At 44.4% G+C, this 288,358-nt stretch overlaps 1 protein-coding gene and 1 long non-coding RNA gene across 3 annotated transcripts; both read right to left on the reverse strand.

The window, feature by feature from the left end:
• Positions 1-19,603: 19,603 nt before the first annotated feature.
• Positions 19,604-226,742, reverse strand: MAP9 (microtubule associated protein 9). Of its 2 annotated transcripts, none has more exons than XM_073576427.1 (14): positions 226,669-226,742; positions 222,245-222,373; positions 218,892-218,988; positions 215,725-216,048; positions 200,685-200,902; positions 184,716-184,830; positions 152,192-152,388; positions 149,323-149,381; positions 128,045-128,204; positions 98,557-98,646; positions 97,339-97,500; positions 70,984-71,129; positions 64,283-64,415; positions 19,604-19,754 (listed from the first exon to the last, which is right to left on the reverse strand). In XM_073576427.1, exons 2-14 carry the CDS (start codon positions 222,323-222,325, stop codon positions 19,656-19,658), a joined length of 1,881 nt encoding a protein of 626 aa, XP_073432528.1. In that variant the 5' UTR covers positions 222,326-222,373; positions 226,669-226,742; the 3' UTR covers positions 19,604-19,655. The 2 variants fall into 2 exon arrangements, with proteins under 2 accessions (XP_073432528.1, XP_073432529.1); XM_073576428.1 differs by lacking the exon at positions 226,669-226,742 and adding an exon at positions 226,522-226,662.
• LOC141089459 (uncharacterized) lies at positions 146,412-147,870 on the reverse strand. The gene is made up of 2 exons (XR_012232297.1): positions 147,497-147,870; positions 146,412-147,405 (listed from the first exon to the last, which is right to left on the reverse strand). It is a non-coding gene; the product is annotated as an uncharacterized lncRNA (long non-coding RNA).
• Positions 226,743-288,358: the final 61,616 nt, after the last annotated feature.

The following is a 288,358-nucleotide window of genomic DNA, read 5'->3' on the forward strand; positions in this document are numbered from 1 at the left end:
ACTTTGATGGAATGGTCTGCGGGCATCATGTTGCTTTTGCAGAGCCCCTGATGTGCCTAAACAGTATAAACCCACAAGTGACCCTATTTTGAAAACTAGACCCCCGAAGGAGCTTATCTACATGTGTGGTGAGCACTTTGAACCTTCAAATGCTTCACAGAAGTTTATAAACGCAGAGACGTGAAAATAAAAAATCATTTTTTTTTCCTCAAAAATGATTTTTTAGCCCCAAATTTTTTTATTTTCCCAAGGGTAACAGGAGAAATTAGACCCCCAAAGTTGGTAAATAGTGGAAACCACTCAATTCTTGCTCCAACCCTAACTCCAACACACCCCTAACCCTAATCCCAATCCTAGCCCTAATCCCAACCCTAATCCCTAATCCTAATTCTAACCCTAATCCTAATTCACCCTAATCCTAATTCTAACCCTAGCCCTAACCCTAATTCCAATCCTAACCCTAATTCTAACCCTAACCCTAGTCCTAACCCTAACGGAAAAATGAAAAAAAAAATATTTTCTTTATTTCATTATGCTTGCCTATCTAAGGGGATGTTATTTACAATTTTTTTTATTTTGATCACTATGATAGTTTATCACAGTGATCAAAATGAATGAATGGAATCTGCCAGCTGGAGCCTGCAGATTCGTCGCAAGTGCACTGCGCATGCGACCGCCATTTTCTTCTGGATCCAAGATGGCGGCACCCACCGGAGGAGGCAGGAGGGACACAGGACCACGGGAGGGGATCCATGACCACCAGGGGGGGATCGGGGACCTTATTTCTCTCTCCTCTGATGTGCGATCACATCAGAGGAAAGAGAAATTAAATGCAAAATCGCAGCTTTTTTGTTGCGGTCGCCGTTAAACGGTTAATAACGTCGATCGCAAAAGCGGGTTCGGTAAAAACCAACCCGATTCATGTTTTCTGGGGTCTCGGCTACTCCCAGCAGCCGAGACCCCGGACAAAATCCAACACTGGGGGCGCTATTTACTTTCTCCACAGCACCATGAATTAACGGCGCTGTGGTTTAAGTATCCTTAATTACCGCTGTTAAAAGGCATATCGGTTGTTGTTAAGGGGTTAAGTTCTGCCTACGCTCCGTCTACTTCCGGCGTTTTGACGTGCCCGGCGAATGCACGGGAACGCAACATGTTCCATTTCTGTGTGTTTGGCAGGCACGTCAAAACGCCACATGGGGACGCATCCGCATACAACGCATGTCCCTGCATACCCAATGTTAAAGATAGGTACGCAGGGAAATGCAGGACGCATCCAGAAATAGGCGGAGCTTAAGGGAGGATGTACGCAGCCATATGCAGACCAGCCATACGCAAGTGTGAACTTAGCCACATTGAGGTGTTAAAAAAACATGTCTTGGCATAGGAGGATGAGCATTAATGTTTCCAAACTAATCAAGGAGGTAATGTTTTTTTATTTGTGACATATATATTATATATATATTTTTTTTTGTTCAAACAATTGTTCCCCCTGCTTATATAGCGAATGAAAACATTGACTGACCACTTCACCCTCCACCACTTGTTTGCAATCGTACGCTTTGTGATGCTCATGTACTGTTATGTGCATGTGCAAACATGTGGTCAAAATTGTTGGTATCCCTCGTTTAATGACAGAAAAACCCACAATGGTGACAAAAATAACTTGAATCTGACAAAAATAATAATAAATCAAAAATCTATGAAAATGAACAAATGAAAGTCAGACATTGCTTTTCAACCATGCTTCCACAGAATTTAAAAAAAAAATAAAACTCATGAAATAGGCCTGGACAGAAATGATGGTACCTCTGAAAATAATGTGACACGTCTATGTAATGTCTACTAAAACATCATAGTATTCTTACTTAGACAATAGATTTTGGATATTTTAAGAAGGTAACTCAGCAAAAAAGGGGTCTCTGAGTAAGATAATTATTTAGAAATGAATCATCTACATATATTCTGTAGCTGAGGAATACATACCGTAACGAAAGGAGAAGGCGCTCCTCAGCAGAGATATATTTGTGCATCCTGGTGTCCTGGAAGGTGATCCCTTGGTGCACTGTCTCCAACAAAACATCAAAGGTGGAAATGGTCATCCGACAATAGAGGAAAAACTTGTCAGGATGTGTCCGAAGAGATGCATAAAACCTGTGAAAATGGCCTTTATTGAGGCATCTCAAATGCGGATGCACCCACATTTGTCTCCTCCTACATGGATCCACAATCACTAGGTATGGCTGGCCAAAGCGGCGGGACAAAACCCAATTGTACAGAACACGGTCAGTTGGGGTGAACTGAAGTGTGTCTGACATATTTGCAAAACAACCACCAAAACACCAACACAATCACAGCACCAAAATGGGCAGATTGGAGGATGGAACCTGTTGTAGAGGCAATAAATAGTGTTGCTGATGATGATTTATGTAATCAACTTAAAAGAAAATTAACAATTTCATATCATCATAAATGTGCTGGCCTGCAGATTAAAGTTTCCAAAGCTGAAAAATAGTGAAATTGCTTTTAAATTTCTCCCCCAAAATATGAATATTTTTTTTTTCATAGATGTACAGCTGCTTCTTACAAAATTAGAATATCATCACAAATTTAATTTATTTCAGTTCTTCAATACAAAAAGTGAAACTCATACATTATATAGAGTCATTACAAACAGAGTGATCTACCGTATATACTCGAATATAAGCCGAGATTTTCAGCCCATTTTTTTGGGCTGAAAGTCCCCCTCTCGGCTTATATTCGAGTCATATACACCGGGGGGTCGGAGGGGGAGGGGGGACGGGGGTGTCAGGTCATACTTACCCATCCTGACGCTGTCTCTTGAGCCCCCAGCTTCTCCGCGCTCTCTCTTCCTGCCTTCAGCAGTCACGTGGTACCGCTCATTAAAACTCATGAATATGTGCATATTCATGAGTTTTAAAGAGCGGTATCACATGACCGCTGAACGCAGGAAGAGAGAGCGCGGAAAAGCTGGGGGCTCAAGAGACAGTGTAAGGACGGGTAAGTATTGCGATACTCACCTGTCCTGCGTCCATGGCTGCTTGCTGTTGTCTGTCATCGGTCAGTGACTTCAGACAGCAGAGGGCGCGGTGACGTGAGTAGTGCGCGCCGCACCCCCTGCAGCCTGAACGTCACTGACCGATTACGTGGCAGATAGCGGTGAGCAGCCATGGACGCAGGACAGGTGAATATCTGACACCCAGCAACGGAGAGGTGAGTATGTCTTTTTTTTATTTTTACATGCAGCAGCAGCGGCAGCACATGGGGGAATAATCTAAGGAGCTTCTTATGGGGTCAGCATAAGGGGGAATAATCTAAGGAGCTTCTTATGGGGTCAGCATAAGGGGGAATAATCTAAGGAGCTTCTTATGGGGTCAGCATATGGGGGAATAATCTAAGGAGCTTCTTATGGGGACACCATATGGGGGAATAATCTATGGAGCATTTCCCACCCTAGGCTTATACTCGAGTCAATAAGTTTTCCCAGTTTTTTGTGGCAAAATTAGGGGGGGTCGGCTTATACTCGAGTATATATGATATTTCAAGTGTTTCTGTTAATGTTGATGATTATGGCTTACAGCCAAAGAAAACCCAAAAGTCATTATCTCAGTAAATTAGAATACTTTATAACACCAACTTGAAAAATGATTTTAACCCCTTTATGACATCAGAAATACTATTCCGTCCATGTGAACCTGGGCCATTTTGACCATGGACGGAATAGTACGTCATCGCGATCGACTGTGCACATGGGGGGTGCGTGGCAGATCGCGGCCGGGTGTCAGCTGATTCTCACAGCTGACACCCGGCTCTAAGTGCCAGGAGCGGTCACAGACTGCTCCTGGCACTTTAACCCCCGAAATGCTGTCATCGAACACGATCGCAGCATTCCGGGATCAGGCGAGGGCTGACAGCCCCTCTGCCTTTGGATCGGAGACCCCACGACGTGACGCGGGGTCCCGATCACTGCAATGGTAACCCGATGTCGTCACGATGATGTCTTGCTTACCAGAGCTAAGAAACATTCTGGTCATGCCCAGTGCATGTCAGAAAGTCTCTCAGTGTCAGGACTGACAGCTTCTATAGCATGCAGATGCTGCTTCATCTGCATGCAATAGAAGCGATCAGCCTGTAAAAAATGAGTGTCCCATTAGTGGGACAAAGTGTAAAAGTTAGAATAAAGTTACATTTTTTTGAAAAATATTTGTAAAAATATTTTAAAAAAATCAATATTTATTCTATCACTAAATAAATATTTGAACTAAAAAAAAATCTAAACAATAAGGCTAAGTGCCCACATTGCAGAAATGCTGTGGAAATGTCCGCAACATTTCCACAACTCCCCGCCACGGATAAAACGCATGCATAATTTGCATGCGTTTTCCTGCAAAACACAAGCGTTTTGCAAGCGTTTTTAGTTTGCGGAATGCTTGTGCTTTTCCAAGCGATTTGAAGCATCACTTGGAAAAGTGATTGACAGGTTGGTCACACTTATCAAGCATAGTGCTTGACAAGTGTGACCAACTTTTTACTATTGATGCTGCCTATACAGCATCAATAGTAAAAGATAGGATGTTAAAAATAACTAAAAAAAATAAAAAATAGGGATATACTCACCTTCTGGCGGCCCCCAGAGACCTCCCGCCTTTCAGCCACACTGCCAGCATCTTCTGTTTCCAGGGATGCCTTGCGACAATGACCTCTGATGAAGTAGCATCACGCGAGACTACTACGTCATCAGTGGTCATTCGTGCAATGCATCCCTGGGAACGGAAGATGCAGGCAGCGTGGCTGAGAGGCGGGAGGATTCCAGGGGCCAACAGAGTGTAAGTATATCCCTATTTTTTATATTAATTCTATTTTTTAAAGGGATATGGTACCCAGGGCATGGAGGAGAGTCTCCTCTCCTCCAGACCCTGGGTACCATCCGCACATGAAGCACTCACTTTACGCATGGTGGGCATAGCCACATGTGTAAAGTGAGCTTTTGAAAGCAATCCTATGGCGGCGGAATCGCCGCGATTCCGCAGAAATAATGGACATGCTGAGGATTTTCCCGCTATGCGATTCCGCAGCGGAAGAATCCTCAGCATGGGCACAACAACTGCGGACTCCCATAGGATTGCATGGGGGTACGTTTTATTAGCGTTTTTTAAGTGTTTCCGCTGTGGCAGGAAACGCAACGTGGGCACACAGCCTACAAGTACACATATTTGGTATCATCTCTCAGAATAAAGCGATGCAAAAATAATTACTTTTTATATAAAATAGTTTTTATTGTATAAACGCGCCAAAACATAAAAAAAATCTGACCCGAAGAATAAAACTGCTTTATCAATTTTACCACGAGCGGAATGGTATAAATGCCCCACCCAAAAAAAAAAGAAATTCATGAATTACTGGTTGTTGTTCATTCTGCCTCCAACAAATCAGAATAAAAAGCGATCAAAGAATGTAATGTGCCCAAAAATGGTACCAATAAAAATAACAACTTGGCCCGCAAAAAACAAGACCTCACATGACTCTGTGGGTGAAAAAATGGAAAAGTTATAGCTCTCAAAACTATTTTTTGCAATAAAAGGTGTCTTTTTAAACAGAAAAACCCGCTATAACACCTCTTTCACATGTGCTGATATTTTTGGTACCGGAGATGTCAGTATCCGTGTGTGTAAAACTTGCAGCACACGTGTGGAATGCGTGTGCCGCATCAGTACCACAAGGACGGGCGCCAGAGAAGAAGCATTATAGTAAGCGCTGTTTCCCGGTGCCGGGTGCTGCACACGGCTCTCATCATTCTTCCCTGTTCTGCCGGTGATATGGTTGTCAGTGCCGGCTTGCTGTGAGTGCCCCCCCAGATGTTTCGCCCCCGGATTTTTTGCTCCCGGCAGTTCGCCCCTGGATGTTTTGCCCCCAGCAGTTTGCCCCCTGGATTTTTTGCCCCCAGCAGTTCGCCCCCGGATGTTTTGCCCCCAGCAGTTCACCCCCAGATGTTTCGCCCCTGGTTGTTTTGCCCCCAGCAGTTTGCCCCCCGGATTTTTCGCCCCCAGCAATTCGCCCCTGGATGTTTTGCCCCCAGCAGTTCGCCCCCGGATGTTTCGTCCCCAGATTTTTCGCCCTGGATGTTTCGCCCCCAGCAGCTAACCCCCGGTAGTTTGCCTTGGGATGTTTGTACACTGTTTTGCCCCAAGAATTTTGTGCTTGGATGTTTTGCCAGTTTGTCCTTGTGGTTCATGAATTCCGGTCTGTCATGTCACAAAACTACTGTACAGAGTGCTGCACTTTTGTGACATTTTAAATCAACTGTTTCCATCTGTAAACCTCACAACTGATTGCATTATAGTGTCAGAGAATTTTGCCGGCAATTTTAACAAGACATTTTCCAAAACGTTTCTAAAATGTTTTTGTGTTACAAAAACATACCACGAAAAAAATAAACGGATTAAAAAAATGTGTGAATGATGCCTGATTTAGGTGGGGAATGTAAACCACTCTATAATCAAAACATTTTGTGAACTTTTACCTGACCCAGCACTGAGCTGCTTTTTTGCAAGTTCTTTTGCAGATGTAACAATTTTCATGTCAGGTGTCCTGCAAGTTACATTAGACTAGCTCTTATTCCATCTTTACATCAGAATATAGCAGTATCTAAAATCTCTACAAAGAGAAAGGTGTACTAGCACAAAACATCAGTCAGCTTCCACAGCAATTCACTTTCTACAAGTATGAATTCAGTAGTATACAAACGTGGGAAGAAGTGGGTCTACGAGAATCACATTTACGTATTTTCCAAACGAACGGCTGACGATGTCCATTCCATCTGGGTATGTGAAAAATGGTCGACTTCCAAGGGACGTGTTTGGACCAATGAAGCATCTGGTGAAGTGGTGAAAGTAACCAATCCCCATAAACCACACAGCACAAGCAGCGAGACCTGAAGCAATCCGGCTTGTCAATGATGCGGTCACCAGGGCAAGGACAACACAGGAGACAACACAACAGATACTCACAGAAGTCATTTCAGGAGCCCATTCTAATGTTGTAGCACATCTCCCAAGGAAAGCATCACTGAAGAGAACAATACGATTATCAAGGCAACTTGGCAATATTCCAAGGTTTCCCCAAACCCTTGATTAACTTGTTATTCCCCTGGAGTTCCAGGGGATTAATATTGATGGTATCCAGCAGCAGTTCCTTCTGCATGACTCTGGTAAGCATTTAACATTTCCATTATGCAGAATTATTGCAAAGTTTATGTTGAACAAATGTGAAAAATTATATATTACAAAGTGCTGATATACAATACTATGTGATTATTTTGCCTTAAAGGGAAACTTGGAGAATAGTGTAATGTAGGGTGAGGCCTACTGATTCTAACTATGCCTCACTTGTTTAGCCTTTGAGATACAGTGATCTGCCATGTTGATAAGCAGAGTGGTAACTTTGTCCACCAACCATGATTTGCAGGTATCCAGCCATTGTCAATCACAGCCAGAGGACAAGGTTGTCGTATCAAAATCGCATCACTAGATGTCAATTTTAGTGTAGAATTTTCTGCTATAAATTAGCTGCAGATTGTCTGCTGCAACTACTTAGTGCATGTGAATGGACCTTAAGGATTCATTAACACGTCTCCTAACCTCTGTGGATTGTCCATGACTGTAGATCTACAGCTATTCTGGTGAAGATAATTCTACACCAAAATCTCTATTTCGCTCTATGGCTTTAGGTGCAGGTTTTAGTGCAGGATTTTAGCCCCTTGTCTGAATGGCTGGAATCTTTTTTGCATAATGGCAGCATACATTCACATGCAGGGACATAAGTAGCTTGGCTCTGGCCCCATAGCAAAGTTTTGAAGGGGTCTGGGCCCCCCTTCCTTGGTGATGCCCTGCCCCTTTAGCCATGCCCCCTGCAAACAGCCTGAAATGAAGTTCCATTGCTGAATTAGTGCTGGGAAGAGGGTACACCATGCTCCGGTAGGTGACGGTCACCTAACGGAGCATGGCAGGGGGTTAATTAATATTCACCACCTGCTGCGACATGCTGCGTTCCTCTGCTTTGATACAGGACCTGGAATGATGTACAGTTGTGGCCAAAAGTATTGACACCCTTGCAATTTTGTCAGATAATACTCAGTTTCTTTCTGAAAATGATTGCAAACACAAATTCTTTGGTATTATTATCTTCATTTAATTTGTCTTAAATGAAAAAACACAAAAAGAATTGTCCTAAAGCCAAATTGGATATAATTCCACACCAAACATAAAAAAGAGGGTGGACAAAAGTATTGGCACTGTTCGAAAAATCATGTGATGCTTCTCTAATTTGTGTAATTAACAGCACCTGTAACTTACCTGTGGCACCTAACAGGTGTTGGCAATAACTAAATCACACTTGCAGCCAGTTGACATGGATTAAAGTTGACTCAACCTCTGTCCTGTGTCCTTGTGTGTACCACATTGAGCATGGAGAAAAGAAAGAAGACCGAAGAACTGTCTGAGGACTTGAGAAACCAAATTGTGAGGAAGCATGAGCAATCTCAAGGCTACAAGTCCATCTCCAAAGACCTGAATGTTCCTGTGTCTACCGTGCGCAGTGTCATCAAGAAGTTTAAAGCCCATGGCACTGTGGCTTACCTCCCTAGATGTGGACAGAAAAGAAAAATTGACAAGAGATTTCAACGCAAGATTGTGCGGATGTTGGATAAAAAACCTCGACTAACATCCAAACAAGTTCAAGCTGCCCTGCAGTCCGAGGGTACAACAGTGTCAACCCGTACTATCCGTCGGCGTCTGAATGAAAAGGGACTGTATGGTAGGAGACCCAGGAAGATCCCACTTCTTACCCCGAGACATAAAAAAAGACAGGCTGGAGTTTGCCAAAACTTACCTGAAAAAGCCTAAAACGTTTTGGAAGAATGTTCTCTGGTCAGATGAGGCAAAAGTAGAGCTTTTTGGGCAAAGGCATCAACATAGAGTTTACAGGAGAAAAAAAGAGGCATTCAAAGAAAAGAACATGGTCCCTACAGTCACACATGGCGAAGGTTCCCTGATGTTTTGGGCTTGCTTTGCTGCCTCTGGCACTGGACTGCTTGACCGTGTGCATGGCATTATGAAGTCAGAAGACTACCAACAAATTTTGCAGCATGATGTAGAGCCCAGTGTGAGAAAGCTGGGTCTCCCTCAGAGGTCATGGGTCTTCCAGCAGGACAATGACCCAAAACACTTCAAAAAGCACTAGAAAATGGTTTGAGAGAAAGCACTGGAGACTTCTAAGGTGGCCAGCAATGAGTCCAGACCTGAATCCCATAGAATACCTGTGGAGAGATCTAAAAATGGCAGTTTGGAGAAGGCACCCTTCAAATATCAGGGACCTGGAGCAATTTGCCAAAGAAGAATGGTCTAAAATTCCAGCAGAGCATTGTAAGAAACTCATTGATGGTTACCGGAAGCGGTTATTTTGGCTAAAGGTTGTGCAACCAAGTATTAGGCTGAGGGTGCCAATACTTTTGTCTGGCCCATTTTTGGAGTTTCGTGTGAAATGATCAATGTTTTACTTTTTGCTTCATTCTCTTTTGTGTTTTTTCATTTAAGACAAATTAAATGAAGATAATAATACCAAAGAATTTGTGTTTGCAATCATTTTCAAGAAGAAACTGAGTATTATCTGACAGAATTGCAGGGGTGTCAATACTTTTGGCCACAACTGTATGCAATCATGCGATCGCTCACGTCTCAGGATCTGCATCAAAGCAGAGTGAGGAAAGCAGCGCAGCAGCAGGCGGTATTAATTTATCCTTGCCAGGCTCCTGTAGGTGACAGGCACATACCAGAACATGATAGATCCAGGGGCCCCGCTGCTCATGGGCGCATTACACCCCTTGGCAGCAGGCCCCTGACGGCCCGGGGGCAGTGGCGTCCCCTGCCTACATGGTAGGTACGCCACTGCTGCACTGCATATCATTTTTTTTAACTGTGCATTTTTTCATGAGCATGTGAATGGGATTTAGACATTTACACTGCATATGACCCCGACCTAATGAACCATTGAGTTAGTATGCTTTTTTTCACAAATACTTCTTACGTTTGCTCATTTTTCCTGATGTAAACCTTTTATTATCATGGAATTCTGCATTTTGCTAGTTTCTGCTGCTGTTAATCATTTCACGACTTTGAAAATGTGACATTTTTGAAGCTTGGAAGCATTTTTAAAGAGGAATATATAATTTTCCACTGGGACAATACATGTCGTAGAAAAAACTATTGTTTAGCCCCATCACACCAAATTTTGCTTCAATTTAACATTTCTGTTATAAAATCAGAAAATCTGAAGCAAAAGTGAGTTTTTAATGTAAGATATGAACAACGGATGCTTCTGATTAGGAAAATTTATTGTGAATTCATCCCGAAATTCTCTGTCTGCTACTTGTTACTTTTTCTTTTGTCTCTCATTATTTCCTGTACTAATACTTTCACTTAATTAGGAAGTGGACACAGCCGTATCTTGATATTTGGAACAAGAGACAATCTCCATCTACTGGCCCAAAGTAAAGAGTGGTTTACTGATGGCATGTTTTCCACTACACCATCCCTGTTCAAGCAACTTTATACAATCCATGTGCCAAATAATAAAATCGCAATATTTTATTGAATACATATAAAAGAATAACACTATAAAACATGTACAAAATAGGGACAACAATGTGCAAAAAAGCCACATCATTAAGGTAAGCAAAAAGCTATGAAAAAAATCCCATAACATTATATGGAAAAACAGTGAAAAAAATCTTATTACATTTGGCAGCAATCAAATCTCAGGACAATAGAAGAAAGCACCCAAGTGTAGTAGAATCAATATAAGTCCTAAGTGGTACTAAGGGCCAAGTATAAGAAGAGGCTCAAATAATTGCCTAAGTGTCCAAGAAATAATATGCAACTCCAGGTAGAGAAAAGTTAATCCATGTGGCAGAAATGACCAGAGTGCATATTAGAGATTTGAAAGCTAAGGTATAAGGAAGATATATAAAAGAAAAAGTGTTGCTACATTACCTTAAGTAGTGGCGGTACCCCAGCGCGCGTTTCACATTTGCTTATTCAAGGGGACTGTGTTTTTTAATATAATCAGGTAAAATTACCTTTGGGCATCTTTTATACAGGCTGCCGCTACCTCCTGGACTAGCGCGTCCGCCCCGATGCGCGTTTCGGATCCTTTCTCTGCCATGTGTCTCCATTATTTATATCTCCCAGCCACAGCGTAGTATACCGCACGACTGGAAGTGACGCTCACCACCCAGATGTGACACGTCACATCCGGGTGGTGAGCGTCACTTCCAGTTGCGCGGACCAGAAGTGACCACAGTTATCTGATTATATTTGCGGAGTATTATTGTAATTATGGGTATGAGGCTTATTGCCAGGCAAGCGGCGTTGTTTGATGGTGGACATCTAGATCATAATCTGTGATGTGGCCTATACACTTTGCAATATAATTATGGCTATATTAATATTTGTAGTAGTTTATTATTAGGGCTTTTTCAGTTATACCCCTTGTAGCTGCAATATATTGCTGGCAGTCCCTGTGTCTATCCGTTTTCATGGTAGCTGTCTCTTCCTGGATTTGTGCATTTATCTGTACTCTCCTACTTCCCCAGTTTTGGCAGTATGGTTTTAATGAATTTGTTTCAATAAAAATTATATTTTTATACACACAAATAATTGCCTTGTGATCATCCTTTTTCCTATGGTTCTATGAGGTACCAACAGATGCGGAGGGTCCTCTTCAGTCCTCTTCCATGCACTTCCACATTGTGTGAATGTCTTCGTTCCTGAGGGAATTCCTTTCAGGATTCCTAGCTAGGGATTCCCTTGGTCAAGAAGATTCTCCACACAGGTCGGGACCTCAGCAAAGGGGAGAGAAGTGATTTTTACTTTCTGGTGAGCAAACTCCGAGCATTGCCTGTTTGGGGTCGGTGTGGTTGAACCCGAGCAGGCAATGTTCGATACGAACCCTGAACTTTCCAGGTCTGGTTTGCTCATCACTAGATACAGTATGATATGTAATATGTTGTGAGTTCATTTTTCCCTTCACCAGTGAGGTCTGATGAACTCCCTCTTCTGGCGAAGGAAGGTAGTGAGGCTGATTACCAAACAGCCGAGCAGGTAGATGATGACTGGGTCACAGGAACTGATGACTGGATATAAGGCAGCCGACGCCCTGCTGCCTTGCCGGTGATTTTCCTGCTGGATTCTTGGAGACCAGTCTGATTTCTGCTTCTCAAAGCTAAGTTTTGCTCTGCCTTTTGTACACTTTAGTTCTGGTTTTGTTTGCCTTGTTTTTTTTGGAGTTCAGCCATCCCCGGCCGGGGGTGAGCTGAATTCCATGTTTGTCTCTGATCTGTTGATCTCTGGCTCTGTCTTCAGAATATACCTGATATAGTCTTTTGAAGCCTAGCGACTTCAGGGCCTGTTTCTCCTATCAGTCTGTTGGTACATTTTTGGATAGGGTTTTTGCGGATTGCAGACAGCAGCTTTTCTATCCTGTCCTATTTAGCTTGGGCCCCATCATTTGCTCAACCTATCTTTCTATCTGTGTTAGTGTTTTTCATCTTGCTTCACAGTCATATGTTGGGGGCTGCCTATTGCTTTGGGGTCTGCTCTAGGGCAGTTTAGATTTCCCCTTTCTGTCTTTAGGCTAATTTAGTTCTCTGGCTGTGATCGAGGGGTCTAGGGCACCGTAGGAACCCCCCACGGCTACTGCTAGTTGTTGTGGATAGGTTCAGGGGTCTGCAGTCCCATAGCTGCCAACTTCTCTGGTTTTCTGGACTTAGCTATTATTTTTGTTTTTTCCTCCTTCGGTGACTCATCCATAACAGTAATGGATGACAAAAAGAAGCCATTAAGTGTAACACCACTAGTACATGACAGTAAAATGATGGTCACTTGTCTTAGATCAGGGGTGTCAAACTCATATTCACAAAGGGCCACACCAATTTAATGGTTGCCCCCAAAGGGCCATTTGTTAATGAAAGACCGGATGCACACAACCGAGTCCCGTCCAGAACATGCATCTCTCTGCACTGAGCAGTGCATGCCCCTGTATAAGGCATGTAACGGTGGTTCAGCTCTTTACCAGGCACTGTCACATCTTCCCTGGATCTCACTGAAATCATGGAGAGCTATGGCTGCAGCGTCCAGTCACTTGTCCTTGGTGCTGAAAGCTGCTGATAAACAGCTGGTTCAATGCAGAATACAACTGGACCCTATTCTTGGCCTAATCTGAGGAATGGGCATCAAAAGAAAAAGGGATCCTGAAGTGAGAATACCACTTATCTGCTGCTCCATTCTTTGGTATACTGGCAGAGTGTTCATTGAGGGCTAATCCCAAAACCCCCCTCCTGAAGACCTGATAAAGAGGTTCTGTAGAAGCTGGTAAACAACCACTTTAGTTCAGCAAAGCCAATATCTCAGTTCTGCAGAGATGGTTGGTGGAATTAACCCTGTAGTCAGTCAACAGTCCCCCTGCTTCCATACATAGCCTGCATTAAAGGGGTATTCTCATGCCGAACAGCAAAATAAGGCAGCATGCTTTCAGCAATCATGTTGCGGTAAGCATGCTGCCGATCTTCCCCTCCTGGTACTTACCTAGAGGTCTTCTGCTCATCTTTGCCTGATCTTCTCCTGTGTGGGCTGGCGATCACCATGCTGGATCCGGAGGCCACCACGAGTCCTCGCCTTTTTCCCAGCGTCATCTTCTTCTGCCTGATCTCATCGTGGTACTGCGCATGCGCAGCAGTGTTTTGGTGACAGGAGAGGCATCCTGCCCCCTGGATTGACTGATTAATGGGGCAGGAGTGACGTCATGTCAGTGAGCGGCCAGGTAACATTTGGCCTCACTGCCGCAGCATTCATCATGCTTCATGGATCAGTGATCCAGGCAAGATGAAAAGACAACCAGAAGCAGGAAAAGACGTCACGTGGAACCGCTAGAATGCACTCCAGGACCCAAGGAGCAGCAGCTGCGACAGGTAAGTATGCCAGTTTTTTTGTGTTCTAGGATAATACTCCTTTAAGGCCAGCCAGTAGAGCTGCTGAAAAGGCAGCCACAAGAATCCCAGCAATTGGGATCCTGTATATTTTACCCCAGGTATGTTCAGCCCTAGATGTTTTGTTCCCTGCATGTTGACCCCAAAAGCTGAGAGTGAAACATCTGGGGTCAAAATGCTAGGGGCAACACATCAGATGGTGACACATCCAGGGACAAAATTCTGTAGGTGAAACATCCGGGGGCAAACTGCTGGGGGCGAAACTACCGGGGGCAAAAAATCTGGGCGCGAAACATCTGGGGGCGAAACATCCGGGGGCGAAAAATTCAGGGGTGAAACATCCAGGGGCGAACCATCCAGGGGCGAAACATCTGGGGGCGAACTGCTGGGAGCGAACTGTTGGGGGCGAAACATCCGGGCGTGAACTGCTGGGGGCGAACTGTGCGGGGGCGAAATGTACCCGTGGGTGAACTGCTGGGGGCGAAACATCCAAATCCCTACTAATAATTCTGTTTCATGTTACTTGTCTTATCTACTGCATTATTCCCGTGATGTGTATAAATACAGTGGGTACGGAAAGTATTCAGACCCCTTTACATGTGTCACTCTTTGTTTTTTTGCAGCCATTTTGTAAATTTATAAAAGTTCATTTTTTTTCTCATTAATGTACACCCTGCACCCCATCTTGACTGAAAAAAACAGAAATGTAGAAATTTTTGCAAATTTATTAAAAAAGAAAAACTGAAATATGGTCATAAGTATTTAGACCCTTTGCTCAGTATTGAGTAAAAGCACCCTTTTGAGCTCGAACAGCCATGAGTCCTTCTTGGAAATGATGCAACAAGTTTTTCACATCTGAATTTGGGGATCCTCTGCCATTCTTCCTTGCAGATCCTCTCCAGCTTGCTGTTGAAAACTTGACCATATCAGGACATTATACATTAGACACTGAAACCCTTAATCAATGATTTTCGTGGAGCTGAATTTTTCTTTCTTTGCAATCATTCATGTCCAAAGCACGGACGCTTCTTTTGTTCCAGAAAGATGTATATCTTTGTACCGTGTTAGCCAGTAGATAGAAAAATATTCAGAATTGAGAGTCCTCAGTGGTTGATACCTTTTAATGGCTAACTGAAAATTTGGTAACACATTGCAAGCTTTCGAGACTACTTAGGTCTCTTCATCAGGCATTGACTAATACAAAATCTGAAGAGTCACATATTTATGCACAACACAGCACAGAAAAAATGCAATAGATAAGACAAGTGACGTGAAGCAGAACTATCATTATGAGAGGGAGAAATATAAATATTGGACCATTTCATAGATGAGGAGTCTGGATGTTTTATTGTCCTCTGATTGGGGTCTCCTAATGTGTTGTGATGCCCCCACAAGGTCTTAGGAGCAAATTCCTTAATTGATGTAAAAAGACATAAATCCATGCGACACATTCATTCCAGCATTGAGAGTGTCAAAGGCCATCATGAGCTTGTACTCCCAGACTCTTCTCTCTCTCTGAGATGTGAAGTTACTTTTCAATACCAGTAATTTCATATCCATGGTGTTGTGATCAGGCATACAAAAATGATTTGCCACAGATAGATCCATTCTTTTTTTCTCTTATTGTGTGACGCTGAGAATTCATCCTTGTTCTAAGTTTTTTCCCTGTCTCCCCCACATACAGACCCCCAGTTGGACATTTAGTACAAATAATTAAGTACACCACATTATATGTGATGCAGCTGAAAGTACCTGGGATCTGGTAGTCCTGATGTGAATTGGGGATCTTTATCTTGTCTGTGGACATTATAAATGGACAGGTTTTACATTTTTTCTGGTTGCAAGGAAAGGTTCCTGCAGCTGTTGGAGAGGACAGGGAGCTTCTGACAATGATGCTTCTTACATTTGGGGGCTGCCTAAAGCACAGTAGTGGGGGGTCTGGAAAAATGGATTGTAATCGGGCATCTTTTTGTAGTAAAGGTTGTAATTTCCATGCAGCTTCCCTTAGCACTTCCAGATTTGGGTTGTAGGTGACTACTAGAGGCACCCGGTTATCTTCTTCTTTAGCTTTGTAATGTAGCAGGTGATTCCTTGACATTCTGGTGGCTCTTGTAATTTGGTTTTCAATTGTTCTTGGATGGTAGCCCTGATTCAAAAAGGTCTTTTTGAGGCGACCAAGGTGTTTGTCTCTATCCATGGGGTTGGAACATATACAATTGTATCTGATGGCTTGGCTATTGATAATAGTTCTTTATGTGTTTTGGATGGAAACTGTCCCATTTAAGGTATGTTGGACGGTCGATTGGCTTCTGATACAGGGATGTTTCTATTTCATTGTTTTTAGCTTAATGATGGTGTCCAAAAAGTTAATCTCAGTGCTGGAGTAGTTGAGTGTTAAGTTGATGGTGGGATGAAATTGATTAAACTGTTCATGGAACATCTTTAGCTGTTGCTCAAACTCAGTCCAGATGATTAAAATATTATCAATGAAGCGGTAGTAGGCCAGAGGCATGATGGGACATGAGGACAAAAAGTCGCTTTCAAGCTTGGCCATGAAAAGATTTGCATATTGTGGAGCCATTTTACTTCCCATAGCTGTGCCAGTTTCCTGAAAAGTAACTTCACATCCCAGAGAGAGAGGAGTCTGGAAGTACAAGCTCATGATGACCTTTGACACTCTCAATGCTGGAATGAATGTGTCGCATGGATTTATGTCTTTTTACATCAATTAAGGAATTTGCTCCTAAGACCTTGTGGGGGCATCACAAAACATTAGGAGACCCCAATCAGAGGACAATAAAACATCCAGACTCCTTATCTATGAAATGGTCCAATATTTATGCTTCTCCCTCTACCATAATGATAGTTCTGCTTCACAGCACTTATCTATTGCATTTTTTCTGTGCTGTGTTGTGCATAAATATGTGACTCTTCAGATTTTGTATTAGTCATTGCCTGATGAAGAGACCTGAGTAGTTTCAAAAGTTTTCAATGTGTTACCATCTTTTCAGTTAGCCATTAAAAGGTATCAACCACTGAGGACTCTCAATTCTGAATACTTTTCTTTTGTTCCGTATCTTCAAACAGTGCATGCGGGTGAGTTAGACTATCTTTCCCTGACTGCACATTCACCCCTATTTGAATGAATGCCTATGAGGCTGTTGAGTTTGGGTGGGAGAATTGAGGTTGAATTGTGCATCACACACCACAACATACAGATGTGTGAATGCATTCTTAGTCTGTCTTTGGGTTCCAAGAATCGGCTATGAGTTATGTCCATGCAGGTCTTGGCTATAGTGACTATTGTAGATTCTTGAGCAATTACTCTTACCAATCCCAACAAAGTATAATACAAAGGTAATTATTTTTTTCAATTAGAAAATTTTGATCTTTTAGAAGGGTTTTCTCGATGATGATGATGTTTTCAATTACTCTTGTACAAAGCAATAGTTGACTGTTCATCATTCAGTTCAGGATAAGCAATTTCACTAGAAAATTACAAGTCTCAACATTTCAAACTAAAAATATTTCCTATTAATACTTTCAGTAATGTGCCTTGAGTTGCTGCTATCATTTTCTCTTTCTATGGTGCAAAAGTTCTAATAACCTTTATTCCTCACAACATAGACCTGCACTGGCAATAGCAATATGACCACAAATCAGCTCACTTATAGAAAGTGATTTTATGAAATAATATATCTGAAAAAGAATGTAACTATTTTCTATTTAGACCTGAGAGTCCTCAGTGGTTGATACTTTTTAATGGCTAATTAAAAATATGGTAACAAATTGCAAGCTTTCAAGACTACTCAGGTCTCTTCATCAAGCATAGAATAACACAAAATCTGAAGAGTCACATACAGTGGGTACAGAAAGTATTCAAACCCCTTTAAATTTTTCACTCTTTGTTTTATTGCAGCCATTTGGTAAATTCAAAAAAGTTCATTTTTTTCTCATTAATGTACACTCTGCACCTTATCTTGACTGAAAAAAAGAAATGTAGAAATTTTTGCAAATTTATTAAAAAGAAAAACTGAAATATCACATGGTCATAAGCATTCAGACCCTTTGCTCAGACACTCATATTTAAGTCACATGCTCTCCATTTCCTTGTGATCCTCCTTGAGATGGTTTACTCCTTCATAGGAGTCCAGCTATGTTTAATTAAACTGATAGGACTTTGATTTGTAAAGGTACACAACTGTCTATATAAGACCTCACAGCTCACAGTGCATGTCAGACCAAATGAGAATCATGAGGTCAAAGGAACTGGCCAAGGAGCTCAGAGACAGAATTGTGTCAAGGTATATATCTGGTCAAGGTTGCAAAAAAATTTCTGCAGTACTCAAGGTTCCTAAGAGCACAGTGGCTCCATAATCCTCAAATGGAAGAAGTTTGGGACCATCAGAAGTCTTCCTAGACCTGGCTGTCCAGCCAAGCTGAGCAATCATGGGAGAAGAGCCTTGGTGAGAGAGTTAAAGAAGAACCCCAAGATCACTGTGGCTGAGCTCCACAGATGCAGTAGGGAGATGGGAGAAAGTACCACAAAGTCAACTATCACTGCTCCACCAGTCAGGCCTTTATGGCAGAGTGGCCCGACGGAAGCCTCTCCTCAGTGCCAGACATATCAGAACCCACATAGAGTTTTTCTAAAAAACATATGAAGGATTCCCAGACTATGAGAAATAAGATTCTCTGGTCTGATGAGATGAAGATAAAACTTTTTGATGACAATTCTAAGCGCTATGTGTGGAGAATACCAGGCACTGCTCATCACCTGCCCAATACAATTCCAACAGTGAAATATGGTGGTGGGAGCATCACGCTATAAGGGTGTTTTTCAGCTGCAGGGATAGGACGACTGGTTGCAATTGAAGGAAACATGAATGAGGCCAAGTACAGAGATATACTGGAAGAAAACCTCTTCCAGAGTGATCTGGACCTCAGACTTAGCCAAAGGTTCACCTTCCAACAAGACAATGACCCTAAGAACCCAGCTAAAATAACAAAGGAGTGGCTTCAGAACAACTGTGACCATTCTTGACTGGCCCAGCTAGAGTCCTGTCCTAAACCCAATTGAGCATCTCTGGAGAGACCTGAAAATGGCTGTCCACCAACGTTCACTATCCAACCTGACGGAACTGGAGAGGATCTGCAAGGAGGAATGGCAGAGGATCCCCAAATCCAGGTGTGAAAACTTTCCTTAGCATCATTCCTAAGAAGACTCATGGCTGTACTAGCTCAAAAGGGTGTTTCTACTCAAGCAAAGGGTCTGAATACTTATGACCATGTGATATTTCAGTTTTTCTTTTTTAATAAATTTGCAAAAATTTCTGCATGTTTTTTTTTCAGTCAAGATGGCTGCAATGAAACAAAGAGTGAAAAATTTAAAAGGGGTCTGAATACTCTCCGTACCCACTGTATTTCTTCAAAACTTAATTTTATAGGAGAGAACGTAATAGTTTTTGATATACTAAATTTCAGTCATTTACTTAAAAATACCTTATAAACAAATATAAACTAGTATAAAAAAACACACAAATCTGTTGGAAGAGGATGAGTACTATTTATATCAGATTGTAGAAAAAGGTGACAATCATCTCCCTGAAGGGATAGTTTTTCCTGGTGGACTCCATGGAGGATCATCTTTAACCTGGACCTTCTTATGCTTCTTCTCTTGTCTTTCTTTATGCACCTGTAAATGAGAGGATACACTGGGGTATAATAACAGAATATCTGCACAGATCATGTTTCTCTGGATAAATACAAGGGAATAAATTAGTAAAAAATGGACTTCGCTACCATCCCTTTAGCTACATGCTCTACCTTCTCTTGGTTTAGCTTGATGGACACCAGTCTTTTCAACCGTTGTAACTTTAATTATTTTACTTTATATAAGTATGATTGTGCAACTGTAATAAAGCTTTACACTTCACGACATATGTCACTCTATATTTAACCATTTAGATGATGTCAAACTCTGACTTTTATATTTCTGTAATATCTAATCATCCCAACCACTGCCTTGCTCTGTAAAGGCCCTTGTCGTCGCCATCTTAGTATTACAATGAAGCCCAGCAACAGGCTCGGACATTTCACTGTATAGAATCTGTATTAGAAGAGATCAATGATCACAGGCTCCAGTCTACAAGGGGACTAAAAAAAAGTAAAAAAAAACCATAACCCCACACCCTTAAAAAAAACACAAAACGAAGCAAAAAAGTTAAATAAAAACCATCTTTTCCAAAAACTAAAATAAATGTTAAAAAATATGCATATTTGGTATTGTCACAGTCATAAAAGTCTAATCTTTAAAAATATGAAATTAATGTGTATAATTCTTATGATAAATGTCAGAAAAAAGCAAAATTGAAACACCAGAATTGTCATTTTTTTTTTTTTTATAACCGAACCCATCGAAAATTATACTAATAACAACTAGTGCTTTACATACAAAAGACAAGCCCTCATACAACTCTTATAAATTAAAAAAAATTTGGTTCACAGAAAATGGTGACATAAACCAAAAAGGATTTTTTTTCTTACAAAGATCGGGAGTATACACATAATCTATATATTGTAAGGTAGCGCTGTCATTCAGGTTGGGGGCCACTCGCTTGGCAGCGAATAATTCAGATCCGGCACGGGTTTCCATAAAATCATAACAGTCCATGCGGTTTATTAAGCATCATAAACATCCCCCCTCTGTTCAAACTTGTGGGGTTGAACACATGACATCACCCAGGGAACTCGAGACCGGACACCCATGTCACCTTGCCCTACAAGTCGAGAGGATCGTCTCAGTCTGTTCCGGCAGTCATACTGCATTATATTTACGTTAGGCCTCCCCCGCCCCCAGCGGTCAGTATCTCGGCCTTGGGCTTTGGTCTTTCCGTCAACGTCCGTCAGCGTGACTAGACACTCATTAGTCTCCACCTGTCTGCGCTGCGCTACGTCACCCGACCTTTCTCTCACTGGCCGGCTCTCCCGGTTCGTACGGTCATGAGTCCCACGTCCAGTTGAGCTAACTGGCTGGTCTGAGTCTGAACCTTTGTTGCTACGTCCACCACCGGGTCTCCTGCCTATGCTACTAAGATTAGAACTGCTACTTGCGGACTCTCAACGTTCCTGTCTTCGACTACCTGTCCTTTCATTATTTGGAGGATCCCTTCGGGTCCTTACACCTTGGGTTGGAGGTGGATGCCACCTGACATTCTGTATCTGCTTATTCAGCTGCAGTCGGTCCTGTCTTAGCTGCTCTATCTCCTTCAGGTACGCTACCCTATATTCCAGGAGCATGCAGAGGTTCCCAATGCTTTCCACCGAGCCAACCACAATGACTGGAACCATGTCATCTTCAACAGCAACTCGGATTTCCCCAGCAGGTGGGATCCTCACTCTCTTCACACTGGATCGATTTATCATCTCCTGCATCACCCTTCCAAATCTGCCAACGACTTTCCCCACCAGATTTCTGGGTACCGGAATAATGTCTTCCACAAAGCCCAGCCAACTTTGAGCCTCCCTTGCAAGCTCCAGACATCGAGCGGCTTTCCTATTACGCAACACGAGCATCTGTTTCGTGCGGAGACATTGTAGGTGCATCTCTTTCAGGACAGCCACCCTCTTCTCTGTGTCTTCCATTTCTGCCAGTATCACCAACTGGTGTGTCTCTGGTGCCCAGTTCACACTATAGGCCTTTACTGCCTTTTTAAAGGTCTCATGCACACCCTAGCTGGCACATGCTTCTCGCACGTCTTCGGGTACCTCCATCACGCACTTGAAGGTCGTGGACTTGCTCTCATCCTGAACAGGCGGCTCTGGGTTCCCCACGAACACTTCCCTCAATACAGTTGTCCCGACCGGGGGAATATCTTGTTCAGCTTTCCGCTCCAAATCTTCAGGAGATTTTACCTCTTTGAGGCCCCTTGCCAAGATGGGTACTGGCAGTTCTGTCTTGTCCTCACTCGGGTCGGGCCTCTGTAAGTTTTCGTCCACCAACTTCTTCTCCCGCAGAAGACCTCTTACAGTTTCTTTGAGCCCCTCCACATCTTCTCTTAAGGTGTTGTTCACGCTGTGCCACGTTAACAGGTGACCTCTGAGCTTCAAGACTTCATTCTCGAGCTCCTCCACTCTGTGCTCGGCCGTTTGTCTCATGACTCTTTCTCGTTCGAGATGTTCCTTCACTGTCTCTTTTATTAACTGTATCTCCTGATCTTGTTCTCTTTTGGCCAGCACGTGTTGCACCACTACTTCTTTAATTACATCGTCCAAGGGTACCAATGGGTCAGCCCCGTCAGTCGAGTGAACCCTCCAGTTACCGGTCACCCGTGGGTCTAGTCCAGTCGTCTCATTTCCCAGCCCACCATCCGTCATGTCACAAGATGTCAGGTCCGTAAGTTGGGCAGATATACCCCTTCCTCCGGTCACTTCTACATCTGACCTGTCCACTTTAGGAGGCGTCACCGTCTCAAGGTCTGCTAGCCCAACATTAGAAATGTCTCCATCCCCTTGCTGTAGAGGAACTCCCCTCTCCCACAAGCCAGAGAACAGTCTAGAGTCGCGGCCTATCACCACTGGACAGGACAGATACGGGACTATCACTACATTCTGTCCCTCGATGTCCCAACCTGTCTCAAAGACTACCCTGGTGACCGGGCAACTCTTAGTGCGCCTGTGGTTGCAAGTAACCCCCACCTTTCTGCCGGGTACCTCCGGAGCAACCCGCACTAGAGGTACCGGGCTCTCAGGGTCGACTAGACCAACCATATCATCATTATCTATCTGGAGGCCACACCCCCTTGGCATCGTGCCAGCTGGGTAGTTTACCAGGCAGATAGGACAGACATAAGACATTTGCTCCTGGCAACAGTTCATCTGTACCAGCTTTTCCACATCAGGATGCTCCGCCCCCATTCACCGGGACTCCACCCCCTTTTGGGCGACTATCCCCTTTTGGGACTCTACCCCTTTTTGGGTTACCACCTCCCTCGGGGACTCCACCCCTTTTTGGGTCACCGCCCCTTTTTGGGACTCCACCCCCTATTGGGCTACCACCCCGGTTTGGGCCACCGCCCTCTTTTGGGATTTCCCCATGTCCGTTTTACAGGACTTCTTATGCCACAGTTCACACAACACAGTTTATGTCTTTTAACAATACCACACAAGTCCTTGCTGGCACCACCACAGCTCCTGCTGTCACTGATCTTTGACACCACCGGCTGCCGTTCACACACAGCTGCTGGTGTCACCTTCGTAACCCCGCCGAGTTACAGGAAGCCGCTTGTCCCCTTCGTAACCCTGCTGAGTTACAGCAAGCCGCTTGTCACATTTGTAACCCTGCCGAGTTCCAGCAAGCCACTTGTCACCTTCTTGACTCCCCTGAGCCACCGCAAGCTGAGTTGAAACGAGAGAAAAAAAACACAGCACACAAAACTCACGTGTCCTGTCTGTGTGTTAATCAGGACGTTCAGTCTCCGCCTGAGACCATCCAACACACAGGGTGCACCGGGTGCTATTCAGGGAGTAGCCCTACTCCCAGGGTTTCCCAACACACCGGCCTCACCAGGTCCAGGGCTCAGCGGGTGCTCTTCAGGACATCCGTCTCCGCCTGAGACTGCCCAACACTCACGCCTCACCAGGTCCAAGGTCATACCACGTGCTCCAGGGATCCGATTCTTCTCCCAGAACCTCCCAACACTGACCCTCCAGGACCTTGCTCACTGATCCAGGTCAGTACAACACGAACACCTGTCCATTACCTGTGTCGGCCACACAGGTCCTCGGGTACCTCTTATCCACAGAGGCACCCTAGCAAACACCAGTCTCTTTCTCACTGACCCCGGTCAGTACAACACGGCTTTCACGGCCGTCAGCCCTCCTTGCTCAGCGTTGCCAGGACTGCAACATGCATTTTTTTGGAAACCATTGCCCTTAGCAACCAAATCTTGCAGTCCTTTTCCGTTGCTCCTAGCAACAAGGCTACAACAATGCCCAAAGCCTTCTCCGCCAATTGTAAGGTAGCGCTGTCATTCAGGTTGGGTTTCCATAAAATCATAACAGTCCATGCGGTTTATTAAGCATCATAAACCATGACCAGGAACAGAAAGTTCATATAAACAGTATAGCGTCCATGACAGAGCTTCACTCTGTTAGCAATGTCCAATACGCAGGCTTTTCAGCCGCACAGTTATATACCCTGTCAGGGTTTTACCTCATGGCTGCTTCTGCATGCTGCAGACATTCATTCCCTCTCCCTGGGAATTCTCAGGCACTTGCAGCCATTAAACACAGCATCCACACGTGCTGTCAGGAAGACAGACATCTCTGCACGAGACCTTCCATATGGACCAATCGGGTCCCTGCATTAACTCATGTGACCAGACCTCAGGTACCTTATATGGTCCATAACCACACCCACAGTTGATCACATGGCTATGACCTCACTAAAGGTCCTATTACACACAGCCACATACAGGCTTCCCTGACACATTGTAACGGAAACGTCAGCAGTACCTCTGCTGATCAATAGTCGAGCCTGCATCCCAAGGCCACCCACCTTACATAGATACATAATGGTCATTTAGGACCCTGCTCCTTTTACCACACTGGATGTGCCTGTACACCCGTCCTGGGACACCCACACAGCGCCCCCTAGCGGACATAGTGGTCACTGCACCACAATATATACACATATATATTATAATATAGTGTATTGGTAATGTATCAAATACTTATTTCCCCACTGTGTATATATTAATCTATATACATATATAGATATATACACAGTGGGGAAAATACGTTTTCGATACACTTCCGATTTTTCAAGTTTTCCCACTTACAAAGAGAATGGAGAACTCTGTAATTTTTATCGTATGTACACTTTAATTGTGAGGGACAAAATCTGAAAATAAAAATCCAGAAAATCACATTGTATGATTTTTACATAATTAATTTGCATTTTATTGCATAAAATAATATTTGATACAAAAGAAAAACACAACTTAATATTTGGTACAAAAACTGTTGTTTGCAATCACAGAGGTCAGACGTTTCCTGTAGTTCTTGACAAAGTTTGCACACACTGCAGCAGAGATTTTGACCCACTCCTCCTTACACACCTTCTCCAGATCTTTCAGGTGTTGAGTTTCAGCTCCCTCCAGAGGTTCTCTATTGGGTTCAAGGTCTGTAGATTGACTTGGCTGCTCCAGGACCTTGAAATGCTTCTATGCTTCTTACGGAGTCACTCCTTATTTGCCCTGGCTGTGTGTTTTTGGTCATTGTCATACTGGAAGACCCAGCCACGACCCATCTTCAATACTCTTACTGAGGGAGGGAGATTATTAAACAAAATCTCTCGATATTTGAACCCATCAATCCTTCCTTCAGTACAGTGCAGTGGTCCTGTCCCCTTTGCAGAAAAGTACATAGAATAGGAGAGAAGGAAGAGGAGGTCAGCTCACCATTATCCGCTGCACGTTACTTGGATAGAAGCCTCCGCATGGAGCCATCCTGGTCTGGGACGCTTCAGAAGCACAAGTGAGATTCTTCAGCGAAGGTTATACGGTATATGTGAAATTTTAATGTTATTTCATCTTCATAAAAATTTGGCATACCATTTTATACCCACAAACCTGACGGATGTGTTTCGACTTATACAGTCTTAACACCGTAACCCTCGGGCCATTTTCCGTTTTTGTTTAATGCCCCCCTTCTTAACAGAACCATACCTTTTTCTTTTTGTATGTCAAAATGGCCATGCGAGGGCTTGTTTTTTATGGGACAAGTTGAGCTTTTGAATGACACGATTGGTTTTAACATATCATGTACTTGGAAACAAAAAAAACTCCAAGTGTGGTGAAATTGAAAAAAAAGTGCAATTCCACACTTGTTTTTTTTTTTTTACAAGTTCAAAAAATACTAAAAATGACCTGCCATTATGATTCTCCAGGTCAATATGAGTTCATAAGAAACATGTGATGCTGTCTCCACGGCTGTTGATTTACATGTTTTTGCATATTTCCCATAAAGGATGGGGGCATTGCTCTAGCATCACTGCGTCGAGAAACATGTGATGGTGTCTCCGCAGTGTTGGATGTTGATCTCCATGAGGTCACTCATCCTCATTTTTACAGTCTTTTACTAGGCATTGCTCCTACTAGCCAGTTTCCTACTCCACACTGATGAGGTGCGGAGTTTCCTGTATACCTTGAGTGTTGTCTCTTGGCCTTCCGGCATCGCCACTTCGGTGGCTTAAGCCGGTCGCTGCTTTTGGGAGATAGCCAGGAGGTTTCGGGGAGGAGACCCTTGGAGTTGTGGACGATGGGAGTCCGACTTCAATTCTCTGGGACCGGTGATAGCCGGGTCAAAAATGGATTCAGGATTGACATCGCTGAAGATAAGAAGTTGCATTTTTCCCTGGGATATTTGGTCAACATGGTGTTTTATGACATCCTGAAGATTCGGAAGTCCAATATAATATGCCTGCAGGAGTTTAGGAGAGAAGGCAAGTATGTACTGGTGCTATCTTCTATGGCGGCTTGCCAGAATTTATTTACTGCCCTGAAAAATGGAGTGGCAAATCCTTTGCTGGAAGGACTTACCTTTACTGTGCTGTACTCTAAGGGAGATATCCCACTTGTAGTTTTCATGCACAACCCTTTTGTTTCCCTGGAGGACATTGCTTTATTTTTGAAAAGACATTGCATTTATGTTCAGTACTCCCACAGGGTCCTGATTGGAGAAGGGCTCTGGACTGGGAAGTATTGTTTGCACACTGCTATGCAAACTGCTTTTTTAAAAGCAAAAATACTTTTCTTCCTCTTTTCTGCACAGTTACCAAACGTTCATTTTTCCACACTTTTGTGTGCAGCAGTCCTGCTAATTAGGCTGCCTGCTGCCATACTTGGACAGAGAGCATCATTGTCAGCCTCCTAAAATCTCTAGGGAGCTTCCAATTCTCCCCAATACTATATACACCTTGTACTTTGTCATACACCAGCCAATTTCAGCCTGTTAAATTGAGGTGTAATCTATAGTGGGCCTGAGATAATAGTTCAGCCTCCTAAAATCTCTAGGGAGATTCAAATTCTCCCCAATACTATATACACCTTGTACTTTGTCATACACCAGCCAATTTCAGCCTGTTAAATTGAGGTGTAATCTATATTGGGCCTGAGATAATAGTTCAGCCTCCTAAAATCTCTAGGGACATTCAAATTCTCCACAATACTATATACACCTTGTACCTTGTTTTACAATACCATATAGCTGGTGGTATTTTGGGTACATTTTTCCAAAAATTAGGAAGTATGGTGGAAGAGGCCGTGGAAGTGGGCGGGGGTTGCCAGCTGGTACTGATGTTGGTGGGGGAGGTGGTGCATCTGCTGGTAGTGGCAAAAGCACAATCGCACCTAAGGCAGGAGGTGTTGAGCCTGCGTCATCGTCTGGCTCCACAAGGCCTTGAAGGCTCCCTTTTCTGGGAGTAGGTAAACCGCTTTTAAAGCCGGAGCTTCAGGAACAAGTTTTGGCTTACATTGCTGACACAGCCTCCAGCTCTATCGCCTCCTCTTCTGAAGTTTCAAAAAATAAAAGCACTGAGTCGTCAGTGGAGGCTCCTGGTCAGGAACAACACCTTTCCTTGTGAATGACACAAGGAAAGGTGTTCCTGACCAGGAGCCTCCACTGACGACTCAGTGCTTTTATTTTTTGAAACTTCCTTGAGGAGGAGGATCCGCAGCAGGCATCGAAATCGCAACAGCTGTTATCGGGCAGGCCCGCAGCAGTCCAAAAATGGTTTACAAAAACCCAAAGAGTTGCAGGACAGCTTGGCCAGATGGTCAAATTAGTACAGCGTGCAAGGCCTCAAAATGTCTTACATAGTAGGAAGAGTGCAGTGTGGCACTTTTTGAACAAAATCTTAATGATCAGGCAAAGGTTAACTGTAAGATGTGCGCAAAGACCTTTAGCCAAGGGAAAAATCTGAGAAATTTGAATACCAGTTGCATGCTTAGACATTTAACCACCATGCACTTGCAAGCGTGGAAGGACTACCAAACCTCACGTACCACATGTGCACCTGCTCCGAATGAAGGTAGTCAGCAACGCTACATCGCTTCCCCCACTGTAAGCCCACCGATTAGCACACCACCAGCAGCAAATGTTGAGGTGTCGTCGCAAGGCCAAAGCAGTCAGGGAATCACAATGTTATTGCTATGAAAGACTGAATCTAGGCCATCAGCAAGACCACCAATACCACACCATCACCATCATCAACCCTCTCTCAGTCCGCCATGTCCACCGCTACTTCCACCATATGCAGCTCTCAAGTCCAGCTCACTCTACCAGAGACTCTGAGTAGGACAAGAAAGTACTCATCCTCTCATCCGCGTACACTGTGTTTGAACGCCCACATTGCCAAACTAATCTCGTTAGAGATGATGCCCTACCGGTTGGTTGAAAGCGAAGCTTTCCGCGAGCTCATGGCCTACGCAGTACCACGCTATGACCTACCCAGTCGGCACTTCTTTTCTCGAAAAGCCATCCCAGCCCTCCACCTGCATGTGAAAGACCGCATTGTCCATGCACTCAAGCAATCAGTGAGTGGAAAGGTGCACCTCACAACTGATGCATGGTCCAGTAGGCATGGCCAGGGCCGTTACGTGTCCATCACTGCCCACTGGGTTAATGTGGTGGATGCAGGCTCCACAGGGGACAGCGGCGGTGGGACAGTGCTGCCTAGCCCACGGTATAGGAAACAGTTGACTGTAGGCGTTCGACCCTCCTCCTCCTCCATAAGCGAACGCTCGTCCACAGAGCGCAGTCGCACGAGCACTCCATCCGCAGCTGCCAGTGTTGCACACGAGGTGTCCCACTATCGAACAGCTAGATATATAACAGGCAGACCGATGTACGTTTCGGAAATGATCTTCCTTCCTCACGCCCCCTGAGGAAGGAAGATCATTTCCGAATCGTAAGTCGGGGTTAGTGGAGCTTGGGATTCAGTGTCTCTCCCCTCTACCCTCCAGGTATGTATACTTTGCCTTTGTGCCTTTGCAATTTCACCCCTGATTATATGGCCGTCCAGCTGGGGATTTTACCCCTTACTGCTTTTCACTGGTCTGCCTGTTATATATTGGGTGTTTATACTCGGACACTTATTTATTCTTACCACCAGGTGTTTACTTACGATAAGGGTCAGAGTGAGGTTTTTGACACTGTATACCCCTTTGCTCTGCTTCTGCTTGTGTCACCCTTTGTCATTGTTTGTGCTTTTCTACCTGTGCTATTTAATAAAGATTTGTGATTTTACTATACCTTGGACATCTATGCACCGATTTCCCTTTGCTGCCTCCGACAAACTGAGTCATGGCTGGGCAGTCTACATCTTGAGGCAGGTAAGGTAGTTAGTGATAATGGCTGGAATTTTGTGGCAGCCATAGCCCTTTCAAAACTCAGACACATACCTTGCCTGGCTCACACCTTGAACCTGGTGGTGCAGTGCTTCCTCAATAATTATCCAGAGTTAACAGCACTGCTCTATAAGGTGCGAAGACTGTGCTCGCAAATCCGCCGGTCGCCCGTACACTCCAGTCGTATGCAGAAGCTGCAGCGATTGCTCCACCTTCCCAAGCACCGCCTAATTATCGAAGTTGCAACAAGGTGGAACTCCACCCTGCACATGGTTTAGAGGCTGTGCGAACAGAGGCAGGCTGTAATGCATTTGTGGGAGGATACACGGGCAGGCAGTTTGAGGGCAGACATGGAGTTGTCTGGTGTGCAGTGGTCGAAGCTGAAAGACCTCTGTAAAGTCCTTCAGTGTTTTGAGGAATGCACACGGCTGGTAAGCGCAGATGACGCCATCATAAGCATGAGCATCCCACTTATGCGTCTGCTCATGCAAACTTTGATGCACATTAAGGAGCAGGCGTCTGCAGCCGAGGAGGAAGAGGAGGAGGGAGGCCTTGATGACAGTCAGCCATTGTCTGCTCAGGGAACTCTCCTGGACGAGGTGGAGGAAGAAAAGGAAGAGGAGGAGGAGGATGATGGGGATGATTATTTAGGGAAGGAGGATGCTTCTCAGGGGGCAAGAGAAAATGTTGGTGTGGCAAAGTCAGGTACAGGGTTTGTGCGTGACTGGAGGGATGTTGATTTGCCAGAAAGTGCTCCTCCACCCAGCACTCGCAGTGCATCATTGACACCTGGAACATTGGCCCACATGTGTGATTATGCCTTGCAGATCCTAAAAAGGGACCCCTGCATTGCCAAAATGATGAACGATGATGACTACTGGTTGGCCAGCATCCTGGATCCACGCTATAAAGGCAAATTCCAAAACATCATGCCACAGGAGAACCTAGAGCTAATATTGGCTAACAAACAAGCAACTCTGGTAAACCGTTTGTTTGAGGCATTCCCAGCACACAGCGGCGGTGATGGTTCTCCCACGAGCCGTAGGGGGCAACATGGAAGAGGTGTTCGTGGTGCACACAGCCGAATTGGCGTTGGACACAGGGGTCTCATGACCATGTTGTAGACTGATTTTTCAAGTACCGCTCACACGACTGGTAATACAGCATCGGTTGAAAGTGACAGGAGACAGCAGTTGTCAACTATGGTTACAAACTACTTCTCCTCCCATATCGATGTTCTCCCTCACAGGTCATTCCCCTTTGACTATTGGGCCGCTAAACTGGACACCTGGCCTGAATTGGCACAATATGCCTTACTGGAGCTCGCTTGCCCTGCTGCTACTGTACTATCCGAAAGAGTCTCTCTGCTGCTGGATCAATCCTGTCAGAAAAAAGGACCCATCTGTCGACCCAAAATGTTGATCTAACCTTCATTAAAATGAACCATGCATGGGTTTCAAAGGATTTTGTCCCACCTTCCCCTGCTGACACATAGGTTGCCAGAAAAATGGCTCGCTTTTGTCCTCCTCTTCCTCGGACTTTTCCAATTCCTCCATTTTCAGCTGCTGAATGTCCAACATCAACATATGCCATTTTTTCAACCTCCCTAACTGGGATGCCTCCTCCCCCAGGGCCGGGGTCACCACCTGGCTCGCGCACCCGTGCGAGTGCCGTTACCCTGTACAGGTGGATGGGCCCACTCTTGGGCGACGGCACTGGCACAGGGTCCCTCATAGTACAATCAAGTGTCTCTAACGGTGGGGGTGCACACCCGCCGTCAGACACACCGGAGTACTATGAGGGGCCCTGTGCCAGTACCGCCGCCCACGAGTGGGCCCCCCCCGCTTGCTCAGGGCCCCAGCACTTGCAATACTTACCTCTCCCTGCTCCACCGCTGTGTAGTCTGGGCTGTTAAATCCTTCACTGGGACTGCCAATACAAATTTGGTGAACTGATAGATGATGGTTAAGACGTAGCTATGCCCTGTCCTGCTGGGCTCTATCTTCAGATGATCAATGGCTTCCATTTGTTATGGACATCGACTCACAATGAGATGCAGTGGTGGTTTATCATCAGCTTTCACGGTTTTCCTACTTACAGATGTGTGACATTCCTTCCCACATTTTTAAATGTGTCCTCTCATGCCAATCCAATAGAATCGCCTACGGCCTGTGGCTTCTGTCTTTTGCACTCCAAAGTTACCTGACAGATCATGATAGGCAGTGAGGACAATGTCTACATCTCTCCCTGTGATCACAATTTGATGGAGATGAGTAACGGTGACGGGATCCACGGTACTGCGATACAGCAAACCTTTCTTCACAAGAACTGTTTTGCTGTCTCCACAGACAAAGTAATTGAGGGTCAGCATCGCCTCTGAGAATTCTCCCGGGAGTTTTTCCCATGATTAGTAATTCCAAAATTTCTGCAATCACTAGACTTTCCGTCTGTACTTGTATCCATCTCGCTTCCTCTTGCGGAGAGTCTGGACTGTCTTACTGAGACTGAAATATATATGAAGATTGAAAAATAACCCAACAGTGTATACTGGTGTACGTTTCGAATACATTACCATTTTTCTACTTTTTAGATTCTTGTGTAATCCATACTGAGGCTGTGAGTGTCTTTGTCGGACTACGGAAATATACACAGAGATTTTTAATGTTTAAACTATGTTACATATACCTGGTATCCGGTGATACTGTACCCTTTCTCAACTTTCTACAATCTTGTCGAATCCATACTGGGCCTGAGACCGTCTGAGTCTGCCTCCTGATTAGAGATGAGCGGTGTTCAAGTCGACCTGTTCGCCAAGTTCAAATTCGAGCTGTTTTGGGTGGTGTTCGAGCCGTTCGTCAAACTCGAACACTTTGCTTAAAATTCGGCTGTTCGAGGTTCCGTTCGAGAACAGTTCGTTCACCAAAAGCGTAACTTTATTATCACATTAATAATGGTTTTCAATGTTAATAGACAGTTTCATGGCATAGTAGCGGTGTCTGGTAGCCAGCGGTGTAGTGCACCTGTCAAGTAGCTACACCGTGTTTGTTTCTAATAATTTTTTACCGCATCTTGTCCAGAAAATCCTTTTGGGCCTTGTAGCACTGTCTGCTACTCAGCAGAGGAGCCCACCAGTGAACCTAGCTATGCCGCCTGTTTATGAAAGAACCAGTTTTTGACTGCATTTAGCACAGTTAATACTTTGGGCCTAGTAACCGTGTCTGCTACTCAGCAGAGGAGCCCACCCGTGAACCAAGCTGTGCCGCCTGTTTATGTGAGAACCATTTTTTAACTCCATTTAGCCCAGTGAATACATTGGGCCTAGTACCTGTGTCTACTGCTCAGCAGAGGAGCCCACCCGTGAACCTAGCTATGCCGCCTGTTTATGTAAGCACTGTCTGCTACTCAGCAGAGTTGCCCACCTGTGAACCAAGCTATGCCACCTGTTTATGTAAGAACTGCGTGCTACTCAGCAGAGGAGCCCAGCTGTTAAGCAAGCTACAGCACCTGTGGTTTGGACACTTAATTTTTTCACATTCTTTCTGGAATGCCGGTTAGGCCTAATTCCGGTTGACCTGCACTTACTGGGAAATCCTCGTTCGCGGGGAAGAATTAGAATCCCAGATCCCCATCACTAATGGGGTTCAGCGGGTTATCCGCACCTGTAAGCGACACACGCTGGTCCTTTCAGTGTAGCGCGCATGCAGCCCCGGACATGTAAGGGCATGACAGACCTGTTATTGCTCGATCTCGCGTGCTAGAGCCTCGCGTGTCCCTCTAGTAAGCTGGACGCGGACCGCGGGGGCATGCCGGAGTCTCGTTCATTAACGGAATTAAGCTGACAAATCGCTAGCACAACTAAAAACGGCCATGCACCACCACCCACAGAATCGACAAAGCTTGCAATCTGTCCATCTTTTCCATGGCTGGCATGGTTGAGGTTGCCCGTGTGGAGTCCAATTAAGCCGCAGGCTCCACTCCTGCTGGTGCCCTTCTGGACATTCCTTTAATGTTCAGCTTTGCAACCATACTGCCCCCGGAAACCAAACACTTTATCTTCATGAACGCTGTTCGGAGGGTCGTGGGAATAACGCCGCCCGATCGGCAGTTGGCATAATTTATGATGGGAAGTCCGACGGTATATGATCATCTTTGATTTTAGAATTTTAGATTTTTTTTTATTTTAGATTTTTAGTCCAGCCTTTCTTGACTTTATAAGGGCATGACATGCCTATATCTGTGTCTCCTCCTCTTCCTTTTACTCCTCCACCTCTTTTCTATATGTAGTTGCACTTTTCCATATGTTATTTTTGTCTTCTGAGCATTTTGTCTGCTTTGGGACACCTTTTAAGGTGTTTTGTAATTGTTTTCTATGTGTTTGTCTGCCATTGTTTTCAATGGAGCTCAACGGTGTTCGTCGAACGTTCGACGAACTTGCCTCCTTTTCGACGAACCGAACTCGAACACTAGCGGGGTGGCTCAACACTACTCCTGATATATAGACGTACATTTTTAATGTTTAAACTATGCTATATATACCTGGTATCTGGTGATACTGTACCCTTTCTTCCAGGAAGTCCTCCTCCACCCACCACTCTAAGTGTATCATTGACACCTGGAACATTGGCCCACATGTGTGATTATTTCCTGCGGATCTTCTTTTTAGATTGTGGTGTGATCCATCCTGAGCGTGTGAGAGTCTGTGGGTTACTCCTGCAATTTATATGTAGATTTAAAAATTACCCCAACACTGTATACAACTCTACGCTTGTGATACATTACCCATTTACTGCTTTTTATATTCTGGTCTAATCCAAACTGACCGAGTGAGAGGCTGTTTCTGACTGTGGAAATAAATACTGAGATTGACAATGACCCCTACACTGTATACAGCTGTACGCTTCAGATCCAATACCGTTTTATGACTTTTTATATTGTGTTGTAATTCATACTGAGCCTGAGATCGTCTGTGTCTGCCTCCTGAAATATATACGGAGATTTAGAATGTTTAAACTATACTATATATACCTGGTATCTGATGATACTCTACCCTTTTTCTACTTTTTATATTCTTGTCTAATCCATACTGAGCCTGTGAGCGTCTGTGTGACTCATGAAATATATAGGGAGATTGACAATTATCCTTTGACTGTATAGAGCTGTACGCTTCTGATACAGTACCATATATCTGATGTTATTTTGGGTACATTTTCTCCAAAATTTGGAAGTATGGTAGAAGAGGCCGTGGGCGTGGGAGGGCCAGCTGGTACTGATGGTGGTGTGTTGTGAGCTCATTTTCTCGTTCACCTTTGATGTCCGATGAACTCCCTCTGCTGGTGAAAGGAGGTGGTGAAACTGATTTGGATGGGAGAAACCTGTCACCTGAACAGGTGGATTGCGATTGGACATCCGGAATCTCTGAGTGGATGTAAGGCAGCCGACGCCCTGTAGGGTTGCTGATTTCTCTGCTCTGAGCTCTGGCCTCCAGTTCAGTTCCTGTCTTCTAAAGCTAAGTTTTGCTCTGTTATTGTTCCATGAGATTTTGTCTGATTTGCTTAGTTTTGTGTTCTGCCAGCCCCGGCTGGGGCTCTGCTGAATTTCCATTTTTGTCCCTGATCGGTTAAATCTCTTTTGCTCTGTCTTCAGAATATATCGGAGTGCTGATATAGGGATTTTGAAGTCTAGTGACTTCAGGGCCGTTTTTCCTATCAGACGTGTTGGGACATTTTTGGTAGGGTTTTTTTGGATTGCACCCAGCATCTTTTCTGTCCTTTCCTATCTAGTTAGTTGGGCCCCATCGTTTGCTCTGCCTGTCTTTCTGTCTGTGTTTGTGTTTTCATCTGTTTTCACCGACAATACATGTTTGGGGCTGTCTATCGCTTTGGGGTCTGCTCTGGGGCAGTTTAGATTTCCCCTTTCTTTCTTTAGGCTTATTTAGTTCTCCGGCTGTGAAGAGGCGTCTAGGACCACCGTAGGAACGCTCCACAGCTACTGTTAGTTGTTGTGAATAGGATCAGGGGTTTGCAATCCGCTAGCTACCAACCTCTCCGGTTTTCTGGACTTAGCTTGCATTTTTGTTTTTTCCTCCTCCGGTGACTCATTCATAACAGTGGTGGTGCATCTGCTGGTAGTGGCAAAAGCACAATAGCAGCTAAGGCAGGAGGTGTTCAGCCTGCGTCATGGTCTGGCTCCAGAATGCCAGGAAGGCTACCTTTTAAAGCCGGAGTATCAGGAACTGGTTTTGGCTTACATTGCCGAAACAGACTCCAGCAAATATGCCCTCCTCCTCTTCTGAAGTTTCAAAAAATGCAAGCACTGAGTCGTCAAGTGCTGGCTCCTGGTCAGAAAGAACCCCTTTCCTTGTGTCCTTCACCCCCACCAAAAGTGAATGATGCAGGCCACACTTCACATTAGTCCATGTAGTTCTTTCCACATACCATGCCTGGGTTATCAAGTCAAATCGTGAATTCCCCAGTCCAAGATGAATCTGACATGGAGTATGGGTGGCCAGCCAGGGCAGTGGGGTTAATCGGTACCGGGCCGGTATCTCAGAGGGATGTGTCACGGTGGTGGTGACCCGGTCCGTGGGCCTGGGCGTCCATGCAAAGGGGTGAATAACGTTTATAGGTGAATGATATGTGACGCCACCTGTGGTTTCTGATCAGATTGACCAGCGCTGCAGTGTCGCTTCTCTGGGACAGATGTTGTGGTGCAGCTAAGATGAGAAGCCCTGCACAGGTAGGGCCGTAGTCACAGGGCAGATGAAAGAGTTGGTAGATGGTGTGCAGTGGAGGATGTAGCAGAGCTGTGTGCCAGGCACAGGAGAAAGATGACAGACACAGTCGTGCAGTTCCTTTACTTGTACTTGGTAAGTGCAGTACAGGACCCAGAGTACAGATGGAGAAGTGTTGTGAGTTCATTTTCCCCTTCACCTTTGAGGTCTGATGAACTCCCTCTGCTGGTGAAGAGAGGTAGTGAAATTGATTAGTATGGGAAGAACCTGTTATCTGAACAGGCGGAGTGTGATTGGACATCTGGAATTTCTGAGTGGATATAAGGCAGCCGATGCCCTGCAGGGTTTGCAGGTGATCCTTTCTGCTCTGAGCTCTGGCATCCAGTTTTAGTTCCTGTCTACTAAAAGCTAAGTTTTTGCCCTACTATTATTCCATGAGATTTTGTCTGGTTTCCTTAGTGTTTGTATTCAGCCAGTCCTGGTTGGGACTGGCTGAATTCCATTTTTGTCTCTGATCAGTTGATCTCTTTTTCTCTTTTCAGAATATACCTGAGTGCTGATATAGTGATTTTGAAGTCTAGCGACTTCAGGGCCTTTTTTCCTATCAGACGGTTGGGACATTTTTGTAGGGTTTTTTGTGGATTGCAGCCAGCATCTTTTCTGTCCTGTCCTATCTAGTTAGTTGGGCCCCGTCGTTTGCTCAGCCTGTCTTTCTGTCTGTGTTTGTGTTTTCATCTGTTTTTCACCGACAATACATGTGGGGGCTGTCTATTGCTTTGGGGTCTGCTCTGGGGCAGTTTAGATTTCCCCTTTCTTTCTTTAGGCTTATGTAGTTCTCCGGCTGTGACGAGGGGTCTAGGGCACTGTAGGAACCCCCCACGGCTACTGTTAGTTGTGGTGAATAGGATCAGGGGTCTGCAATCCGATAGCTACCAACCTCTCCGGTTTTCTGGACTTAGCTTGTATTTTTGTTTTCTCCTCCTCCGGTGACTCATTCGTAACAGAATCACCAGCCAACCCTGCAGGGCGTCGGCTGCCTTATATCCACTCAGAAATTCCAGATGTCCAATCACACTCCGCCTGTTCAGATAACAGGTTCTTCCCATCCCAATCAATTTCACTACCTCTCTTCACCAGCATAGGGAGTTCATCAGACATCAAAGGTGAAGGGGAAAATGAACTCACAACAGTAGCGGGTACTCAATAGCAGGAAAGAATTGTAAAAAAAAAAAAAAAAGTGTCAGAATTTTTTTTTTGTGTATATTTTTTCCTCTACTTCTCTGAGGCCGTAGGAGGAATTTTTTCTCAATGGAGATTGAGAAATTATCTGATCGTGTGGAGCAGCTTGCTGCTGAAGTGCGGGGAATTTCCGCCTACCTTGCTCATTCACATGCTGCTGAACCAAAGATCCCTACTCCTGATGTGTTTTTTGGGGATCGGTCTAAATTTCTGAATTTTAAGAATAATTGTAAATTATTTTTTGCCTTGAAGCCTAACTCATCGGGGAGCTCCGCGCAGCAGGTTAAAATTGTCATCTCTTTGCTGCGCGGCGATCCCCAGGATTGGGCGTTTTCTTTGAAACCTGATGATCCTATTCTGACTGATGTGAACGCATTTTTTCAGGCCTTGGGGTTGTTGTATGATGAACCTAATGCTATTGATCGGGCTGAAAAGGCCCTGTTGGCATTGAGCCAGGGTCAGGATTCTGCAGAGTTGTACTGTCAAAAATTCCGAAAGTGGGCGGTCCTTACTACCTGGAATGATGGTGCCTTGGCAGCTCTCTTTCGGAAGGGTTTGTCAGAAACCGTAAAAGATACTATGGTGGGATTTCCTGTTCCCTCTGGTCTGGATGATTCCATGTCATTAGCCATTCAAGTTGATCGGCGTTTATGTGAACGTAAAACTACACGGGAGGCGCTGCCACCTGTTGAACAAATGTCTGAACCTATGCAATGTGATAGAGTTTTGTCTAGGGCGCAACGTCAGGAGTTCAGAAGGCGTAATAAGCTGTGTTTTTTCTGTGGAGATGCCTCTCATATGATTTCTGTCTGCCCTAAACGAGAGAATTGTTTTGCACACACATTTGCTGTGGGTGGTGTTCAACCTAAGTTTCTTCTGGCAATTACTCTGATCTGCTCCCTGTCCACATTTTCCGCTAAGGCTTTTGTGGATTCGGGAGCAGCTCTGAACCCGATGGACTTGGATTTTGCTAAACATTGTGGGTTTCCTATGACACCTCTACGGACGCCTATCCCTTTGAGGGGTATTGATGCTACTCCTTTGGCGAAGAATAAACCTCAGTTTTGGACCCAGGTGGTAATGCGGGTCGCCCCAGACCATCAAGAAAATTGCAGATTTTTGGTGTTGCATAATTTGCATGATACCATCGTTCTGGGGTTTCCCTGGTTGCAAATCCATAATCCAGTTTTGGATTGGAAATCTGTGTCTGTGGTGAGTTGGGGTTGTCGTTGTGCCCTTAGTGACGCTCCTGTTTTCTCCACCTCTCCCCAGTCGCATGATGTTCCTGACTATTTGGCTGATTTTTATGATGTATTAGAATGAGTCTGCGTCTTTGCCTCCTCATAGGAGTTATGACTGTGCAATTGAGCTGAGCCCTGGGAGTAAATTTCCCAAGGGTCGACTTTTCAATTTATCTGTACCAGAGCACGAGGCTATGCGATCCTATATTAAGGAGAGGTTGGAGAAGGGTCATATTAGACCATCCTCTTCACCCTTAGGTGCTGGGTTTTTTTTTGTGGCCAAGAAAGATGGTTCATTAAGGCCTTGTATTGACTATCGTTCCCTCAACAAAATTACTGTTAAATATCAGTATCCGTTACCCCTGATTTCTGATCTATTCTCCAGAGTTAAAGGTGCTTGCTGGTTTACCAAGCTTGACCTCAGGGGGGCGTATAATCTTATTCGCATTAAGCAGGGGGATGAATGGAAGACGGCATTTAATACTCCGGAGGGACATTTTGAGTACCTGGTGATGCCTTTTGGGCTCACTAATGCCCCTTCTGTCTTCCAGTGCTTCATGAATGATATTTTCTGAGATTTTGTGGATAAATTTTTGATCATCTATCTGGAGATATTTTGATCTTTTCCAAGGATTGGGACTCTCATGTGGAACATGTTCGGACTGTGTTCCGGATTTTGAGGGAGAATTCCCTGTATGTCAAGGGATCGAAATGCCTTTTTGGTGTACAGATGATTTCATTTTTGGGATTTATTTTGTCTCCGTCAACTATTGAAATGGACCCGGCCAAGGTACAGGCCATTTATGATTGGGTTCAGCCCACTTCTTTGAAGGCCCTCCAGAAGTTTTTGGGTTTTGCTAATTTTTATCGTAAATTTATAGCTAATTTTTCTGGTATTGCCAAACCATTGACTGATTTGACTAAGAAGGGTGCTGATGTGCTGAATTGGTCTCCGGAGGCTGTTTCTTCCTTTCAGGAGCTGAAGCGAAGGTTCACTTCTGCCCCGGTTTTGCGGCAACCTGATGTCTCACTCCCGTTTCAGGTAGAGGTGGACGCTTCTGAGATTGGTGCAGGAGCTGTTTTGTCCCAAAAAGATCCTGTAACATCTAAAATGAATCCCTGTGCTTTCTTTTCCCGAAAGTTCTCCCCATCCGAATGTAACTATGATGTGGGGAATCGGGAACTGTTAGCCATGAAATGGGCATTTGAGGATTGGAGACATTGGTTGGAGGGAGCTAAACATCAAGTCGTGGTCCTTACTGAAACCAAGAATTTGATTTACCTGGAGTCGGCCAAACGCTTGAAACCTAGATAGGCTAGGTGGGCCTTGTTTTTCGCACGTTTTGATTTTGTGGTCTCTTTTCTTCCGGGCACTAAGAATGTCAAGGCAGACGCCCTCTCTACGAGTTTCTTTGCTGATTCGCCTATTGTGACCAAGCCTGCTACCATCTTAGGTGAGGGGGTAGTTCTTTCTGCCATCTCGCCCGATTTGAGACGTGCTCTGGAAGAGTTTCAGGAGGACAAACCTGAGCATTGTCCCATTGGAAAATTGTATGTTCCTGACCAGTGGAGGAAGAGAGTGACGTCTGAGGTTCATTGCTCCGCATTGGCTGGTCATCCAGGTATTTTTGGTACTAGAGATTTGGTGAGTCGGTCTTTTTGGTGGCCCGCCTTGTCTCGTGATGTCAGGAATTTTGTGCAGTCCTGTGGGACTTGCTCCCAGTCTAAACCTTGTTCTCGCTCTAGTGGGTTGTTGATGCCTTTGCCGGTGCCCAGGAGGCCATGGACCCATATTTCAAAGGATTTTATCTCTGATATGCCTGTCTCTCAGAGAATGACTGTTATTTGGGTGATTTGTGATAGATTCTCTAAGATGGTCCATCTTGTACCACTCCCTAAGTTGCCATCTTCCTCAGAGTTAGTGCCCTTGTTTTTGCAACAGGTGGTTCACTTGCACGGGATTCCTGAGAACATTGTATCTGACAGAGGAGTTCAGTTTGTTTCTAGATTTTGGAGGACTTTCTGTTTCAAGCTGGGAATTCAGTTGTCCTTCTCCTCTGCGTTTCACCCTCAGACCAATGGGTAGACGGAGAGAACAAACCAGACTTTGGAGTCGTATTTGAGATGTTTTATTTCTGCTGATCAGGATGATTGGGTTTCATTTTTGCCCTTGGCCGAATTTGCTTTAAATAATATTGCTAGTTCTGCCACTTTGATGTCACCATTTTTTTGTAACTTTGGGTTTCATCCTCGATTCTCTTCAGGGCAGGTGGAGTCTTCTGCCTGCCCAGGAGTTGACACTGTGGTGGAGAGAATGCACCAGATCTGGGACCAAGTGGTGGAAAAGTTGTCTCTCTCCCAGGAAAAAGCCCAGCGGTTTTCCAACCGGCATAGGACCATTGGTCCCCAGTTTAAGGTGGGTGATATGGATTGGTTGTCATCAAAGAATATCTCTATGAAGGTGGCTTCTCCAAAGTTTAAACCTAGATTTATTGGACCTTACAAGATTATGGAGATTCTTAATCCGGTCTCTTTTCGATTGGCTCTTCCTGTTACATTCAAGATCCATGACGTGTTTCATAAGTCTCTGTTAAAGAGGTTTGTTGAGCTAGTAGTTCCTGTGGTGGCACCTCCTGACCCTGTATTGGTTGAAGGTAATGTGGAATATGAGGTTGAGAAGATACTGGATTCTTGTCTGGTTAGACGGAGACTCCAGTATTTGGTTAAATGGAAGGGTTATGGCCAGGAGGATAATTCTTGGGTCCCTGCATCCGATATTCATGCTGAAAGATTGGTTGGTGCTTTTCATCGGGCCCATCCTGATCACCCTGGTGGAGAAGATGAGGGTTCGGTGACCCCTCCTCAAGGGGGAGGTACTGTTGTGAGTTCATTTTCCCCTTCACCTTTGAGGTCTGATGAACTCCATCTGTTGGTGAAGAGAGGTAGTGAAATTGATTGGGATGGGAAGAACCTGTTATCTGAACAGGCGGAGTGTGATTGGACATCTGGAATTTCTGAGTGGATATAAGGCAGCCGACGCCCTGCAGGGTTTGCTGGTGATCCTTTCTGCTCTGAGCTCTGGCATCCAGTTTTAGTTCCTGTCTACTAAAAGCTAAGTTTTTGCCCTACTATTATTCCATGAGATTTTGTCTGGTTTCCTTAGTGTTTGTATTCAGCCAGTCCTGGTTGGGACTGGCTGAATTCCATTTTTGTCTCTGATCAGTTGATCTCTTGCTCTGTTTTCAGAATATACCTGAGTGCTGATATAGTGATTTTGAAGTCTAGCGACTTCAGGGCCTTTTTTCCTATCAGACGGTTGGGATATTTTTGTAGGGTTTTTTGCGGATTGCAGCCAGCATCTTTTCTGTCCTGTCCTATCTAGTTAGTTGGGCCCCGTCGTTTGCTCAGCCTGTCTTTCTGTCTGTGTTTGTGTTTTCATCTGTTTTTCACCGACAATATATGTTGGGGGCTGTCTATTGCTTTGGGGTCTGCTCTGGGGCAGTTTAGATTTCCCCTTTCTTTCTTTAGGCTTATGTAGCTCTCCGGCTGTGACGAGGGGTCTAGGGCACCGTAGGAACCCCCCACGGCTACTGTTAGTTGTGGTGAATAGGATCAGGGGTCTGCAATCCGATAGCTACCAACCTCTCCGGTTTTCTGGACTTAGCTTGTATTTTTGTTTTCTCCTCCTCCGGTGACTCATTCGTAACAGAATCACCAGCCAACCCTGCAGGGCGTCGGCTGCCTTATATCCACTCAGAAATTCCAGATGTCCAATCACACTCCGCCTGTTCAGATAACAGGTTCTTCCCATCCCAATCAATTTCACTACCTCTCTTCACCAGCATAGGGAGTTCATCAGACATCAAAGGTGAAGGGGAAAATGAACTCACAACAGTAGCGGGTACTCAATAGCAGGAAAGAATTGTAAAAAAAAAAAAAAAAGTGTCAGAATTTTTTTTTTGTGTATATTTTTTCCTCTACTTCTCTGAGGCCGTAGGAGGAATTTTTTCTCAATGGAGATTGAGAAATTATCTGATCGTGTGGAGCAGCTTGCTGCTGAAGTGCGGGGAATTTCCGCCTACCTTGCTCATTCACATGCTGCTGAACCAAAGATCCCTACTCCTGATGTGTTTTTTGGGGATCGGTCTAAATTTCTGAATTTTAAGAATAATTGTAAATTATTTTTTGCCTTGAAGCCTAACTCATCGGGGAGCTCCGCGCAGCAGGTTAAAATTGTCATCTCTTTGCTGCGCGGCGATCCCCAGGATTGGGCGTTTTCTTTGAAACCTGATGATCCTATTCTGACTGATGTGAACGCATTTTTTCAGGCCTTGGGGTTGTTGTATGATGAACCTAATGCTATTGATCGGGCTGAAAAGGCCCTGTTGGCATTGAGCCAGGGTCAGGATTCTGCAGAGTTGTACTGTCAAAAATTCCGAAAGTGGGCGGTCCTTACTACCTGGAATGATGGTGCCTTGGCAGCTCTCTTTCGGAAGGGTTTGTCAGAAACCGTAAAAGATACTATGGTGGGATTTCCTGTTCCCTCTGGTCTGGATGATTCCATGTCATTAGCCATTCAAGTTGATCGGCGTTTATGTGAACGTAAAACTACACGGGAGGCGCTGCCACCTGTTGAACAAATGTCTGAACCTATGCAATGTGATAGAGTTTTGTCTAGGGCGCAACGTCAGGAGTTCAGAAGGCGTAATAAGCTGTGTTTTTTCTGTGGAGATGCCTCTCATATGATTTCTGTCTGCCCTAAACGAGAGAATTGTTTTGCACACACATTTGCTGTGGGTGGTGTTCAACCTAAGTTTCTTCTGGCAATTACTCTGATCTGCTCCCTGTCCACATTTTCCGCTAAGGCTTTTGTGGATTCGGGAGCAGCTCTGAACCCGATGGACTTGGATTTTGCTAAACATTGTGGGTTTCCTATGACACCTCTACGGACGCCTATCCCTTTGAGGGGTATTGATGCTACTCCTTTGGCGAAGAATAAACCTCAGTTTTGGACCCAGGTGGTAATGCGGGTCGCCCCAGACCATCAAGAAAATTGCAGATTTTTGGTGTTGCATAATTTGCATGATACCATCGTTCTGGGGTTTCCCTGGTTGCAAATCCATAATCCAGTTTTGGATTGGAAATCTGTGTCTGTGGTGAGTTGGGGTTGTCGTTGTGCCCTTAGTGACGCTCCTGTTTTCTCCACCTCTCCCCAGTCGCATGATGTTCCTGACTATTTGGCTGATTTTTATGATGTATTAGAATGAGTCTGCGTCTTTGCCTCCTCATAGGAGTTATGACTGTGCAATTGAGCTGAGCCCTGGGAGTAAATTTCCCAAGGGTCGACTTTTCAATTTATCTGTACCAGAGCACGAGGCTATGCGATCCTATATTAAGGAGAGGTTGGAGAAGGGTCATATTAGACCATCCTCTTCACCCTTAGGTGCTGGGTTTTTTTTTGTGGCCAAGAAAGATGGTTCATTAAGGCCTTGTATTGACTATCGTTCCCTCAACAAAATTACTGTTAAATATCAGTATCCGTTACCCCTGATTTCTGATCTATTCTCCAGAGTTAAAGGTGCTTGCTGGTTTACCAAGCTTGACCTCAGGGGGGCGTATAATCTTATTCGCATTAAGCAGGGGGATGAATGGAAGACGGCATTTAATACTCCAGAGGGACATTTTGAGTACCTGGTGATGCCTTTTGGGCTCACTAATGCCCCTTCTGTCTTCCAGTGCTTCATGAATGATATTTTCTGAGATTTTGTGGATAAATTTTTGATCATCTATCTGGAGATATTTTGATCTTTTCCAAGGATTGGGACTCTCATGTGGAACATGTTCGGACTGTGTTCCGGATTTTGAGGGAGAATTCCCTGTATGTCAAGGGATCGAAATGCCTTTTTGGTGTACAGATGATTTCATTTTTGGGATTTATTTTGTCTCCGTCAACTATTGAAATGGACCCGGCCAAGGTACAGGCCATTTATGATTGGGTTCAGCCCACTTCTTTGAAGGCCCTCCAGAAGTTTTTGGGTTTTGCTAATTTTTATCGTAAATTTATAGCTAATTTTTCTGGTATTGCCAAACCATTGACTGATTTGACTAAGAAGGGTGCTGATGTGCTGAATTGGTCTCCGGAGGCTGTTTCTTCCTTTCAGGAGCTGAAGCGAAGGTTCACTTCTGCCCCGGTTTTGCGGCAACCTGATGTCTCACTCCCGTTTCAGGTAGAGGTGGACGCTTCTGAGATTGGTGCAGGAGCTGTTTTGTCCCAAAAAGATCCTGTAACATCTAAAATGAATCCCTGTGCTTTCTTTTCCCGAAAGTTCTCCCCATCCGAATGTAACTATGATGTGGGGAATCGGGAACTGTTAGCCATGAAATGGGCATTTGAGGATTGGAGACATTGGTTGGAGGGAGCTAAACATCAAGTCGTGGTCCTTACTGAAACCAAGAATTTGATTTACCTGGAGTCGGCCAAACGCTTGAAACCTAGATAGGCTAGGTGGGCCTTGTTTTTCGCACGTTTTGATTTTGTGGTCTCTTTTCTTCCGGGCACTAAGAATGTCAAGGCAGACGCCCTCTCTACGAGTTTCTTTGCTGATTCGCCTATTGTGACCAAGCCTGCTACCATCTTAGGTGAGGGGGTAGTTCTTTCTGCCATCTCGCCCGATTTGAGACGTGCTCTGGAAGAGTTTCAGGAGGACAAACCTGAGCATTGTCCCATTGGAAAATTGTATGTTCCTGACCAGTGGAGGAAGAGAGTGACGTCTGAGGTTCATTGCTCCGCATTGGCTGGTCATCCAGGTATTTTTGGTACTAGAGATTTGGTGAGTCGGTCTTTTTGGTGGCCCGCCTTGTCTCGTGATGTCAGGAATTTTGTGCAGTCCTGTGGGACTTGCTCCCAGTCTAAACCTTGTTCTCGCTCTAGTGGGTTGTTGATGCCTTTGCCGGTGCCCAGGAGGCCATGGACCCATATTTCAAAGGATTTTATCTCTGATATGCCTGTCTCTCAGAGAATGACTGTTATTTGGGTGATTTGTGATAGATTCTCTAAGATGGTCCATCTTGTACCACTCCCTAAGTTGCCATCTTCCTCAGAGTTAGTGCCCTTGTTTGTGCAACAGGTGGTTCGCTTGCACGGGATTCCTGAGAACATTGTATCTGACAGAGGAGTTCAGTTTGTTTCTAGATTTTGGAGGACTTTCTGTTTCAAGCTGGGAATTCAGTTGTCCTTCTCCTCTGCGTTTCACCCTCAGACCAATGGGCAGACGGAGAGAACAAACCAGACTTTGGAGTCGTATTTGAGATGTTTTATTTCTGCTGATCAGGATGATTGGGTTTCATTTTTGCCCTTGGCCGAATTTGCTTTAAATAATATTGCTAGTTCTGCCACTTTGATGTCACCATTTTTTTGTAACTTTGGGTTTCATCCTCGATTCTCTTCAGGGCAGGTGGAGTCTTCTGCCTGCCCAGGAGTTGACACTGTGGTGGAGAGAATGCACCAGATCTGGGACCAAGTGGTGGAAAAGTTGTCTCTCTCCCAGGAAAAAGCCCAGCGGTTTTCCAACCGGCATAGGACCATTGGTCCCCAGTTTAAGGTGGGTGATATGGATTGGTTGTCATCAAAGAATATCTCTATGAAGGTGGCTTCTCCAAAGTTTAAACCTAGATTTATTGGACCTTACAAGATTATGGAGATTCTTAATCCGGTCTCTTTTCGATTGGCTCTTCCTGTTACATTCAAGATCCATGACGTGTTTCATAAGTCTCTGTTAAAGAGGTTTGTTGAGCTAGTAGTTCCTGTGGTGGCACCTCCTGACCCTGTATTGGTTGAAGGTAATGTGGAATATGAGGTTGAGAAGATACTGGATTCTTGTCTGGTTAGACGGAGACTCCAGTATTTGGTTAAATGGAAGGGTTATGGCCAGGAGGATAATTCTTGGGTCCCTGCATCCGATATTCATGCTGAAAGATTGGTTGGTGCTTTTCATCGGGCCCATCCTGATCACCCTGGTGGAGAAGATGAGGGTTCGGTGACCCCTCCTCAAGGGGGAGGTACTGTTGTGAGTTCATTTTCCCCTTCACCTTTGATGTCTGATGAACTCCATCTGCTGGTGAAGAGAGGTAGTGAAATTGATTGGGATGGGAAGAACCTGTTATCTGAACAGGCGGAGTGTGATTGGACATCTGGAATTTCTGAGTGGATATAAGGCAGCCGACGCCCTGCAGGGTTTGCTGGTGATCCTTTCTGCTCTGAGCTCTGGCATCCAGTTTTAGTTCCTGTCTACTAAAAGCTAAGTTTTTGCCCTACTATTATTCCATGAGATTTTGTCTGGTTTCCTTAGTGTTTGTATTCAGCCAGTCCTGGTTGGGACTGGCTGAATTCCATTTTTGTCTCTGATCAGTTGATCTCTTGCTCTGTTTTCAGAATATACCTGAGTGCTGATATAGTGATTTTGAAGTCTAGCGACTTCAGGGCCTTTTTTCCTATCAGACGGTTGGGATATTTTTGTAGGGTTTTTTGCGGATTGCAGCCAGCATCTTTTCTGTCCTGTCCTATCTAGTTAGTTGGGCCCCGTCGTTTGCTCAGCCTGTCTTTCTGTCTGTGTTTGTGTTTTCATCTGTTTTTCACCGACAATATATGTTGGGGGCTGTCTATTGCTTTGGGGTCTGCTCTGGGGCAGTTTAGATTTCCCCTTTCTTTCTTTAGGCTTATGTAGCTCTCCGGCTGTGACGAGGGGTCTAGGGCACCGTAGGAACCCCCCACGGCTACTGTTAGTTGTGGTGAATAGGATCAGGGGTCTGCAATCCGATAGCTACCAACCTCTCCGGTTTTCTGGACTTAGCTTGTATTTTTGTTTTCTCCTCCTCCGGTGACTCATTCGTAACAGAATCACCAGCCAACCCTGCAGGGCGTCGGCTGCCTTATATCCACTCAGAAATTCCAGATGTCCAATCACACTCCGCCTGTTCAGATAACAGGTTCTTCCCATCCCAATCAATTTCACTACCTCTCTTCACCAGCATAGGGAGTTCATCAGACATCAAAGGTGAAGGGGAAAATGAACTCACAACAGTAGCGGGTACTCAATAGCAGGAAAGAATTGTAAAAAAAAAAAAAAAGTGTCAGAATTTTTTTTTTGTGTATATTTTTTCCTCTACTTCTCTGAGGCCGTAGGAGGAATTTTTTCTCAATGGAGATTGAGAAATTATCTGATCGTGTGGAGCAGCTTGCTGCTGAAGTGCGGGGAATTTCCGCCTACCTTGCTCATTCACATGCTGCTGAACCAAAGATCCCTACTCCTGATGTGTTTTTTGGGGATCGGTCTAAATTTCTGAATTTTAAGAATAATTGTAAATTATTTTTTGCCTTGAAGCCTAACTCATCGGGGAGCTCCGCGCAGCAGGTTAAAATTGTCATCTCTTTGCTGCGCGGCGATCCCCAGGATTGGGCGTTTTCTTTGAAACCTGATGATCCTATTCTGACTGATGTGAACGCATTTTTTCAGGCCTTGGGGTTGTTGTATGATGAACCTAATGCTATTGATCGGGCTGAAAAGGCCCTGTTGGCATTGAGCCAGGGTCAGGATTCTGCAGAGTTGTACTGTCAAAAATTCCGAAAGTGGGCGGTCCTTACTACCTGGAATGATGGTGCCTTGGCAGCTCTCTTTCGGAAGGGTTTGTCAGAAACCGTAAAAGATACTATGGTGGGATTTCCTGTTCCCTCTGGTCTGGATGATTCCATGTCATTAGCCATTCAAATTGATCGGCGTTTATGTGAACGTAAAACTACACGGGAGGCGCTGCCACCTGTTGAACAAATGTCTGAACCTATGCAATGTGATAGAGTTTTGTCTAGGGCGCAACGTCAGGAGTTCAGAAGGCGTAATAAGCTGTGTTTTTTCTGTGGAGATGCCTCTCATATGATTTCTGTCTGCCCTAAACGAGAGAATTGTTTTGCACACACATTTGCTGTGGGTGGTGTTCAACCTAAGTTTCTTCTGGCAATTACTCTGATCTGCTCCCTGTCCACATTTTCCGCTAAGGCTTTTGTGGATTCGGGAGCAGCTCTGAACCCGATGGACTTGGATTTTGCTAAACATTGTGGGTTTCCTATGACACCTCTACGGACGCCTATCCCTTTGAGGGGTATTGATGCTACTCCTTTGGCGAAGAATAAACCTCAGTTTTGGACCCAGGTGGTAATGCGGGTCGCCCCAGACCATCAAGAAAATTGCAGATTTTTGGTGTTGCATAATTTGCATGATACCATCGTTCTGGGGTTTCCCTGGTTGCAAATCCATAATCCAGTTTTGGATTGGAAATCTGTGTCTGTGGTGAGTTGGGGTTGTCATTGTGCCCTTAGTGACGCTCCTGTTTTCTCCACCTCTCCCCAGTCGCATGATGTTCCTGACTATTTGGCTGATTTTTATGATGTATTAGAATGAGTCTGCGTCTTTGCCTCCTCATAGGAGTTATGACTGTGCAATTGAGCTGAGCCCTGGGAGTAAATTTCCCAAGGGTCGACTTTTCAATTTATCTGTACCAGAGCACGAGGCTATGCGATCCTATATTAAGGAGAGGTTGGAGAAGGGTCATATTAGACCATCCTCTTCACCCTTAGGTGCTGGGTTTTTTTTTGTGGCCAAGAAAGATGGTTCATTAAGGCCTTGTATTGACTATCGTTCCCTCAACAAAATTACTGTTAAATATCAGTATCCGTTACCCCTGATTTCTGATCTATTCTCCAGAGTTAAAGGTGCTTGCTGGTTTACCAAGCTTGACCTCAGGGGGGCGTATAATCTTATTCGCATTAAGCAGGGGGATGAATGGAAGACGGCATTTAATACTCCGGAGGGACATTTTGAGTACCTGGTGATGCCTTTTGGGCTCACTAATGCCCCTTCTGTCTTCCAGTGCTTCATGAATGATATTTTCTGAGATTTTGTGGATAAATTTTTGATCATCTATCTGGAGATATTTTGATCTTTTCCAAGGATTGGGACTCTCATGTGGAACATGTTCGGACTGTGTTCCGGATTTTGAGGGAGAATTCCCTGTATGTCAAGGGATCGAAATGCCTTTTTGGTGTACAGATGATTTCATTTTTGGGATTTATTTTGTCTCCGTCAACTATTGAAATGGACCCGGCCAAGGTACAGGCCATTTATGATTGGGTTCAGCCCACTTCTTTGAAGGCCCTCCAGAAGTTTTTGGGTTTTGCTAATTTTTATCGTAAATTTATAGCTAATTTTTCTGGTATTGCCAAACCATTGACTGATTTGACTAAGAAGGGTGCTGATGTGCTGAATTGGTCTCCGGAGGCTGTTTCTTCCTTTCAGGAGCTGAAGCGAAGGTTCACTTCTGCCCCGGTTTTGCGGCAACCTGATGTCTCACTCCCGTTTCAGGTAGAGGTGGACGCTTCTGAGATTGGTGCAGGAGCTGTTTTGTCCCAAAAAGATCCTGTAACATCTAAAATGAATCCCTGTGCTTTCTTTTCCCGAAAGTTCTCCCCATCCGAATGTAACTATGATGTGGGGAATCGGGAACTGTTAGCCATGAAATGGGCATTTGAGGATTGGAGACATTGGTTGGAGGGAGCTAAACATCAAGTCGTGGTCCTTACTGAAACCAAGAATTTGATTTACCTGGAGTCGGCCAAACGCTTGAAACCTAGACAGGCTAGGTGGGCCTTGTTTTTCGCACGTTTTGATTTTGTGGTCTCTTTTCTTCCGGGCACTAAGAATGTCAAGGCAGACGCCCTCTCTAGGAGTTTCTTTGCTGATTCGCCTATTGTGACCAAGCCTGCTACCATCTTAGGTGAGGGGGTAGTTCTTTCTGCCATCTCGCCCGATTTGAGACGTGCTCTGGAAGAGTTTCAGGAGGACAAACCTGAGCATTGTCCCATTGGAAAATTGTATGTTCCTGACCAGTGGAGGAAGAGAGTGACGTCTGAGGTTCATTGCTCCGCATTGGCTGGTCATCCAGGTATTTTTGGTACTAGAGATTTGGTGAGTCGGTCTTTTTGGTGGCCCGCCTTGTCTCGTGATGTCAGGAATTTTGTGCAGTCCTGTGAGACTTGCTCCCAGTCTAAACCTTGTTCTCGCTCTAGTGGGTTGTTGATGCCTTTGCCGGTGCCCAGGAGGCCATGGACCCATATTTCAAAGGATTTAATCTCTGATATGCCTGTCTCTCAGAGAATGACTGTTATTTGGGTGATTTGTGATAGATTCTCTAAGATGGTCCATCTTGTACCACTCCCTAAGTTGCCATCTTCCTCAGAGTTAGTGCCCTTGTTTGTGCAACAGGTGGTTCGCTTGCACGGGATTCCTGAGAACATTGTATCTGACAGAGGAGTTCAGTTTGTTTCTAGATTTTGGACGACTTCCTGTTCCAAGCTGGGAATTCAGTTGTCCTTCTCCTCTGCGTTTCACCCTCAGACCAATGGGCAGACGGAGAGAACAAACCAGACTTTGGAGTCGTATTTGAGATGTTTTATTTCTGCTGATCAGGATGATTGGGTTTCATTTTTGCCCTTGGCCGAATTTGCTTTAAATAATATTGCTAGTTCTGCCACTTTGATGTCACCATTTTTTTGCAACTTTGGGTTTCATCCTCGATTCTCTTCAGGGCAGGTGGAGTCTTCTGCCTGCCCAGGAGTTGACACTGTGGTGGAGAGAATGCACCAGATCTGGGACCAAGTGGTGGAAAAGTTGTCTCTCTCCCAGGAAAAAGCCCAGCGGTTTTCCAACCGGCATAGGACCATTGGTCCCCAGTTTAAGGTGGGTGATATGGATTGGTTGTCATCAAAGAATATCTCTATGAAGGTGGCTTCTCCAAAGTTTAAACCTAGATTTATTGGACCTTACAAGATTATGGAGATTCTTAATCCGGTCTCTTTTCGATTGGCTCTTCCTGTTACATTCAAGATCCATGACGTGTTTCATAAGTCTCTGTTAAAGAGGTTTGTTGAGCTAGTAGTTCCTGTGGTGGCACCTCCTGACCCTGTATTGGTTGAAGGTAATGTGGAATATGAGGTTGAGAAGATACTGGATTCTTGTCTGGTTAGACGGAGACTCCAGTATTTGGTTAAATGGAAGGGTTATGGCCAGGAGGATAATTCTTGGGTCCCTGCATCCGATATTCATGCTGAAAGATTGGTTGGTGCTTTTCATCGGGCCCATCCTGATCACCCTGGTGGAGAAGATGAGGGTTCGGTGACCCCTCCTCAAGGGGGAGGTACTGTTGTGAGTTCATTTTCCCCTTCACCTTTGATGTCTGATGAACTCCATCTGCTGGTGAAGAGAGGTAGTGAAATTGATTGGGATGGGAAGAACCTGTTATCTGAACAGGCGGAGTGTGATTGGACATCTGGAATTTCTGAGTGGATATAAGGCAGCCGACGCCCTGCAGGGTTTGCTGGTGATCCTTTCTGCTCTGAGCTCTGGCATCCAGTTTTAGTTCCTGTCTACTAAAAGCTAAGTTTTTGCCCTACTATTATTCCATGAGATTTTGTCTGGTTTCCTTAGTGTTTGTATTCAGCCAGTCCTGGTTGGGACTGGCTGAATTCCATTTTTGTCTCTGATCAGTTGATCTCTTGCTCTGTTTTCAGAATATACCTGAGTGCTGATATAGTGATTTTGAAGTCTAGCGACTTCAGGGCCTTTTTTCCTATCAGACGGTTGGGATATTTTTGTAGGGTTTTTTGCGGATTGCAGCCAGCATCTTTTCTGTCCTGTCCTATCTAGTTAGTTGGGCCCCGTCGTTTGCTCAGCCTGTCTTTCTGTCTGTGATTGTGTTTTCATCTGTTTTTCACCGACAATATATGTTGGGGGCTGTCTATTGCTTTGGGGTCTGCTCTGGGGCAGTTTAGATTTCCCCTTTCTTTCTTTAGGCTTATGTAGCTCTCCGGCTGTGACGAGGGGTCTAGGGCACCGTAGGAACCCCCCACGGCTACTGTTAGTTGTGGTGAATAGGATCAGTGGTCTGCAATCCGATAGCTACCAACCTCTCCGGTTTTCTGGACTTAGCTTGTATTTTTGTTTTGTCCTCTGGTGACTCATTCATAACAGAGAAGGAGTTGGTCAGCATGGAAGCAAATTAGGAATTCTCTCTCTGCAGATAGGTAGTGTGGCCTCCGTTCTAGCGCCTATAAGAGGTACTCACAGTACTGAGTTCACTGAAGTTCCCCCTGTTGACTCTCTTTTGAAACTTTCTCGTATGGCAGGCAGCTGTAGCCTTTTCCTTCTGGCTCACACAAGTCACTGCTGGGGCCTCCGAGCTGCTATTTCCTCCGGTTTCTGCTGCAGGACCGTCAGTGTCCCTACAAACTCGGAGACCGGAATCCGGACCATGCGCTCCAGCTAGGAGTGAGCCTTAACTCTGCTGATCCTCCAGCTCCCCTTCTCACATCCACACGCTTCCCCTTCCCTTCACAGACTGCCCTAAATTCCCTCCTCCCGACCACAGAGAGCAGCTCCTCAGCAGTCAGGTTCAGAGCTCTCCCTGCTGGCCAGGAGTAGGAACTGTGTTGTGTGTTGGTTTAACTGCTAGAGAGATCCTTCATTGCTCCCAAGCATGACATCACACTCCCTAGGAGGAAGGTAATGCCACTGTGGCGCCGTACTCCTGGGGGCGCCACAAGTGCACTGATGCCCAGCCACTGCTAGATGATTCTGCTGGTACATTGACCCAGACCACTACATTCCCCTCGCACTCTACACAGCCAGAATCTGACCCTGATGAAACTCAGGTTCCCCTTCCCGCATACTATACCACTTTACACGGTGACAAAGAGGAAGATGCAGATGAAAGGGCAGGTTCCTTGAGCAGGTGGGGGGGCATAGTCATGGACAATGGCACAGGGCCCCTCATAGTATGCAGAAGTGTCTCTGCTGGTGGGGGGGCCCACCCGCCGTCAGACACACCGCCGTACTATGAGGGGCCCTTGTTTAGGATCACAGCACTTGCAAAGTTGAAATACTTACCTCTCCCTGCTCCACCGCCGTGACGTCTTCTGCGTTTCCTGACAGTGACATTCTGGTCAGAGAGCGCGATGACATCACGTCTGTATGCCCTCTGCCTAAACAGTCCAAGTGCAGAGAGATGGAAGATAGGGACGACAAGGAGTTCAGACTAGTACAGGGATTCCCTAGCGAGGAGACTTATTTAATTGTTTTAAAGGTTGGAAGCAATTTTCCCATGCTCCTGTATGCCCCATGTGAACTGCATTGTATTTTATATGGTATGCATTGCTGAATTTCCACCACTTTCCCATGCTCCTGTATGCCCCATGTGAACTGCATTGTATTTTATATGGTATGCATTGCTGAATATCCACCACTTTCCCATGCTCCTGTATGCCCCATGTGAACTGCATTGTATTTTATATGGTATGCATAGCTTACCCATCTTCTTGTATCCATAATTGTACTCCATCTTGTTATCTTTGCCACACATCTAAGTTGTCTGTATAACCCCTTCCCCCTATTATGACCTCTGCTTAACTCTGTGCATTTGGCCTGGGCAGTCACACCCCACTTTCACTCACACCTGATTGTCTTTAGCTGCACATATATTCAGCACCATGGGTCTGCTCCAGACGTAGTCGGCTCCATCAATTTCAAAATCCTTATTTCAAAGTACTGATTTCTTAGTACTCTGAATTAGACTAGAATTGGAATGGAATTTGACTGCAAGGTAACAGCCTATAACACCACAACAATGTATCGCCTTCTATCACCCCCATACTACTCTATTTCTCCCTAACTCCTGCAATCCCCCCTCCTAGTAAGAAACTATTCATCTCCCCCTCCATTCTCCCCAGCCACCTAACCTTCTCCTCACAACTGTTCCTCCACATAAAATCCTTTTTCTCCAGACACACACGGCCACATCATGTCCTATCCTGCTCCCACCTTCTAATGCTCTGTCTACTACTCCTTATTGCTGGCGACGTATCCCCAAATCCTGGCCCTCCTCAACACATCCCTACACTCACTTCAACCACCCCTATCACCCTGCCACGATCCTCTACACGTCCTCACAACCATGATAACCTCATACCCATTCATCCAGACCCCACTCCCTCAACCCCCTTACCTGGAGCCCTATGGAACGCACGCTCTGTCTGCAACAAGCTATCATTTATCCATGACCTCTTTATCACCAACAAACTCTCCTTCCTCGCCATCACTGAAACCTGGCTCACTCCCTCTGACACCGCCTCTTCAGCTGCGCTTTCCTATGATGGATTCCATCTCTCTTACACCCCTCGCCCCAGCAACAAACGTGTTGGAGGAGTTGGCTTGCTCCTGTCTGATACCTGCTCCTTTACCCCAATTCCTCTGCCACCCTCCGCTCCTCTTCCCTCGTTCGAGGTGCACTCCGTCCGCATCTATTCCCCCTCCAACCTCCAACTGGCTGTCATCTACCGCCCCCCAGAACTAGCCATCTCCACCATTCTCGACCACTTCACCACCTGGCTACTCCATTTCCTTTCTGCTGACATCCCCACCATCATCATGGGCAACTTCAACATCCCCATTGACACTTCCACCCCGGCTGCCTCTAAACTTCTATCGCTCACAGCTTCCCTCGGCCTCACTCAATGGTCCTCTGCGGCCACTCACAAATATGGTCACACAATGGACCTTATCTTCACTCGTCTCTGTTCCCTCACTAACCTCAATAACTCACCCCTCTCCGTCTGACCACAACCTACTGACATTCTCTTCCCTCTCCTCTTCTACTGCGCAACCCCCGCTCCATAAACTCGCTCACCCTCGCAAGAATCTCAAACACCTCAATTTACAATCACTCTCTGAGTCACATCTCCCTCTTACAAACATAGCTTCCCTTCATGACACAGATGCCGCTGCCACTTTTTATAACACCACAATAACAGCAACACTTGATTCGGCTGCCCCCCTCACGCAGAGCAAAACTCGAACAATCAACAGGCAGCCCTGGCTGACCAACCTGACCAAAGAACTGAGATGGGTTTCCAGGGCCGCTGAGCGGAGATGGAAGAGAACCCATTCTACTGAGCACTTCAACGCATACAAGCAGTCCCTTGTCAGCTTTAAGTCCACGCTCTCTGCCGCAAAACAAACTTACTTCGCATCTCTCATATCTTCCCTGTCTCACAACCCTAAACAGCTCTTCAACACTTTCAATTCTCTACTCCGTCCCACAGCACCTCCTCCCCCTCCTCTCATTTCTGCTGAAGATTTTGCCTCCTTCTTTAAGCAGAAGATCGACACGATCAGACAAAACTTTGGCCCGCAGCCCCCAATGCCCCTCTTAGCCGCTCAGCCCTGTTCTGCAAAAGCCAGCTTCTCCACCATAACAGATCAGCTCTCCACCCTTCTGTCAAGATCACACCTCACCACTTGTGCCCTCGACCCACTCCCGTCTCACCTCATACCTAACTTGGCCACAGTCCTCATCCCATCTCTAACACACCTTTTCAACCTTTCACTTACAAATGGTGTATTTCCCTCATCCTTCAAACATGCCTCAATCACACCCATCCTCAAAAAGCCCTCCCTTGACCAATCCTCTGTGTCTAACTATCGCCCAATATCTCTTCTCCCTTACGCCTCAAAACTACTGGAACAGCATGTATATCTTGAACTGTCCTCCCACCTCTCCTCCTGTTCCCTCTTTGACTGGTTACAATCTGGCTTCCGACCGCATCACTCAACTGAAACTGCCCTAACTAAAGTCACTAACGACTTACTAACCGCCAAGAGCAGGAAACACTACTCTGTCCTCCTTCTCCTGGACCTGTCCTCTGCCTTCAACACCGTAGACCATTCCCTTCTGCTACAGACTCTCTCATCTCTTGGCATCACAGACCTGGCCCTATCCTGGATCTCATCATACTTAACAGACTGAACATTTAGTGTCTCCCTCTCACACACCACCTCCTCACCTCGCCCCCTGTCAGTCGGTGTTCCCCAAGGCTCTGTCCTAGGCCCCCTACTATTCTCCATCTATACCTTCGGCTTGGGACAGCTCATAGAATCCCACGGTTTGCAGTATCACCTCTATGCCGATGACACGCAGATCTACCTATCTGGACCCGACCTCGCCTCCTTACTGACTGAAATCCCACTATGTCTGTCTGCTATCTAAGCCTTCTTCTCTGCTCGCTTTCTCAAACTGAACATGGACAAAACAGAATTCATCATCTTTCTCCCATCTCACTCTACCAGACCTATCCATCAATGTCAACGGCTGCTCTCTTTCCCCAGTCCCGCACGCTCGGTGCCTTGGGGTGATCCTCGACTCTGCGCTCTCTTTCAAACCACATATCCAAGCCCTCGCCTCCTCCTGACGCCTCAAACTCAAAAATATTTCCTGGATCCGCTCATTCCTCAACCATGAAACCACAAAAACACTAGTGCATGCTCTTATCATCTCCTGCCTCGATTACTGCAACCTCCTACTCTCTGGCCTCCCCTCTAGCACTCTGGCTCCGCTCCAGTCCATCCTACACTCTGCTGCCTGCCTAATCCACCTGTCTCCCCGCTATTCCCCAGCCTCCCCCCTATGCCAGGCCCTTCACTGGCTTCCTAATGCCCGGAGGCTACAATTCAAAACCCTAACCATGACATACAAAGCCATCCACAACCTGTCTCCTCCATACATCTGTGTCATGGTCTCTAGGTACCTACCCGCACGCAACCTTCGATCATCTCAAGATCTCTTTCTCTACTTCCCCCTTATCTCTTCTTCCCACAACCGCATACAAGACTTCTCCCGTGCTTCCCCCATACTCTGGAACTCCCTGCCGCAACACATCAGACTCTCACCATCAACGGAAACCTTCAAGAAGAACCTGAAGACCAACCTGTTCCGACAAGCCTACAGCCTGCAATGATCCTCGGTCTAATGAACCACAGCAAGACCCGCTATACCCTCTCCTACTGTATCCTCACCCATCCCTGTAGACTGTGAGCCCTCGCGGGCAGGGTCCCCTCTCCTTAGGTACTTGTGTGTCCCTTGTCTTACACATGTTTATTATACTTGTCTATATTTCCCCTTTTCACATGTAAAGCGCCATGGAATAAATGGCGCTATACTGTATAAATGCATAATAATAAGAATAATAATTTTTGGGGAGCACTATACTCTGGAGAATGATATATGGGGCCCACCATACACTGGAGCATTCCAAAGGTGGACATCAGACACTGGAGCAGCATTTACAGGGCCCATTATACACTGGAGCATTAGAAATGGGGCCCATTATATATGGAGCATTATTTGGGCCCATAAGACAGTGGAGCTTCATCCATGGGGACCAACATATACTGTAGCATTATGTGGAGCTCATCATATACCGTATGGAACATTATATGGGACCAATGACTCAGTATGGAGAAATATATGGGCCTCATTACTCTGTATAGCGCACTATGCGGTGGCCATAATACTGTATGGAGTAATATACTTTCCGTTTTTGGAGCTATTGGAGAATTTAAAATGGATATCAGTCATGAGATGTAAGAAGTGAAGTATGTTTCATTGTACTATACCGCTATTTCTCTGCAGTATCAGAGGATCATGAATTGTGGCATGTGTTAAAGGAGCCCATTGACACGCTTTGGCCCTGGGCCCATGAAAATCTGGAGCCAGCCCTACCCCCCCATAACTTTAGCCAAATAACCCCCAGTTTTCAATGCCTAACTATTATTATAAAGTAAATTAAGGATGACAAGCTTAAGTAATAATAATTGATGTTTTTGGCATTAAAATGGGCACTGTAGGTGTGTTTCCTGTCCTCCACTCACTGACGACTTTTCTTCCCCATTGACTTGCATTGGGTTTCATGTTTCAGTCGGCCTTCAACTTTTCACGATAATCGGCCGATTTCGTTTGAAACCCGACTTGACCTGAAAAAAGGCAAAGTCGCTCATCTCTAATGTCAACCCATCGGTGTCCCGCGATCACGTGACAGGATCACAGATGGGTGGGATTTCTGGCGCGCTTTCCAGAAGCACGAGTTAAATGCCGCTGTCAGAGATTGACAGGGCCTTTAACGGGTTAACAGTTGCGGGTGGATGGCGATTCCACCCGCTGCTGTTAGAGGAACATGTCAGCTGAAATGTGCCGGGAAAGATGTGGGCTCAGAGCCGGAGCCAACATCAAACGTCGGAAGGGGGTTAATCATGATCTACTGCTTAAGAGTACTAGTGAAACTTTTATATCTTTCCATTCCAACACCTGCATATCCATTAATTGATTAGTGCATGTGAGTACAATTAACCCTATATGGTGTACTGAGGAAAAAAGGTGATTAAAATATACAGTATGATGCATAACAAAAGCTCTGGAAATAAATAATGATGGTGTTTTTTTTAATTATATTGTAGTATAAAATCCTGTCTTATGTTCATACAGTATGGCTCTACGCTATATAATTTAAGTAATGTTTGTAAAATAAAAAGGAGCAGGAAAAATAATACAAATCAAAATAGAACGTTGATTACTTTATTGACCTAGTATAGTCCATAATATCAAGATATAGTTGCAATCATAAAAAAAATAGCTTTCAATACCAAATGAGGACAAAATACTCGCAGATATTTTTTACAATTCAGATATCAGATGCAGGATCTGCACTCACACATAGTTTTATTCAAGAAAGAGGCAAAAATAATAAAAAATGCAATGCAGCCTGGCTTCCATATAAAGGTTTTTTAAGTGTAGACATATGCCATGCAAAGCTTGCAATTATGTTATGTTCCAATGTGACAGGACAACAATTTACTATACAAATATTTATCAACTGTAATTCAGTAGGGGTAATATATCTGATAGAGTGCAAAGATGGTAAAATACAATATGTGGAGTGCACATCTGGTCCACTTAAAAAATCAGTAGACATCTTTCAGATGTGATTAACCCCACAGCGGTAAATATATCTGAGGTTTCAAGACATTTCTCACAAATACACAAAAGAGATCCTTTAGATTTATAGGAATACGGTATGAGCATAAGACAGGATCTACTGCTATAATATGATTAAAAAACACAGTCATTCTTTATTTCCAGAGTTTTTACCATACATCATATATTTTAAATCACATTTTTTCCTCACTACACCATATAGGTTTAATTGTACTCAATCAGGTTTGGAGGTATCCAGTGGTATACCAGAAGGTAAATTTTTATGAAGATGGAATAAATGTAAAGTTTTACATATACAACCTTTGCTGGAGAATCTTTTTCATTTTGCAGAAAAGCACCCCAATGTATGAGGTTTCCCCCACCATACTTCATGTTTGGGACAGTGTTCTTGGGGTTGTACTCATCCTTCTTCTTTCTCCAAACACGCCGAGTGGAGTTGATACCAAAAAATTATATTTTGATCTCATCTGACCACATGATCTTCTCCCATGCCTCTTCTGTATCATCCAGATGGTCATTGGTGATCTTCAAACAAGCCTGGACAAAGGCTGGAGTGAAAAGGGGTACCTTGTACGCCCTGCAAGATTTTAATCCATGACAGCGTGGTGTGTTACTAACAGTAATGTTTGAGGCTGTGGTCCCAGCTCTTTTCAGGTCATTGACCAGGTCCTCCCATGTAATTCTTGGCTGATTTCTCACTTTTTTCAGAATCATCCTTACGCATGAGGTGAGATCTTGCATGGAGCCCCAGACTGAGGAAGATTGACCATCATCTTGTGTTTCTTCCATTTCCTAATAATTTTGCCAACAGTTGTTGCCTTCTCACCAAGCTGCTTGCCTATTGTCCCCTATAGCCCATCCCAGTCTGGTGAAGGTCTACAATTTTGTTGTCCTTAAACAGCTCTTTGGTCTTGGTCATTGTGGAGAAACAGGGTCAGTGGGTGATCTTGTCCACTGGCCTGGCTGCCTTTAGCAAGATTGCATGTACCAGAGCTCATACCACTAAACACCCACTCTATCTCCCGGTGGGCAATACACTACACAGACAACACAGTGTGGCAATATTTTATTGAACCACAAGACCCAATAGCAAACAGAATAATCCCAGCAGCCTGATGAAGGGACATAAGCAGTCCCGAAAGTTTGCTTTGTAACAACATTCACTATTATTTGTTAGCCATTAAAAGGTATCATACCCACAAGATTCCTATTTTGCTTCTCTCACTGAGAGCACTTTATATATTTTTTTCTACTGGCTAACACGGTACCAAACCACTTTTTTCGTTTTAGCAATTACCCCAACATGGTGCACATTACAGGGTCTCACCCTTCCCTTCCGCTGACTTGCCAGGATAACGGTAGATGTTATGTCTGAGCTACCAGGGTCGCTACTCCACCTGTGATATACAGGTATGTGCAACTAAATTGTTACCTATCTAATAGCACAGTCATTGTGTTATACATGATCGCGGTCATATATATTACGCTTATGTCAACCAATTATGACAGCGGAAAGGAACAAACTTATTTAATTTCATTTAATGCCTGATCCTTTATTCTTAGAGGCTGTGCCTTATTTCCCTTCCGTGTTTTGGCTTGGTCAGACTAATCATACATGATTAAAAGGGTATGACGAGCTTACATGTTAGATTCTTCAAAAGGATGAGACAAGGGAAGATCAGTGCACAATACTGAGAAGATCATGGCTCTATCAGACAGACTGAATGAAAGTCAATAAGATAAGTGAGAAAAATAGATTACAAATGAGCATAAAACCTGAAAAACCATGTGCCACTGATATGAATAACTCTTATAATCACGTATGTTATAAAATAATACTACGGTATATGGTTTTCAACTGTGTCTAGTTTTGCAAACTGGCTCATTGTTCAACGACTCCAGGGACCTATACAATGGAAGGCCATTAAAAGTCTGGACCTTAGTAATAAACCTTATCCACTGGTTTACAAACATTATGGTCTGTAGCCCTCTATAATCCGACTCCTACTCTACACGTTACTAAGTTGTGGAAAACTTCTTTTGAAGAAATTTTTTCTTACTGCCACCAGGAGAACCATCAAAAAGCTATGGAGAAGAAGATGGTCGCCTACTATCAAAGCTGGTGCATTTGTAGAGATTAGAAGAATTAGTGGCTATATCTAAGGCAGAAACAGACTATTACAGGGACTGGAACAGTTATATAGTCTTTTTGGAATATTGGTTATATATATGACGGTCTTTCTTTTTCCATTCCGTTTTCATATCCTTTTTATGACCTCTAATTTTGTATTTTTCCCTGTCCTTATATTATGCGTCCAATAGTTCAGTCAGGTTTTGTTTATCTCTTGTGACACATGATATGATACAGTTGTGGTCAACATTATTTATAATCCTTGAGGCTATGTGCCCACATTGCGTTTTTTAAGTGTTTCCGCCGCATTTTTGCGGCCGTGGAAATGCTTAAAAAACGCTAATAAAATGCACCCCCGTGAATCGCATAGCGGTAAAATCTGCAGCATGTTCATTATTTCGTCGGAATCGCGGCAAATGCGCCGCCATAGGATTGCATTAGAACGCTCATTTTACGCATGTGGCTATGCCCACCATGCGCAAAGTGAGCGTTTCATGTGCGGATGGTACCCAGGGTCTAGAGGAGAGGAGACTCTCCTCCAGGCCCTGGGTACCATATCACTGTAAAAAATAGAATTAAAATAAAAAGTAGGGACATACTTAACCTCTGTCGGCCCCCGGAGTCCTTCCCGCCTCTCAGCCACGCTGCCGGCATCTTCCGTTCCCAGGGATGCCTTGAGCAAATGACCTCTGATGACGGTCTCGCGTGATGCTACGTCATCAGAGGTTATTGTCGCAAGGAATCCCTGGGAAAGAAGTTGCCAGCAGCGTTGCTGAGGGGTGGGACGACTCCAGGGGCCACCATAAGGTGAGCATATTCCTATTTTTTATTTTTTTTAATTATTTTTAACATGCTATCTTTTACTACTGATGCTGCATAGGCAGCATCAATAGTAAAAAGTTGGTCACACTTGTCAAGCACTATGCTTGATAAGTGTGACCAACCTGTCAATCACTTTCCAAGCGATGCTTCAAATCGCTTGGAAAGCGCAAGCATTCTGCAAGCTAAAAACACTTGCAAAATGCTTGTGTTTTGCGGGAAAATCGCATGCGAATTCCGCATGCGTTTTACCCGCGGCAGGGAGTTGAGGAAATGTTGCGGATATTTCCGCAGCATTTCTGTAACGTGGGCACTTAGCCTAAAAATACATCTCAGACAACCCCTTTTATTTCCCCACTAGATGGTGGCCCGATTCTAATGCATCGAGTATTCTAGAATCTCTCTCTCTCTCCCTCCCCGCACCGCAGATCTCCTGACGGAGGCGTGTGTCGTTCGAATGAGCTGATTGGTTGCAGCCGGTTGGGCTGACCAATCAGTGCTGCAGGATTTCCGTTACAGACAGACAGAATTAGAAGATTATATAGTAGATAGCACTGCAGACAGCTATACAGTACTTGCCCTCCCCAGGTCCAGTGATGTCTCTCTACTGCTGCTCCCGTCTTTGTTTTCAAGCTGCAGAAGTGAAGTCATGACTACTGAAATCAATCAATGGCACCGAAAGAGTATTTAACACACGAAGAGAGGTGCAAAAAGCCACGGAAAGTCAGAACTCCAGCTGAAATCAATTAATAAGTAATCCTGCCACTTAGTGAAAAATAATACCAGCTGGTTCAACTAGTGGCCTATAAACAATACAAACAGATTCAACCTGCTCAAACTGCATTTAGCAGGAATTAAGTTTGAGTTGAAAAAAAAAAAGATTCCTACAGCTGGATAACGTCTCAAGGCAAATATCCAAAAGTGCCGAAGAATAGATAAATCAAGGAAGGAAAAGAAGGCAAAAGAAAACTGCTTTAAACTGGGAAGCAATGAGTTCTGATCTCAATCCAATTGAAAATCTTCAGAGAGATCTGACATCTGCTATTGGGAAAAGGAACCCTGCAAACACTAAAGAGCTTTAAAGAATTACAGAGGAAGAAACTTCTAGAAGACAGGTGCAAGAAACTCACAAAACACGTTTAGAGACCTTCAATGTTGCCTAAGTTGGGCGGCCAAGTATTCGGGAAAGGTACCTTTATTCCTGTTTGTGTCATATATTATGCTTCTTTCTTTTTTTTTTAAATGACTTTATACATGGTGACAGGTGAATGTATGTGGATATAAACTATTAATATATTCAAATGATAAATACAGAGCTGGTACATGTCGCCTTAATTCTGATGTTTATTATAAGAAACAATCAAGGCTGGCAATAGTGTTGACCACAACTGTAGAGTACCTTCTACTATATCCTCAATAGACCTATTTAATGTTTCATTCAGAATTTTTACCTATCTCCTGATCTCGTATTTCTTGGTTTTCATTCAGTACAATGGTAACCACGAGATGGAATATGGAGATAGCAGAGACAAATTAGGAAAATGAAAATAGCATGAATAGATATCTGGGATGTTATTTTTCCATTCATGGGGACTACAATTATCTAAGAAAGAGTTAGCAGAAAGGAAATAGAAAAGGACAAAATGTGCACAAAATTAAAGATACTGGATAACAAAAAGAAAGCAAACCTGGACATATACATTGTACATAATCTTTATGGTAACGTACCAGCCATTCTTCATATTTTTCCATAGCTATTTTCTCCTTCTTCTCCCTTTCAGCCTGCAGTGTCTTCAGTTTCTGATTCTCATGAATTTCTTGTTTTTTCTTTTCTTTTAATACGTGTTCCTTCCGATCATTCCTACATTTTGGTAAAGCGATAACGGAACAGTTATTTCACATGATTTTAACTCGACAAGATGAGAGTAAATGTAGAGCTAGTGAAGCAAAAAGGAATTTCCCTAGAAGAGAAACCCGTACCATTAGGTTCCTACAAAATGCCTACCTGTCCCCAAATTTTTTTCATAAAGTCCAAGTTTCCAACAAGTATGGAATGTTCTGCAATATCCACAGGTCTGATGTATTTTGAGATCTCTAATAAAGATTGCAATACAGCAAAAAATCCTATGATTAACCTGAAACCAATAGGGTATGTTCACATGATTCCCTGTAATATTCTAAAAAGTCCACACTTTTTACAGTGTTTTCTGGAAACTCAAAACAAATACACGTTTACCAATTTTGAAAAATTGTGGGGAAAAAACGCAATGTAAACGCACTGTGTGAACACACCCATAAACATCATGTTTTCTATTTCATCCTATCCTGATACACATTAATGTTTTTTTATTGCTAAATATTTATCTTCTTTTGCAGAATTGTACAGCAACATCTCAGAACTGAAGGAACACCTGTCATTTCTGAAGTCGGTGAGCTTGGCTTTCCATTTTGATATTTAAGGTCACCGGTGTTTATTCCATGAATCTCAGATGATACAGTTAAAAACTTGCAGGGTCATACCTGGTCACTGCATGTACAATGGCTTGAAAAAGTATTCATATTCTGTGAACTTTTCCACATTTTTTCACATTACACCCACAAACTTAAATCTGTTTTTTGGAGGGATTTTATGTGCTACTCCAACAGAAAATAGCAAGTATTTGTGAAATGTAAAAGGAAATGATGCATGGATTCTAATTATTTCCAAAATATACCATATTTTTCGGATTATAAGATGCTCCCCAAATTTTGAGGCGAAAAATAGAATTTTTTTTTAAATAAAATGGTGATGCTTCTTATAATCCATGCGTCTTATTGCTTACCGGGGGTGGTGGCTGCGGTGAACTGAGGTTCCAGGGTACGCTGCTGGAGGAGGCAGGGGAGATGGGTGATGCTGCAGGCTGGGATGAGGGTATGTTCCGATGTGCGGCGCGCCGCTGCAGGTGTCCGATGCTGCTGCGGGTTTCCGTCGCTGCTGCCCGATGCTGCTGCGGGTGTCTCCGGTGCTGCAGGTGCCCGGCGGTGCTACAGGGGTGTCTGGTGGTGCTGCTGTGGGTCTCCAGCCCTACTACGGGTGTCTAGGATGCTGCAGGTGCCCAGCGGTGTTTTAGGGGGGTGTCCGGCGGTGCTGCCCGATGCTGCTGCGGTTGCCCGGCAGTGATATGGGGGTGTCCGGCGCTGCTGCCGGGGCTCTGTCGACATTTTGGGAAAGGCCAGAGCCCCGGCAGTTCCATGGTGTCCTGTGCAGGGGGCGGGGCATGCACTGATGGAGATCTGGGCACCAAGATCTCAGGAGACGAGATTTTGGGAGATGAGATGTCATCTCGTGACGACATCGGGATACCATGGCAGCGATCGGGACCACGCGTCATGCCGCGGGATCTCCGATCCAAAGGCAGAGAGGCTGTCAGCCCTCTGCCTGCTCCCGAAATGCTGCGATCATGTTCGATCGCAGCATTTCGGGGGTTAAAGTGCCGGGAGCAGTCTGTGACTGCTCCAGGCACCTAGTGCCAGGTGTCAGCTATGAGAATCAGCTGACACCCAGTGGCGATCAGCCGCGCACACGCCAAGTGCGCGGCCAATCACGATGACGTACTATTCCGCCCATGGTCAAATAGGCCGGGGTCACATGGACGGAATAGTACGTCTAATGACGGAAAGGGGTTAAAAATGCGAATTGCTGTGTTACGTGCCTTTACGTTTCTTCTCATAACTCAGGCAAGCAACAAGACAGAGAAATAGGAGAAACACCATTCAACGCCAAACAGTACAGGCTTTCAAAAGATATGTCACAAGAGTATCTTTGTTAATATTTTACCCATGTGTAATCAAACACGAAATTTCAAAACCCATTTCCATAAAATCAATATGACATTAAATTTGCAAAAAATTCAGATGTGCCTCCTATGCTCCTAGCCACATCTGTACATCTGTACCAAAATTCAAGTTGGGCTCTCAATGGAATCATACTTAAAAAAATAACAAAAAAAAGCCCCTATATAAACAGTGTCAATTCGAAAATCTTGAATTCAGATCTGTTCAGCCTGTGGTCTAAAAGTGTAGGGTGTATGTATTTCAAATAAAAAACTCATGTGTTTTTAGATATTGGGAGGATGAGAGGGATGCTTCCGCTGCTTCTTCATACGACAAACAGCTGACTGGACTGTGAGATGAGCTTTATAAACACTCAAATCTTCCCGCTCAAACTGCTCTCCATCAATCCAGTCACATCTACCAGATCTGCCCAGTAATGGAGACAACCAGAGCAGACTCTAGAAAGGTGAGCACACCACAGACGGGGTGTGAAATATAGCAATAATTAAAATAAAAAATAATTAAAATAATTAATAATGATAATCAAAATACCGTATATACTTGAGTATTATCAAGAGAATGATGTGCACTCTGTCTATGAGAAAGGATGGTGCTGGCTAAACACAAAGTCCAATATACAAAATAGAATCAGCCGCACTCAAAGCGTAGATGATGGTGCAAAAATAAGTATTTCTTTATTGTTTTATATAAGCATACTTGAGTATTAGCCGAGATTTTCAGCCTATTTTTTAAGGCTGAAAGTGCGCCTCTTGGCTTATACTTGAGTCATATACGCCAGGGGGTCGGCGGGGGAGGGGGTGCGCGGGTGTCAGATCATACTTACCTCCTCCTGGTGCGGTCTCTGCAGCCCCTGCTTCTCCCACGGTCTCCGGCGCCTGTGTTCAGTGGTCACGTGGTACCGCTCATTAAAGTCATGAATATGCGCTTATTCGTGACTTTAATGAGTGGTACCACATGACCGCTGAAGGAAGGAAGAGCTGCGGCGCTGGAGACCGTGGGAGAAGCATGGGTTGCAGAGAGGTGCCAGGAGGGGGTGAGTATATTCGATATTCACCGGTCCCCGTTCCACCGCCACACGCCGCTCTGTCCTCCACGTCCTCTGGCTGTGACGTTCAGGTCAGAGGGCGCGATAACGTGGTTAGTGCGCGCCCTCTGCCTGAACAGTCACTGACAGAGCGGCACGCGGCGGTGGAACGGAGACAGGTGAATATCTCAGGTGACGGGCCCGAGCCAGCAGCGACACCGGCACCTGGCCCCCAGAGCGCGCCGGTGTCCCCACCTGCTCAGGACACCGGCACCTGGCCCCCAGCGACGAGAGGTGAGTATGTCTTTTTTTTATTCACAGTAGCATATGGGGCCATAACCTTTATGGAGCATCTTATGGGGCATAATCTATGGAGCAGCATATGGGGCAGCATATGGGCCATAATCTATCAAGCATCTTATGGGGCAGCATATGAGGCATAATCTATGGAGCATCTTATGGGGCAGCATATGGGCCATAATCTATGGAGCATCTTATGGGGCAGCATATGGGGCATAATCTATGGAGCATCTTATGGGTCAGCATATGGGGCATAATCTTTGGAGCATCTTATGGGGCAGCATATGGGGCATAATCTATGGAGCAGCATATGGGGCATAATCTATGGAGCATCTTATGGGGCCATAACCTTTATGGAGCAGCTTATGGGACATATGGCATATTATTCTATCGAGCACCTTATGGGGCCATTATTAACCTTTGTGCAGAATTATATGGGGCGTATTTTGTATGGAGCATCTTATGGGGCCATCATGAACTGTATGGAGCATTATATGGGGCTCCTGATTCAATATGGATATTCAAAAACATTTAACCTACTGATGTCTCAATTAATTTTACTTTTATTGGTATCTATTTTTATTTTTGAAATTTACAAGTAGCTGCTGCATTTTCCACCCTAGGGTTATACTCGAGTCAATAAGTTTTACCAGTTTTTTGTGGCAAAATTAGAGGGTTGGCTTATACTCGGGTTGGCTTATACTCGAGTATATATGGGTAATATAAAAAATGTGACCTGTGTATATGATCAGAACTGGTGGCTGGCTAACGTACTCTTCAAAGATTATGATAATGAAAACCAGACATATTAAAATTTAACAAAAATCAGATATAACTCAGGTGGATCCAAATGCCATAAAATGCCGTACAAAATCTCGCCCAGTAGAAAGGACAAATTGATGATAAAAGCTCAGTTTAAAGACTTACTATTAATTGTTCAAACTAGTTAATTTTGTTTTATTTTAAAGCTTGATGATTTAATTACTTTACTCTGTTTAAAAACTTGAGAAAAGACATGTCTAGTGTCGTAATAATAAAAAAAATTATGCACGTATCGTTATATTTGAATATTTAAAATTGTTTCTTTTACTTTAGTATTAAACATATGACTAAGATTAAGATGAGATTGTATTTAGAAAATCACACTTAAAAATATGATCCCATGGAGAGTCCAACTTGACTATTGGTACAAATGTAACCAAGAACTCAAGCAACTCAAGCCTGTTTTGAAAATTGTGTAACATTACTTTTTCAAAATTGTGAATCAAAATTTTGAATTTGACTCCTCAAAAACAAAATATCAACAAACATAATCTTGTGACATATCAAATTAAAGCCTGCATCGTTCTAAACAAAACTGTGCCTCTCTCATCTCTTTATAGCATTTCTAACCTGAGAAATGATATAATTCACTAAAGTAACACTTCAAAAAAAGAAAAAGAAAGAAAAATCCAAAGACAACGGGTAAAAAAAATTTCAGATTTGGATCTCCAGACATAGAATAACTCGTAGGGGACACAGTTAACATGTGGAAGATTGTGCTCTGGTCTGATAAAACCAAAGTAGAACTTTTGGGGCTAAATGCAAAAAACTCTATGCATGGCAGAAAACTAATGTTTCACATCATCCTGAAAACACCATCAAACCATTTGGTGGCAGCATCATGCTGTGAGGATACCTTTCTTCAGCAGGGACATGGAAGTTGGTCAGAGTTGATGAAAGATCGAAGAAGTTAAATACAGGGCAAACATTGTGGAAAACCTGTTAAGAGGCTGGAAAAGACTTGAGACTGGGGTGGAGGTTCTCCTTCCAGCAGGGCAATGAACATAAACATACTGCCAAACCTACAATGGAATGGTTTAGATTAAACCATATCCATGTGTGTGAATGGCCCAGTCACAGTCCAAACCTAAATCCCATTGAACATCTGTGGCAACTGGAAAATTGCTGTTCACAGATGTTCCCCAACCAATCTCACTGAGCTAGAGTCAGTTTGCAAAGAAGAATGGGCAGAAATTTCAGCCTCCTAGATGTGCAAAACTGGTAGAGACATACCCAAAAAAGACTTAGGCTAATTTCACACTTGCTTTTTTTTGCAGCGCGTTTTTCCCGCAAAAAAACGCATTGAAAAAACGCATACAAACGCATACAAATGCTGCGTTTTTTTCAAGCATTTTTATGAGCATGCATGAAAAAAACGCAGCGTTTTTATGCGTTTTTAGTGCGTTTTTACCGCGTTTGCATTTTTTTCCAACATTAGGTGGCCCCTCACACTAACCCAAACCATGACTTTACTAACCCTAACCCTAACCCTGACCCTGACCCTAACCCTGACCCTGACCCTAACCCTGACCCTAACCCTTAACCAAACCATACTAACCCTAACCCTGACCCTAACCCTGACCCTAACCCTTAACCAAACCATACTAACCCTAACCCTGACCCTAACCCTTAACCAAACCATACTAACCCTAACCCTGACTCTAAACCCTAGCTAACCCTAACCCTAAACCCCCTTAACTAACCCTAACTCTAACCCACACCCCTAAATTCCATTGTCCAACTAATGGTAAAAAAAAAAACGCATGCGCAAAAAAAACGCATACATAAGCATGCCAATGCGCACATATGCGCACCCATAGACTTATAATGGGTGTCTTGCTGTAAAAAAAACGCATTGCGCGCGCATGCGTTTTTTTGAGGCAAGTCGGACGCCCAAAAAATGCAACAGGATGCATTTTGTGCGCCCGAGCGCATACCGCAAAAAAACGCATGCGCGGAAAAACGCATACAAACGCATGTGTATGCGCACATAAGCGCATCCCATGCAAAGTATAGGAAAAAAAACGCATGCGTTTTTTAGCGCTAAAATCCCACGAAAAAAAACGCAAGTGTGAAACCAGCCTAACAGCATTAATTGAATCAAAAAGTGATCCTACAAAGTATTTACTCAGTAGGGTTGATTAGAAATGCACATCACAATTTACCAATTTTTATTTTTAAAGTATTTAGGAAGCCATGTATAATTTTCTTTACACTTTACAAATACTTGCTACCTTGTGTTGGTATATCACATAAGATCCCAATAATCAATTACGTCTGTGGGTGTAATGTGAAAAAAAGTTCAATGGGTATGAACAATTTGCAAGACAGTGTACATAAGCTTAAGTACAAGAACTAATGAACAGGGTCAGAAAGGATAATGCAGGAATATAGTGCATGGTTTTATATTATGGATAAACTGTAATCTTGACAATTTTAAAAAACTTACCATCTTTCAAGTGCAGACATGTTTTCCCGTTTCTTCTCCTTGAGAGTTTTCTGCTCCTGTTTCGTCTTCTCCATTTCAGTGTGCTTTTCTTTTCTGACCCTTTCCTTTATGTAGTCTTCTTTAGCCTCCTTCCATGTCTCAAAAGCCTAAAATGGATTCGTTATTAAAGCTTAACTCACATATATTTGTTCTTATAATTTATTACAGCTTTATTACAGCTCTCATTGCTGCAATTTTACGCCAAATGTTTGTGCATGGCTCCGCCTTCCTTACCGGTGATTGACTGCACTGACGTGCAGGCGCTTCTTCTGCAGATGCTGCTTGCTTCAATCAAGCCAGTGCTGTCAATTCCTAGTGAAGGACGAGGGGTATCCAAAAGCAGTGGGCAGAATGATGCACTGAAGACTTCAAACTTAATTAACCATTAATTTTTGCAAAATGGAGGCAACAATTTGAACGCTAAAAGGTGTGATTTTTATACGGACTGTATTCCCTACAAGGCAATGGTCTCGATTTGTCAACACAGTAGGTTTTAATGCAGGTCTTAATAAGCAGGGCTGTGGAGTCGGAGTCGGTGCTCATTTTGGTGGAGTCGGAGTTGGAGTCGGTATAAAATGGACCGACTCCTAAAATATATAATAAATTGGGTTCAGTAGTTCAATGCAGAATATGCTGAATATTTTTTCATAGGAATTTGGGAAAGTTATGAAATGTCCTATAAATGACTGTTCTATTCCTGATCTAAGGCTACATTCACACACAGCGTTTTTCCTGCGTTTTTTGAGGATACGTTTTTCAGTTGCAAAAGCAGATCAGCTTTTTAAAAAACCGCATCACCTGAAAGGTTTTTGAGCTCATAGATAATGTTTTCAATAGCAAAGCAGATTAGAAATCTGCTCTATCTATCTATATATCCATTTATCCATATCTGTCTTTCCATATCATATCTGTACCAAAAAGAATGAAAGCCGGATAGCACACAGACTAACACTACTTTTTTTAGCACCAGTCAGGTACACCTCATAGCTGCCCAAAAGAACGCCCAGGACAGGCATTGCTCGTCTTCAGTAACATCAACATCAACTGATAGTTAGAATAAATAAACTGCATTCATCACATCTTCTTAAGGTGCAGGCTTTATTTTCAAGTGTACGGGTGTGAAGTATGAGGTTCTGCAGCAGCTGAGGTGTGCAGTATGAAATTCTGCGGAACAGTATGAGATTCTGCCCCCTAGGTTTGATCCTGGCTACGCCCATAGTGCGAATGTAGCCTGAGGATCTAGGCTTTATCTTAGCCGAGATAAGTCATAGTGTGTGTGTATGTGTGTAATATATACAGTGGGGCAAAAAAGTATTTAGTCAGTCAGCAATAGTGCAAGTTCCACCACTTAAAAAGATGAGAGGCGTCTGTAATTTACATCATAGGTAGACCTCAACTATGGGAGACAAACTGAGAAAAAAAAATCCAGAAAATCACATTGTCTGTTTTTTTTTCATTTTATTTGCATATTATGGTGGAAAATAAGTATTTGGTCAGAAACAAAATTTCATCTCAATACTTTGTGATATATCCTTTGTTGGCAATGACAGAGGTCAAATGTTTTCTGTAAGTCTTCACAAGGTTGCCACACACTGTTGTTGGTATGTTGGCCCATTCCTCCATGCATATCTCCTCAAAAACAGTGATGTTTTTGGCTTTTCGCTTGGCAACACGGACTTTCAACTCCCTCCAAAGGTTTTCTATAGGGTTGAGATCTGGAGACTGGTTAGGCCACTCCAGGACCTTGAAATGCTTCTTACGAAGCCACTCCTTCGTTGCCCTGGCGGTGTGCTTTGGATCATTGTCATGTTGAAAGACCCAGCCACGTTTCATCATCAATGCCCTTGCTGATGGAAGGAGGTTTGCACTCAAAATCTCACGATACATGGCCCCATTCATTCCTTCATGTACCCGGATCAGTCGTCCTGGCCCCTTTGCAGAGAAACAGCCCCAAAGCATGATGTTTCCACCACCATGCTTTACAGTAGGTATGGTGTTTGATGGATGCAACTCAGTATTCTTTTTCCTCCAAACACGACAAGTTGTGTTTCTACCAAACAGTTCCAGTTTGGTTTCATCAGACCATAGGACATTCTCCCAAAACTCCTCTGGATCATCCAAATGCTCTCTAGCAAACTTCAGACGGGCCCGGACATGTACAGGCTTAAGCAGTGGGACACGTCTGGCACTGCAGGATCTGAGTCCATGGTGGCGTAGTGTGTTACTTATGGTAGGCCTTGTTACATTGGTCCCAGCTCTCTGCAGTTCATTCACTAGGTCCCCCCGCGTGGTTCTGGGATTTTTGCTCACCGTTCTTGTGATCATTCTGACCCCACGGGGTGGGATTTTGCGTGGAGCACCAGATCGAGGGAGAATATCAGTGGTCTTGTATGTCTTCCATTTTCTAATTATTGCTCCCACAGTTGATTTCTTCACTCCAAGCTGGTTGGCTATTGCAGATTCAGTCTTCCCAGCCTGGTGCAGGGCTACAATTTTGTTTCTGGTGTCCTTTGACAGCTCTTTGGTCTTCACCATAGTGGAGTTTGGAGTCAGACTGTTTGAGGGTGTGCACAGGTGTCTTCTTATACTGATAACAAGTTTAAACAGGTGCCATTACTACAGGTAATGAGTGGAGGAAAGAGGAGACTCTTAAAGAAGAAGTTACAGGTCTGTGAGAGCCAGAAATCTTGATTGCTTTTTTCTGACCAAATACTTATTTTCCATCATAATATGCAAATAAAAGGAAAAAAAAACAGACAATAAATAGATATTATGTTCTATCTAAATATCTTGATTATTGGATCATAGAAATGATTAAATGTCTGATGTTCACATTGTACTACAATAAATTTTCCACTTAAATATAAGCAACATATGTGGGAGTCGGAGTCGTGGAGTCGGAGTTGGAGTCGGTGTAAGGGAAATTGAGGAGTCGGGGTCGCAGGTTTGGCTTACCGACTCCACAGCCCTGTTAATAAGGAGGCATGCTAGAGTCAAATTCGCCTGATTCAGGGACTGGAGTAAAATTGTGGCGTAGTGAATACCGCCGCTCAGCCCCACCCCCACCTCAACAAAGTGAGAGGCTGGAAACACCAAACGTTGTCAAACCTCAGCATAGACTCGAGTTGCATCAAGTTGTGACTTTTCACAGCATTTTAAGCCAGAAATCTGGGGAAAAAAGCTTTTATGAATATAGGACAATGTGCTTAGTTTATAATGGAACTGATAGACTCAATTTAAAGGCAACCCGTCATAATGAAAATGTAGTCCTATCTGCAGACACAGTGGTAAAGACCAGGAGGAACTGAGCAGATATATAAAATATTCACACTCACGAAAAAAACTAAACACATCCTCTTTGAATTCTATGGTTTTACATATCAGGACATCCTTAACCCCTTTACACACAAGGATGGTTTGCACGTTCATGACCGAGCCAATTTTTACAATTCTGACCACTGTCCCTTTATGAGGTTATAACTCTGGCATGCTTCAACGGATCTAGGCGATTCTGAGACTGTTTTTTCGTGACATATTGTACTTCACTTTAGTGGTAAAATTTTTTCACTATAACTTGCGTTTATTTATGTAAAAAACAGAAATATGGGGAAAACTGTGAAAATTTAGCAATTTTCAAAATTTGAATTTTTATGCCCTTAAAACAGAGAAATATGTGACACAAAATAGTTACTAAATAACATTTCCCACATGTCTACTTTACATCAGCACAATTTGGGAAACAACATTTTTTTTTGTTAGGAAGTTATAAGGGTTAAAAGTTGACCAGCGATTTCTCATTTTTACAACAAAACTTACAAAACCATTTTTTTAGGGACCACCTCACATTTGAAGTCACTTTGAGGGGTCTATATGGCAGAAAATACCCAAAAGTGACACCATTCTAAAAACTGCACCCCTGAAGCTACTCAAAATTACATTCAAGAAGATTATTAACCCTTCAGATGCTTCACAGGAGCAGAAGCAACGTGGAAGGAAAAAATGAACATTTAACTTTTTAGTCACCAAGCTAATATTTTAGCAACAATTTTTTTTATTTTCCCAAGGGTAACAGGAGAAATTGGACCCCAAAAGTTGTTGTCCAATTTGTCCTGAGTACGCTGATACCAAATATGTGGGGGGACACATGGCAGGGCTCAGAAGGGAAGGAACCCCGTTTGACTTTTTCAACCTAAAATTGGCTGGAATTGATATCGGACGCCATGTCGCGTTTGACAAGCGTCTGATGTGCCTAAACAGTGGAATCCCCCCACAAGTGACCCCATTTTGGAAACTAGACCCCCTAAGGAACTTATCTAGTTGTGTGGTGAGCACTTTGAACCCCCAAAGGCTTCACAGAATTGTATAACGCCCGGGCGTGAAAATAAAAAATCATATTTTTTCCACAAACATGATCATTTAGTCCCCAATATTTTGTTTTTCCAAGGGTAACAGGAGAAATTGGACCCCAAAAGTTGTTGTCAAATTTGTCCTGAGTACGCTGATACCCAATATGTGGGGGGGAACCATTGTTTGGGCACATGGCAGGGCTCAGAAGGGAAGGAGCCCCGCTTGACTTTTTCAACCTAAAATTGGCTGGAATTGAGATCGGACGCCATGCCGCGTTTGACGAGTGTCTGATGTGCCTAAACAGTGGAAACCCACCACAAGTGACCCCATTTTGGAAACTAGACCCCCTAAGGAACTTATCTAGATGTGTGGTGAGCACTTTGAACCCCCAAGGGCTTCACAGAAGTTTATAACGCCCAGGCGTGAAAATAAAAAATCATATTTTTTCCACAAACATGATCATTTGTTCCCCAATATTTTGATTTCCCAAGGGTGACAGGAGAAATTGGACCCGAAAAGGTGTTGTCAAATTTGTCCTGAGTACGCTGATACCAAATATGTGGGGGGACACATGGCAGGGCTCAGAAGGGAAGGAACCCCGTTTGACTTTTTCAACCTAAAATTGGCTGGAATTGATATCGGACGCCATGTCGCGTTTGACGAGCGTCAGATGTGCCTAAACAGTGGAATCCCCCCACAAGTGACCCCATTTTGGAAAATAGACCCCCTAAGGAACTTATCTAGATGTGTGGTGAGCACTTTGAACCCCCAAGGGCTTCACAGAAGTTTATAACGCCCGGGCGTGAAAATAAAAAATCATATTTTTTCCACAAACATGATCATTTAGTCCCCAATATTTTGTTTTCCCAAGGGTAACAGGAGAAATTGGACCTGAAAAGTTGTTGTCAAATTTGTCCTGAGTACGCTGATACCCAATATGTGGGACCACTGTTTGGGCACATGGCAGGGCTCAGAAGGGAAGGAACCCCGTTAGACTTTTTCAACCTAAAATTGGCTGGAATTGAGATCGGACGCCATGTCGCGTTTGACGAGCGTCTGATGTGCCTTAACAGTGGAAAGCTCCCACAAGTGACCCCATTTTGGAAACTAGACCCCCTAAGGAACTTATCTAGATGTGTGGTGAGCACTTTGAACCCCCAAGGGCTTTACAGAAGTTTATAACGCCCGGGCGTATAAATAAAAAATCATATTTTTTCCACAAACATGATCATTTAGTCCCCAATATTTTGTTTTCCCAAGGGTAACAGGAGAAATTGGACCATAAAAGTTGTTGTCCAATTTGTCCTGAGTACGCTGATACCCGACATGTGGGAGAAAACTACTGTTTGGGCACACGTCAGGGCTCGAAAGGGAAGTAATGACGTTTTGGAAAGCAGACTTTGATGGAATGGTCTGCGGGCGTCATGTTCCGTTTGCAGAGCCCTTGATGTTCCTAAACAGTAGAAACCCCCCATAAGTGACCCCATTTTGGAAACTAGACCCCCTAAGGAACTTATCTAGATGTGTGGTGAGCACTTTGAACCCCCAAGTGTTTCACTAAAGATTATAATGCCCGGGCGTGAAAATATAAAATCCTGTTTTGTTCCCACATAAATGATCATTTAGTTCCCAATTTTTAATTTTCCCAAGAGTAACAGGAGAAATTGGACCCCAAAAGTCGTTGTCCAATTCGTCCTGAGTACGCTGATACCCCACATGTGGGAAAAAACTACTGTTTGGGCACACGTCAGGGCTCGAAAGGGAAGTAATGACGTTTTGGAAAGCAGACTTTGATGGAATGGTCTGCGGGCGTCATGCTCTGTTTGCAGAGCCCTTGATGTGCCTAAACAGTAGAAACCCCCCATAAGTGACCCCATTTTGGAAAGTAGACCCCCTAAGGAACTTATCTAGATGTGTGGTGAGCACTTTGAACCCCCAAGTGTTTCACTAAAGATTATAATGCTCTGGCTGAAAATATAAAATCCTGTTTTGTTCCCACATAAATGATCATTTAGTCCCCAATTTTTAATTTTCCCAAGAGTAACAGGAGAAATTGGACCCCAAAAGTCGTCCAATTTGTCCTGAGTACTCTGGTACCCCACATGTGGGAAAAAACTGTTTAGGCACACGTCGGGGCTCGAAAGGGAAGTAGTGTCGTTTTGGAATGCAGACTTTGATCGTCTGCTGGTGTCATGTTCTGTTTGCAGAGCCCCTGATGTGCCTAAACAGGAAAAAAAAACACATGTGACATCATTTTGGATACTAGACCCCCAAGGAACAAATCTAGATGTGCCCCCAACTAATCTAATGTAAATTAGTAGTGCATGGAGGTGTGGTACAATTTGAAGCAATCATTCATACACAGGGCAGGTTTTTTGGGGCAGGTGTCGCATTGATATGTGGTGTCCCTGCGTATTCCTTTTTTGTAACACGCTCGACACCTTTTTTCGCGGCTTACCTTTTCTTGGGGTTGGCGGGACCACCCCTGGAAAATGCTGACCTGGTACAATACGAACACCTTCAGTTCCAGAAGTACTGGGGCCCGCTCCTTCCTGAGCGCCAAACATCAGGGCCTTAACCACTACCTCCTGGAACCGAAGGTACTACGTATCGCTGGGGCATGCACATTGTGACAGCAGGAATGCGTTGAGCATTGCCATTTGGACGATGTGCACGGCCAGATTTTTATACCACACCTTGGCCTTCCTCAATGCATTGTACGGTTGGAGGAGTCGATAGGAGAGATCAACGCCCCCCATGTTTTAGTTGTACCCCACTACACATGTCGGTTTGCGGACCTGTGTAGAGGTACCCCGTACAGTGCAGAGGGTACTGCCATCACCGTGTATGGTGGTCAAGAGATGGACATCTTTCTTGTCCTTGACCACCAACAGGTGGTCTCTACATTGGGCTCGGCTCTCACCTTTTCAGAGCATCTGCCCAAGTAGCGTCTTCGGGAGGCCTCTTTGATTTTTGCGGACAGTACCGCAGGCTGCGGTACGTCGCTCAGAGAGAGATTTGTAGAGTGGGATGCTGGTATAAAAGTTATCAGTGTAGAGGTGATAACCTTTATCCAGCAGTGGGTGCACCAAATCCCACACAATTTTCCCACTCACTCCCAGGAAAGGAGGACACTCAGGGGGTTCAATCCGGGTGTCCTTCCCTTCGTAAACTCTAAACCTGTGGATGTACCCTGAGGTACTCTCACACAGCTTATAGAGTTTGATTCCGTACCTGGCCCTCTTACTGGGTAGGTATTGATGGAATCGCAGCCTTCCTTTGAAGTGAACCAAGGACTCATCCACGCAGATGTCCCTTTGGGGCACGTACACTTCAGCAAACTTTTTGTTGAAGTGTTCGATGACCGGCTGAACTTTGAAAAGATGGTCAAAGTTGGGGTCATCTCGTGCGGAACACTGTGCATTATCAGTATATTGCAGAAACTTGTGGATGGCCTCAAACGCGTCCGGGCCATGACCATTCGGAACACTGGAGTGTTGTATAAAATATCAACACTCCAATATTGCCGAATTTCCAGCTTCTTCAGTATCCCCATATGGAGGACCAGGCCCCAAAACTGCGTCATTTCAACTGTGTCTACAGGAGACCAGTTTGAAAATGATAAACACAGGTTTTGCTCCAAAAATTGACGAGCGTTCAGATTAGTTTGCTCCACCATGAGGTTAACAAAATCCTCAGAGAACAAGACTTTGAAAAAGTCAATTTCTGTGAGGCCGGTGGTGTCAAACTTGATTCCTGATTCTGCCACAAAATCAGGAATCAGTGGCTTGAAATTTTCAGGGGGACGAGGTTCATACGGGGAGCACTGGGTCAGCAGCGGGCATGGTGGGCGCTGCCTCATCTTCTGTCCTGGAGCGTCTGCGTGGCGGTTCCGCAGGACCCGAGGAGGAAGATGAGGAGGGGGAAGAGGAAGAGGAATCCAAAAAATAAAGAAAAGTGGGATCGCCATCCTCGCTATCAGTGTCGGAGGCAAGTATAGCATATGCCTCATCCATTGAATAGCGCTGCTGGGATGAATTTGATGACATTTTTGTGTAAATATGGTGCTTGGGTGTACACTTTATTGAAAATTGTATGTGTACGTGAGGGGGGGAAGTGATTGGTGTAAACTTTCTGTAAATAAAAAGCTGTGGAAAAAAGTATAAAACAGCAGGCCCTAGCTGATAAATATCACTTATCAAAATTAGGCTGCTGGATGTGTGCATGGGGTGGCGCAAGGGGGGGGGGTGAAAAAAAAAAGGAAAACGGCAGGCACAAACTCTGATAAGTGAACTGTGTCACTTATCAAAGTTTGCCAGCTGGGGGATGTGTGTGCGGAGTTGGCACTAAGGGGGCTGAGAAAAAAAAGGGAGCACGAGTGTTGCTCGATGAACTGCGTCACCAATCAACGCTCGGCGGCTGCGCAAAGGTGGGTGGAGGGGGTTACAAAAAAGGGGGATGGGGGATTGGGATGGAGGAAGAGAGATTGGGCAGGGATCAACAGTTAGGGTTGTAGTTAGGTGGCACAAAGGGGGTGAAAAAAATGAAAACTGGCAGGCACAAGCTTGGATAAGTGACGTGTGTCACTTATCCAAGTTTTGCGGCTGCAGGATGTGTGTACAGAGGTGGCGTCAAGGGGGCTAAGGAAAAAAAAGTGAGCACGCATGTTGATCGGTGAACTGCGTCACCGATCAACGCTCAGCGGCTGCGCACAGAGGTGGCGCAAAAGTGTGGTGGAGGGGGGTAAAAATAGGGGGAAGGGGGATGGGGGGATTGGGGTGGATGAAGAGAGATTGGGCAGGTATCAGTTAGGGTTGTAGTTAGGTGGCACAAAGGGGGGTGAAAAAAATGAAGGGGGGGTGGAGGGGATGAAGATAGATGGGGGTGAAGATAGATTGGGCAGGGGATCAGGGATCAGAAACACTTACGGTTGGCGTTTTTTTCTTTCTACTTTCTTTTCTGCAGGGATTGTGATGCTACAAGTTGTGGCACCACAATACCCAGCACAGGAGCTCTTGCTGCGTCCGACCTCTCTGCAGGAATCCTCAGCTAGAGTGAGGACCCCTGCAGACAGGTCAGAGGCAGGTCAGGGGCAGGTCACAAAGCGGTCACATCGCTGCTGTGACCTATCATTGGTGAGATCGAATGATTACATCGATCCACTAATCCCTGATCTGCCTGGTGACCATGGCAACTGCCTAGGATCGGAGCTCACAGCTCCGATTCCTAGGCAGGTCATGCCCAGGTCACCAGCAGGGCACAGAGCGGTCACATCGTGACTGCAGCTGTGCCCTGTGGTTGGCGCGATCGCCGATCTAATCGATCACGCCAGCCAGCTCCTGCAGGCCCTGCTGGGCCTGCACCAGGCTCCAGCCTACGATCGGTGCTAATATAGCACCGATCTGGGCCGGTACTGGCAGGGCACAGCGGCGCTATAGCGCTGCTGTGCACTGGTGCCTGGCGTTGCCAGGCACCAGCTCTAGGATCTAGTACATCGGTACTCCGATCCTAGCCTAGGACATCATTGTTTCAGCCAAGCTGATTGGCTGAAACAATGAGAAACGCTGCGATTGGCTGTTCCGAATTGAACAGCCAATCACAGCGCTCTGGATGCCGGGGGGTGGGATCGCAGCCCGGGAGGCCAACGCCATCTTCTGTAAGGTGACCGTGGTATCGCATTAAAGGGCCCAACTTATTATCCCGTCCACGGTCATACGGGCCCGGGTACCGTGGACGGGATAGTACGTCGGATGTCAGAAAGGGGTTAAAATTGGGTAAATAGTAAATACATCCTCAAGTGAACAACACATGACAAATTACACTGAGTTCTTATACTGTATATTTAACAAAAACTTGCCCAAAATGCAGCTGTGTGTGTAAAATTAAGTACATCCCATGAATCCAAAGCCTGTAGCTTACCGTAGAATAGTGTACAGAGGAGTTCATGACTGACTCAATGAGTACTCGGTGTCCAGATGCCGTGGATGGAAAGAAAGCATAAATCATCACCCCTCCACCACCATGCTTATGAGTTGTTATAAGCTGTTTATGCTGACATGCTGTTTGGCTTTTGCCAAATGTTGTTTAGATCATAATGGACAAACATCTCTACTTTGGTTTCATCTGTCCAAAGCACATTGTTCCAGATGTCTTGTTTGTTCATATGGAAGTTTGCAAACTTCATCAATGCTGCCACGCTCTTTTCAGAAAGAAGATGTTTTTTTCATTGCAAACTTTCCAAACAAGCCATACTTGTTCGGCCTTTTCCTAACTGTGCGGTCATGAACTTGAACATCTAACATCATGAGGCCTTTAGAGTCTGAGCTGTATCTCTTGAGTTTTTGCAATTTCACTGAACTTTGCACATTGTGACCTTAAAGTTAATTTGCTGGGATGTCCTGGGAAGGTTGCCAACTGTTTCCAATTTCAGAATAATCTTTCTCATTATAGAATGATGGACTCCAAATTGTTTGGAAATGGCCTTATAACCCATGCCAGATTGATGTGCAGCAACAACTGCCTTCTCTAATAACATTACTGATGTATTTCATCCTTGGCACTATGTTAACACATTCCTGAATGATCCAGACAAGCAAACTGCCAAAAGGTTTACTTTAATAGAGCAGGTCTTACTTGATGAACAATTTATCAAGGGCAAGTGATTAGCAGCACTTGGCTGCTACTTAATAACCTAATTCATATGGAAGCAGCAAGGGTATGTGTACACTATGTATTTTCAACTGGTGAAAATGCCAAGTTTTTTATGTGGAGACCGTAAAATGCTATAAAAGATGCAAGGCATCTTCCATCTGACTTCTTGGGTGCCCCAAAGACTTTTTCATTTTGTGAAATATGTCAAAAGAAAGGTCCAGTACCTTCTTTTAACCGTTTTGCATGTTTTGAAACCTGAAGAGGTTAAAAAGACAATAATAACACTGAGTATATGAACGTTTTGACATAGAAATGCTTATGTTTAATCTTTTGAGTGTTTTAAGGAGCATTTTTAGGCGGATCTTAAAGCTGATTGAAAAAAACTTTGTGTGTACATACCCTGGGGGTGCATTTTATTTTTCACACATTGCTTTTGCATTTTGGCACAGTATTTGTTAAATAACGACAGTGTAATGTGCCATGTATTATTGTTCATTTGACGTGATATTTTCCTAGTTTTTAAGGCTAGTTTCACATTTGCGCAGTTTTGCGCAGCGTTTCGAGCGCACATAAAACGCATGCAAAAAATGCTTGCAAACACTGCGATATTTTGTCGCATCAGTGTGCGCATTACGACAAAAAAACACAGCGTTGTATGCAATTTCAAGCGTTTTTGCATGCGTTTGCGTTTTTTATGCGCATGGGTTGTCTAGATGTCACATTTCACAGGAGGAAAATCCTTGAAAAATTCTTGCAACAGACTCCACCAATGGGACATCAGTGGGCGTGTGTCATGGAAATTCTTTATATATATACTCTGTTTACAGCTGAATTCTTCACATTTTCTTGCTTTTTCATTTGTCAACATGGATCTGCGCTGGAAGAGTTATCACTTCAACTTGGATCTGGACATCGTTATGGCTCAGGCTTATGCAGCTGCTTGCCATCAACAAAGGGAGAGAGACAGCGAAGACGGCAGCAGCGGCGTTTGCGGATACATCCGATTATTGAACTCCGAGAGAGCCGTGGAGCGTACCACACCCTCTACAGCGAGCTCCAGGGAAACCTGGCGAAATTTACTGACTATACCGGATGTCCCAAGAAAGCTTCAGGGATTTGCTTGGTCGTGTCCAAGAATCCATCCGGAGACAGGACACACAGCTCCGTCGTGCGATTCCTCCGGAGGAACGGCTCCTGGTCACATTACGGTACGTAATATTGAAAAACCAATGCCTGCATAATTTTCTTTGTTGTGACATGTACTCTTCCAAAGCTGGCAGAATTATTGTTCTGCCATGTAGTAAACAAAGACCTGCAGAATTATTTTTATGCCAAGTACTAATTTTTTTTTTCTTTTATTGTTTTAAAAAACATATACATAAATATTAATTTTCGTTCTGTCTCTGTTTCGCAGATTCATTGCTACTGGAGAGAGCCTATCTTCACTCCACTTCCAGTACCGGGATTCATTGCTACTGGAGAGAGCCTATCTTCACTCCACTTCCAGTACCGGATTGGAATGTCCACCTTGTCGGGAATTGTTGCGGACACCTGTCGGGATTTGTGGAACGCTCTTTGTCCAGAATTTAAGCCCCTGCCCACCGCCGAAAAGTGGATGGAAATAGAAAAATTCTGGGCAGTCTGCAATTTCCTCAACTGTTTGGGAGTGGTTGATGGGAAACACATCCGGATAATCAAACCCAAAAGAACAGGCTCTGAGTACTATAACTACAAAAGTACTTTTCTACAATACTCATGGCCATTGTGGATGCAGACTGCCCATGCCACGGCCTCTTCCCCACACCGAAGGTCCACCACAGCCATTTGTAACGGTTGGGGATGAGGCCTTTCAAATGTGCGTAAACCTGCTGAAACCCTACTCCAGCCGGGACTTGGACCACACAAAAAAAATCTTTAATTACAGGCTGAAAGGCAAGATCAAATGGTGTAAAAATGTTTTCTTGTGTGTATGTTAATAAAAAACCTGTTTTGATACCTGTTCCGAGTGCACTCTGTCTTTTTACACTCCAATACAATAATCAACTGGCCAGGTGTACCAGTGAATTCATGATGCTGTGTTTTGTGCATCATGAATTTACTAGCACTCCTGACCAGGTGACTATACACACAAGTTGTAAGACCTTTATCATCTCTACAGTTTGTGTTCAATTTGCAGCGACGGTGGAGATAATACAACTAATATTTGTGTCACCTGGCCTGATGTTACAAATAGTGATTTGGGGATGCACTAGCATTCGTCACTCTTTATGACACCTGCCCATGTGTTTGAACGCAGACTGGAGAGATAATAAAGTTTATACAACTTCTACAATCCCCAGGCCTGGTGTAATGCTGAAGTGAGGACGCCCAAAATATGTTATCACACATGGGCAGGTGAATACACATGAGTTAAACTGCAGCATCACTACAGTCTGCGTGAAATATATGCAGGCTGAAGCAACGCTGCAGGTTAAAACTCATATGTGTATTCACCTGCCCAGGTCGCTTCAGTCTGCATATATACCCCCAGGCCAGGGTATTGTACATATGATGTGTATTTTCCCCATCATCTCCTCAGTTTATTAACCACACAGTGAATAGAGGACGTGGTTAATTACAAGGTATATCTAGAATCTAAATAGCAAAGCCATTGAAGAAGAAGACTCAGGTCTTCAAAATTTCATATATAACAACAAGCAAAAAGGCAGCAACACTTACCTGCCCAGGTCTAGAACAAATGCACTGCAGGGTGCAGCCAGCCCATATAGCAAGATGTCAGCAACACAGGTGCAAAATACCAGATTAACAGCCACTCTCCACATACCCATTCCTGGAGGGGGTGACTGCCCAGTATACAATTGCACAAAGAGGGTCCGCATAGGGTACCGTTCACACAAAGGGAATGCATGGTGTCTGGTTTACAGCCTATTAATAACGCCCCTACTATTCGATTAGGCGGGCTGGCCAGCACCCTCTCATTGCATCCCAGTGTGAACACCCCTCATACGAGACCAAATGTGTCTGGGCTCGGCTGCACCCCGAATCATGTAGTGCAAAAATTTTTTTTACCAATTAGTGAGGTATTAGCTGATATTTTGGCCAAAATACTTGAGCCCGTAAACTGCGCCAAAGTTCCTCACGCTTACGGGTCCCTACACTAAACTAAATAGCAAAGCCATTGAAGAAGAAGACTCAGGTCTTCAAAATTTCATATATAACAACAAGCAAAAAGGCAGCAACACTTACCTGCCCAGGTCTAGAACAAATGCACTGCAGGGTGCAGCCAGCCCATATAGCAAGATGTCAGCAACACAGGTGCAAAATACCAGATTAACAGCCACTCTCCACATACCCATTCCTGGAGGGGGTGACTGCCCAGTATACAATTGCACAAAGAGGGTCCGCATAGGGTACCGTTCACACAAAGGGAATGCATGGTGTCTGGTTTACAGCCTATTAATAACGCCCCTACTATTCGATTAGGCGGGCTGGCCAGCACCCTCTCATTGCATCCCAGTGTGAACACCCCTCATACGAGACCAAATGTGTCTGGGCTCGGCTGCACCCCGAATCATGTAGTGCAAAAATTTTTTTTACCAATTAGTGAGGTATTAGCTGATATTTTGGCCAAAATACTTGAGCCCGTAAACTGCGCCAAAGTTCCTCACGCTTACGGGTCCCTACACTAAACTAGTGCATTTGTTCTAGACCTGGGCAGGTAAGTGTTGCTGCCTTTTTGCTTGTTGTTATATATGAAATTTTGAAGACCTGAGTCTTCTTCTTCAATGGCTTTGCTATTTAGTTTAGTGTAGGGACCCGTAAGCGTGAGGAACTTTGGCGCAGTTTACGGGCTCAAGTATTTTGGCCAAAATATCAGCTAATACCTCACTAATTGGTAAAAAAAATTTTTGCACTACATGATTCGGGGTGCAGCCGAGCCCAGACACATTTGGTCTCGTATGAGGGGTGTTCACACTGGGATGCAATGAGAGGGTGCTGGCCAGCCCGCCTAATCGAATAGTAGGGGCGTTATTAATAGGCTGTAAACCAGACACCATGCATTCCCTTTGTGTGAACGGTACCCTATGCGGACCCTCTTTGTGCAATTGTATACTGGGCAGTCACCCCCTCCAGGAATGGGTATGTGGAGAGTGGCTGTTAATCTGGTATTTTGCACCTGTGTTGCTGACATCTTGCTATATGGGCTGGCTGCACCCTGCAGTGCATTTGTTCTAGACCTGGGCAGGTAAGTGTTGCTGCCTTTTTGCTTGTTGTTATATATGAAATTTTGAAGACCTGAGTCTTCTTCTTCAATGGCTTTGCTATTTAGTTTAGTGTAGGGACCCGTAAGCGTGAGGAACTTTGGCGCAGTTTACGGGCTCAAGTATTTTGGCCAAAATATCAGCTAATACCTCACTAATTGGTAAAAAAAATTTTTGCACTACATGATTCGGGGTGCAGCCGAGCCCAGACACATTTGGTCTCGTATGAGGGGTGTTCACACTGGGATGCAATGAGAGGGTGCTGGCCAGCCCGCCTAATCGAATAGTAGGGGCGTTATTAATAGGCTGTAAACCAGACACCATGCATTCCCTTTGTGTGAACGGTACCCTATGCGGACCCTCTTTGTGCAATTGTATACTGGGCAGTCACCCCCTCCAGGAATGGGTATGTGGAGAGTGGCTGTTAATCTGGTATTTTGCACCTGTGTTGCTGACATCTTGCTATATGGGCTGGCTGCACCCTGCAGTGCATTTGTTCTAGACCTGGGCAGGTAAGTGTTGCTGCCTTTTTGCTTGTTGGTATATCTAGAATCCCCTGGCCTTGTCTCACAGTAAGTGAACTGATGATGGTAAAAACACACCATCCTCAAATAACTTTTTATGATACCTGGCAAGGTAACAATAGATATGCCTTGCGCTCAACACCATCCTCTATTCAGTCTGTGCAATATTAGCATACTGAGAGACTGGTGGGGAAAATACAAGTCATATATTCGTGTCTTTGACTACAAATATCTCCAGGAATGACACAAGAAACATGTGTCACTAATGGAGCTATGTGAGGGCAAAAACGCGAAGTGTATGGCACAGTGTGTGTATGGCGCAGTGTGTGTAGGCTGTGAAAGACACATTAATCAAACCGTATTAGGTGAAAGCAGAATTTCACATTTATTTAAAAAAAAAAAATTATTGTGAAGGACGATTGTGCTACTTTGGGGGTGTGGAGAGACGAGGAACGGCTGGAAGGGGTTCTAGAGGAGGGGGCGATGAAAGTAGTGGGGGAAGGGAGCTCAGGGATGGAACTGGAGGCAGGGTGAGACACATTAGGAGGAGAGGGGGGAGGGACAAAGTCTTTTGTCTTTTTTTTTTCTTGGGTGCAGGAGTCTCCTGCCTGGACCTCGTGCCACTGTGTGACCGCCTTACAGTGCTTGACTGCCTGGAGCTGGTAGACCGTACACTTGATTCCCAAAAGAGGGAATGAGGGTCACCCCTCTGATGCTGATGCTCGGTGGTAGTGGTGGCGGTGCTCCTAGAAGAAGAAGTGGTGTTGGTGCTCCTATGAGGAAGAGCGCTGGCGGTGCTCCTAGGAGGATGAGGAGTGGTGGTGATGCTCTTAGACAGAGAAGTTGTGGCGGTCCTCCTAGAAGGATGAGGAGTGGTGGAGGTGCTCCTAGACGGAGAAGTGGTGCTCCTAGGAGGAGAATAGGTGGCGGTGGTCCATGATGGTGGTGCGGTGGCGGTGCTCCAAGCTGGTGGACCGGTGGCGGTGGTGGTGCTCTAAGTGCCAACTGCTGTGGAATAGAAAAGCACAGATTAAAAAAAAAACAACTTACGTTCTGGTGGCAAGGACCGGTCTTAGGAACGCCAACTCGCGATGATAACGGTATTTGGTTCTGGTCCATGCCGCTGAACCACTGCGAACCTGTCCCTCAGCACGAACATCAGTGTTGAAGCGGTCCTTCATCGAGCGCCAACGTGTTCTGACTTTGTTCACTGTTGGAAAAACAAAGAAAAAACATTATACAATGCACTGTTGGCAAAATCTGTATCATCACACAACCCTGAGTGAACATGGCAAACAGTCAATGCGGCATCACAAAAGAATTCAATAGACAATGCAGTCACTGTTGATCATGATAACACTGTTGTGTTTCCTGCTAGAATATATCTAGCAGGAAACAACAGTGTCATCGGGAACAATAGTCAATGCGGCATCACAAAAGAATTCAATAGACAATGCAGTCACTGTTGATCATGATAACACTGTTGTGTTTCCTGCTAGAATATATCTAGCAGGAAACACAACAGTGTCATCAGGAACAATAGTCAATGCGGCATCACAGAGCATGGAAATACTTACTAAATGCCTTTTTGGAACTTGGAGAGGCGATGTCCCAGCCATCCACCATCGCTGCGGCCACCTCATTGCAGAGCTGCCAGGTCACCACAGTGTCCTTGTACTGCTGGTCACGGCTGTCCCACAACGGGACACGCTCCTGGACCAGGCGGATCAGGGCCTCGTTGTCCACATAGACGTCTTCATCCCGTTATGGAACCTAGAAAAAAAAATACATTATAATCTTGGAAATTGTTGTGAAGGAAAAAGGTAGAAAAAGAGAAAGAAAAGAAGATAGAAGATGAAAAACAGGACAGAAAAAAAGGAAGAGATAAAATAAATTAAAAAAGGGACATTCATATTAAGTCTATATACTTACATTCCGTCTCCTCGCCGGGACTTGGCTTTGCTGCTTCCGCTGTTCGGTCTCACTTGCCGTGTCTGATGATGTCTGAAAAAGAAAAAAATTATTACACATTTGTAGATGAGAAACTGGGTCTGAGCTGAAAAAGTAAATTAATGTGTATGGAAAATGTAAATGCATATGAACACATGACCTTTACACAGAGAAAAACAAAAACAAAAAACCTAAAATAAAAAAGTAAAAAATAAATTGCATGAAGGTAGTAATAATAAGGGTTGGAAAATCCATCCTGTCTGGCCTATGCTATTACTGGTGGTTCAGTGTTGTGAGTTTATTTTCCCCTTCACCATTGAGGTCTGATGAACTCCCTCTTCTGGTGAAGGAAGGTAGTGAGGCTGATTACAAAGCACCTGAGCAGAATGATGATGACTGGGTGACTGGGATTGCTGACTGGATATAAGGCAGCCGACGCCCTTCTGCCTTGCGGGTGATTACTCTGAGGGATTCTTGGAGACCAGTCTGATTCCTGCTCCTCAAAAGCTAAGTTTTCTGCTCTACTTTTTGCATTTGTGTTTTGGGTTTTTTTTGCCTTGTTTTTCTGGATTTCTGCTTTTCCCTGCTGGGTGAGCTGAATTCCTTTTTGCTCTGTCTTCAGATAATACCTGAGTACTGATATAGTCTTTTTGAAGCCTAGCGTCTTCAGGACCTTTTTCCCTATCAGTCTGTTGGCTCTTGTTTTTGAGAGGGTTTTGGCGGATTGCAGACAGCAGCTTTTCTATTCTGTCCTATTTAGTTAGCTTGGGCCCCATCATATGCTCAGCCTATCTTTCTATCTGCGTGTTTTTTCATCTTGCTTCACCGTCATTATATGTTGGGGGCTGCCTATTGCTTTGGGGTCTGCTCTGGGGCAGTTTAGATTTCCCTTTCTGTCTTTAGGCTATGTAGTTCTCCGGCTGTGATTGAGGGGTCTAGGGCACAGTAGGAACCCTTCATGGCTACTGCTAGTTGTTGTTGTTAGGTTCAGGGGTCTGCAATCCGATAGCTGCCAACTTCTCTGGTTTTCTGGACTTAGCTAGTACTTCTGTTTTTGCCTCCTACGGTGACTCATTCATAACAGAATCACCCGCCATACTGCAGATCCCAGGGTACTCAATAGCAGGAAAGAATTGTAAAAAAAAAAAAAAAAAAAAAAGGTGTGTATATTTTTTCCTCTATATCTCTGAGGCCGTAGGGGGAAATTTTTTCTCTCAATGGAGATAAAGCAACTGTCTGATCGTGTGGAGCAGCTCGCTGCGGAAGTGCGGGGAATTTCCGCCTACCTTGCTCATTCACATGCTGCTGAACCAAAGATCCCTACTCCTGATGTGTTTTTTGGGGATCGGTCTAAATTTTTAAATTTCAAAAATAATTGTAAATTATTTTTTGCCTTGAAGCCTAACTCGTCAGGGAGCTCCGCGCAGCAGGTTAAAATTGTCATCTCTTTGCTGCGTGGCGATCCCCAGGATTGGGCATTTTCTTTGAAACCAGATGATCCTATTCTGACTAATGTGAACGCATTTTTTCAAGCCTTGGGGTTGTTGTATGACGAACCTAATGCTATTGATCAGGCTGAAAAGACCCTGTTGGCATTGAGCCAGGGTCGAGATTCTGCAGAATTGTACTGTCAAAAATTCCGAAAGTGGGCGGTCCTTACTACCTGGAATGATAATGACTTGACAGCTCTCTTTCGGAAGGGTTTGTCAGAAGCCGTAAAAGATACTATGGTGGGATTTCCTGTTCCCTCTGGTCTTGACGATTCTATGTCATTAGCCATTCAGGTTGATCGGCGTTTACGTGAACGCAGGACTGCACGAGAGGTGTTGCCACCTGTTGAACAAGTGTCTGAACCTATGCAATGTGATAGTTTTGTCCAGGGAGCAACGTCAGGAGTTCAGAAGGCGTAATAAGCGGTGTTTTTTTTTGGAGATGCCTCACATATTATTTCTGTCTGTCCTAAACGAGAGAAATGTTTTGCACACACGTTTTCTGTGGGTGGTGTTCAACCTAAGTTTCTTCTGGCAATTACTCTGATCTGCCCCCTGTCCACATTTTCCGGCAAGGCTTTTGTGGATTCGGGAGCAGCCCTGAATCTAATGGACTTGGATTTTGCTAAACGTTGTGGATTTCCGATGACACCTCTGCGGACGCCTATCCCTTTGAGGGGGATTGATGCTACTTCTTTGGCTAAAAATAAACCTCAGTTTTGGACCCAGGTGGTAATGCGGGTCGCCCCAGACCATCAAGAAAATTCCAGATTTTTGGTGTTGCATAATTTGCATGATACCATTGTTCTGGGGTTTCCCTGGTTGCAAATTCATAATCCAGTTTCGGATTGGAAATCTGTGTCTGTGGTGAGTTGGGGTTGTCGGTGTGCCCTTAGTGAGGCTCCGGTTTTTTCCACCTCTCCTCAGTCGCATGATGTTCCTGACTATTTGGCGGACTTTTAAGATGTATTTAGTGAGAATGAGTCTGCGTCTTTGCCTCCTCATAGGAGTTATGACTGTGCAATTGAACTGAGCCCGGGGTGTAAATTTCCTAAGGGTCGGCTCTTCAATTTATCTGTACCCGAGCACGAGGCTATGCGATCCTATATTAAGGAGGCGTTGGAGAAGGGTAATATTAGACCATCCTCTTCACCTTTAGGTGCCGGTTTTTTTTTTGTGGCCAAAAAGGATGGTTCATTAAGGCCTTGTATTCATTATCGTTCCCTCAACAAAATTACTATTAAATATCAGTATCCGTTACCCCTGATTTCGGATCTATTTTCCAGAGTTAAAGGTGCTTGCTGGTTTACCAAGCTTGACCTCAGGAGGGCGTATAATCTTATCCGCATTAAGCATGGGGAAGAATGGAAGACAGCGTTTAATACTCCGGAGGGACATTTTGAGTACCTGGTGATGCCTTTTGGGCTCACTAATGCCCCTTCTGTCTTCCAGTGCTTCATAAACGACATTTTCCGAGACTTTGTGGATAAATTTTTGATTATCTATCTGGATGATATTTTGATCTTCTCCAAGGATTGGGATTCTCATGTGGTACATGTTCGGACTGTGTTCCGGATCTTGAGGGAGAATTCTCTGTATGTCAAACGATCGAAATGCCTTTTTGGGGTACAGAGGATTTCATTTTTGGGATTTATTTTGTCTCCGTCAACTATTGAAATGGACCCGGCCAAGGTACAGGCCATTTATGATTGGGTTCAGCCCACTTCTTTGAAGGCCCTCCAGAAGTTTTTGGGTTTTGCTAATTTTTATCGGAAATTTATAGCAAAATTTTCTAGTATTGCCAAGCCATTGACTGATCTGACTAAAAAGGGTGCTGATGTGTTGAATTGGTCTCCGGAGGCTGTGTCTTCCTTTCAGGAGCTGAAGCGAAGATTCACTTCTGCCCCGGTTTTGCGGCAACCTGACGTCTCACTCCCGTTCCAGGTAGAGGTGGACGCTTCTGAGATTGGTGCAGGAGCTGTTTTGTCCCAAAAGGATCCTGTAACATCTAAAATGAATCCCTGTGCTTTCTTTTCCCGAAAGTTCTCTCCATCTGAACGTAACTATGATGTGGGGAATCGGGAACTGTTAGCCATGAAATGGGCATTTGAAGAGTGGAGACATTGGTTGGAGGGAGCTAAACACCAAGTCGTGGTCCTCACTGACCACAAGAATTTGATTTACCTGGAGTTGGCCAAACGCTTGAACCCTAGACAGGCTAGGTGGGCCTTGTTTTTTACACGTTTTGATTTTGTGGTCTCTTTTCTTCCTGGCACTAAGAATGTCAAGGCAGACGCCCTCTCTAGGAGCTTCTTTGCTGATTCTCCAGTGGTGACCAAGCCTGCTACCATCTTAGGCGAAGGGGTAGTTCTTTCTGCCATCTCGCCCGATTTGAGACGTGCTCTGGAAGAGTTCCAGGAGGACAAACCTGAGCGTTGTCCCAGTGGAAAGTTGTATGTTCCTGGCCAGTGGAAGAAGAGAGTGATGTCTGAAGTTCATTGCTCTGCATTGGCTGGTCATCCAGGTATTTTTGGTACTAGAGATCTGGTGAGTCGGTCTTTTTGGTGGCCCGCCTTGTCTCGTGATGTCAGGAATTTTGTGCAGTCCAGTGGGACTTGCTCCCGGTCTAAACCTTGTTCTCGCTCTAGTGGGTTGTTGATGCCTTTGCCGGTCCCCAGGAGGCGATGGACCCATATTTCAATGGATTTCATCTCAGATATGTCTGTCTCTCAGAGAATGACTGTTATTTGGGTGATTTGTGATAGGTTCTCTAAGATGGTTCATCTTGTACCACTCCCTAAGTTGCCATCTTCCTCTGAGTTGGTGCCCCTGTTTTTGCAACAGGTGGTTCGCTTGCACGGGATTCCTGAGAACATTGTATCTGACAGAGGAGTTCAATTTGTGTCTAGATTTTGGAGGACTTTCTGTTTCAAGCTGGGAATTCAGTTGTCCTTCTCCTCTGCTTTTCACCCTCAGACCAATGGGCAGACGGAGAGAACAAACCAGACCTGTCGTATTTGAGATGTTTTATTTCCGCTGATCAGGATGATTGGGTTTCATTTTTGCCCTTGGCCGAATTTGCTTTAAATAATAGAGCTAGTTCTGCCACTTTGATGTCACCTTTTTTTTGTAACTTTGGGTTTCATCCTCTATTTTCTTCAGGGCAGGTGGAGCCTTCTGCCTACCCAGGTGTTGACACTGTGGTGGAGAGAATGCCCCTGATCTGGGACCAAGTGGTGGATAAGTTATCTCTCTCCCAGGAAAAGGCCCAGCGGTTTTCCAACCGACATAAGACCATTGGTCCCCAGTTTAAGGTTGGTGATATGGTTTGGTTATCATCAAAAAATATCGCTATGAAGGTGGCTTCTCCTAAGTTTAAGCCTAGATTTATTGGACCTTACAAGATTTTGGAGATTATTAATCCGGTCTCTTCGTTTGGCTCTTCATGTCACATTTAAAATTCATAATGTGTTTCATAAGTCCTTGTTGAAGAGGTTTGTTGAACCAGTTGTTCCTGGGGTGGCACCTCCGGACCCTGTATTAGTTGAAGGTAACATGGAATATGAGGTAGAGAAGATACTGGATTCCCATCTGGCTAGACGGAGACTCCAGTATTTGGTTAAGTGAAAGGGTTATGGTCAGGAGGATAATTCCTGGGTCTCTGCCTCTGATATTCATGCCAAAAGATTGGTGCGTGCCTTTCATCGGGGTCACCCTGATCGCCCTGGTGGTGTGGATGAGGGTTCGGTGACCCCTCCTCAAGGGGGAGGTACTGTTGTGAGTTCATTTTCCCCTTCACCATTGAGGTCTGATGAACTCCCTCTTCTGGTGAAGGAAGGTAGTGAGGCTGATTACAAAGCACCTGAGCAGAATGATGATGACTGGGTGACTGGGATTGCTGACTGGATATAAGGCAGCCGAAGCCCTTCTGCCTTGCGGGTGATTACTCTGAGGGATTCTTGGAGACTAGTCTGATTCCTGCTCCTCAAAAGCTAAGTTTTCTGCTCTACTTTTTGCATTTGTGTTTTGGTTTTGTTTTGCCTTGTTTTTCTGGATTTCTGCCTTTCCCTGCTGGGTGAGCTGAATTCCTTTTTGCTCTGTCTTCAGATAATACCTGAGTACTGATATAGTCTTTTTGAAGCCTAGCGTCTTCAGGGCTTTTTTCCCTATCAGTCTGTTGGCTCATGTTTTTGAGAGGGTTTTGGCGGATTGCAGACAGCAGCTTTTCTATTCTGTCCTATTTAGTTAGCTTGGGCCCCATTATTTGCTCAGTCTATCTGTGTGAGTGTTTTTTCATCTTGCTTCACCGTCATTATATGTTGGGGGCTGCCTATTGCTTTGGGGTCTGCTCTGGGGCAGTTTAGATTTCCCTTTCTGTCTTTAGGCTATGTAGTTCTCCGGCTGTGATCGAGGGGTCTAGGGCACCGTAGGAACCCCCCACGGCTACTGCTAGTTGTTGTTAGGTTCAGGGGTCTGCAATCCGATAGCTGCCAACTTCTCTGGTTTTCTGGACTTAGCTAGTATTTCTGTTTTTGCCTCCTACGGTGACTCATTCATAACAGTTCAGTCCCTCTGTCCTTGTTCACATTTACGTCACTTGACAAGTGGAAAGGTTTTAAATACAAGAGTTAGGACTGTCCCACAAGGGTTGCCGTGACGTGGTGGGATGGCTTGTACATTATTTTGATCAAAATTATGTTAACTAAAACCCTTATTATTATTTTTACTACCTTCATGCAATTTTTGCAATTTATTTTTTACTTTTTTATTTTAGGATATTTGTTTTGTTTTTGGTTTTCACATTTGTGGATACAGCAGCTATACTTACCCAAAGGCAGGAAGATACTCACCTCACACTCTACTTGGGCCAGTTCTTGCCGGGATGGTGAGTATTCCAATCCAGAAGACATGCTGCAATTAAAAAAAAAAAAAAGCATTAGTACATAATACATTTGAAAGGACAGGCAGACATTAGGTTTAAGAATACTCACATTCTTGGTGATGCAGCTTGGATCCAAATATCGGTCTGGTGTCTTGCAGGCTCTCTGTAGAGTAGTGGTCTGCCAGTGCAGACACCTTCTTTTATCTACACTCCTCACAAACAATTGTTTACTCAAAAATCGCATGCGCTCAAAAGCACAGACGTGCGCATGTCCATGCGCACGCCAGCGACCCCATAGACTGTAATGTTATTTTTTTGCACAATCCGTGCACATGTGTTTTTTGACGAGGTTGGGCGGAACAAAAAATGCAACATGTAGCGTCTAGCGCGTCTGGGCGCACACCTGGAAAATGCGCAGCGCATGAAAATGCTGATGAACACGTGCAAGCGCTAGACCCTGTTAGACCATGTTAAAAATAGGGGAGCATTGCGCATGCGACCGATAGCTCACGATGCGCTGCGCGTTAAAATGCTAATGTGAAACCAGCCTAAGACCTTTCAAGTACTAGATGTTTTATTTTATTATGTTCCGATACATAAAACTGTAGAATTCAAAGAGGGTGTATTTAGTTTTCCTCATAACTGTATGTAGTAGCAAAGGGTGGTAACATTTATATGAATTGAAACTTCTGCTCATTCTGGGATTAGAAGCACAGTGGGCAGTTATCAGTGATTGTCAGCCTTCCCAATATGAGCATGCATACAGCGATAACTGACAATTATTGCCTAGGATCATCCCCTTGAAGGAATAAGGAATAAGATCCAAGAACTGCTAAATATTTTCTCACACAATTATATATTAATTTACTCAGTTCACTTTACTACATCGTGCCTGCAGGTTGGAATGCATTTTCAATGTAATGAGTTACCTTAAAGTCACTGCAATGCTGCACATAGATAAGTAACATCATCTGAGAAAAGATGCCTCTGAATTTCCCTTCTGGTTTGTCAAAAAGTAAGAAGATACATTAATAGGAAAGCAGTAGAGCACTAGACTAAACGGTAGTTTAAGTGGTTGTCCAGGATTAAAACACAGCTGATTTCTTATTAAAACAGCATCATATGCATCTCAGAGAGATACAGCTGAGATGCAATACCGGTCACTACCTATGCACAGGTGCGGCGCGGTTTGTTTGTTTTTTTTTTTTTTTTAATTCTAGTCCAACTCATATATACCAGGCTGCGAATGAGTTTAGAGCTAGAAAGAAATAAAAAAATCACATGGGGCATGACAAGATGTATTTGGTTCTATATAGCAACCACTTGGTTATCAGCTTAATTTCCTAATTTGTACTAGAAGAAAATATACCGTACACTGTGCTTGCAATATATGGAATAGTTATCAATACTGTGTGACCTTTGGTCAGAGCACACTTGGACTATAATGTGTTAACATGGACCAGATTTTCATATTGATTTGTGCAGTTTGATAAATTTGTCTAATTTTAAGACTATTCAGAATAATTTAGCCCACCTATTAGCTGGCTTACTTTGTGCCAGACAGTTATGCCACAATTGTGATGCTTGGTGTCATACACTAGAAAATACCATTCTGCTAACCAGGCCCATTCTCAGTTAGGCCATGACCCCCTGTCGGACAAGGCGCAAATGTAATATATTTTAATAATATGTCTAAGAATTAGGCTGATTAACCAGTTCACGGCCAGGTCATTTTAATCCATTCCTGACCAGGCACATTTTCTGGCTTCTCGTACTTGTGGTCTAAAAAGTTGTAAAAAATGTTCTCATTTGAATCGAATATTCAAATCACTTTTGGATTCTTGCAGAAACTCACTCAGCTTTTATGCACACACACCGATTACAAGCAAACAGGTCAAACCTATTTGTGTCAACTTCTGTGCATGTTATCTGGCCAAAATCACCAGGGTATGTAAACTTTTGATCAGGGTCATTTGGATGTTTTGGGTTGTCATTATGATTTAAAAAGAGAAAACACCGTAGTTTGACAATAAATGGCTTCACCCAACCACCAACCATGAGTGGAGAAAAAGTTTTGGTGGTATCATTCATATTCTCTGAAAAAAGGCCAAGAAAGCAAAAATTCTGCCGGGGTATGTAAAGTTTTTAGCACAACTGTATGTAGTATTCATAAGCACTTTGTATTGAGAATTAATCAATAAATGATGTACCTTTCTACAGTCCTTCTTTCTACTTGCAATTTCTTGAATCTCTTCCATCTTTTTCAAATCTTCCATAGTTTTCTTTTTTTGACTGTGTTTAATTTCTTTCCTTTTCTCTGCTTTCCAAGCCCTGAAAGCAGCTATTGCTTCTTCTTTTTTCATACTGCTTTCCTGCACACATAAAAATAAAATTAAAAGGCAACTTATCATATTTCTCCTCTATGTGAAGCATATATAGTTTTGTGGTACTTGTAACATGTAGTTATGGGAGTCATTAGATGGGGTCAGTGACTGCATCTGGGAGCGACCAATTATATTTATTGTCAAGTGCTCCTTGTGTGCAGCAGAGAAATGGTTGCATCTTGGCAATCTTTTTCCAACTTAATCTATGCAAAATACAGATACCGTATGAGCACATGTAGCTGCATCTACATCACTTATTCATTACACTGAAGAAAGTTAAAGCGGTTGTCCACTATTTTTACATTGATGACTAATTCCTAGGTTAGGTGATTGATGTCTGATCGGCGGGGTCCTGTACCCCACCGATCAGCTATTGTTGGTGTCGGCGAACGCCTATTGTTCGTGTCGCGCTCCTGAGCAGGCGTACTGATCTGCCCTGTTGACGGCAGAGCAAAGTACTGCAGTGTGCAGGCGCCAGGAAAGTTCAGAGAGGCCCAGCACCTGTGCACTGCAGTACTTTGCTCTTCCCTCAACAGGGCAGATCAGTACGCCTGCTCAGGAGCGTGACACGAAGCAAGGAAGATGATGACATCGCATGAAGATGGGAGGCACCGGACCCGGCCCTGCGACACCCATCGGACTGGACCACCCCCCTTCCGGGTGAGTATAATAAAACTTGTTTTATCTTTCAGGTCGGACCGGGGCTTATCTACAGCATTATAGAATGCTGTAGATAAGCCCTGAAAGGCAGTGGCCGCATCTTATAGCGGCAAAATGAGGTGACAGGTTCCCTTTAATGTCACTATGGATTTCAGGGACGGTCCATCCCCTCCATCAGGTGCCTCAGAATCCATGCAGTTACAGCGACTGCAGGAGGGACTCGGTTTAAAATAAAAACAAAATCTAGTTAAAGGTCCGCTTTAAATGTCATCTTTTCTTATCCACCAGGTAACAAACAGTGAAAGGAAATGTTTTGGTCTCGCAGAGCCTTGGATTCTTTTTTTTATTTCCTACAGCAGAGCTTTAGTAGAAATAATCTATTACCTGTTTTGCTTTTTCTTTCTCAAGTGCCTCTTCAGCATTTTTTATTTTTTGCAGTTCATGAAGAAATATTTTCTTCTTTCCCAGCCAGTTCTGCAGTGAAAATACCATTATTGAGTAGACTGGAAACAGCAAAACACGCTTTAGTAAGGGTTCTGCCCGCTTGTCGTAGACTATTACACTATGAAGCACACACTATTACATATCTAGTGTTAAGCCCAACTACTGCTTTTACAAAATTAGCTTACAAACAAAAATGGAAAAAAAGTGAAAACTACAACATCTGAAATACTTTGCTGAAATGGCATCGTGCGTAATTAAGCCAAACCTGCTGATAATTTGCAGATATGTCTGGTTAGTTTCATTTTAATTAAAATGAGTTCTTACATTACATCTGCTTGCCTTTGCATTTTATTCTCTATGCAGTTGAAGGGGTTTTCTGGGAGTTTTCAAAAGTTACTCAAGTCGGGAGTCGGGTATAAAATAAAGAAATAACAGTCCCCTGCAGCTCTGATGCCATCACTCTGGTGGTCCCTGCTGGTCCTACAGTCACAACTTCCTATCCAACATACATGAACACACTGCAGCCACTCACTGTCCTCAGCGGTGGCATTTGCATGGACAGTGCCTGACAGTGATTGATTGAATGGATAGGACACCATGAATGACAGGACGTTACAAGTACTGCCTAAATCATCTGGATGCAAAAACTACATAAGTAGTTCACATTAGCACTAGGTGGACTAGGTAAAGGCCAATATAGATTGTAAAACTGCACTTTGGCAAGTCATAGATCATGAGATGAGATCTTAGATCTCACAGCTCTCCACAGAGTAACAGAAAACCGTTGGTAATCTGTGCACAAGGACTACATTGTGAGCAGACTGAGTGTGAATGCAACCTTAACCTACCTTTACATCTATGAAATACAAAAGAAAAAATAGAATGCCAGCAAAAATATCAATAAAAAAACAATAAATCTTTACTGAAAATTTTTTTTAAAAGATATGGGATGAAAAGGAAAAGAATGTGGGTATGGATGCAATTAATGACTACAATAATAAATTTGTCTGGGGGTGTGACGCAGGACGTGCCTGACGAAGCTCAGGCGAAACGCGCGTCGGGTGTGCTCTTGTGGTTGGCTATGTTTCTTATGTAATTTTTCCTGTACGCTGATGACATGTCACATTGACACATGTGAAGTTGTTTTTACATTTTCTCTTACCTTGGTCTTAACTATCAGGGTTTGATTCAGCTTTCTCCTCTGTATTGGCACTTCATGATTAACTTCGTTATGGTTTTTTGCCTATTATTTTGTATTTCCATACATACCGTATTTTTATTATTGTAGTCATTAACTGCATCAATACACACCTTCTGTTTCATGTTACTTTATGTCTGTTTGGATCTCCTTTTTAACCCCATGTGTATTCAAAAACTGTTTTCAATAAAGATTTATTGGTTTAATTTCTATTTTTTGTCTGGCATATGTTTTCTTCTTTTCTTTGTCATCTGTGTTAATGCCTTAAGACAGTTTAATTTGCTGTTTGCTTGCTAAATAGAATTACTCTGTTTAGATCTAATTTAAAGGGTTATCAAAAAACGTCGATCCAAGAGTTTGTAAAGCTACAATAAAATAACATTATTATTGTAAATATTTAAAAACACACATATATGATATATTATTTCAATAAAGTCCTAAGGAAAAGCTGGATAAAAGAGACTGATGCAGAATACAGTAAAATATTATTCCATTATTTTGGAACAGCCAATGTCAACTACAGTACACAATATACAATCATTTATATGTAGATGGATAGTAGGAATACTTATACCTATGTGGTTTCAAAGTGGAAATAAAGTGCAAAAAACGACTTTAAATATTTCTTTACAATTCAATTGTTATTTTATTAGAGCTTTATGGACTCTTGGTTCAACGTTTTTTGACTTCCTTTGCCTATAGGTTACTGAGATTTATTTTGATATATATCAATCTGGAAGTGTAGAATGAATCTTATTTAAAGGGATTGTCTCAGGATCCAGTCTTCAGTAGCGCGCTGCTTCCATGCCTTTTGGCTTCCCACTTTCCAGAGGTACATGTGATCCTGATGTTAGACAGCTCTGGGTGGTGGCATGGCTAAGCCGCTGGCCTGAAATTTGCCTCTGCGAGCGGCATTGGAGGAGCGCAGTGACACTAAAGTGTGCCTTATCTAGCCATCCGCTCAGCTTTTGAGCAGTGCTTTCTAGCTGGACAGCAAACTGTAAGCACACACTGCTTGCCAAGAAAATAGGCCACCTATGATAGCCGGCAAAGGTGGCTGATAACCACGGCAACAAATCTGTAAGTGGAAAAGTTGCTTGTTTATATAAGTACTTTGCAATTTTACCAATTTAATAACGTGAGACAACCACTTTAAGATTATGATGCATACCATCAAAACTCGGTGGACCCTATGTGTTGTGGAGTGCGACAGGTCTAATCTGCAACAGACCCTTTTATAGTCAGTGAGGTCTGCAGCTGTCAGAGAGAACCGAGCCTTAGGTATTGCAAGAATGGGCATGACAGATGCGTATGTGACAGTGAGTGCTTACATTTAGTTACTATCCTTACACAGCAACCTAGTTTAATGGGGTTGGCTAACAAAAATTGGCTCCATCGTACTTTTAAATTATTCCTTTTAATTATTGCTCAACTCATTTGGAACTATAACCCAGAGAAGATCAATATCTGCACATGTGATATTCTAAATTGATCTCAGCAATTATAACGGCATTCCAGCTAAACCGTAAAATACATGATCATTAATGACGCAAATGTTTGTAGTTACTCTCTTTTGTTTCATGAGAGAAACAATATATCATAGAATATAACGTTTTTTCTTAGATGCTTTATTTACAGGCACTGCACTTTCAGTTTAGTTCTTTTCTTTTTTTGCTTCAAGCTGCATTTAAATGCCTTCTTCTTCCACACTACATCATCGGTGGGATATGATTCATAAGCCCCACAGCTAGCAATTTATTTTACAGGCATTGCTGGAGATTCCCATGCACATAAATAAAGGATTTATTTAACGCACTTGAAAAGTATTAGACCAACCAGTGTCTAGTATATTACTAAACAGGAACAAAATATGTATACGGGATTACAGCAAAGTATGTATGAGACTTAATGCAGTGGATATAGAAATCGGCACATCATCATGTGTTTCTGTCTCTTTTCTATATCTGTGACTCGTATCCAGCAAAAATCATATGTGAGCTTTTTTATTAAGAGATGACGGCAGATAAGACTTCCATATTGTACAGAGTAAGAGCATGACACTCACTGAGGTTTAGGGGGTCACATTGTACTTCTGTATGTCTTTGGACACATGGAAGTCAAAAATGTCATGGCGTGCTTCACTTGATGAAAATAAAACCTGAGGTTTCTTTACTAAATAATGCAATCTTGACCAAAACACTTAATTTTACCATATAGCGTAGTGGAAAATGGAAAAAAATTCAAGCGTGGTGAAGTCATAAAAAAATACAAATCTGACATAGTTTTTTGGGAACTGATTTTATGGAGCAGATTGGCATCAGTGCGATTATGATGATGCCAAACAAGTCACCATTTTTCCGAGACCCATAACGCTTTTACTATTTGGTCGATGGAGATGTGTGATGGCTTATTTTCTGTGGGATGAGAAATTCTTTTTATTGATACCATATTGGGACATCAGTGAGGCTCCGCGGAGTTCCCGGCTGACCTGAGGTGACCTCAGGAGCGTGGGAAAAAGTTCAGAAACTTTCCCACGCTTATTACTTCATCTCAGGTCAGCCAGGGAGGCTGCGCAGAGACAATTTCATTCGCATTAGCACCGGTCCCCGTTGTAAACTAGTTAACCCCTTGTGATGGATTGCAGCGGGGGACCTGACTGAATGGCGGAGAGGTATGTATATTGTTGATTTTTTATTTTTTGTTTTTTTACAAGACAATAAGGGATTCTTTTGGATTAGCAGAATAAATTTTGTCAAAAACTTTGTGTGATTATTTCATTAAAAGAATTTTTAATTAATGTGTCTTTTTTTTTTATAAATTATTTATTTAAGAAATTTTTAACAATCTGGAAAAAAAACATAACAGAATACATAGCATCTTTTCCATGTCATGTAGAACAAGTTACTATTTGCATGGCCAAATGTATTCAGAAAATAAACAAAGTTCACTAACTAAAGGGGGTTTTACACATAGCGATATCGCTAGCAATACCGCTAAAACGTCACTGGTTTTGTGACGTTATAGCAATATCGCTATGTGTGATACTTACCTCCGACCGGCTCCCCCGCTGTCCATCGCTGATCGCGCGAGATTGGGCGGCTCCATTTCTCGTCGTCTGCTTCCTGCTGGGCTTCCTGCTGTGACGACGAGCGACGCGTGGAGGCGGGCGGGAGGACGCCAGGATCTCTGTGTGTGAAAGGTAAGTATTGTGCGCTGCGTCGCTGCTGCATCGCTGTGAGATCTGTCTGTGTGACAGCTCACTAGCGATCATTTAGCAATGCACCAGCGATCTTGACCAGGTCGGATCGCCGGTCGGATCGCTGGTGCATCGCTAAATGTAAAAGGGCCTTAAGAGAGAGTATAGAGGTGGGGGGTGGAAGTTGACACTTGGGCAAAGTTGGAGGGTGGGGGTTAAGGGTTTCAGAGTGTCCTGCTTAAAATGATAATGCTGAATAAGAGGTTTGAGAGTGCAGTCTTTCCAGTGAAGGTATAGACATGAGGAAATAATAGAATTGTAAAGGGTTATGAATTTTCTTCTGGTGGCTTTTCTGAAGTAATTAGCCACCGTGTCCAGGAGTCAATAATTTTTGAGTTTTTGAAATTAGTCTAAGTTTTTCATATATGCCTATTTCAGGGTTCCCCAACTCCAGTCCTCAAGGCCCACCAACAGATCATGTTTTCAGGATTTCCCTAGCATTGCTCAGGTGATAATTGCTTCACCTGTGCAATACAAAGGAAATCCTGAAAACATGATCTGTTGGTGGGCCTTGAGGACTGGAGTTGGGGAACCTGGCCTATTTGATTGGCTTCTTTTAACCATTCTTTACATGAAGGGGTTTCAACTTCTTTCCAGTGTCGTGCAATGGTTATTTTAGCGGCATTGATCAAGTGAGGAATTAGTGATTTCCTGCTTAGTAATATATTGGAGGGGTCCAAGTTGAGAAGAATAAAGACGGGTGTTATTGGTATGTCTATATTAAGGACCTTTTTAATAAATGCTTTAATATTTACCCAAAATTGTTTGATTTTTGAGCACTCTAGCCAAATGTGTGTTGCGGTACCTCTTTCTCCGTTGCATCTCCAGCATAGAGGAGAAATAGAACTGTTCATTTTACTTAGTATATCTGGAGTTCTGTACCATCTTGAGATAATTTTGTAATTGAGTTCTTGAAATTTCAAGGAAGAAGCTAGCCAATGAGTATTTTTAAATATTGTGAGTATTTCCTGTGTGGAATTTTTTGTTTAGCTCTAATTCCCATCTTTTAATAAAATCTGGAATATCATCTGTTTTGGCTAAATTTCTATTAATTGTAGCTATTATTTTCCCGTTACCTTTTGTGTTAATAAACAGTTTAAGGAATGGCGGGATTGGTTGTGGAGCAGAGATATTAGGGAGATTAAGTTTGATTACCTTTTGCAGTAACTCTATTTCAGCCTCGTTCAAATGCAGGTTTTTCGTAAGAGAACAAATTTTTTCTTTGTTCTTACACTTGTTCTTTTGGACAAAATAATCTATTGGCATGTCTAAGTGGGAGATTGAGGACAAGAATTTTTTTTTGAGAGTCCTGTATCTGTTGGGGATCAGATGCAAAATAGGAGTGATTTGGCATATGTTTGGAATTAAATTTTTGTTTTTATTGGCTTTGTGCCATAATCTGAGGGTTATGTTGGTATAAGGGTTTTTGATATTGTTATATTTGAATCTATTAAATGAGGTAGGCCATAAATAGTGTGAGAAACCTCCATTAAGGTTATGTAATTCCAGTAGAACCCAAAGCTTTGTGGAAGAGGGAGAGCGTAAGTCAGTTACTCTGGCTATATGACTCGCTAGTCTGTATTTTTCAAAATCGGGTAATCCCAATCCCCCACTGTTTCTAGGTTTTATCAGCGTTTGATGGTTGACTCTATGACTTTTGTCTGCCCAGATAAATTTTGAGATCAGACGTTTTAGTTTTTGGAAAAATTGTTGGGGGATGTCTATCGGCAGTGTTTGAAGAAGGTATAGAATTTTAGGGAGAACGATCATTTTTATTAAGTTGACTCTACCAAACCATGAGACCGGAATGACTTTCCAGCGGGAGATTGAGGTTTTGACTGTTTGTAGTAGTGGTTTGAAGTTTAGATTGTAAAGGTGAGAGGACGAATTGCTGATTTTAGCTCCCAAATAGGTGATGGATGAGCAACCTTTAAATGGGGAAAGTGTTGAGAGTATCTTCCTGTTTTCAGGTGACAGAGATATATGTAACAGATTCGATTTAGAGAAATTTATTTTAAAGTTAGAAACTGAGTTGAAGTGTTGCAGCTCTGTGAATAGAGTTTGAATGGAATTATTTTGTCTGCATAGGCTGCACATTTATGTTCTATTGGGCCGGTTTTCAATCCTGTAATCATAGGAGACTGTCTAATTTTTTGTAGAAATGTCTCAATTGAAAGGATGAACAGAAGGGGCGATAGGGGGTAACCATATCAAAGCTAGTGGATAACGTATTGTTTATGTTAATTTTTGCTGAGGGAGCTGTGTATAAGGCTAAATCTTTATCTATAAAGCATGGAGGGAAGCCAAATTTTATAAGTGTGTGCTCCATTAAATGCCAATCAACGCGGTCGAATGCTTTCTCCGCATCTGCGGAGAGAATCGACATTTGGATATTGTTTTGTTTTGCAAAATGGATCGCATTAATTGCTCTTATAACGTTATCTTTGGCTTCTCTTCCTTTGATAAAATGTGTGTCTTTTTTAACCCTTTACTATTCTAGGGTTAATAATGGATAGGTGTCTTATTGACACCTCTCCATTATTAATGTGGCTTAATGTCACCTCTCATTAGCAAGGTGACATTAACCCTTATTATTAACCCATGAGCCACTGCTAAAGGCCATGGTAACAGAGAGGCTAAGTGCCATAAAAGGTGCATCTTATAGATGCGCCTTTTCTGGGGTGGCTGGGGGCAGATTGCTTTAGCCGGGGGGGGGGGGCAAAAACAATGGTCCCTCTCTAGGCTATTAAAATCTGCCCTCACTCACTGGCTTTCCCTCTCTGGCAGAGAAATTACCGTGAGAGCCCACGCAATTTTTTTAAACGAATTTACCCGTTAATTTAACACCTACATTTCCAAAATTATACACACATACCCTAATCTAATTATTAATCAAAGACATATAAAAAATTAAATGAAATGAAATGGTTTGCTATATGTAAACCATGTGTCATTTCATGTCGGGTTTTGTATTAATTTTACTGAAGCCGGCAATTGTTTCAGCGGCTATTATGCTATGTAGATCTCTATGAAATATAAATATATATATATATATATATATATGTGTGTGTGTCTCAATGACATGTGTGTACATATATATATATATATATATTCTATGTGAATCCTTTTGTTTGTGTTTTAACCTGTCATTGGGCTCCATTATATGTCCATTTTACAAGCCGGCGAGAAAATCTCATCATACGGATGCCATATGAATGTCACACGGATGCTTAGATGCGAGAAAATCGCATCCTCGCATTCCAATCGGATGACATACGGATCACTGTTCATGAAACATTTGTGCGATTCTGGTCCGTTAAAAACGGACCAATTTTTTATAGGTTGTGTGTGACTCCGGCCTTATAGTGTGCCTGTTCTGCCCATTTTGTGCAGCTAGATATTAAGTGCTGTTCCAGCTATTGACCATTAGGTGTCATAAGTTGCCCCTTCTCTTTTATTCCTGTGTTTGGAATTTTCTGTTCCCCGATTGGTTAATTGTTCAGAACCGCCCCTTCTTCTAGCCTTGGTCAACAACATGTAATTATTCTCCAGCATCTTCTGAGCAGCTCACATGTGTTTAGCTCAGCTCTTTGCAAAACCATTGCTATAACAAGCGGCTTCCGGTAAGGATAATGCAATTATGAGTTATGCATCTGTGTTAGAAGCCATAATGCAGCCCCCCATGATGTTTGCAATGCATGCTCAGCTCCTGTGATGTTATTTCACTGCATGTTTGTTATAAGCATTCTCTAGTTATGCATCCTCTGTTCAGTGAGTGTAAGGCTGGCAGCCACTATTTATGTTGGTTATTTCTTTCTCCTTTGCTGCTGTGTATGTTGTATTGCTTAGCTCTTGTGTGATGCATGATGACAGCATCCTGTGTTATTGCTACTGTTGTGATAGTACCCTGCATTGCTATTACCTGCCAGTATTCATGTATTGTATACGAAGTACTGACATGCTGTATTGTCTGTTTTTTGTAGTTTTTACCTGAATCATCCACATTTTGTACAACAATCTGCTGAATTATCCATCTGTTATCATCTCCCATCGTTGTCCATATCATCCCAATAAATAATAGACTTAAGCACCCATACAGTCTTGCTTCTGGGAGTGGATGAAAGGTCAAGCCATATGCTGGATTCCACACAGCGTCATACGTGGAAGTAGGCAGAACAGTAAAAACGGAATCTGCCAGTCACAGGCGGTGGTTACACAGGCTGTACGGAGCCGCTATCACTCAAACTGCTCCGCATACGGGTACTACAGCAGCCGCCACACAGCCGCAGGGATAAGAGCCCAGTGCTCAGTAAAAACGGACCACTGGTCGCACGCGGTGGATACCCAGGCTATACAGGACTGCTATCACCCAAACTGCTCCGCATATGGGTACTACAGCAGCTGTCATACAGCCGCATGGGATAAGAGCCGAGCGCTCAGTAAAAACGGAACTGTCGGTCGCAGGCGGTGGTTACCCAGGCTATACAGCACCGCTACCACCCAAACTGCTCCAAATACGAGTACTACAGCAGCTGCCACACAGCCACAGAGACAAGAGCACAGGGCTCATTAAAAACGGAACCGCCGGTCGCAGGTGGTGGTTACCCAGACTATACAGGACTGCTATCGCCCAAATTGCTCCGCATATGGGTACTACAGCTGCAGGGACAAGAGCCCAGAGCTAAGTAAAAACGGATTGCACACGGTGGTTACCCAGGCTATACAGGACCGCTATCACCCAAACCGCTCCGCATACGGGTACTACAGCAGCCGCAAAAGAGCACAGGGCTCAGTAAAAACGAAACCTTCGGTCGCAGGCAGTGGTTACACAGACTGTAAGGGACCGCTATCACCCAGACTGCTCCGCATACAGGTATTACAGCAGCCGCCATACAGCCGCAGGGAATAAGAGCCCAGGGCTCAGTAAAGGACAGCCGGTTGCACGCGGTGATTGCATAGACTGTACGGGACCGCTAACACCCACACTGCTCCGCATACGGGTATCACAGCAGCCGCCATAGAGCCGCAGGACGCTACTGCAGCCAAGCAGTGCTACATCTTTCCCGCCACACGGAAGCCCACCATACATAGCCTTGTTTCCCGCCAATATACTCAGCAGTACACAGCTAAACGCACAATGTCTCGAAGAAGCACATCCTCACTCAAAACGAGGTCACGAGCAAGCACAAGCAGATCGTCATTAGCAGAGCTAGCTGCTGTCGCTCGCGCCAAGGCTGAAGCAGCCAAAGCAAGATACTCCTTCGCTGAACGAGAGATGCATTTAAAGCTGAGACAAGCAGATCAAGGTGCCGAAACTGCACGTTTGCAGGCAGAGAGAGTCGGAAACCACACGTCTGCAGGCAGAGAGGCCGAAACTGCACGTCTGCAAGCAGAGAGGCCGAAATCACATGTCTGTAGGCAGAACTCTTGCTGCAGACAAAGAGACAGCAGTTGCAATAGCTAAAGCAGACTATTTGGAAGCTATGAAAGATCCTGATTATGAGAGACGCAGCAACATTCTAGGAGCAGATCTAGAGCAGCAAGATCCAGCGCAACGCATCACAGAATATGTCCATCAACATTCCGGCGAAGATGACAGCCCTGGCGCATATCGATCAGCCTATGCTGATTACCAGCGATCAAACCCCTTACTTCACTACCATAGGCGAGGAGACGTCCAGCACAGAGATGTCAACCACAGCTACCGTTCCACTGAAAAGAAGGTACCGCTACCATCCTGCCTGAAAGAGACACCTTCTTCACCAACAAGATACCGCACAGACTATCCGGAGTCAGGAGCATCTTACAGGTATGGTGATGCACCACACACTAGATATGGCTATTAAACAACGGCTCGTGCCAGCACTGACGGAGCCACCATGGACCTTGCAAAGTTCCTTGCCCGCCGAGATCTGGTTACAAAGGAACTTGTATAGTTCACTGATAAATCCAAGAACTATCGGTCATGGCAAGCCTCGTTCCGGAACGCCATTCATGGCCTGGACCTTTCTTGTAGTGAGGAGTTAGATCTCCTCGTAAAGTGGCTCGGAAGTGAGTCAGTCGAGCATGCCAAAAGACTGAGAGACATTAAGGTAAAGCATCCTCGCACAGCCCTACATAAAGTGTGGGAAAGACTTGATGAATGCTATGGGACAGTAGAAGTCATAGAGAATGCTTTATATAAAAGAATTGATGATTTTCCTAAGATAGGACCTAAAGGTTATCTAAAGCTTAGAGAACTGAGAGATTTATTGAATGAGTTGCAGGTTGCACAGCAGGAAGGAGACTTGCCCGGATTGGCATTCTTAGACACCGCTAAGGGTGTCAATCCGATAGTACAGAAACTTCCTTACAACCTACAAGAAAAGTGGATTACATGTGGTTCACAGTATAAACAAAATCATAATGTATCATTCCCTCCTTTCACTGTATTTGCTGATTTTGTCACCAAACAATCTAGGATTAGAAATGACCCTAGTTTTGATTTTACTCTGTCGTGTTCCACTGCCATTGGTGTCAAACCCGGTAGGACACCCGTGGCAGTCCACAAAACTAACATTGATTCCACAGGCCTTCCTCACAAGGTGAATAAACCCCCTCCAGATGAGAGCAAGCCTCAGGATGTCAGTAAATATTGTCCTCTACACGAGAAACCACATCCTCTACTAAAATGCAGAGCCTTCAGGGAGAAGACTTTGGAGGATCGCAAAGGTTTCCTCAAGGAGAATGTCTGCTTCAAATGTTGTGCCACAACCTCTCACTTCGCCAGGAACTGTGAAGCTTGCGAGAAATGTGCAGAATGCAGCAGCACGGATCACAATGCAGCCTTGCACCCTGGATCACCTCCACGAGTGTTGTCGCAAGCAGAGGAACACGATGAGAAGCAGAAGGACACTGTCGAAGACACCCCTGTGGTCAGCTCTCAATGTACAGAGATCTGAAAGGGACTCACAGGAGGAAGCTCCTGTTCAAAAATCTGCCTTGTTCGAGTCTATCCTGCAGGCCACAAGGACAAAGCCTTCAAGATTTATGCAATCCTGGATGACCAAAGTAACACGTCTCTAGCCCGGCCCATCTTCTTTGACAACTTCAGCATTGTAGGTCCTGGTTCTCCCTACACCAAGGACGTGTTCAGGTACCGTTGAGACGGCGGGGAGAAAAGCAACTGGATACAAAGTGGAGTCCATAGATGGCCAAACCTGCCTATCATTACCGACCTTCCTGGAGTGCAACCAGATTCCTGACAACAGGTCAGAGATACCTTCACGTGAGGAGGCAAGACATCACCCCCATCTAAAGTGTATAGCCCACATGATACCTGAGATGGATCCAGGAACATCAATAGCTCTACTCCTGGGAAGAGATATACTACGAATCCACAAGAATAGAGAATGTATTCATGGCTCTGGGAATGCTCCGTACGCACAGAGGCTCGACCTTGAATGGGTCATCATAGGAGACGTCTGTCTAGGAGGAGCACACAAGCCGGCCTCAGTCAACAGTATGCTTACCAGCACCCTAGAAAGTGGACGTCCATCTCTCTTCCGGCCATGTCACAATAGTCTGCTGGTAAAGGAATTGCCAAACAGCACTCCAATACCTTGCCCTTTCTCAGCACCTACCAATGAAGACTACTCCTGTGAAGGTGAACAAGACCACAGGGGAGGTATGGTCTTCGACAGGACAAAGTAGGATGACAAGGTAGCAATGTCCATAGAAGACAGGATGTTCCTGGACATCATGGATACGCAAATAGTCAAAAACAACCTCAGCAAGGGCCAACCTATTCCTGGAGGCAGCGTGCTAAAGAAGCTCGACCCAATTGTTGATCAAGACGGGCTGCTGAGAGTCAGTGGCCGTCTTCAAGAAGCCGAGGTAGAAGTTTCAGAGAAACACCCGGTAATAATTCCTGGACGTCATCACGTCACAACCCTGCTCATTCAGCATCATCATGACTAAGGATGGTTTCACACTAGCGTTTTTTTAGCGCAGTGCATCGTGCACGTAAATGCGCATGCGCCTCTATGTTTAACATGAGTGCGAATAGTCTAGCGTTTGCGTTTGTAAGCGTTTTAGTGTGCATGCGTTTTTTCCAGTGTGCGCCTAGGCGCGCCGGACGCGCTTTTGTGCGCATTTTTTGTGCGCCCAACCTGTGTCAAAAAAATGCATGCGCAGAAAAGCACACGGAATGCGCAAAAAAAAAAAATCACATTACAGTCTATGGGAACGCTGGCGTGCGCATGGACATGCGCAAGTCAGCGTCTAAAAACGCATGCGTTTTAAGAGTTCACATGGCAACAAACTGGTTAAAACGCATGCGCATAAAATAAGCAAACGCATGCAAAACGCTTGATGCATTTTTGTATGCGTTTGGACTGCGCACGCAGCGCAGCGCAAAAAAATGCTAGTGTGAAAGTAGCCTTAGTAAGACACCAAGGCCGTTTGTTTACTGAAGGGAATCTGCGGGCGGCTGGTCTATGGATAGTCAGCGCAAAGATAAGCGTTAGCAAACTCATCTTCAACTGTGTTACGTCGCAAACTCCGTGGCTCGTTCCAAAATCCGAAGATGGCCAATCTTCCATCCGACAGACTCAGTACCGAACCCCCCTTCACCAATGTTGGACTAGACGTATTCGATCCTTGGTCCCTAGCTACTCGACGCATGAGGAAATACAATACTGAAGCAAAGTGTTGGGCAGTTCTATTCACTTGTCTGTCCATCAGAGCTGTTCATATTGAAGTAATCGAGTCTATGGACACTTCAAGTTTCACAAATTCGTTTTGACGCATCACCGCAATCAGAGGCCCTGTGAAGCATACTTGCTCCGATAGAGGTACGAATTTCATTGGAGCAGCAAAAGAACTCCAAATCCCTTCCAGTTTAGACATCGCTAATGTAGAAAGGTACCTAGGTGAGCCAGGATGCACCTGGACTTTCAATCTGCCACACTCTTCGCACATGGGAGGTGCCTGGGAGAGAATGATAGGCAAAGCACGCAAGATACTGGACTCTATCTTCTTGCAAACGAACACCAGACTCACACTTGAGACTTTAACTATATTCTTGGCTGAGGTATCAGCTATCATGAACGCCAGGCCACTGTCCGCACTCTCCAGCGATTCCGGAGACCCGACTGCCCTTACTCCAGCAATGCTACTCACGCAGAAAACCTGTGTCCCGAGAGCTCCACTCGGAGAATTCAACGATAAGGATCTCTTCAGACGCCAATGGAAGCAAGTACAAGCGTGTCCAATGTCTTCTGGGACAGATGGAAGAAACAATATCTCTCCACTCTACAAACCAGGACAAAGTGGCGCAAAGACCGCCCAAACATCCAACCAAGCAATGCAGTACTTGTCAAGGACAGTCAATCACATCGAAATGAATGGCCACTCTGCCTAGTCACCAAGCCTCTTCCCAGCAAAGATGGGAAAGTGCGCAAAGTAGAGGTGAAAGTGAGCAAACTTGGGGAAAACAAACTGTTCCTCAGACCAATTACTGAACTTGTACTGTTATTATCCCCAAAAGAGCCAAATAGTGGCATCCGTTGATGCCAAGCGGGGAGTGTTCTGCCCATTTTGGCAGCTAGATATTTTAAAGTGCTGTCCCAGCTATTGGCCATTAGGTGTCATAAGTTGCCCCTTCTCTTTTATTCATGTGTTTGGAATTTTCTGTTCCCCGAATGGTTAATTGTTCAGAACCGCTCCTTCTTCTAACCTTGGTCAACAACATGTACAGTGGCATGCAAAAGTTTAGGCACCCCTGGTCAAAATTACTGTTATTGTGAACAGTTAAGCAAGTTGAAGATAAAATGATCTCTAAAACACCTAAAGTTAAAGATGACACATTTGTTTTGTATTTTAGGCTAAAAAGTAATACACATTGTCATTTTTTCACATTTTAAAAATTACAAAAAGAAAAATGGTCCGATGCTAAAGTTTGGGCACCTTTGGAGATTTGTGTGCTCAGATAACTTTGACCAAGGTTTCAGACCTTAATTAGCCTGTAAGGGATATGGCTTGTTCACCCTCAATGTTAGGAAAGGCCAGCTGATGCAGATTCCACATGTTTAGAAACACATAGCCCCCTCTAACCATGTGCGAAAAAACAGCCATCATGGGTTCTTTTAAGCAGCTGCCTAGCACTCTGAAAATGAAAATGGTGGAGGCCCACAAAGCAGGAGAAGGCTATAAGAAGATAGCAAAGCGTTTTCAAGTTGTCCTTTCCTCAGTTCAATATTTAATTCAGAAATAGCAGTTTACAGGAACATTGGAGATCAAGATAAGCAGAACCCCCACTTGACTGCAAAAGACCTTCAGAAAGATTTAGCAGATTCTGGAGTTGTGGTAATTGTTCTACTGTTCAGAGACACCTTATCAAATATGGCCTTCATGGAAGAGTCATCAGAAGAAAACCTCTCCTGCAACCTCACCATAAAATTTAGCATCAGAGGTATGCAAAAGAACATCTAAACAAGCCTAATGCATTTTAGAAACAAGTCCTGTGAATCGTTGAAGTTAAAATAAAACTCTTTGGTCGCAATGATCAAAGGTATGTGCAGAGAAAAAATTGCATAGAATTTCAGGAAAAGAACATCTCTCCAACCATTAAGCATGGGGATGGATCAATCATGCTTTGGAGTTGTGTTGCAGACAATGGCACAGGGAACATTTCACAGGTAGAGGGAAGAATGGAGTCAATGAAATTTCAACAAATTCTTGATGCAAACATAACACCATGTGTAAAAAAGCTGAATTTGAAAACAGGATGGCTTCTACAAATGGATAATGATCACACACATCAAAATCCACAATAGACTACCTCAAAAGGCGATAGCTAGAGGTTTTTCAATGGCCCTCACAGTCCCCCGATTCGATCATCATTGAAAATCTGAGGCTAGTCCTCAAAATAGCAGTGCATGCAAGACGACCCAGGAATCTCACAGAAATGGAAGAATTTTCCAAGGAAGAATGGATGAAAATCCATCAAACAAGAATTGAAAGACTCTTGGCTGGCTACTAAAAGCGTTTACAAGCTGTGATATTTTTTAAAAGGGAGTGCTACTAGGTACTAACTATGCAGGGTGCCCAAACTTTTGCATTGGCCTATTTTCCTTATTGTAATTTTTAAAATGTAAAAAATGACAATATATAATTTTTTGGGGCCTAAAATACAGAGAAAATGTGTAATCTTTAACTTTAGCCCTTTTAGAGATCATTCCATCTTCAACTTGCTTAACTGGCCACAATAACAGTAATTTTGACCAGGGGTGCCCAAACTTTTAAATGCCACTGTAACCATTCTCCAGCATCTTCTGACCAGCCCACATGTGCTTAGCTCAGCTCTTTGCAAAACCATTACTATAATAAGCGGATTCCGGTAATGATAATGCAATTATGAGTTATTCATCTGTGTTAGAAGCCATAATGCAGCCCCCCATGATGTTTGCAATGCATGCTCAGCTCCTGTGATGTTATTTCACTGCATGTTTGTTATAAGCATCCTCTAGTTATGCATCCTCTGTTCAGTGAGTGTAAGGCTGGAAGCCACTAGTTGTGTTGGATATTTCTCTCTCCTTTGCTGCTGTGTATGTTGTATTGCTCAGCTCTTGTGTGATGCATGATGATAGCATCCTGTGTCATTGCTACTGTTGTGATAGTACCCTGCATTGCTATTACCTGCCAGTATTAGTGTATTGTATACTGTCTAAGTACTGACATGCTGTATTGTCTGTCTTTTGTAGTTTTTACCTGAATCATCCACATTTTGTACAACAATCTGCTGAATTATCCATCTGTTATCTCCCATCGTTGTCCATATCATCCCAATAAATAATAGACTTAAGCACCCATACAGTCTTGTTTCTGGGAGTGGATGAAAGGTTAAGCCGTATGCTGGAATCAACACAGCGTCATATGTGGAAGAAGGCAGAACAGTGCCTGTAAGGGCAGAGTCAGACTACCGTATTTCTTGTGCGAGAATCGCATCGTGCTGCACGGACTAGCAAGGCACCTTTCCTGACCTGAGCAAGACAGCATGATGGATTACTACACAGCTGTCAAGCTCAGGTCAGGAGAGCCGACAGCCAGTACGAGGTTTACAATGCGATTCTCCAACCAGAAATACGGCAGTTTGACCCTTATAGTAACACTAAGGCCATGTGCAAACGTTGAGTATTTGGTGAGTTTTTTACCTCAGTATGTGTAAGGAAAAAACCAGGAGAGGGTGAGAAATTCAGAAGTGGTGACGTGTTTCTATTAAACAATTCCTCTGGTTCCACTCCTGGTTTTGGCTTACAAATACGGAGGTAAAAAACTCACTAAATTCTCAATGTGTGCACATGGCCGTAGTCCCCTAAGGGGACTTGAACCTTTTATCATCTGATTGCTTGTAATATATATAGCTAACCACAGTATGGCTGCATATAGTAAAAGTTAGAGTCTCCTTTGAAGCCCAGCTACAGGCAGTGTTTCAAGTGAGATCCATAATGACAAGCATGGAGGTCTCTGGGGCTTGTAGTAAAGAGGAGAAAGTCCCGATATGCTGCAACTGGGAAACAGGGGAATGTAGGTAATAAATATCATATGAGTAAAAAGCAAAAATAAACATGACAAGTAAAAACCAAGACTCAGACAAGCTATTTCATTCTTTTTTAGTTTGCTGGACAATCCCCTTAATTTCCCTCAATAGCGCTATCTACAAGGCCTGAGTATGTAAAGTTAGCCCGTAGGCTCCTATACACTGAGCGCCATTGTCACATCTCCACCAGTACTCGCTCCTGCTCAGTCTGCTTCAGTTGCCATGCGCTGCTGTATTCACTCTGCGGTCGGTGCTAGTGATACAAGAGATGTCGGAACTAGAAGTTATGGATGGACGGTCTGTACAGCCAATTAGAGTGGCTGTGACTTGCAGTGCCGTTTAGTCTGACAGTATGGTTGTGTGTGTTGTCCACCTGGAGTTATCAGCTCCCTGGAGAGCACAACACCCTAATAAAGCTTCCAGCTTACTGTTGGAAGCTGCCAGATATAGCTTTGTTCCTCTGGTTTGCTTCTTAATGTTCAGCTCCTGTTTAGTATCATTATTTCTTGTTTTGACCTTGGCTTGTTTTATTAACTATCCTTACTTCTTCTGATTTTGTCTTTTTCTTGCCCTCTTGGTTCTAACCCAGCTAATAGACCACTCCTGCCAGCCTTCATCAAACAGCAGCTTATTCCGTGGCCCCAGCTCAGCGGCCCTTGTTTAACCCCTTAATGACCGAAGCATTTTTCGATTTCCGCTCCCCTTCTTTCCAGAGTCATAAGTTTCTTTATTTTTCCGTCAATATGGCCATGTGAGGGCTTATTTTTTGCGGGATGAGTTATACTTTTGAACGACACCATTGGTTTTACCACGTCGTGTACTCGAAAATGGGAAAAAAATTCCAAGTGCGGTTAAATTGCAAAGAAAGTGCAATCCCACACTTGTTTTTTGCTTGGCTTTTTTGCTAGGTTCACTAAATGCTAAAACTGACCTGCAAAACTCAGTTGTCTAAAAGCCCAAAGAGACTTGTGTTTGGCCTGTGTTTTTACACCTGCGGATTCCTAAAATGGAATGGATGTAAAAACGCTGCGGAATCCACACAAAAAATAGACATGCTGCGGAAAATAAACCGCTGCGTTTCCGCTTGGAATTTTCCGCAGCATGTGCACAGCGGTTTTTATTTTCCATAGGATAACATGGTACTGTACATCACTTGCAAATCTGCTGCGGATCGGCAGGGCCAAATCCGCTGCGTATCCGCACACGAATCTGCAATGTGAGCACATCTATGATTTAGAATAAAGCAGAGCTGAGAAAGCTAACCCCGCCCACACCAGGCTTTTAGTGTACAAATTTCATAGACAGTGAGGTGTATTGTTGCCGGCAATGTCAATCTCTTAGTGATAAATCCTTTACAGTTAGGAAACAAAAGCCTGCACTTTGACAAGTGACACATCCCTGAATTCTGTGTTTCAGCCTCTCCCTCCTGCTGTCTTCATATTACACCACAAAAACCTGCAGAGATTCCCTTTAAAGTTGTTCTCCACTAATATTGCAGAACAGCCTCTAAACAGTGTGATGGAAACACAGTATTCCTCTCCACATACTGCTTACACTTGAGTGCTGCAAGCAGCTCATTTGTGGGGTAGCAGGTTGTCAGATCCCAGCATTCTGATATAGATGACCTATGCTACAGACAGCCATCAGTATTAGTGTGGTACAAAACCCCTTGAAACTTTCTCAAATTGCACTAAGTTCATTTGTCTTTATACCAATTCAGCCCAATCTTGCTTTTTCATGGAGTAAAAAAAAAGTTAAAGTTGCAGACGGTCAGACATCAATGAGACATTCATCTTGAGATATGTCAGGTTTAGAGACAAGTTAATGGTAGTCTGTAAGCACAAAGTCTCTGTTAAAACCAAATAAAGGCGCTTGGTGCACCCTTGGCGTGGCCAATCATTTAAAGGGGTTGTCCGGGCTTTTCACATAATCTCAGTACATATCTGGGCTGCAGAATTATGACAATAAGTAATTTAGTTTCTGTCACTAGTTTGCACGGTTTTCTAGATATTCTGAACAGAACGTCCAAGGGGGGGTGTTATGGCATTGAAATGAGAACTAGTCGCAACGTCCTACTCTACTCCAAACATGCCCTCTATAGCAACAACCCCACCCTCCATAGCTACAGGCCAGGGCGTAACTAGAACTGATTGGGCCCCATAGCAAACTTTTAAACGGGGCCCCCTCAAAGACACACCCCTCAAAGACACACCCCCTTCAAGACACACCCCCTTCTAGACGCACCCCCTTCAAGACGCACCCTCTTACCGATAATGCATACTAGAGTTGGCTGAGTGGCTGGCCTGGCATTAATTAAGCTGAGACAGTGAGGGCTGCCTGCCTTCCTCCGCGCAAACCGACCTCCAGGAACTACATTTCCCAGAGGTCCATGCGGCAGGCAGCTCTGCAAAGAGCTAATAGACAGCGAGGGCTCAGGGAAGGGGCGGGACTGAACTAGTCTGAAGCAATACACTGGCTGCAGGCAGGGAGGCGGGCCCAATATGTGCTTCGCTCCGCACAGCAGGCACAGAAATGCAGCGTAGGCTGCGAAATCATAGTGTACATTTTTTTCCACCGGGGCCCCGGATCCCCTACACTACACGCACCGGGCCGGCGGGCCCCCAAGACAGCGTTGGCCACAGCACCCGCCGGAGCGCCGCAGTAATGTACCGTATATGCTCGTGTATAAGCCGACCCGTGTATAAGCCGACCCCCCTAATTTTGTCACAAAAAACTGGGAAAACTTACTGACTCGCGTATAAGCCTAGGGTGGTAAATGCCGAAGCTACTGGTAAATTTCAAAAATAAAATGGGCCCCATAAGATGCTCCATAAAGTTCATGATGGGTTTCATAAGATGCTCCATACAAAAATATGCCTAATAATGCTGCACAGTGAATAATGGTGGCCCTATAACATGCTCCATAATAACATATGCCCCATATAATGCTGCAGTGATTGGTGGCCCCTTATAATGCTGCACAGTGATTGGTGGCCCCTTGTAATGCTGCACAGTGATTAATGGCCCCTTGTAATGCTGCACAGTGATTAGTGGCCCCTTGTAATGCTGCACAGTGATTAGTGGCTCCTTGTAATGCTGCACAGTGATTAGTGGCCCCTTGTAATGCTGCACAGTGATTAGTGGCCCCTTGTAATGCTGCACAGTGATTAGTGGCCCCTTGCAATGCTGCAGTGATTGGTGGCCCCTTATAATGCTGCACAGTGATTAGTGGCCCTTATAATGCTGCACAGTGATTAGTGGCCCCTTGTAATGCTGCAGTGATAAGTGGCCCCTTGTAATGCTGCACAGTGATTGGTGGCCCCTTGTAATGCTGCACGCTGATTATTGGCCCCTTGTAATGCTGCAGTGATTAGTGGCCCCTTGTAATGCTGCAGTGATTACTGGCCCCTTGTAATGCTGTAGTGATTAGTGGCCCCTTGTAATGCTGCACAGTGATTATTGGCCCCTTGTAATGCTGCAGTGATTAGTGGCCCCTTGTAATGCTGCACAGTGATTACTGGCCCCTTGTAATGCTGCAGTGATTAGTGGCCCCTTGTAATGCTGCACAGTGATTACTGGCCCCTTGTAATGCTGCACAGTGATTAGTGGCCCCTTGTAATGCTGCACAGTGATTAGTGGCCCCTTGTAATGCTGCACAGTGATTAGTGGCCCCTTGTAATGCTGCACAGTGATTAGTGGCCCCTTGTAATGTTGCAGTGATTGGTGGCCCCTTATAATGCTGCACAGTGATTAGTGGCCCCTTATAATGCTGCACAGTGATTAGTGGCCCCTTGTAATGCTGCACAGTGATTAATGGCCCCTTGTAATGTTGCACAGTGATTAGTGGCCCCTTATAATGCTGCACAGTGATTAGTGGCCCCTTGTAATGCTGCACAGTGATTAGTGGCCCCTTGTAATGCTGCACAGTGATTAGTGGCCCCTTGTAATGCTGCACAGTGATTAGTGGCCCCTTGTAATGTTGCAGTGATTGGTGGCCCCTTATAATGCTGCACAGTGATTAGTGGCCCCTTATAATGCTGCACAGTGATTAGTGGCCCCTTGTAATGCTGCACAGTGATTAATGGCCCCTTGTAATGTTGCACAGTGATTAGTGGCCCCTTATAATGCTGCACAGTGATTAGTGGCCCCTTGTAATGCTGCACAGTGATTAGTGGCCCCTTGTAATGCTGCACAGTGATTAGTGGCCCCTTGTAATGCTGCAGTGATTAGTGGCCCCTTGTAATGTTGCACAGTGATTATTGGCCCCTTGTAATGCTGCAGTGATTAGTGGCCCCTTGTAATGCTGCACAGTGATTAGTGGCCCCTTGTAGTGGTTTTCCTCTGGGTTCTCCAGTTTCCTCCCACACTCCAAAGACTTACTGATAGGGAATGTAGATTGTGAGCCCCAATGGGGACAGTGCCGATAATGTCTGTAAAGCGCTGCGGAATATGATGGCGTTATATAAGAATAATAAAATAGTAGCACCAGAGTAGCTCCTCACCTGCAGTGATCTGCACAGAGAGAAATACTACAATTTATGCTTCATGTGTGGCACGTAAACATTTCACATCACCATGGTTTGAAGAAGGAAATCACAATGTTTATGTACAGTATGTGTTTTCTTGATGTCAGCGATATTTCACTGTATAAAATGTGACAGATTTTTGGACTAGTCTGAGTTCAGTAATATAGATTAGAAGCATTTCATGACACATCAATACCCAGGTGTTATGTTGGTCGGCATTTCCGGAGCCATGATCTGATTATTATGTATTGCAGCACTTGCGTTTTTCGCTTCCTAGAATCAAATTTCTGACATTTTGATGAGGCTACGGAGTATTAAGCCAAGGGATTACCATGAAACAGAGCTATGTCTTGTCAGAATTTGTTAAGAAAGAGCAACACATATGGAAAGGCGTGTAATGTACATGAGAAGATATCTATCCACATAAAGATAAGTTCCATTTTTATGTCAAGCACAAATTTATGTGTCATCTTCATCAATATTCTTTCTTTATCCTACAAAGATGCAGCATCAATATACAATAATAGTCTTTATCCTACAAAGATGCAGCATCAATATACAATAATAGTAACATTTAGAAAAAAAAAATAAAAGAATGACACCAGGCATCTCAGCAAACATGGAGAAAAGATAAAAACTCCTTGCAGATATCATCCTTGGTGGAATTTGAACCCAGGACCTCAGTGTTGCAAAGCAACAGTGCTAACCACTGAGCCACCAGATTGTCCATACTTAGCGTAAAGGGTGCAGTGGAAACACTTAGCTTGCAAAAAGAATTCTTCTTTGTGTGGTGAATAGATGGCCTAAGGTGATGGGGTCAAAGTCAAAAACTCCATTTAAAAGGGTATTAAAAAATTTGAAAGCTCTCCCTTATCTGTGGGATAGGGAATAGCTTTGCAATCACAGGGATCCAACCGTTGGCTCCCTCGCTGATCCCAAGGACCAGTGCACTGAAGATCCCAGTAGAATAGAGTGGTGGATGATCATGTGAACTGCCTCTCCACTCCTACTAATGGGAGTCCCGAAGAACACCCGAGCGCTGCACATGGCAATATCCGGTGGTCCCATTAACGGGTTTCCCAAAAATGAAGATAATTTTAATCAACATAACTTTGAATAATAATAATTTCCACAATTGGATGTGTTTACATTTGTTTCCTGTGCGGAATCTATAATAATAAATGCCCTAAGCAGCTTCCGGTTGTAACAACTTCCGTCCAGTTGTAACCGGTGACATCACTGCACACCTCTTTCCATGTTAACCGTCAACATACACACTCCTCTCACCTTTCACCATCTCCACTCACTCTTTCACTCCACATACGACCCCTTCTCTCACTCCGTCTCTCATACTCACGCCGTCATCGCCGCTGATCCACGATCCCCGACATCTTCTTCCGCCGGCGCCATCCTGGATCCAGACGTCCTCCACGCCGGCGACATGTTCTTGCGGCGACGCCATTTTGGATTGGCGAAATCCCGCGATAGTCAAGATGGCGTCGCCGCAAGAGCATGTCGCCGGCGTGGAGGACGTCGGGATCCAAAATGGCGTCGGCGAAATCTCGCGAGATTTCACCGACACCATTTTGGATCCCGACGGCATCCACGCCGGCGACATGTTCCTGCGGCGACGCTATTTTGGATCGGCGAAATCCCGCGATACTCAAGATGGCGTCGCCGCAAGAACATGTCGCCGGTGAGGACGACGTCGGGATCCAAAATGGCGTAGGCGAAAACTCGCGAGATTTCACCGACGCCATTTTGGATCCCGACGTCGTCCACGCCGGCGACATGTTCTTCCAGCGACGCCATCTTTAGTATCGCGGGATTTCACGATACTCAAGATGGCGTCGCCGCAAGAACATGTCGCCGGCGTGGACAACGTCTGGATCCAGGATGGCGCCGGCGGAAGATGTCGGGGATCGTGGAGCAGCGGCGATGACGGCATGAGTATGAGAGACGGAGTGAGAGAAAGGGTCGTATGTGGAGTGAAAGAGTGAGTGGAGATGGTGAAAGGTGAGAGGAGTGTGTGTGTTGAGGGTTAACATGGCAAGAAGTGTGATGCGATAGCATCGGGCCATAATCTAGTAATCTTATAAATGTGCCCCTGCTGTGTTCTGTGTAATGGCCGTGTCTGACCATACAGCAACATGGTCTGATCATAACACATCACCTGGGCATGGAAAGAAACAAAAGAATGTATAGACATTACAGCAGGGGTTCACAGCTGATTATTTCTTTGAAGTAAAAAACAGTTTAACCCCTTCGCGACAGGCGCCGTACTAGTACTTCTCTGTGGGAACTGAGGGTTGGAATTAGGGTTAGGGGTGTGTTGGGGTTAGGGTTGGAGTTAGAATTGGGGGATTTCCACTATATAGGCACATCAGGGGCTCTCCAAACGCGGCATGGCATCTGATCTCAATTCCAATTTAGCATTGAAAAGTCAAACGGCGCTCCTTCCCTTCCGAGCTCTGCCATGCACACAGTGGTTTACCCCCACATATGGGGTATCAGCATACTCAGGACAAATTGCACACAATTTTTGGGGTCCAATTTCTCCTGGTACCCTTGGGAAAATAAAAAATTGGGGCGAAAAGATCATTTATGTGAAAAAAATTATGATATTTGGTGGTTCAAAGTGCTCACCACACATCTAGATTAGCTCCTTAGGGGGTCTCCTCTCCAAAATGGTGTCACTTGTGGGGGTTTCCACTGTTTAGACACATCAGGGGCTTTTCAAACGTGACATGGCGTACGATCTCAATTCCAGCCAATTTTGCATTGAAAAGTCTAATTTAAGGGCATAAAAACTAAAAGTTTGAAAATTGTGAAATTTTCAATATTTTCGCCAAATTTCTGTTTTTTTCACAAATAAACACAAGTCATATCGAATAAATTTTACCACTATCATAAAGTACAAATGTCACGGGAAAAAACAACTCAGAATCACTAGGATCCGTTTAAGCGTTTCAGAGTTATGACCTCAGAAAGTGACAGTGGTCAGAATTGCAAAAATCGGCCTGGTCATTAAGGTGAAAACAGGCTTCATCTCAAAGAAGTTAAAAACAGGCAGGGAACTGTTTTACCTCACAGAATGAAATAGCTGTGATCCCATGCTGTCCTGTCTGTATGCTCTCTTATGTTTAAATCACGCAAGACACAGCAGGGGCATATTTATCTCAGCACAGGAACATTTTTTCTTAACACATACAATTGTGAACTTATTTTTATTTCAAGATGTATTAATTAAAATGAACTTTGTGGCAAAAACCCCTTTAAGAAAGGACAAGCGCATAACTCTCTGGATCGGTGGGGCCAAAGCGTTAGGACCCTACTGATCCCTATCCTACAGATAGGGGAAACCTATCATACTTATCATAATATCCTTTAACCCCTTAATGACAGCCGATATGCATTTTAACGGAGGCAGTTAAGGGTACTTATTCCTCAGCGCCGCTTTTTAACAATGCTGAGAAATAAGGGTATAACGTCACCCAGCTTTGGAAAATTTCTGGGGTCTCAGCTACTGGGGGTAGCCGAGACCCTGGAGAACATGATCAGGGCCAGTTTTTACGGTCTCCTGTTATGTGATCTCCATTATTCACCAAATAACGGCGATCAAGAAAAAAAGTCTGATTTACAATTCATTTCTCTCTTGTCTGATATTATCTAGCATATCAGAGAAGAGAGGAACGGGATCCCCCGAGCCCCCCTGGTACCTCCACCATCCCTGGGCCTTCCTGATCTGTTCTGTCTGTGTTAGGGTTGGGGTTATGGGTGTGTTAGGATTTGGGTGTGTCTTAAGGGTTGTTAGAGTTAGAAATTTTTTTTTTTCAAAAGAAAAAATGATGACGATATGACGGCTAGTGTTGAAGTGCAAGTGCTCACTACTCAAGTTTGCATCATGTACTCGTGTATGCACAGTGTATCCTGGATCCCTGCATGTTTTTTAGGTGTCTAACAGCTGTGAAACATGCGAGGCAGGAACTTGAGCATGTCACTTGAACACCCGCGATACTCGGTGCATACCGGAGCGCCTGAGGCATCCTAGAGTAGCAAGCACTTGCGCTCAACACTAATGACGACATATTCAATATGACGACCTAATGTTATAAAATTCTTTGTTGTACCTATGGCTTTAAAATGCTCACTATACCCCTGAATAAAATCCTTGAGGGGTGTGGTTTCCAAACTGGGGTCACTTGTGGGGGGTTTCCACTCTTTAGGCACATCTCCAAATGCGACATTGTGCCCGCCATCGATTTCAGACAATTTTGTGTTCAAAAAAGTCAAAAGGTGCTCTCTCCCTTCTGAGCCCTGCCATGAGCCCAAACAGTGGATTTCCCCGACATATGGGGTATCGGTGTACTCAGGAGAAATTGCACAACAAATGTTGTGGTTCGTTTTTTTCTTGTTATCCTTGTGAAAATAAAAAAGTTTGAGTCTAAAGTAAATTTTTTTGTAAAAAAAAAAAAAAATGAAATGTTAATTTTTTTCCTTCCACATTGCTTCAGTTCTTGTGCAGCACCTGAAGGGTTAATAAACTTCTTGAATGTGGTTTTTAGCTCCTTCAGGGGTGCAGCTTTTAGAATGGTATAACTTTTGGGTACTTTCTGTCATATTAACCCCTTAATGTCTGTTCAAATGCAATGTGGCCCCTAAAAAAGATGGTTCTGTAAATTTGGTTGGAAAAATTAGAAATCGCAGGTCAACTTTTAACCCATATAACTTCCTAACAAAGAAAATGATGTTTCCAAAATTGTGCTGATATAAAGCTGACATTTTTATAGCACGATTTATTCCATGGTGCGTTACATGTGAAAGGGGCACATATAGTCAAGAATAGTAAACATGAGCAATACAAGGCACACACAGGTACAGAAGGAGAGAGGACCCTGCCCGTGAGGGCTCACAGTCTACAGGGGATGGGTGAGGATACACTAGGTGAGGGCAGAGTTAGTCGTGCGGCGGTTCAATAGATTGAGGATCACTGCAGGGTGTTGGCTTCACGGAAGAGGTACTCTTCAGGTTCCTTTTGAAGGCTTCCGTGGAAGGTGAAAGCCTGATGTGTTGGGCTAGAGAGTTCCAGAGTATAGGGGAAGCATGTCTTAATGCGGTTGTGGGAAGAAGAGATAAGAGGGGAGTAGAGAAGGATATCTTGAGAGGATCGAAGGTTGAGTGTAGGTAAGTACCGGGAGACCATGTCACAGATGTATGGAGGAGACAGGTTGTGGATGGCTTTATATGTCATAATTAGGGTTTTGAACTGGAGCCTCTGGACAATAGGAAGCCAGGGAAGGGCTTGGCAGAGAGGAGAGGCTGGGGAGTAACGAGGAGACAGGTGGATTAGTCGGGCAGCAGAGTGTAGGATGGACTGGAGTGGTGCAAGAGTGGTAGAGGGGAGGCCAGAGAGTATGAGGTTGCAATAGCCGAAGCGGGAGATGACGAGGGTGTGCACTAGCGTTTTTGCAGTTTCCTGGTCAAGGAATCTACGGATCCGGGAAATATGTTTGCGTTGGAGTTGGCAGGAGGAGGTAACGGCTTGGATATGTGGCTTGAAAGAGAGGGCACATTCGAGGATCACCTCGAGGCACCGAACATGCGGGACTGTGAAAAGTAAGCAGCCATTGACAATGACGGCTAGGTCTGGTGGAGGGGTAGAGTGAGATGGTGGAAAGATGATGAATTCAGTTTTGTCCATGTTCAGTTCTAGATAGTGAACAGAAAAGAAAGCTGAATTAGCGGACAGACATTGTGGGATTTTGGTCAGTAGGGAGGTGAGGTGATGTCAGGTTCACATAGGTAGATCTGCGTGTCGTCGGCATAGAGATGATACTGCAAACCGTGGGATTCTATGAGCTGTCACAGGCCGAAGGTGAAAATAGAGAAGAATTAGTGTCCTAGAACTGAGCCATGGGGAACACCAACAGACAGGGGCCGAGGTGAGGAATAGAGGGTGTGGTAGAGGGAGACACTGAATGTCCAGTCTGTTAGATATGATGAGATCTAGGATAGGGCCAAATCTGTGATGCCAAGAGATTAAAGAATTTGTAACAGGAGGGAATGGTCCACAGTGTCAAAGGCAGAAGACAGGTCCAGGAGGAGGACAGTAGTATCACTTGCTCTTGGTGGTTAGTAGGTCGTTGGTGACTTTAGTTAGGGCAGTTTCAGTTGAGTCATGCGGCCAGAAGCCATATTGTAAACGGACAAAGAGGGAGCAGGAGGAGAGGTGGGAAGACAGTTAAAGATGGACATGCTGTTCCAGTAGTTTTGAGGTATAAGGGAGAAGAGATATCGGACGATAGCTAGACACAAAGGATGGGTCGAGGGAGGGCTTTTTGAGGATGGGTGTGATTGAGGCATGTTTGAAGGATGAGAGAATTTGACAAATTTCCGTTTTTTCCATATATAGACGCAAGTCATATCCAATACATTTTACCATTATCATGAAGTACAATATGTCATGAAAAAACATACTTAGAATTAGCGGGATTTGGACCTCATCTATGGCACCAATAAGCACTAACCCTTGTAATCTTGAAAAGCAGCCACATGCATACCCCTAATTGACTGTCAGGACCCACAAGGGTCGGTCCGGCGGATGGCACAACAAACTCCAAGAACGGGGATGGAAAAAGGGGGAGGAAAGCCCAACAATAGGGAAGGAGGGATGGGGCACCTCCTAACACAGCATGTGCCTATCCGTAAGCTCCCCTAATGCCCTATGCGGGTCCTTCCCCCCGTCGCCGTCATGTGCCTCGTCCCTAGCTGTCAACTCACTATATACCCTGGCTAGTGTACTGGCTGGCAAGTATGCTAGCATCACCATTGCAGATGGTGTAAATACAGGGGGTAGTGACAAGCACGAGACAGACAAAGACAGGAAATATGGAAACTTAGCTTTCAAGCTTCTGCTGAAAGCTCCACACAGCAGAGGATTTGGAAGCATGATCTCAAGCAGCTGATACACACTGACACCAGAGAGCTCCCCACTCATTGGCTGGTCACCAGAGAAAAACTCTATCAGCAACAGTCAGCTGATGCGTCAGGTGACTATTTAAAGGATGGTGGGGTTGGCCACCACCCACATCAGCTGACCAGCAACACAGCAGCTGCCAGCAAGGAAAACTGACATTAACCCTTGCTGGCCCAAAAGTAAAATCCACGTTAAAATTAAAGCAGAACGACTTCCACAAAATGAGTCATGATATTGACATAACATGTGCATTATGCAAGGACGGGGATTTGAAGCTTGTAAGGGCAACATGAAAATATGCAATTCCTCTGAAACTGTAGTTTTTGTCATTTTGAAAAAATATTTGGGGTCTGAATTGCAACCTAGTGGGCTTCTCTGGCACATGGAAGTTAGAAACTAAGTAAGTCTGGAAGCCAAAAGGCACAACTCTCATCTATTTCAATGAGAGTTAATGTGGGCAAAACTTTCCATTCCCATGAAAGGTATTGTGTGCTGTATTTCCCAACAATCATGCAATACTGTGTGCACGTTCCTTTGTTCATTCTGACTCATGCCTACTTTCATATTTTTCAGTGTGGACCATAAAAGTAAAGCATGTCTGTAATAAGTTATCTAGGTTTACTATTGAAGAAATGGCTTTCACTGAAACACTGTACATGTATGATCCATTACAATCACCTTTTATATGTTGTCTTCTGAACTCCATATAAATAATAAAACTAAGTAAGTTAGAGCACTTGATTCGCAAGAAAGAACACAACAGAATGAAAAGCAATGAATGCCCTGCAGGGAATGATAGAAGAAATTGATTGAAATCTGTTAGTTGTGCAGAACGCAGTTATTGAGTGTCCTCCCATATCGCAGTCATATAAATCCATTATAAATTGGTTACCTGATAAACAGTAGCACGCAGTTTATCAGCCGCTTCTACTTCACTGCTTTCTTTATTAATAGACGTGTCCAGTATTGTTAATGTTCCCAAATATCGGGACTTAGCAGAGACCCGTGTGCCGAGTTTTGAAGACTTCTTGGTTTGCGAGGCAGATAAAGATCTGTAATGAAATAACAAACTTAATGTCTTGCAAATGCTTCTTCCTGCAAAAGAAAGCAGTGAAGTTAGGGGATTTTTTATGGCACACTTCCAAATTAAAGGGGGATTCTCATCTCATAAACTGCCATCGCTTAAAGAATTTGTTCACAACTCGGACAACCCCTTCTCAGTCCCTACATTTTCCCCCAGTAAAATAATAACACCTATACTCCCCTATGATGCCGATACTGTTCCAGCGGTTTCGTCACTGGTTCTCCCGGGGCTCGTGTGCCATACGCCTATTGAGCGCTGGCTTCACTCTCCTGTTCCAAGGACGTAATTGACATCCAGAGGAAGTGTAAGCTGCTGCTTTCTCAATTATCTTGATTTGTACAAAGGAGGGGAGAATGAAGCCAGTGCTGATTGGCTGAGGGATTGCTTGCATTTTTGTGTCACGCGAGCCCCAGGGGAGCCAGAGCCGACACCTGTAAGGTTCTCAGTCTCTTTGGACATGTTTTTGAAACTTAGGTTTTTCTGTCGGCCATTTTGCTTTCTTTCCTGCTGCAGCTATCTTGCCCTCAGTTACTATGGAGTTTCCAGCTTTTATGTTCCCGCCCTGATTCTCTAACTCTTGCCTTTTAAGCAACCTCAGCTGATCAATCTGTGCTTCAGAATCAAGTCTGCTGTTAGCCTGTGACCTGGCTCCTGGAAGCCTTGGACATGGTACTCCAGCCACCGCCTGCTGATGAACTTGGGAACACTTGTGGACACTGGAAACCTGCTGCCTGATAAATCCACAGTTGCAAGGGAAGTAACAGAAAGACCCTCAACCTGTTGTGGAACTTCTGCTGTGCTAAAAGTTTACTCTGGCCTGCTGTGTCTCCTGCCTTGTATATGCAAACTGTGTGAACCTTTTTTGCTTACTTGTATGAAGTAATACAAGTCTTTCCTAATCACACTTGAGTCTCCTGTGTTTTCCTTGCACCCAAGCACAAGACGCTATATGAACTGTACGCTTTACATCACAACACCACTGAAATGATGCATTCACTGCAGGTGAATTTTAGTGTTATTATTTTCCTGGGGGGTAAAATAGGGATTGAGAAGGGGATGTCCACTTAATGAACAATTCTTTTAATAACTGATAGGAGTCACAGATTCTGAAAATGAGGCAGCCACAGTGCAGAAGCTCATTCACAGCTTTCTCTGCACCGGTGCTTTCCTGACCACTATGCCGTGCAGGGAGCAGCAGCTGCCACCATTTATTTGAATAGAGGTGTGCTGTAGTTTCCTTGCACAAGTGTATCCGGCCACTCACTGTGACTGAAGGGGCTGCAAAGCTAAATCAGTGCTGAAGACCTTCGATATTAAGATTTTTGCAGCCCCCAATTTATCATGAAGTGATGAGATATCCTAGATATATGACAGAAAACTGACCGGCACATCAAGAACTGGTCTGAACAGGTGCATACCAAAAACCAACTTATATATCAAAATACGAAAATGGTTGCACTCAATCTTGTTAAAGCATGTCAACATGAAATACATGAAGTGTGAATAGCAAAATGGCTTTTGAAGTCTAGGAAAAATACACATAAAACGCTTAGCAAAAAATTTGTCCAAATAATGTGAGCCCATCCACCATCGTCAAGGTAATCTCATGAATCGGATGGGTCCCTGACCTAACTGCCCAGTGTGAACACTTACCTATGGCTAATCTCTTGGTAAAGCCTACATTTATGGGTTGGTCGGAACCTGATGTGATTAGATGTAATTAAAATCTCTGCATGGTAAAGAGCGGAGTACTCAGAGAAAGCTAGCATACAAATAACAGAAAACTGACCGGCATATTAAGAACTAGTCAGTACAGGTGCATACCGAAAACCAACTGGACACAGTACTCCATGTGCGGTCTAACCAGAGATTTGTACAGAGGTAGTATAATGCTCTCATTATGTGTATCCAGACCTCTTTTAATGCACCCCATGATCCTGTTTGCCTTGGCAGCCGCTGCCTGGCACTGGCTGCTCCAGGTAAGTTTATCATTGACTAGGATCCCCACGTCGTTCTCCATGTAAGATTTACCCAGTGGTTTCCTTTACAGTGTGTAACGGTGATATTGATTCCTTCTTCCCATGTGTATAACCTTACATTTATCATTGTTAAACTGCATCTGCCACCTTTTGGCCCAAGTTCCCAACTTATCCAGATCCATCTGTAGCAGAATACTATCTTCTCTTGTATTGACTGTTTTACATAGTTTTGTATCATCTGCAAATATCGATATTTTACTGTGTAAACCTTCTACCAGATCGTTAATAAATATGTTGAAGAGAATAGTTCCCAATACCGACCCCTGCGGTACCCCACTGGTCACAGCGACCCAGTTAGAGAATATACCATTTATAACCACCCTCTGCTTTCAATTACTAAGCCAGTTACTTACCCATTTACACACATTTTCCCCCAGACCAAGCATTCTCATTTTGTGTACCAACCTCTTGTGTGGCACGGTATCAAACACTTTGGGAAAATCAAAATATACCACATCCAATGACTCACCTTGGTCCAGTCTATAGCTTACGTCTTCATAAAAACTGATTAGATTGGTTTGACAGGAGCAATTCCTCATACACCCATGCTGATATGGAGTCAGTTATTCTCATTGAGATAATCCAGAATAACTTCCCTCAGAAACCCTTCAAATATTTTCCCAACAATAGAGGTTAGACTTACTGGCCTATAATTTCCAGGTTCACTTTTAGAGCCACTTTTTTAATTCACTTTTTAATTCTTACATGTATATAGATAAATTTGTTGCATTTTTAGAAAGAAAGCAACTACTTCTGCTGGTATGACTGTATATACTGTGACTTTGCTATAATGCTAATTAACTACCATAAGTCAAATTAAAGCGTAATGGAAGCATACCCTGATCTCAAGATTCAAGACTTCTGAATCTCATATTACCAGGATAGCCCTGCCATTTGGGTAGTCTTCAGTTATTTCTTTTAGCCCTAACACAACTCTAAGGTAAAGGTCTATGGAGCAATATTGACACATCGGCCACATATTTCCGAAATGAAATATTAATCACAGCTCTCCTATTGGAGACGTGTATAGAATGGAAGTAAAAGATGAAAGGAAAAAAAAGAAGCTTCTATCAAGGATCCATCAAAACTACAAGCATACTATGGCTCTGTAGTGTAGGCCAAGGTGAACTTGTTAAGCAGAATGTAATTAGATAAAACCAGGAATATCGTTATGTAAAAAGGGTTTCATTCTCTAAAATGGAAAGTAGTATCTTATATGGTATTAGGGAAACATAAGAGCATTGCATATATTTTCCAAGAATTTATTGCAAAGAATTCTAATAAATATTGAGCTGTACAGTAATAGATTTACTACTCTAAAGACCACAAATACATCTTTTTATGACGGTCATTTAGGAGACTGATGTCTAAACACTGGTTTTACGCTGCTATGGAATAAACCTGAATGGGAGCCCCGTGTTCGATGGACTGAAGGATCTGTTGTGTTATGACAGCTGAACTCCTGTTCTAGCATCTGGGATCAGAGAAACCTCTGAGCTTAGCCATTTACCTCCTTTAACCTTTTTAAGTGAAAGCAGGCGTTACCAGTGTGAGATGTGTAGATCAGGAGAGCAGAATGTCAGTCATTACATGTCTCACACTGGTAACTCCCCTTTTCATTTAAAACAAGATCTGGAGGCAGATTCTCAGGGAGATCTGTGTCCAGCCCATAGGTCTTAACAGTTCATTTACATATTAAGGAAACTCTGGATTACAAATTACTCTGGAATAAGTCATCAGATCAAAGATGTCAAGATATCATTTTACTAAGGTTCCTAATACCTACCTGACCATATACATGCTTAGGAGGGGGATCATGCTGACAGATTCCCTTTGAAGGGAATTTGTCATAAAATTTCACACCCCAAACTATTAATGTCCATTTAGCATTTTCAAAGACAAGTCTAGAAAATTTTTTACATAGCTACTGATAAATTAGTTTTAAATTATTTGAAATCCTGGACAACCCCTTTAAATTGTTACCGTATTTTTCAGACTATAAGGCGCACCGGCCCATAAGACGCACCCCAAATTTTCAGGTGGAATATAGGGAAAAAAATAATGTTTCAAATAGGGGTCCATCTTACAGTCCAAATTCAGCTTACCAAGGAAGGGATTCGGCACAGGTGGAGGAGTGGTCACAGGGGTCGTTCGGTAGTCCAGGCTGGTGCGGTGGCCTATGAGAAATCCCATCCCAAGCTGGTGAGATGGTGGTGGCTCTGTGCTCGGGCAGGGGGCCTGTGCTGTGGCAGGGGGACTGTGCTCCGGTGCAGGGGCTGTACTCCGGTGCAGTGGCATCGGCTCTCTGTGCTCCATGGGGGGCTCCACTGGCATTTCATCAAAGCCTGGAGTCCCCTGCACATCAGTTACTGCCATGTTGCGGTGGCCTCTGGGAACATGGCTACCGGGAAGATGGCCACCGGGCCGGGGGCGGAGCATGCTCAGATTCAAATCTAGGCAACGAGATCTCATCCCGAGATCTCGTCTCCCGAGATTTCGGGATGAGATCTGAATCTGAGCATGTGCCGCCTGTGGCCCGGCGGCCATCTTCCCATGAGGTCAGAGTGGTTAAAGACCTGCTACACCCAATAATACTAGGGAGGGACTTTAGCTTGTTCTGGGACTTATGGAGAAAAGGCAGGGGCGCCAAGTTACTCAGACAGGAGTCGGTTTAACCATGAAGAATCCTCCAAAGTTCCCTTTGTGTGTCTTTGCCAGTGATGAGGACAAGACAGTAACCCATGAGGCCGAGATTTCTGAGTTGGGTGACTCTGAGGGGATTTTTGGGACTGCTTAAATGGAGGACCTTACTTTAAAAGGGGCATGGGAACTGTGATCAATGGGGTTGCCCAAGAGCTAGGGGCCGACACAAGTTGTCTATATTTTACAGTAAATGAGGAACTGCTAAATGGGGTCACTAAACTGAGAGGGAATGTATTAGAGCAGCTGTAGGGTATTAGATCTGGCCCATTCTCATGTCTTGGGTGGGCATCTGGGTGTAGACAAAACCCAGGTGCATGTATTTCAGATGTTCTACTGTCCCGTGTGTCACAAAGATATTGCTAATTATTGCTGGTCCTGTCCTAATTGTCAGATAACTGCTCCCGTATCCCACTTCCACAGTCCCCTAGTGTCGTTACCCATTATAGCGGTTCAATTTGACCGGATTGCCATGGACCTTGTCGGGCCCCTAGTTAAGTCCTCCAGAGGGCACCAATATATCCTAGTGTTTATGGACTATGAAACACGATACCCGGAGAAGGTACCACTAAGAAACTTCTCCGCCAGAAGCATACCCCTAGAGCTAGTTTATATTTTCTCCTGGACGGGCCTGCCAAAGGAGATTCTGATGGACCAAGGTAATGAGAGAGTTCTGTAAGGCTCTCCAGATTACACAATTCAGGAAGTTGGTGTACCATCCATAGATGAACAGTCTTTTGGAGAAGTTGATAAGACCTTGAAGTCCATGCTTAAGAAGGTTGTGGAAAAGGATGGTCGAGACTGGGATTGCCTACTCCCGTACCTGCTGTTCTCTATTAGGGAAGTTCCACAGACCTCTACAGGGTTCTCGCCGTTCGAGTTGTTACATGGACAGCACCCTTGGGGACTTTTGGGTATTGCAAAGGAGACCTAGGAAGCAGAGGCTACACCCTACCGAGCATGTGGCACAGATGCAGGAGAGGATCATGCACAAGAGGCCCAGGCTAGGGTCTACAATCGGTCGGCAAGGCTGAGACAGTTTAGTCCTGGAGACCGATTGTTGGTGTTGATCCCCACAGTTGAAAGTAAATTTCTGGCCAAGTGGCAGAGGCCATACGAGGTGGTCAAAAAAACTGAGTGACGTCAACTACAAGGTACAAAAGCCAGGGAGAGGAAAGCTGTACCAAGTGAACCACATCAACCTGCGTAAACCGTGGCGAGACAGTGAACCAGTGGAAGCTACATACCTAGGGGCCAATCCTGAGGCCAAGGTTGAGGATGTCACAGTCCCAGAGACACTGTCACCGACCCAGAAACAATAGTGCTGAGAACGGCTTCAATGCAACCAAGACCTGTTTTCGGAGTTGTCAGGACGTACGAACATGAAATCCATACAGAACCTCATGTGCGGGTGAACCAAAATCCGCATAGAATCCCCGAAGCCCGCCATGAGGTGATTTAGAAGGAGATGAGAAAAATGTTAAACCTGGGCATCATACAGTAGAGGAGTCAAAGAGCAGCTCGTCCAGCAACACTTTCCTCGCGCCAAAGCCTGATGGAGAGTGACGTTTCTGCAATGACTACAGGAAATAAAATGAGGTATCTAAATTAGACGCATTTACGATGCCCCGTGACGAGGAACTCATAGGCTAGGGTCAGTCAGATACATCACCACCCTGAACCTAACAAAAGGTTACTGGCAAATCCTCCTCTCAAAATGCCAAGGAAAAGATGGCGTTTTCTACACTTGATGGTTGTTTCCAGTATACGAGAATGCTGTTCAGACAGCAAGGAGCCCCAGCTACCTTTCAGAGAACCACGGACCAAATCCTAGCCCCTTACAAAAAAAACGCTGCAGTTTATCTCGACGATATTGTGATATTCAGCTCGGATTGGAGAAGTCATCTGCAGCAGATTAAAGCCATGCTGGAATTGCTGAGGAAGGCGGGGTTTATCACAAACCCAAAGAAGTGTGCCATGGGGAAAGAGGAGGCAAAATACTTGGGCTATGCCAGAAAAGGCAAAATAAAACCGCAAGTGAATAAGGTGAAGGCAATTCAAAACTGGCTGCAACTGGTCTCTAAGAAACAGGTTTGGGCATTTCTGGGAGTGGTGGGATACTATCCCGAATTTCCCTATGATGGCCGCATCCCTGACCGACCTTCTTAAGGGGACAAATACACCGATGGCAAAATGGTTTCCTGAAGCAGAGATGGTGTTCCAAGAGTTGAAGCTCGCCCTATGTACGCAGCCAGTGTTGATCGCACCTGACTTCAGTAGGGAATTCATGGTCCAGAGAGACACCTCAGAGGTCGGGTTGGGAGCTGTGTCATCCCAAGAAGTAAATGGGGAGGAACATCCAGTCCCTGTATTTAAGTAGGAAACTTTCCTTCTTTGAGAAAATCTATGCCATTACAGAAAAAGAATGCATGGCAATCAAATGGGCAATTGACTCTGAGGTAATACCTTTTAGGATGGAAGTTCACGCTAGTGTCAGATCATCCGCCCCTCAGATTGACAAAGGAAAAGGAAGGAGAAGAATGCCCGGTTGACTAGATGGTTTCTAGGGCTACAGGACTTCAGCTTTCATGTGGAGCACAGAACTGGGAACCTTCATGGTATCACATTAGTGTATCTGTGTGCAGCGTATGCCTGCGTACAGATTCACATTGTGTACACAGGGACGTGCATTTGCATCAGTTTGGGTGCGGATGTGTCCGCATGTGTCATTTCGCCACGCACGCCGAACGCAACATGTTGCATTTTTTGATCCATCAAATATGAGCAGGCATGCGCATGCGGATAAGTGCGTCAAAACAACGCATTACTGTCTATGGGAACGGAACGCATTGGTACGCATGAATGCGTTCGATACGCATGCGTACTTCAGACTGAGCATGTCCAGGCACTGATGATTCATCACCTCCCAAATCCCAGGTGTATAAAAGGGGGTGTGGACACAGGAAGTCCAGAACTCTCAAGACTGTGGATGGGATATCAAGACTCTGTATGTACTGTAGGTATAGAAGCTTTGAAAATGTCTGTCTCTCACTGCAGTCTGTACTTATGTTTTGCTTTCTGTTCCTTGTAGACATTGCCATGCTGGTGTTCTGGATCCCTGTTCCGGATTTCTCCTGTCTTGGATTTCTCCAGTCCCGGATTTCTCCAGTCCTGGTTTTCTCCAGTCCGGTGGTGTGGTTCTGGCCCTCTCAGCTGCTTAATGTAAGTATGAGTGTCTGTACTTTTCAATTACTATGTTGCTCTGCCCAGTCTCACAGTCTTCGTCACTTATGTTTTTCTTTCTGTTCCTTGTAGACTGTGCCATGTTGGTGTCCTGGATTGAGGCCTGTTCCAGATTTCTCCAGTCCCGTATTTCTCCTGTTCCGGATTTCCCCTGTTCTGCTGTCCCGGTGTTGTGCTGCCGTCTCAGGGTTGTGCTGTCGTCCCGATGTTGTGCTGCTGCCCCGGATCTATAAAAAGAAATACTCATAAACACACTCAGACAGGAGGACATATTCCTGGCATAATAAATTATACCTAGATGCCTCCACTGAAATGTTGGACCTAAATATAGATCAGTCGCTAACAGCAACTATGAAATTAGGGGGGAGTGGAAAACCACTCAGAAACGACCACAGATCCGATATAAAAATATATAATATATCTTTATTGGGACATACAAACAGATCCTAGACAAACAATGCTAAAGTGCACAGAATTAATCCACGCATCATGGAAAACACAGCAGATCTCCTTAGATCATACAAATGATGTAGTCCAACTAGGACATAACATTCTCCTCACCAAAGTATACCATGGGGACATTATACTCCCTATCACTAGTCCTAATCACATAGTATATACACATATTCATGCGAAGTCAATAACTAGATATAAACAAATATATATGTGCCCATATACATAAACATTGAAATAGGACAACGATATTACATGAACATATTGTCAAACAGGCCACTATAATAACGGCTAAAGGATGTCACTATCAGCATATAACACCAAGTGGTGGTGTGGCATCCTCATAATAACCATTACATATATTATATATTACAGACAGGCCTTATTAGGGAGATAAAGAAATATTTGAGAGAAAAATCTCTCTAGCCCTCATCCTCCATAGCCAGAAGGAGTGACAATTGCTACCATGCTCAGAATGACAGGCAGTAATAAAACCGGTGGTTGTTACCAAAATGAACGGTGGTAGGTGAGGGGTCTCAAGGGAGACCGCACGTGTACCCCGACGCGCGTTTCGGAAGCTCGTCCTTCGTCAGGGGGCGTCACAAACAGCAGAGCCGGAAAGCTAAAAAAGGCCGTGACCGGAAATGAGGAGGTGTCGACCGGAAGTGACGCATCCGCCGTTATGGCAACCAGGGACGCTGAGCGGCGCCGACGTCACCAGCACGCAGCCGGCGTCAGAGACGCCATGGCAACGTACCGGAAGAGACGCCAGAAGCCGCGTCGCGGCCCCGGGCCACAACGCGCATGCGTACAGGTCAACCATCCTCCCCATCTGGCCACACATGGATTCAGTGCAAGTAAAAAGAAATGAAATATTCGCATACCATGGGCACAATTAATAACCTAAAACATGGAGAACATCATTACATGAGATAAAGAGCATATTATCCAATAACATCGTGGAAAATCATAATATATAAATTTGGGCACAGACATCTCACATATTAGACAAGTATAACCTTCCACATTATAAAAGATAGGGTAGAGCCAACAGTCCCACAACCCATACATAAACTACCATGTAATATATATATCTCTCGAGACTCATTAATGCATCACACATATAGATGGCACATACAGCAAATTATTCCATGGATTGTAGTGACACACAATAAATAATGCAGGATAAATAGCCGTGTCCCACAGATAAACAGCTTGAAATCCAATTGTTCACCCGATATGGCTCCACGATGTACAATTGGATTTCAAGCTGTTTATCTGTGGGACACGGCTATTTATCCTGCATTATTTATTGTGTGTCACTACAATCCATGGAATAATTTGCTGTATGTGCCATCTATATGTGTGATGCATTAATGAGTCTCGAGAGATATATATATTACATGGTAGTTTATGTATGGGTTGTGGGACTGTTGGCTCTACCCTATCTTTTATAATGTGGAAGGTTATACTTGTCTAATATGTGAGATGTCTGTGCCCAAATTTATATATTATGATTTTCCACGATGTTATTGGATAATATGCTCTTTATCTCATGTAATGATGTTCTCCATGTTTTAGGTTATTAATTGTGCCCATGGTATGCGAATATTTCATTTCTTTTTACTTGCACTGAATCCATGTGTGGCCAGATGGGGAGGATGGTTGACCTGTACGCATGCACGTTGTGGCCCGGGGCCGCGACGCGGCTTCTGGCGTCTCTTCCGGTACGTTGCCATGGCGTCTCTGACGCCGGCTGCGTGCTGGTGACGTCGGCGCCGCTCCGCGTCCCTGGTTGCCATAACGGCGGATGCGTCACTTCCGGTCGACACCTCCTCATTTCCGGTCACGGCCTTTTTTAGCTTTCCGGCTCTGCTGTTTGTGACGCCCCCTGACGAAGGACGAGCTTCCGAAACGCGCGTCGGGGTACACGTGCGGTCTCCCTTGAGACCCCTCACCTACCACCGTTCATTTTGGTAACAACCACCGGTTTTATTACTGCCTGTCATTCTGAGCATGGTAGCAATTGTCACTCCTTCTGGCTATGGAGGATGAGGGCTAGAGAGATTTTTCTCTCAAATATTTCTTTATCTCCCTAATAAGGCCTGTCTGTAATATATAATATATGTAATGGTTATTATGAGGATGCCACACCACCACTTGGTGTTATATGCTGATAGTGACATCCTTTAGCCGTTATTATAGTGGCCTGTTTGACAATATGTTCATGTAATATCGTTGTCCTATTTCAATGTTTATGTATTTGGGCACATATATATTTGTTTATATCTAGTTATTGACTTCGCATGAATATGTGTATATACTATGTGATTAGGACTAGTGATAGGGAGTATAATGTCCCCATGGTATACTTTGGTGAGGAGAATGTTATGTCCTAGTTGGACTACATCATTTGTATGATCTAAGGAGATCTGCTGTGTTTTCCATGATGCGTGGATTAATTCTGTGCACTTTAGCATTGTTTGTCTAGGATCTGTTTGTATGTCCCAATAAAGATATATTATATATTTTTATATCGGATCTGTGGTCGTTTCTGAGTGGTTTTCCACTCCCCCCTAATTTCATAGTTGCTGTTAGCGACTGATCTATATTTAGGTCCAACATTTCAGTGGAGGCATCTAGGTATAATTTATTATGCCAGGAATATGTCCTCCTGTCTGAGTGTGTTTATGAGTATTTCTTTTTATGTATATTTTTCTGTGTTTTGCACAGGTGTAACTCATATAAAGATGGACTACAAGGCCAGAGAAATAACCTGGCTGGGACAGGTAGACCAGGTCTTTGGCAGTAATGGTGCTTGCAGTCAGCCGGTTGGTGATCTTGGATTCGAAAGTCTCTGTGATTCAGTACAGACTCTACTGTTGCGACGTACCAGGATCTGGTGGAGCCGTGCATTTTTACAGAAATATATTGCACGTAAGATGATTCCTAGAGGCCTGAGGATAAGAGTCACACCCACATTTGTGGTTGAGGATCAGTCTTTTATAAATGAGTGGGAGGAGGCATGTAACATTTGTTCTGGGAGTCTGATGCAGTTATTAATTGGGCTGAATACAAAGTTGATCAATGAATTGGACAATAAAATTGATTCCATCTTATCCGAGTTACGTGGAAATGGGTCAGAAGATCGTATCAAGGTATTTGAGAATGAATTGGAGAAGACGATAGATAATGCAGTTAAAAAAATTAGTGATTCACAGACTTCTAAAATCAATCGAGATACAAAGGACTATCAGTCCAATGGTGTATACCATTGGAAAAAAGTACCCACGAATGGGCGCCAGATTGTACGGGCCGTTTCGAATCAATCTGTGTCTTCATTGAGCAGCCAATCGGATACATCAGCTTCCTCAATGACAACCCGATCAGGAAATATTAATAAACGGGCTAGGAACCATGATTATCATCCCTATAAACGTTACAGGACTCGATACCATGAGAAGGATTATGATACGAATAAGGTAATTAATTTAAGCGAACATATCCTTTCGGATCTTGATTGTTCGTTATTATATAAGGGTTTATCATTCTCTCCATCCTCTGGTCCGGACATTTTTTCGATAGTGAAGGATTTACATGTCTTTGCACGTTCCCTGTTATTCAAGCGTTTTTTCTTTAATAATGATACACATAAACTTTTTCCCACAGAAGATGAACAGACCGCGTTAAGAATTTTGGAGGATCTGTCTGAAGAGCATACTACAATTGAAGGAGGTAAGATACCTCCTTCGATTAGACCGCGGTCTAGACGGTTTCCTCCACTGTCCAATTGCGGTCCAATAGACCTATTTGTCAAAGTTGTATCCAATGAACTTTCGGCAATGCCACGATTCATCCGCAATGATAATTTGAATAGAGAAGAGCGTGTCAGACTTAAGCAATTACGTGGTCTCTCTGATGTGGTAATCAAATCGGCGGACAAGGGGGGTAATATAGTGATATGGCCGAATGCAATGTATGAGAAGGAGGCGTTTCGCCAGTTACTGAATAACACCTGTTACAAAAAACTTACGTTTAACCCCTTGTCCGCCTTTGATACCCAACTCAGAGGGATTATATCTAGAGCTATTGAGGCAGAAATTATCACGAAAGAGCTGGGATCGGCCCTAGTGGTGAATGAGCCTACAGTAGCGACTTTCTATTTGCTCCCCAAAATCCATAAGGATATAAAATGTCCACCAGGAAGGCCGATAGTTTCAGGTCGGGGTAACTATCTTGAACATGTAGGCCGATGGATTGACTCAATATTACAACCATTAGTGGAGGTTCTGCCATCTTTTCTTAAAGATACTAATCAGTTATTGAGGAAGGTTGATGGGCTCTCTCTTGATAGAGATGCGTTACTAGTGACGGCTGACATAGAGTCACTGTATACTAGCATTCGGCATGCCGATGGTTTGAGAGCAGTGGAATTCTTTTTGGGTACTTCCAGTTTGCCGATGGGTCTTAAACGGTTTACTTTAGAGATTTTGGAATTTGCATTAACGCATAATTTTTTTACGTTTAAGGGGTCCTTCTTCCTACAGACCCAGGGGACAGCCATGGGAGCGGCCTATGCGCCTTCTTATGCTAATCTGTTCCTGGGTCTGTGGGAAAGGGACCTCTTCCAGTCAGATCTGCACGCGTCTGTGGACCGCGTCCTCCTGTGGACGCGGTACATAGACGACGTGTTTTTGATCTGGCAGGGTTCTGAATGTTTATTGGAGAATTTTTTTCAGCAGTTAAATGACAATACATTGAACATTAGGTTTACTTTTGTTCACGATGTGAACAAGATTGAATTTTTGGATGTTATTTTGAAGAGGGATGGCAGAGATATGATCCAGACTAACATCTTCAGAAAGCCCATTTCTACGAACTCTTTGTTGCATGCCTCCTCCTCTCACCCCAATCATATGATTAGTGCAGTGCCGATAGGACAATTTCTTCGTCTAAGGCGTATTTGTTCGACTGATGCTGACTATGAACAACAGGCTGATGATTTAATACAGCGTTTTAGAGAAAGGGGTTATAGTCATAGATCTATTAAAAAAGCATATAATCGTGCATAACATAGTACGCGTAATGCCTTATTGTACAAGAATGAAGACATCGCATCTAAATCAGACCAATTAAGATTTGTAACAACCTTTCATTCTCAGTCTGATAGAGTAAGTAAGATTTTGGAGAAGTCATGGCCGATTTTGTTAACCGATCCCATAATAGCCAAGATATTATCAAATAAACCTAGAATAGCGTACCGAAGGGCAAAGAATTTACGAGGGCACTTAATCAAAAGTCATTACGAGACTAAGCCACCATTGACATTTTTACGTGGTGGTGCCCAACGTAATGGGTGCTTCTCTTGCGGTCAATGTGTGGCTTGTGTTAACATCGATCGAAGTGAGAACTTCACGGATTCATCTGGCTCCAAAGTGTATAAAATTAAAAAGAGGATTACTTGCCAATCAAAATGTGTGATATATTATGCCACCTGTCCGTGCTCCCTGATCTATGTAGGATTGACTACACGTCAGTTAAAGGTTAGGGTCAGGGAGCACGTTCTAGGTATACAGGCTGCGGCAAGTGAAAATGATATATCAGTGCTTAGGACTTTACCAAAGCACTTTAAATTATATCACCAGTGTGATGGCAGGACCCTCAGAGTTAGAGGGATTGACCTATTAGATCCTGGTATTAGGGGAGGTAGAGTATCACAACGTCTGGCTCAAATTGAGGCTAGATGGATATGGACCCTGAATACGGTCCAGCCTAATGGGCTTAATGAATCTTTAAATTTTGCATCGTTTCTATGATCACCTCCTGTCTGTACTGTTAAGTGCATTGAATTGTTTCATGTGTACGTGGTTGTTTTTAGATTTATGTTGTTTTTATTGATGTTTTATTCATTATCTTTTCTCATACATTTTCATTATAGGCCACGTATTTAGTATTTAGTACAGCATTGGGTCAATTATTGGAGAACATCTGTAGTTGCATTTGAAGCTTGGGGCATTGGTCCAATACAGTCATGGGATACTGCATACCTTCATATCAGGACTGTACATCGTGGAGCCATATCGGGTGAACAATTGGATTTCAAGCTGTTTATCTGTGGGACACGGCTATTTATCCTGCATTATTTATTGTGTGTCACTACAATCCATGGAATAATTTGCTGTATGTGCCATCTATATGTGTGATGCATTAATGAGTCTCGAGAGAGATATATATATTACATGGTAGTTTATGTATGGGTTGTGGGACTGTTGGCTCTACCCTATCTTTTATAATGTGGAAGGTTATACTTGTCTAATATGTGAGATGTCTGTGCCCAAATTTATATATTATGATTTTCCACGATGTTATTGGATAATATGCTCTTTATCTCATGTAATGATGTTCTCCATGTTTTAGGTTATTAATTGTGCCCATGGTATGCGAATATTTCATTTCTTTTTACTTGCACTGAATCCATGTGTGGCCAGATGGGGAGGATGGTTGACCTGTACGCATGCGCGTTGTGGCCCGGGGCCGCGACGCGGCTTCTGGCGTCTCTTCCGGTACGTTGCCATGGCGTCTCTGACGCCGGCTGCGTGCTGGTGACGTCGGCGCCGCTCCGCGTCCCTGGTTGCCATAACGGCGGATGCGTCACTTCCGGTCGACACCTCCTCATTTCCAGTCACGGCCTTTTTTAGCTTTCCGGCTCTGCTGTTTGTGACGCCCCCTGACGAAGGACGAGCTTCCGAAACGCGCGTCGGGGTACACGTGCGGTCTCCCTTGAGACCCCTCACCTACCACCGTTCATTTTGGTAACAACCACCGGTTTTATTACTGCCTGTCATTCTGAGCATGGTAGCAATTGTCACTCCTTCTGGCTATGGAGGATGAGGGCTAGAGAGATTTTTCTCTCAAATATTTCTTTATCTCCCTAATAAGGCCTGTCTGTAATATATAATATATGTAATGGTTATTATGAGGATGCCACACCACCACTTGGTGTTATATGCTGATAGTGACATCCTTTAGCCGTTATTATAGTGGCCTGTTTGACAATATGTTCATGTAATATCGTTGTCCTATTTCAATGTTTATGTATATGGGCACATATATATTTGTTTATATCTAGTTATTGACTTCGCATGAATATGTGTATATACTATGTGATTAGGACTAGTGATAGGGAGTATAATGTCCCCATGGTATACTTTGGTGAGGAGAATGTTATGTCCTAGTTGGACTACATCATTTGTATGATCTAAGGAGATCTGCTGTGTTTTCCATGATGCGTGGATTAATTCTGTGCACTTTAGCATTGTTTGTCTAGGATCTGTTTGTATGTCCCAATAAAGATATATTATATATTTTTATATCGGATCTGTGGTCGTTTCTGAGTGGTTTTCCACTCCCCCCTAATTTCCCGGATCTATGCTGCCTGGCTACTGTGCTGTTGGACTACTGCCTGTAATGTAGGCGTCCATTGTGTTTTTAATTTTTTTTTGCTTCATTGTTGTTGGGTCTAGTTAAATTTTTCTTATCTGTTCTTTTCTAGTGTTTCCCTTGACTGCTGCCTGCTATTCCAACATGTCCTCCAGCGAAGACCAGAATGCTTCCCAGAGTGGACATGACAGTGATTACATAATCGCATTTGATATACTGATTGGTATGTATTGACTGACAATAGACATGTGGTAAATCATGTATTTTCTTTACAGGAACCTTCCAGTGGGGAAGAGCAGGAGCAGTCAAGTGGAAATGAAGCTTCCCAGGGTCGTCGGGCTCAAGTTTCAGAGGAAAGACGATGTGTAAGTAGTCTTTTCATAATCAGAGTTGTAAATGAATGTGGTTTCAGTTTTGTAGCATAAAAACTATATGACTTGTAATTTTTTTTCTTTTATCTATAGGTTCCACAACGTGAGGAAGGCAAACCCGTGATTGACAATGACAAGCTCATTACTTTTTTGTCAGAGCAAGTAGCGTTGTGAGACACCTGTGATCATTACCATTCCGACTCAGGATTGATTCGATGACTCTGGGAAGAAGTGGCCAGATCGCTGTTGGATGATTGGGACCATGCCACCCCACAAGACAAAAAGGATTTTTGTAAAGAATTGTGATGTGGTCTGATGCGTCTGGTTTCCTGTAAATGTAGGTGCCTTTTTTTTTACAATTTATTTATAACATTTTTTTATTCCCCATTCACAGTGAAGAGAGTAAAAGTCCACTGGCGTTCGATGAAGGATTGCTTCAACAAGGATATCAGAGAGGAGATTAGTGTTCGAAGTGGTGCTGCTCCAAAGGTCTCAAAATATTAATACCAACGTATGCTGTCTTTTCTGAGGCCTGTGGTTGCTCAGCAAACGTGAGTATCTTTTGTGTTGTGTTACTATTATCTAAGCTATTTTATTATTTTTAGTAATGTTTGTAATTTATTTTCCACACAGAACCAGGAGCAGCACCACACAGCCTGGATCATCCTCAGTTGGAGCGGTCCCCAATCGACCAGCCACCGAACAGTACCAATTATCCACCATGGATGGAGAAACCAGGCAGGCTTCACAGGCTGGGGATCAGGCAGCCGGTCCATCAGGTTTTCCCCTCTCCCAGCCCTCTGCCACTGGTTTTGTTGGGTCAGCTCGCAAGTGGCCGAGGGCCTGGGAGAGGTCAATCATACCTGAGTTTGTTCACTTAAGCTCGATCTTCCAGGATGGGAAGAAGGTGATTGGAGATAGACTGGACAGAGGGTTCACTCATGTGAACACACTTTTCCAGGAAGTCCACAAATGCCTTGACCGCCTGGAAGCCGACCTTCAGAGCCCAGTGAGACATTTATTTTCCCGCAATGGAGCGGGGCGTGTCGGAAAACCTGCCGCCTGACCTCCAGCTGTATGGAATGAAGGCCTGTCAGGCTGCTTACACCGAGGCCATGCAGCAATCCCAACTGCAGTCAAGATATCACCAGCTGCCACACATTTTGTTTCCTACACGGCAACAAGGGCCAGCACAGCACCAGTGGCAGAAGATGCCAGCACCACAAAGACTTGTATACCAGCAACTGATGACAGCGCAAGTGAACTATCCTCCGCCACCACCGCTGGACATTACGGCAGTTCCTACAGTTCCCAGCTACACCACGCTGCCGAGTGCAACACACCTTCAGCTTGCAGCACCCACCACGCTGCCGAGTGCAGCACTCCTGCAGCATGCAGCACCCAACACGGAGCAGAGTGCAGCCCCCCTGAAGCATGCAGCACCCATCACAATGCCGAGTGCAGCACCTCTGGAAATGGAAACCAAAAATCGCCGAGGCAATATGGAAAAAAAAAAGGGGGCCAACTCAGCACCCAAGACAAAAGCCAGGGAAAACAGGGAAAAGGAAATTTTTCGAAAAAAAAAAATTACCCTCCACCAACACCCTCTCAATATGTCTCTGTTTTCCAATCTGTCTACACCTTCCCTTGTGTCTCTCCCTTCCAATGTGTCTATCCCTTCCAATTTGTATCCCACTACTAATGTGTCTTCTTCCCTCAATGACCCAATCCTCCATTTTGTTGCTACTTCCCCTGTAACCACTTCCTCACGCACTCCTACCCAATCATCCCAGCCCGACACCCCCAAGGTCCACAATGTCATACCATCGAACAGACCCCGATCCTAAACCCCATTTTTATTTATTGTTTTCAAATTAATGTTTGTTAAATTAAAAATTGTTTTTATTTTTGTTATTAAAAAAGCTTGTGTTTTCACAATCACTGTGTTTATCTCTTTATTTGAAAACGCACACACGTATTGTATAATGGGTGTTACAGTGGAGGTGTTATTATTATTAAAGTCAGCAAACAATACAGGTACATTTACAAGAGGATTAAACCATGCCACATGTCCAATATCAGAAACAAAGTAAGCAGCAAAGTTATTCCTCATTTGGATAACTTCCAATGTAGTCCTCAGCGGGTAATTTTGGTAATCATGCAATGTGCTAGGTACTGGTTCCTCAAGTTCTAAGAGTTGTCGCTCTTTCACCAGGATGTAAGTGTGTAGAACAACACATGCTTTCACTACCTCATCAATTGTCTCAGTTTTCAGATTGATGGCTGTTCCAAAAATGCGCCATTTAGATGCCAGCAATCCAAAGGCACACTCCACAGTTATTCGTGCCCTTGTCAATCAGTAGTTGTAAATACTTTTTATGTGATTCAAGTCCCGACTCAAGTATGGTTTTATGAGATTGGCACACATTTAAAACGCCTCATCCCCAACCACTACAAACGGCATTGGCTGTCCTTCAGTGTTCGGAAGAGGTTGTGGAGTTGGAAAATTGAAATTATTCCCATACAAACGTTGGCCCATGTCAGAGTCTTTGACAGTCTGTGAGCCATTTCCTCATCCAAATGAGCCAACGTTCACGGCGACAAATCAACAGTAAGCATCTGCAATCGCCATGAGAACAATTGAAAAGTATTTTTTGTAATTGAAATACTCAGATCCACTTCCAGCAGCCTTCAGAATCCGAATGTGTTTGTCGTTCACAGCCCCCAAACAGTTTGGAAAATTACAAATGTCCTGGAATTTTGCAGCATTTTCCAGCCAGAGTTCAGTTGTGGGTTGGGGGAGGAATTCATCACGCAGAAAGTCACATAAAGCACGGTGTCTGCAACTATCCCAGAAAGGGTGGACACTCCAATCCGGAATTGAAAATGTAGAGATCTTAAGGTCTCTCTGATAGCCAGGAATCTGCGGACAGAAAATGGGAAAAAAAAAAAAAGTAGATGGCTTTAACAACAATAATAATAATGACATGTGTTTCTTTTCCAAAATTTGGTACCTCAGGGTCACCAACAAACGTTCCTCAGCAGGTATTGCTTGACGTAGTTGTGTGTCCTGCCTGGTGATAGATCCTCAGACACGTTGCAGCAAGTCATTGAAGCTTTGTTCCGACATCCTTGTGTAGTCGTTAAACTTCTCCGGGTTTTCACGAACTTCTCCGGGTTTTCACGAATAGTAGGCTCCACGTCTCTCACGGACTTCAATGATGGGGTGTTGCCAATAGCGACGACGACGTCTTCTCCATCTTTCTCTTCTTCACAAGCCACAGCAAAGGCAAGAGCCAATTTCAATGCCAAATCGAGATTACGACAGACGCTCTCCATGCCAAGATCCATCTTTAAGCTGTATACAGCAGCAAAAAACGAGGATTTCATCTGTGCAGGGTTTATATATAAAGATACCATGAGACACGCCCATTGTTTGTGGCTTGTGTTAAGGAAATTCTACTGGAAAAGCATTGTACGCATACCAAAATTCCCCTGCAAATACTGAATGCATGCACAAAAAAGAATACAAATGCATGCACATGCAGCATTTTTTTGGCGTCATGCGCAAGCTGATGTTTATAAAAAAACGCAGCGTAAGCATACGTTTAAATGTGTTTTGGTATGCGTTTGCGCATGCAGATGAAATGCTGCGCACACATACGCTAATGTAAATCCAGCCTAACACAGTGGTGACCTGTCAAGACTTTCCTGTTTGGTGACACTGAAGGTGTCAAAACCCCTGGCTTTGGGCAGAGGGGGGATATGTGACAGCAAAGTACTGGAGGGGAGATATGTATCACTGAGATTGTTAGCTTCAGTGATATGAACCTAGGAAAATGCTCCAGCACACTGAGAGGGGTTGATCGGCCATGTTTAGGGTTAGCTTGAGTGAACAGCTGTAGAGTGGGTGGGAGGTTATTCACCATATCTCCACCCTAGGGTGGAGTCCAGAGGATAGATTCACAGCCTTCTGGCTCATTCAGTGATGGTTGTGCTTGGAGGTGCAAGCTCCAGAACTGTGTTTTCATGATAAGGTGAGCTAAAACTTTTGTTATTTGTTCCTGAGCGAGCGGATTCCTGCAGAAACACGGACTGTGCCATACGTTATGTTTTTGCTTTCCCGCTAGGCCAGAAAGGCCGTGTTTGTTTTGCTAACGCTGCACTGGTTTATGTAGTACCTTTAATAAATCAGAGGAAAATTTAAAGTGATAGTATTCCTGTGTCTATCTCTATGGGCAGCCGAGTGAGCTGATCTACCACAATATATAACTTTCATCGCCTGATATTCGATATAAAGATGAACATTTTATGGGAGTGGAGAGCAGTGAATATTCATTTCTCTTTAATAGTGGACAAGCTGTTAGCCACAGTCGCCGGCTTCCTGCAGCTGCTGGGCTCTGAAGTGAGTATTCCGGCAGCTGTCCATTGCTTGTCAGCAGTGCATGACGTCACTGCCATGTGCTACTTACAAGCATAAATCAGTTACTGGCATCAGAATAGGACGCTGTAAGGGAGCGCAGGGAAGATAAATGTTTTTCTGAAGGGGGGCCATGCATACCAGGATGGGGATGAGGAGGCCATGTATACCAGGATAGGGATGAGGGTGCCATGCATACCAGGCTTATACACGAGTCAATACGTTTTCCCTGATTTTTGTGGTCAAATTAGGTGCCTCGGCTTATATTCAAGTCAGCTTATACTCGAGCACATACCGTACTTTAAGACTGCAGTAAAGTTACATAGATTATGATGAAGGCAAATACTGTACATTATCTTCAAATGCTGTTCCCAAACCACTGAAGCTCTAACTTTAATGGTAAGTAATTAAGAAAATTACCTGTTTGATTGAGATCTACCCAGTTCCAATGTTGCTTTTAAGTTCTTTAGATGATCAAGCTGAAAATAAGAAGCAAATTAGTAGTTATTATGAACGAGATAAACACATGGACTAAGGAACAATAACCTAAAATAATTAACAAATACAGTATTTAAGCAGCTTACTTTAGTGTTTTAGAGACTTTATAGGAATTTTTAAAGTCATCAGGTTTTTGCCACCTAATCTGAGGGCAGAATAATGTAGAGATTGAAACCCTAATTCCAGCGATGCGTCACTTACTAGGCTGCTTGCTGTAGTTTTTTCACTAGAGGACTAGTAAACCTGCTGCCATGTAGTCCTCCATATTTATGAGCTCTGTATAACCCCACTCCAGTGACTGAATGGCAGACACATAAAGCTGCCAATCAGTGGTGGGGGCAGAGTTAAATAGAGCTCAGCATTCAGATAACTGTTAGATTTGCAGTAGATAAAACAGTAATTTTATAAAAAATACAGAATTCAGCTTAGTAAGTGACACATTACTGTAATCAGGGTCTCTGCCTTTACATCTTACTGCTTTCAGATGGGATAGCAAAGACCTGGTGACAGATTTCCTTTAAACACATTGCCTACTACTAGACATCCACTTATTAATGATTCTAGGGTAGTGAATAAAAACTAATACTCTACTTCTAGACCTGTGCTGCTACTCCGAAATCAAATCTTAGTTCCCGCTGATGTCCTGGGATCAACACTTGGCAATGGCAATTCATCAGCATTGCCAACCAGTCAGCGGCTGCAGTGTTCATATTTCGTCCGAGGGGAACTGATCAGCTACCTGACCAGTGCAGCCAATCACAGAGTATAAAGTCAGTGATTGGTTGCAGCAGTTATGTGAATAGTGGATGAAATATTGTTACGATATAGCCACAGCGCTGGAATGTTTGGAGATGGAATAGCAGCCACAGTACACCTAAAAGATCAAAGATCTGTGGTGAACTCACTGAGCTGAACTGCGGTGAACTCAGTGACATTTTCTCATGGTGATGAGGTCATTGCAGTTGAGCCAGTCCTGGGAACATGGCTCGATGAGGTCACTGCTGCTCAGTGATACTAAGCTCTCAGCAGCTCATTCACCAGTGGATCTCAGCCTGTATGGTCGCATCTTGGCACCGACCAGGTTGAAAACTATTAATCCCCATTCATTACGGCATGGGACAGAACAACGGAGAGGTGAGGGATACTGTAGCTTTTTTTAATTTTTTTTATTAAAGGAGATAAGGGATTCTGTGGAATGGGTGCAAGGTGAGTATAACTGCGTTGGTTATTTTTAAATAAAAATGGAAAAGTGTGCTTTTTTTCATTTCAAATAAGACTTTAAGCTTGCTGTGTGTTTATTTACCATATTACGATAGGATTAGTAATAGATAGGTGTCTTATAGATGCCTCTCCATTACTAAGTCATGGGTTTGATGTAACCAGACAATACAAAGGCGACGTCAACCCCACAAATATGAACCCCACTTTGCTACCGCTACGGGGCAAGTGGGAAGAGCCGCACAAAGTGCCATAATTGGCACATCTAATAGATGTGCCTTTTCTGGTCCGCTGCAGGCAGCTATTTTTAGTCTGGGGAGGCCAATATCCATGGCCCCTTACCAGTCTGAGGATACCAGCCCCCAGCTGTCTACTTTAGCGAGGCTGGTTGTCAAAAATGGGGGAGACCCCATGCCTTTTTTTTATTATTTATTTAAGTAATTTTAAAAAACATTGTGGGGATTCCTCTAACCTTGATAACCAGCCTTGCTAATGCTGACAGTTGAGGATTTGAGCCCCCAGCTGTGAGTTTTGCATGGCTTGTTACCAAAAATACAGGGAGACCCATGCCGTTTTATTTATTTATAGCGCAGGCGGCGATTGATGAATACTACCATCAGCCGCCGACTGCTGCTGCTGTTATCACATGAATATAACTCTCATCATTCTCTTCTGCTTGTGCTGATCGCTGGCAGAGCAGGGGAGAATGAGGAGAGCCCTCTTCAGCACCAGGCGCCAAGGAACAGCACTAAGAGTACCGTTGCTGCTGAGGCACCAGTGTGTGTGGTACTGATGCGGCACATGGTTGCCACACATGTGCGGAAGTATTACACACACGTACACTGATATCAGGAAGTGTGAAACCAGCCTTAATAGAAGACGTCATTGTGCTTATATGTGTGTATATGTATGTGTAGCATCATGCCTCTGTGCTGTGTGTGTACATCACAGTTTGTCAGTAAAAGTGAACGTGTTTTATAACAAATACAAATATTTAGGGCAAACTTACTAAATCTTTAAATAGGAAGTGGCACCTATGCAGGCAATACATGGAAAATAGACATTTTTGCACTGTTTTTAAGGTTTTTGTTGCTGTTTTTTTGTTTTTAAATTGCAGCCTACTCTGTGTGTGTTTTTCACTAAAAAAGTAATGCAGTCTAAATCAAGTTTCATAGATTATACAAGAAAGCATCCAGCCCAATCATGTGTCTAAGAAAAATGAGTTAAATAGTTAACAGGTGGGAGCACCAACAGGCAATTTTTTACTGGATACCATTCAGCCTAAGGCCAGGGTTATACTTGCGAGTGTGATGCGAGAAACTCATGTGAGTCTCTCGCATCAGTACCCGGCACTGCCGCCGGCACTCGGAACTGGAGTATGCGAGTGCATGTAGTTCTATGCAGCCGCACACTCCGGTCCCGAGTGCCCACAACAGGTATTGACGCAAGAGAATCTTGAGAGACATGCACGAGTTTCTCGCATCACACTCGCAAGTGTGACCCCGGTCTAAGGCTGGCACCGATGTTGAGCAAAGTAGAAAGATAAAGAAGAATAAATTGTTAACAGCCTTACCTGTTTATACGTCTGTTTGATCTTCCCATGGTCGTCCCTTATTTCATGACTCTTCACTATGGAATCATCTTTGGTGTCTTGCTGCAGAGACTTTTCTTTTACATCTGAGATCATCATGTCAAAAACTGAGGGAGATTTCCTTCCATTTCCACTTGACTCTTTGTTTTCACTAAAATCTTCTTCTCTGACCTGCAGATCTAGAGTGATACAATATATTATGTACATGATGCCTTTAGTTTTGGTTACAATAAATTTACAGTTACTGATTGTAGAAATTACATCATTTCCATTTGTATTGACTTGTTTTTGGATTTTTACTACATGACTTGTTATATGCACAATATAGATTAAGATGGGCAGAGATAACCTATCCTGAAATGGGGAGCCAGCAAAGCTCTTCTGGCTCTGATAATTTTCAGTGAGGGTAGTTTCAAACAGAGTATCTTTTTTATGTTTTGGCACTTTTATATAATAAAAACTATTTTATAGGAAAAATAATTGTTTTTGCATCACTTTATTCTGACAGCTATAACTTTTTTATTTTTTCGCTGATGTCGCTGTATTGTGGCCCGTTTTTTGCCGTTCAAGATGACGTTTTCAGCAGTTCCATGTTTATTTATATTTGTCTTTTTGACTGCATGTTATTTCACTTTTTGTTTGGTGGTATGATGATAAAGCTTTGCTTTTTGCCTTTTTTTCTATGGTGCTCACTAAAATGGTTAACTTGCGGGACAGTTTTATAGGACGCGTCGTTACAGACGCGGCGATACCACATATATGTACATTTATTGTTTAGATTTTCTTTATTCAAATATTTATTTAGTGATAGAATAAATATTGTTTTTTTATTTTTTTTTTTATATTTTTACAATTATTAAAAAAAATTTTTTTTACTTCATTCTAATTTTTAAACTTTGTCCCACTATGGGATTCTCATTTTTTGCAGGCTGATCGCTTGAATAGCATGCAGATGAAGCAGTATCTGCCTGCTACAGAAGCAGTCAGCGCTGCAATCCCTGCACACTGACACAGACTTCCTGATCATGCACTGTGCACGACAGGAAGTTTCTCAGCTCTGGTAACACAATCGGGTTACCAGTCATCTGCCTGCTCCCGAAACGCTGCAATCTTGTTTAATCGCAGTGTTCCGGGGTTAAAGTGCCGGGAGTGCTCCTGGCACTTAGTGTCGGGTGTCAGCTGTGAGAATCAGGGCACATGGATGGAACAGTACGTCTGATGGCAGAAAGGGGTTAATACACTTTATAGTGGAAAATGTCAGAAAATGAAGAATTAAATTTTTACTTCAGTAAGTCTCTGTGAAGAGGTCCCACGATGGTAATTCTGTAACAGTGAAGTGTAACTCGTCCTCACCCAAAGTAATCAAGCCATTCCATGCACAGAGGTAAATATATTCCGACACCATGTATAATCAGAGCACAATATCATCCAGAAAGAACCTGTCACACACCGGCATTGTTCTGTCATAATATCATCTACCAGGCACAGCATGATTAATGAAATCAAATAGACCTGGATGTTTCCTGCACGTCCCCTTCTAGTTATGAGGCTCATCTGCACATTCTTATCTAATGAGAAGGAGATCAGGCAGATTGCTATCTTATTTTTCTGTTGCTGACGCATAAACTAATGGTTGCTGAGCCAAACTTACACGGTTCTCAGTAATATGCTGAAAAATGGTGTCAAAGATCAAAGATGTGATGGAACATTTGTAATGTGATGAATGGGATCTTCAATTGTCGCTAATACTCAGGACATTTCCCTCAGGCTCCAGGAAATAGATTACAATTCAAAAGAAAATATTACAGATGAGCGAACGGATTGGCTGTACCGTGATCTAACGACCACATTAGTAGTCGGTGGCCACCGGATGACAACCCTGCGCAACGTCTCCTACAGGGGCATCTCTGGTTCCTCATCTGATTGTAGAAGCAGCACGTTGTCATGTGTCCAGAATGTCATCACAACAACGTCACATTAGGCCTTCAAATGAGAAGAGATGCCAGCAGGAAGGAGGCGCTTCTCATCTGGTAGCCATGAAATACTGTTGTGGCCAATGTACCAGTCTTGCGAATCAGTAGATATATAATGATTGTTAATGTTATCCATGTTTAGGCTGCCATAATTCCAGGGTTCAGCATGTGTAAAAATAAGTGCAAGCAGGGTTTACAGTACATAAAATACATCTTAGGATCTTTTCAGATGCTCAAAATTTATCCATTTGGTAACTGAAGCAACCGGAAGCAGTGGGATCATGGTAACAATCATTGGAAGAAAAATTTCTGCCGGCTGCACTGTTTCTTCAGTTCTAAAACTGAAATCAAATGGAAACCAGACAGACCCTATCAAATTGGGAATAAATTTCACTTGTCTGTTTATAACATGGAACAGACATACGGAAACCCCAACACAGACATGTGAACAGAGCCTAACCATACACAGATACAGAATACTAAACGTGACTGAATGAGTGATCAAAATGTTATAGAGGGAGAGCGTGTCATGGCTATGAAGGTTTACAACCTAGAAACAAAGAGCAACAAGGCTGGACGTGGGGTAGAAGCAGCTCCTACGACATGTTGGGGGCACCGAGGTTATAGGGTGTAGGCTTTCCTGAAGAGGTGGATTATCTTATGGGCTTTGAAGGTTCCACAGAGGGAGAGTTATAAGTTCCAGTGTATGAGCGGTACTAAAGAGATCTTGCAGGCAATTGTGTGAGGGGGAGACAGAAGGAGGGCACACAAGGAGATTTTGTGAGGACCAGAAATCAGGGGCGGACCTACCGCCTGTGCATTGAACGGGGCCCCAGGGGAAAGGGGGCCCCTCCACCCTGATGCACCGCACATGGCTAATTATTCAATTCAAATTAGCCATGTAGAGCGCTGCACGGAGGAGAGCAGAGGAGAGGAGAGCAGCGCTGCAGGAGGAAGCGGGGACCCCGGGAGAGAGGGGGCCCCTCCAGTACCGCATGCAGAGGGGCGCAGCTATAATGATTGAAGTTGAGCCAGCTGCTCAGGCGGCATTATGCGCTCCTCTACCCGCAGCACCTACAATTTAGCCTCTGCACGCTGGTGCTGCAGTCGTGCAAGAGGCTTGTTGTAATTGATGAAGTCACAGGAGGGAAGGAAGGAGTCAGGGCCTCCTGATCATGTGACCCCTGACTCCTCCCCTCCTGTGACCTCATCACAGGTCCTGTGCACAGCCCTAGCCCTTGTTTTATGCAGGACTCTGCTGTGCTGGTTGTCATCGTGCTGGATGAGGTGAAGTAAGTTTATGTGTGGGGTCAGGGGAGTTTACAGGGCGGATGTAGCAGAGCTGTGTGTGTGTACGAGGCATACGGAGTGGAGCTGTGTGTACAAGGTGTACGGATCGGAGCCGTGTGTACGAGGTGTATGGAGCGTAGCCGTGTGTGTGCAAGGTGTACGGATTCGGACAAGTGTGTGTGTGTCAGGTGTACGGAGCCGTGTGTGTGTACGAGGTGTACAGAGCGGAGCCGTGTGTGTGTGTGAGGTGTACGGAGCGGAGCCGTGTGTGTATGGAGCAGAGCCGCACGTGTGCGAGGTGTACGGAGCGGAGCCGCGCGTGTGTACGGTGCGAAGCCGCGCGTGTACGAGGTGTACGGAGCAGACCGTGTGTGTGTGTACAAGGTGTACGGAGCTGAGCCGTGTGTGTGTACGAGGTGTACGGAGCTGAGCCGTGTGTGTGTACGAGGTGTACGGAGCTGAGCCGTGTGTGTGTACGAGGTGTACGGAGCTGAGCCATGTGTGTACGAGGCATAAAAAGCGGAACCATGTGTGTATGTGGTGTGTGGAGCCATATGTGTACAAGGTGTATGGTGGGGAGCATTCATACCTCCCAGCGGGACAGTCCCGATTTTGAGAGAGTGTCTGCCTCACTGCCCCGGCTGGGAGCTTAGTTTTCAAGTGGACACAGGAGTACACGGCAGAGCCCCGAGGAGCACTTTAAAATTCGCACGTGACGTTCCACCGGAAGTGACGTGCTAGAAGCTGACCGGAAATGAGGTAATTTCGGGAGGAGATTGTGACGGAACCATGGAGGCACTTCAGGGAATGCTTCAGATCCATCATCGTGTCCTCCTCCAACAGCATGGACAGTGTCCTTTGACAGATTGTGTTCTTGATGCTATACTTTATGGTGAAGACTCTTACCTACTATATATATATATATATATATATATACATATATATATATATGCGGAAGCTGATAAGTAAAAGCCAGGGATCATTATACTACAAGCCTAAAACCCCATTCTGCCTCCATACAGCAGGATTACAGCCAAGATTTGCAGACTGATGAGTGATAACACTGCTTCTTTGCATTGCAATTCAATCTATGCTGTTTATAAATATACTAGCTGAGGAGCCTGGCATTGCCCGGGCACAGTAACTAACTATGGTTAGTTATAACAAATTACAATGATTATCCTCCATCCCATAGTCCCGTGCTCATACAACCTATATGTTCACTTAATGGGAACCTGTCACCCCCCCTGCAGGCGTTTTTAAGTAAAAGAGCCACCTTGTGCAGCACTAATGCTGCATTCTGTCAAGGTGGCTCTTTTATTTAGGGTACCTTGCACCGCAGAAATAATCATTTTTAAAATTGGTCAGACATACCTGATATTTGTCAGGGGGGCAGATAACTACTGCACATGCCCAAGATTCCTGCCCCGCAGTGTGAATAAACCATAAGCGACTGCGGGGCCGGATCTCTGGCCGCCCACGTCATGACAGAGGACGGGCGACAGTAAACAAGATTACATAGTACAGCGCAGGCGCCAGGATATGAAAATAAAGATTTGGAGGCGGAGACACAATGCAGGAATACATGAGTGATGGATGTGAGGCGTCTCTGTCAGATGGGGAAAGCCCTGCCCACCTGACAAATATAAGGCATGTCTGACCAATTTTAAAAACGATTATTTCTGCGGTGCAAGATACCCTAAATAAAAGAGCCACCTTGACAGAATGCAGCATTAGTGCTGCACAAGGTGGCTCTTTTACTTAAAAACGCCTACAGGGGGGTGACAGGTTCCCTTTAAATTTGTTGCAGTATTGGGGGGGGGGGGGGCCCCGGGAAGTTTTCTTGCACAGGGGCCCTCTACAGTCTGTGTTCGCCCCTGCCAGAAATTAAATGTGGCGAGGTATTGAGAAATTAGACCTGTCACCTCCAGAAATGCAATTTACCTACAAGGACAGTGGCAATCTGCAGGTAAATAGTCTTTAAAAGGAACCTGTCACTTCCTTTTCAGCATGTAAACGGTCCCCGGTGTGTTGTTAGTGATGCAATGTGCATCACTAACACGCTTTTTTCATTAAAAACCCACGGTCCAATCCTGTGCAAAAAGCACTTTATATCGTTAGATGGTACCTGCTGATTTATTCATAGGGGTGTGCTTCATTTCATTCAGTCATGGTTGTTGCTGCCACACAATCTGAATGATGTTCCCGGGGTGGCGCCGACATCGCTCAAATCCACTTTGAAAACTCCTGCGCTTGCTCCAGCCGCACACAGTCAGTGAAGATGGGGACTACACACAGATTCAGTGCGCAAGAAGCGGAGCAGCTTAAAGGAACGGTTATGGACGGCCTCCTTGTATATCAGGCTTAGGCTACGTTTACATGGCAGTATTTTGGTCAGTATTTTACCTCAGTATTTGTAAGCCAAAACCAGGAGTGGAACAATCAGAGGAAAAGTCTAATAGAAACACGTCATCACTCCTGGTTGTGGCTTACAAATACTGAGGTAAAATACTGATCAAATACTGAACGTGTGCACGTGGCCTTAGTGTTTGGAATTGAAGTCTCTGGGCCATGATTAGTCATAGAATCATAGAATCATAGAATGGTAGAGTTGGAAGGGACCTCCTGGGCCATCTGGTCCAACCCCCCGCTCAAAGCAGGATTCGCTAAATCATCCCAGTCAGATGTCTGTCCAGCCTCTGTTTGAAGACTTCCATTGAATGAGAACTCACCACTTCTCGTGGCAGCCTGTTCCACTCATTGATCACTCTAACTGTCAAAAAGTTTTTTCTAATATCTAATCTGTGTCTCCTCCCATTCAGTTTCATCCCATTGCTTCTAGTCTTTCCTTGTGCAAATGAGAATAAAGTTGATCCTTCTACAATGTGACAGCCCTTTAGATACAGTCATATGTAAAAGTTTGGGCACCCCTATTAATGTTAACCTTTTTTCTTTATAACAATTTTGGTTTTTGCAACAGCTATTTCAGTTTCATATATCTAATAACTGATGGACTCAGTTATATTTCTGGATTCAAATGAGGTTTATTGTACTAACAGAAAATGTGCAATCTGCATTTAAACAAAATTTGACCGGTGCAAAAGTATGGGCACCCTTATCTTTTTCTTGATTTGAACACTCCTAACTACTTTTTACTGACTTCCTGAAGCACTAAATTGGTTTTGTAACCTCATTGAGCTTTGAACATCATAGCCAGGTGTATCAAATCATGAGAAAAGGTATTTAAAGTGGCCACTTGCAAGTAGTTCTCCTATTTGATTCTCCTATGAAGAGTGGCATCATGGGCTCCTCAAAACAACTCTCAAATGATCTGAAAACAAAGATTATTCAACATAGCTTTTCAGGGGAAGGATACAAAAAGTTGTCTCAGAGATTTAACCTGTCAGTTTCCACTGTGAGGAACATAGTAAGGAAATGGAAGAACACAGGTACAGTTCTTGTTAAGCCCAGAAGTGGCAGGCCAAGAAAAATATCAGAAAGGCAGAGAAGAAGAATGGTGAGAACAGTCAAGGACAATCCACAGACCACCTCCAAAGACCTGCAGCATCATCTTGCTGCAGATGGTGTCACTGTGCATCGGTCAACAATACAGCGCATGCATAACGCCTTTTTGTATGACCAAACAACTCAATCTTTGTTTCATCAGTTCACAGGACCTTCTTCCAAAATGTAACAGGCTTGTTCTAATGTGCTTTTGCATACCTCAGGCGACTCTGTTTGTGGCGTGCTTGCAGAAACGGCTTCTTTCGCATCACTCTCCCATACAGCTTCTCCTTGTGCAAAGTGCGCTGTATTGTTGACCGATGCACAGTGACACCATCTGCAGCAAGATGATGCTGCAGGTCTTTGGAGGTGGTCTGTGGATTGTCCTTGACTGTTCTCAGCATTCTTCTTCTCTGCCTTTCTGATATTTTTCTTGGCCTGCCACTTCTGGGCTTAACAAGAACTGTACCTGTGTTCTTCCATTTCCTTACTATGTTCCTCACAGTGGAAACTGACAGGTTAAATCTCTGAGACAACTTTTTGTATCCTTCCCCTGAAAAGCTATGTTGAATAATCTTTGTTTCCAGATCATTTGAGAGTTGTTTTGAGGAGCCCATGATGCCACTCTTCATAGGAGAATCAAATAGGAGAACTACTTGCAAGTGGCCACTTTAAATACCTTTTCTCATGATTTGATACACCTGGCTATGAAGTTCAAAGCTCAATGAGGTTACAAAACCAATTTAGTGCTTCAGGAAGTCAGTAAAAAGTAGTTAGGAGTGTTCAAATCAAGAAAATGATAAGGGTGCCCATACTTTTGCACCTGTCAAATTTTGTTTAAATGCAGATTGCACATTTTCTGTTAGTACAATAAACCTCATTTGAATCCAGAAATATAACTGAGTCCATCAGTTATTAGATATATGAAACTGAAATACCTGTTGCAAAAGCCAAAATTGCTATTAAGAAAAAAGGTTAACATTAATAGGGGTGCCCAAACTTTTACATATGACTGTATTTGTAGACAGCTATTAAGTCTCCTCTCAGTCTTCTCTTTTGCAAACTAAACATTCCCAAATCCTGCAACCGTTCCTCATAAGACAGGGTTTGCAGACCGGTCACCATTCTGGTCGCTCTTTTCTGAACTTGCTCCAGTTTGTTGATGTCTTTTTTAAAATGTGGTGCCCAAAACTGGACACCATATTCCAGATGAGGTCTGACCAAAGAGGAGTAGAGGGAAATAATGACTTCACGTGATCTAGACTGTATGCTTCTGTTAATACATCCTAGAATTGCATTTGACTTTTTTGCTGCTGCATCACACTGTTGACTCATATTCAGTCTGTGATCTATTAGTATACCCAAGTCTTTTTCACATGTGCTGTCACTTAGTCCTATTCCTCCCATTCTATATATGCTTTTTTCATTTTTATTGCCCAGATGTAGTACTTTGCATTTCTCCCTGTTAAAAACCATTCTGTTAGTTGATGCCCACTTCTCCAGTTTATTTAAATCTTTTTGAATCCTCTCTCTCTCTTCTTAGTCAGTGATTTGCAACAAGCGGAAGAATAATTAGGGGGAAAAGTTGACTAATCGGGCAACAGAGCCGAGGGTTGGAGGGATGAGATCCTACAGATATCACTATTTGGATTTCCAGTAAATTACCTGCAAACGCCCTGATGAAATTATTGTATATAGTTGTATAAAGAAAAGCTATCTGCCCTCTCACTGGGAGTGATATTTCTACATTCACGGCGATACATTGTGTGCAGATACATCTATTTATACCACTCATGAAGTGTTGCCTATACACATAAAAGGACGACAATACTATATTAGTTTTCACTGTGAGAATTAACACTGAACTCAGAATAATAAACTAATCATATTATCCATCCCAGAAGTGATAACAAGTAATAGATTTTGTGTGCTTGATGTTTCTGTACCTTTACAAGCAATGTACCAGCTAATATGGTCAGATACCAGCCATTATTTATTAGCCAACTATCATTCTCATTATTTGATGACATGAGCAAACCTGATATCATGAAAATAATTGATCATAATCGATGTGGGCATGACGTACAGTATGAGAAACTTTGCCTCTGGTGCAGTTTTGGATGTAAAACCAAGTGTTGCAAATGTTTAGCAAAAGTATAGAGTTGCAGTCCACAGTGAAACGTACGTGGGCACCACTTTAGTGTTTACTCGAATTAAAGATCCTTAGATGCTCCCAAAAAATCCTGTGATGGTCGTGTAGGAGCAACATCATTAATAAAATGCTATCATAAAAATGCATTAAAAGGGTTGTCCAGGCAAAAAAAATGCTTGCCTTGATATTCACTTACCGGCACCCACTCGGATCCAGCGCCGTTCAGCCAGCCACTGCCTCTGAAGCGGATTCCAGCAGTCATTTGACTTGAACAGTGTGTTAGTAAATGTTTTTTGGATGCAATGCTGCTTAAGGGATTCTGTCATCAGATTTTTGCTACCTCATCTGAGAGCGGCATGATGTAGGCAAATAGACCCTGAAGACAACAATGTATCACTTAGATTGCTAGGTGTAGCCGTTCTGACAGAGTTTTTAGATTAAGCAATGTAGCAGAGCTGAGAAAGATAGCCCTGCCCACACCAAGTTCTGTATGTACAATGGCTATAGACAGAGAGGTGTTTATCACAGAAGAGGCGGAGTCAGACTACCAGGCACACACTGCTGTGTCCCAGGGACGATAGGCTCCTGATCCTAAAACAAATCATTGGACACAAACAGGACAAAGCTTGATAAGGGAGGCATCACTGAAATCTGTATTTTAACTCGTCCAGCATGCTGCCTTCAGATTACACAACAATAACCTGCTGACAAATTCCCTTTAAAGTCACCTGACCACTGCAGTCAATCACAGAAATCCATGAGTTGGTTGAACTCTGTTGACTCTCCACCCTCTGTGCTGACACAGATCACAAAGAGAAGTGTGCTGGATTCAGATGGGGGTCAGTGGGAACTGTTCATGAATTTGTTATTTTTCATACATTCAGTCCCATAGGCAAGGCTTAGTTTTGTCTGGACAACTCATTTAAACTGACAAAAAAACAGATTGGAGCAATATTGCAGAAACATTTTGTAAAACTTCTTTAGAAATTGTGGCTTCTTATCCAAGAACATATTTACCAATTATATTATCGTTGCCAACTCCCAAAATTAGACGACTCTTGTGTGGCAAATACTTGTCATAGTAAAGACAATAAAGAGGAGAGAACATCGGGAAGTCATGTGTGAAAGGCAGATGCTTGGCCACAGCGAATTCTTCACTTAATCAAAAGCTGACAGCATGGGTGTAACTACAGCAATGGCCATACTAGTAATGGCCCTGGAAGGATGAAGGGGCCACTCCGCAGCACCGAGCTCTAGAGATAAATGATGAAATGATCTCTACTTGCACAGTGTCTGGTTTGCAACCTATTAATGACGCCAATAGTATTTTCAGGCGGGCTGCTACAGCACTAAAATATGCAACACACAGTGACAGACGCCCCATTAATCAAAGCCAACAAAAGAGGCCCAACTGCATCCCGCCTGAAAATACTATGGGCGGCATTAATAGGTTGCAAACCAGACACTCTGCATCACAATTACTCATGTGTGACTGGCGTCCTATGCAAGCCTTATCCATGTGCAATTATCCTACTAGGCAGCCAACCCCACCATGGTTTGTTAAACGGGGGGTGGTTGTTTTTATCAGTAGTTTGTACCTGAGCTGCCCCCTTGTCTCTACTAGTGGAGGCCAGCTGCATCCTGCTTCATGTGCATCTGTCATCGGACAGGGTTTTGGTAAAGCCATATGTTGTGTGAATTTTTCTTGAATTTTTTCTGATAGCTGATTTAACCTTTTCACAAACATTTTACTTCAGAAGCAATTTTTATTTTCACAAGTTTAAAAAGAGAAAATGAACCGCAAAATTTTTGTGCAATTTCTCCTGAATACGCCGATACCCCATATGTGCGGGTTAACCACTGTTTGGGCGCACAGAGCTCAGAAGGGAAGGAGCGCCGTTTGACTTTTTCAATGCAGAATTGGCTGGAATTGAGATTAGATGCCATGTCACATTTGGAGAGCCTCTGTGCCTAAACAGTGAAAACCACCCACAAGTGACACCATTTTGGAAACTAGACCACTCAAGGAACTTATCTAGATGTGTGGTGAGCACTTTGAACTCCCAAATACTTCACAGAAGTTTATAACGTAGAGCCCTGAAAATTAAAAAAAAAACAAAAAACATTTTTTCCACAAAAATAATCATTTCAACACAATTTTTTTTATTTTCACAAGGGTAACAGGAGAAATTAGACACCTAAAGTTGTTGCCCAATTTGTCCTGAGTACGCCGATACCCCATATGTGGGGGGGAACCACTGTTTGGGCACACGGTGGGGCTTGGAAGGGAAGTACTGACATTTTGGAATGCAGACTTTGATGGAATGGTCTGCGGGCGTCATGTTGCGTTTGCAGAACCCCTTATGTGGCTGAACAGTGGAACCCCCCCCCCAATTCTAATTCTAGCCCTAACCCCAACACACCACTAACCCTAGTCCCAATCCTAACCATAACTTTAACCACAACCCTAACACCAACACACCCCTAACCCTAATCCCAACCCTAGCCCCAACTCTAACCCTAATTTTAGCCTCAATCCTAACCCATGCTTTAGCCCCAACCCTAACCTTAACTTTAGCCCTAACCCTAACTATAGCACTAACCCTAACCTGCCACATCTGTTTATTTTACTTTATGACAAGATCACTGACTGGCACAGCTGTTGCCAGCAGCACTTCTCACACTGTTTCTCCTCTGATCTCTCACTGACAAGAGATCAAAGGAGAAACAGCGTTACTATGAGGCAGATCGCCAGGAAAGTTCGTTGCTACAAAAAACTTTGCCAATGATCTCTCTCATTGGCTGGTGTGACGCTGACGTCATCAGGACCTGAACCAATCACGTCTCGATGAGGTCGGGGGTCACAGGAAGTATTGTGCGTCGGGATCCCCTTGTTATAAGGTACGTGGAGGTCCCGGTGGGCACAAAACCACTGACCGCAGACAAACGTCGGCGCTGCACAAAGCCCAGCAAAACCCCCGAGGAAGCCCTTAAAGCGAAACGCATCGGGGCACAGTCAGGACCACCCGACCGCCCACATGGGTAAGGAACCTTTTATGGCATTTATACCAGTGGCGTTATCCTCAGTATAGGTACAATGGATTAGGGTGGCTATTTAAGCCAGATAGTTGTATGTACCTTCGTTTTTTTTCAGTGTCCTTCCCTGATCTATTGATTGTAGGCAAGAGGAAACGTGTAAGTTGACTGGGCATTTTACCCGTATTTTGCCTAACTAGGATCTAGGGTTAATTCTTATATTTTTGTATCCTATCCTTATACTAATTCCTATTCTGATGGTGATTTTTCTCCATGTGGTATCAGCTGTTATTGTGTGTTGGGTGTTAATACCATTGGATCTACCACCTTACATATACTCATTTTGTATATTTGTTTGTTTTTTATGAAATCTATTTATGAATAAAAATGTTTTTGCACAAAAAAACCTTTTTTGTGTGACTCATATTGGAGAGAAATCTTCATATGTCCTTTCTTCTTGGGCGCTTTGAACTCATTTTCCTCTGTAGGTTTGATTAATTTTTTGAGTTGCCTGAATTATGTATTTGCATATTTATGTATTTGATCAATTAAAGGTATGATAACTTATGCTAAAACAAAGCCCAGCAAGCGCCGACATTTATCTACCGTTGGCGGTCACAAAGCGGTTAAAGAGGCTATAAAAATACTGGAATAACTGAAAAATAATGGCAATCAAAACAGCTAAAAAAAAGCACTCAAGATACAAAAAAAACACCAAAAGAACATTTCAGGAAGATAAAATAAACACTGGGGTTTCCTGAAACGTCTTCCTCTGTAAAAAAAAACCCAGCGGGTTCATACAACTGAGAAATTGGCCATGAGAACATTGAACATGAAAATACCCTTGGAACTATAAAATATCTCAATAATGCATTAAAAATTATTTTTACAGAGTTAACACAATTTAATAGGTTTAAAGGGAACTTGTCATCATGTTTTCTTTTCATTAGCTGCTGCCACCACCTTGGGCCATGTTTCTCATGTATGCAAACAATAGTAGGACTGTCATTAGTGTCTTGGATCCAAGTGTCATCAGTTTTTTACCATCAGTGTTTCATCAGTGATTTTCACATTATGGACAAAGTTTCTTCTGTCCAGGACAATAGCACAGACTGTACACTGATGCCCTCTAGCGGGTTGTTTTCTCAGCGCTTGAGTGGCGCTTTAAAAGTAAAGGTACTGTCACACTTAGCGATGTACCAGCAATCCTGACCAGCGATATGACGCGGTCAGGATCGCTGGTACATCGCTAAGTGGTCGCTAGTGAGCTGCCACACAGGCAGATCTCACCAGCGACATCGCTGGGGACGGGGGTCGCTACTTACCTGTCACACCAGGCGATCCTGACGTCCTCCCGCCCGGCTCCACGCTCGTCTCTCCACAGGAAGCGCTGCAGGAAGCTGACGACGAGAAACAGTCCAGGACGTTCTCGAGCGATCAGCGATAACCAGCGGGGGAGCGGGTCGTAGGTAAGTATCAGACACAGCGATATCGCTAGCAATATCGCTATAACGTCACAAGTTATAGCGATATTGCTAGCGATATCGCTTAGTGTGACAGGCCCTTAAGCCTTCACCATTTTTCGGTATTGGAATCCCTCCCCTTAAGAAAATGCAAGGGGGTCTCATGAGAACACAGATCCCATAACGATAAAGGTTATTTATTATGGGTTTCTCTGTTCTTAACAGTTATGCAGAAAGGGTTAACAAATTTTGAGTAAGCTATGCTATTGCATAAGCAGGTTCAAACCGGTTTTCTCTGGCTGGCTTCCGCCTTTTTTCCTGGTTTTGATTGGCAGTTGAAGAAAAGTGCGGGAAGAAATTGTGTTCAAAATATCAGCTGTTTCTAATGGTCAGGATCATCTGTGACAAGAAGAAAGAAGATCATAGGAACAGCTGATGGAGCGGCTTCTACAGCAGCTGATTCAGAGAGCATTGAATGGTTGCAGAGCTGCTTAGCTATAAGACCTGCTGTAAAACCTACCTCTGCCATAGAGGTTTTAGCAGCTCCTGTTCCACGATTGCCATCTTCTCTTTGTCCTCTCCCGACATCTCCTTCTCTGCCAAGAACAAGCTGTAGCTTCAAGAGGAACCGCCGCGCCAGGATCGCATATTCTCCTCCACCGTCCTCTGCCAGGATCTCAGACAGAGCACGGTAGAAGCCGGAGTTCGTCACAGCGAAAGTCCCGCAGCCCACCACGAGAACTCCATCGAGGTCAAGACTGCAGCCAGCCGACATCATCGGATGCCGTCGGTGATGCTGTATTCAGGCGCCGAAGAGGATTTTTGGAGCTGCCGGCGTCAAGAGGGGGTGTAAGTGATGTGTCTAGCCGCCGCAGCCTTAAAAGCGCTGTGGCGGCACAGGGACCACCTGTGACACCTCTTCATCACCCCCTCACTGACGCGGCAGCAGAATCCTGGGCTGACTTGGCAGCTGCCATGTCCTGGAGGGCCATATCTCCGGCATCAGACCAAGAAGAGGATCAGCTGACGCCGGTGCGGCCCTGCTCGCCCCTTACGCCGGGCTCGAGTGCTGACGGCACCATGAACCAGGACCAGCCTCTGCAGCAAAGGGGTGAGATTTTCAATGTGCCTCTGTCCGTCCCCTCTTTAAATTGAAAATCTTGAATATGGGAAGTGTTTAATGAGTATTTGAGTGGTACGGATTCTTCTGTACTGCCCAAATCCTCTAATGTAAATTCCAATTCTGGCAGATGTAATTTTGTCTTGAAGCCTGGGCTGCCAGAATTTAATTTGAAAGAGTCACTGACTTGTGAGTTATCCCTTCTAGGATTCCATCCTATTATTATTTGTTTATTATTTTCCCTTTTACCATTTGCCAAGGCTCAGCCTAATAGATATGATTGAAAGGATGAAGCAGATGACAAAAAAAGCAGTGTTGTTAAATGTGTAAATAACTGGATTCAGCCTTCTCTATCTATTCTGCTGTATTAGGTGAGAAATACCCTAATCTGTGTTCTGGCCTTTTTCAACATATAGACACAATTCTAGAGCCTTATCGCAATTTGGGGGGCATGGCCTGGTTAAATTAGGATGAGGCATTTAGGCAAAAACTGGCCATGTACCCAAATCTGGCCTGAGGAACAAAGGATGTCGGTTTATGGATTAATTTAACGTTGCCCCAGAGATTTTCTACAAGCAGACAGGGTGTGAGCGCTCCTAACAAAAAAGGAGTTTGAATCATAGAATCATAATATCGTAGAGTTGGAAGGGACCTCCTGGGCCATCTGGTCCAACCCCCTGCTCAAAGCAGGATTCGCTAAATCATCCCAGACAGATGTCAGTCCAGCCTCTGTTTGAAGACTTCTATTGAAGGAGAACTCACCACCTGTCGTGGCAGCCTGTTCCACTCATTGATCACTCTGTCAAAAAGTTTTTTCTAATATCTAATCTGTGTCTCCTCCCATTCAGTTTCATTCCATTGCTTCTAGTCTTTCCTGGTGCAAATGAGAATAAAGATGATCTTTCTACAATGTGACAGCCCTTGAGATATTTGTAGACAGCTATTAAGTCTCCTCTCAGTCTTCTCTTTTGCAAGCTAAACATTCCCAAATCCTGCAACCTTTCCTCATAAGACAGGGTTTGCAGACGGGTCACCATTCTGGTCGATCTTTTCTGAACTTGCTCCAGTTTGCTGATGTCTTTTTTAAAATGTGGCGCCCAAAACTGGACACAGTATTCCAGATGAGGTCTGACCAAAGAGGAGTGGAGGGCAATAATGACTTCACGTGATCTAGACTGTATGCTTCTGTTAATACATCCTAGAATTGCATTTGCCTTTTTTGCTGCTGCATCACACTGTTGACTCATATTCAGTCTGTGATCTATTAGTATACCCAAGTCTTTTTCACATGTGCTGTTGCTTAGCCCTATTCCTCCCATTCTGTATATGCTTTTTCATTTTTATTGCCCAGATGTAGTACTTTGCATTTTTCCCTGTTAAAAACCATTCTGTTAGTTGCTGCCCACTGCTCCAGTTTATTTATATGTTTTTGAATCCTCTCTCTTCTCTAGTATTAGCTATCCCTCCTAGCTTTGTGTCATCAGCAAATTTAATCAGTTTAGCCTCAATTCCTTCATCTAAATCGTTGATAAAGATGTTGAAAAATACAGGGCCCAGGACAGAGCCCTGTGGTACCCCACTTGAGACATTCTTCCAACTGGATGTGCAGCCATATATCCTAACTAATCGGTCTACCAAAAATGGCACTTCAAGACACTAATATCAAAAACGGAAAAGAAGAAGTAACGCCAAAAAATTATGAAATTTATTAAGGCACATAAGCCAAACGTTAAAAACACAATAATATAAAAAGATTCCGGTGCAAAACAGCCAGGCAAGGTAAGCATACAAATAAATCACATTGAATACAGGAAACAGGGTATATAGTGACCATATTGTACCAATGGGGAATCACATCATCTTTCATATAGCATCATAATGGCTAGTAGATATCTCCTTCCACAATAGTTCTATTCTAGTTACACAGATTATGCTATACTGAAAAGGAAGTAAAGCATGCTGAGTGAACACCTAGCATGTAGATCATCTTGCAGTATCACCCACATGGTACATCGTTGCAGATACAAATAATAAATATTTAATGTGGTTTTATATGGTCTTCCTTGTATTACAAAAATGAAATCAAGCATTGCTACATATATAAACATGCATGTGAGTAGCCCACACATTATCTGCATGAGTTATTGTCCACCCATATAATCCCCATGTATGTATATTAGATCTATAGAGATTATGCCAAATGCAATCATGGTGACACATATATCGACTGTGGCGTCCACATCTGAATTACCCTGTGTATGGGCTGATCTAATCCATAAAATGACAAAGCCAAACATATGAATATACACAGGGCATCAAATCAGTGCACAGATAAATGGGGGGCTAACTTCTATAGCAGCCGACATACACAATGCAAAAAAGTATACAACCTAGTCAGGCCTTGTCCCCGACGCGCGTTTCGCCAAAGCTTCATCCAAGCCCCCATTTATCTGTGCACTCATAATCTGTGTAACTAGAATATAACTACTGTGGAGGGAGATATCTACTAGCTATTATGATGCTATATGAAAGATGATGTGATTCCCCATTGGTACAATATGGTCACTATATACCCTGTTTCCTGTATTCAATGTGATTTATTTGTATACTTACCTTGCCTGGCTGTTTTGCACCGGAATCTCTTTTTATATTATTGTGTTTTTAACGTTTGGCTTATGTGCCTTAATAAATTTCATAATTTTATGGCGTTACTTCTTTTCCGTTTTTGATATGGATGTGCAGCCATTTGCGACCACTCTTTGGGTCCTATCACTAAGCCAGTTTTGAATCCACCTAACAGTTGCTTTGTCCATTCCATACTTAGTCATTTTTTCAGTAAAGATTGTGTGAGATACTTTGTCAAATGCTTTGCTGAAGTCAAGATATACTCACTAAATCTACAGCATTTCCCTGATCCACCCAATCAGTGATTCTGTCATAGAAGGAAATTAAGTTAGTCTGACATGACTTATTAGTTACAAACCCATGCTGACTGTTTAATCCCTTCATTCTTATCCAGGTACTTACATACATGTTGTTTAATAATTTGTTCAAAGATCTTTCCTGGTATAGAAGTCAGACTCACCAGCCTATAGTTGCATGGGTCCACCTTCTTCCCCTTTTTGACGCTAGGAACATCATTTGCTCTCCAGTCTTCTGGGACTTCTCCTGTTCAAGAATTTTCAAAGATTATGGAGAGGGGTTCAAAAATTTCATCTGCTATCTCCTTTAGTACTCTGGGGTGTAATTTATCTGGACATGGAGACTTGAATTCATTTAGGTTAGCTAAGTGTTTCCTCACTATATTTCTGTTTATAGATATCCTGGATTCTTCTATTCCCTTAATAGGACAGTGAAGAACAGTTGATGTTACATTTCAATTCTGAGAGAAACCAGATGCAAAATAGGAATTTAAAAGTTCGGCCTTCTCAACATCCTGTCTTACCATTTCATCATTTTCATCCTGTAAAAATCCTATAGCATCTTTGAATTTTCTTTTACTTTTGATGTATCCCCAAAATCCTTTATTATTGCTTTTGACATCTCTTGCAAGCTTTAATTCATTGTCAGCTTTAGATAATCTGATTTGTGCCCTGCAGGTTCTGCAGACAGCAATATATTCTTCTTTAGATATGCCTCCCTCTTTCCATTTCATAACCATTTCTTTCTTCCTTTTTAGCATGTGCTTAAGTTCTGTGTTCATCCATCCTGGTTTCCTTAAATGCTTCCTATTCTTCCCTCTTTTCGGAATTAACAATTGTGCTTTGAGAATTTCATTTTTCAAGATTTCCCATCCTTCCTGGACATTTTTGTCCTTAAGGATATCCAGCCATTGGATCGCTCTAATTCTCTTTCTGAATCCCTTAAAATCTGCCTTTCTGAAATCTAACCTTGACGTCTGAGTCTTCACAGGTCTTCCTCCTCTAGTTATCCAAAATTCTAGAATAGCATGGTCGCTACCTCCTAGGGTCACAGCCACTTTTACCTCCTCAACCATTTCCTCCCTGTTTATAAGGATTAGATCCAAGGTAGCAGTTCCCCTTGTTTTCTCCCCTACCTTTTGGAAGATAAAGTTGTCAGAAAGAGAGGATAAGAATTTTCTTGACCTGTTAGTTTTGCCTGAGAGAGATTCCCAACAAATGTCTGGATAGTTGAAATCTCCCATGACAACTATGTCATATTTTTTGGAGAACTTGGCCATTTGATGCATAAAGAGTTCATCCATATCTTCAACTTGCACAGGCGGTCTGTAGTAAATGCCTACAATGGTGTCCTTTCCATTGTTCTGTACTTGTATTCTTACCCAAACAGTTTCCACAGAACTCCCAGTCTCTACAGAACTCCCAGTCTCTGAAGCTTCAATCTCTGTGCAGATATACGCGTTTCTAACATACAATGCGACACCTCCTCGTTTATCAAGTCTGTTTCTTGCAAATAAGTTGTATCCTTGTAGTCTTCATTCCAATCATGTGTATTGTCCCACCAAGTTTCAGTGATTCCAATGACATCATATTTCTTTTCCTGCGTTAGTAGTTGCAATTCTCCTTGTTTATTGCCCATGCTTTGTGCATTAGTATAGAAACATTTTAGTTTGTGATTGGTTTCTCTTTCTCCAATATTTTTATTATTTAGATTCATTTGTCTTTGTTCTTTCCTCCCACTTCTAATGGCAGAGTTCTCAATAGCATTTGTCAGGTGTATGGCTTTTTCTGGCCTTTTGCTTCCCTTCCCACATCATTCTAGTTTAAAGCTCTCCTGATGAGTGTAGCAAGGCGACTTCCAAATGCATGTTTTCCAGTCTTCGTAAGGTGCACCCCATCTCTAGCAAGTAGTCCATCGTACAGGTAATTCACTCCGTGATCCAGAAATCCAAATCCTTGCTCACTGCACCATCGACGTAGCCAGTTGTTCACCTGCAGAATCTTATTCCACCTCCTTGTTCCATGGCCATCCACTGGGAGGATGGAAGAGAAGACCACCTGCGCTACCAGTTCTTTCACTTTTTTACCTAAGTTTTTAAAGTCACTGCAGATGGTTTCCAGGTCGTTTCTTGCTGTGTCATTTGTCCCCACATGTATTAGCAGGAATGGGTAGTCATCTGTAGGTCTGAAGAGTCCTGACATCCTGCCAGACACATCTTTAATTTTTGCACCTGGAAGACAGCACATTTCTCCTGAAGTTATATTCGGTCTGCAGATAGCGGCCTCTGTTCCTCTCAACAGGGAATCCCCCATGACCACCACTCTCTGTTTCTTCTTCACAACATTTTTATTTCTCCATCCAGGAGGTTTCTGAAGGCGTACAAGGTTGCTGTTTGTGGGCAAAGTCTTATCTTCATGTATTTCTTCATTGTTCTCCTGCGTAAGAGCCTGCTACTGGTTCCTTAGCACTATGGGCACTGACTGCCTCCCGATTGTTTTGCATTCAATGAGACAACCTGCAAGTGGTCTCATAAATGTCACTTTCGACACGAGTGCTCCTTTTGTGGGGGAATTCACCCCATGTCTAAGTGTTTTAAAAAGCAAATCCAGAATGGGCAACAAGGACATAATAAGGAGTCGTTTTCAAAAAGCCCTGACTCCAGTGAGATTTCGAAGAATGGCCCCATGGCTAGAAATATACCCAGATCAGGAGAGCAGCTCTTTTCTCTATGAAGGTTTTCACATTGGATTCTATGTGCCTCCCTATAAAGGTTTAGGATGCACATTAGGTAATAATCTTCCTTCAGTGCTGGAATTCCCTCATGTTGCTGAGGAGACGATTTTAAAGGAATTGGAAGCGGGTAGGGTCGCCGAACCTTTTGATCTCCCTCCTTTTAAAAATGTTAGGATCTCCCCCCTTGGGATGGTTCCAAAAAAAGAACACGGGTTCTTTAGGCTGATCCATCACTTGTCTTAACCCCATGGCTTTTCACTCAATGATTAAGTTAATAAGGATGCATGCTCGGTGAAATACACATCCTTTGATATAGCCATGATTTTACTGCAGAAATTTGGCCACAATTCTCTTATGGCAAAATCGGACATGAAGTCAGCATTTAGGCTTTTCCTGTTAATCCAGAAGGTTTAGTTTGTTAGGTTTTGTTTTTAACAATAAGTTCTTTTTCGACAAATGTCTTCCAATGGGGTTTTCGCTATCGTGTTTTTATTTTGAAACGTTTTCTTCTTTTTTACATTGGGTTGTTGAATACGAACCATAAGGTGGGGGAGTTCTACATTACCTTCATGATTTTTTGTTCATTGGCCCTCGAGATTCTGATTTTTGTTCTTTATTATTAAATAAATTTATTACAGTTTGTAATCAATTCGGTGTCCCTATCGCATATGACAAAACAGTCTCTCCCTGTACCTCTCTTGAGTTTTTAGGGATTTCAATTGATTCAGAGAATATGAGTTGCTCTCGCCCCTTTGAAAACATTTCTAAACTTTGCTCGACTATCAATCTGTTTTTGAAAAAAGGAAGGTCACTCTGAAAGAATTGCAATCTTTGCTGGGATAATTAAATTTTGCTTTGAGGATCATTACAATAGGTCGCATTTTTTCGAGGCACCTTTATGAAGCTACTTCTGGTCATTCTTTCCCCAATTCCCGTATAAGGTTAGACAAGGAAGCAAAAGAAGATTTAAAAATTTGGCTGAATTTGTGCTTGCAGACTCTTTATCATTGTCATTTTTCACAGACGAGCATAAAGGCCTTGGGTTATCATTTTCTTCTCTTTGGGTGTCAGAAAAGTGGCCAGAGGCATGGGTTCATAGTAAGTTTACAAAAAATTCATCAGTGTTGGATCTACAGTATTTTCAATTTTCTTGTCTATTCATAGTTGGGTCCCGCTTATCAGGAACGACCGAATCACATTTATTTCTAGTAACCAAGGCTTGGTAATTGTCACCGTCAGTGGTCAGTTTCGGAAGCAAGTACCCGAAGCAGACATCATTGGAGCAATATGCCCACAGCAGCTTTGGGATGTAGTTCGGGTTTAATCCCTTACTTTATTGAAAAATCTTTAGCTGACAAAAGCTGATTATTCGGTTGCTTGGCACCAGTGGGTAAAATTTTGTCTTATAAATAATTATCTTCCAATGAATCTAATCCAGAGTCCGCTTTAAAATTTGCTGAGCATTTGGTCTTAAATGGCCTATCTTACTCAGCCTTAGCTAAAACTCTTGCTGGGGTTTCATTCTTTTTTTAAGTTGCAAGGTAAAAATCCATTGGCTAATCTATTTCCTGTCAGAGTTTTTAAGAGGCTTCAAGAGGCGGAATTTTAACCTCTTCACGACCGCCCACTGTAGATAAACGTTGGCGCTTGCTAGGCTTTGTGCAGCGCCGACGTTAATCTACTGTCGGCGGTTTTGTGCCCCCCGGGACCCCCACATACCTTACAACGCGGGGATCCCGGTGCAGAATGCATGCTGGGACCCCCAACGTCATCGAGACCTGATTGGTTCAGGTCCTGATGACGTCAGCGTCACAGCAGCCAATGGGAGCGATCGCTGGGAAAGCTGCTTGTTTCCCGGCGATCTCACTCATTGTAACGCGGCTTCTCCTCTGATCTAACACTGACAGATGATCAGAGGTGAAGCAGCGTTACTGTGTGACTAGATCATCCAGTGCGTTGGTTCTGATCTCAGGCTTTCTTAAAGGAATCCCCAGTATGGAAATTAGGGCAAATCCACTCAGCGCTCTGGTTCTGACCCAAGGCCCCTCTTAAAGGGATCCCCAGTATGGAAGTGAGGGCAAATCCACTCTGTACTTTGGGACTGACCCCAGTCCTCTCTTAAAGGGATCCCCGATATGGAAGTCAGGGCAATTGCCTTCAAATGCTCTGGTACTGACCCCAGACTCTCTTAAAGGGATCTCCTGTACAGAAGTTAGGGCAAATCCCTCAGCGCTCTAGTTCTACCTCAGGGTTCTATTAAAGGGATCATTGGTATGGAAGTCAGGGTAAATCCACTCTGCGCTCTGGTTCTGATGCCAGGCCTCTCTTAAAGGGATCCCTGGTAAGGAAGTTAGGACCGTTCCACTCAGCGCTCTGGTTCTGACCCCAGGCTGACGGGATGATATGGGATATTAGGGGGAGTAGTCCGGTGGCTCTGGCTGACAGGATGATGTGGGATATTAGGAGTAGTAGTCCGGTGGCTCTGGCTGACGGGATGATGTGGGATATTAGGGGTAGTAGTCCGGTGGCTTTGTCGGAATGATATTAGGGGTAGTAGTCCGGCGGCTGTGACGGGATGATGTGGGATATTAGCGGTAGTTGTCAGGTGGCTCTGGCTGATGGGATGATGTGGGATATTAGGGGTAGTAGTCCGGTAGCTTTAATGGGATGATGTGGGATATTAGTAGTCCGGTGGCTCTGGCTGATGGGACGATGTGGGATATTAGGGGTAGTAGTCCGGTGGCACTGGCTGACGGGATGATGTGGGATATTATAGTGAATGTGGCTATGCGGAGTGGGCGGGGCTATTCACTCAGAGAGATATATATATATATATATATATATATATATATATACACACATACACCGTATATACTCGTGTATAAGCCGAGATTTTCAGCTCATTTTTTTGGGCTGAAAGTCCCCCTCTCGGCATATACACGAGTCATATACCGGGGGGGTCAGCGGGGGGAGTTGGGGAGTCAGAGATCATACTCACCCTCTGCAACCCCCCTGCTTGCTCCATCTGCTTCAGTGGTCACATGGTACCGCTCATTAAACTCATGAATATGCGCATATTTATGACTTTAATGAGCGGTACCACGTGACCGCTGAAGCAGGAAGAGCAAAGCAGCGACAAGAACATGGAACAAGCAGGGGCTGCGCTTTAGAGACCAGCGCAAGAGCCGGCAAAGCTGATGAGCAGCAGGTCAGTATATTTTTTGTAACGGAGGCAGCGGCAGCAGCAGCAACATGATGGGGCCACTCACTGTCCTCATTATCTGGGGCCACTCACTGTGCAGCATTATCTGGGGCCACTCACTGTGCAGCATTATACGGGGCTGTGAAGGAAGGACCCATTCCTCCCACGTCACCAATGTGACGTAACTACACAGGCACAGCTCTCCAGCGCCCCCTTTGTCTCTCAGGTCAGTAAGGGAACTGCACCTAGAGCAAATGGCCGCCGGGGAGGATGTCCTGTTACCTGCTAGGTATTCTAAGATTCGTAATCAGAGTAAAAGCATCAGCCCAAGATTAATTTTATGGTTTAATTGCCTTAAGGGCGCACTAGATAATTACAGAAATATACAGTAACCTATACAATGGAATTACAATGGATTTGCAGTCAGAGTAAAATATAACAATACGGGTACAAGACTTAGAGATATTAAGCTGGAGGTCAATTTACCAGATTGTAGGTTGCATGTGGGTGCCGGGAGCTCTGCAGTCCACAGGTACAAGAATCTTAGTTGCCGGACAGACCCCAAAGCGCGGGCCGCTGCTCCCCTTGGCAGATCTATCCCCAGTTCCTTCTTAGATCATCATTGTCTGGTTCTTCTGTGAGAGAGTGAGTGTCTCTGCCATGTGCTGCTAGTTCTTAAGCATGCTGGGTTCCTCTCTTTGTGTCAGAGGGTGGGCTAATAATCTCCACCCTTTAGCTCCCTGCAGAACTTATTCCCAATATCTAAGAAACGGGGTTACTTTCTGCAGCATGATCGGATCAGGACACGAGAGGTACCAGTGAATGCGGATTGCTTTGCCTGTCGTGTGGAGAGCAAACATGGCCCCACTGGGTCGCTGTGGAGGGCCAATCTCTATATCTCAGGTCCCAGAGCCCTCACCGACTCAGGAGTCGCACTGCCAGATGCGCGATTTCCTCAAGGTCACGCGGATATTTTTTATGAGTCTATAACTCCAAAGGTGTGCTCATAATCCATGATCCTAGGATGGAGTCGAAGAGGCTGGGAGAGACAGGGAGAGACAATGGATGTGTATTTCTGTGTCCAGCTGACAGCTATATTCTAATTGAAGCCCCCAAGCACCTTCCTGACCCATGCTGGCGTGGCTCCTACTCAAGCTTTGAAGTTCTGTTTTGGCCTCCTCTCATTATCATACTAAAAGGCCTTGCTATTCAACATTGGAGCACTAAATCCTGCTTTCTTCAATATGTTTACAGGCCCTGGGGTGGGTAGGAGCAGTTTACTCCTTCATCACAGGGGTCACTCACTGTGCAGCATTATCTGGAGCCACTCACTGTGCAGCATTATCTGGGGCCACTCACTGTGCAGCATTATCTGGGGCCACTCACTGTGCAGCATTATCTGGGGCCACTCACTGTGCAGCATTATCTGGGGCCACACACTGTGCAGCATTATCTGGGGCCACACACTGTGCAGCATTATCTGGGGCCACACACTGTGCAACAAAACTGGGGCCACTCACTGTGCACCCTAGGCTTATACGCGAGTCAATAAGTTTTCCCAGTCTTTTGTGACACAATTAGGGGGGGGACGGCTTATACACGAGTATATACTATAATCTATATATATATAATTGCCTTAAATTGTCTGTCATCCACTTCCGTCTGGATGTCCCCGAATCCCACAATCCACTGCTCCGCACCGGAAGTACGCCAACCGCCATTTTAGTACACCCAAGTGATGCCGCTCGGATCCAGGACGCAGCTGCGATCCCGATCCAGGACACAGCTGTGATCCCGATGCCCATTGGAATCACAGCCGCCACTGAGATCCCGGCTACTGCGAATGTGTGAATTCAGTTGCTCTATCTGTTCATTTATGAACTGCGTCACAGCATGTCATTGCTGTGATGCACCTGCCAGCAGACTCTGCATTGGTGTACATAAAAAAAAAGGACACTTACAGCCTGTCACTGGACCTAAAACATACACATTACAGTGTGTCACTGGACCTAAAATAATACACGTTACAGCATGTCGCTGGACCTACAAAAGACACGTTACAGCGTGTCACTGGACCTAAAATAATACACGCTGTACATAAAAAAGGGGTAAAGCGTCTCAGTGCAACTACAGTGTGTCGTTGTACTGAAAAAATACACGTTACAGCGTGTCGCGCCGGGACCCCCCCACCGCTACCACCGGACCTCCCCGCCACCGCTGCTAGACCCCCCCGCTGCCGCTGCTGGACCCCCCCACCGGACCCGCTGTCTGCCCACCCACCTGTCACAGTCGGCTGGAAAGACCGCGATTTGCTGCCTGTGCTGGAGATGGGGTGCGAGCGCCCTCTGGTGGCGCCGCACCCCATCTCCAGCACATGCCGCAAGCCGTGGGCTTTCCTGCCAGCTGGCCGCTGCCAGGAGCCCCGCCGCTGAACCCTCCCGCCGCCTGCCCACCATGTACATACACATACACACACACACACGTACTGTATGTACACACACACACCCCACACACACACTTCCCTCCCGATGCGAAAGCATCGGGCAAACCTCTAGTTTGTTATAACTAACCGTAGTTAGTTACTATGTCCGGGCAGCGCCGAGCTCTTCAGCTAGTTGTGTATAAATATCAGCTGTTTCTAACGGTCAGGATCATCTGTCAGAAGAAGAAAGATGATCCCTCCCTATTTTCTGATCTTACTTTCTCCGTTGTGTCGTTTAAATTTGTGGGAAAATCGCCAGGTTTTGACGGGTGGATTGGATATGTTGGTCATGATTAGTTTAGTTTATGGACTTTATATTAAATATTGTATATGAGTGAATCAATTATTTCCAAGGTAACCCAAAAATAAACACCACAGCCATTTTATTCCATGAAAGCTAGTGTTGTGTATTCATTTAATAAAAGTGGGTCTTGTGTTACCATGTTCCGGTCTCACAACGCCATCTTGTAAGCGCAACTTCTGACTGGCCGGAAGTGAGACGCTAGGTCACAAGCTTTTAACGCAAGTCTATGAGAGCCAGAATGGGGCCAGAATGAAAAATTACTTTCGTGCAGCTCCATGAAACACTGGAAAACGATGAAGGTTGCTGGTGAATATGTGACAAGGGTCAGGGGACTTACATGTAAAGCACCACTCCAGCAGTGGAATAAAAAAAACTCTAGAGTGGTGCTTTAGCATACAAACTTTATAAAGGTCCCATGCTGCAGGTACATCAGTGCTGAGTGGTCTAATGGGTCTCTGGAGCGCGCTTGGCACTTGTCATGGTTAGGACATGGTTAATGTCCTGTTCTGACAGGGTTAACATTGCCGGCCTCTCTTTGGATCTGGGAGGGGTATTTATGCTCACTCCATACTGGCATTCTCTGTCAGTTATACTGTTGTTCTGGTGTGTCTGACACCTGGTGTGCGTGTACTCTGTATTGTTTGTTTGCTTCCCGTGTATGACCCGGCTTGTTCCTTCACTCTGTACTCCGTCTCTCGTTTTTGGTACCATTGTCTTTTCTGGTTCTGACCTCCTGGCTTGGCTATCGTTACTCCGTTACAGTTTGTCCCTATTGTACCGTCTATTGCCCGTTCTGGTTTTCTGACCTATTGCTACGTCCTGACTATCCTTTCTGTCTAAGCCCTTTGGTACTGTCCTGCTATCTCGTGCTTTGACCCGGCTTGATCTGGTGTCTGTCTCTGTCTATGCTCCTTGGTAACATTGTCCTGTAGTTACCCTTCTAGGAGTTTCCCTGCAGCTCCTAGCTCTGTGGAGCTTAGGCCACGCCCCCAGCAGTCACGTGATTCAGGTCCTGGAGCATGCATTGTCACCACTGCTGCTCGCTCCGCAGGTATCTTTGTGCACAGTCTTTGTACTCAGGACACGCGCCCTGGCTCAGTGAGCAAGTGCAGTGCGGTGTTCCTGACATTATAACTGACCGTTTCAGTTTTTTTTTCCTCTGAAGGAAAAAAAAAAAAAGTGTGTGTTATCCTCATGGATCCCATACAAGCCTTGGCTGATCAGGTCAAGCACCTGACCCAAATGTTCCATAAACTCAATGTGGAACAGCGCACGATGGCCCATACCCAGCAACAGTTGGTGGTTACTGTGCAGGGGGCTGTCGATGCAGAGGCTTCTAGTTTTGGGGGTAGGGATGTGTCATTAGCGTCCCCTGAATCTCCAGTCAAATTGCCCGATCCCTTCTCAGGGGATAAAAAGGAGTTCAGGTCTTTCAGAGAAGGATGCAAGCTTTTTTTTTCTCTAAGGCCCCGCTCCTCCGGGGATGAGTTCCAGAGGGTGGGGGTCATTATTTCCCTACCTCGGGGGGCTCCGCAAGCATGGGCTTTCTGTCTTCCTCTGCTCCTGAACGTATGTCAGTGAACTTGTTCTTTGAGGCTCTGGGGCACATTTATGACGAGCCTGATAGAGTGCGTCTGGCAGAGGATATGGTGATGAGTGTGACACAGGGGAGGCACTCTGCTGAATGGTTCTGCTCAGAGTTTAGACGTTGGAGCGCTGAAGTATCCTGGAATGACGCCGCCCTGAGGGGGTTGTTTCGCAGGGGCCTTTCTGACCATCTGCAGGACGCTCTGGCATTACATCCGCCTCCTGATACCCTGGAGGACGCCATGATGCAGGCGGTCCGTATGGACCGGAGACTCCGTGCTAGAGGAATGATGCAACAAGAGTCTCCCTTGTACCCCAAATTGTTTGACACTTCACCCGTATCTGAGCCCATGAACGTTGGGTCAGTCTCGGTTAAGGAGAAAGAGAGAAGGCACCGCAGTGACAACCTACTGTTTTTACTGTGGAGCCTCTGGACATTGGAAAAGGAATTGTCCCTCCTGCCCTTCTTCAGAGAAACCATCAGAGAAACGATTGAGTCTGGGCAACAATCGAGGAGGTTGTCCAGACTCCCAGGTACATTTTTTCTCACGTATAAAAATGGTCCTCCAGGTTGAATTAGAAATTGCTGGCGGTCCTGTTATGACCACCGCCTTTGTTGACTGTGGTTCCTCCATTAATCTGATTGATGCCCAAGTTGTGACTCTTAATAAGATAGGGACAGTCAGGTTAAAAGACCCTGTTAAAATTGTGGCTGTGGATTCATCCCCTCTTACCCGGGATGGAATTTGTTTTATGTCTGAAGTTTTTTCTATGAAAGTGGGTTCCACTCATGTGGAAAATTTAAGTTGTTTTGTTATGAATAATCTGCCTGCAGGACTGGTATTGGGAATGCCCTGGTTGCAACGCCACAATCCTCTTATTGATTGGGTGAAGGGGGAGATCACCCGATGGGGATGTAATGATAATGGTCTGTGTTGTAACCCGGTTCCTTTTGTCAATCCGATAAAATCTGTATCTGTGTCATCTGTCGGTCTGGAGGGTATTCCGGAGTACCTGAGAGACCTTAAAGATGTGTTTTCCGAAAGCGAGGCCGAGGCGCTCCCACCACATAGACCATATGATTGTGCTATCGATTTAGTACCTGGAGCCAAATTACCCAAGGCTCGTTTGTTTAATTTGTCCGGGCCTGAGCGCCAAGCTATGAAAGAGTACATTAAAGAAAGCCTTCGCAAGGGGCATATTCGGCCCTCGGTCTCACCCGTGGCAGCGGGGTTTTTCTTTGTAAAGAAAAAAGATGGTGGGTTGCGACCGTGCATCGACTTTCGAGAACTGAACAAAATTACTGTTAAGAACACGTACCCTCTCCCGTTGATTCCTGATCTATGCAATCAACTCACGGGGGCCAAATGGTTTTCTAAGCTCGATCTACGAGGGGCTTATAACCTTATAAGGATCCGGGAGGGGGACGAATGGAAAACAGCGTTCCTGACAACTGAGGGGCTGTTTGAAAACCTGGTTATGCCCTTCGGCCTCACTAATGCTCCTGCAGTTTTTCAGAACTTTATTAATGTTGTTTTTTCTGACTTGATTGGACGTTATGTAGTCATTTACCTGGATGACATCTTGATTTACTCTGAGGACAGTCAGTCACACTTGCATCATCTGCGTACGGTGCTTATGAGACTCCGGGAGAACCATTTGTATGCTAAGCTGGAGAAGCGCTCATTTTTTATGCAAGAACTGTCTTTTCTGGGTGTAATTGTATCCGGGGAGGGATTCCGCATGGATCCAGGGAGTTCAGGCCATTACAGATTGGGTGCAGCCTCATGACCTGAAGGGGTTGCAGCGATTTCTGGGCTTCGCTAATTATTATAGGAAGTTCATTAAAGGGTTCTCGCAGGTGGTAAAACCCTTGACGGACCTCACTCTTAAAGGGGCAGATGTAAAAATTTGGTCTGTGGCCGCAAAAAATTCCTTCCTGGCATTAAAGAAGTGTTTTACTACAGCCCCTGTGTTGGTACAACCCGATTCGTCAAGACCTTTTATCGTCGAGGTCGACGCTTCGGAGGTGGGGGTGGGGGCAGTATTGTCACAGGGCCCCTCTACCCTGACTAACCTCAAACCCTGTGCCTTTTTCTCTAAGAAGTTCTCGTCGGCCGAGAGAAACTATGATGTCGGTAACAGGGAACTGTTAGCAGTTAAATTGGCCTTTGAAGAATGGAGGCATTTTTTGGAGGGGGCCGCTCATCCCATTACGGTCGTCACTGATCATAAAAACCTGGCCTATATCGAGTCTGCTAAGAGATTGACCCCCAGACAGGCTCGGTGGGCACTTTTTTTTTCTCGATTTCAATTTACCATCACGTTCCGACCAGGGTCTAAAAATGTAAAGGCAGATGCCTTATCCCGAAGTTTTGATTCTGTGTCCCCTCCAGAACCTCCTTCCTCCATTCTTCAACCGGGAGTGGTTGTAGCCGAAATCTCCTCTGAGTTACAGAGAGAGATTCTGGAAGCACAAGCACAAGCCCCCAGGAATAAACCCCCAGGTAAATTGTTTGTATCCGAACAATTCCGTCCCACACGCCTTCAAGAATTTCATGACTCTATGTTAAGTGCACACCCTGGTATTGCAGCTACCCGGGGGGCAGTAGCTAGGGGTTTTTGGTGGCCCTCTATGGGTATTGATATAAAAAGGTTTGTGAATACTTGTGGGGTGTGCGCGCGCTCTAAAAGCTCTCAGGTCCAGCCGGCCGGGGAATTGGTGCCTTTGCCAATTCCGGATAAACCATGGACAAACCTGTCCATGGACTTTATCACTAACCTTCCACCTTCCAAGGGCAACTCAGTGGTATGGGTAGTGGTTGATAGAATTTCTGAGCAAGCCCACTTTGTGCCATTACCTGCGTTACCATCTGCTGAAACCTTGGCTCGTTTGTTTATACAGCACATTGTTCGACTGCATGGAGTGCCTGTGAACGTGGTGTCGGACAGGGGTGTGCAATTTGTGGCCAGGTTTTGGAGAGCGTTTTGTATGAAGTTGGGGGTCACGTTGTCATTCTCCTCTGCCTATCACCTGGAATCTAACGGACAAACGGAACGCACCAACCAGTCATTGGAGCAGATTCTGAGATGCCTGGCCTCCTCCAGACAGGAAGACTGGTGTGAGGTATTGCCCATGGCAGAATTTTCATTCACCTGTCGGGTTAATCAGTCTACCGGAAAGCCTCCCTTTCTGGTCAATTATGGGTTTGTTCCGCAGTTTGGGGAATTTTCCCGTATGGATTCGGATTGCCCTGGTGCCGAGGGGATGGTACAACAATTAAAAACCCTCTGGAAGGAGGTACAGGGGAACATCTCCAAAGCCCAGAAGAAGTTCAAACATTTTGCAGACAGGAGGAGGGGGGTGGTTTCTGCGTTGACAGTGGGGGAAAAAGTCTGGTTGTCCACTCGTAACATCAAACTTAAAATACCCTCTATGAAGTTGGGCCCCAAATTTATTGGCCCATACAAGATTGTAGAGGTGATCAACCCGCTGGCATACAGATTACAGTTGCCCACCTCCTTCATTGATTCGCGGTGGGTGCGCCGGAGACTTCAGTACCTTATCCATTGGAAGGGATATTCCGTTGAGGATCGATCGTGGGTTCCGGCCAGTTCGGTGCACGCTGATCGACTGGTGCGGGCTTTTCACGCCAGGTACCCTGAGAAACCTGAGGGTCCGGTGGCCCCCCATTAAGAGGGGGGTACTGTCATGGTTAGGACATGGTTAATGTCCTGTTCTGACAGGGTTAACATTGCCGGCCTCTCTTTGGATCTGGGAGGGGTATTTATGCTCACTCCATACTGGCATTCTCTGTCAGTTATACTGTTGTTCTGGTGTGTCTGACCCCTGGTGTGCGTGTACTCTGTATTGTTTGTTTGCTTCCCGTGTATGACCCGGCTTGTTCCTTCACTCTGTACTCCGTCTCTCGTTTTTGGTACCATTGTCTTTTCTGGTTCTGACCTCCTGGCTTGGCTATCGTTACTCCGTTACAGTTTGTCCCTATTGTACCGTCTATTGCCCGTTCTGGTTTTCTGACCTATTGCTACGTCCTGACTATCCTTTCTGTCTAAGCCCTTTGGTACTGTCCTGCTATCTCGTGCTTTGACCCGGCTTGATCTGGTGTCTGTCTCTGTCTATGCTCCTTGGTAACATTGTCCTGTAGTTACCCTTCTAGGAGTTTCCCTGCAGCTCCTAGCTCTGTGGAGCTTAGGCCACGCCCCCAGCAGTCACGTGATTCAGGTCCTAGAGCATGCATTGTCACCACTGCTGCTCGCTCCGCAGGTATCTTTGTGCACAGTCTTTGTACTCAGGACACGCTCAGTGAGCAAGTGCAGTGCGGTGTTCCTGACAGCACTTCTCTGTCTGCAATGGCCACCCCTCTACCCTTGATTGACATCTTTTATGGATGGTATGGAACATAGTTTTTATCCATCAAAGGCACTGGGGCATCTAGCTTGGCACAGGGACCTCTATAAAACTAGCTTTCAAAAGGTATGCCGTGCTATTGTGGAGATACAAAAGGAGTGTAGGGACATGCATTATGATGCATATATGGTGGCAGCAGCAGTATATTATCAGCAATAATTGAAAAAGACACTCACAGACCACTGCTGATATAATGATAAATATTCCATATTCAGCAAAAAGAGTCATGTTGTGAGCATGTAATATTCCAGCAGAGCAGATGTAGATAGGAACGAGCATTACTGCAAGCGGGCATTGGGTCACGCATACCTTTTATTATCTCTTCGGATTCTTCCTTAGACCTTGCTTTGTTATTTTTCTCAGCTGCTATCGGGAGGGGCTTCACTCTTGATGGTGGTGTTGATGGACCGGACGGCCAAAGTTCCTGTCAGATAACAGATTGGAAATGACTTATGTAAAGTTTACAGTGAGCGGATATATGAAAATTGCTAGAATTATGTCTCTCCCTCCCCTGCGTCACCACATGGACAGCGGAGGAATGAGACAACGCATGCGCCTTCCCTCCTGTAAGGTCACCTCTGGTCTTCTCCATCACATTTAAAAGGCACCTCTCCAGCGATCACCTTACGTACAACCTTTGTCATGCCAACACCTTGTCCTCTCACCTCATGTAATCCCCACATTTTGTGTACAGGACTTCTCAGGTCTCCCCTCTTCTCTGCCATTAAGCTATTCACCACTTCCCCCCAGACCTGGAAACAATTGGGGGGTGAATGAGCCAATATTTGTGTTGTGCTTTAAGGGCCGTTTACATTTAGCGATGCACCAGCGATCCGACCCGCGATCCGACCCGGTCAGGATCGCTGGTGCATCGCTAAATGATCGCTAGTGAGCTGTCACACAGGCAGATCTCACAGTGATGCAGCAGCGATACAGCGCATGATACTCACCTTTCACACACAGCGATCCAGACGTCCTCCCGCCCGCCTCCACGCGTCGCTCATCATCACAGCAGGAAGCCCAGCAGGAAGCTGACGGCGAGAAATGGAGTCGGACATTCTCACGCGATCAGCGATGGACAGCAGGGGAGCGGTTGGAGGTATGTATCGCACATAGCGATATCGCTATAACGTCACAAAATCGGTGACGTTATAGCGATATCGCTAGCGATATCGCTATGTGTAAAACTCCCTTTAGCCCTAGTAATGTCACCAGATCTCACCTGGATTACCAAGATATTTACATACCATAAGTAAAAATAGGTGAATTCATTTATTTTAGCACTTACTAGTTTCTGGGTCCTGGGGTCTTATGAGGGCTTCACCTGTTAGCTACATTAGATAAAGCAGCACGCCATATCATTAGTAATAACACTGGGATAATAGTCAGGCAGGATCAAATGTGACAAGGTAAAAAAAAAAGTCATTACCATAATTGTAATGAAGAATAAAAGGAGACATTATAGAATGTATATATAGGTATACACGGTGGATATAAAAAGTCTACACACCCCTGTTAAAATGACAGGTTATAGTCATGTAAAGAAAATTATACCAAGAAGATTAATTTTAGAACTTTTTCTACCCTAAATGTCATAATCTGTACAATTCAGTTGAAAACAAACTGAAAATATTTTCAGGAGGAAAAAGAAAAGAACTGAAATCATGTGCTTGCATAAATAAGCACACGCGTACTTTGATGAAGTAGAATTTGAATTTATGACAGCATTTATTAGTTTTGGTAGGAGTCCATCACCATGGAACATCTAGAAATGGCAATCTTTACCCATTCTTCCATGCACCAGTGCTCCAAATCTGTCATCGATTGTGAGGATATCACCTGTGTAAAGCGCCATTGTCTGGGCAACTAACAGATTTTCAATTGGATTGACGTCTGAGCTTGGGCTGGGCCAATTCAAAACTTTGATCTTCTGGTGACATAATTATTTTGTTGATTTGGAGTTAGGTTTAGGGTCGTTGTCATGCTGAAAGGTGAAATTCCTCTTCATCTTCAGCTTTTTAGCAGAGACCTGCAGTTTTGATGTAAATTGACTGATAATTGGAAGTGTTCATAATTCCATAAACTTTGACTAAAGTCACAGTTCCAGCTATCAAAAAAATAATCTGAAGCATAAGGTGTCTTCCACTATGCTTCACTGCAGGTACGGTGTTCTTTTGGTGATGTGCAATGTTGGTTTTGCACCAAACTTTTTGAAATTATTGCCAAAAACTTCAACCTTGGTTTCATCAGTCTATAACACATTTGCTTACATGCTTTTGGCAGAATTGATGTAGGTTTTGGAAAAATAAAGCCAGGCTTAGATGTTTTTCCTTTGTAAAAAAAGGCTTCTGTTTTGCCACTCTACCCCTCAGGACAGACTTATGAAGACTATGGGGGATTCTTGTCACAAGCAGTACACAAACAATACCTGACAAAAACTCCTGCAGCTCCTTTAATGTTGCTGTAGGCCTCTTCAAAGCCTCCTGGACCAGATTTCTTCTTGTATTTTCATCAATTTTTGAGGGACATTCAGTTCTAGGTAATGTCACTGTTGTGCTAAATTTAAGCCACTTTGTGATGGCCGTCTTCAGTGTCCCAAGGTAATCTAATGCCTTGAAACATTTTTTTTCTAGCCTTCTGCTAACTGATGACTTTCAACAACAAGATCCCTCTGCTGTTTTGTACGAAGTTTACACCTCTCATGGCTTTTACTATAAAATGTAACTAAGAAAATGTCAGGAAATCCTACTGGAACAACTAAACTTTATATGGGGTTAATCAAAAATACTGTAAATTATGGCAGCTTGTACAGATTACAATTTAACATAGCTTTTAATGTGACTGGCTAATATTTCTACTGTACAGCTCTGGCGAAAATTAAGAGACCACTGCAAAATTTTCAGTTTGTCTGATTTTTCTCTTTATAGGTACCGTATATACTCGTGTATAAGCCGACCCGTGTATTAGCCGACCCCTCTAATTTTGCCACAAAAAACTGGGAAAACTTATTGACTCATGTATAAGCCGAGGATGAAATCCATAGACTATGCCCCCATATGCTGCTCCATAGTTTATGCCCCCATATGCTGCTCCATAGAATATGCCCCCATTTGCTGCTCCATAGAATATGCCCCATATGCTGCTCCATAGATTATGCCTCCATATGCTGCTCCATAGAATATGCCCCCATATGCTGCTCCATAGAATACGCCCCCATATGCTGCCCCATAGAATATGCTCCCCATATGCTGCCCCATAGAATATGCTCCCCATAGAATATGCCCCATATGCTGCTCCATAGATTATGCCCCCATATGCTGCTCCATAGATTATGCCCCCATATACTGCTCCATAGTTTATGCCCCCATATGCTGCTCCATAGAATATGCCCCCATATGCTGCTCCATAGTTTATGCCCCCCATATGCTGCCCCATAGACTATGCCCCCATATACTGCTCCATAGACTATGCCCCATTTACTGCTCCATAGAATATGCCCCCATATGCTGCCCCCATAGAATATGCCCCATATGATGCTCTATAGACTATGCCCCCATATGCTGCTCCATAGACTTTGCCCCCATGTGCTGCTCCATAGAATATGTCCCCATATGCTGCAAAAAAAAAGTCATACTCACCTCTCCTGGGTCCATCGCCGCTGTCTGCCGCTTCTTGTGTCAGTGACTGTTCAGCCAGCAGAGCGGCGGCGCGCACTAATCACGTCACCGCGCCCCCTGCTGCCTAAACGTCACTGACACAGGATGCAGCAGAGACAGCAGTGTGCAGCGATGGACCGGGCGACAGGTGAATATCGCTATACTCACCCATTCTGCCGCGGTCTGTGCAGCCTCGCTTCTCCACTGTCTCCCTTCCTGTCTTCAGCGGTGACGTGGTGCCGCTCATTACACTCAAGAATATGCGCATATTCATGAGTGGTAATGAGCGGTACCACGTGACCGCTGAAGACAGGAATGGAGACAGTGGAGAAGCGAGCGAGGCTGCAGAGACCGCGGCAGGACAGGTATGATCTCTGACACCCCCGCTCCCCCTCCCCCGCCGACCCCCAGGTATATGACCCGTGTATAAGCCGAGAGGGGGACTTTCAGCCCAAAAAAATGGGCTGAAGATCTCGGCTTATACAGAAGTATATATATATATATATATATATATATATATATATATATATATATATACAGTATATTTTTAAGTAAAATGTAAATTGCTCTTTTATTCTATAAACTACTGACCACATGTCTCCGAATTTCCAAGTACAAAATTTTGTATTTATTTTCAGAAAATGAGAAATGGTCAAAAGAATAAAAAAATGCACTGCTTGCAGACCTCAAATAAAGCTAAGAAAACAAGTTCATAATCATTTAGAAACAACAATACTAATGTTTTAACTAAGGAAGAGTTCAGAAATCAATATTTTGTGGAATAACCATGATTTTTATTCACAGCTTTCATGCGTCTTGGCACGCTTTCCACCAGTCTTTCACACTGCTTTTGGGTGACCTTATGCCACTCCTGGTACAAAAATTTAAGCAGTTCTTCTTTGTTTGATGGCTTGTAAATATCCATCTCCCTCTTGATTACATTCCAGTGGTTTTCAATGCGGTTCAGGTCTGGAGATTGGGCTGGCCATGACAGAGATTTGATGTTGTGGGCCTTCATCCACACATTGATTGACCTAGCGGTGTGGCATGGCACATTGTCCTGCTAGAAAAAACAGTCCTCAGAGTTGGGGAACATTGCCTGAGCAGAAGGAATCAACTGTTTTTCCAGCATAACCTTGTATGCTGCTTGATTCAGACGTCCTTCACAAAGTTAACCTGCCCAATTCCAGCCTTGCTGAAGCATCCCCAGATCCCCCACCAAATTTCACAGTGGGTGCAAGACACTGTGGCTTGTATGCTTCTCCAGGTCTCTGTCTAACCATTAGATGACCAGGTGTTGGGCAAAGCTGAAAACTAGACTCATCAGAGTATTACCTTACTCGAGTCCTCTATGATCCAATCTTTATGGTCTTTGGTGAACTTTAGCCTGGCTCTCCTTTGCTTCTCACTGATGAAAGGCTTTTTTCTAGCTTTACATGACTTAAGCCCTGCCTCTAGGAGCCTGTTAGGAACTGTTCTTGCCGTGCACTTCACCCCAGCTGTCATTTGCCATTCCCTTTGTAGGTCACTTGATGTCATCCTGCGGTTGCTAAGTGACATTTGAATAAGATGACGGTCATCCCGATCAGTGGAGAGTCGTTTTCGCCCTCTGCCGGTCTGTAGCTGCATTGTCCCCATTGTCTGCTGCTTAACCCTGTTGTAATGGACTGCCATCTTAGAAATTTTAAGGATGGAGGCAACATGACGCTCACTGTATCCCTCTGCTAGTAAAGCCAGGATTGAGTCCTTATTTTCCTCCTTCAAGACTTTTCTTTTCAACTCCTTTGGCATAGTTAAAAGTTATTTTTACCTTCCTATTACTTTTGTGATATTACTAGCACTTGCGTTGCCATCCAACTTGTCCTATTGCAAGAGGATTGTGAACACCACAGCAGGGTTTTTTATACTTTCCTTCGTTATATAAGATTTAGTTCAGGTGATCACCTAAACAGAAGCACATAAAGTAGAATAAGGTGTACTCTGGTTGGAATTCAACCAACACTGGAATGGAACTGCTGTCAGACATGGAGAGAAGGTGATTCATAGAATCATAGAATCATAGAATTGTAGAGTTGGAAGGGACCTCCTGGGCCATCTGGTCCAACCCCCTGCTCAAAGCAGGATTCGCTAAATCATCCCAGTCAGATGTCTGTCCAGCCTCTGTTTGAAGACTTCCATTGAAGGAGAACTCACCACTTCTCGTGGCAGCCTGTTCCACTCATTGATCACTCTAACTGTCAAAAAGTTTTTTCTAATATCTAATCTGTGTCTCCTCCCATTCAGTTTCATCCCATTGCTTCTAGTCTTTCCTTGTGCAAATGAGAATAAAACTGTGCAGTGGTCTCTTAATTTTTGCCAGAGCTGTATATTCCATGCCCGGAATTTAGGAAGGGTAAATGTAAGAGCCAAAATGGAATTCTTTCACTGCTATATTGTCTTTCTGATGTTCTTTTTATTTTTCATAGTTCATATCTCATACACATGGTCACAAATGTCTCTACATATATGTCTATATGTTGGCCATAGTATACGTGCACTTGCACATTGATTTAATACTAATAGGAGTGGTAGCCTTGTGCTATGCCTTCTTCATTGCACACTGGAGCATGTGGCTGCCCCCCAGGCTGTGCATCTTTATCCACTTAGCTTTCTCAGACAGATTTTAATTCAAGCTAATCCAGTTTCTATCTCCTCCATAGTTCATTGAGGCCAAGTTAGTCACATAGCGAGGTAAGTCACTATAGTCAGCGTCCGTATATTGAGGTCACCTTGCTGCTGGTGGATGGCTAATACATGTTTTGATCAAAAAAATGTTTTACATAGTGTAGAAATAGTGAAATTCATGTATTCAATAATTCATGTATTCAGTAATTATGGAACAGTGGGTAGTAGTGTGTACATATACGAGGGTGAGCCAAAAAAATGTCCACATGATGAACATAGTGTATCGACGAACAGGGAGATTATGTTCCTGAATTCTACATTTGTCCCTGTGAAAGTTGATTAAAATAAATACTACAGCCATAGTGTGGATATTGGAAACTTCTGGAATGAAGACAGCAGGTCATTTAAAGTTATCACTTGCCAACAATGTGACCGTGAACAAAATTGGCATTGTGTACCTATTGTCTCGCTAAGCCCATTCCACAGATCATAAGCTCTTGGCAGCGACTTCTTTTCTTCGCTCCTCATTTGCTGTGTTTTTCATTGCACAAACATTGACACTATATTACTAAAGATTCTTCTTACGTATGTAGCAGCGACCATACTGCATGAGTCATCCTCCTACATATGCCACTAGATCACATGAATGTAATGACAAGTATGATAGGTTATGAAATTAAATAAAAAAAACCTCTCCTGGAAATAAACTGGCAAAAGCAATATAACTAGGTGATTCATTGGGATACAAAATAAAACAGTGCCATGTTTACTGCCAATCTCCATAATTGCTTTATTCTAAGCGCTCAGATAGATCTCATGGGATTAGGACACTTGACATTAACATTTCATGCGTCTTTCCTGCGCTTCGTCACAATATCTTTAATGAGCATGAGAAATCTGATTTCTTATGTCTCTAATTAAATCCCCTTTGAAGGACTGGTATTGACATTTTTACAAGTAGATTGTTTTTGGGTTGGTATAAAGAGGATGACATCAAAGTTGTGTTTTGTGCGCTCGCTGAAGGAAGGACATGTTCAGAGCATGCAGGTCTGAGTCACCATGGGTCCACGATGAGCGTCCTCACTGACTTTACAGCATAGAATACATAGAACATATCTACTCTAAATGGCAAAACCGCTGCAGAATTCTGTTACCGAGGTTCAGCTGTATGTACAGATCTAGTAAAGGTTATCATGACTATCGACCCACTATCCTAATGTCATCTCACTTAAGAGGACTAAGATAACAACTCATTGACTGGTGTCAAGTTAGATACCAAATTACACTTATATGAAGTGAGACAAGGTAGCCTTTACTACATCTGTACCCAGGGCTGTGGAGTCGGTAAGCCAAACCTCCGACTCCAACTCCTCAATTTCCATGACACCGATTGCTACTCCGACTCCACCAAAATGGGCTCCGACTCCATAAGTCCAACTCCATAGGCCTGCCAGGGCTGTGGAGTCGGTCAGACAAACCTCTGACTCCAACTCCTCAATTTCCATGACACCGACTCCACCAAAATGGGCTCCGACTCTGACTTCACAATTCAGACTCTACAGCCCTGTCTGTACATGCTTACTTCGACAGAATTTTTGTGATTGCTCACTACTAGTAATGAGAAAACATGCTGTTCGTCAGCTGAAGCAATCCTTGCATGTGTTGCAGCTGTGGAACATCGGTGAGACATGCAACCGCAGGCACTCAAACATATTTTTCGAGCACGCCAGAGTCGTTCTGTTAGAACACGAGCATGCTCAGATAACACCCTATCTGAGCACGTTCACTCATCATTTCTCACTACCAATATCATACCACTAAATCCCATATATCTATAACTTTTAGGAAGAAATAAATGGAACATTAGACAGGTTGACACTGGCGGTGAAACAGCTCGCCGGGTATGTACAAGGCGATCGCCGGACATTTATTCAGGCCTGGGGACAGTAATGGAGACAGAACAATCGTTATGTGACCCATAGAATATAATATGTTATAAGCAGCACATCCTTTATTTATACAGGAACATTTGCTGCCATTAATAATGGGTATTATGCAAGCAAAAAAATCATCGCACCTTACAAATGAGCGTTTTGCCCTTTCGTCAGGTGATTTCCAAGCTGTATAGACTGGTCGATAATTGAGATCCACCACTCCTATGAACGATCGGTTGCTCATTTAATAATCAGTGAATGAGCGCTCATAGCAATGCTGGTTCCCATCTAAATGGGCCAATATTGCATGCCGTGCCGCACAGTACAGATCCGTTCACACGATCACAGGTTTATGTGGCTTTTGTTACAGATTCTGATGTGGAATCCACAAGACCAGAGCATCCACTGCTATAAACAGGGCTTCTGCGACCCTCATTCAGACATGGAAGGAAAGAAATATCTGCAAGAATAAGGCCCGTGCTACTTTATTTCGGATTTCACACAGAAAGGCTTTTGGATTAGAAATCTGCAGGGAATGGGGCTAATTCATATGGAGATCTACAGCAGAAATCAGAGGCGACTTTCTGACACAATTCCTGTAGTAAATACGTGCCGGATTTTCAAATATAAAATGCGTGGACGCACCTGAAGAGTACAGCTAATGGCCAGTCCAGCCATACCCAGCCTGACATCCCAGCCTGACGTGTGGAACTTCTTCCAAGATGACCAGGAATAAGTCTAAACTGCTTCTGAAGACCTGTCCCCGGCCGTGTCTGACGGGAATCAGTTACTAGGATGGTGTGTGATGTGGTGCGGTATAACCCTGCCCCGGTCCCTTGACGCCGATTGACAGACCTCTCCTCATGTATCAGCTGTGGGAGGACAGACTGAGTCGTAGCTAATAAATACAAGCAGTCGCGTGCTTGGCTGATATGATGAAGACTAGTTCACGGCATTAGGCAGGTGACAAAGTCCTGGAATCAGGGTCTCGGGCACCACTCTATGTTGCCCGCAGAATGAATAAGGAAGAGGTTGGGGGCTGATGACAGTAGGGTGTAATTATCAGTAGTATTGCAGATGACAATTATCAGGCATCCAGCTCAGTAGACGATGGCAGCGCACTTTAATTTGTGCACACGTAAACCTGTCCCCAGTGGTATAATGTCACCTTAAATGCCACTAAGAAATATTTGAAAGTCTGGCATGCACTGGGTAAGAGCTCACGGAGAGTCAGTATTTGTCATCTATTACCTACAATCATAGTCGTCGCATCAAGAGCAGAGACCATTTAACGTGGCTGCCGGCTTTCCCTCACGACGAGCAAAATGAAAACCGTTCTTATTAAAGCAATGAGTTATAACCAGATCATCGCTCAAGCGGGAGCCGGTGTGCCTCCATCACCCGAAGTCACTCATCCTACGTCATACAGTGGTGAGTGTTTTGAAGCCAACAAAACCACGCAGTCCAGAACATTACCATAACACATGGGAGAATGAGCTAGCCTCAGATATTAAGTCGCTGGTTCAATACTTGACGCGCCCATGCGGTTCAACTGACGACAATATGACACCTCAGTCAGCAGGCTTACACAAAGATGCGTTTTTCTGTGGGATTAGCCGGCTAGGTGCACACATAGATCAAGAGACTCGACAAAAAATATGGAACAATGATTATGTCGACATATGGTCGTTTTTATCAGCCGACCAATAAACCATAGATAAGGAAAGGAGGACAAGCGAACGGTTATATGATAGAAATAGACCGAAAATAGAACAAACGAATAACTGGCTACAGGCGTTTGCAGTTCTAGGACGCAATATTGACCAAAGAATCCGGAATGTTGCTCCGAATTATACATATACCAGGACCTGATATATAATTCGTACAAGTCCCATATCGGTTGTGCCTGGCGGCGGTATGACGAGGAGTTCGCAGGTGGTTGGCCCTTCAGCCCAATATAGGTTGGGGAGTAAAATCAACAGATGTGTGTCTACGACTGCTGCTGTCACAGAAGCAGCCCCCTTTCCATCTACGACCACTAACTACTCCGCAGCCACAGGTCAACACTTAGTGGTCATACGAAAACCCGGGGCCTGCTGGTTAATTAACGAGGGAAACTGCCATTTCTACGCGTCATGCAGATATAGGCACAACTGCTGAGTTTGCAGGGGGGGTTGGGACACCCAGCAGCAAGGTGTAGTCGTCAGGCAAACAAAGCGCCTACAAGGCATAACCCCAGTGAGCGTAACCGTGATGGGCCCCTGGCTAAACCTCTACCCCAATAAAGAAGCAGCTCAGGGCAATTATTTGGTTTTAAAGATGCTTTTTTTTATCATTTTCAAATTCAGTACAACACCAACCCTGGCAGATAATCTAAAATCCGCTCGCGAATTCCCTGAAATCTTGCACCAAAAACTCGAAAAGGAGGTTGAACTAGGAAGAATGGCTGGCCCCTTTCAATCACTGCCTTTTCAAAATATCAGAATATCGACATTAGGCATTATTACTAAAAAGAAACCCGGAAAATATCGTCTGATCATCATCTGTCACACCCAAAAGGCGATTCGGTTAACGACGCTATCTCCCCAGAAGCTTCTGTGACATACGTGTCTTTTGACAAAGCGGTAGAATTAGTCCGCGCAGCTGGGCCCAGCGCACTGCTAGCAAAATCAGACATAGAGTTGGCATTCCGTCTATTACCCGTGCACCCCGAATGTTTCCACCTCTTAGTTTGCAAGTTGGACCAGCACTATTATTTTGATATGTGCCTGCCGATGGGATGTTCCATTTCGTGTCACTATTTCGAGCTATTCAGTACTTTCCTGGGCTAGGTAGTCAGATATGAAAAAGGGAGCAATTCTCTGATTCACTACCTCGACAATTTTTTGTTCGTCGGCCCCAAAAATTCTAAACTCTGCTCCTTCATTCTCGAAAAATTTAAATTTATATCATTGCATTTCAGCGTACAGCTGGAGTCACACATAGCGACTTACCGACTTACCAGCTATACCGACACCGATATCAAGGTGTCAGGATCGCTGGTAAGTCGCTATGTGATCGCTGGTGAGCTGTCACACAGACAGCTTCACCAGCGATCAGCACAGCGATGCCGAGCGCCCGGCATCGCTTGCCATCGCTGTAAAAAATAGAATTCAAATAAAAAATATTGTTATTCTCACCTTCCGACGTCCCGCGCAGCCATCCTCTCTCCACGCTCCGGTCCCAGTAATCCTTTGCGAGAATGACCGCGAGAGTCACGGTCTCGCGGGAGCGCAAAGTCTCGCGGTCATTCGTGCAAAGGATCACTGGGGACGAAGCGTGGAGAGAGGCGGGAATGCTGCGCGGGACGTCGGAAGGTGAGAATAACAATATTTATTTTAATTCTATTTTTTACACCTGATCGCTGGTCTCCCGCCTGTCACACGCAGCGATGCGTGCTGGCCAGCGGGAGACCAGCGATGAAAAATATGTCCAGAGGTTTCTTGCAGCGATCAGCGATACCGGCAGGGGGGCCGCTCGCTGATCGCTGTCACACACAGCGATCTCGCTGGTGAGATCGCTGTTACGTCACAAAAGTTGTGACTTAGCAGCGATCTCGCTACCGAGATCGCTGTGTGTGACTCCCGCTTACCGCTTTTACTCGAAAAAACAGTTGGTCCATGTAATGTATTGCCTTTCCTTGGCATCGAAATAGACACCAATTTAATGGTTTTTCACTTACCAGATGAAAAAATACAGAAAACACTGCAGATGTTAGAAGGTTTCTGCGAAGTTAAAGGGAACCTGTCACCCCCCAGGCGTTTTTAAGTAAAAGAGCCACCTTGTGCAGCACTAATGCTGCATTCTGTCAAGGTGGCTCTTTTATTTAGCGTCCCTTCCACCGCCGAAACAATCGTTTTTAAAATTGGTCAGACATACCTGAATTTTGACAGGGGGGCAGGTCTTTCCCCCCCCGGACACAGACGCCTCACATACGTCAGTCATGTCCTGCTTTTGAATTTGGCTCCCCCTCCTCAGCGTTCATTTCTTTTTCTCACTCCTGCGCTGTAATATTCTTTCTTGGGCATGCGCAGTTAGCGCTGCCCGTCCTATGACATCACATGATGTGACACCATGTGACAAGGAGGGGCGGAGCTCAGCAGAGCAGTGGTGCAGCAGGACCTGTGATGACGTCAGCACCATGTGACCAGGAGGAGAGGAGCTCAGCAGAGCAGTGGTGCAGCAGGACCTGTGATGACATCAGTGAGCCACCTTGACAGAATGCAGCATTAGTGCTGCTCAAGGTGGCTCTTTTACTTAAAAACGCCAGGGGGGGTGACAGGTTCCCTTTATAAAAGTCACCCTCCAACAGATGCCGTCCTTGCTGGGTCTGCTGACATTAGCCAGTCAGTAATGCAGGTCGGCACAGCCTTCTCTTGCAGATTATCGTTAGCAACAAAGGGCATATCCCAGCCTGGCCATAGAATTAAGCTTACTCGCTCATTGAAGGCAGACTTACTAGTCTGGAAAACATTCCTACAATCCTACAATGGCCACACCTGCATCATGGCAAAAGAAAGTCAAGCAAACACCTAGGGCTCGTGGTAGGGGGGCGTAACAAAGAGGGTTTTGCAGCAATCTACAAAAAACAATGGTGCAAGGGCAGCTGGCGGGAGCTATGGACCAAAGCAAGCTGGGGGTGCAATCAGCCCTACTGTATTAGAAATTTTCACAATAGCATCATCAGTGGATCTATGGGGCACTCAGTTGAGAAACGCTAACATTCGATTTCAAACAAAAAATCTGAGAACCGCAAGGAGCTTAAACCATATGTCGTCTGAATCCTTGCACTTACTCGCTCTTTTACGTCGGCTAGCATTACTATGCTTGAAACACAACATATCGTGTCGAGCCACATTAGTGGCAAATGTAGACGATAATCTCGTTAACTCACGGTTATCTTCCGATTGGCAGGCCTTCAGAATCCTTCTTCCTAATGCGCAACAATTGGGTATCCACTGTTCTCCATCCTTATGGGACACAGTTGCCAATCACTGATGCCCTTAATCCGCTCCTCCGTTACACCGGTTTCCAGGCACGTCTATGGTAAGGCTTGGGAGGAGTGGTGCTCTCTCTCATTCAGGGTGGGCCCGCCGAAAAGTGCGATCGAGCGAGATGCGAAGTGACAACGGAATTTTTGATTCAGCTCAAGGAAAGAGGGGAGGCGAGTACATCAGCACAACGGTATTTATCAGGAATATTCTTTTTCTTTCAACCAACGGGGTGGGTGGACGTTACAAAGTTCTTTATCAAACAAGCCATTAAAGGCTGGAAACGTCTTCAACCGAGTCAGGAATGTCATCGCCCCATTTCGTTGAGATTATTGCATGACATTATTTCAACATCGCAACAGTATGCAAGTCACAATATAAGGCACTCCTCATATCTGCAGCTTTATTGCCTTTTTCGGCGCACTACGCATTAGCGAATTGGGTCAAAAATAGCGAAGGAAGGCGGTTTAATAAACAAGGACTTAGTCATATGCAGCGACGCTCTGAGCATTTGCGTGCGAAAATCCAAGTGCGATCCCACCGGTAGGGGCACATGGGTCCTGTTAACTCATCAGATGGCCCAGTATGCCCACTAAAAATAGTCAAACGCTACGCGGTAATAAGACACGCAAGCAGATATTTTCTCTCACATACAGACGGGTCCCCTCTTACCAAGTATAAATTTCAGGCAATTTTCAAGCTGTGCTTGGAAAAAACTATGCTAATCTGAAGGAATATGGGACACATTCTTTCCGAATCTGGGCAGGCACCGAAGCAGTAAGAGAAGGAGTATCAGAGGCTGAAGTGCAGAGGATGGGTCGTGGGAAATACTCATGCTCCACCAGATGTATCGCGTCCTTAGGTCTCTGCCAGCATTTTTAGTATCTGTATGGGGGTGCTGTTGAGGCGCTAGCACAGACCATTGATTTGGCTCTCGTCATATCCAACAGACCAGACATTCCTCTCTCACACCACCTCCTCACCTCGGCCCCTCTCTGTTGGTGTTCCTCAAGGCTCAGTCCTATTCTTCTCCATCTACACCTTCGGCCTGGGACAGCTCATAGAATCCCATGGTTTGCAGTATCATCTCTACGCCGATGACACGCAGATCTAGCTATCTGAACCTGACATCACCTCCTTACTGACCAAAATCCCACAATGTCTGTCCGCTATTTCATCTTTCTTTTTTGCTCGCTTTCTAAAACTGAACATGGACAAAACAGAATTCATTATCTTTCCACCGTCTCACTCTAACCCTCCACCAGACCTATCCATCAATGTCAATGGCTGCTCACTTTCTCCTGTCCCGCATACTCGGTGCCTCGGGGTGATCCTCGACTCTGCCCTCGCTTTCAAGCCACATATTCAAGCCCTTGCCTCCTCAGGCACGCTTTTCATCATCTCCCGCCTTGACTACTGCAACCTCCTACTCTCTGGCCTCCCCTCTAGCGCTCTTGCACTACTCCAATCTATCCTAAACTATGCTGCCCGATTAATCCACCTGTCTCTCCACTATTCATCAGCCTCTCTTCTGCCAAGCCCTTCACTGGCTTCCTATTGTCCAGAGGCTCCAGTTCAAACTCTAACTATGGCATATAAAGTAATTCACAACCTGTGTCCTCCATACATCTGTGACATGGTAACATAGTAACATAGTTAGTAAGGTCGAAAAAAGACATTAGTCCATCCAGTTCAGCCTATAAAATTCTGTCGGAATAAATCCCCAGATCTAAGTCCTTCTAAAGAACCTAACAATAACTGTAAGATACAATATTGTTACGCTCCAGGAAGACATCCAGGCCTCTCTTGAACCCTTTGACTGAGTTCGCCATCACCACCTCCTCAGGCAGGGTATTCCAGATTCTCACTGCCCTAACAGTAAAGAATCCTCTTTTATGTTGGTGGAAAAACCTTTTCTCCTCCAGGTGCAGAGAATGCCCCCTTGTGACCGTCACCTTCCTTGGTATAAACAGATCCTCGAAGAGATAGTTGTATTGTCCCCTTATATACTTATACATGGTTATTAGATCGCCCCTCAGTCGTCTTTTTTCTAGACTAAATAATCCTAATTTTGCTAATCTCTCTGGGTATTGTAGTTCCCCCATCCCCTTTATTAATTTTGTTGCCCTCCTTTGTACCCGCTCAAGTTCCATTATATCCTTCCTGAGCACCGGTGCCCAAAACTGTACACAGTACTCCATGTGCGGTCTAACCAGAGATTTGTACAGAGGCAGTATAATGCTCTCATCATGTGTATCCACACCTCTTTTAATGCACCCCATGATCCTGTTTGCATTGGCAGCCACTGCCTGGCACTGGCTGCTCCAGGTAAGTTTATCATTAACTAGGATCCCCAAGTCCTTCTCCATGTCAGATTTACCCAATGGTTTACCGTTCAGTGTGTAATGGTGATATTGATTCCTTCTTCCCATGTGTATAACCTTACATTTATCATTGTTAAACTGCATCTGCCACCTTTCGGCCCAAGTTCCCAACTTATCCAGGTCTCCCGGTACTTACCTACACTCAACCTTCGATCCTCTCAAGATCTCCTTCTATACTCTCCTCTTATCTCTTCTTCCCACAACTGCATACGAGACTTCTCCCGTGCTTCCCCCATACTCTAGAATTCTCTACCCCAACACCAGACTTTTGCCTACCACGGAAACCTTCAAAAGGAACCTGAAGACCCACCTCTTCCGACAAGCCTACAACCTGCAGTGATCCTCAGTCTACTGAACTGCCACACGACCAGCTCTACCCTCTCCTAGTGTATACTCACCCATCCCTGTAGACTGTGAGCTCTCGCAGGTAGGTTCCTCTCTCCTTCTGTACTTGAGTGTGCCTTGTATTGCTCATGTTTATTGTACTTGTCTATGTATGCCCCTTTTTTCACATGTAAAGCGCAATGGAATAAATGGCGCTATATAAATATATAATAATAATGTTTCCTACCGTCAAAAAGACGCACGGCGTTGTGAACATTGTAATTACCTCTGGGCTACATCTCTCCGAGACAGTCTGTGTCTTAGAAGCAGAAATGTTATCATTAAGTCTCATTAGAGAAGAAGGAGCAGAGAGTGATGTCAGCCTGTCTCTGAAGTGTTTCCCCTCTGATTTATCTTCCAGGTGACCGCTTCTCTCCGACAAGTTCCTATGCAGCGGAGCAGGCGGGAAGCCCTCATCAGATAAGGAGATGCCAAGACCTTGGGCTAGACAAGAGGAACGTAGAAATACATTATTAACAGAAATCAAATCATTTTAATAATTCCTTTTTTATTATCTAAGGCCACGATTCATTCTTGCAATTGCACCTTTTCTGTTGTGCCTTATTCTTCTAATTTGCACTTTATTTGCAGTCAATTTTATACGTTCGCCTGTATTTGTTTTAGTTTGATTTATATTCGCCATTGTGGGTGAGATTTAAGGTTTCCAGATGTTTTGGGTTCCATCAAATGCAACTTTTTAGCAAGTTTCTACATTTTTCATTTTTGCCCAAACGTACTGCAGTCAAACTTCCCCAGGAGGGATTTTATGTACGTATGTATTTATGTATTGTATGTATTTTTTGCAACATTTTAATGGAACATGCATTTTTTTACACTAAAGTTGGGAAAATATATATATGACCAGATTTTTATCTGGAAATGTAGTGACACGGAAGTTACAAACTTTGTTAATTATCTGAATGATAATCCTTTCAATTTGTCTTTCACTTTCTGCCACGAAAAAAATAAAATTAACTATCTTGATGTGACATTAGTGGGCAACGATGAGACCACTGAAATTTATCCATATAGGAAAGAAACGGACTCAAATTCCATCTTAGAGGCCTCATCATGTCACCCAGTACATGTAATTAAGAACTGATTAGGGTTAAGAGAAATTGTTCTAGGCATGAATCGTTGGAGACAGAAGCGAAAAAAAACTATCTAGGTTGCAATCCAGGGGATATCCTAATTGGAGCTTACAAAGGGCAAAAAAAATTGTTGAAAAAAAAATGGACAGAAAAGTACTTTTAGAATCTAACAAAAATAAAGGTGCACAAAGTTCAGGAAGACAATGTGGTAATATAGTTTTCTCTACAGAATTCTCTCCACAGTATCACACCATCACCAATATTATCTGAGTCTTGCATGTGTCCAACCTATATCATTCATCTTTGCAGCATATATAATGGTATTTAACAATTTCCAGCAACTTCACTGAGTCCTGCATGTGTCCAACCTATATCATTCATCTTTGCAGCATATATAATGGTATATAGTTATTTCAACTCACCCTGCTTGTCCCCTTATGCTATTGAGGTCAAGTAACTTTTCAAAGCAGTTTATGATCCATGTAGGCCTGGACACTTGTTTATCTGCTAAATACATTTATTGTGTCCTGCTGTCCTAACTTAGTTTGATTGATTGCTAACGAGTAAGGAGAGAAAAAAAAAAAAAAAAGGAAGATCTTAGAACTGGCCTTCTAAAAATTCAGAGCTAGCCTGGGGATGCATTTATGCAGGGGGCATTTATGTACATGTAATGGAAGTACATGTATCAAAGTACGCTGGCAGTTATAACATGGCAGTTAGACAGGTAAGACAAATAAATAAATCTATTCCCTGTACATTTGGACTACCACAAATATTTACCATATGCATTTGTATAATTTATATCCTGGCCGCTGCATTTACACACATCCACCGCCCTGGCATTAACTCTCTACACTCCATCCATATTGGCCCCTCACTCCTTTCCTCTATGTATAGCACTCACGCTCTTTTCACATTGCTACACAGCACAGATCCATTCAGTCTCACCATTCAACATCAGAGACGCTCTCTCGAATCACTTAAACATCTGCTCACTCTTTCTATCCTCCTCCTAGTCGCAGGAGACATTGCTCCCAACCCTGGTCCCCCATGTTATAGAAAGTCAAACCCCCCAACTGCTACACTCAGAAACCCCTCTAATCTTATTAATATTCCATGCCTGCCATCTGTCTCTCTTAATTGTGCCCTTTGGAATTCTCGCTCAGTGTGTAACAAACTCTCCTTCATTCATGACTTTTTCCTTTCTAATTCTCGTAACCTTCTGGCTCTTACTGAAACCTGGATCCAGCAGTCAGACACTACCGCTGCTGCTGCTCTTTCATACGGGGGGCTACACTTCTCTCATACCCCAAGATCAGATAATAGAGCCCTGCTGGAGGCGTTGGTCTGCTCCTATCACCAAAATATACCTTTCAGGTTATCCCTCAAGTACCCTCACTTGTCTTCCCTTCTTTTGAGGTCCATGCCGTCAGACTCTACACCCCCTCCTCCATGCAAGTGGTGGTGGTATATCGTCCTCCTGGCCCCTCCCATCAGTTCCTGGATCATTTTGCCACTTGGCTTCCACATTTTCTCTCCTGTGACATCCCTACCCTCATCATGGGCGATTTCAACATCCCCATTGCTCTTCCCCTCTCCCCATCTGCTACTCATCTTTTATCTCCAACCTCCTCTTTTGGCCTTTCGCAGCTTACTAATTCTCCAACGCATGAAGACTGAAACTCCCTCGACTTGGTCTTCTCTCGGCTTTGTGCAGTGGATGATTTTGCAAACTCCCCTCTCCCGCTCTCTGACCACAACCTTCTTTCATTCTCTATCAAGAACTGTCAGGCTGCTCAGGTCACCCCCACTGTCCATATTTATAGAAACATACAGGCCATTAACACCCAGAAACTTATGAAGAACTTGCAGTCTTCATTGGCCCCTATCTCCTCCCTCCCATGTCCTGATTCTGCATTGAAGCATTAAAATGAAACACTTCAAAAGCGCCCTGGATGAATTTGCACCTCCTATACATAAAACACCACAACCCAGACGGCGACAGCCCTGGCACACCCTGGAAACACGTTTCCTGCAGCGGTGCTCCAGGTGCGCCGAACGTATGTGGAGAAAATCCAACCTACCCGAAGGTTTCATCCATTATAAGTTTATGCTTCGAACATACAACACTGCCCTTCATCTCTCAAAATAAACTTATTTCAACACCCTCATCACCTCACTGTCCAATAACCCTAAACGTCTCTTTGACACTTTTCATTCTCTACTCAACCCAAGAGTACAGGCCCCAACCACCGAGCTTCGAGCTGACGATCTGGCCAATTATTTCAGAAAAAAAATTGAACAGATCTGACAGGAAATTATATCCCAATCACTTCATACCATGCACTGTCCTCCCTCCCCCACTGCATCTAACTCACTCTATGATTTTGAACCAGTCACAGAAGAAGTAAGCAGGCTCCTTGCATCTTCTCGCCCAACCACTTGCACCAGTGACCCATTTCCGTCACATCTACTCCAGTCACTTTACCCTGCTGTCACCACTCACCTAACTAAAATATTTAACCTCTCTCTCTCTCTTCTGGTATCTTTCCCTCCTCATTGAAGCATGCCATCATACATCCACTACTTAAAAAACCATACCTCAACCAAAACGGTGCCGCTACCTATAGACCTATCTCTAATCTTCCTGTTATGAATGAGTCACCGAGGAAAAACAAAAAGCAAGCTAAGCCCAGAAAACCGGAGAGGTTGGTAACTAGCGGATTGCAGACCCCTGATCCTTTCCACACAACTAGCAGTAGCCGTGGAGCGTACCTACGATGGTCCTAGACGCCTCGTCATGGCCGGAGAACTAAATAAGCCTAAAGAAAGAAAAGGGAAAATCTAAACTGCCCCAGAGCAGACCCCAAAGCAATAGACAGCCCCCAACGTGTATTGTTGGTGAAACAAGATGAAAACACAAACACAGATAGGCTGAGCAAACGATGGGGCCCACACTAACTAGAAAGGACAGGAAAGGAAAGATGCTGTCTGCAATCACGCACAAAAACCCTGCCAAAAAGATGTCCAACATGTCTGATAGAAAAAAGCCCTGAAGTCGCTAGACTTCAATTCCCTATATCAGAACTCAGGTATATTCTGAAGACAGAGCAAAAGAGATCAACTGATCAGGGACAAAAATAAACTGAAATAATGAGATACAAGAATGGGAATTCAGCACAGCCCCAGCTGGGGCTGGCTGAACACAAAAAACTAAGTAAACCAGACAAAAACTCATATGAACAATAGCAGAGCAAACTTAGCTTTGAGAAGGCAGGATCCGAACTGGAAACCAGAAGCCCCAGGCAGGAGAAATCACCAGCAAGAAAATAGGGAGTCGGCTGCCTAAAATCCAATCAGAGACTCCTGATGTCCAATCGCAGTCCTCCTCCTCAGGTGGCAGGTCTCTGCCATTTAGATCAGCTTCATTACCTCCTTTCACCAACAGAGGGAGTCCAGATAGAGAACTCACTACTCCTATGTCAGCACAGCACAGCCAGCTCCATCCCCCTGACCAGAAGCCAGAGGTAAACCAGAAAATGAGCTCATAACATCTTCCCTTCATCTCCAAACTCCTGGAACGCCTGGTCCACTCCCGTCTTATCCGCTATCTCTTTGATAACTCTCTTCTCGACCCTCTCCAATCCGGTTTCCGCTCTTTACACTCTACTGAAACTGCCCTCAATAAAGTCTCTAATGATCTACTAACAGCTAAATCAAATGGTTATTACTCCATGCTAATTCTCTTGGATCTCTCTGCAGCATTCGACACTGTGGATCATCAGCTCCTCCTCACTATGCTCCGTTCCATTGGCCTCAAGGACACCGTTCTCTCCTGGTTCTCCTCCTATCTCTCTGACCGCTCCTTTACTGTATCTTTTGCTGGCTCCTCCTAGGCCCCCTCCTCTTCTCTTTGTACACTGCCCCTATTGGTCAAACAATCAGTAGATTTGGTTTCCAGTACCATCTCTATGCTGATGACACCCAATTATATGCTTCTTCTCCTGACATCACGCCTGCCTTTCTAGAAAACACCAGCGATTGTCTAAATGCTGTGTCTAACATCATGTCCTCACTATATCTGAAACTGAACCTGTCAAAGACTGAACTCCTTGTGTTTCCTCCCACTACTAATGTACCTATACCCAACATTGCCATTTCCGTGTGTGGTTCCACTATTATTCCCCAGCAACATGCCCGTTGTCTTGGGGTCATACTTGACTCCGAGCTTTCCTTTGTCCCCCACATCCAATCACTGGCTCGCTCTTGTTATCTGCACCTCAAAAACATTTCTAGAATTCGACCTTTTCTTACTTTTGACTCCGCAAAAACTCTTACTGTTTCTCTTATTCATTCTCGTCTCGACTATTGTAACTCTCTTCTAATCGGTCACCCTCTTACCAAACTCTCCCCCCTCCAATCTGTCTTGAATGCTGCTGCCAGGATCATATTCCTCGTCAGTCGTTACACCGATGCCTCTACCTTGTGCCAGTCATTACTCTGGCTACCCATCCACTCCAGAATTCAGTGCAAACTTATTACCCTCACCCACAAAGCTCTTCATGGCTCAGCACCAACCTACATCTCCTCCCTTGTTTCAGTATACCACCCTACCCGCGCCATGTGTTCTGCTGATGACCTGAGGTTAGCATCCACAATAATCAGAACCTCCCACTCCCGTCTCCAAGACTATACACGTGCTGCGCCAATTCTTTGGAATGCACTTCCCAGGTCAATACGATTAGTCCCCAATCCCCACAATTTTAAGCGTGCCCTGAAAACTCATTTATTCAGACTGGCCTACCGCCTCAACACATTAACCTAATCTATCCCTGTGTGGCACAGTCAAAAGTTTTACCATAACCATGTTCCCCGCATCATGCTCCCACATGCTTTATGCATCCATTAGCCCTCTGTGTCTGTACTGTTAGGCTGTGTGCACACGATGCGTTTTGTTAAGCGTTTCCGCAGCGTTTGAGCCGGCTCAGACGCTGCAGAAACGCTTAAAAGATGCATCAAATTAATTAGCATGCGTTTTTGGCTTTCTGTGCCAATGCATGCGTTTTTAACCGCTCAGGAATCGCTTAGCGGCTAAAAACGCAGCATGCTCATTAATTTCCGCATTGCTGAGCGTTTTTAGCCATCCCCAATGATCCCAGAAATCGCGTGTCAAAAAGCGTCAAAAATCGCGCAAAAAAACGTGCGGAAAAAGACGCGCGATTTCTGGGAAGGGGATCCTTTTCCTGAGCGTTTAAAAACGCTAGCGTGGGCACATAGCCTTACACACTTAACATTATAGCTGGTCCAAACAATCAGGGCAATTGTTACCACCCACCTTTCGTGTCTCCCCTTTTTTCCTCATAGACTGTAAGCTTGTGAGCAGGGCCCTCATTCCTCTTGGTATCTGTTATGATCTATGTGATTATTGCTATGCTGTAATGTCTATTGTCTGTACAAGTCCGCTCTGAAATGTAAAGTGCTGCGGAATATGTCGGCGCTATAGAAATAAAATGTTTTATTATTATTATTAAGAAATATGTGCCACTATTATACAAGGATAAAAAACTCTGCAATGTCCTACAGAATAACAGAGTTCAATATATAGCCAAGCGGGCTCCTACTTTGGCGGATAAATTATCCCCTAGTATGGTAACCAGTAATACTTTCTCACAAAATTCTACATGGCTCTCACATAGGGGATTTTTTAAAAGCGGCCAAAGTTGCTGCATCTCTTGTTCTTATGCAGTTAAAAGTAAGTCTTTCACATCGGTACAAACTGGAAACTCTTATCCCATTCATAGTTTTATAAACTGTAATACTCCCGGTGTCATATTTAATTCAGTGCATGGAATGTGAGGTGCAGTATGTAGGTTGCACTATTACTCCGATAAAGAAACGCATTACAAGACATCTATCCGACACTACTAATCCTGATGCATTGAATGTCTCTGCGGTGTCCAAGCATTTCATTAATTGCCATAACCAAGACCTCACCCATTTCAGATTTATAGGCATAGAAAAAATAAAAAAAATCAGTAAGGCTAGTTTCACACTAGCATTTTTGCCCGCAGTGCACGGCGCCGCTAAGCCACGCCTACTCCGGTCATCTCCGCCTAGTGTCGCACATCGCTGCATGTGATCTGCACACCCTATCTTTAGCATAGGGTGCGCAGACTGTGCGCAGATCGTGCGCTAGTAGGATTTTGCGTGTGCTGCGCCCTTTTGACGGTGCGCTAATGTGCGCCGAATGCACCATATTGCATTTTGGTGCGCTCGGAGCACCATCAAAAGGGCGCAGCACACGCAAAATCCTACTAGCGCACGATCTGCGCACAGTCTGCGCACCCTATGCTAAAGATAGGGTGTGCAGATCACATGCAGCGATGTGCGACACTAGGCGGAGATGACCGGAGTAGGCGTGGCTTAGCGGCGCCGTGCACTGCGGGCAAAAACGCTAATGTGAAACTAGCCTAAGAGGTGGAAATTTTCAGAGAAAAACCCTCAATCGGGAATTTTACTGGATATTTAAATTATGTACAAGAGTCTCAACAGGTCTGAACACCAGACAAGATTTGATCATGCAGTACAAGTAAAATAATACCGCCAAAATAATTGTTTTTGCTGTGTCAAGCATGTATTTGACTGTTTAGAAATAGGTGTGTATAGTCCTCTTATATATATTCTGTTAATGTATTCCCTTTTTTTTTGCGGTATTGCATGTAAAGTAAATAATTTTGAGAGGGGTTTTTTTTCCTCTTTCTCTTTTTGGAGGTTGGGTGTGGATAATTAGATACATTAAACATGCTAATGGGGGCATTGCCTACCACCTCCTCACTCCTGTCTGGAGACTTTTAAAATGTCGCATTTTGTCAGAATTTGTAATCTATGATTAAGACTCTAGAGTTGAAACGCGTTGTATTTTTCATCATCCATTGGGGTATCCACTACCTGTAAGATGTTCTTTTAACGAAAAGAAGTAAAGGAATATTTTTCATAACTACCTTCCTGCCCGAGATCGCTGGAGATTACTGTGTGTTTAAAGTTGGGAAAAGGAAAAAAAAAGACAAACATAAAGAGCGTTTTTGATTTGCGCAAAATTCACAAACCGTACTTTTTTTTTTTTTTTTTTTTTTAAGAATAAGACCCCAAAAAAATAGTAACATACCCCCACAAACAAATGAACAAATGATTAATTAGGTGCAAATACTACATACAGGGTGGCCTACAGACAACGTGTGCGCTGCACGTCACACATTATTAAGGAGACTGCTGCCATCTGGTGGCTGACAAAAAATAATGCACTGCTATTACATTGCCAATATGTGTCATGCACGGCCATTGTTACAAGGTACGACAACATATTTCGGAGAAGTACAAGTGTTCTATGAAATCTACTTAAAAGATTTTGCCAGAGAATAAATAGAAAATATTTGAAATGAGATCTTATTGTGTTAACTGAATAACAAACATTTTCAGCAATTACTCATATCCAGTTTGGAGGGGTTGCCCACATGGGGTCACGTCGGTGCCAGACATGTCAGCACTCTAGGTGTAGTCAGCGCCGGATGAACTTGAATTGAATTTGGGATTATTTGCTCATATCTGACATATGTAATTGATATGAGCCATTGAAGAATGAATATTAAAGCTGAGATGTCAGACGGGGGTCTCACGTCACCGCCGGGCAGGAGGACTACTTTTCTACTAATACATTCAAGCCTCAGAGAGAATATTAATATGGCAGAAACTTCTATGGTTGGGGCACACATTTAATGAGCTCTTACAATGTAAGTCCATGGAGAATTGTTCTGGCGCTCCATAGACTTACACTGCAAGGGTCGGTTCACATAAGTGGATTTTTGGTGCGAGTTCTGTCAAAAACGGACCACCCTGAGACCAATGTTGTTCAATGGGACGGCGCAGATGAGCGGTTTTTTTTTCACTGAACAAATCTGTATGTAAAAAAATCACATCATGTAGGAGTGTCAGATGAGAGTTACCCACTGAAGTCTACGGGTGCATAAAAAAAATCAGATGCCACAGTAAAGCCTTCAATTATGGATAAACTGCAGCTATGTAACACAGGAAACTAAATGGTTAATAGCTGCTGGACAAAACCGAACTGTATACGGACAGCACACGGATGGCACGTGAGAACAAAATCGTTTTCTGACGGTCGTGTGAACTTAGTCCCAATGTGATCCAGCACGTCGGAATAGAAGTGACGAGTGTGAGAAAAAAGACTGGAGCGGTACTGAACATGGGGACGTCGGCACTTAGGGAGTATATTACCATGCTCACACCGCTTTACATGTGCATTTACACAGGTTTAGGCAATACAATGCTTGGTGGGAGGCTTCGTTAACTTAAAGAGCCCGTGTTTTATTACCAAGGCCTGTAGATTGCATGTCACAGGCAGGAAGGACAGCGCTACAGTGTGAGGACTACAGAGAGCTTGTCTATGCCGCCATCTAGAGCTGAAGGCCGGCACTGCACTGCTTTGTCGCCTAATTTAGACATCCACTTTTGCTTATGTATGTATGAGAATAGACATACTGATTTTCATCCATTTTTGCTCAGTGTGTCCACTTTTACCATCAGTGTTGCATTCTTTATTTTCCTCGTATCAAAAAAAATAAAATAATGCTACACAGTCTTTGTAATCTGCCAGCATGTTACCGCTGCGGCCGACCATTGGTATCAGCAGTCACGTGCTATAATTACTACAGACACGGTCAGCATTGAGCAGTGATGCCAGTAACACGGCATGTGGCCAATGCGGCTACTGATGACCGGATCTGTATTTGGGCTCACTCACACTTGCGATTAAGTAATGGGTGGTGAAAAAAAATGCTGAAAAAATGCAGTATCAGGTTTCACTGTGTTTTTTATGCCAGAACCTGATGAAGTTGAATCAGATTTATTTTTAGAATTAAACTTTATCAGCATGCACAAGGGACAAATGTGACGTAACAAAAAAGCAGCAAAAAAAACACACTAAGGCCTCATTCACACATAAGTATTTTTGCATCAGTGTTTGTGTGCCAAAACCAGGAGTAGAACTTACGTAGAAAAACTATAACTGAGAGACTGACACCTGTTCACTGTTTTGGAGACAATCCTGGTTTTGACATACAAATACTGATGAAATACTGATCAAAAACACTGACATGTGAATGAGGCCTAAAAGCGCAGCAAAAACCTGCATCTCTACAATAAGTTTCTTACTGCCAAAAGAGCAGGTTTTGCTGCAGAAACATAGCTTTAGGGTCTGATGTGTTTTTTAATGCGTTTGTTCGCATTCATTTGAATTGGTGAAAAACGCTACAAAAAACGCTGGAAAGTTTAAATGCTGCAGATTAGAAAAACCTCTTTGATGGTTCAAGTAAAAAAAATAGGCACAGTGTGCATGAGCCATGACGTGCCAACATAGGGTATTTCTAGGCCGGGTTCCGACGAGTGTATTGAAAATCGTTGGATTTCCATCCAGAAAACTTGGATGATTTTCATCCATAGGTCCGTTTTTATATGTCCATGTGCCATCAATTTGTCCGTGTGCCATCTATGGGTCCGTTTTTATATGTCTGTGTGCCATCAATGTGTCCGTGTGCCATCCATGGGTCTGTTTTTATATATTCGTGTGCTATCCATATTAAAACAGGTACTAGACACAACAATAGATGTTAACCACTAAGGATAAAGGTGTATAAAATTAATAGGTGAAAAACATCTGTTAAGGAGGAATGGCTGACATTCGGAAATAACTATCAACTGAAAAGAAAAAAAAAAAACGAACAAAAAGGTCAAATAAAAAGACGATAAAATATATTGATTAAAATACTTTTATTAATTGTGGTATGTAGTACTATAAACACGAGGTGCCCGCACAGATAATGATGCGTAATATCAGTATATATAAAATTGAATGTATGTGTGTGTATCACCAACCAATCACGAAGCATCTTTCATTTCACCAGAGCTGTTTAAAAGAAGCTGAGCTGTGATTGGTTGCTATGAGCAACAGTTTTCCTTACAACCAATCACTAAGCATCTTTCATTTCATCAGAGCTTTTTAAAAGAAGCTGAACTGTGATTGGTTGCTATGAGCAACAGTTTTCCCACTCCACGACAACACCTCAGCAGACACTGACCGGATGGGAGAAATCTAGCATCCCCGGGAACATAAGCTCCCAGCCATTGTCTGCCCCTCAGAAAGGAGAAGAGAGCACATGACAGAAATGAATCACCCCCTCCCGTGCCCATGTACCCATCACACATCCTCCATCCCATAGGCACATCTTCCCTCTTAAAGGGATCTCAGGTATGGAAGTTAGGGCAAATCCATCCAGCGCTTTGATTTTGACCCCAGGCCTCTCTTAAAGGGAATGGTAGGTTAGGAAAGGAAAAGTTAGGACCGTTCCACTCAGCGCTGTGGTTCTGACCCCAGGGTCTCTTAAAAAGATCATTGGTATGGAAGTTAGGGCAAATCCACTCGGCGCTCTGGTTCTGACACCAGGCTCTATTAAAGGGATCCCTGGTATGGAAGTCAGGGCAATTGCCTTCAAATGCTCTGGTACTGACCCCAGGCTCTCTTAAAGGGATCCCTTGTATGGAAGTGAGGGCAAATCCAAACTTCGCTTTGGTACTGACCCCAGGTCTCGCTTAAAGGGATCTCTGGTATGGAAGTTAGGGTAAATCCCTCAGAGCTCTGATTCTAACTCCAGGCGTCTATTAAAGGGATCAGTGGTATGGAAGTGAGGGCAAATCCACTCAGCGCTCTGGTTCTGACGCCAGGCCTCTCTTAAAGGGATCCCCGGTATGGAAGTTAGGACCGTACCACTCAGCGCTCTGGTTCTGACCCCAGGCTGACGGGATGATGTGGGATATTGGCGGTAGTAGTCTGGTGGCAATGAAGGGATGATGTGGGATATTAGTAGTCCATTGGCTCTGGCTGACTGGATGATGTGGGATATTAGGGGTAGTAGTCCGGTAGCTGTGGCTGACGGGATGATGTGGGATATTATACTGAATGTGGCTATGCAGAGTGGGCGGGGCTCTACACTCAGTACACTCAGCTTTATATATATATATATATATATATATATATATATATATTCGTTATAATTTGTTATAACTAACCGTAGTTAGTTACTATGCCCAGGCAACGCCGGGCTCTTCAGCTAGCATATAATAAAAAACACATTTGACGTGCACAAATGTGAACAAGTCGGTCAGACAATATTCACACCACCCACTAAGCTGCAACACAACAAGAGAACACAGAATGACATATAGTAAAAAATATGACAGGGCTTCCTTGCTTAGCATGGTTTGGGAGACCCCACCCCTCTCTTGTGTGACGTGCACAAAAGAGCTGTCTCACACCACAAGCCCATACTAGGGAGTGCCTGTCTGAATCTTGTTCATTTTAGACAATGTTCACATGTTCAGGTTTTAAATACATTAGATAGGGACTGCTTCAATAGGGGTTACCTTGACGCGGTGGAGCAGCTTGGTATACATTTTTTTGCAAAAAAACGTATTGACTAAATACCCTGTATTTGTTATCCAGCACTTGCTAATCACTGTCATATTTTTTACTGCAGAGTATTTTTGCAAATATGTCATTCAGTGTTCTCTTGTTGTGTTGTAGCATATAAAATTACACCATATCACATACATAGAAGGCCACCACACCAGGTAAAAATAACAATGATTAAATATTGTAAAAAATATTAAAAAGTGGAATACCCGTACTTATAAAAAATTGAATAGGAACAGGGTATGCCAAGACAGTACAGTACGTATGCCATCCATGTGCCCGTTTTTATATGTCCGTGTGCTATCCATGTGTCCGTTTTTTAAGTCTATGTGCTATCCACATGTCCGTGTGCCATCCACGTGTCCGTTTTTATGTCAGTGTGCTATCCATATGTCCGTGTGCCATCGACGTGTCCGTTTTTATGTCCGTGTGCCATCCATGTGTCCGTTTTTATGTCCGTGTGCTATCCATGTGTCCGTGTGCCATCCATGTATCCGTATTTATGTCCATATGCTATCCATGTGTCCGTGTGCCATCCATGTGTCCGTTTTTATGTCCGTGTCCCATCCATGTGTCCGTTTTTATGTCTGTGTGCTATCCATGTGTCCGTTTTTTATGTCTGTGTGCCATCCATGTGTCCGTTTTTTTGTGTGTGTGCCATCCTTGTATCTGTTTTTCTATATCTGTGTGCTATCCATGTGTCCGTGTGCCATCCATGTGTCCGTTTTTATGTCCGTGAGCTATCCATGTGTCCGTGTGCCATCCATGTGTCAATTTTTATACGTCCATGTGCCATCCATGTGTCCGTTTTTATGTCCGTGTCCCATCCATGTGTCCGTGTGCCATCCATGCGCCCGTTTTTTGTCTGTGTGCCATCCATGTGTCCGTTTTTAAGTCCGTGTGCTATCTATGCGTCCGTTTTTTGTCTGTGTGCCATCCATGTGTCCGTTTTTTTATGTCTGTGTGCCATCCATGTATCTGTTTTTTTATGTCTGTGTGCTATCCATGTGACCGTTTTTTCATGTCTGTGTGCCATCCATGTATTTGTTTTTCTATGTCTGTGTAACATCCATGTGTCCATTTTTAGGTCTACGGCTGTGTGCTCACGTTGTGTTTTTGTAAGCGTTTCCGCAGCGTTTCCGCAGCGTTTGAGCCGGATCAGACGCTGCAGAAGCGCTTAAAAGAAGCTTCCTATTAAATTTAATGCATTTTTGGCTTTTTGTGCCAATGCATGCGATTTTAAATACTTAGAAAACGCTTAGCGGCCAAAAACGCTGCATGCTCATTATTTTCCGCATAGCTGAGCGTTTTTAGCCATTTCCAATGTTCCCAGAAACCGCACGGAAAAAAACGCATCACAAACGCACGTTTTTTGTGCAAAAATCGCGCAAAAAACATGCGGAAATAAAACGCGCGGTTTCTGGGAAGTAGTGTTTCACACTTCAGTTTTTTTGTGTCAGTTAAAATCCGCCAAAATGACAGAAAGCGGATCCGCTGCTAACTGATGTGAACGGATGCCACCGGACCGTTTGTTTGACGGATCCGATGAATGAAGAATTTTAAAGGAACCACAGCCCGGGGAGGAGAGAGAAAGAAAGAGAGAGAGAAAGAAAGAAAGAAAGAGAGAGAGAAAGAAAGAGAGAGAGAAAGAAAGAGAGAGAGAAAGAAAGAGAGAGAGAAAGAAAGAGAAAGAGAGAGAGAGAAAGAGAGAGAGAGAGAGAGAGAGAAAGAGAGAGAGAGAAAGAGAGAGAGAGAGAGAGAGAGAAAGAGAGAAAAAGAGAGAGAAAAAGAGAGAGAGAGAGATTTTTTTTTCCAGGCGCCAGAACAGACTTTAGGGTTAAATTTCAGGCCGAGTGAAGTCTTTCGGGCATGCGCAGTGTGAAGTGCGGATCCTGCCGCCCGAAAAAACGTTACATGCTCCGTTCGGGCATGTCGGCGGACGGCAAAATTTTGGCGGATCCACAAAAAAACGGATCCAACGGATGGCCGTCCATCAAGATCTGCCGGAAATGCAACTCAATGGGAAAAAAAACCGATCCGCCAAACAAATAGCGGATCCGTTTTTTTTGCAAAATAGCGGATCTTGACTCATGGACAAAAACTGAAGTGTGAAACAGGCCTTAGCGTTTAAAAATGCTAACGTGGGCACATAGCCTATATGTCGTCCATGTTTATACATGAACATTCTAAAACATGATTAAATAGTTTCCTAGATCTCCTTTTTGCACACCCTTAGGCTAGAATGAACAACCCTCATCTGCTATACAGAATAGAGTAGTGCCTGCTGCGATAGATTTCACACGGAAATCGTCTCATCTGATCAGCCCTATTGAATAACATTGGTTTATAATATCAGCAAATAACACAAATGACAAATCTTCAACATCTGCGTCAGCTGTAACTTTCATCCTTGATGCAAATCGATTGGTCTGGCCCGGTCCAGTAGCCACAGGACGGGAGAATGACCTCCTACCTCCTGGCCTCCACAGATCTTGATTAGCCAACGTTGCAGAAAGTCACAACAATGACATCAAGTCAACTAACCAAAAGAGGGGCTCCCGTCCAGTGGCCACAGAATACTGACCAGGTCCTGCAAACTGATTTTCCCCATATCTAGGTCCTACATCTCTTACGTGAAGGCGAGCTCTTAGTCCTGAATGCTCTTGGCTTTGGAATGGGTTTTCTGTCTTTGTCATCTGCTCCCTGCTGAGTCTTTACGTTTTCTAGGGGTCCTGGCTTTGACCCCCCATCATCTTTGTCGCCTTGACTGATATTTTTGATGCTCTGGCTTCTGGAGGAATACTTGCTGAGGCTTCTCGCTGTTTCTTTGCTCTTTTTAAGGAAGGTTGTTTTTCCGTATGAATCCTCCTCGCTGTCAGAGAAGTGAAAATCCCGACGACCTTTTTTCAGTTTTGACTCAATAGTTGTTGTCTTTCCAATGGACTCCTCTAAGCTGTCTAAGAAAAAGCATATAGAGACAGTCCATAACTTCAATAAGAAGCCCAAAACTATGGTGCAAGAGCAAATTAACTAAATTACTACTCACGTACAAGATGAAGGCTGCACAGAAATGTATCTACAGAGCATGTATGACGGGAAGAAACGTCAGTAAGGCTATGTGCACACGTGCGGAATCGCCGCGGAAATTTCTGCGGCAATTCCGCAACTCCCTGCCGCGGGATATCCGCATGTGGAATTAAGGAGAAAAAAAGGGTTTTATTGATATCAGTTTGGGCTACATACAACAGTTTTAGCACTTTTTATTGTATTCTTTTAGAGTGGTGACCGACAAACCACAATTGGGGAATTTTGATAATAGCTTTTCCTTATAGGTTAATTATTTTAAATTATTATAAACCGGACGTTTCTGGCAGTGGAAAAACAAAACACAAAATGTGTTTTTTTACAATTAACTTTAAATAGGCAAAAAGGGAAGAGGAGGGATTCAAATTCCTATATTGTTTTATTTTTTAGTCCACTCAGGTGATTTTTCACCTGCGATCATCCAATTGCACCACATTATTGCAGTGTATAGTGAAAATAACGATCTTCTATAAAGCTCATCCTATTGGCTCATGCAGACGTCCGCGCAATATGGTCCGAGCACAGACCACACTGCTGGCACTGGGAAACTCCCGATCTGAGCATGACAGCTTTATATAATTCTATCAGGCTGTCAAATTTAGGTCAGTACAAAAATGGTGGGGGGGGAACAAGAGGCGCAATAGTGCCCTATCACTAGTGACACTAGAAGTATGAGCGGTATAATACAGTTCCACTCACCTATTCCAGTTGTGTAACCCACAACTGGCTTGAGAGCATATCACAGAATCAGCTGCTACAGGACCTCCACCAACCACTCGCACGTGGAAAAACCTTCAGAAAGTTGTGGGAAGCAGGGTGTGTTGCAGTCCGCGCTGCCGAGATTCACAAATCACCTGGGATGCAAGATGTTGTAGCAGTGTACTCCTTTATTTCCTCCTACGCGTTTCGGCGCCCTTCCTGGCACCTTCCTCAGGGATCCCTGAGGAAGGTGCCAGGAAGGGCGCCGAAACGCGTAGGAGGAAATAAAGGAGTACACTGCTACAACATCTTGCATCCCAGGTGATTTGTGAATCTCGGCAGCGCGGACTGCAACACACCCTGCTTCCCACAACTTTCTGAAAATTTAGGTCAGGAGACCCTCAGCCAGTCCGTACTCGGACGCTCAGATCCGGGTTTTGCTCCCCACACCCAAATCTGTTGAACTTTGTTGTGCTCCATATGATCACCTGGGCTTATGAAACGCCAACCAAGACAAACACCTGTGTCTTGGTATTAAAATTGTTAGTGCCACTGAGTTGTGTCTGCCTGCGGCCTCCTGTACCTCTGCTAACTGCATCCCAGTCTCCTCTCTGCCTGAGGCCTCCAGTACCTCTAACTGCATCCCAGTCTCCTCTCTGCCTGAGGCCTCCTGTACCTCTGCTAACTGCATCCCAGTCTCCTCTCTGCCTGAGGCCTCCTGTACCTCTGCTAACTGCATCCCAGTCTCCTCTCTGCCTGAGGCCTTCAGTACCTCTGCTAACTGCATCCCAGTCTCCTCTCTGCCTCAGGCCTCCAGTACCTCTAACTGCATCCCAGTCTCCTCTCTGCCTGAGGCGTTCAGTACCTCTAACTGCATCCCAGTCTCCTCTCTGCCTCAGGCCTTCAGTACCTCTGCTAACTGCATCCCAGTCTCTTCTCTGCCTGAGGCCTCCAGTACCTCTGGTAACTGCATCCCAGTCTCCTCTCTGCCTGAGGCATTCAGTACCTCTGCTAACTGCATCCCAGTCTCCTCTCTGCCTGAGGCCTCCAGTACCTCTAACTGCATCCCAGTCTCTTCTCTGCCTGAGGCCTCCAGTACCTCTAACTGCATCCCAGTCTCCTCTCTGCCTGAGGCGTTCAGTACCTCTGCTAACTGCATCCCAGTCTCTTCTCTGCCTGAGGCCTCCAGTACCTCTAACTGCATCCCAGTCTCCTCTCTGCCTGAGGCCTCCAGTACCTCTAACTGCATCCCAGTCTCCTCTCTGCCTGAGGCCTCTAGTGCTTCTACTACTCATTTCCCACGTTCCTAACGTTCCGGCTGCTCCGACGCGCCTGGCCCGTGCAACTACCTAGATCCTGGGAATGAAGGATCCATCTCTTCAGGTTCGAGCCTAAACACAGCAAGACATTTAACTAGCCAATTCCTCTGTTACTGAGAAATTAATGTTTGAATTGATATGTAAATGAGGATTAAGATCAATTTTGTAGATCTGAAGCCTTTGTGATTCCAGCTCTATTCACAGTCGAAAGTCAAATGATTGACTTCTCCTTTGCCTGAAGTCACATGGCATAAAGACCATCAATCAATCAGTAATATGGCGCTGGGCGGGAAACAGAGCTACTACAAACAGATCTTCGGCCTAATTTGCATTTAAAATCAAACACTGAACACTTAGTAATTAAGGGAAGGACTGGGCCAAGTAAAAGGTGTAGCTGGAATTTTGGGGTGAGGCGAAGGTGCAGTTAAATGTTTGGCCACACCATGATACAACAAGGACCTGGACATGGTTTGAACAGTCATTGTGCATGGACAGAATCGCTTTAAAAATAAAATAAATAAAAATTAGTTTGGTAATTCTGCTTCCGTAAAACGATGATCTATCAAAATATACAATTACTAAACCTGACCAGTAAACATTATAAATCTCCAGCCTTTGGTAAATCTCTGAAGAACCCTGGACAATCCCTTTAATGAATGCATAAGCAAAGACAATCATAATCCTCGGAATTGACTTACCATCGCTTTCAAACTCTTCAGAGTAATCGGAGTATTCGGCTTCTTCCACTGCTTGTTGTCGGGACACGCGAGCACTCACAGCCTTCTTCAGCTCATCCTAGAAGAGAAAATGCTACATCCTAACAGAGGAAACGCATATCTATACAATCTATCATCAACATGTTGCATTGCCTCCAATATCTTAGAAGGTGATGAAAAATCATTCATAGGAACATAACTGAGGCAGATGCTCGAGAAAAGGAAATTATCAAGTGGTTGAAAGGTGCTAACACTTTTTAATTATATTACATTGTGTTATTTCATTCACATAAAAGCAATGAGATAAGGAAAACAGATACAGGCCGGGGTCACACTGCCGTAGAATACGGGCGAGTGCTGTGCGAGAAAACATCGTATAGCACTCGGCCCAGTGTTAATCTATGGGGCAGCGCACATCACCGTATTTTTTCTCCGGCGTATTCGACATGCGTGTAAAATTGCAGCCTGCTGTGATTGTATGCGTATATCGTGCGAGACTCACCAATGCAAGCCCAAGGGTGCGAGAAAAACTCGGACCCCACACGGACCATCCATGTAGCTGGCGACAAATACACATACATTTTCCTCATTTCAGCCCATTGAGCCATTTAAAGGGAATATGTCACCTCATTTTCGGCTTATCAGATAAAAATATCATTGTATTGAGTGTTTTCTATACATTTCCCATCTAGTTTTAAATTCCCCTAACTCCCCGTGTATCACCCAAAAATACCTTTTTCTTTCACCCGCGCTGTGTGTAAATTAGTTGGGTCCGGTCCGATGGGCGGTGTTTCTGCTCCTTCCCTCCACCCCTCTTTGGCAGCTGTATGCAATATTTCAGGTAATTTCCGTAGCTCTCGTCCATATTTTGCGTGTGCGCATTGCAATCTCCGCTCGCGTATGCGCAGAATGCTTTGCCCAACTGCGGGCAAAGCCGAAAAGCATTAGAGTGCATGCGCCGGTGAACTATGTCCCGGAACAAAGAAATGGCAACGGAATACTACTTGTTACCGGCTTTGCCCGCAGTTGGGACGGCATCAGTGTTAGTCAATGTGAAGTTAAGAATTAGTGTACACATGCTGTGGAAAAATCCGTGCAGATTTGCAGCGTTTTCCTTTCCATAGCATGTCAATTCTTATTGCGGATCTGCAGCGTTTCTGCACCCATTGCCTTCCATTGAGTCAGGCATTTCCGCAGCAAAACCGCAGATGTAAAAAAGATCTGCGGATTTGCTGCGGATGTGGGTGCAAGAAACACTGCAGATCGGGAGGAGGGAAATGTGTGTGCAGAGAATATGTGCGTGTCTGTGTGCGAGTGTCTGCATGAATCTGTGTGTGTGCAGGTCTAGGTGCTGTGTGTGTGGGTCTGTGTGTAGGCAGGCATCGTTCAATGGGACTACTAGTCCCTTCCAGCTATGTCTGCTACAGTGACACCATTGGCCAATGATGGGACAGTAGTAGCCTCATCATCAGGCTAATGTGTTGAATATTGAAAAAAAACACATACACACATAAAGTACACATACTCACCATATACAGCTAATCCCTGATGCCCACAATCACCTGAAAAAAATAATAAACAAACAATATACTCCCTGTTCCAACGTAATCCATTTAATAATGATTGTCCCACGACGATCTCCCGTCGAGCGCTGTCACATCAGCAGCTGCGACCGCTCTCCAGGGGCTCCGGTGTACAGTGACAGAGATAATCCTCTGCACTGTATCACTCTGCCGCCAATAGGTCACCTGAGTTCATCCTGCCACTTACGGAACCGCTGCGTGAGAAAATTCTCACAGCAGTGGTGCCGCAAATTGAGAGCCTGAACTCCGATGATACACTGAGTATAATCTCCGGTCAGAGTGTCATCGGAGGCCCCGTAGAACGGTCACATCTGCTGATGTGACCGCTCTATAGGGGAGATCGTCATGGGATACTCATTATTAAAGGGATTACGTAGGACCAGGGAGTATACTGTTGGTTTATTATTTTTTGTTTTTTACAGGAGATCGATGGCTTTGGGGGATTAGGCGTGCAATAAAAAGATGGAAATTTTGTGGTGTTTTATTTCATTAAAAGACTTTTTCCTGGCTGTGCCTTTTTTTTAACTCATTAATAACTATAGGATTAGTAATGGACAGGCATCTTATTGACGCCTCTCCATTACTAACCAGGCTTGATGTCACCTTACAATACAAAGGTGACATTACCCCATATGCCACCACTACACGGCAGTGGGAAGAGAGAGGCTAAGTGCCGGAATTGGCGCATTTTAGAGATGCGCCATTTCTGGGGCGGCTGAGAGCAGGTGTTTGTAGCCAGGGAGGGGGGCAATATCCATGGCCTCTTCCTAGGCTATGAATATCAGCCTGCAGCTGTCTGCATAGCCTTTCTGGCTATTAATTATAGGGGGACCCCATGTCATTTTTTGGGAGGGGTCCCCCTAGATTAATAGCCAGTAAAGGCTAAATATACAGCTTCGAGCTGACATTCATAGCCTGTGAAGATCCATGGGTATTAACTCCTTCCAGGCTATAATCATCGGCCCCCCAGTCGCTGGCTTTCCCTCTCTGGCACAGAAAATTGCACCGGAGCCCACACCATTTTTTTTTCAATTAAACAGATATTGTGTTAGGGCGGGGTCATACGTGCAAGAAACTCGCACGAGTCTCGCACCTCAATACCCGGCACTGCCGTCGGCACTCGGGACCGGAGTGTATGTCTACGTGTATTTCTATGCATCTGAACTCTCCAGTCCGAGTGCCGGCTGCAGTGCCGAGTATTGAGGTGCGAGACTTGTGCGAGTTTCTCGCATGTGTGACCCCGGCCTAACGCAGATTTTTTTCTATCTATAGATATATCTATCCATCTATCTATCTTGAGATTTATCTATCATCTATCTATCGATAAATCTATCTCTCTGTGTGTAAACATTATTTGTCAATGGATGTAGCTTGTCACAAGATGGCCCTATAGGATTGGAGCAGCGCCGAAAGACACGGTGCAGAGCTCTTACATTAGAAGCACCACTTCATTGCTGAAAAAAAACACTGACGTGGTGTTTTAACAATACAATTTACTGATGGAAAAGTGACAAATTGTTATCTTGCAACCTCAAACCCACGTATTTCCCAATGACATGCTACTTATGACAACTGTGCCTATCAGAACAATAGAGAGCATTGTTCAGCGTCCTGGAGAAATGACAGGATCCCACATTGTGGCCTCTATTGTGCGCCACCCGGACGCCCCAAATATGTCACTGTGTCAGACCTGACACTAATGACAAATCCTTACATGTGTATTAATCAAAGAGTAAAAGAACAGATGCCAACCTGGAAGGACGTTCTTTTCGTTGTCTTCGGGCTCTTTGTGTAAGCGAGGAACGTGGAGAGGTTTTCATCATCATCGTCCATAGTCCAGGTGAGCGGCTTTACGTCTGTTATTCCTTCCTGCTACTTAACCTGCAAATAAAACAAACACAATGAATTCAATGAAGACCCCAATATACGGACCCCACTGGTGACAGGCTGGGGGCCCAGAGCCCGCCAGTAACTGACTCTGGGGCCAGTCTACAGCTACATGCAAATGTCACCTGACCCAGACTAATCTCCAGCCAGCACTGTTCAGGTTAGGATGGGAGTTACAGTTACCCCATGGGGGAAATGTGAAGACAGGAATTTTGGTTGCCCTTTTAGCAGCCTTATATGTGGCTCTTGCCGTGGACTTAGTAGTGTGAGACAGTGATATATGGTCACACAGACTCTATGGCCTGTCTGTATACACAGTGCTAAGCACTGATCAAGTAGGGGCCGGTGGGTCCGACACTTCACACTGGCCCACCAGGGATTCACCTCTTCTCCTGTGGGCTAGTACGAGCCAGTATCTAGGTGTACAAAGGAAACCATTGATATCTATACCTCCAGTTACGGTGTGCAGCGGAGGATGTCATTGCTCTCCCTGGGCATTTCTGAGGAACCATGAGAATGAATTACTGATCATACAGTGGCTCCACCACTGCGAGGGAAAAGTCTGGCTGCTTAGGGCCTTCAGCTGGAAAGAAGACCAGGTATGACCAGCCGATCATCAAGGGGTTCTCTCAAGAAGCTTTGGAGTTTGTGGACCCCATAGATCCCCTGCTCACGACCACCATTCTATTACACACAGTACATATTTGCTAACAAGATAATGTATTCTCATTGACTACATGGTGATTCTCCATCTTGCCTGATCTAGATATGGTAACCCAACAAGACTTGCCCCCATCAGCCGGGGCAACTTCCTTTTTCGACACAATCCAAGCCTCGTAAATCAATTTTAGTGGCGTTTCTTTTGCAATTGCATTTTTGGATGTATTTATTAACCAGAATGTCTTAGAAATAATAAATTAAGCGGTCACTTCGGTGGATCCAGGGCAAGCCGCCATACTGGTCTACGATAACGTCCGATGAACCCTGTGATAGACGGTGATGGGCTGCTCATATGGCTCAGTCTTTCTGGCAGGATCTGTGATGGAGGCTCCAATACTTCAATGCAGGTGTGAACAAAGCCTTAAAACCCAAAAGTTGTTTGTTATAGGGTCTTATGTTCTTTCTTCAGGAGCACACAGCTCCTCTGCCTCCTTGATTTCTGCGAGTAGGGACGGCGTCTCCTGAAGATTGACAGTTCAGGCTGGTGGCATGGCTGCGCTGCTGGGCAGGACTGAGCGCTCTGCGGTGCTGCGAGCAGGGGCAGGACTGAGCGCTCTGCGGTGCTGCGAGCAGGGGCAGGACTGAGCGCTCTGCGGTGCTGCGAGCAGGGGCAGGACTGAGCGCTCTGCGGTGCTGCGAGCAGGGGCAGGACTGAGCGCTCTGCGGTGCTGCGAGCAGGGGCAGGACTGAGCGCTCTGCGGTGCTGCGAGCAGGGGCAGGACTGAGCGCTCTGCGGTGCTGCGAGCAGGGACAGGACTGAGCGCTCTGCGGTGCTGCGAGCAGGGACAGGACTGAGCGCTCTGCGGTACTGTGAGCAAGGGCAGGACTGAGCGCTCTGCGGTGCTGCGAGCAGGGGCAGGACTGAGCGCTCTGCGGTGCTGCGAGCAGGGGCAGGACTGAGTGCTCTGCGGTGCTGCGAGCAGGGGCAGGACTGAGCGCTCTGCGGTGCTGCGAGCAGGGGCAGGAATGAGCACTCTGCGGTGCTGCGAGCAGGGGCAGGACTGAGCACTCTGCGGTGCTGCGAGCAGGGGCAGGGTTTTCTCTGCAGTGTGGGATTCAGTGATCCGGCCACATTCAGTTTGGCACATTCAGATTCTAAAGCACAGACCCCACAAACGACACATGCTTCTTGCCTAGGTGACTGGCTGCTCTGAGACTACGGGGTGGTCGGTTACCAAGGTAACGAGTTGTTAACATCAGAATTAAAAATCCCTCCATTCTTGAGAGCAGAAAGGATGTTTAACCCCTTAGCGCATATGGATGTACCAATATGTCCGCACTTGGGTCTGCAAGTATAGAGAGGGCTCAGGATCTGAGCTGTTTCCATATGCGTTAGATGCTGGCTGTGTCATATTTTTGGAAACTGTCAGTAACAGCAGAGACCGGAACTGAGCTCCGATCAAGGCTGTTAACCACTTAGATGCTGCTCTTGATCTGTAATAGAGGTATATAAATGGAGCAGGGAACTAATGAGTTACCAAAGCAACCAGAAGCCTGCAGAAACCATCTGTAACTGCCATCTTGGTACACCAGCAAGGCTGTGGATGACTGTGGTATTGCCACAGATACTGTACAACACGTGATCAAGGGATGGCAAGCTCAAGTCCCCAATTGGGACTAAAACAAAATAATATGAAAAATAAAAGTTAAAAAATACATAAAGTATGTATATGTATGTGTTTTTCACCCCCATTAAAACTAAAGAAATAGTAATAAATCACATCTGGTGTTGTCACATCAGTAAAAGTCTGCTACCAAAATATGAAACAAATTAACTGGTGCGGTAAATGCCACCGAGAGAAAAATGGGATAAAACTAGGGAAAGAAAGAGCGCAATAGGGTCTTATCTGGGTAAAAGATGGAATAAATTCAAATGGAATCTACTCACCTTTTCCAAAGCGGATAAAAGCATGTAAATCAATGTCAGCCTGCTGCACGCCCGAGGTTCACAACCGTGACTGCCAATATAGCTCCTTTTGGATAAAATATTTAGGCTTACTGTGCGCTGCTGAGACCAGGATAAGTTCACCACATGAGAAACTTTTTAACTCTTTATTCCCAACGCGTTTCAAAGTGAAAAACCACTTCTTCTTCAGGGGATGACATGCATCCCCTGAAGACGTGGTTTTTCACTTTGAAACGCGTTGGGAATAAAGAGTTAAAAAGTTTCTCATGTGGTGACCTTATCCTGGTCTCAGCAGCGCACAGTAAGCCTAAATATTTTATCCAAAAGGAGCTATACCGAGAGAAAAATCTAATTCAGTGGAAAGATAAAAATGTTCGGGGTCTCGGAAAACGGTGACACAAGTGACATGTTGTCATCTCCAAATTCTGCATTTTTTCCACCACGAAAATAAATGAAGATCTATAAAAGCTTCGTGCACCGACCGGAGTCACGGGAGACGGGCATGTGTCCTAAACGCTGACGGCCGTAGAAACAACGGCAGGAACTATGGCAGGAGGGCATATGGCCACTATTTCATCACATCTGGATTTCTTTCCTGCTTTTCAGAACATTATATGGTAAATGAAAGTGGTGTGATTGAAAACTGCCGTACTGCTAAACCGACGTCATGCGGCTGTAGAATGAGAAGATAAAGATGGCTCCAGAAGAACGGGAGGAAAAACGAGACCAAAATAAGGAAAACCACCAGGTCAGGAAGGGGTTAATAAAGGGGACCGAGGGGATTGTATCACAAGGACTTTATGCTGTTTCCCATTACTGAAGATGAGATGTCCCTGTAATCCGGCATCCCCCAGAATTCCGGCATCCCCCAGTATTCCGGCATCCCCCAGTATTCCGGCATCCCCCAGTATTCCGGCATCCCCCAGTAATCCGGCATCTCCCAATAATCCGGCATCCCCCAGTAATCCGGCATCCCCCAGTATTCCGGCATCCCCCAGTAATCCGGCATCTCCCAATAATCCGGCATCCCCCAGTAATCCGGCATCCCCCAGTAATCCGGCATCCCCCAGTAATCCGACATCGCCCAGTATGCTGGCATCCCCCAGTATTCCAACATCCCCCAGTATGCTGGCATCCCCAGTATTCCGGCATCCCCCAGTAATCCGGCATCCCCAGTATTCCAACATCCCCCAGTAATCCGACATCGCCCAGTAATCCGGCATCCCCCAGTATTCCGGCATCCCCCAGTAATCCAACATCCCCCAGTATGCTGGCATCCCCCAGTATTTCAACATCCCCCAGTAATCCGGCATCCCCAGAATTCCGGCATCCCCCAGTAATCCGGCATCCTCCGTAATCCGACATTGGCCAGTAATCCGGCATCCCCCAGTAATCCAACACTGCCCAGTAATCCAGCATCGCCCAGTATGAGACCTCTGTCCTCACTGTCCTTCACACTAATAACATGATAGCGATCAGCGGGTTATATGGAAATGTCGCATCTTTGTACACACACCCGGACTGGAGGCGCAGGGGTCAGTAATCAGCGCCGCTCGGTGCCGGCGGGTACACCAGCTCTGGGGTCAGCTCCGGTCTCCGTATCGCTCCGCTGCTAATAATGCCTGGTCGGGCTGATTTTCCGCAACCTAATGATTGATCGTACCTGACTTGGGGCAATGCTGGACAAGCCGTGCTGGTTACTAGGCAACGACGCAATGGTAACGGAAGAAGCACGTGTCCTGCATATGGGCGGAGCCTAAGCATCCTTGCGCATGCGCAGTAGTTCCCCAGCCGCGGCTCCTTTACTAATGTGATTGTGTGTGTGTGTGGCCGTCGCGCTGTCGTGTCAGTGCAGTGTCGGCTGGGCCGGAGCGCCTGAGCTGCTGCTTTGGGCGCCATTTTGTGGGAGCTGGCGGGCGGCCTCACATTAGTATATTAGTGCGGGTTGAGGCGGACACAAGTGTGCTGTTACCGTCACGATAATGGCGCGCTTTTGGACAATGACCTGGTTCCCGCCAATCGTGGACTTATAACTTCCATATAATCTTATTTTCTACACTGCGCGCCCCCTCAGCGGCCGTCTGTGGCCTTAGGCACCGTGCAGCCGGCAGAGGGGCATCTAGGGTCTCCAGGGCCATGATGTCAGTGTGTGGCCCCCTCCTCCCAGCACACGTGGGATTTCCACACTTACTGGTCCTGTGCACATAGCCTGCTTGGTCAGGGTTTGGTGCAGGTGAATTTCCACATGAATTCGGCACCTTCGCTTTTAATGCGTTTTTGTAAAGACTAGTTAACCTTACATACTTGAAATTAAAGGGAATCTGTCAGGAAGGTCCTGGAAGAGCGCCGCTATAAAAGAGCCACACGGCCATGCGCTAGTATAGACTCTTATTATCAGGGCCGGATTAAGGTTGGTGGGGGCCCCTGGGCAGAAAATCTGGTGGGGGCCCCCATATCATTAACATTTTAGCCATAACAGTAGAGCGTGAACTGTAGCACTTAGATGTACAATCTAATCTTATCCTCTTGTTCTGCCACATTTCTACCACCACCATCATTGCATTCTCACCCACCACCCCATCATTGCCCTCTCGACCATCACCCCATCATTGTCTTCTCCCCATCACTGCCTTCTCCATCACCCCATCACTGCTTTCTCCACATCACTCCCATCATTGCCTGCTCCATCACTCCCATCATTGTCTGCTCCATCACTCCCATCATTGTCTGCTCCATCACCCCCATCATTGCCTGCTCCATCACGCCATCACTCCCATCATTGCCTTCTCCATCACCCCATCACTGCGTTCTCCATCACCCCATCACTGCCTTCCCCCATCACTCCCATCATTGCCTGCTCCATCACTCCCATCATTGCCTGCTCCATCACTCCCATCATTGCCTGCTCCATCACCCCATCATTGCCTGCTCCATCACCCCCATCATTGTCTGCTCCATCACCCCATAATTGCCTGCTCCATCACCCCATCACTGCGTTCTCCATCACCCCATCACTGCGTTCTCCATCACCCCATCACTGCCTTCCCCCATCACTCCCATCATTGCCTGCTCCATCACCCCCATCATTGTCTGCTCCATCACCCCATCACTGCCTGCTCCATCACCCCATCACTGCCTGCTCCATCACCCCCATCACTGCCTGCTCCATCACCCCCATCATTGCCTGCTCCATCACCCCATAACTCCCATCATTGTCTGCTCCATCACCCCATCACTGCCTGCTCCATCACTCCCATAATTGTCTGCTCCATCACCCCATCATTGCCTGCTCCATCACCCCATCACTCCCCTCATTGCCTGCTCCATCACCCCATCACTGCCTTCTCCATCACCCCCATCATTGTCTGCTCCATCACCCCATCACTGCCTGCTCCATCACCCCCATCATTGCCTGCTCCATCACCCCATCACTGCCTTCTCCATCACCCCCATCATTGTCTGCTCCATCACCCCATCACTGCCTGCTCCATCACCCCATCACTGCCTGCTCCATCACCCGTCCCCATCACTGCCTGCTCCATCACCCCTATCATTGCCTGCTCCTTCACCCCATCACTGCCTTCTAGACCATCACTCCCATGTCCCATCACTGCCTCTGCCTGCTCCATCATACACACAGATATACACAGACACAGACATACATACATACATACACTGATACACACATACATACACACACAAGACACCACCTCTCTCCTCTCACCTGTCCTCCGCAGCATCGCCAGCGCTTCCTCCCTCACACAGCAGTGGCCGCTGAATGATGACGTGTGAAAACAGGAAGCGCGGCCTCCGGGCAGGAAGCAGGACGGACCCTTGCCGGCCGCTCCGTTCCTGCTATTCACTGACGGCGTCTAATATTTATCCTCGCGCTGCGTTGGCGGTCGCTGCCCAGTGGTGGGGGCCCCCTTAGAAGCTCTTGTGGTGGGGGCCCCGGGGCTGAAGCCCCGCCTGCCCCTCCTATAATCCGGCCCTGCTTATTATGTGTGAGTGACGATGGATGTATGAGACTGGTGACTGACTTATTATGACTCCCCTCCCTCTGATATTACGAATGTGGCTAGGGTTTAGGGGTTAGAGTCAGCGCCAGTCAGTGGCTTGTGTATATACGCCACAGTGCGGTCCGCTCCTCAGCACACTAGCGTCCGATGGTGTCGCCCCCCTGTAGGGCTCTCGCATCGTGCCAGGTAGCACTACACGCCAGAGTGGCGCCGTCCTCCCCTCTCTGGGTGGTTAGTGGCATCCGCCGAAGCGGTCCTGCGTGCACTTGGCGCCGTAACACTATATGTCATTTTGTTAGCACCGTAGCCACGGTGCCGAGCGCTGATGGTCTTGAGGGACTCGAGTCCTGTGTCTCGGGCTCAGAGTTCTGTGACCTGTATCAGCACTCATGATTTCTGAACAGTGTAAACACACCAGTAAGGTCAAAAACTTCACTTATATTTATCAAGGACCCTTACAACAAATGTAGATATAGGATAAAAGCTAAACCTTTAATAGAGCCTAAAAGAAAGACAAAACAACCACACAGTAATACAAACAACCGTGTCACCTACTGCGCCCTAAAATGGGGTCCTGCTGTCAAACTGCCTAACAACGGAGGTTGGCACCCTAAACATGATAGAGACTGGGGCCCCTGTTCCACGGAGGCTGCACCCTAGAGCTCCTAGATAACCCTGAATAGGTGCCACATGCAGTCACTCAATCAGAAAAGGAGTGTATAGGGGTTGCCAAGTAGATAGTTGGGTAGGCAACAATAGAAAAAGTGCAAAAAGACAATAAAGTGACGTGCAAAACAAATGAGTACCTAACTGTTCCCTGTTCCCTGTAATTAAATACCTTCCTACCAGCGGAGGTTGGCACCCTACTGGTCAGCGGAATGGCGCCCCCGCTCCACGACGGCTTACCCTCAAAAAGCCCTGATATGACTAATGATTAAACAACAGGGTAATATAACAATATTTCTGGAAGGCATAATACATAACATAATCCACAATGCGAAGATATTCAAAAGTTATTGATAACAAGTAGAAAAAAAGGGTACTCATATTTTGATGATGGATAGGCAGAAACCTCAACGCGTTTCTCCTAACAGGATCATCAGGAGGTAGATAGATGCTGTATGGAAAAATTACCAAAACCCCCTATTTATACAGTGGGGAAAAAAAGTATTTAGTCAGTCAGCAATAGTGCAAGTTCCACCACTTAAAAAGATGAGAGGCGTCTGTAATTTACATCATAGGTAGACCTCAACTATGGGAGACAAACTGAGAAAAAAAAAATCCAGAAAATCACATTGTCTGTTTTTTTTTTCATTTTATTTGCATATTATGGTGGAAAATAAGTATTTGGTCAGAAACAAAATTTCATCTCAATACTTTGTGATATATCCTTTGTTGGCAATGACAGAGGTCAAACGTTTTCTGTAAGTCTTCACAAGGTTGCCACACACTGTTGTTGGTATGTTGGCCCATTCCTCCATGCAGATCTCCTCTAGAGCAGTGATATTTTTGGCTTTTCGCTTGGCAACATGGACTTTCAACTCCCTCCAAAGGTTTTCTATAGGGTTGAGATCTGGAGACTGGCTAGGCCACTCCAGGACCTTGAAATGCTTCTAACAAAGCCACTCCTTCGTTGCCCTGGCGGTGTGCTTTGGATCATTGTCATGTTGAAAGACCCAGCCACGTTTCATCTTCAATGCCCTTGCTGATGGAAGGAGGTTTGCACTCAAAATCTCACGATACATGGCCCCATTCATTCTTTCATGTACCCGGATCAGTCGTCCTGGCCCCTTTGCAGAGAAACAGCCCCAAAGCATGATGTTTACACCACCATGCTTTACAGTAGGTATGGTGTTTGATGGATGCAACTCAGTATTCTTTTTCCTCCAAACACGACAAGTTGTGTTTCTACCAAACAGTTCCAGTTTGGTTTCATCAGACCATAGGACATTCTCCCAAAACTCCTCTGGATCATCCAAATGCTCTCTAGCAAACTTCAGACGGACCCGGACATGTACAGGCTTAAGCAGTGGGACACGTCTGGCACTGCAGGATCTGAGTCCATGGTGGCGTAGTGTGTTACTTATGGTAGGCCTTGTTACATTGGTCCCAGCTCTCTGCAGTTCATTCACTAGGTCCCCCCGTGTGGTTCTGGGATTTTTGCTCACCGTTCTTGTGATCATTCTGACCCCACGGGGTGGGATTTTGCGTGGAGCACCAGATCGAGGGAGATTATCAGTGGTCTTGTATGTCTTCCATTTTCTAATTATTGCTCCCACAGTTGATTTCTTCACTCCAAGCTGGTTGGCTATTGCAGATTCAGTCTTCCCAGCCTGGTGCAGGGCTACAATTTTGTTTCTGGTGTCCTTTGACAGCTCTTTGGTCTTCACCATAGTGGAGTTTGGAGTCAGACTGTTTGAGGGTGTGCACAGGTGTCTTTTTATACTGATAACAAGTTTAAACAGGTGCCATTACTACAGGTAATGAGTGGAGGAAAGAGGAGACTCTTAAAGAAGAAGTTACAGGTCTGTGAGAGCCAGAAATCTTGATTGCTTGTTTCTGACCAAATACTTATTTTCCACCATAATATGCAAATAAAATGAAAAAAAAAACAGACAATGTGATTTTCTGGATTTTTTTTTCTCAGTTTGTCTCCCATAGTTGAGGTCTACCTATGATGTAAATTACAGACGCCTCTCATCTTTTTAAGTGGTGGAACTTGCACTATTGCTGACTGACTAAATACTTTTTTTTCCCACTGTATATAGACACAGCTGCTGATCAGTAACGCCCACTTCCTCCATGCCATAGAGGTCCCAGTATATTGCTCTCACGATGGGGCCAAGCGCAGACCTAATCTTGCAGGATGTATACCAGTTTGTGCTCTACCAACCAAAACAGATCACTCATGATTGGCCTATAGGCCTGTCACTCAACCTAATGATGAATAATAGGGAGTGGTAACGCCGCCATTCCTCTGACCTCGGGCGTGCGTTCCACCTGGAGCGCACTTACCTATCAGCTGATATCAAACGCGATGCTGCAATAGGCCAGCGTGCGTTCCCCAAGCAGCGCCGATACTTCCTGCTTAGGTGGCGCATGCCCAGTGTAGACCCAGGGCAGCGCATGACAGGAAGTGCACAGTATGATCAGCCGTCATGCGTTGCTATAGCAACGCCAATACATCCTGTCTCTTCAGTATTTAATAGCGCATGCCCAGTGCGATCCATTGGCAGCGCATAATAGACGGTATATCGACATCCAGCGATCCCCCTGATATAGGAACTGCACATGACAGAAGAATCAAGAAAGTGGACCGCGCTCTGTAATAGTGCGCAGACAGCCTATTACCTCCTCCCTAATCATATGATCAAGGCCACATTTATAAACAAGACACAGCAATCATATCATATTTTTATAAACAGGTGCTGTAATAATATATATGTATATTACATCAGTCTCTATCCTAACACATTAATACATGCAGGAATTGATATATCAGCAAAAGGTTAATAAAAATATGATAGTAAAACAGGAGTTGAATAATATAGTATAAGTCATAATAAGATAACATGATCAAATTTGTATTATAATATATCGCCAATGCCTCTAAATATCCAAATATGAAATTACACGTTAAATGATGTATACCATATTACAAGAAAAAATACACCCAATATTTATGTCATTAAAGCTCCTGTTCTATTTTAACCCCTTTCCTACAATGGACGTAATATTCTGTCCATGTGACCTGGGCCCTAATTCCCATGGACGGAATATTATGTCTAGCGCGATCAGCTGCGCTCACGGGGGGGAGCGCAGCTGATCGCGGCCGGGTGTCAGCTGATTATCACTGCTGACACCCAGCACAATGTGTCAGGGGTGGTCACGGACCGCCCCCGACACATAAACCCCTGGCACACCGCGATCAAACATGATCGTGGTGTACCGGGGGTTAAAAGGAAGCATTGGCAGGGAGGGGGCTCCCTCCGTGCTTCCCTGCGACCCCCACAGCAGCGCGATGTGCAGCGCCGCTGGGGGGGGGTCGCCTTCCCTGCAGGTCCCCGGATCCAATATGGCGACGGGGGAAGCCTGCAACAGTGCCTGTGACAGATCGCTGATCTGTCACATGACAGTGATGTCCCCCATGGGACATTATAATAAAGTAAAAAAAAAAAAAGCTCTGCCATGTGCCCAAATAGTGGTTTACCCCCATATATGGGGTATAAGCATAGTCAGGACAAATTGCACAATAACTTTTGGGGTCCTGTTATTCTTGGGAAAATAAAAATTGGGGGTGAAAAGATCATTTTTGTGGAAAAATATTTTTTTAATTGTACGGCTGTACGTTATAAACTTCTGTGAAGCCCTTGGGGGTTCAAAGTGCTCACCACATATCTAGATAAGTTCCTTTGGGGGTCTAGTTTCCAAAATGGGGTCACTTGTGGGGGTTTCCACTGTTTAGGCACATCAGGGGCTCTCCAAACGTGGCATGGCGTCCAATCTGAATTCCAGCCAATTTTGCAGTGAAAAAGTCAAACTGCGCTCCTTCCCTTCTGAGCTCTGCCATGCGCCCAAACAGTGGTTCCCCCCACATATCAGGTATTGGCGTACTCAGGACAAATTGCACAATAACTTTTCCAGTCCAGGCTATCTTTAATGGAACGTCCCATTCTGAAAGTGATCATTGGGCGTGGACCAACAATGCCATTGAGATCTGGGTCAGATGTTAATATGTCCCAATATTTATTGAGAATACCCCTCACTCTTTTGTTCTGACAATCAAAAGTTCCTATGATCCTAGTTACATCTGAGGCCCCCGTGGGGCTAGTATCTCGAGTTTGTAAAAGAGAATTCCTGTCTTTGGAAAGGGCATGTTGATAGGATTGTTCAACAGTATCCCTTATCCAGGAATCTCCTTTTCATATCCATTGACTGGAATCTGAAAGTATCCACGTCCGAACAATTCCTCCTTAACCTTAAGAACTGGCCTTCGGGAATACCACGTTTTAATGCTTCAGGGTGATGGCTATCCCATCGAAGCAAGCTATTAGTACTGGTCGGTTTGCGATAAATATGAGATTTTAGAGTGCCATCCTCTTCTTTCGTAATCAGGACATCAAGAAATGGTGAAGTGGTCCTGTTAATTTCATACGTGAACCTCATACCAATGTCATTATCATTTAATTCATTGACAAATTGTATGAAATTACTCTCTGTCCCCTGCCAAATGACAAATACATCGTCAATGAATCTATGCCATGTTCCGAAGCATTCTTGCCACCATTGTGGGTCATCAGAGAAGATAATGGTTTCCTCCCACCAGCCCAGGAACAATCCAGCATAAGTTGGGGCACAGGGACTGCCCATCGCGGTGTCCCTGAGCTGGTGGAAGTACTTCCTGTCAAAGAGGAAAACATTTTTTGTGAGGGTAAAACGCAATATATCCAACTAAAATTGGTTATGGGCCCTATATTGAATTGCCCTTGTTTTTGGAAAAAAATCAAACGCCTTCAGGCCCAGTTCACATGATATGTTGCTGTACAATGCCTCAACATCTATCGAGGCTAATAGGGAATTTTCAGTGACATGGATACCTTCCAATTTCAGAAGGAGATCTGAGGTGTCCCTTATGTATGAAGGGAGGGCCAAGACAAAGGGGCGGAGTGTCCGATCTATATAAATGCCACAATTCTGAATCAAGGAGTCTGATCCTGATACAATTGGACTCCCCTTCAAGGGGTCAAGCCCCTTATGCACCTTAGGTAAGGTGTAGAAGGTGGCAATCAAAGGTTGAGCAGGACATAAAAAATCATACTCATTCTTAGAGATCAAACCGTCATTTCTGGCTTTTGTGAGTATGTCCTTCAACTCAGCCTTATACCCCATCAAGGGATCAGAGCATAAGATCTCATAACTTTGTACATCCATTAGAATGTTTTGACTCATCTTTAGATAAGCTTTCTCTGCCATAATTACAAGATTACCACCTTTATCAGAGGGCTTTATTATCAGATCATTTTGATCCATTAGCCTGACCAAAGCCTCCTGCTCATCTTTTGAAAGATTTGAATCAGATGAGTTGGATGGAATTCTTCTGAGATCCCTCTCAACAAGTCTCAAGAAGATGTCAATACTTGAGATATCAGTTTGAGAGGGCATTTTGGTACTATTGTTCCTTAGATTAGTGAAAGGACCAAGTCCCTCTCTGGTGTCATTTTCTTACAATAGTCCCACCAATGCCCTAAAACCCTCAAACTCATCCCTCTGTAATCCCAATCGGTCACATTCATTTTGATCATTACATGCAAAGAATTTCTTCCATTTCAGTTTTCGGCAAAACAGATTACTATCCTTAGTCCAATTGAAACAATCAAATCTATTTGTAGTAACATAGTTCAAGCCCTTCCTCAGGACGCTATAGTCTTCTTTTGTAAGGGTATAATCTGACAGATTTATAATCTGGCTCTGATTAAGACCTATTTGGGTGTCAGATAGTAGCCTGTCTTGGCATTCCTCTCTAAAAAAGAAGAGGAAGAAGAGGATGAGGGAACAGACAGAGGGGGGCCGTTTACACCATTTGATCCTCTCGGGTTCATATATGCCATTCCACCCCTCTGTGCTCCCCTTGAATGGTATTTTCCTCTGCCTCTCCATTGTCTATACCGTCTGCCCCCTCTTGGGGAGATGCTAATGTTGTTTTGCTCAGTATCAGATGTTTCAATGTCAGAAGAGGAAATATCTGATACGTTGTTTTGATGAAAACTGTATGCCTGATTGTCACTAAAGGCCTTAAGATCCCTTTGGGACTGCGATTGTTTTCTCTCCTTAATAAATGATTGATACTTCTCAACCGAGGTTTGCAATAGACCTTCCCTTCTTAGAAAGTCTGGGTCCGCATTAAATTTCAAGATATTATCAATTGATTTGTTCAACTGTTTAGTAGACAAGTCAAAAAGTTTTTTTTCCTCCTCTAGAAGTAATTGCATAAATCTAATGGAGGAATCTATTGATTCTTTTAACCACTTGTTGAGTAATTCAGGAGATGCAGTTCTGGGAGATGGATTTAAATTTATCCTAAGCCCTCTTGGGATAACCCTATTTTTTATATAGTTCTCTAAGGCTTTAATTGCCCACCACGATTTGATGTGTTCCTTATAATCGTTATATAAGTCACTAAATTGAGATTTCAGGGATTGATTTATATTGTCAGTTTGACCACTCAAACAGAAGGCCTGGTTTGCATCCTCCAACCAAGCATCAGTGTTCAAAGGGCCTGATAGAAAAGTTGCCATGCCAATACCACAAAAAAATCAAGGTTTCTGAACAGTGTAAATACCAGTAAGGTCAAAAACTTCACTTATATTTATCATGGACCCTTACAACAAATATAGATATAGGAGAAAAGCTAAACCTTTAATAGAGCCTAAATGAAAGACAAAACAACCACACAGTAATACAAACAACTGTGTCACCTACTGCACCCTAAAATGGGGTCCTGCTGTCAAACTGCCTAACAACTGAGGTTGGCACCCTAAACATGATAGAGATTGGCGCCCCCGTTCCACGGCGGCTGCACCCTACAGCTCCTAGATAATCCTGAATAGGTGCCACATGCAATCACTCAATTAATCAGCAAAGGAGTGTATAGGGGTTGCCAAGTAGGTAGTTGGGTAGGCAACAATAGAAAAAGTACAAAAATAGTGCAAAAAGACAAGACAATAAAGTGACATGTGCAAAACAAATGAGTACCTAACTATCTGTTCCCTGTAATTAAATACCTTCCTACCAGCGATGGTTGGCACCCTACTGGTCAACGGAATGGCGCCCCCGCTCCACGACGACTTACCCTCAAAAAGCCCTGATATGACTATTGATTAAACACCAGGGTAATATAACAATATTTCTGGAAGGCATAATACATAACATAATCCACAATGCGAAGATATTCAAAAGTTATTGATAACAAACAGAAAAAGGGGTACTCATATTTTGATGATGGATAGGCAAAAACCTCAACACGTTTCTCCTAACAGGATCATCAGGAGGTAGATAGATGCTGTATAAATCAGCGCTCACTCAACCGAGGCCTGAGAGCTTAAGGGTGTGTGCACACGCTGCGGATTGTGCTGTGGAATCTTCCGCACGGATTTATCAAAATCCGCAGGTCAAAAGATCTGTGGTTTATCTAAGGATTAGCCTGCAGTTTCACACTTCTACAATGGAGCAGGTGTGAAACCGCTGCGGATTCAGCACAAAGAAGTGACATGCTGCGGATTTGAAACCGCAGAAAATCCGCAGCATGTGCACTGCGGTTTCCATTTTCTATAGGAAATAAAGGTACTGTACAACGCAGCAGAAACTGCTGTGGATACGCAGGGCCAAATCCGCTGCGGATCCACAGCAGAATCCGCAGCGTGTGCACACACCCTAACAGGCTCCGGCGTCTGTCCTTCCAGCTCTGTGAAGCAACAGAGTTCGCTTGCATTCACACTGGGTGAAGTTAACCCACATGTTAGCTAGCGTTCATTATCCATCTCGTTCTGCCATTCCTCAGCAGCAGGTTGCATCTCTGCACGGTGGACCCTGGGCTGTGAGCGCACCTCTTATCTGTTTATTATTTGGTGCGCTCTGCAGGCCCTAACAAAGGGTCTTTCAAACACCCCCATTACTAATAATAAAAAAACAGGAAACATTTTTTTATTTTAACCCCTTTACCCCCAAAGGTGGTTTGCACATTAATGACCAGTCCAGTTTTTACAATTCTGACCACTGTCACTTTATGAGGTAATAACTCTGGAACACTTAAACGGATCCTGGTGATTCTGAGACTGTTTTTTCATTACATATTGTACTTCGTGATAGTGGTAAAATTTCTTCAATATGTGTTGCATTAATTTGTGAAATAAATGGAAATTTGTTGAAAATGTTCGCTATTTTCAAGCTTTGCCTTTTCATGGAAGACGAGAAAAAACAGGAACGTTCCAGCTTCTAAAATTGCTTGCTTTATTAAAGTTAAAATTCAGTAAATCAGCATATCGGCTTTCTCCTCACCAGCAAATGCATGTGCTGGGGGGCATTACATCAGCTATGCGTTTCGATCCAACCTGGATCTTTTTCACAGCTGCAGAATAATTTCATGATGCAAATCTTATACAAATCAAGAACCAATAGAAATTGGAAATTCTGTCACATGATCTGACTCTAAAGTCGTATGCACATTTCTCAGAGAAATACAAGTTTGCGTTATACTTTCATATAAAAACAAGATCTCAAACATTAATGCAAATATTAAAAGAAATAGAGAAACTGGTATGGTAGATACATCGACGATACCCTGATTATTTGGGAGGGGGATGTATCTACCATACCAGTTTGTATGGATTACATTAATTCCAATACCTATAATATCAAATTCACTCATAAAATAGAAATATCAAGTCTAAATACTCATTGTAAACCCATTAAAGGAAATACAATACTGCATGCCCACAGTGGACATCCCAAACATGTAATTAGATCTATTCCTGTGGGGGAACACATAAGACTAAAAAGAAAATGTACAGAAGAACAGGATAAAAATAGGGAATTTGAGGATTTGCATAAGAAACTAAAAAAAGCGGCTATCCGGATTGGATGCTAGAAAGAGCTAAAACTAGGGCAGATAAAAGGGATAGGACGAGTCTACTAGAACCAAAAAATAAAAATAAAGCAAAAAAGGATACATATAAAAAAAATGTTCGTTAGTTTAGAATATAGTCTTCAATTTAATAGAATAAGGGACATTTTTTTTAAGTGCTTACCAATTTTATATGAGGACGATATACTGGCTAAAATATTACAAACAGGCACAAATGTTATAGCCAGACGTTCGCCTACAATTGGAGACATTGTCTCTCTGGGTTTTTTCTCATCAGCGCCATCCTCTGGAAATTGGTTGAAAACTACAGGTTTTTTTAGATGTGGTCACAATAAATGTAAAATGTGTTGATATGTACAAAGGGTTAAAAAGTTTAACAACACTAGTAATGCTCAGACATACAATATAAAGCAGTTTATTAACTGCAATACAGAAAATGGAGTTTACAAAATACACTGTGAAATATGCAATTTATTTTATATAGGTTGCACAACAAGAAAACTTAAAACTCGTATCCTGGAACATAGCAGAGATGTAGAGAATAATAGTACAAATATGCGCAATATATCCATGGCCTCTAAACATTTCTTAACACATCACAATGGTAATTTGGATGCTATGTCTGTAGTAGGAATAGAATGTGTCAGAAACTCAAAACGTGGAGGAGATATAAAAAGACGCCTTCTCAAAAGGGAGGCGTTTTGGATTTTTTGCTTGGGGTCCAGATATCCAAGTGGTTTAACCCCTTCACCCCCAAGGGTGGTTTGCACGTTCATGACCGGGCCAATTTTTACAATTCTGACCACTGTACCTTTATGAGGTCATAACTCTGGAACGCTTCCATGGATCCCGGTGATTCTGACACTGTTTTCTCGTGACATATTGTACTTCATGTTAGTGGTAAAATTTCATTCAAATAACTTGCGTTTATTTGTGAGAAAAATGGAAATTTGGCGAAAATTTTGAAAATTTTGCAATTTTTCAACTTTGAATTTTTATGCCCTTAAATCACAGAGATACGGCACACAAAAAACTTGATAACTAACATTTCCCACATGTTTACTTTACATCAGCACAATTTTGGAACCAAAATTTTTTTTTGTTAGGAAGTTATAAGGGTTAAAAGTTGACCAGCGATTTCTCATTTTTACAACACCATTTTATTTTTAGGACCACATCACATTTGAAGCCACTTTGAGGGGTCTATATGATAGAAAATACCCAAAAGTGACACCATTCTAAAAACTGCACCCCTTAAGGTGCTCAAAACCACATTCAAGAAGTTTATTAACCCTTTAGGTGCGTCACAGGAATTTTTTTGAATATTTAAAAAAAAATGAACATCTAACTTTTTTTCATAAAAAAAATACTTCAGGTTCAATTTTTTTTATTTTACCAAGGGTAACAGGAGAAATTGAACTGCAAAAGTTATTGTGCAATTTGTCCTGAGTACGCAGATACCTGATTTGTGGGGGGGAACGACTGTTTCGGCGCATGGCAGAGCTCAGAATGGAAGGAGCGCCGTTTGACTTTTTCAATGCAAAATTGGCTGGAATTCAGATTGGACGCCATGTCACGTTTGGAGAGTCCCTGATGTACCTAAACAGTGGAAACCCCCTACAAGTGACCCCATTTTGGAAACTAGACCCCCCAAGGAACTTATCTAGATATGTGGTGAGAACTTTGAACCCACAAGGGCTTTACAGAAGTTTATAACGTACAGAGGTACAATTAAAAAATCATATTTTTTCCACAAAAATGATCTTTTCACCCAATTTTTATTTTCCCAAGGGTAACAGGACCATAAAAGTTATTGTGCAATTTGTCCTGAGTACGCTGATACCCCACATGTGGGGGTAAACCACTATCTGGGCGCATGACAGAGCTCGGAAGGGAAGCAGCGCCATTTGACGTTTTTGGCTGGAATTGAGATCGGACACCATGTCGCGTTTGGAAAACCCCTGATGTACCAAAAAAGTGGAAACCCCCCACAAATGACACCATTTTGGAAACTAGACCCCCTAAGGAACTTATCTAGATGTGTGGTGAGAACTTTGAACCCCCATGGGCTTCACAGAAGTTTATAACATAAAGCCATACAATTAAAAAAACATATTTTTTCCACAAAAATGATCTTTTCACCCTCAATTCTTATTTTTCCAAGGGTAACAGGACCATAAAAGTTATTGTGCAATTTGTCCTGAGTACGCTGATACCCCACATGTGGGGGTAAACCACTATTTGGGCGCATGGCAGAGCTCGGAAGGGAAGCAGCGCCATTTGACGTTTTTGGCTGGAATTGAGATCGGACACCATGTCGCGTTTGGAAAACTCCTGATGTACCAAAACAGTGGAACCCCCCCACAAATGACACCATTTTGGAAACTAGACCCCCTAAGGAACTTATCTAGATGTGTGGTGAGCACTTTGACCCTCCCAGTGCTTTACAGAAGTTTACAACACCCAGGCGTGAAAATAAAAAATTCGTATTTTTTCCACAAACATGATCTTTTAGTCACCATTTTTTTATTTTCCCAAGGGTACCAGGAGAAATTGGACCCCAAAAGTTGTTGTCCAATTTGTCCTGAGTATGCTGATACCCCATATGTGGGAGAAAACTACTGTATGGGCACACGTCGGGGCTCGGAAGGGAAGTAGTGACATTTTGGAATGCAGACTTTGATGGAATGGTCTGCGGGTGTCATGTTGCCTTTGGAGAGCCCCTAATGTACCTAAACAGTGGAAACCCCCCACAAATGACACTATTTTGTAAACTAGACCCCCCAAGGAACTTATCTAGATGTGTGGTGAGCACTTTGAACCCCCAAGGGCTTCACAGAAGTTTATAATGCCAGGGCATGAAAATAAAAAAATCGTATTTTTTCCACAAACATGATCAATTAGTCCCCAATTTTTTTATTTTCCCAAGGGTAACAGGAGAAATTGAACCCCAAAAGTTGTTGTCCAATTTGTCCTGAGTACGCTGACACCCCATATGTGGGATAAAACTACTGTATGGACACACGTCAGGGCTCGGAAGGGAAGTAGTGACGTTTTGGAATGCAGACTTTGATGGAATGGTCTGCGGGTGTCATGTTGCCTTTGGAGAGCCCCTAATGTACCTAAACAGTGGAAACCCCCACAAGTGACCCCATTTTGGAAATGAGACCCCCTAAGGAACTTATCTAGATGTGTGGTGAGCGCTTTGAACCCCCAAGGGCTTCACAGAAGTTTATAATGCCCAGGCATGAAAATAAAAAAATCGTATTTTTTCCAGAAACATGATCAATTAGTCCCCAATTTTTTCATTTTCCCAAGGGTAACAGGAGAAATTGGACCCCCAAAAGTTGTTGTCCAATTTGTCCTGAGTACGCTGACACCCCATATGTGGGAGAAAACTACTGTATGGACACACGTCGGGGCTCGGAAGGGAAGCAGTGACGTTTTGGAATGCAGACTTTGATGGAATGGTCTGCGGGTGTCATGTGCGTTTGGAGAGCCCCTGATGTACCTAAACTATTGAAACTCCCCACAAGTGACCCCATTTTGGACACTAGACCCCCCACGGAACTTATCTAGATGTGTGGTGAGCACTTTGAACCCCCAAGTGCTTCACAGAAGTTTATAACACTCGGACGTGAAAATAAAAAAATCATTTTTTTTCACAAAAATGATATTTTTGCCCCCAATTTTTTATTTTCCTAAGGGTAACAGGAGAAATTGGACCCCAAAAATTGTTTTGCAATTTGTCCTGAGTAGGCTGATACCCTACATGTGGGGGTAAAACACTGTTTGGGCGCATAGCAGAGCTTGGAAGGGAAGGAGCACCATTTGACTTTTTCAACTCAGAATTGGCTGGAATTGAGATCAGACGTCCCCATTTCTAACTCCAACCCGAACCCCAACACGCCCCTAACCCTAGCCCTAACCCTAGCCCTAACCCTAGCCCTAACCCTAACCCTAGCCCTAGCCCTAACCCTACCCCAACACACCCCTAGCCCTAACCCTAGCCCTAACCCTAATGGAAAAATGGAAATAAATACATTTTTTTTATTTTATTATTTTTCTCTAACTAAGGGGGTGATAACAGGGGGTTTGATTTACTATTTATGGCGGTTTTTATGTTTGGCGGCTGTCGCACGCTAAAAGACGCTTTTTATTGTAAAAATAGTTTTTGCATCACCACATATTGAGAGCTATAATTTTTCCGTATTTTGACCCACCGAGTCATGTGAGGTCTTATTTTTTGCGGGACGAGTTGACGTTTTTATTGGTACCATTTTCGGGCGCGTGAAATTTTTTGATCGCTTTTTATTCCGATTTTTGGGACGCAGAATGAACAAAAACCAGCGTTTCATGTATTTCTTTTGGAGGGGGGTGCGTTTACACCGTTCCGCGTGCGGTAAAATTGATAAAGCGGTTTTATTCTTCGGGTCAGTACGGTTACAGCGATACCTCATTTAGGTCGTTTTTTTATGTTTTTGTCGGTTTTATGCAATGAAAACTATTTTATATAAAAAATAATTATTTTTGCATCGCTTTATTCAGCGAGCTATAACTTTTTTATTTTTTCGCTGATGATGTTGTGTGGCGGCTCGTTTTTTGCGGGACAAGATGATGTTTTCAGCGGTACCATGGATATTTATAAGCGTCTTTTTGATCGCGCGTTATTCCACTTTTTGTTTGGCGGTATGATAATAAATCATTATTTTTTGCTTCGTTTTTTATTTTTATTTTTTAAGGGGTTCGCTAAAGGGGTTAACTAATGGGACAGTTTTATAGGGCGGGTCGTTACGGACGCGGCGATACCTAATATGTGTACTTTTATTGTTTTTTTTATTATTATTTCCAAAAAATGGATTTATTGGGGGAATATTTTTTTTTTTCTAATATATTTGGCGATTTTTTTTTAATTATTTTTACACTTTTTTTATTTTTTTTTTTTACTTTATTAAATAGTCCCAGGTGGGACATCACTGTCCTGTGAGAGATCGCTGATCTGTCACATCACAGATCACTGTGACAGATCAGCGATCTGACACAGGCACTGCAGAAGGCTTCCTCATGCCTGCGCTTTGCAGGCACTGAGGAAGCCAGCTTCCTGCAGGCCCCCGAAGGCCCCCGTCGCCATCTTGGATTCGGGGGCCTGGAGGAAAGGAGTCCCCCGCAGCAGCGCTGCACATTGCGCTGCCGTGGGGGGCTCAGGGAAGCACGGAGGGAGCCCCCTCCCTGCCGATGCTTCCCTTTAACCCCCGGTACACCGCGATCGTGTTTGATCACGGTGTGCAAGGGGTTAACGTGTCGGGGGCGGTCCGTGACCGCCCCTGACACATTGTGCCGGGTGTCAGCTGTGATAATCAGCTGACACCCGGCCGCGATCAGCAGCGCTCACCACGTGGGCGCCGCTGATCGCGCCGACGTACTATCCCGTCCATGGGCATAGGGGCCCAGGTCCCATGGACGGGATAGTACATCGGATGGCAGAAAGGGGTTAAACAAGAGAACTGAAATCATGTACCATTACTAAAGGTTATTTCTATATTTCTTTTAATATTTGCATTAGTGTTTCAGATTTTGTTTTTATATGAAAGTATAACGCAAACTTGTATTTCTCTGAGAAATGTGCATACAACCTTAGAGTCAGATCATGGGACAGAATTTGCAATTTCTATTGGTTATTGATTTGTATAAGATTTGCGTCATGATATTATTCTGCAGCTGTGAAAAAGATCCAGGTTGGATCGAAATGCGTAGCTGATGTAGTGCCCCCCCAGCACATCCATTTGCTGGTGAGGAGAAAGCCGATACGCTGATTTACTGAATTTTAACTTTAATAAAGCAAGCAATTTTAGAAGCTGGAACATTCCTGTTTTTTCTTCTGTCTTCAATCAACGTTCGTTGGGTCCAGATGAGGTTCCGTGCTCCGGCTATGGTTGGTGAGCTGGCTAGGGCTTTTATAGCCCACTTTTTCTATTTGTGCTCTTTGAATTTTCATGCCCTTAAATCCAGAGATATGTCACACAAAATAGTTAATAAATAACATTTCCCACATGTCTACTTTACTTCAGCCTAATTTTGCAACCAGAATTATTTTTTGTTAGGAACTTTTAAGGGTTAAATGTTGACCAGTGATTTCTCGTTTTTCCAACAATATTTACAAAACCTTATTTTTTTTTTTAGACACCAAATCACATTTGAAGTCACTGAGGGTACTCTATGATAGAAGATACTCAAAAGTGACATCATTCTAAAAAGTTCACCCCTCAAGGTGCTCAAAACCACATTCAAGAAGTTTATTAACCCTTCAGATGCTTCACAAAAATTTTTGCAATGTGGGAAAAAAATGAACGTTTAACTTTTTTTCACAACAAATTTACTTCGGCCAAATTTTATTATTTTGACAAGGGTAACAGGAAATAATGGGCCCCCAAATTTGTTAATTTCTCCTCTGAGCATGCCACTACCCCATATGAGGGATAAAACCACTGATTTGGCGCATGGCAGAGCTTGTAAGAGAAGGAGCGTCGTTTTGACTTTTTGAATGTAAAATTTCCTGGAATCATTAGCAGATGTCATGCCCCATTTGGCGAGCCCCTGAAGTGCCTAAACAGTGGATACCCCCCACAAGTGACCCAGTTTTGGAAACTAGACCCCTCAAGGAATGTATTTAGATGTGTGGTGAGCACCTTGAACCCCCAGGTGCTTCACAGAAGTTTAAAACGTTGAGCCGTGAAAATAACAAAATCACATTTTTCCCACAAAAATGTAATTTTACCTCCAAATTTTGCAATTACATAAGGATAAGAGGAGAAATTGCACCATACAATTTGTAGTGCAATTTCTCCTGAGTATGCCGATATCCCATATGTGGGGGAATTCTACTTTTGAGGCACAATGCAAAGCTCAGAAGGGAAGAGGCGCCATATTGGAGTTCAGATTTTGCTAGAATGGTTTGAGGGTGCCATGTCACATTGGCAGAGCCCCTGAGGTGCCAGAACAACAGAAATCCCCTATATGTGAACTCATTTTACAAACTACACACCACAATGAATTCATCTACTGTAGTGGTGCAGTGATCATATTGTGCCTCACAACATTTTATTCCATTGAGGGGTGAAGAAAGAATTAATTAAATTTTTACCCCTAAAATGTTGTTGTAGTCCAAGTTTTTAATTTTTCTAAGGGCTAATAGGATTTTTTTTACAACAAATTGAAGTCCATTTTTTCCTGAGTGCGCCAATACCCTACATGTAATCGGGAAGTATTTTTCAGGCACAGTGCAGAACTCAGACGGCAAGGAGCGTCAGATTTTACTGCTATGGTTTGCAGGTGTCATGACCCACTGGGAGCGCCTATGAGGTGCCAGAACAGCAGAATCCCCCATAAATGACCCCATTTTACAAACTACACTTCTAATTGAATTACTCTATCGGTGCAGTGATCATATTGACACCACAGGTGTGTCACAAAATTTTATACCATTGGGCAGTGAAGAAAAAATAACTACATTTTTAACGCCAAAAATTTAGTTTTAGCACCAGATTTTACATTTTCACACAAGTGGGCAAAAATGGCACCACAATTTGTCCCACAATTTCTACTATATGTGGCTGTAGCCATATGGAGAGACTCGGGAGGAACGGAGCGCTATTTGCCTCCTGAAGCGCAGATTTTCCTAGAACAGTTTGAGGACTCCATATACAGAGCCCCTAATTGCTAGTAGAGCAGAACCCCCGCTCAAGTTACTGCATTTTGAAAATTATACCCCTTTGTAAATTTATCTACAGGTGTAGTGACGATTTTGACTCCATGGGTATTTTCCAGAAGCAAGCAGCAATGAATGTTGCTAAGTGAAAATTGAAAACTGCCATTGTAGTGACCAGTGCACAGCAGTCACCAGTATGTTATGCCCAGCCCATGGTTTTGGAGACATGCACCCGTACGTTAGGTGGGCTCTCAATGCTTCAGAAATGCAAAACATGTGGACGCTGTGGTTTAGGTACACTGTGAGGCTCAGAAGGGATGGAGGCATTTGGATTTGGGAGCGCAGAATTTCTTTGGAGGGCATTTCACTTTTGGGAACATTTTACAAAACGCTTGGGATCAAATTTGTCTGGTGCTTTACGCTGAGTGCTACGCTGGAGTTTCCATCTAAATCTGAGTGACGTGATTCAGATGAAACACCCCAGAGGATCCATTCACTATAATAAGGCAGCAGAGTTACTCTGGACTTCGTTTGGCCTCTGTTCAGCAGTGTCCTTTTCAGAAGTGCATAGAACTGTGGCCAACGGCACTTTTATGTAATCCTAAAAAGACTGACACCTCCGGATCACAGGTCAGACTGCGTTCACAGTGCCTCTATCTGCCTCATTATATGGAATCTTCCGCCAGAGATATACATGGAAACCCTTATGTAAGCACAGTATAAACGTCTGCCAAGCCTTACTGCGATCTTTGTGAGGCCAAATGAAAAAATCAACAGCAGGTGAAGAATTGGTTTTATTTTTTACGCCATTCCTCGTGCGATATAAGTGATTGGGCGACTTTATTCTTCAGGTCAGTGTGATTACAGCGATACCAGATTTATGTCAGGTTCTTATGTTTGGCTGATGTCACACACTAAAAGATGCTTTTTATTGCAAAAATAGTTTTTTGCATCACCATATTTTGAGAGCTATAATTTTTCCATATTTTGGAATATGCGTTTAGACGTCCCATAGGGAATGAATGGAGCAATGGTCAAACATGCCTATTGCCACTCCGTTCTAATAGGGATAAAAGTGCCCCCATTCTGCTGATCGGCGCAGGTCCAAGCTGTTTGACCTCCACAGATCTATAAGTTATCACCTATCGATAAATAAGTTGTCTAGTGAAAACAAGTTAACATATGCATTTATTTTATCATAGGAGTCTATGGATCGTGGATGGCATCTGGTAGAAGCATCTATAACAAAAATCTAGTTAAAAAAGTTATATTTATTTTTTTACATGGGAACATACAGTCATGTGCAGAATGTTTTCTTTTAGAATAAGTTAAGGATGGAAACATCAACTTTTTCCAAATGATGCATCATGTGCCAAAATATGGCATCCCTTCATTGCTAGAGTACTCCAATTGCTCACATTAATCAGCGCTCATAAACTGCTCTGCATGATCTTTTGTGAGAGCGTATGTCGTGGACATGTATGTGTTATGCCTTGCAGGGCCAGACCCATCTGACTACTTTCTTCAAGTGAATCTGACTGGAGATTCATGCTGGCGGAGCTATAGGAAGCATGAATCAGAGACTAGCTGCATTATTACAGCTGTTGGCCAGAGAAATAGAACTAGTATGACTTGTCCAAGGGTTGACCCCTGGCGGCTTCTTCCCCCTGCTCAAGACTGACAGTTCTCAGATCTGTCAGACAAGTGGGGCTGGGAGAAGCCACCGGGAATGGGCCGCTCGGGACTACTCATCCTAGACACATAGTCCCTGACCTGGGTTTCAGGGTATTTTTCTTATTTTTCTTTGAAACACTGCAGCTCTTCAGAGTAATACTACATTCACAATTCTGTACATGTCTGTGAGCTGCCTGTTCTTTATACAGACGGCACACTGACCACATAGAGTTCTATTGAACAATACAAACTTCAGTTTTAAAAATGGATCCATGTCTCCGGTCTTTGAGACTCCGGTTATGTCCTATTCTCATCCAAGTTCCAGAGCAGAGTCGGTCACTGAAATCTACGTGGATCCATTAATCATGGATCATAAACGGAAGACAGACTTTGGACTTCAAGAGTAACCAATGTTTTAATTTTTATTTCATAAATCAATAGTACATTTGAAAATGAAGCAACTGTGTAATAGATCTCATCATAGAAACCTGCTTCTTTCTCTGCCAGAATTGATCAGTCATTTCTCAAAATTCTCAATTCTAAGGTAAAATCTGTATTCACTGAGGACAGACTTTCCCATTACTGAGATAGGAGATGGTAACATAGTAACATAGTTATATTAAGGTTGAAGGAAGACTTTAAGTCCATCTAGTTCAACCTATATCCTATCCTAACTTGCCCTAACATGTTGATCCAGAGGAAGGCAAAAAAACCCATGTGGCAAACAGTAAGCTTCACATTGGGGAAAAAAATTCCTTCCCGACTCCACATACGGCAATCAGACTAGCTCCCTGGATCAACGCAATATTAAGGAAACTAGTGTATATACCCTGTAATATACTTTTCAAGAAAGGCATCCAGTCCCTTCTTAAATTTTAGTAGGGAATCACTCATTACAATATCATATGGCAGAGTTCCATAGTCTCACTGCTCTTACAGTAAAGAATCCGCATCTGTGAGTATGCTTAAACCTTCTTTCCTCCAGACGTAGAGGATGCCCCCTTGTCCCCATCACAGGTAAAAGAGTAAAAAGATCATTAGAGAGGTCTTTGTATTGTCCCCGCATATATTTATGCATTGTAATAAGATCACCCCTAAGCCTTCGATTTTCCAAACTAAATAACCCCAAGTGAACTAACCTATCTTGGTATTGTAGACCCCCCAGTTCCCTAATAACTTTGGTCGCTCTTCTCTGCACCCGCTCCAGTTCAGCTATGTCTTATACACCGGAGACCAGAACTGTACAAAGTATTCTAAGTGTGGTCGCACTAGTGACTTATATAGAGGTAAAATTATGTTCTCCTCATGAGCATCTATGCCTCTTTTAATGCATCCCATTATTTTATTTGCCTTTGCAGCAGCTGCCTGACACTGGCCACTAAATGTGAGTTTGTCGTCCACCCATACACCCAGATCTTTTTCAGTGACAGTTTTGCCCAGTGTTTTACAATTAAGCACATAATTATACATCTTGTTCGCTCTACCCAAGCACATGACCTTACATTTATCCCCATTAAAGCTCATTTGCCATTTATCAGCCCAAGCTTCCAGTTTACATAAATCCTCCTGTAATATAAAATTATCCTCCTCTGTATTGATTACTCTGCTGAGCTTAGTGTCATCTGCAAATATTGAAATTCTACTCTCTATGCCCCCTACAAGGTCATTAATAAATATATTAAAAAGAAGTGGGCCCAAAGCTGACCCCTGCGGTACCCCACTGCTAACCGTGACCCAGTCTGAGTGTGCTCCATTAATAACCACCCTTTGTTTCCTATCCCTGAGCCAGCTCTTAACCCACTTACACATATTTTCCCCTATCCCTATTGTTCTCATTTTATGTATCAACCTTTTGTGTGGCACCGTATCAAAAGCTTTTGCAAAGTCCATGTACACCTCGTCCTCTGCATTCCCTTGGTCCAGTCCGGAACTTATCTCTTCATAAAAGCTTATCAGATTAGTCTGACAGGAACAGTCCCTTGTAAACCCATGTTGATATTGGGTCATGAGGTTATTCTTCTCCAGATACTCCAGTATAGTATCTCTTTGAAAACCCTCCAGGATTTTACCCACAGTTGAGGTTAATCTTACTGGCCTATAATTTCCAATTTCAGTTTTTGTCCCCTTTTTGAATATTGGCACCACATTTGCTATACGCCAGTCCTGTGGTACAGACCCTGTTATTATGGAATCTTTAAAGATTATAAATAATGGTCTATCTATGACTGTGCTTAATTCCTGCAATACTCTGGGGTGTATCCCATCCGGGCCCAGGGATTTGTCAATTTTAGTCATTTTTAGACGCCGCCGTACTTCCTGCTGGGTTAAGCAGGTGACATTTATTGGAGAATTTTTATCCCTGATTATGTTATCCGTCATGGGATTTTCTTGTGTAAATATTATACTGTTCAAAATAAGTCATTTAGTATATTGGCTTTTTCCTCATCCTCATCCACCATTTCGCATGTCATCCACATATAAGAGTATCTGGTTACCTTCTGGTGATTCACATTGAGCTAGCTTAGCCAACAATACCTGGGGAAAAATAGTAGGTAGTTCACAGTACCCTTGTGGGATTCTGGTGAATGTATACTTGCTCCCCTTATATGTGAATACAAACCAAACCTGGCTATCTGGAAATACCAGGATGCTGAAGAAAACATTACTGATATCACTGTAAAGACCTTATTTTCCAGCCTCCAGTCATTCAGCAGAATATGGGGGTCTGGCACTGTGGGGGCACTTGGAATCACAGCCTCGTTTACAGATGGGGCGCCCTCCCTACTGGAAACAAGGCTGTGTTACAAGGTGAGCTGGACAGGGTATAATCACCTCTTTTATCAATCCCACGTCTGCAGGTCATGAGGACCACAAAGATTCTGGGTATGTGGTCAATTCTTCCTCTTATTCTAGGAAAGGATCAACATTTTTCACTCGTTCCCCTGCCTCGGTGCAGGTGGACATTGGGTTTAGAAATGGTGTTCCACTTTAGTACTTGTGAATATGCCTGCAGTCTGGTATTGTAAAATGAGCCATCACCCAAATCCTCCCATTGTTACTTTCCTTACACTCTTCAACAAAATCACCAAGGAATTTCCATGATCTACCTTTACATCTGGAGAGGGAAACATGTGGCTCAGGGCCTCAAAAAAGCAAAAAACAACAATTTAGTTTGTTCTGACAGTTTACAACTGACAATCAGTTCCCTTTATGATCTCAGTATAGAGATTCCAAGAACAATCTAGAGCATGGAAATTCTCATATTTTACATCAGGACCCCTAAAATACCTATAGTACATGGTACAGTGTAGTTCTTCAGGTGTGTGAATATCTACATTTGCATACCTATTGCTTCCATGATGAAGGACTGAGTAATAAAGGATGGTCCTGCAGTTATTAGATCTAGACTGTAATAATATCTAGATTCTCCATACCCCTGGAGCACCATTGTCTCAGCCATGGATTTTACCTATAGTCCTGCAGCAGTAGGAATTATTTAGGAATTATTCCCAGGCTCAGGGCTTGCATCATATCCCTCCCACACAGTTGATAATATAATTTGTATAATTACACTTTTACCTGTGCTGAGGGCCCGGTATCGCCACAGGCGTAGACAATCGTGTGTCTTACCACTTGCTCGTTTTACCATTATGCAGGCAGCAGACAGTCCAATAGTAGGTATCTCTTGTGGATGTACTAGTGTTCCAGTGGCTCCTGAATCAACAAGAAAAGTGACCTCATGGTTTCCCACAAGGAGAGTTACTTCTGGAAGTGAAGTATTCTGTATATATATTTCTATTTCATCCAAGTTAAATATTACTTCAGGAAACTTACTTTTTTCCTCTGGCAAAAAGGGATCTGATATTTGTGATGTGATGTTGTTTTTATGAGTTGAATTTAGTCCTTGGTTTTGTATGTCTGGGGCGTGTTTTCTATCTGGGAATTGTTGGATAAAGTGTCCAGTCTTCCCACAATGCCAACAAGATAGTCTGTCTCCTACTCTCTTACCTCTCCCCTTCCTCTTCCTCTGGCCCTGTGTCCTTGTCCTTTATTTGGATCTTTTTGGGCAAAGAAGATCTCACACCTATCAACTAAAAATACCTGACCCTTTTTAGCCTTTTTCTTTATTTTCTTGTCCTCGAAGTACCGTTCTGCATGTTTGGCGTAATCTAAAACTTCAGTCAGTCAGACTGTCCTGTGCGTAACCATGTGTTTGGCAATATACTCACTTATCTGGGACTGACAACCCTTTAAGAAGGCGTTTTTTAATTGCTGTTCATAGGGGGTGTTACAGAACCCCCCAGCACACCGAATAGGAGATGTATGCCCTTAATGCAGCAACGGACCGGCTGCGACCCCCTGGGCAGAGGTAAACAAGATATCCCACTTCTGACCTCCCCCCACCTTTGTAAATCCCACAGCTATTGTAATGTACATCTGGCGTCTTAATTGGAGCCTGTTATCTACTGGCACGACACACATTGATTGTCCTGCCCTCTGTATGTATATATATTCTGAGACCGATGAGTAAAATGTTGTCACACTGGAAATACATGGAGTAGCAATGATCTTTTATATGTTCCCATGTTACAAAGGCTTTCAAACCAGCGTCCTTCATTCAGAAGTGAGGAAAAGCAGAGTGAACCTCCTGAGAAACGGGGTGGTAATGTAAGAGGTATTACAGCAGAGAAGACCCCTTTACACTGGTGGCAGCAGTGGGATATGATACCCCGTCTATAGGAGTAAAGGACTGAATGGAATACAACTACCAGAAGTTAAAGAGGAATACATTAAAAGACCTGGTGGAAGCTCGAGGATTAATCGCCAGCAACAAAACAAAAGCGGATTTGATAGCAGCCATCGTGGAACATGACAGTGCAGCACCTCCCAATGTGAGCGTGGAAGAGACTGAATTCCAGAGGGAGGTAAAGAGCAGACTGGCGTTCTATGGCCCAAACCCTGCAGTAGAGATTGTACGAGAGGTGATGGCTGATGTGTGTACTGATCTGAAGGAAAAGATGGCCGAGCGGACCAGGATAGAGCTAGCCAAGATGGAGATGGCAGAGCGGACCAAAGTAGAGCTAGCCAAGATAGAGCTAGCCAAGATGGAGATGGCAGAGCGGAGAGTCAGCGAACAGGGGGAGCTCTGGCCTCCGCCCAGGTACTGTCAGCAGAAAGCCACAAAAAAAATCCAGTATAATGCCTTCCGACAGTTGGGGGAGGCAGAGGAAGACATTGATGGCTTTCTGCAGGACTTTGAGCGGCAGTGTGCCCTTCATCAAGTGAAGCCGGAGGATTGGGTTCAGGTTCTGGCCAGCAAGCTGACAGGCCGGGCAGCGGACACCTATCGCACGTTACCTGATGAGAACTGTATGGACTATGAGCGGGTCAAAGAAGTTATCTGGCCCGGTATGCGCTGACACCAGAGGCCTACCGCCAAAAGTTCCGTGGACTTATAAAACAGGTAACAGATACCCATGCTGAATGGGCCTGTAAAATACGGCGGTCACTGCTACAATGGGTACAAGGGAGCCAAGCAACAACTAAGGAGGACATCCTCCAGCTCTTCTTGTTAGAGCGATCCTTTACTGGACTAAACCCCGAGACACAAGAACGGCTTCGGGACAGACGGCCAATGACTCTTGAGGAGGCCGCTCGTCTGGCCGATGAACATCATGATGCCAAGAGGTCTCAGTTGTCAGGATCAAAGACTGTCACTAGGGGCCCTCCCATGGGTCTGGAGGCCCCAAAATCACAGAAGATTGTCGGGGGACCATCTAAAACCCCGGCTGCCAGAGTCCCCTTGGGGTGCGATGCCACACCTGCCATCAGCTAGACCATCTGCAAAGACAATGTCCCAACCGGACTCCACGTACCCAGTGGCCAAAGGCGGGAACGGCTACCGTAAACCGGGCCGCTGTACACTACTACCAGGGCGAAGCTGACCCGGCATCGGGGGCTATGACTAATCCGGGGATGAAAGAGATGGAGGAAGTGCTGCATGAAGTAGACCCTGTGCAGGCAGCCCGGGCAAAAAATCGACAACAGCATCATCAGGCGGTGTGGGTTAATGGGAAATATATGCAGGGACAAAGAGATTCCGGAGCAACTTTGACCCTTGTGAAGCCTCATCTCGTCCGGGACCAAGAGAAGATGGACCGGACAGTGGCCGTCCGTGTAGCAGGGGGAGCCATACATCAACTACCCACCGCCAGGATCCACCAGAACTGGGGAGTCATGGATGGCTTTGTTGAGGTCGGCCTGATGGAGGATTTGCCTGCAGACGTCTTGCTGGGAAATGACTTGGGGCCCATGTTGTCTGCATTCTCGGTCGCCCCTCTGGCTGAGACCTATCCTGTGACCACCCAGAGACAAGCTCGAGCAGCGGAGGTGGAATCAGGCACACTTCTTGGGCCACCCCAGCTGAGTTTAAAAGGGAGGTACTTGAGGATCCCTCATTACAGGGGTATCGTGGGAAGGCACAGGAGGGGAGAGGAGTACTGGAAGGGGAACAGTTTGTATGGCATCAGGGATTCCTCTACCGGGTTACAGAGCAGCGCCACACAGGGACGAGCCCCACTATAAAACGACAGCTGGTAGTTCCCAAGAAGTAAAGGCAGGAGCTACTGTGACTCTCTCATGACATACCCTTGGCCGGGCACCTCGGCGTCAGTTGCACCAGGCATCGTCTGACACAAAATTTCTTTTCGCCGGGGGTAACCTATGATGTTCGTCAGTACTGCCAGACCTGTGACAGTTGCCAGCGCATTGGCAAGAGGGGAGATCACTGCAAGGCCAAACTACACCCCCTCCCCATTGTGGAGGAGCCATTTAGCCGAGTAGCGGTCGATCTGATAGGGCCGTTAGCCAAACCCAGTCCGTCAGGGAAAAAGTATATATTGACAGTGGTAGATTATGCCACACGGTATCCAGAGGCGGTTGCATTACCTAACATACTGGCAGAGACAGTGGCGGCTGCCCTGCTCCAGGTTTTCTCACGGGTTGGATTTCCCCGGGAGGTTATCTCGGACCAGGGTACCCAGTTTACAGCAGAGGTGACCAACCAACTGTGGAAGCTGTGCAGCATAAAGTCCATTAGAAGCGCCCCGTACCACCCGCAAACCAATTGTCACGGTCACATGTGTCTGGACGCAGCGAGTACCGCAAGGAGAACCCATGACACGCGTGACCCTGGATACAGCTCCTCCAGTGGGGCGAATTTAAATAATAAAACGTGCCGCTGGATACACCGCCTCCAACTGGTGAATTTAGGTATTACACGGTATATATACAGTAGTCTGGAAACCCCGCCTCCAGTAAGGCGAATTTAAATAATAAAGGGAAATCTGGGTAACATTAACAATGGTGGGCCCTGCTATAGGGAATAGGGACGTGGAGACCTCCTGTACTCCCCTGAGCCAGTGTCCCTGCACTCCTAACGTTCCCTATGCCGGTTCTGCACCGGGCGACGCACAGGAACCTCAAAACCCTAGATCGCCCTGCACCTAAACCCTCCCTAGGGAATTGGTCGGTGCGGAAACTAATCCCACCACTGCACTAAACACACATGAGAAAAAATGACAATACAGGGGAAACACCACTTAGCTTTGCTCTGTTGCGTACGCTCCTAGCAACAGAGCCCACCACCTGCTTGCATCTTCTCCTCCACACGGATCCATCACCATAACCGGATCCATCACCATAGTGCAGCCTTGGAGCAGAGTCCACCATCAGTTGCAGCTGCCCAGTAAACAGAGTCCCAAGGATGAGTCCAGCTTCTGCCAAAAAGTCCAGCATGCTCGAGTCCAACTTTTCTGCCAAGAAGTCAAGCATGCTTGAGTCCAGCTTTCAGCAACCAAGTCCAGCATGTTGAGTGCAACTCTCACCATAGTCGCCACTCCACCTTGCAAGCACTTCCTGCTGACACCATAAACTGCGACTCCACCACGCCATGCCAGCCCTTCTTGCAGACTCCAACGATGAACTCCACCAATCCATATCAGCACTCCTTGCAGACTCCATAGCTGACTCAACCCCTCTGGCTGGGCTGCACAGGACTCATGCTCAGCTCCCTCCTTCACCTAGGCTTACTTGAAAATGACTAACTAACAATATCACCAACAAGTGATTGCACACCTGACACTCTTTTATAGAGCCTCACACCTGATTTGTAATTATGTGCACATTAAACCGAAGAACTAAAGTGCGATACCACTCACCACCACCGGGGAAACTTAGAATGAACAACACCACGTGTAATAATTCTAATGGACATCGGGGGCAATAACCCACTTTGGCACCAAGCCAAAGGGAAAAAGTTCACTTTGTCCATTTAAACTGTCAGATCCACTTCGGATCATGACAGTACCCTCCCCTTAATGAGGCGCCTCTGGACTCTCAAGACCACTCCTCATTAGGGAAACACCTACAGCAGGGACGCCCAGATCCTGGGTTTACCCCACCACCACCTGAAACTTCAGGTTTATGACAAACGCACCGCTGGTATTGGCAATACATGTTCTGGAGGCACCACTCATCTCCACAGCACCGACCTGGGGAATGAGTTTATGTATGTGTATGTTTGCTATGAGCTGATCAGACTCCACAACAAACTTCCACAAGATGTTTTTTGGTGGCCACCCATACATGCTCGTTCACACACAGGTCCGGACCTGAACGTTTATTGCCACATATTCGTTTGTCATATATTGGAGAACTCATTCTGGACTCGACAACAGAGGCGTCCCCCTGTGTCACCACACTCACACCCCCGCTATTCACCAAGGGACACCACCCTCCAACCCTTTCACCATGAGGTCTGCACCTCCCAGGGTTGGTTAATGGTGAGGGGTGAGATTTGTCCCTACTCCCCCGCAGCACACCTGCTGCTCACACCTGGAAGAGAAGGGGACCGGGATATGGAGGAAATATACACTTGCTGGTCGCCTTCCTCCACACGACCAGGAGGGGGCGGCCTCTTCGGTGGTATAGAAGATTTGGCATCAGCCCCGCGGACTATAACACCAGTCTGCTCACTACAGGGACGTACCCCTTCACCTCGGGGAACCCCAGACAGCACCATGGGGATCACCAACTCCAAGCACCTGTCTGGGTACATCCGCCTGTATGAACAAGTCCCGCTCCCCAGCAGCGACTCTAGGGGGCACTTTGCCAGAGCCGCAGGAATATGGAGGAAAAATACACTCTCTGGTTGCCTCCACACGGCCAGGAGGGGCGGCTTCTTCGGTGATATGGAAGATTTGGCGTGAGCCCCGCGGACTATACACCAGTCTGCTCACCACAGGGGCGTACCCTTTCACCTCGGGGAATACCAGGCAGCTCCGTGGGGCACCAACTCCTCCCACCTGCCTGGGTACCTCCACATGCATGAGCAAGTCCCGCTCCCCAGCAGCGACTCTAGGGGGCTTTTTGCCAGAGCCGCCATTTTGATTTCCTTGTTGCCTGAGCAGAGGCCCCAAACCTCGATAACTGCTGCTGCAGCTGCTCTAACACACCATGCCGCTCCCCACTCACCTCAGTGAGACCCGGCAGCAATTACTCACAAGTCTCCACATGGCCAAGGCTCACTAGAAAAAAAAAAAGTATACGGGTTGGTGATAATGTCACGGTCATGTGTGTCTGGACGCAGCGAGTACCGCAAGGCGTACCCATGACACACTTGACCCTGGATACAGCGCCACCAGTGGGGCAAATTTAAATAAAACATGCAGCTGGATACACCGCCTCCAACTGGCGAATTTAGGTAATACACGTTATATATAGGGTAGTCTGGAAACCCCACCTCCAGTAAGGTGAATTTAAATCATAAAGGGAAACCTGGGTAACATTAACAATGGTGGGCCCTGCGATAGGGAATAGGGACGTGGAGACCTCCTGTACTCCCCTGAGCCAGTGTCCCTGCACTCCTAACGTTCCCTATGCCGGTTCCGCACCGGGCAACGCACAGGAACCTCAAAACCCTAGATCGCCCTGCACCTAAACCCTCCCTAGGGAATTGGTCTGTGCGGAAACTAATCCCACCACTGCACTAAACACACATGAGAAAAAATGACAATACAGGGGAAACACCACTTAGCTTTGCTCTGTTGCGTACGCTCCTAGCAACAGAGCCCACCACCTGCGTGCATCTTCTTGGATCCATCACCATAACCGGATCCATCACCATAGTGCAGCCTTGGAGCAGAGTCCACCACCAGATGCAGCTGCCCAGTAAACAGAGTCCCAAGGATGAGTCCAGCTTCTGCCAAAAAGTCCAGCATGCTCGAGTCCAACTTTTCTGCCAAGAAGTCAAGCATGCTTGAGTCCAGCTTTCAGCAACCAATTCAAGCATGCTGAGTGCAACTCTCACCATAGTCGCCACTCCACCAAGCCATGCAAGCACTTCCTGCTGACACCATAAACCTCGACTCCACCACGCCATGCCAGCCCTTCTTGCAGACTCCAACGATGAACTCCACCAATCCATACCAGCACTCCTTGCAGACTCCATAGCTGACTCAACCCCTCTGGCTGGGCTGCACAGGACTCATGTTCAGCTCCCTCCTTCACCCAGGCTTACTTGAAAATGACTAACAATATCACCAACAAGTGATTGCACACCTGACACTCTTTTATAGAGCCTCACACCTGATTTGTAATTATGTGCACATTAAACCGAAGAACTAAAGTGCGATACCACTCACCACCACTGAGGCAACTTAGAATGAACAACACCACATGTAATAATTCTAATGGCCACCGGGGGCAATCAACCCACTTTGGCACCAAGCCAAAGGAAAAAAAGTTCACTTTGTCCATTTAAACTGTCAGATCCACTTCGGATCATGACACCAATGGGTTGTGTGAACGTTTTAACGGAACATTAAAACAACTCATAGGGACTTTTACCAGGACCTACAGAGACTGGGAGAAATTCTTGCCACACCTCCTGTTTGCCTATCGGGAGGTTCCCCAAGAATCCACGGGGTTCTTCCTGTTAGAATTGCTATATATGGGATGCGGGTAAGGGGACCCCTAGACTTAGTGCGAGAACACTGGGAAGGTGAGAGTCATAGAATCGTAGAGTTTGAAGGGACCTCCTGGGCCATCTGGTCCAACCCCCTGCTCAAAGCAGGATTCGCTAAATCATCCCAGTTAGATGTCTGTCCAGCCTCTGTTTGAAGACTTCCATTGAAGGAGAACTCACCACTTCTTGTGGCAGCCTGTTCCACTCATTGATCACTCTAACTGTCAAAAAGTTTTTTCTAATATCTAATCTGTGTCTCCTCCCATTCAGTTTCATCCCATTGCTTCTAGTCTTTTAGTCTTTCCTTGTGCAAATGAGAATAAAGATGATCCTTCTACAATGTGACAGCCCTTTAGATATTTGTATACAGCTATTAAGTCTCCTCTCAGTCTTCTCTTTTGCAAACTAAACATTCCCAAATCCTGCAACCTTTCCTCATAAGACAGGGTTTACAGACCGGTCACCATTCTGGTCGCTCTTTTCTGAACTTGCTCCAGTTTGTTTATGTCTTTTTTAAAATGTGGTGCCCAAAACTGGACACAGTATTCCAGATGAGGTCTGACCAAAGAGGAGTAGAGGGCAATAATGACTTCACGTGATCTAGACTGTATGCTTCTGTTAATACATCCTAGAATTGCATTTGCCTTTTTTGCTGCTGCAAGGGAACCATAGAAGGGATACCTATTGTGCCCTATGTGCTGGAATTCCGAGACCGCCTACAGGAGCTGACGCAGGCTGTACGTGGGAACATGCAGGCGGCCCAACGGCGCCAGCACGTATGATACGATCTGAGGGTCAGAGAACGCACCTTTGAGATAGGACAGAAGGTCCTGGTGTTAGAACCAACTAGGCAGAACAAGTTCAAAGCTACATGGCAGGGGCCCTTCCAGGTAGTGGGGAAAATAGTCAACACCACCTACAATGTTGCCAATTGTGATGACCCCAGGGTTATCCAAATGTTAAACGTGAACTTGCTAAAGCCCTGCCGGGAGCGCCCTGAAGAGGTAGTGGCCATCTGTGCACCCGAAGCAGAGGATTTAGCACCTTGCCTGTTATCTTAGGAGAGAGGACTCAGTCTAAAACATGGGACCAGGTACACTTGGGAGAAAACTTAGGACCCCGGAAGAGACAGCAGGCGGAGGCGTTGTTGAGGCAGTGACAGAGGATGTTTTCAGAGAAACCGGGGTACACCCGCCTGGCACAACACAAGGTTGAGACCCAGGATCAGACCCCCCCTGAGACAACCCCCCTTCCGCGTCCCTGAGTCTGTACAAGAAGGGATGCAACAAGAGATACAAGGATTGTTGCGTTTAGGGGTCATTGAAGAGTCAGATAGTCCCTGGGCATCCCCCGTAGTGTTAGTGCCCAAGAGGGATGGGACTACCTGGTTTTGTGTAGGCTATCGCAAGCTAAATGAGAAAACGGTGATGGATGCATAGCCCATGCCGCGTGTGGATGAGTTGTTAGACCGGCTGGCGGAGGCAAAGTATTTGACCATCATCGATCTATGCAAAGGCTATTGGCAGATCCCCTTAAGTCCTGATGCTATTCCCAAGTCTGCATTTGTCACCCCGTTCGGCTTATTCCAGTTTCGAGTTATGCCATTTGGGATGAAGAATGTCCCTGCGACCTTCCAAAGGCTGGCTGATCGGCTTCTGGATGGTCTCCAGGACTATGCTTGTGCCTACCTCGATGACATCGCCATCTACAGCGCAACATGGGATGAGCATCTAAATCACCTTGAGACAGTATTGGACAGGATCCACAAGGCCGGAATCACCTTGAACCCCAACAAGTGTCACGTGGGCAAAGCAGAGGTTCAGTATTTAGGACACTGGGTGGGAAATGGGAAACAGCAACCAGAACCAGCCAAGATTGAGGCCATAGCCAAATGGCCCACCCCACGCACTAAAACCCAGGTCATGTCGTTTCTAGGTACAGCAGGGTATTATAGGAAATTTGTCCCCAATTACAGCAGCATAGCCAAGCCCCTCACTGATCTGACCCGTAAGAACCTCCCCCGCCAGGTAACCTGGACCCCTGAGTGTGAGGAAGCCTTCCGCCAGCTAAAGGACGCCCTCACAAATACCCCGGCATTGGCCGCACCCCATCCAACAAAACATTTCCTTGTTCAGACGCTTCTATGTTTGGATTGGGGGCAGTGCTGAGCCAAGTCGGGCCGGACAGTCAAGACCACCCGGTAGCTTACCTAAGTCGGAAACTATTGCCCGGCGAAGTAAGCTATGCGGCCATCGAGAAGGAGTACCTGGCAGTAGTATGGGCACTCAAGAAGTTACAACCATATTTGTATGGATGACAGTTTTCCCTCCTAACGGACCATAATCCCCTAGTGTGGCTTAATCGGGTCTCTGGAGACAACAGATTATTGCGGTGGAGTTTAGCCCTACAAACTCTAGACTACACCATCCACTACAGACCCGGCAAACAAAATGGTAATATCGATGGACTAAGTCGACAAACGGAACTTGTACCAACCCCATAGACTTCGGTCTTCCCCAAGCCGATCCTTTAAGGATCAGACTGTGTTTGCCGATCGCGTCGCTGAAAAGGGGGAGCCGTGTTACAGAACCCCCCAGCACACCGAATAGGAAATGTATGCCCTTAATGCAGCAACTGACCGGCTGCGACCCCCTGGGCAGAGGTAAACAAGATATCCCACTTCTGACCTCCCCCCACCTTTGTGAATACCATGGCTATTGTAATGTACATCTGGCGTCTTAATTGGAGCCTGTTATCTACTGGCACAACACACATTGATTGTCCTGCCCTCTGTATGTATATATATTCTGAGACCGATGAGTAAAATGTTGTCACACTGGAAATACATGGAGTAGCAGTGATCTTTTATATGTTCCCATGTTACAAAGCCTTTTGAACCAGCGTCCTTCATTCAGAAGTGAGGAAAAGCAGAGTGAACCACCTGAGAAATGGGGTGGTAATGTAAGAGGTATTACAGCACAGAAGACCTCGTTACAGGGGGTATCGTTTATCATGTTAGCAGGTGGGACTATGCCACTATGGATGTCAAATACCTCTTTAATTTTGTGATAATATCTCGACATCCTCATCATCCCGCTGTATAGTCCTATTAATTTCTTTCCAATTTGCTGTACCTGTGTATCTTGTCCTTACTCTATCCATTAAGTTCCCTATGTTCACAGCTTATCTCACCACCTCAATACTGTTTGCTCTGGGTGGTGCCTTTTCCTAGTTGTTCAAGATTAAAAAGACATCTGAATGTTCTATTTTCAGAGACATACAATTTACTCTCTATGTGGTGCAAAAGTTAGGTTTATAAATCTATAATCAAAAAGAACATATTGTACATTTAATCTGAAGACTGTTCTCTCTGGGTACCTGATGAAAAAGGACTATATCCAGTTTCATTCAAAATATACCTTCTTGGTACAATCTTAATAACTTTCCAGCCATCAGATGAAATGGACAATAACAATTCTACCTTACATTGAGGACAAGATCTTAAAATATATCTGTGGGTCTATGTCCTGTAAGGATGTTATGTAAAATTCTTATACACAAGAAAAAGACAAACAACAAGATAAGAACTATACACCATATAAACCCTGGAGCACAATGGATTTCTACCCACTTATAAGAAGTTTGATAGATATCAAAGGAATTCATATGTCAACAAGAAGATAAGAGACCAGTAGCAACAATTCAATTACTGTTACTAATATCCAGGATCTAAATAATCCTCACTGATTACACTGTCCTAGGTATTTACCAGCTTGTATCTCTATATCTTGCCACCTCCATCCAAAGAAGGCCTGTATGGGGCAAGTGTGACAACACAATGTAACAAACATGAAAGTCCCCAAGGACTATGGTCACTGATATGACAAAGATACATATGCTTACAAGGACTTTTGAATAGTACAAACACTCAACGATTTTCAGTTAGGAACTGGTCAGACACACATACACAGAGACATATAAGACAAGAGATTAAAGTTCCCTCATACTCATAGACCGGAATTGCTGAGATAAAGTCCAATGACACCGCCTCTTTATATCTAGAGACGTTCCTGTTCTTAAAATCAGGTATTCAGAGCACCACAGGTGCAGACTCTCCTCAGTGAATTGACTTTGTGTCCACTTTTTAAGCGAGGAGGGTTCAGTCACTCTGTGTTATTAAAAGAAAAACATATAACAAAACAACATAAAATATTCTCTACGGGGATCAGGTGGCATGTACCTAGGTGTTTTATACCACTATAATAACCTATAATTTGTCTCCAGTCCACAGGTGACTGTCACCCACACCTACTGGACTCCCTTATACACTCAGGATTTTATATTTCAGTCCTTATACATTCACTCAAGAGAACATTCAAGGAGTCTCATATGTAACATAAAACATATTTATGGCATTTTAGTTCTATATAATTTTAAAAGACAGACAAAACAGCACACTTAACAGAAAACGACATTCAACAAAGTACAGAAGACAAAACAGAATACCAGCAAAAATTGATCTTATACCGGATTACTTAATCCCTTAGTGACGGAGCCCATTTTTAAAATTCTGACCAATATCACTTTTTGTGGTGATAACTTTGGAACACTTTTATCTCAGGTCAGTAAAAAGACATATTGGCTGTCATTAAGGGGTTAAGCTAACGAGAATCGCCCTTGATTCTCCCATCTAGATCAATTTAACGTGCACACGGAGTTTTTTATTCCACAGTAGCCTTCTCACGCTGGCTTTGTACCCATTAAAAAATAAAAAAATAAAGATTATTATTATTCTACGGAATATCTTACAAGAACAAACAACAAACCCCATACACTATGGAGCTTAGCAACTTACAGGAGTTATAACTCCAATTGCATGTAAACAACTTCCAACTTACAGGAGTCTACAAACCCCAATTGGAAAAGTCCACAATCACAGTCCCCATTCAATTCCTAGAATACATTCATACTGAATTAACAAAATTACTGAATATACTGAAAATTATTAAATGTTCTTACCTGTATTCAGATACAGACGATTCCCAGAGATCCTTAGACTATACGAAATCAGTCACTTTCCCTCAGTCCGAGATAACTGATAATACCCCTGTTGACGCCTAATGTCAAGGCAGAGGACTTACTTAAGGAGTTCCAGACTCCCCCGTGCACGGTTTACAGTACTCACCAGTGAGGGAAAGGTGTTGGATTTCCCGGCCAATGCACCAAATGTCAGTGGAGTTTTAGTCATCCAATTAGAAATCGTCCAGACCTGAATAAGTAAGATGTTTCTTTATGAATCATGCCAGCATGGAGAGAGATTGACAACCACGCCAGGTGTTAGCAGTCATCTGTTTGACACAAATTCTTAGAACCACACAAAAAAATATGATCAAAAAGCAATCGTGATATGTATAAAAAATACAATTTTTATTATGACAACATTAAAATCATACCACCAAGTATCAGAACAAGAAGTAAAGTAAAAAGCATTCACTGCTCATAACACTCAAGGACTCTAAGGTCCAGGAACAGATACCACAGATCGAATCACAGGGCTTAAAGGGGTATCAGAATTAGGTGTACAGGACGCAATGTTATCCACTACTGCACAGTGATAGTAATTCTCAACATAAGGGAAAGAAACGTACACCAAGGTGAAATGCTGGAACTAAAACAATGCGCAGTCATCAGGTGGATAAATATCCAGTCTTAACTAGAGTTGAGCGACTTTTGGTTTTTTAGGGTCGCGTTTCGTTTCGTGAAACCCGACTTTTCCAAAAGTCGGGTCGAGCAAGATTGTCCGATTATAGGGAAAAGTCGGGGTCGTCCCGAAACACGAAACCCAATGTAAGTCAATGGGGAATAAAAGTCGGCAGTGAGAGGAGGACAGGAAACACACCTACAGTGCCCATTTGAATGCCAAAAGCATCAATTCTTCTTTCTTAAGCTTGTCAACCTTAATTAACATCATAATACAAGTTACCCACTGAAAAATGGGGGTTATTTGGCTACAAACTGTGGGGGGGAGGGCTGGCTCCAGGTTTTCATGTGCCCTGGGCGAAAGAGCGCCCCTTTAACACATACCACAACTCATCATGCTCCGATACGGCAGAGAAATAGCGGTATAGTACCATGAAAAATACCTCACTTTTTACATCTCATGACGAGGCCCATCTATTTCTCCATACAGAATCATTGGTCCCATATAATGTTTGAAACAGTATATGATGAGCTCCACATAATGCTACAGTATATGTTGGTCCCCATGGATGAAGCTCCACTGTCTTATGGGCCCAATAATGCTCCAAATATAATGGGCCCCATTTCTAATGCTCTAGTGTATAATGGGCCCTGTAAATGCTGCTCCAGTGTCTGATGTCCACCTTTGGAATGTTCCAGTGTATGGTGGGCCCCATCTATCATTCTCCAGAGTATAGTGCTCCCCAAAAATTGCTGTCCCAACATTGAAAACAATCAAATAAGTCTCCTCGCTAGGGAATCCCTGTACTTGTCTGGACAGGTGCTATAGCTTGCTTAACAGCTCGCCAGCTGTTCTCACGCCCAGTATGGATTACACGTGATTGCACAAAGGTGAGAAAGGGTACCGTATCCCCAGATAACATGTATGGATAGCGTACACATTCAAAATATATGTCTCAGGAGGCAGGCTCAGACGGTGTTAGGCCCAGTATGGATTGCACGTGATTGCACAAAGGTTAGAAAGGGTACCGTATCCCCGGATAACATGTATGGATAGCGTACACATTCAAAATATATGTCTATACAGCATGAGGCAGGCTCAGACGGTGTTAGGCCCAGTATGGATTGCACGTGATTGCACAAAGGTTAGAAAGGGTACCGTATCCCCGGATAACATGTATGGATAGCGTACACATTCAAAATATATGTCTATACAGCATGAGGCAGGCTCAGACGGTGTTAGGCCCAGTATGGATTGCACGTGATTGCACAAAGGTTAGAAAGGGTACCGTATCCCTGGATAACATGTATGGATAGCGAACACATTCAAAATATATGTCTATACAGCATGAGGCAGGCTCAGACGGTGTTAGGCCCAGTATGGATTGCACGTGATTGCACAAAGGTTAGAAAGGGTACCGTATCCCTGGATAACATGTATGGATAGCGTACACATTCAAAATATATGTCTCAGGAGGCAGGCTCAGACGGTGTTAGGCCCAGTATGGATTGCACGTGATTGCACAAAGGTTAGAAAGGGTACCGTATCCCCGGATAACATGTATGGATAGCGTACACATTCAAAATATATGTCTATACAGCATGAGGCAGGCTCAGACGGTGTTAGGCCCAGTATGGATTGCACGTGATTGCACAAAGGTTAGAAAGGGTACCGTATCCCTGGATAACATGTATGGATAGCGTACACATTCAAAATATATGTCTATACAGCATGAGGCAGGCTCAGACGGTGTTAGGCCCAGTATGGATTGCACGTGATTGCACAAAGGTTAGAAAGAGTACCGTATCCCTGGATAACATGTATGGATAGCGTACACATTCAAAATATATGTCTCAGGAGGCAGGCTCAGACGGTGTTAGGCCCAGTATGGATCGCACGTGATTGCACAAAGGTTAGAAAGGGTACCGTATCCCTGGATAACAAGTATGGATAGCGTACACATTCAAAATATATGTCTCAGGAGGCAGGCTCAGACGGTGTTAGGCCCAGTATGGATTGCACGTGATTGCACAAAGGTTAGAAAGGGTACCGTATCCCTGGATAACATGTATGGATAGCGTACACATTCAAAATATATGTCTCAGGAGGCAGGCTCAGACGGTGTTAGGCCCAGTATGGATTGCACGTGATTGCACAAAGGTTAGAAAGGGTACCGTATCCCTGGATAACATGTATGGATAGCGTACACATTCAAAATATATGTCTATACAGCATGAGGCAGGCTCAGACGGTGTTAGGCCCAGTATGGATTGCACGTGATTGCACAAAGGTTAGAAAGGGTACCGTATCCCTGGATAACATGTATGGATAGCGTACACATTCAAAATATATGTCTCAGGAGGCAGGCTCAGACGGTGTTAGGCCCAGTATGGATTGCACGTGATTGCACAAAGGTTAGAAAGGGTACCGTATCCCCGGATAACATGTATGGATAGCGTACACATTCAAAATATATGTCTATACAGCATGAGGCAGGCTCAGACGGTGTTAGGCCCAGTATGGATTGCACGTGATTGCACAAAGGTTAGAAAGGGTACCGTATCCCTGGATAACATGTATGGATAGCGTACACATTCAAAATATATGTCTATACAGCATGAGGCAGGCTCAGACGGTGTTAGGCCCAGTATGGATTGCACGTGATTGCACAAAGGTTAGAAAGGGTACCGTATCCCTGGATAACATGTATGGATAGCGTACACATTCAAAATATATGTCTCAGGAGGCAGGCTCAGACGGTGTTAGGCCCAGTATGGATTGCACGTGATTGCACAAAGGTTAGAAAGGGTACCGCATCCCCGGATAACATGTATGGATAGCGTACACATTCAAAATATATGTCTATACAGCATGAGGCAGGCTCAGACGGTGTTAGGCCCAGTATGGATTGCACGTGATTGCACAAAGGTTAGAAAGGGTACCGTATCCCTGGATAACATGTATGGATAGCGTACATATTCAAAATATATGTCTATACAGCATGAGGCAGGCTCAGACGGTGTTAGGTCCAGTATGGATTGCACGTGATTGCACAAAGGTTAGAAAGGGTACCGTATCCCTGGATAACATGTATGGATAGCGTACACATTCAAAATATATGTCTCAGGAGGCAGGCTCAGACGGTGTTAGGCCCAGTATGGATCGCACGTGATTGCACAAAGTTTAGAAAGGGTACTGTATCCCTGGATAACAAGTATGGATAGCGTACACATTCAAAATATATGTCTCAGGAGGCAGGCTCAGACGGTGTTAGGCCCAGTATGGATTGCACGTGATTGCACAAAGGTTAGAAAGGGTACCGTATCCCTGGATAACATGTATGGATAGCGTACACATTCAAAATATATGTCTCAGGAGGCAGGCTCAGACGGTGTTAGGCCCAGTATGGATTGCACGTGATTGCACAAAGGTTAGAAAGGGTACCGTATCCCTGGATAACATGTATGGATAGCGTACACATTCAAAATATATGTCTCAGGAGGCAGGCTCAGACGGTGTTAGGCCCAGTATGGATTGCACGTGATTGCACAAAGGTTAGAAAGGGTACCGTATCCCTGGATAACATGTATGGATAGCGTACACATTCAAAATATATGTCTCAGGAGGCAGGCTCAGACGGTGTTAGGCCCAGTATGGATTGCACGTGATTGCACAAAGGTTAGAAAGGGTACCGTATCCCTGGATAACATGTATGGATAGCGTACACATTCAAAATATATGTCTATACAGCATGAGGCAGGCTCAGACGGTGTTAGGCCCAGTATGGATTGCACGTGATTGCACAAAGGTTAGAAAGGGTACCGTATCCCTGGATAACATGTATGGATAGCGTACACATTGAAAATATATGTCTATACAGCATGAGGCAGGCTCAGATGGTGTTAGGCCCAGTATGGATTGCACGTGATTGCACAAAGGTTAGAAAGGGTACCGTATCCCTGGATAACATGTATGGATAGCGTACACATTCAAAATATATGTCTCAGGAGGCAGGCTCAGACGGTGTCAGGCACAGTATGGATTTGACGGCCCAGATTACACAGCGGAGGAGCAGGGAGAGGTAAAGATTGCAAATGCTGGGGCCCTGCCCAAGCAAGGGGGGCCCACTCGTGGGCGTCGGTACTGGCACTGGGTGTGTGGGAGAACATCGATATGGGAGGAAAAGTAGTTTGTTACCATAGTTGACAACTGCTGTCTCCTGTCACTTTCCATCGATGCAGTATTACCAGTTGTGTGAGCGGTATTTGAAAAATCAGTCCACAACATTGTCATGAAACCCCTGTCTCCAACGCCACTTCTGCTGTGTGCACCACGAACACCTCTGCCAAGCTGCCCCCGGCCCGTACGGCTCTTGTGAGAACCATCACCGCTGCTGTGTGCTGGGAATGCCTCAAGCAACCGATTTACCAGAGTTGCTTGTTTATTAGCCAATATTAGGTCAAGGTTCTCCTGTGGCATGATGTTTTGTAATTTGCCTTTATAGAGTGGATCCAGGATGCTGGCCAACCAGTAGTCGTCATCGTTCATCATTTTGGCAATGCGGGGGTCCCTTTTTAGGATCTGCAAGGCATAATCTGACATGTGGGCCAATGTTCCCGGTGTCAATGATGCACTGCGAGTGCTGGGTGGAGGAGCACTTTCTGGCAAATCCACATCCCTCCAGTCACGCACAAACCCTGTACCAGACCTTGCCACGCCAACATTTTCACTTGCCCCACGAGATGCATCCTCCTCCCCTAAGTAATCATCCCCATCATCCTCCTCCTCCTCCTCTTCTTCCTCCACCTCGTCCAGGAGAGGTCCCTGAGCAGACAATGGCTGAATGTCATCAAGGATTCCCTCCTCCTCTTCCTCCACATCAACATTGGCTGCAGACGCCTGCTCCTTAAGGTGCGTCAAAGTTTGCATGAGCAGACGCATAAGTGGGATGCTCATGCTTAGGATGGCGTCGTCTGCGCTTACCAGCCGTGTGCATTCCTCAAAACACTGAAGGACTTTACAAAGGTCTTTCAGCTTCGACCACTGCACACCTGTCAACTCCATGTCTGCTCTCAAAGTGCCTGGCCGTGTATCCTCCCACAAATGCATTATGGCCTGCCTCTGCTCGCACAGCCGCTCCACCATGTGCAGGGTGGAGTTCCACCTTGTTGCAATGTCGATAATGAGGCGGTGGTTGGGAAGGTGGAGCAATCGCTGCAGCTTCTGCATACGAACGGAGTGTACAGGCGACCGGCGGATGTGCGCGCACAGTCTTCGCACCTTCTGGAGCAGGGCTGTTAACTCTGGATAATTTTTGAGGAAGCACTGCACCACCAGGTTCAAGGTGTGAGCCATGCAAGGTATGTGGCTGAGTTTTGAAAGGGCTATGGCTGCCACAAAATTACGGCCGTTATCACTAACTACCTTGCCTGCCTCAAGATGTACACTGCCCAGCCATGACTCAGTTTGTCGCTTCAAGTACTCGGCCAGCACCTCGGTGGTGTGTCTGTCGCCCAAACACATCATCTGCAACACAGCCTGCTGACGCTTTCCACTAGCTGCTCGATAGGGGGACACATCGTGTGCAACAGTGGCAGCTGCAGATGGAGTGCTCGTACGACTGCGCTCTGTGGACGAGCTTTCGCTTCTGGAGGAGGTGGAGGAGGAGGAGGGTCGAACGCCTACAGCCAACTGTTTCCTATACCGTGGGCTAGGCAGCACTGTCCCACCACCGCTGTCCCCTGTGGACCCTGCATCCACCACATTAACCCAGTGCGCAGTGATGGACACGTAACGGCCCTGGCCATGCCGACTGGACCATGCATCAGTTGTGAGGTGCACCTTTCCGCTCACTGACTGCTTGAGTGCATGGACAATGCGGTCTTTCACATGATGGTGGAGGGCTGGGATGGCTTTGCGAGAGAAGAAGTGGCGACTGGGTAGGTCATAGCGTGGTACTGCATAGGCCATGAGTTCGCGGAAAGCTGTGCTTTCCACCAACCGAAAGGGCATCATCTCAAACGAGATTAGTTTGGCAATGTGGGCGTTCAAACCCAGTGTATGCGGATGAGAGACTGAGTACTTTCTTGACCTACTCATAGTGTCTGGGAGGGTGAGCTGGACTTGAGAGCTGCATATGGTGGAAGTAGCGGTGGACAGGGCGGACTGAGAGAGGGTTGATGATGGTGATGGAGTTGGTGTTCTTTCTGATGGCCTAGAATCAGTCTTTCGTTGATATAACAGTGGGATTCCCTGACTGCTGTGGCCTTGCAACGACACCTCAACATTTGCTGCTGTGCTAACCGGTGGGCTTACAGTGGGGGAAACAATGTAGCGTTGCTGACTACCTTCGTTGTGATCAGTTGCACATGTGGCACTTGAGGTTTGGTGTTGTGTCCACGCTTGCAAGTGCATGCTGGTTAAATGTCTAAGCATGCAACTGGTATTCAAATTTTTCAGATTTTTCCCTCGGCTAAAGGTCTTTGCGCACTTCTTACAGATAACCTTGGCCTGATCATGAGGATTTTTTTCAAAAAAGTGCCACACTGCACTCTTCCTACTTTGGCAGACATTTTGCGGCCTAGCACGCTGTGATCTTTTGACCCTCTGGACAAGCTGTCCAGCAACTCTTTTGATGTTTGGAACCTGTCTTTGGAGTGCTCCGGGCCTGCCAGATAACAGCTGTTGCGATGTCGATGTCTGCTGTGGATGCTCCTCATCTGAGCTATTGGAAGCAGCACCCTCTTCCCCCAATGGATGCCAATCTGGGTCAACAACAGGGTCATCCATCACCTCCTCTTCTATGTCATGTGCACCTTCCTCTGTGTCACCGTGTATGGTGGTATAGTGTGCGGGAAGGGGCACCTGAGTCTCATCAGGGTCAGAATCTGGCTCTGTACACTGCGAGGACAATGTAGTGCTCTGAGTGAATGTACCAGCAGAATCATCCATCAGCGGCTGTGCATCAGTGCACTCCATGTCAGATTCATCTTGGCCTGGGTAATTCACCATTTCACTTGATAATCCAGGCATGGTATGTGAAAACAGCTCCATGGAGTAATCAGTAGTATAGCCTGCGTCATCCTTCAATCTTGGTTGGGGTGAAGGACACAAGGAAAGGTGTGGTTCATGAACATGAGCCTCCAATGACGACTCAGTGCTTTTACTTTTTACAACTGAAGAAGAGGAGGCGATAGAGCTGGAGGCTGAGTCAGCAATGTAAGACAAAACTTTTTCCTGATGCTCTGGCTTTAAAAGCGGTTTGCCAACTCCTAGAAAACTAAGCGTTCAAGGCCTTATGTAGCCAGACGATGACGCAGGCTCAACACCTCCTGCATTCGGTCCTATTTTGCTCTTGCCACTACCATCAGATCCACCACCAACACCATCATTACCAGCTGCCAACCCCCGCCCAATTCCACGGCCTCTTCCACCAGCCTTCCTCATTTTTGGTAGAAATGTAGACAAAATCCAACAAACTATATAGTATGTAAAACAAGGTGTCTATAGGACAGGGGAGATTTTGAATTTCTGCACACACTTTTGGACACTGGACACTTTTGGATTGTGTGAGGCCCACTGATATCTGAGCGCTATGTGACAGGCTCGATGGCACAGCTGTGACCTAAGTGACTAGAGAATAAGTGAGATTTTGAATCTCTGCACACACTTTTGGACACTGGACACTTTTGGATTGTGTGAGGCCCACTGATATCTGAGCGCTATGTGACAGGCTCGATGGCACAGCTGTGACCTAAGTGACTAGAGGATAAGTGAGATTTTGAATCTCTGCACACACTTTTGGACACTGGACACTTTTGGATTGTGTGAGGCCCAATGAATATCTGAGCGCTATGTGACAAGCTCGATGGCACATCTGTGACCTAAGTGACTAGAGGATAAGTGAGAGATTGAATCTCTGCACACACTTTTGGACACTGGACACTTTTGGATTGTGTGAGGCCCAATGAATATCTGAGCGCTATGTGACAAGCTCGATGGCACAGCTGTGACCTAAGTGACTAGAGGATAATTGAGAGTTTGAATCTCTGCACACACTTTTGGACACTGGACACTTTTGGATTGTGTGAGGCCCAATGAATATCTGAGCGCTATGTGACAAGCTCGATGGCACAGCTGTGACCTAAGTGACTAGAGGATAATTGAGAGTTTGAATCTCTGCACACACTTTTGGACACTGGACACTTTTGGATTGTGTGAGCCCCAATGAATATCTGAGCGCTATGTGACAAGCTCGATGGCACAGCTGTGACCTAAGTGACTAGAGAATAAGTGAGATTTTGAATCTCTGCACACACTTTTGGACACTGGACACTTTTGGATTGTGTGAGGCCCAATGAATATCTGAGCGCTATGTGACAAGCTCGATGGCACAGCTGTGACCTAAGTGACTAGAGGATAAGTGAGAGTTTGAATCTATGCACACACTTTTGGACACTGGACACTTTTGGATTGTGTGAGGCCCAATGAATATCTGAGCGCTATGTGACAAGCTCGATGGCACAGCTGTGACCTAAGTGACTAGAAGATAAGTGAGAGTTTGAATCTCTGCACACACTTTTGGACACTGGACACTTTTGGATTGTGTGAGGCCCAATGAATATCTGAGCGCTATGTGACAAGCTCGATGGCACAGCTGTGACCTAAGTGACTAGAGGATAAGTGAGAGTTTGAATCTCTGCACACACTTTTGGACACTGGACACTTTTGGATTGTGTGAGGCCCAATGAATATCTGAGCGCTATGTGACAAGCTCGATGGCACAGCTGTGACCTAAGTGACTAGAGAATAAGTGAGATTTTGAATCTCTGCACACACTTTTGGACACTGGACACTTTTGGATTGTGTGAGGCCCAATGAATATCTGAGCGCTATGTGACAGGCTCGATGGCACAGCTGTGACCTAAGTGACTAGAGAATAAGTGAGATTTTGAATCTCTGCACACACTTTTGGACACTGGACACTTTTGGATTGTGTGAGGCCCAATGAATATCTGAGCGCTATGTGACAAGCTCGATGGCACAGCTGTGACCTAAGTGACTAGAGGATAAGTGAGAGTTTGAATCTCTGCACACACTTTTGGACACTGGACACTTTTGGATTGTGTGAGGCCCAATGAATATCTGAGCGCTATGTGACAAGCTCGATGGCACAGCTGTGACCTAAGTGACTAGAGAATAAGTGAGATTTTGAATCTCTGCACACACTTTTGGACACTGGACACTTTTGGATTGTGTGAGGCCCAATGAATATCTGAGCGCTATGTGACAAGCTCGATGGCACAGCTGTGACCTAAGTGACTAGAGGATAAGTGAGAGTTTGAATCTCTGCACACACTTTTGGACACTGGACACTTTTGGATTGTGTGAGGCCCAATGAATATCTGAGCGCTATGTGACAAGCTCGATGGCACAGCTGTGACCTAAGTGACTAGAGGATAAGTGAGAGTTTGAATCTCTGCACACACTTTTGGACACTGGACACTTTTGGATTGTGTGAGGCCCAATGAATATCTGAGCGCTATGTGACAAGCTCGATGGCACAGCTGTGACCTAAGTGACTAGAGAATAAGTGAGATTTTGAATCTCTGCACACACTTTTGGACACTGGACACTTTTGGATTGTGTGAGGCCCAATGAATATCTGAGCGCTATGTGACAGGCTCGATGGCACAGCTGTGACCTAAGTGACTAGAGAATAAGTGAGATTTTGAATCTCTGCACACACTTTTGGACACTGGACACTTTTGGATTGTGTGAGGCCCAATGAATATCTGAGCGCTATGTGACAAGCTCGATGGCACAGCTGTGACCTAAGTGACTAGAGGATAAGTGAGAGTTTGAATCTCTGCACACACTTTTGGACACTGGACACTTTTGGATTGTGTGAGGCCCAATGAATATCTGAGCGCTATGTGACAAGCTCGATGGCACAGCTGTGACCTAAGTGACTAGAGGATAAGGGAGATTGGATTGCTTTTAAAAAAGCAGTTTGCGGAGCAGTGGGTAAACAGCAATGCCAGCCTGTCAGGAAGCCTTAAAAGGCAGCCCAACAACCAACACCACTGATACACCACTATATAGCCTCCCCTTGTACTGCACACAGTGACTGGTGTGTTGTGCAGGCCAAATTGCTATCAGCAGCAGAAGCAGTTTTTTTTTCTTCTCAGCAGGACAAAAAAAAAAAATTGGGATTGCTTTTAAAAAAGCAGTTTGAGGCCCAATGAATATCTGAGCGCTATGGGACAGGCTCGATGGCACAGCTGTGACCAAAGTGACTAGAGGATAAGGGAGATTGGATTGCTTTTAAAAAAGCAGTTTGCGGAGCAGTGGGTAAACAGCAATGCCAGCCTGTCAGGAAGCCTTAGAAGGCAGCCCAACAACCAACACCACTGATACACCACTATATAGCCTCCCCTTGCACTGCACACACAGTGACTGGTGTGTTGTGCAGGCCAAATCGCTAGCAGCAGAAGCAGTTTTTTGTCTTCTTCCCTGCCTAACGCTCTCCCTACAGAATCAGCAGCAACCTCTCCCTATACTGAGATCGGCAGAAGTAAGATGGCGGTCGGCGTGCACGCCCTTTTATACCCCCTGTGACGCCCACCAAAGCAAGCCAATCACTTGCATGCCCTTCTGAAAGATGGTGGTGACCCGTGCCTATGTCATCACGTTGCCCACAGTGTCCGTGGATCCTGATTCGCTGAAAAAGAGCGCAAAACAAACTTTTGAAACGCGACTTTGGCGCGTAAGTCGCCGACCTCGTGGCCGACCTCATCCTAGGGTCGGGTTTCGTTTCATGAAACCCGACTTTGCCAAAAGTCGGCGACTTTTGAATTTTTTCGACCCGTTTCGCTCAACTCTAGTCTTAACCCAATAATATCCACTGCTTCGCAATGATCTCAATTTAAATCTATAAGGGCATAATATGCTCAGCACACCTGGTGTGTCCCTTTACCTTTTACTATTTTATATAGCTATGCAGGGTAGCAAAAGAATATAACTAAATATGTCACCTAACGTTTCCCTGTAATCAGGTTACTACTGCAATGCTATATCCCACTGCACAATAATCAATCTCGTATAGTCGTATAGAGAATATCACATCTAGCACCACCTAAAAAACCCATCATACCAATGACTATCAGAACTCCATAATTTGTAATAATTGCCTATTGGTGTCAGTGGTACCGAGTGCCGTGCTTACTGGGCCAGCGCGTCCAACCCTTTAAGCCCTGTGATTCGATCTGTGGTATCTGTTCCTGGACCTTAGCGTCCTTGAGTGTTATGAGCAGTGAATGCTTTTTACTTTACTTCTTGTTCTGATACTTGGTGGTATGATTTTAATGTTGTCATAATAAAAATTGTATTTTTTATACATATCACGATTGCCTTTTGATCATATTTTTTTGTGTGGTTCTAAGAATTTGTGTCAAACAGATGACTGCTAACACCTGGCGTGGTTGTCATTCTCTCTCCATGCTGGCATGATTCATAAAGTAACATTTTACTTATTCAGGTCTGGACGATTTCTAATTGGATGACTAAAACTCCACTGACATTTGGTGCATTGGCCGGGAAATCCAACACCTTTCCCTCACTGGTGAGTACTGTAAACCGTGCACGGGGGAGTAAGGAAATCCTTAAATAAGTCCTCTGCCTTGACATTAGGCGTCAACAGGGGTATTATCAGTTATCTCGGACTGAGGGAAAGTGACTGATTTCATATAGTCTAAGGATCTCTGGGAATCGTCTGTATCTGAATACAGGTAAGAACATTTAATAATTTTCAGTATATTCAGTAATTTTGTTAATTCAGTATGAATGTATTCTAGGAATTGAATGGGGACTGTGATTGTGGACTTTTCCAATTGGGGTTTGTAGACTCCTGTAAGTTGGAAGTTGTTTACATGCAATTGGAGTTATAACTCCTGTAAGTTGCTAAGCTCCGTAGTGTATGGGGTTTGTTGTTTGTTCTTGTAAGATATTCCGTAGAATAATAATAATCTTTATTTTTTTATTTTTTAATGGGTACAAAGCCAGCGTGAGAAGGCTACTGTGGAATAAAAAACTCCGTGTGCACGTTAAATTGATCTAGATGGGAGAATCAAGGGCGATTCTCGTTAGCTTAACCCCTTAATGACAGCCAATATGTCTTTTTACTGACCTGAGATAAAAGTGTTCCAAAGTTATCACCACATAAAGTGATATTGGTCGGGAGCGCTGAGACACCCTTCACTGTGCATAATAATACAGAAACTACCAAAGAAGGGGAATACCATCAGGTGATACCAGGACCTAATGCGGACATATTCTCTCTCACACTAAGGCATTATCATTCTATAAAAAGGCCCAATTACTAAAGTGCTAGCCACCCACAGTAAACATTTACAGTCATGAACATTATAAACATCTAGAAGCATATCATTAATATGACAAAGGTATTCGGCATAATACAATCCTGTACAGGCCATAAAGATATACATATCCAAACATATTTAAATATGTACATATTTAAACTGCAATATCAAATTTTTGTCTCCACATATCTGATATCTTCAATGCTTCATAACGAAAAATATCTTAATAATTTTGCTCATGCTGATCTTCTTCATCATGACCACCGAAGACATCTCAACCACAAGGTCACCAGATACACCGTGAGAATAAACTAGATAATAAAGAAATAAAATCAATATTAAAATTGAGGGTTAGAGCAATGAACACCTCTCCAACCAATATAAGGGAATTAGATGAAGAGAGGTTAAATAAAAGGGGCATAACTAATATTCTCATTGAGTCCAGATGGATGGACCGTACCAAGGGTCCACATCCATCTGGAAGAGCCGAAAAGGGCGTTTAAAATACTACGTTTGCAAAAATAGTACATACAATTGGAATATGCTTAGCTGTTAGCAATCCTTATCTATGTTACCAGAGAAGTAAAGATATGACATTTTATTTGCACGTAAGACAAGGATAGCAAACTAAGCATTACACCCATGTCTTCTCATTACATCAGCTGAAAAGAGTTTCAGTCTAAGCATAATAATAGCATATAAGCAATCATGTGTGTGTATATATATATATATATATATATACTAGCTGAAGAGCCCGGCGCTGCCCTGGCATAGTAACTAACTGTGGTTAGTTCTAACAAATTATAATTATCCTCCATCCCATAGTCCCGTGCCCATATACCCATCACACATCCTCCATCCAATAGTCCCATGCCCATATACCCATCACACATCCTCCATCCCATAGTCCCATGCCCATATACCCATCATACGTATCCGCCATCCCATAGTCCCGTGCCCATATACCCATCACACATCCTCCATCCCATAGTCGAGTGCCCATATACCCATCACACATCCCTCATCTCATAGTCCCGTGCCCATATACCCATCATACATATCCGCCATCCCATAGTCCCGTGCCCATATACCCATCATACATATCCTCCATCCCATAGTCCAGTGCCCATATACCCGTCACACATCCTCCATCCCATAGTCCCGTGCCCATATACATATCCGCCATCCCATAGTCCCGTGCCCATATACCCATCATACATATCCTCCATCCCATTGTCCAGTGCCCATATACCCATCACACATCCTCCATCCCATAGTCAACCATTATGACATCATAATGAGCGGCGGAGCTTGCAACATATGATGAATCAGCATCGTCATGGCAACCATTATGACATCAGAATGAGGGGCGTGGCTTGATACGCACACACTGTTTCCTCATTATGTAGATAGGGGCGTTATGACATCATAATGAGGGGCGGGGCTTGACACGCGCACACTTTTTCCCCCATTATGTAGATGGGGGCAAAATTGTTTGGTGAATTGGAATGCGCGGGGTTAAAATTTCGCCTCACAACATAGCTTAGGACGCTCTCGGGGTCCAGACGTGTGACTGTGCCAAATTTTGTGGCTGTAGCTGCGACGGTGCGGATGCCTATCCCGGACATACACACACACATACATACACACATACATACACACTTTGAGCTTTATTTATTAGATATATACATACCGCACATACATGCACATAAAAGTAAGACTTTATTACAATTATTGTAACACATAGTTGACAACTGCTGTCTCCTGTCTGTTGCAATCGATTCAGTATTAACAGTCGTGTGAGCGGTCCTCGAGAAGTCAGTCCACAACATGGTCACGAAACCCCTGTCTCCACGCCAGTTCGGCTGTGTGCACCACGAACACCTCTTCCATTTGGCCCAGTATGGCTCATGGTAGAACCTGCACCGCTGCTGTGTGCTGGGAATGCCTCTAACAAATGATTTGCTTGGTCGCCAATATTAGCTCCAGGTTCTCCTGTGGCATGATGTTCTGTAAATTGACTTTATAGCATGGATTGAGGATGCTGGCCAACCAGTAGTCGTCATCCTTCATAATTTTGGCAATGCAGGGGTCCCTTTTTAGGATCCGAAATACATAATCACACATGTGGGCCAATGTTCCAGGTGTCAATGATGCACTGACAGTGGTGGGTGGAGGAGCAATTTCTGCCAAATCCACATCCCTACAGTCACGCACAAACCCTGTACCTGTCCCTGGCAAGCCATCATTTTCTCTTGCCCCCCGAGAAGCATCCTCCCCAAAATAATCATCCCCCTCATCCTCCTCTTCCTCTTCTTCCTCCACCTCGTCCAGGACAGTTCCCTGAGCAGACAATGGCTGACTGTCATCAAGGCTTTGCTCCTCCACTGCAGATGCCTGATCCTTAATGTGCATCAAAGTTTGCATGAGCAGACGCATAAGTGGGATGCTCATGCTTATGATAGCGTCGTCTGCGCTTACCAGCCGTGTGCATTCCTCAAAACACCGAAGGACTTTACAGAGGTCTTTCAGCTTTGACGACTGCACCCCCGACAACTCCATGTCTGCCCTCAAACTGCCTGCCCATGTATCCTTCCACAAATGCATTACAGCCTGCCTCTGTTCGCACAGCCTCTCAACCATGTGCATGGTGGAGTTCCACCTTGTTGCAACGTCTATGATTAGGCGGTGCTTGGAGAGGTGGAGCGATCGCTGCAGCCTCTGCATACGACTGGAGTCTACGGGCAAGTGATAGATATATAACTAAAAAGTAAAAAATATATACTGCAAATAATGCATAAAGGTAATGATAATAATAAGGGTATTTGGTAAACATAATTTTGATCAAAATAATGTACAAGCCATCCCGCCACGTCACGGCAACCCTTGTGGGACAGTCCCTACTCTAGTATTTAAAACCTTTTCACTTGCCAAGTGGCGTGAATGTGAATAAGGGTCGAGCGACTGAACCACTAGTAACAGCTTAGGCCAGACTGGATGGCTTTCCCAGCTCAGAAAAAGGGCGGTCACACCCATATATGCACTGAATGCACAATGAAATGAATAAAAAACAAATCTGAACTGAGAAAAGTAAGTTAATGCGTATGCACAATGTAAGTGCATATTAACACATGACCATTAACCAGAGAAAACAAAAAGCAAAAAACACAAATATAACTAAAAAGTAAAAAATATATATATTTACTTTTTAGTTATGTTTTAAATACTAGAGTAGGGACTGTCCCACAAGGGTTGCCGTGACGTGGCGGGATGGCTTGTACATTATTTTGATCAAAATTATGTTTACTAAATACCCTTATTATTATCGGGCAAGTGATAGATGTACGAGCACAGTCTTCGCACCTTATGGAGCAGGGCTGTTAACGCCGGATAATTATTTAGGAAGCACTGCACCACCAGGTTCAAGGTGTGAGCCAGGCAAGGTACGTGTCTGAGTTTTGCAAGGGCTATGGCCGCCACAAAATTGCGGCCATTATCACTGACTACCTTACCTGGCTCAAGATGTAGACTGTCCAGCCATGACTCAGATTCTCGCTGCAAGTTCTCGGCCAGTAACTGCGGTGTGTCTGTTGTCGCCCAAAGACATCATCTTTAAAACAGCCTGCTGACGCTTACCACTAGCTGTTCGAAAGTGGGACACCTCATGTGCAACACTGGCAGCTGCGGATGGAGTGCTCGTGTGACTGCACTCTGTCGACGAGCTTTCGCTTCTGGAGGAGGAGGAGGGTCGAACGCCTACAGCCAACTGTTTCCTATACCGTGGGCTAGGCAGCGCTGTCCCCTGTGGACCCTGCATCCACATTAACCCAGTGCGCAGTGATGGACACGTACTGGCCCTGGCCATGCCTAGTGGCCCATGCATCTGTTGTGAGGTGCACCTTTCCACTCACTGATTGTTTGAGTGCATGGACAATGTGGTCTTTCACATGCAGGTGGAGGGCAGGGATGGCTTTTCTAGAAAAGAAGTGCGGACTGGGTAGGTCATAGTGTGGGGCAGCGTAGGCCATGAGCTCTCGCAAAGCTGCGCTTCCACCCAAACGGAAGGGCATCATCTCTAACGAGATCAGTTTGGCAATGTACGCGTTCAAAGCCAGTGTACGCGGATGAGAGCATGAGTACTTTCTTGTCCTACTCAGAGTCTCTGCTAGGGTGAGCTGGACTTGAGAGCTGCATATGGGGGAACTAGCGGTGGACATGGCAGACTGAGAGGGGGTTGGTGATGGTGCTGATGGCCTAGATTCAGTCTTTCATTGCAAAAACATTGTGATTCCCTAACTGCTTTGGCCTAGCGATGACACCTCAACATTTCTTGCTGGCGTTGTGCTAACCGGTGTACTTACAGTGGGGGAAGCGATGTCGGAGCAGGTGCACATGTGCTGCTTGAGGTTTTGTAGTGCGTCCACGCTTGCAAGTGCATGGTGTTTAAATGTCTAAGCATGCAACTGGTATTCAAATTTTGTAGATTTTTCCCTCGGCTAAAGATCCTTCCGCACTTCTTACAGATAACCTTTGCCTCATCAATAGGATTTTGGTCAAAAAAGTGCCACACTGCACTCTTCCCACTATGTTATAAATTTGCAGAGCTTCCACGCTGTGCTAATTTGACCATCTGGCCAAGCTGTCCTGCAACTCTTTTTGCCTTTTTACCACATTTTTGGACAGCTACGGGCCTGCAAGATAACCGCTGCTGTAATGTCGATGCCTGCTGCGGATCCTTCTCTTCTGAGCTATTGCCAGTGGCACCCTCTTCCCCCAATGGATACCAATCCAGGTCAACAACTGGGTCATCCATCACCTCCTCTTCAATTTCATCTGCACCTTCCTCTGTGTCACCGTGTAAGGTGGTAGAGTATGCGGGAAGGGGCACCTGAGTTTCATCAGGCTCAGATTCTGGCTCAGTAGACTGCGAGGGCAATGTAGTGCTCTGGGTCAATGTACCAGCAGAATCATCTAGCAGTGGCTGTGCATCAGTGCACTCCATGTCAGATTCATCGTGGACTGGAGAAATCAGGATTTGACTTGATAACCCAGGCATGGTATGTGAAAAGAGCTCCATGGAGTAATCTGAAGTGTGGCCTGCTGCATCCTTCACTTTTGGTGTGGGTGAAGGACACAAGGAAAGGTGTTGTTCCTGACCAGAAGCCATCACTGACGACTCAGTGCTTGCAATTTTTGAAACTTCAGAAAAGGAGGCGATAGAGCTGGAGGCTGTTTCGGCAATGTAAGCCAAAACCTGTTCCTGATGCTCCAGCTTTAAAAGCGGTTTACCTACTCCCAGAAAAGGGAACCTTCCAGGCCTTCTTGAGCCAGATGATGACGCAGACTCAACACCTCCTGCTTTAGCTGCTATTGTGCTTTTGGCATAACGAACAGAAGCACCATCATCAGTACCAGCTGCTCCCCCCACCCACAGCCTCTTCCACCATACTTCCTCATGTTTATGAAAATGTACCAAAAATACCAGCAGATATATGGTACTGTATGAGGAGCATACAGCTGTATAAGGTGTAGGGAAAAAATTAAATCTCCGTATATATTTCCTTAGTCACACACAGACGCTCTCCCAGTATGGATTTGACCGTAATCCAAACAGCAGATGTACGGTACAGTATCAGAAGCAGACAGCTGAATACAGTGTAGGGGACAATTTAAATCTGTGTATATTTATTTCCGGAGTCACACACAAATAGTCAGCATGTATTTGTCCGTGATACCAGCCGATACACGGTAGTGTGTGAGGAGCGTACAGCTCTATACGGTGTATGGAAAAATTTAAATCTGCGAATATTTATTTCCGGAGTCACACACACACGCTGTCTCAGTATGGATTTGACCGTAATCCAAACAGCAGATATACAGTACTGTATCAGTAGCGGACAGCTGAATATGGTGTAGGGGACAATTTAAATCTCTTTATTTCCGGAGTCACACACAGACTCTGTCTCAGTATGCATTTGACCGTAATCCAAACAGCAGATATACGGTATTGTATCAGAAGCGGAGAGCTGAATACGGTGTAGGGGACAATTTAAATCTGCGTATATTTATTTCCGGAGTCACACACACGCTGTCTCAGTATGGATTTGACCGTAATCCAAACAGCAGATATACGGTACTGTATCAGAAGCGGACAGCTGAATACGGTGTAGGCGACAATTTAAATCTCCGTATATTTATTTCCGGAGTCACACACAAATAGTCAGCATGTATTTGTTAGTGATACCAGCCGGTACACAGTAGTGTGTAAGGAGCGTACAGCTCTATACGGTGTGATAAAAAATGAACGCTCAGTAACTGTGCAGAAAAAAAGAATAAAAGTATGAGTGCTGTGTAAAAAGCAGTCTGCACAGTAGTGTGCACACAGCAATGCAGCTATCAGGCAGCCTAATAACCAGCGCTGCTGCACACAAGATAATGCTTCCATCACTGCACACTAACCTTACAGCACAATTGCTATCAGCAGAAGCACAGATTCTTTTTTCTTTCCTGCCTAACACTTTCCCTATTGAGAACCAATGGCAGCAACCTCTCCCTATGCTAAGATCGGCAGAAGTAAAATGGCGGTCGGCGGTCAGGGCTTTTATAGCCACTGTGACACCACACAAAGCAAGCCAATCACTGAAATGCCCTTCTCTAAGATGGTGGTGGCCGCTGCCCATGTCATCGCGTTGCCCACAGTGTGCGTCCTTGCTCATTGGCTGAGAAAAGGCGCCTGTAAGCATTATGGGAAACGCGACTTTGGCGCTCAGGTTGCCGACCACATGGCCGACCTCACGCTATGGTCGGGTTTCGCCCGGCGAAACTCGACTTTTGCGAAAGTCGGCGACTTTTGAATCTCGCTGACCTGTTTCGCTCAACTCTACTTTTAACTCCTATTTTATTTATTTTGGTTTTTTTTCATAATAACTTAGTTACGTTTTGAGGTGTATTTACGTTCTATAATTTATCGGTTTTTAATAATTACCAATAAAGATATTTTTTGTAGTGTATAATCAGTGATTATATATGCAATAATATACACTTTCCATTTATTTGGTGGGCAGGCTGAGGCGGCAGCGGTGGGCAGGCTGAAACGACCATTAGATTCTTCTTGACTGGGTGGTGGGCGCGGAGGCAACACCGGTTATGTGAGTAAATAACAAGTCCATGTATTTGTTTGTCCACCATTTTAGTATGTGATTGTACTTACCGTATATATATACACTGCTATTGGGGAGTCGAAGGGGGGGAGGAATGATTGTATAATTATTCCTTCCCCCTCCCCCTTCGACTCCCCAATAGCAATGTACTGCATATATAAGCTACTGGATGATCGTGACCGGCTGGAAAACCAAATGCCCAATGATAACATAAAACAGCAGTGCTCAGGAGAAGTTTTGTTTGAGGTTTGGAAGCGGGGGTGGGGAATTATTGATGCAAGTGAGTTTATATGATTGGCAAAAATCTTTGTTATGGCAGTGTAATTTTTGAAAGGGGAAAATAGGTCTGCGCTTGCACAGCAGTGCATGTACTGGGCGCCAATCTCCTGACCAGCATCCTCATACATGCTGTGAGGCTGCTGAGTTCAGGTCAGGAGACCCGCGGCCGGTCCATGCACAGCGGTCCAAGTGCAGACCGATATTCACCAACGGTTTCTCTAGTCTTCATGTCTGGGGCGCTGCACCTGTATCCGTGAAGCCAAAGTGCTGCAGTGGATCCATCAAGGTGCACACATTTTGTTTAGAGCTGTTGTCTCAATGCATGCTTTTTTGGTTTCCATCACAGGAGTGTTGCTTTAAAAGGACTCTGTCACTCAAAAATGACTGTTCAACTAAAGGTACTGTCACACTTAGCGATGTACCAGCGATCCCGATCAGCGATATGACGCGGTCAGGATCGCTGATACATCGCTAAGTGGTCGCTAGTGAGCTGCCACATAGGCAGATCTCACTAGCGACATCGCTGGGGACGGGGATCGCTACTTACCTGTCACACCAGGCGATCCTGCGTCCTCCCGCCCGGCTCCACGCGTCGCTCGTCCTCACAGCAGGAAGCGCCACAGGAAGCAGACGACGAGAAACAGTCCTGAATGTTCTCACGCGATCAGCGATAACCAGCAGGGGAGCCGGTCGTAGGTAAGTATCAGACACAGAGATATCGCTAGCAATATCGCTATAACATCACTAGTTACAGCGATATTGCTAGCGATATCTCTTAGTGTGACATGCCCTTAAGTCCAGGTGCTTGGTGCTTCACAGTGGGCAATCATTGAAATACATCTTCCCACCTGCTTGGTTTCCCTTTGTCTCCAACCTTCTCTGTTGATATGAAGCCAGAGCTGTCTATTGAAGGAGAGGAGATTCACATAGAGGGAAAACAAGCAGGTGGCAAGGTGAATTGAAATAATAGGGCCCAATGTGAAACAGAATGTAGAGACTTTTTTTGAACAGTCACTCTATGCTGACAGTCCATTCAAACCTGTTACCTCTTATACCGTCTCAAATATTCACCAATTTTTAGCACCACTCTGGTATTTCGGTTCCATCTTGTACACGCAGCTTCTGACTGGCTGGAAGTCAGAAGCTATGTCATAAGTAGAGTTGAGCGAATATCTTCGTGTCCCTGCTTATTCTGCAAGCTGTAGTGCTTACCGATTAAGCTACAGCGGTAACCCAGACACCTGGAGCGCTCCCGATGATCAACTTTTCGGCGCCACATCTGTGTGTGTCGTCGTGGCTGTGTGACAGTCACAGCACATGCATGGAGACCCTTTGTTTTGGGCTCTCCATGAATATGCTGTGACTCTGACACAGCCCAGCCGTGACACATGCAGCTGCAGTGCCGATCAGCCAGCATGCTCCATGTATCCAGGTTCCTGCTGTAGCTTATTCAGTAAGCGCTATAGATTGTTCAGGTCTATACTTATTCATCAAATTCGCTCATCTCTAGTCATAAGCTCTCAATGCAAGTATATGAGAGCTACAACGATGTTCTCATAGATTAGATCTGGTCATGGTGTTGCGGTATTTATCTTTATGGTGTAGTCATGGTGTGATGGTATTTGTCCCTTGTATATGTATTTTTCGGCCACAATGTTGTTGGAATATGTGATCTGGTCATGGTATGGTGATATCTCTCCATTTAATGTGGTATTATGTGTTTGCTATATATGATCTGTTCATGAAGTGGTGGTATTTATTCCTTGTGGTGTGGTGGAGGAGCTAGGGTGGAGGCGGAACTGGGGGTGGAGTCTCAAGGGGGGTCCCATAAATTTTGTCAAATGGGGCCCCGAAATTCCTAGTGGCAGCCCTGGCTGCACGTACAGACTCTGCTGCATAGCCTGCAAGAAAGCAGTGTGGCAGGCCTGCATCACAGTCAGCTGGAGATCAGGACTCTTTTTTTTGGGGGGGGGATTTTTTTTGAATTTTTTGGGGTTTTCTTGGTGCAGGTTATACTCTCATTGTTGATATATGTGTATATTTTTATCATCCCATGCTCGCTTATGCTGGTTTTTCATATATATATATATTGGACATTATGCCTTTCTGTGCCTCCTACATATGCTGGCCACTATGGCTCTATGGATGGTCATTAGCTATATATACATAACATTAGCATATGAATGCATGTTTATTCTCTATGGGCTATCTTTTGGGGCATTGTTCATGTTTCTCTTTCTGTGCCTACCCTGTTAGCGCGCGTGCGTGCATTCTCTTATACACAGCAACGAGAGTTGCTGTTTCCAGACCGGTCTGATGTACTATGCATGCGTGCTTGAACCATCCATATGTAATCTCGCGTTAAGCGCGTTTTAGCGGTAGTCTCACGATACCGCGGCGGGACGGCCAGTGTCTGGTCTGGTTACTGCGCATGCGCGCCTTAACCATCCACACGTAATCTTGTGATAAGCGTGTCCTAGCGGTACTCTCGCAATACCATGGCTGGACGGCCAGCATCTGGGGATGAAACATGCCCGGGTCCACCTCCTTCAATACTCACACACCGGATAGTGATTATGACACTAATTGGATGATATTTAAGATGCGTTCTTTGGGTAAGCAAGCACACTTCCCCTGACAAAGCTGCTTTAAACAAGCGATACGCATGGGGTCGTTCTCCACACCCCTGCTCCATGTCCTCCCTGCCGCTTTAGCCGATTCTGGCTTTCCACGGGTATATTTTCCTGCAGCCTCATCTTTTTTTTTTTCTCCTCAACAGGAGTTTGGTGGGTGGCTATTATTCCACCCTTTTGGGTCAGGCAGGTCTCCAGGGCTCGGTTAACACTCTGCACATGCAGTGAGCATGCGATATTTGTCTTATCGGCTCTGCTGGCCATTACACTTCTGTGCCTTTGCCCCTGACCCGCCACATGGTTTGTAGTGGACAGGATTTCAGTCCATTGGTGGATTTTGTGCAATTGCCCATAGTCCATCTTGACAGGCTTTTATTGCTTGCAGTGGTTTCATATTGGCATAAGGGGACTTATATTCCTATTTTGGGTTACATGTGTTATTTGGATACAGGGGTGTGCTATAGGGACATTTATTGTCTTGTTTTGTGTGTTTTGTCTTTTCCAAATAAAGCATTTTTTACATATGCATTTCTCATAGATTTATTAGGTGTGCATACCATTTGTTTGCTTGGTCTGTTCTCTTATTATTTCCATGGATTATCCCATGCAAAGGTCTTTGCACCCTTTTATATGTTTATATTAATATTTGACATTATGGTGCACCCTATATCCTATTATTCATGATGTTAGAATATCTCTAGTATCACACACACCTGTGTGATCACAGCCAAGAGTCACTGCCGCATCACAGAGCATTGAAATACTTACGAAAATACTTGCGGACCTGGGGAGAGGCGTTGTCCCAGCAGCGCTGCGGCCACCTCATTCCAGAGCCGCCGGGTCACCACCAAGTCCGCGTGATGCGGATCACGGCTGTCCCACAACAGGACTCACTACTGGACCAAGTTGATCAGGGCGTCGTTGTCCAGGGCGATTTCTTCGTCCCGTTGTGGAGCCTAGAAAAAAAAGAAAAACATTATAATCTTGGAAAGATTTGGAAATGAAAAAGATAGAAAAAGATACAGAAAAGAAGAAAGATTGAAGATGAAAAGCAAGACAGAAAAAAGACAGGGAGGAAAAAAAAAAAAAGGGACATTCACAGTCAGTCTATACTGACAGGCCGTCTCCCCGCCGGT

Source organism: Dendrobates tinctorius, unplaced genomic scaffold (genome assembly GCF_039654945.1).
Source record: "Dendrobates tinctorius isolate UK_male_01 unplaced genomic scaffold, ASM3965494v1 ptg000008l, whole genome shotgun sequence".
NCBI lineage: Eukaryota > Metazoa > Chordata > Amphibia > Anura > Dendrobatidae > Dendrobates > Dendrobates tinctorius.

Excerpts from the sequence above, each read along its gene's own strand:
- MAP9 (XM_073576427.1), bottom strand. The coding sequence starts at position 222,325 with ATGGACGATGATGATGAAAACCTCTCCACGTTCCTCGCTTACACAAAG. Across the intron at positions 200,903-215,724 it reads GACTAAGAGCTCGCCTTCAC|CCCAAGGTCTTGGCATCTCC; the intron begins GTAAGAGATGTA and ends CCTCTTGTCTAG. Across the intron at positions 71,130-97,338 it reads GAAAGAAGGACTGTAGAAAG|GCTTTTGAGACATGGAAGGA; the intron begins GTACATCATTTA and ends AATCCATTTTAG.